At 60.4% G+C, this 215,000-nt stretch overlaps 6 protein-coding genes across 7 annotated transcripts in view; 4 read left to right on the forward strand and 2 right to left on the reverse strand.

Annotated features, from left to right (window-relative positions):
- Positions 1 to 911: 911 nt before the first annotated feature.
- Positions 912 to 4,873, forward strand: INPPL1 (inositol polyphosphate phosphatase like 1). Its single transcript, XM_061442138.1, has 3 exons — positions 912 to 1,400; positions 4,263 to 4,369; positions 4,678 to 4,873. The coding sequence occupies exons 1-3, from the start codon at positions 912 to 914 to the stop codon at positions 4,871 to 4,873; spliced, it is 792 nt and encodes a 263-aa protein (XP_061298122.1).
- A 2,459-nt stretch (positions 4,874 to 7,332) lies between these two features.
- On the reverse strand, positions 7,333 to 13,179 carry PHOX2A (paired like homeobox 2A). Its single transcript, XM_061442134.1, has 3 exons — positions 12,584 to 13,179; positions 8,943 to 9,130; positions 7,333 to 7,710 (listed from the first exon to the last, which is right to left on the reverse strand). The coding sequence occupies exons 1-3, from the start codon at positions 12,792 to 12,794 to the stop codon at positions 7,351 to 7,353; spliced, it is 759 nt and encodes a 252-aa protein (XP_061298118.1). The 5' UTR covers positions 12,795 to 13,179; the 3' UTR covers positions 7,333 to 7,350.
- An 8,470-nt stretch (positions 13,180 to 21,649) lies between these two features.
- On the reverse strand, positions 21,650 to 73,923 carry CLPB (ClpB family mitochondrial disaggregase). The gene is made up of 16 exons (XM_061442139.1): positions 73,629 to 73,923; positions 72,286 to 72,337; positions 63,609 to 63,695; positions 57,839 to 57,942; positions 54,562 to 54,690; positions 41,934 to 42,031; positions 38,272 to 38,386; positions 31,713 to 31,790; positions 30,096 to 30,151; positions 28,951 to 28,995; positions 28,273 to 28,434; positions 26,488 to 26,644; positions 22,759 to 22,832; positions 22,349 to 22,468; positions 22,155 to 22,259; positions 21,650 to 21,907 (listed from the first exon to the last, which is right to left on the reverse strand). The coding sequence occupies exons 1-16, from the start codon at positions 73,921 to 73,923 to the stop codon at positions 21,650 to 21,652; spliced, it is 1,935 nt and encodes a 644-aa protein (XP_061298123.1).
- Positions 73,924 to 76,773: 2,850 nt separating this feature from the next.
- On the forward strand, positions 76,774 to 83,658 carry STARD10 (StAR related lipid transfer domain containing 10). The gene is made up of 6 exons (XM_061442160.1): positions 76,774 to 76,939; positions 80,367 to 80,514; positions 80,667 to 80,770; positions 80,871 to 80,988; positions 82,313 to 82,365; positions 83,417 to 83,658. The coding sequence occupies exons 1-6, from the start codon at positions 76,778 to 76,780 to the stop codon at positions 83,642 to 83,644; spliced, it is 813 nt and encodes a 270-aa protein (XP_061298144.1). The 5' UTR covers positions 76,774 to 76,777; the 3' UTR covers positions 83,645 to 83,658.
- A 10,682-nt stretch (positions 83,659 to 94,340) lies between these two features.
- ARAP1 (ArfGAP with RhoGAP domain, ankyrin repeat and PH domain 1) lies at positions 94,341 to 136,096 on the forward strand. The gene is made up of 33 exons (XM_061442140.1): positions 94,341 to 95,241; positions 96,346 to 96,727; positions 96,834 to 97,057; positions 99,892 to 100,049; positions 100,605 to 100,675; positions 101,377 to 101,474; positions 104,095 to 104,202; positions 109,795 to 109,864; positions 110,308 to 110,428; positions 110,528 to 110,721; positions 111,512 to 111,818; positions 111,905 to 111,990; positions 113,410 to 113,592; positions 115,867 to 116,041; positions 118,396 to 118,530; positions 119,376 to 119,511; positions 120,725 to 120,827; positions 120,905 to 121,100; positions 121,625 to 121,670; positions 121,913 to 122,076; positions 122,823 to 123,035; positions 124,271 to 124,376; positions 124,591 to 124,738; positions 124,957 to 125,040; positions 125,173 to 125,241; positions 125,313 to 125,430; positions 128,640 to 128,679; positions 130,181 to 130,421; positions 130,803 to 130,885; positions 134,300 to 134,350; positions 134,669 to 134,732; positions 134,878 to 135,033; positions 136,055 to 136,096. The coding sequence occupies exons 1-33, from the start codon at positions 94,424 to 94,426 to the stop codon at positions 136,070 to 136,072; spliced, it is 5,166 nt and encodes a 1,721-aa protein (XP_061298124.1). The 5' UTR covers positions 94,341 to 94,423; the 3' UTR covers positions 136,073 to 136,096.
- Positions 136,097 to 152,018: 15,922 nt separating this feature from the next.
- The window catches only part of PDE2A (phosphodiesterase 2A), a 79,941-nt gene continuing 16,959 nt past the window's right edge, over positions 152,019 to 215,000 (forward strand). Inside the window, exons 1-5 of one of the 2 annotated variants that reach the window (XM_061442148.1) lie at positions 152,019 to 152,368; positions 198,087 to 198,147; positions 212,863 to 212,952; positions 213,731 to 213,819; positions 214,864 to 214,973. In XM_061442148.1, the coding sequence (XP_061298132.1) occupies positions 152,301 to 152,368; positions 198,087 to 198,147; positions 212,863 to 212,952; positions 213,731 to 213,819; positions 214,864 to 214,973 (418 nt within the window). In that variant the 5' untranslated portion in view covers positions 152,019 to 152,300. Of the gene's footprint in view, positions 152,369 to 198,086; positions 198,148 to 199,035; positions 199,153 to 212,862; positions 212,953 to 213,730; positions 213,820 to 214,863; positions 214,974 to 215,000 lie in introns of those variants that run through there. The other variant, XM_061442147.1, reaches the window with a different exon arrangement.

Below are 215,000 nucleotides of genomic sequence, written 5' to 3' on the forward strand. Positions count from 1 at the left end.
TTGTACCCCCATCATCCATGCCCCCCCATCACCCATGCCCCCCCCATCACCTGTGCCCCCCCACCACCCATGTACCCCCCATCACCCATGTACCCCCCATCACCCATGTACCCCCATCATCCATGCCCCCCCATCACCCATGCCCCCCATCACCCATGCCCCCCCACCACCCATGTACCCCCCATCACCCATGCCCCCCCATCACCCAAGTCCCCCCCCCATCACCCATGTACTCCCCCCGTACCCCCCCACCCATGTACCCCCCATCACCCATGTACCCCCATCATCCATGCCCCCCCATCACCTGTACCCCCCATCACCCATGCCCCCCATCACCCATGTACCCCCCATCACCCATGTACCCATCACCCATGCTCCTCCATCACCCATGCCCCCACATCACCCATGCCCCCCATCACCCATGTACCCCCCATCACCCATGTACCCATCACCCATGCCCCCCCATCACCCATGCCCCCACATCACCCATGCCCCCCATCACCCATGTACCCCCCCATCACCCATGTACCCATCACCCATCATGCCCCCCATCACCCATGTACCCCCCATCACCCATGTACCCATCACCCATGCCCCCCCATCACCCATGCCCCCACATCACCCATGCCCCCCCATCACCCATGTACCCATCACCCATGCCCCCCATCACCCATGCCCCCACATCACCCATGCCCCCCATCACCCATGCCCCCCCCCATCACCCATGCCCCCCCCACCACCCACGTACCCATCACCCGTACCCCCCACCACCCATGTACCCATCACCCATGCCCCCCCCATCACCCATGCCCCCCCCATCACCCATGCCCCCCCCATCACCCATGCCCCCACATCACCCATGCCCCCCCATCACCCAAGTTCCCCCCCCACCACCCACGTACCCATCACCCATGCCCCCCACCACCCACGTACCCATCACCCGTACCCCCCGCCGTGCCCCCCCCGCAGGCCCCGGCCGGACCCGGAGCCGCTGCACACCAGCTTCAACAACCCCGCTTACTACGTGCTCGAGGGGGTCCCGCACCGGCGCCGCGCCTGCAGCCCCCCCGCGCCGCGGGACGGGAGCTCCGAGGACGAGGACGCGCTCAACCTCCCCCCGCCCGACTTCCCCCCGCCGCCGCTGCCAAGGGACGTGGCCAAGGAGCCCCGGCCGGGAGGAGCCGCGGCCCCGGCCCGGCCCCACCGAGGGGCTCCCCCCGCGCCTGCAGCCGGGCCCCGGCGCCGCCGACGGCTCCTGCTCCGTGCTGCAGATGGCGAAGAGCCTGAGCGAGGAGGAGTTCGGGGCCGGCCCGCGCCTGCCCCACGAGCACGGGCGCGCGGGGGCCGCCTTCCGCACGCACCCCATCAGGGAGAGCATCCAGGAGGAACTGGCCGAGGAGGTGAGGGCGGGGAGGGCAGGGGATGGGGGAGATGGGAGATGGGTGATGGGAGATGGGAGATGGGAGATGGGAGATGGGAGATGGGTGATGGGAGATGGGAGATGGGTGATGGGTGATGGGTGATGGGTGATGGGAGCAGGAGATGGGAGATGGGAGATGGGAGATGGGTGATGGGTGATGGGAGATGGGTGATGGGAGATGGGTGATGGGTGATGGGTGATGGGAGATGGGAGATGGGTGATGGGTGATGGGTGATGGGTGATGGGTGATGGGAGCAGGAGATGGGAGATGGGAGATGGGAGATGGGAGATGGGTGATGGGTGATGGGAGATGGGTGATGGGTGATGGGTGATGGGTGATGGGAGCAGGAGATGGGAGATGGGAGATGGGTGATGGGAGATGGGTGATGGGAGATGGGAGATGGGAGATGGGTGATGGGTGATGGGTGATGGGAGATGGGAGGTGGGGGGGAGATGGGAGATGGGAGATGGGAGATGGGAGATGGGAGATGGGTGATGGGAGATGGGGGGGGAGATGGGTGATGGGAGATGGGAGATGGGAGATGGGAGATGGGTGATGGGAGATGGGAGATGGGAGATGGGAGATGGGAGATGGGAGATGGGAGATGGGTGATGGGAGATGGGGGGGGAGATGGGTGATGGGGAGATGGGAGATGGGGAGATGGGAGATGGGAGATGGGGAGGGAGATGGGAGATGGGAGATGGGAGATGGGAGATGGGGAGATGGGAGATGGGGGGGAGATGGGAGATGGGAGATGGGGAGATGGGAGATGGGAGATGGGAGATGGGAGATGGGAGATGGGTGATGGGAGATGGGGGGGGAGATGGGAGATGGGAGATGGGAGATGGGAGATGGGAGATGGGAGATGGGTGATGGGAGATGGGGGGGGGGAGATGGGTGATGGGAGATGGGAGATGGGAGATGGGAGATGGGTGATGGGAGATGGGAGATGGGAGATGGGAGATGGGAGATGGGAGATGGGAGATGGGTGATGGGAGATGGGGGGGGAGATGGGTGATGGGAGATGGGGGGGGAGATGGGTGATGGGAGATGGGAGATGGGAGATGGGAGATGGGAGATGGGAGATGGGAGATGGGGGGGAGATGGGAGATGGGAGATGGGAGATGGGAGATGGGTGATGGGAGATGGGAGATGGGAGATGGGTGATGGGGGGGAGATGGGAGATGGGAGATGGGAGATGGGAGATGGGGGGGAGATGGGAGATGGGGGGGAGATGGGAGATGGGAGATGGGAGATGGGAGATGGGAGATGGGGGGGAGATGGGAGATGGGAGATGGGGGAGAGATGGGGGGAGATGGGAGATGGGAGATGGGAGATGGGGGGAGATGGGGGGGAGATGGGGGAGAGATGGGTGATGGAGGGAGATGGGGGAGAGATGGGGGGAGATGGGGGAGATGGGAGATGGGAGATGGGGGAGATGGGGGAGATGGGGGGAGATGGGAGATGGGAGATGGGAGATGGGGGAGAGATGGGTGATGGAGGGAGATGGGGGAGAGATGGGGGGAGATGGGGGGAGATGGGAGATGGGAGATGGGGGAGATGGGGGAGAGATGGGGGGGATGGGAGATGGGAGATGGGGGAGAGATGGGTGATGGAGGGAGATGGGGGAGAGATGGGGGGAGATGGGGGGAGATGGGAGATGGGATGGGGAGGATGGGGGAGAGATGGGGGGAGATGGGGAGATGGGAGATGGGGGAGAGATGGGTGATGGAGGGAGATGGGGGAGAGATGGGGGGAGATGGGGGGAGATGGGAGATGGGAGATGGGGGAGATGGGGGAGAGATGGGGGGAGATGGGAGATGGGGGAGAGATGGGTGATGGGAGGTGGGTGATGGGAGATGGGTGATGGGAGCAGGAGATGGGAGATGGGTGATGGGAGATGGGTGATGGGAGGTGGGTGATGGGGAGATGGGAGATGGGTGATGGGAGATGGGAGATAGGAGATGGGTGATGGGAGATGGGAGATGGGTGATGGGAGATGGGTGATGGGTGATGGGAGATGGGAGATGGGTGATGGGTAATGGGAGATGGGAGATAGGAGATGGGTGATGGGAGATGGGTGATGGGTGATAGGAGATGGGGGGAGATGGGGGGGAGATGGGAGATGGGTGATGGGAAATGGGAGATGGGTGATGGGAGATGGGTGATGGGTAATGGGAGATGGTTGATGGGAGATGGGTGATGGGTAATGGGAGATGGGTGATGGGAGCAGGAGATGGGAGGTGGGAGATGGGTGGTGGGAGATGGGTGATGGGAGATGGGAGATGGGTGATGGGAGCAGGAGATGGGAGGTGGGAGATGGGTGGTGGGAGATGGGTGATGGGGAGATGGGAGATGGGAGCAGGAGATGGGAGATGCGAGATGGGTGATGGGAGCAGGAGATGGGTGTAGGGTGATGGGGGTTGATGCATGATGAGACCCCCCCAGTGTCCCTTATTGTGGTTCCTTTTGGGGGAGACCCCCAGGGGGCTGTGGGGCTGTGGGGTGCTGCGGGTGGATGTTGGGGGTGCTGTGGAACCGATGGGTGGGTGCCGTGGGGTGCTATGGGGTGTAGGTGGGTGCTGTGAGTGCTGTGGAGTGACAATGGGTGCTCTCCCCAGGCAGTGGGTGCTGGGGGGTGACAGTGGGGTGGCAGTGGGAGCTCTCCACAGGCAGTGGGTGCTGTGGGGTGCTGTGGGTGCCCTGGCGCTGATGGGTGCTCTCCGCAGGCGGTGGGTGCCGGGGGTGCTGTGGGTGCCCTGGCGCTGATGGGTGCTCTCCGCAGGCGGTGGGTGCCGGGGGTGCTGTGGGTGCCCTGGCACTGATGGGTGCTCTCCGCAGGCGGTGGGTGCCGGGGGTGCTGTGGGGGTCTGGCTGCGCGCCCTGGGGCTGCAGAGGTACGAGCAGGGGCTGGTGCACAACGGCTGGGACGACCTCGAGTTCCTCAGGTGAGCGGGGGGGGGGACGGCCCCAAAACACCCCCCAGGACCCTCCCCCCGTCACCCCCCCGACCCATCGCATCCTCCCTGGGGGGGACCACGGGTGCCGGCGTGGTGGGGGGAGACTCTGCCCTTGGGGAGACCCCCGGGGGGTCCCCACTGCCCCTGGGAGCATCCCTGCTGCCCCCCCCCACACTGCATCACCCCATAGCCAGAGCCTGGGTGTGCACCCGGGAACCCCATGGGCTGGGTGCCCCCCCCAAGTGTGGGTGCCCCCCTTTGGCGCTGTGACCCCCATGTGTGTGCCCCCCCCCCAGTGACATCACGGAGGAGGACTTGGAGGAGGCCGGAGTGCGGGATCCGGGCCACAAGCGGGGTCCTCCTGGAGAGCCTCCAGCTCCGCAAGTAGCTGGGATCCCCCATCCCGGCAGCATCCTGGATCCTGGATCCTGCATCCTGGATCCCGCATCCTGGATCCTGCATCCTGGATCCCCCATCCCGGCAGCATCCTAGATCCTGCATCCCTGCAGCATCCTGGATCCTGCATCCCGGATCTGCATCCCCTTGGCCCGGATCCCCACCAGCATCACCAGGACCCCCCCATCCTGGACGCTGGGCAATGGGGGTGCAGGGGGGGGTTGGGGGTGCTGGGACCTGGTCAGACAATTTCAGGGGGTCCCATCATGGGGCTCCCCTTGGTTAAGTTATTTCTTATTTATTGGGGGGTCTTGGGGGGGGTTGGGGTGACACCCACCCACCCCCCCCCTGGACCTCAGGGTGCCCCCATGGCCCCTTGCACCCAGGGAGGAGGAAGCTCTGAGCAACGCTGTGGCTCAACCCAAGTGCCTTCATGATGCCAAGATGGGATGTGGGAAACGGGAGATGGGATGGGATGGGATTGGGATGGGGGTGCTCTACCAGCCCCCATGGGTGACACCAGGGAGACCTCAGAGTGCCCATTCCTACCCATAGGTTCCCATCACCACCCATGGGGTCCTGCAATCACCTATGAGGCCCCATCACCACCATGGGGTCCCATCACCACCATGGGGTCCCATCACCACCATGGGGTCCCATCACTACCATGGGGTCCCATCACCACCATAGGGTCCCATCACTACCATGGGGTCCCATCACGACCATGGCATCCCGTCACCACCATGGCATCCCATCACCACCATCTGGTCCCATCACGACCATGGCATCCCGTCACCACCCGTGGGGTCCTATCATCACCAGTAGGGTCCCACCCCCACCCATGGGGTCCCACCACAGCAGAACCCCACCAGTGCCTTCACCCAACGCCCCCTCCCATCACCACCAGTGCCTTGGGGTGCCCCCCCCCCCCCCCCATCCCCAGTTTGCCCATCAGGTACTGCTTACTGGATCCGTCCCCTCCTGGGGCTGCGTCACCCTTGGGGGCAGCAGGGCTGGAACCAGGACCCCCAGCATGGGTGCTCCCCAGACCCCCCCATGGGTGCTCAACCCCCAGCTTCACCACGTGCCCTTCCAGGGAGGGTCCCCAGGGTCTCCCTAGAATGGGGGTCCCCCATGGTGGGGGATGCTCAGGATGGGGCATCACCATTAGGGGTGGGGGTCACCCCATGGTGGGGGTCCCGAAGATGGGGTGGTCCCCAGAACAGGGGGTCCCCATGGTGGGGGTCACCCATCAGTGTGTCCCCCCCAGGCTCTCCCTGTTCCCATGGCCTGCACCCCAGGATCAATGGGGGATGATGAGGGGGTGATGGGTGCTCCCAGCCCCCCCATCTCCTTCCTCCCTTCATCGGGCCCCCCCCCCCCCCCCCCCCCCCCGTGTCCCCCCAGTTCTGCTCCGGCTGAGATGAAGGATGGGCCCGACCCCCCCGCACCCCCTTTGGTGTGAACTTGACCCAGTAAAGCCTCGAGTCGTGTCCGTGTCCGTGTCCATATCCCGGGATCTGAGGGGTTCCCTGTGGGTCAGCGGGATGGACCCACCCGGAGGTTCCCGGGATTGACGTGGGGAGGCGGGTGGGATGGGGGAACTGGGAACCACAGTGGTCCAGGAGCCTCCGCACTGGTTGTACTGGTGCCAGAGTGGATGGGATGCTCCAGACTGGCTGTACTGGGACCGGTATAGTCCAGGACCCTCCAAACTGGCTGTAGTGGTCCCAGCATGATGGGGACCCTCAGTAACCGGCCACACTGGTCCCAGTATGGTGGGAGATGCTCTGGGCTGTTCCCATTAAGGTGGGGACCCTCTGGACTGGCCATACTGGTCTCAGCGTGGAGTGGCCCTTCCATACTGGTTTTACTGGTCCCAGCACCACGTGAGAGGCCACTGTGGTCGTGCTATGGGGGGGGGCTGCCCATGGGGGTGTTGACCCGGAGGGGGGGGTCAATGAGGGGAGTGCGGGGGGGGAGTCCCAAGGGGTCCTTGGTGGGGGGGGGCGGCATCGTCAGTGGAGGGGGAGCGGTCCCTAGAGATGGGGGTCGGGGGGGTCATTGATGGGGGTCCGGGGGGGGGGGGGGGGGGGGCTGGTGCCTCATCAATAAATTAAGTTTATTGGATTAACGCCATTTGCAAACAGGGCAATAAATTACAACCGGTTAAAAACCACCCCCCCACCCCCCCATACACCGGAGGCCCCCCCCAGTGTGTGTGTGTGTGTGTGTGTGTCACCCCGGGACCCCTTCACATGGGCACTGTGGCGGGGGGTCCCTGCTCCTCCGAGGGGTCCCACTGGTGGTTTGGGGGGGTCCATCCCGCTCCAGCCCCATCCAGGGGGAGATTTGGCACATGGGGGGGGGGGGGGGGGCAGTGGCTGCTCCCGGTGCCTCCGCTCCCGTTGGCATCACCCCCGGTACTCCCGGTGAGCATCACCCCATTGCCAGGCGGGGGGGAACCCGCTCAGCACCCTGTGCCCCCCCTTCCCCACCCCTAAAGTGCTTCCTCCCCCCGGGGAAGGGGGGGGGGTCCCGTGGGACGCGGGAGGGGGCGCTCCGGGGCCCCATCAGAAGAGGTTGGCCTTGAGCCCGCTCGGCTTCCGATGGAAGGAGCCGAGGACGCCGGAGAAGGGCCCGGGTGCGGGCTCCGGGGGCTGCTGCCAGCCCTTGAGCAGCTCCGCGCCCGCCGCGGCCCACGCCGGAGCCTTGAGGCCGTGCGGGGCGGGCGCGGGGCCGGGGCTGGCGGGCGCGGGCAGGGACGCGGTGCTGTCGGGAGCGGGGCTGCTCGTGGACTCCTTGGAGTCCTCGTCCTCGGAGGGCGAGCGCGGCTCCGGCTTCTTCCCCCCCGCGCCGCCGCCGCCGCCGCCCTTGGCGCTCGCCGCCCGCTCCTGCTTGCGGAACTTGGCGCGGCGGTTCTGGAACCACACCTGGGGACGGGGGGGGCCGTGGGGCAGAGCCGGGGACTGAGCCCCGAGCCCCCCCCGGGGGAAGAGCGGGGCAGGACGAGCCCCCAGCGCCGCCCCCGGGAGCAGCGGAGCCCGCGGGCTCCTCGCGGGAGGGTCCCGGGGCTCGGGAGCACCCCCAAGGGGGAGGTGAGATCAGGCAAGGGCACGTTGGAGGGGGCCCTGGGTGGGCCGGTGGGGTGCGAGGTGTCCGGGGGCTGGGGGAGCTCTGGGTCCTTTCCAGCCCAAACCAGCCCGTGAAAAGCCAGGATCAGGGCGCAGCCACCCAAAGCTGAGGTGCAGCCACCCGAAGTTAGAAGGCAAACACCCAAGGTTGGGATGCGGCCACCCGAGGTTGGGATGCAGCCACCCAAAGTTAGAATGCAAACACCCAAGGTTGGGATGTGGCCACCCGAGGTTGGGATGCAGCCACCCGAAGTTAGAAGGCAAACACCCAAGGTTGGGATGAGGCCACCCAAGGTTGGGATGCGGCCACCCGAGGTTGGGATGCAGCCACCCGAAGTTAGAATGCAAACACCCAAGGTTGGGATGCAGTCACCCAAAGTTAGAATGCAAACACCCAAGGTTGGGATGCACCCAGCCAAGGTTGGGATGCAGCCACCGAAGGCTGGGGTACGACCACCCAAAGCCAAGGTGCAGCCACCCAAGGCTGGGATGCAGATACCCAAGGTTGGGATGCAGCCACCCAAAGCCGAGGTGCAGCCACCCAATGATGAGGTACAGCCACCCAATGATGAGGTGCAGCCACCCAAGGCTGGGATGCAGATACCCAAGGTTGGGATGCACCCAGCCAAGGTTGGGATGCAGTCACCCAAGGTTGGGATGCACCCAGCCAAGGTTGGGATGCGGCCACCCAAGGTTGGGATGAGGCCACCCAAAGCCGAGGCGCAGCCACCCAATGATGAGGTGCAGCCACCCAAGGCTGGGATGCAGATACCCAAGGCTGGGATGCAGATACCCAAGGTTGGGATGCAGCCACCCAAAGCCGAGGTGCAGCCACCCAATGATGAGGTGCGATCAACCCAACGCTGAGGTGCAAGGAGCCAAGTCCAGGTGCAGCCACCCAACGCTGAGCTGCACCCCCAGGTTTAGGCGCAGCCACTGCAGGTTTGTGCGCAACCACCCAGCACTGAGGCGCCCCTGCCCGGCCTCGCGGCAGGACCTTGTCCCCCCCGGGCCCCCCCGCTGCCCCTCACCTGCACCCGGGCCTCGGTGAGGTCGATCTTGAGCGCCAGCTCCTCGCGGGTGTAGATGTCGGGGTAATGGGTCTCGGCGAAGACGCGCTCGAGCTCCTTGAGCTGGGAGCTGGTGAAGGTGGTGCGGATCCGGCGCTGCTTCCGCTTCTCGTTCAGGCCCTGCGCCTCCGAGAAGAACTTGTAGGGGACTGCGGGGAGAGGGGGGTCAGCGGGACCGGCACCGGGACCGGCACCGGGGCTCGCTGGGCTGGGTGGGCAGAGGCAGTGGGCAGGATGAGAGAGCAGGGAGCGATGCGCCGGGATGGGATGAACCGGGCAGGATGGATCAGGATGGGATGAACCGGGCGGGGTGTGGGGAGCAGGGATGCACCGGGATGGGGTGCACCGGGCGGGGTGTGGGGAGCAGGGATGCACCAGGATGGGGTGCACCGGGCGGGGTGTGGGGAGCAGGGATGCACCGGGATGGGGTGCACCGGGCGGGGTGTGGGGAGCAGGGATGCACCGGGATGGGGTGCACCGGGCGGGGTGTGGGGAGCAGGGATGCACCGGAATGGGGTGCACCGGGCGGGGTGTGGGGAGAGGGATGCACCGGGATGGGGTGCACCGGGCGGGGTGTGGGGAGCAGGGATGCACCGGGATGGGGTGCACCGGGCAGGTTGTGGGGAGCAGGGATGCACCAGGATGGGGTGCACCGGGCGGGGTGTGGGGAGCAGGGATGCACCAGGATGGGGTGCACCGGGCGGGGTGTGGGGAGCAGGGATGCACCAGGATGGGGTGCACCGGGCGGGGTGTGGGGAGCAGGGATGCACCAGGATGGGGTGCACCGGGCGGGGTGTGGGGAGCAGGGATGCACCGGGATGGGGTGCACCGGGCGGGGTGTGGGGAGCAGGGATGCACCGGGATGGGGTGCACCGGGCGGGTTGTGGGGAGCAGGGATGCACCAGGATGGGGTGCACCGGGCGGGGTGTGGGGAGCAGGGATGCACCAGGATGGGGTGCACCGGGCAGGATGAACTGGGAAGGGGGAAACAGGGCACAGACACGCCGGGAAGGGAGGCACCGGGAAGGGATAAACCCGGCAGGGATGAGCTAGGATGGAATGCACTGGAACAGGATGCGCAGGGCAGGATGTGGGAACGGGGACGCACCGGGATGGGACGAACTGGGACGGGATGAAACAGGCAGAACACAGTGGGAAGGGATGAACCGGGAAAGGATTAATCGGGACGGGATACACCGGGAAGGGATGAAGCGAGCAGGGATAACCCAGGCAGGGGTGAACGGGGCAGGACACACCGGGAAGGGTTGAACCGGGCAGGGATGAACCGGGAAGGGATGGAACGTGCAGGGATGCACTGGAACAGGATGCACCGGACAGAACACACCGGGAAGGGATGAACCAGGCAGGGATCAATCGGGACGGGATGTAGCGGGAAGGGGCGAACTGAGAAGGGATGAACCGGGCAGGATGCACGGGAACGAGATGGACACCAGGACGGGATGCACGGGGACGGGATGCACAGGGACGGGATGCACCGGGCACGGATGCACCGGGCAGGGATGCACCGGGACGGGATGCACCGGGACGGGATGCACCGGGCAGGGATGCACCGGGCAGGGATGCACCGGGACGGGATGCACCGGGCAGGGATGCACCGGGACGGGATGCACCGGGCAGGGATGCACCGGGCAGGGATGCACCGGGCAGGGATGCACTAAGCAGGGATGCACCGGGACGGGATGCACCGGGACGGGATGCACCGGGCAGGGATGCACCGGGACGGGATGCACCGGGCAGGGATGCACCGGGCAGGGATGCACCGGGCAGGGATGCACCGCGCAGGGATGCACCGCGCAGGGATGCACCGCGCAGGGCAGCGGCGGGGCACGGCCGCTTCCCCCGGTCCCTTTCGTTCGTTGCCGCCGCCCCCTCCTCGGGGGGACGCGGGGCCCCTGGCGCGGTGCGGGGCAGGGACCGGGACCGGGACCGGGGCAGGGGCCGGGGGACGCGGCCGGTCCCGCCCCGCGGCTCCTTCGTTGTCGGCGCATCCGCGGGCAGCGTCCGCGGCGGCAACGAAAGCGGAGCGGGACGGGGGGTGCGGCGGCGGAGAACCCCCGGAACCGTTCCCCAGCAGCCGCCGCTACCGGGACCCCCGGCCCCGCGCTGTGGGAAAGGGCCGGGCCCGGGGGCTGCGGGGGATCCGCTCCCAGGCGGCTCCGGGAAGCGGCGCTGCCGGGATGGATGGCACCAAGAACCGGGGGTTACCGGTGGCATCGAGCCCTGACAGCGCCGGGAATCGGCGGTACCAGGAACCGACGGTACCGGACACGGGAGGCAGCGTGCACCCAAAGTCCCGCGTACCAGCGGCACTGGGGACTGACAGTATCGGCACCGACGGCATCGAGCACGGACAGTACCGGGTACCGACGGGTCCGGTAACCAGCGGTACCAGGCACCGACAGCACCGAGTTCCGACAGTGCCGGGAACCGGCGGTACCGGCACCGACAGCACCGAGCTCCGCCTGTACCGGCCCCGGCGGCCCCGGGAGCCGACAATACCGGTGGCATCGAGCACTGATCGTACCGGGTACCAACGGCTCCGGGAACCGGCAGGACCGGGCACGGACAGCAAGGTAAAGCGATGGCATCGAGCACCGGGGGCTCTGGGAACCGGCAGCACCGGCCACCAACGGTTCTAGGAACCGGCAGGACCGGGTACAGGCGGCATCGAGCTTCGCCAGTGCCGGGCACCGGCGGTACCGGGAACCGGTGGCTCCGCTCCCTGACGGTACCGGAAACCGACTGCATCGAGCACGAGTGGCCCCGGGAACCTGCAGCACTGGCGGCACCGAGCACGGACGGTACCGGGCATCAACGGCTCCGGGAACCGATGGTACCGGCACCGACGGCATCGAGCAGCGGCAGTAACGGGTACCAACGGCTCCGGAGACCGGCAGTACCCGGCATTGACGGCATCGAGCACCGGCGGCCCCGGGAAGGGCAGTACCGGGCACTGCCAGCGCCGGGAACCGACCGCATTTGGCACCGACAGCATCGAGCTCTGCCTGTACCAGCACCGGCGGCTCAGGGAACCGACTGCACCGACATCGACGGCATCGAGCACTGACAGTACCGGGCACCAACGGCTCCGGGAACCGATGGCACCGAGTCCTGACGGCATCGAGCGCCAAAGGCATCGAGCACCGGCGGCCCCGGGAGCCGGCAGTATCGAGCACGAACAGCCCCGGAAACCGACGGTACCGGCACCGACAGCATCGAGCTCTGCCAGTACCGGCACCAGCGGCTCCGGGAACCGGCAGTACCGGACACTGACGGCTCCGGGCACCGACGACATCGAACTCCGCCTGTACCGGCACCGGCGGCTCCGGGAACCGACAGCACCGAGCGCTGACGGCCCCGAGAAGCAACGGCACGGGGGGAACGGGCAGCGCCGGGCCCTGGCAGCACAGACCCGACACCGAGCACCGGCGGCGCCGGGAACCGCCGACACCGTCCCCGACGGCACCGAGCACGGACAGAACCGGGCACCAGCGGCCCCGGGGAGCGACGTTAAGGGTGGAACCGGCCCGCGGGGGTCCCTAAGCCCCACGCCCGACGCCCCGTTCCCCGGTGCCCGTTACCTGCGGGGTAGGGAGCGGGTTGCGGGTCCCGCAGCGCTCCCAGGGCGCAGCTCCCGGGGCCGAGCGGGGCGCAGGCGGCGGCGGGGCCGAACCCTCCTCGGACGGGTCCGTACTGGAAGGAGCCGGCCTGGCTGCAGGGGCTGAACTCGTACGCGGACGCCTCCATCGCGGCCACGCAGGAATCGTAGGAGTTGAGGTAGGAGTAGTCCATGGCGAGCACGGAGCGGGCTCGGCTCCCGGCCGCCCGTCACCGCCGCCTCCGGCCCGCCGGCCCCCGGCCCGCCCCCTCCATCGGCCGCCCCGGCCCGCCCCGGTCCGCCTCGGCCCGTAGATATAGCGGCGGCGGCGGGGGGGCAGCGCACAAAGCGGCGCTCGCCGCTCGCCCGGGTTTTGCATGACAATATCTCCCGGGGCCGGCGGCAGCGGCGGGAGGAGCCGCCCCCCCCCGCCCCGTCCCGGTGTTAACCCTTGGTGGGGACCCGGCACCCCCCGGCCGGCCCCGCTGGGAGCTGGACCCGTCACCCCCCTCCGCACCCCCTCGGAACAGCGCCCCGGGGGCGTCGCACCCGAATCCAGCCTCGGCGCCATCCTTGTCCTCATTCACATCCCCATCCCATCCCTATCCCCATCCCCATTCCAACTTCGTCCTCCCCATCCCCATCTCTATCCCCGTCCTTACCCTCATCCTCATCTTCAACACCATCCCATTTTCATCCCCTCCCCATCCCTGTCCTCATCCTCATCCTAATCCTTATCCTCATCCCCATTTCTGTTCCATCCTAATCTTCCTCCCTATCCCCATCACTATCTCCATTTTTATCCTCATCTTCATCCTCATCCCCATCCTCATCCCATCCCCATCCCATCCTCATCTTTATCCCCATTCCCATTCTCATCTCATTCCCACCCTCATCCCCATCCCATCCTCATCCTCAACACCATTTCATTTTCATCCTCATTCTCATCCCATCCCTGTCCCCCTCCTCACCCTCGCCATCACCTCCATCACAACCCCTTCCCCATGTTACCACATTCCATCCCATCCCCATCCCATTCCCAATCCCCCTGGATGAATTCCAGAGCTCTCCCCCATCCTTGAGGCCCAGGCCTTTGCCAGGCCCCTCCAGCAGCACCGCGGGGGGGGGGGGGGGGGGGGATTTAGTTGGATTTGGTGGGATTTGGGGCCATTCTCCAGACAAACACTTGCACTAAAGAGGCTCGAAAGGACCGATTCCCCCCTGGAGCCCTGTGGGGGGTCAGAAAAGGGGGATTGATGCCCCTGGTCCTGCAGGATCAGCTCCCAACTGTTCTGCCCCATGCCCTGCTCCATCTCCTGCCCTGCGCCCAATCCCATCTCCTGCCCTGCATCCACCCCTGTGTCTTGCTTCACATCCATCCCATTTCCTACCCTGCACCTCCTCCATCCCCTACCCCATGCCTCATCCCCCGCACTCCTCCGTCCTTCCTGCTCCCCCCAGACCCTCGTCAGGGCCAGCTCTGGGGCCGGTCCCCGCGGTGGGTGCAGGCAGGGCCGGTCCCTGTGGGTGCAGGCAGGGGCCGATCCTGCGGTGGGTGCAGGCAGGGCCGGTCCCTGCGGGTGCAGGCAGGGCCGATCCTGCGGGTGCAGGCAGGGCCGGTCCCTGCGGGTGGAGGCAGGGGCTGGTCCCTGTGGGTGCAGGCAGGGCCGATCCTGCGGGTGCAGGCAGGGGCCGGTCCCCGCGGTGGGTGCAGGCAGGGGCTGGTCCCTGTGGGTGCAGGCAGGGCCGATCCTGCGGGTGCAGGCAGGGGCCTGTCCCTGTGGGTGCAGGCAGGGGCTGGTCCTTGTGGGTGCAGGCAGGGGCCGGTCCCCGCGGTGGGTGCAGGCAGGGCCGGTCCCTGTGGGTGCAGGCAGGGGCAGGGCTCTGCGGGGCCGTTGCTATCGCAGTTAATTCAATGGGCGCCGGCCCCGCCGCCGGCTGCTGCTGCTGCTCCGCTTAATGCAATTAACGGCGCTAAACTCATTAGGCTGCAGCAACCTGCGGCAGCGGCTGCGCCCGGCGGGGCCGCGCAGAGCCGGGGGGGGGGGGGGGGGAGTGAGGGGTGGAGGGGGTGAGGGGGGAGCTGGGGCAGGCCCGGGGCTTGTGGGACCAGCTCCGACCTGTCCTGGACCAGCTCCTGTACCCGCGTCCTGCATCCATCCCTGTGTCCATCCCTGCATCCATCCCTGTGTCCATCCCTGCATCCATCCCTGTGTCCATCCCTGCATCCATCCCTGTGTCCATCCCTGCATCCATCCCTGTGTCCTGCTCCTCATCCATCCCCGTGTCCTGCTCCTCATCCATCCCCGTGTCCTGCTCCTCATCCATCCCCGTGTCCTGCTCCTCATCCATCCCCGTGTCCTGCTCCTCATCCATCCCCGTGTCCTGCTCCTCATCCATCCCCGTGTCCTGCTCCTCATCCATCCCCGTGTCCATCCCTGCATCCATCCCTGTGTCCTGCTCCTCATCCATCCCCGTGTCCTGCTCCTCATCCATCCCCGTGTCCTGCTCTGCATCCATCCCTGTGTCCATCCCTGCATCCATCCCCGTGTCCTGCTCCTCATCCATCCCCGTGTCCTGCTCTGCATCCATCCCTGTGTCCTGCCCCGCATCCATCCCCGTGTCCTGCTCTGCATCCATCCCTGTGTCCATCCCTGCATCCATCCCCGTGTCCTGCTCCTCATCCATCCCCGTGTCCTGCTCTGCATCCATCCCTGTGTCCTGCCCCGCATCCATCCCCGTGTCCTGCTCTGCATCCATCCCTGTGTCCACCCCTGCATCCATCCCCGTGTCCTGCTCCTCATCCATCCCCGTGTCCTGCTCTGCATCCATCCCTGTGTCCATCCCTGCATCCATCCCCGTGTCCTGCTCCTCATCCATCCCCGTGTCCTGCTCTGCATCCATCCCTGTGTCCTGCCCCGCATCCATCCCCGTGTCCTGCTCTGCATCCATCCCTGTGTCCATCCCTGCATCCATCCCCGTGTCCTGCTCCTCATCCATCCCTGTGTCCTGCTCTGCATCCATCCCTGTGTCCATCCCTGCATCCATCCCTGCGTCCATCCCTGCATCCATCCCTGCATCCATCCCTGTGTCCATCCCTGTGTCCTGCCCCGCATCCATCCCTGTGTCCATCCCTGCATCCATCCCTGTGTCCATCCCTGTGTCCTGCCCCGCATCCATCCCTGCATCCATCCCTGCATCCATCCCTGCATCCATCCCTGTGTCCTGCCCCGCATCCATCCCTGTGTCCATCCCTGCATCCATCCCCGTGTCCTGCCCCGCATCCATCCCTGTGTCCATCCCTGCATCCACCCCTGTGTCCTGCTCCGCATCCATCCCTGTGTCCTGCCCCAGCATCCCCACGGCACACTGGGATGTCGGTGCCACCCCCTGTTTGTTCTGGATGAAGCCGGGTGCTGGCAGCGGGGACACCCCATTGTCCCCAGTGCTGCCCATGGGGGTGCAGGGTGACCCCGGAACGGGTGTCATTGCAGCGGGGACAGGGACCTCCATCCCGGCCTCATTCCCCGCGCCGGTCCCACAGCAGCACCCCCAGCGCCATCCCCGTCCCTCTGTGGTCGCAGCATTGCGTGGGGACCCCGGGATTGCTCTGGGGGGGTCTCGGCCACCCCATTGCCCTGGGGCAGAGCCAGAGCCGGGGCCTCGGTGGCCCCGGATGGGAGCAGGAGCCGGGTCCGGGATGGAAACCCCGGCACAGGCTCTGAGATCCTGGACTGTGGTGCCTGGGCACAGGGCCGGCTGGGGGGGGTGACCCAGCACCGCTGCACCCAAATACAGCCAAAGAGACCCAAATGCACCCAAATACACCCAAATACAGCCAAATAAACCCAAATACAGCCAAATACATCCAAAGAGACCCAAATAATACAGCCAAATAAACCCAAATACAGCCAAATACAGCCAAATAAACCCAAATACAGCCAAAGAGACCCAAATGCACCCAAATACACCCAAATACAGCCAAATAAACCCAAATACAGCCAAAGAGACCCAAATGCACCCAAATACACCCAAATACAGCCAAATAAACCCAAATACAGCCAAAGAGACCCAAATGCACCCAAATACACCCAAATACAGCCAAATAAACCCAAATACAGCCAAATACAGCCAAATACATCCAAAGAGACCCAAATAATACAGCCAAATAAACCCAAATACAGCCAAATAAACCCAAATAAACCCAAATACAGCCAAAGAGACCCAAATAAACCCAAATACAGCCAAAGAGACCCAAATGCACCCAAATGCACCCAAATACAGCCAAATAAACCCAAATACAGCCAAATACATCCAAAGAGACCCAAATACAGCCAAATAAACCCAAATACAGCCAAAGAGACCCAAATACAGCCAAATACAGCCAAATAAACCCAAATACAGCCAAAGAGACCCAAATACAGCCAAAGAGACCCAAACACATCCAAAGAGACCCAAATACACCCAAAAAGAATCAAAGAGACTCAAATACACCCAAATACAGCCAAATACACCCAAATACATCCAAAGAGACCCAAATACACCCAGAGAGACCCAAATACACCCAGAGAGACCCAAATAGACTCAAATACACCCAGAGACCCAAATACACCCAAAGAGCCCCAAATACACCCAGAGAGACCCAAATACACCCAAAGAGCCCCAAATACACCCAGAGAGACCCAAAATACACCCAAAGGGACTCAAATACACCCAGAGAGACCCAAATACACCCAAAGAGACCCAAATACACCCAAAGGGACTCAAATACACACATATACACCCAAATACACCCAGAGAGACCCAAATACACCTAAATAAATACACCCAAAGACAACCAAATACACCCAGAGAGTCCCAAATACACCCAAAGAGACCCAAATACACCCAAAGAGACCCAAATACACCCAAAGAGACCCAAATACACCCAAAGGGACTCAAATACACACATATACACCCAGAGAGACCCAAATACACCTAAATAAATACACCCAAAGACACCCAAAGAGACCCAAAGAGACCCAAAGACACCCAAAGGGACTCAAATACACCCAGAGAGACCCAAATACACCCAAATAGACCCAGAGACCCATTGAGGAGGGAGCCGATGGTGGGCATGGGGGATGCACTGACCTGGGGGCTGGTTTGGCACCAGGGCAGGGTGGAACCCCAGTGCCCCGGCCCCACGGTGCTGGGCTTGGGTGCTGGTGCCCGGCACATGGGATACGGGGGGGGGGAACCCCGCCTGGGATCAACCTTCACAACGCGTGCACCCCGATCCCATATGGACACCCTGGCGCACTCCCATGCACGCCTGTGAGCCCAGGGCCGCCCTCAGCGCACACCCGAGCACACTGGTGCACACTGTGCATACTGGTTCATACTGGTGCACACTGGTGCATACTGGTACACAGTGGTGCACACTGGTGCACACTGGTTCATACTGGTGCATACTGGTGCACACTGGTGCACACTGGTTCATACTGGTGCATACTGGTGCACACTGGTGCACACTGGTGCGCACTGTTTCATACTGGTGCACACTGTTTCATACTGGTGCACACTGGTTCATACTGGTGCACACTAGTTCATACTGGTGCATACTGGTGCACACTGGTTCATACTGGTGCACACTAGTTCATACTGGTGCACACTGGTTCATACTGGTGCACACTGGTGTGGGCTCTGCTGAGCTCCTGTTGCCCCCCCCAGCTCTGCCCCCCCCTTTCCGTGCAGCCCAGGCTCCTGCTCCAGTCCCAGCTCCAGTCCCAGCTCCAGGCTCCTGCTCCAGTCCCAGCTCCACTGTGGGACAGTGGCTTTGGGGCCCCCAGCCCCAGCCTGCGCCCCGGTCCCCCCATGGAGCCAGTGTGGGATTGAGAACCACGGGATGGGCCGGGAGGAAGGGAGCTTAAAGCCAGGGGCAGGGACCCCTTCCATAGAGCAGCTTGCTCCAAGCCCCTGTGTCCAACCTGGCCTTGGACACTGCCAGGGATGGGGCAGCCACAGCTCCTCTGGGCACCCTGTGCCAGCGCCTCAGCACCCTCAGCTCCCATGGGGACGCGCTGCTGGGATCAGGTTTCCCTGCAGCGGGGCAGGAGCTGAGCAGAACCCCCCCAAGCCCCGCGGCCCTTCCCAGCCCATGCCCCCTCCTTGTCCCCCGTCTGTGCCCCGGGACGAGAGCGCAGGGAGCAGGGAGCTGTGGGCAGGGAACCCTGCGGGGCGCCGAGGCCCCTTCCGGCCCTCCCGCTGGAGGGAGGTCACGAGAGATGGGCTGAGAGAGGGGCTTGCACTGGGAGATGTGCTGGTCTGCACTGGGAGATGCGCTGGTGTGCACTGGGAGATGTGCTGGTCTGCACTGGGAGGGCACTGGTCTGCACTGGGAGATGTGCTGGTGTGCACTGGGAGATGTGCTGGTGTGCACTGGGAGATGTGCTGGTCTGCACTGGGAGATGTGCTGGTGTGCACTGGGAGATGTGCTGGTGTGCAGTGGGAGATGTGCTGGTCTGCACTGGGAGATGTGCTGGTGTGCACTGGGAGATGTGCTGGTGTGCAGTGGGAGATGTGCTGGTCTGCACTGGGAGATGTGCTGGTCTGCACTGGGAGATGTGCTGGTCTGCACTGGGAGATGTGCTGGTTTGCACTGGGACATGTGCTGGTCTGCACTGGGAGATGTGCTGGTCTGCACTGGGAGATGTGCTGGTGTGCACTGGGAGATGTGCTGGTTTGCACTGGGAGATGTGCTGGTTTGCACTGGGAGATGTGCTGGTGTGCACTGGGAGATGTGCTGGTGTGCACTGGGAGATGTGCTGGTTTGCACTGGGAGATGTGCTGGTCTGCACTGGGAGATGTGCTGGTGTGCACTGGGAGATGTGCTGGTTTGCACTGGGAGGGCACTGGTCTGCACTGGGAGATGTGCTGGTTTGCACTGGGAGATGTGCTGGTCTGCACTGGGAGATGTGCTGGTGTGCACTGGGAGATGTGCTGGTCTGCACTGGGAGATGTGCTGGTGTGCACTGGGAGATGTGCTGGTTTGCACTGGGAGGGCACTGGTCTGCACTGGGAGATGTGCTGGTGTGCACTGGGAGATGTGCTGGTCTGCACTGGGAGATGTGCTGGTTTGCACTGGGAGATGTGCTGGTGTGCACTGGGAGATGTGCTGGTTTGCACTGGGAGATGTGCTGGTGTGCACTGGGAGATGTGCTGGTGTGCACTGGGAGATGTGCTGGTCTGCACTGGGAGATGTGCTGGTGTGCACTGGGAGATGTGCTGGTCTGCACTGGGAGATGTGCTGGTGTGCACTGGGAGATGTGCTGGTGTGCACTGGGAGATGTGCTGGTCTGCACTGGGAGATGTGCTGGTGTGCACTGGGAGATGTGCTGGTGTGCACTGGGAGATGTGCTGGTGTGCACTGGGAGATGTGCTGGTGTGCACTGGGAGATGTGCTGGTTTGCACTGGGACATGTGCTGGTCTGCACTGGGAGATGTGCTGGTCTGCACTGGGAGGGCACTGGTCTGCACTGGGAGATGTGCTGGTGTGCACTGGGAGATGTGCTGGTCTGCACTGGGAGATGTGCTGGTCTGCACTGGGAGATGTGCTGGTCTGCACTGGGAGATGTGCTGGTTTGCACTGGGACACGTGCTGGTGTGCACTGGGAGATGTGCTGGTTTGCACTGGGAGATGTGCTGGTGTGCACTGGGAGATGTGCTGGTCTGCACTGGGACACGTGCTGGTGTGCACTGGGAGATGTGCTGGTTTGCACTGGGAGATGTGCTGGTGTGCACTGGGAGATGTGCTGGTGTGCACTGGGAGATGTGCTGGTCTGCACTGGGAGATGTGCTGGTCTGCACTGGGAGATGTGCTGGTCTGCACTGGGAGATGTGCTGGTGTGCACTGGGAGATGTGCTGGTCTGCACTGGGAGATGTGCTGGTCTGCACTGGGAGATGTGCTGGTGTGCACTGGGAGATGTGCTGGTGTGCACTGGGAGATGTGCTGGTGTGCACTGGGAGATGTGCTGGTCTGCACTGGGAGATGCACTGGTTTGCACTGGGAGATGTGCTGGTCCGCACTGGTTTGCACTGGTCCGCACTGGGAGCCGTGCTGGCGGTGCCCACCGCTCCCTGGGTCCGGGTCCTGCCCGGTTCCGCCCCCGCTGCCTCCAGCCCCGTCCCCGTTTCCGCAGTAACCGGACGGGCCCCCCCCCCCCCCCCGCGCTGCCTTCCCCGTGCGAGCCCCGCGCACCCCGGCCCTGACCGCCCCTCCCCCCCCGGCGTCCCGGTGCTTCCAATCCCGGGGATGCCCCCCCACAACCGACCCCCCCCCGTCCTCCCCGTCCCCCCCAACCGACCCCCCCCCCCAAACCGACCCCCTCCCGGTCCTTCCCGAGCGACCCCCCCCAAGCGAACCTCCCCTCAACCGAACCCCCCCCGTCCTCCCCAACCGACCCCCCCTCCCCGTCCTTCCCAACCCCCCCATCCTTCCCAAGCGAACCCCCTCCCCCAAGCGAATCCCCCCCCCTTCCAAACCCCCCCCCATCCTTCCCAAGCGAACCCCCTCCCCCAAGCGAATCCCCCCCCTCCTTCCAACCCCCCCCGTCCTCCCCAACCAACCCCCCCTCCTCGTCCTTCCCAAGTGAACCCCCTCCCCCAAGCGAATCCCCCCCCCTTCCAAACCCCCCCCCGTCCTTCCCAACCGAACCCCCCCAAGCGACCCCCCCATCCTTCCCAACCGAACCCCCTCCCCCAAGCGAATCCCCCCCCTCCTTCCAAACCCCCCCCGTCCTTCCCAAGCGAATCCCCCCCCCAAGCGAATCCCCCACCTCCTTCCAAACCCCTCCCCGTCCTTCCCAAGCGACCCCCCCCCAAGCGACCCCCCCGTCCTCCCCAAGTGAACCCCCCCCCCTCCGTCCTCCCCAAGCGGACCTCCCCCCCCCCCCCCCCGGCTGCCCCGGCAGCCTCCCTCCCCTCCTCAAGAACCTCCCCAGCACCCACAGAACCCCCAGCCCCTGCCCGTCCTCGCCCCCCGGGGCCGGTGTGCGCTCTGCGGGTGCTTTATTGCCTACAGAAGTAGGTGATGCTCTCGGGGCTGAGCGGGGGCTGGATGTCCAGCCTGCGGGCCCTGCTGCCCTGCTCCACGATCTCCAGGCGCAGCGTGGGGACCCTGCCCGCCCCAGCGCCCGGGGACGAGCTCTCCTGGCCCTTGAGGAGCTGCTTGTCCGAGCCCTCGACGGCGATGCGGAGGGTGCAGCCGCGGGGCAGCAGGTCCTGCTCGTGGGCAGCGGCCAGCTGGTTCACCACGCGCCGCTCCACCTGCGGGCACCACCGCAGAGCCGCTGAGGGGGTCCTGGTGGGGCTGCGAGCTCTGAAGCCACCCTCGGGCACCACCGCACGCCAGCGCCGTGGGATGGGGCGGCACGAGAGGGAGCCTAAAGCTCCTCCAGCTCCGACCCCTTCCACGGAGCAGCTTGCTCCGAGCCCCTGCGTCCAGCGTGGCCTTGAGCACTGCCAGGGATGGGGCAGGCGCAGCCCAGCCACCGAGCTCCATCCCTGCCCTTACCTCGTGCTTGATGGAGCGGGCTCCGTAGTGCAGGTTGTAGCCATCAGCCAGCACATCCATGACCTCCCTGTCCCAGAGCAGGGTGATGTTGTGCCTCGCCTTGGCCTGGTGGGTGAGGAAGAGGAGGACGAGCGCGCGGTGCCTTCGCCCCTGCTCCTCTGAGAAGCCAGCTCGAGGCCAGGGGTGGTTCGTACCTTCTTGGCCCAGAAGTTCAGCTCCTTGTTGACCAACTGGATGAGCTCCGCGTGGCAGAAGGGCAGGAAATAGACAATCTCATTGATCCTGCCCAGGAACTCGTCACGTTTGAAGTGAGCCTGCGGGGAGCGGGGCAGGGGGGTCAATGGGATGGGAAGGATGGGGTCACAGAGACAGGGAGCGGCGTGGCACGAAGGCACCTTAAAGCACCTCCAGCTCCAACCACGGGCAGGGACCCCTTCCATAGAGCAGCTTGCTCCAAGCCCCGGTGTCCAACCTGCCCTTGAGCACTGCCAGGGAACTGGCTCAGCTTTAAGGTCCCTTCATCCCAAACCATTCCATGGTTCCATGCCTACACCAAAGGACTTGGAGACCCAAGCTCAGGGCTCCTCAAGAAGCTCCCCCATACCTTCAGGATGGGGCGAATGACCTTCTCCTTGAACTGCTTGGAGATGGTGATCCTGTCGGTCATCTGCACGTCCTCTGAAAGACAGGAGGACATGGGGTGTTGGGTGGGGGCCACGGGCTCCTTCCCATCTGCCAGCTCCGGGAGGTGGGATCCAAGCAGGACGTTGGAACAGCCCCGGAGCCTCCACGTGTGTGTGCCACCAACCACCAGCGGTGTGGAAATGGGGTGTCCCTGCGCTGGGCCCCCTGGTGCAGGGCTGGGTGCCCCCCGGCTGCCCCTACACACGCTGGGTGCCTGAGGACAGCACCCGCATGAGGTGTTTCACTTGCGCAGTGAAAGGGGCCTCTGCTCCCTGCCCTCCACCCTGGAGACCTCAGAGCAGCTCCAGGGCCTGAAGGGGCTGCAGGAAAGCTGGAGAGGGGCTTGGGACAAGGGATGTAGGGCCAGGCCAAGGGGAATGGCTTTAACCTGCCCGAGGGGAGACTGAGCTGAGCTCTTAGGCAGAAGCTCTTCCCTGGGAGGGTGCTGAGGCGCTGGCACAGGGTGCCCAGAGAAGCTGTGGCTGCCCCATCCCTGGCAGTGCTCAAGGCCAGGTTGGACACAGGGGCTTGGAGCAAGCTGCTCTATGGAAGGGGTCCCTGCCCGTGGCAGGGGTTGGGAATGGAGGAGCTTTAAGGTCCCTTCATCCCAAACCATGCCATGATTCGGTGACAGCCCCGGCTCACACTGTGCAGCTCTGGCCGCAGTCCACTTCCCTCTGCTGACTGCAGATGGAGCCAGGGTCTGGCTGGTCCCGAATCCCAGCTCTCAACCACAGCCACCAGCCCGGGGGCAGCTTTCCCTCCCTGCCACCCAAACCCTCTCCGTTTCCCTCGCCTCACCTCTCCCTGCACCCTCATGCACCAAACTCCACGTCCTGTGGAACGCAAGGATGCTCACGGGGAGATCGCTGCATCCCAGCGCTCCGTATGGGATCCAGGCATGCAGGGCGCTGGAGAAGGACCCATGCGGGGTGCTGGGTGCCCTTCCCACCTTTGCAGCCCTGATGGGCATCGCTGCACCCCCGGCAGTAGCAGAAAGGGGCTCATGGGCTCTACCAGACCCGCACTGGTGCCAGCACACAACCACGAGGTGCCATCACCTCTCACGGTGACAGCAGCACCTCAGGGTGCACCCCAGGGTGGGGTTTGGACATTGCAGTCCATTGAAGCAGAGCAGGGGGGCTCTGGTTACAGGGATTTAGCCCATTTCCCTTCTCTGCTAATAGACACCAAGGGGGGGGGGCTGTGTCAATAAGCAATGGGAATGTGACACAGCATTCCCGACGAGAGCTGGAGGAGGCAGAGGACACGGAGCTGCCCCCGGTATCCAGGTTTCCCACCCGTAGCACCCACTGGCAGAGGTGCAGACGCTGCAGCAGCAGCTCCTTCCCTTTATCTCCCCATTTATCTGCCCCCCGGCACTGAGGACCTCCAGGCCATGGCTTTGGAGCATCCCCACTGAAGGAAGGAGCGCCGGGGAAGGCGATGGGGGGCAGGAGTGGGGCTGGGATGCGCTCTCACTGCGGGCGTGCGCTGGCGGCTGCTGCTGGCAATGGAAATCCGATGTCTTCCCCATTTAGCAGGAGTGCCCGTGGCATTTGGAAATGTTATTCCTGAAAGTTCAGGTCCAGGCGCGGCTGATGCTGCAGGATGCTGCATGAAGGCAGCTCTGGCACCCAGCGCTCGCAGCAAACAGGAGGAGACAGGCAGAAAGAAGCTGGGAGATGGATTTGATGCCCCGAAGCAATGTTGTTTTCCTGCTGCCACGGAGCTGATGCAGATGCTGCAGCTCCCAGGTACATCCCAGCACCTCCACCGGCGAGCAGGGCTCTGGAGATGGAGCTTTGGGGAATGTGGTGCCCTGATGGCACAGGGAATGGGGTGGGATGAAGGGACCAAAAGCCCCTCTCCAGGTTTCCTGCAGCCCCTTCAGGCACTGGAGCTGCTCTAAGGTCTCCCCTTCAGGAGCCTTCTCCACACACAGCTGGGTCTTGGGAAGCTTCTCATCATCCAACACACTCCTAGGTGCCCTGCTGAAGATGTGTCCACGTACAGGACCATAACAGGATCTTAACAGGTCTGTGCTCACACACTGCTGTGCAGTTTAGAGCCAAAGGGGACAGCCCTTGGTGCAGCATCACCACCCATCCTTCCATGCATCCACCCCTGGCACAGCAGAGACCAACCAGGCTCTGGGGCCTCTGGGTGCTGCTGGAGGTGCTGGAGGGATGCAGATGAATTTGGCCTCTGCTGCTGCAGTGGAGGTGCTCAGTTCACATTAGAGGCTGCTCTTACCCTACTCAATTCTCCTTTGATTTCCTAATTCACATTTCTGGGGAAGTTTCTGCAAGACCCTAATGGGTAGATCCAGGATTCCCATCCCAGGGACGTGACAGGGTGAAGCTCAGTCCTTTATGGAAGTGAGGGAACAAACCTCTTCAACACGAGCACCATTCCCAGCACTAGTCTGGCCTAGGAAGTGTTTGGAAGGGTTCTGGAAGGATGGAAAGGGTGAGGAGTTGAAGGGTGAAGAACTAAAGGGTGAGGAGTTGAAGGGTGAGGAGCTGAAGGTGAGGAGTTGAAGGGTGAAGAACTAAAGGGTGAGGAGTTGAAGGGTGAGGAGCTGAAGGTGAGGAGCTCAAAGTGAAGAACTAAAGGGTGAGGAGCTGAAGGAGAGGAGCTGAAGGAGAGGAGCTGAAGGTGAGGAGCTGAAGGAGAGGAGCTGAAGGTGAGGAGCTGAAGGAGAGGAGCTGGAGGAGAGGAGCTCAAGGTGAGGAGCTGAAGGAGAGGAGCTGAAGGTGAGGAGCTGAAGGAGAGGAGCTGGAGGAGAGGAGCTGAAGGTGAGGAGCTGAAGGAGAGGAGCTGGAGGAGAGGAGCTCAAGGTGAAGAGCTGAAGGTGAGGAGCTGAAGGTGAGGAGCTGAAGGAGAGGAGCTGAAGGTGAGGAGCTGAAGGTGAGGAGCTGAAGGAGAGGAGCTGGAGGAGAGGAGCTGAAGGAGAGGAGCTGAAGGAGAGGAGCTGAAGGTGAGGAGCTGAAGGTGAGGAGCTGAAGGTGAGGAGCTGAACGAGAGGAGCTGAAGGTGAGGAGTTGAAGGGTGAAGAACTAAAGGGTGAGGAGTTGAAGGGTGAGGAGTTGAAGGTGAGGAGCTGAAGGAGAGGAGCTGAAGGTGAGGAGCTGAAGGAGAGGAGCTGGAGGAGAGGAGCTCAAGGTGAAGAGCTGAAGGAGAGGAGCTGAAGGTGAGGAGCTGAAGGTGAGGAGCTGAAGGTGAGGAGCTGAACGAGAGGAGCTGAAGGTGAGGAGTTGAAGGGTGAAGAACTAAAGGGTGAGGAGTTGAAGGGTGAGGAGTTGAAGGTGAGGAGCTGAAGGAGAGGAGCTGAAGGTGAGGAGCTGAAGGAGAGGAGCTGGAGGAGAGGAGCTCAAGGTGAAGAGCTGAAGGAGAGGAGCTGAAGGTGAGGAGCTGAAGGTGAGGAGCTGAAGGTGAGGAGCTGAAGGAGAGGAGCTGAAGGAGAGGAGCTGAGGGGCAGAGAGCAGAGGATGAGGAGGGCTGCAAGGTGGCCCAAAGCCATCGCCAAAGAAGTGATGTCCCAGAAGGAGGGCTCCAGGAGAGGACAAGCATGAAGCGGAGGCAGCGCAGGAGGGGCAGTGCTGGGGATGGGGTGTGGGACTCAGCACCACTGGTAGACCCGTACCTAGGTTTTCTGCTATCCTCTTCTTGCTCATCTCCAGGGCCTCCTGCCGCAGCTGCAGCGCGTGCTGGGCGATCTCCTCGCTGGCCACGTTGGAGGTCATGATGAAGATGGCATCCTTGCAGTCGATGGTCTTGCCCTTCCCATCCGTCAGCCTGCCCTGCAACAGCACCGGGGGCACAGCACGGCGTGAGCAGGCGCCACAGGATGCGGCCAAACCGTGAGGAGGAGGACACGGGGCCCATGTTTCCCCAAAGGGGATTTATTTACATCATGGAATGGGTTGGGATGGAGGGAGCTTAAAGTTCCTCCAGCTCCAACCCCTGCCACGGGCAGGGACCCCTTCCATAGAGCAGCTTGCTCCAAGCCCCTGTGTCCAACCTGGCCTTGAGCACTGCCAGGGATGGGGCAGCCACAGCTTCTCTGGGCACCCTGTGCCAGCGCCTCAGCACCCTCCCAGGGAAGAGCTTCTGCCTAAGAGCTCAGCTCAGTCTCCCCTCGGGCAGGTTCAAGCCATTCCCCTTGGCCTGGCCCTACATCCCTTGTCCCAAGCCCCTCTCCAGCTTTCCTGCAGCCCCTTTAGGCACTGGAGCTGCTCTCAGGTCTCATTTCCAAAGGGATGCCCATGGATTCGAGCAGGAGAGAAGCAGCGACTTGCCCTGTCCATGATCCCAGCCATCCCCATCCAGCACATCCTTGATGGAAGCTCTGGGAAGCGCCTCATGGGGAGGGGGTGCTGGTGGGCACCCCTAACTCAGCCTCCTGCAGCAACACAGCCCAGACGTTCACCTTCACATGAGTCAGTCCCAAGCTCCCCATGGGGCTGCCTGGGCGTGCTCGGGGGGGAGCTTTGTGGGGGTCTGAAAGCCCCACAAGGAATCCCAGCATCCCAGCCCAGGGGATGTGAAAGCTCACCCAGTTCCAGCCCCCTGCCCTGCACCCTGTGCTCGGGCTCTGCCTGTTGCACAGCGGCTTCATTGCCACGGTGCTGGTGGGGCTGCGAGGCAGGGACGCTCCCCAGCATCGCGCTGCGAGGGCTTTACAGGGCTTTTGTGCTCCTCTGAAGGATTAATAACTCCATTTTTCCTTGCATAGATCACGGGAGCAGCAGCTCAATGGGAAATCAATTCCTGCAGCACGCACTTGACAGGGCAATAACCCAAATGTTAATCTCAAGCACCCAACAAGGATTTGTGTCGCTGGGCTGGAGATCAGCTGCGAGGAAGCAGACTGCCTGGGGAGGTCCTGGCTTCCCAGGCCTTCCTCTGCTCTCTCTGTTCCACTCTATGGAATAAGAGACCCAGGCCCCTTGCAGGAGGGCTGCGGCCACCCCAGTGGGCTGCTGTGGGTGTCACTGCCACCACAGGGCTCGCTTTGTGGGTGATCCCAAGGGCTGCTCACCGTGTTACAGCCATGTCCCAGTTATCCTGCAGGTTACTTGGGTCAGCCTCATTGGAATTCAGCCCGTGCTTCGAGGCCAGCTTGGACACAGGGGCTTGGAGCAAGCTGCTCCAGTGGAAGGTGCCCCTGCACGTGGAGCTGGATGAGCTCACCCAACCCATTCCGTGAATCCATGTCAATCAAATTCCCAGGCTTCACCCCCACATTTCCAACCCTCCCAGTGGCTTTGCCTTTGCCTGAAGGTAACACTGACTCCATCAGGAGCCCTCAGCACCAGCCCGCTCCCTGGCTGGGTGGCAGTGCCCGCAAGGGACCACTGATGTGGAGCATCCCGGCACACCTCCCGCATCCCCTTCCCTTCCCTCCGGGCCTGCAGCGCGGCGGTACCTCATCGAAGAGCTGCAGCATGATGGTGAGCACGTCCGGGTGGGCTTTGTCAACCTCATCGAAGAGCACCACGGCGTTGGGGCACTGCCTCAGCCTCTTGGTGAGCTGCCCCCCCTCCTCGTGGCCCACATAGCCTGGAGGGGAGCCGATGAACTTGGCAACCTGGGGGGCAGGAACAGGGCACGTGGAGCTCAGCCACACTGAAGCCCCTTTGGGGGGGGGGCTTTGCATTCCCAACCCATTCCGTGGCTCTCTGATGAAGACTCATCTCAGCAAGGAGCTCAAATCCAAAGGGATTTGCACCCCCCCCCCCAGCTCTGGGGTGACCCTGCTGAGATCCCCCCTCTCCTGCAGCACCCGCGTGGGGTGGGAGGTGGGACAGGAGGGGTGCGCTCTGCGCCGCTGGCCTCTGCTCTGCTGGATTCTCCCATTCCCTGCCCGGATGCTCTTCCCCACAGCCCCACACTGCGCAGACACGGGGTGGTAAAGCTTCCCTTGCTCCGTGCTCTTTGATCCCAATTCCCCACTATTTCCCATTTTGGGAATGTAGAAGCTGGAGCGAAGCTGCTGCTCTGCTGGGCTCCCCCTTTGCCCCCCCAAACCACGCATCTCCTGGAGGCCATGGAAGCAAGCCGGGGCTGGTGGCAGCCTGGGAGCAGAGGGAAGCGATGCACTGACCTCGTGCCTCTCCTGGAACTCCGACATGTCCAGTCTGATGAAGCCCTGCAAGAGAAAGGAACCCCTGAGGTGGGGGTTGAGGATGTGCTCCAAACTCATCCCATTTACAAGGCTCCTCTGCACCCAGCCCACTGCCTGCAGGGATCAACACGTGGATATGGGGTTCCCAAGGACCGGTGGTGCCGGAGCGGCCACATCCACCCCAGAACACCCGGGGTTGTTGTGACGAAGAGGAAGGGGGAGACTGAGCTGAGCTCTTAGGCAGAAGCTCTTCCCTGGGAGGGTGCTGAGGCGCTGGCACAGGGTGCCCAGAGAAGCTGTGGCTGCCCCATCCCTGGCAGTGCTCAAGGCCAGGTTGGACACAGGCTTGGAGCAAGCTGCTCTATGGAAGGGGTTGGGGTTGGAGCTGGAGGAGCTTTAAGGTCCCTTCATCCCAGCCCATCCCATGGTTCCATGTTCCCAGCTAACAGAACCTTCAGCACTGCACTGATTCCTCCATGTGCTGTTTGCCCAGGCATTGACCAGTTCCAGGAGCTGGGAATGGAGGTGCCTGAAGCCCAGGAGCTGGGAATGAAGGTGCCTGAAGCCCAGGAGCTGGGAATGAAGGTGCCTGAAGCCCAGGAGCTGGGAATGAAGGTGCCTGAAGCCCAGGATCTGGGAATGAAGGTGCCTGAAGCCCAGGATCTGGGAATGGAGGTGCCTGAAGCCCAGGATCTGGGAATGGAGGTGCCTGAAGCCCAGGAGCTGGGATGTACTGCTTTAGGAAGGCCATTAGGGGAGGAGGAGGAACAGAAACCAGAACAGGCGCGTTCATGGCCTTGTTTCAATCTGCTCTCTGCAGCTCCCATCCCATCCTGCGGCCATTCCCTGCTGGAGGATGCTGGGGACAGGTTGAGGGGGGCTTTTCCCTGCTCCAGCGTTCCCCAGTTCTCCATGGGAGAGATCTGGGCACCTCCCAGAGCCTAAATCTCAAGCCCTAAGCGTGGAATACCCAGCTTGAAACGCTTGGTGCCTTCAAACCTCACATCCCTGAGCTACCCCTTACGAAGCCACCGCCACCGGGGAGGATGGAACCAGATGAGCTTTAAGATCCCTTCCAACCATTCCATGAGGATTCCATGAATCAGCCGAGGGAAGAGCGTTACCTTTTTGACATCCTTATGGATGTACTTGGCTGTCTGCTTGGCCAGCTCCGTTTTACCTGTCCCAGAGAGGAAAAGACTCGTGTTAGACCAGGTCTGTCTGTCCTCCTGTGCCAACACCAGGGCTGGCGGCACCATTGCCAACACAAGCGTTGTCTCCATGCAAACACACCCAAGATGTTGTGAGATCAGATCCCATCCTCCCGATGTGTCCATTGAACACACAGGTTCTGTTGGAAATCCCCCGGGATTTGCCCAGAAACCCCCTCCTGCTGCCACCCTGGCACCACGGATGGGTTTCCTGGGCTTTTATTGTGTCCAGCTCCAGGGCCTAAAGGGGCTGCAGGAAACCCAGGGAGGGGCTTTGGCCAAGGGGAATGGCTTGAACCTGCCCCAGGGGGTTGGAGCTGGAGGAGCTTTAAGCCCCCTTCATCCCAAACCCTTCCCTGATTCCGTGCTGCACCACACAGCCCCGCAGCTCTGCCGGTGGTGATGGCTTCGGTGGCTGGACGTGAGGATCACGGAATGAGATCAGCACAGAAGTGCTGCAAACATGGGAAGTGAGCCAGGACCCAGCATCCTGGTGCGGTTCTGCCTTTGTCCACTTTGGCTGTGGCTGGGTTGTGGGTCCCCACACGTGAGCACACAGATCCAGACGCGCTCTCTCACACAGGGTATGAACGTAAGGGAATCAGGATGGGTCCTTAACTTATAACCACGGAATGGGTTGGGATGAAGGGAGCTTAAAGCTCCTCCAGCCCCAACCCCTGCCACGGGCAGGGACCCCTTCCATAGAGCAGCTTGCTCCAAGCTCCTGAGTCCAACCTGGCCTTGAGCACTGCCAGGGATGGGGCAGCCCCAGCTTCTCGGTGCTCTCCTTTTCTCCAATATTCCTTTCTATGGGAGCAGTGGAAAAGCCCCCCATGGACACACAGAGGAGTTGAAGAGCTGTGATTCACACCACCGAGCCCCTACAAGGAGGGCAGTGAAGTCCCAAACCCATTTCTTACTGGTTTTATAGGGCTTTATACAACTCCTCTCGAGGTAACACCCGGCTCGTGGCCGGCAGCGACCCATAGATCCCGGTGTGTGTCCCTGCCCTGAGCCCTCCAGCCCCCTCCCGAGGCTGAGGGATGCCCTGGATGCAGGAGGAGCACTGGGGTTGTTGCAGGTGTCGCTTTGGCCGCTTTGTTCCCTGCCTGGAAGTCATCTTGGCCATTCCACGAAGGGATCAAGTGTTTGGTTACCTTTCCTTGTGCTTGAGGACAAACATTATGGGAGTCAAGGAAATCCCGTCATTCCAAAGCCTCCCGCGTCCATAGGAGCGAGGCAGCAGAGGCTGGAGCTGCCAGCAGCAGCTTCCTGCTCTCACCTCTCCCGTGGAGGCAGAAACCAACCCTTTTCCTGGGCAAACTGCCCCTTTTGGGATGGGATAACTGAGCGTGCAGCTGCCTGAGCCCTGCCTGGGGCCTGCCAGGGGTTATCCTGCGGGATCCCGCACCAGCTGGAGGGATGCAACACTTAAACTGGTGTTGTATGAGAAGCAGAGAGAGAGGGGCTGCGCCGGGGCTGAGGAGCAGCCCCAGCCCCTCCATCCCTCTGGCACAGCCCAATCCTTACCTATTCCAGAGGATCCCAGGAACAGAAAGACGAGCGGGTGCTCCTCGTCGTACCAGCCGTTCTCCTTCCTCCGAATGGCTGCGTTTAAAGACAATGGGAACAACAAAAAGGAGGAAGGGGAGGGAGGGAAGGGGGGAAAAGGCAAATAAATCAATGCCACAGAACCAGGGATAATTATCACTAAGTACACACTCTGTTTTCCTGCTCTCTCCCCACTCAAAGTCCTCGCTGCCATTAGTGCCATCTAATTCGATTAGGCAGGCCCGGCCCCAGAGACACCTAATCAGGTTAGCATGGATTGGGAAAGCTGCCCAGAGCAGAGCGTGGATAAAGTTTTCCAGGATGTGCACTCAGTGTTGCCAGGGAGACGGGAGGGAGGGGGGACCGGGAGGGATGGAGGGATGGAGGGAGGGATGGAGCCGTACCGGTGCAGTGATGCTGCACCAGAGCAGCAGGTCCGAGGATTGTGTGTTATTCCTTGAGTGGGAATGGGAAGAGGGAGGGGATTGAAGGAGTGGGGAAAGGCTGGAAGGGCTGGGAAAGGAGAGTTTCTATGTCTCTGGATGGCAATATCCAATGGGATCCAGCTCTGCTCTGGAGCCAGGCTGAGAGAGCTGGGCTGGGGCAGCCTGGACAAGAGAAGGCTCCTGAAGGGGAGACCTGAGAGCAGCTCCAGTGCCTGAAGGGGCTGCAGGAAACCCAGAGAGGGGCTTGGGACAAGGGATGTAGGGCCAGGCCAAGGGGAATGGCTTGAACCTGCCTGAGGGGAGACTGAGCTGAGCTCTTAGGCAGAAGCTCTTCCCTGTGAGGGTGCTGAGGCGCTGGCACAGGGTGCCCAGAGAAGCTGTGGCTGCCCCATCCCTGGCAGTGTTCAAGGCCAGGTTGGACACAGGGGCTTGGAGCAAGCTGGGGATGTGAAGGGAAAAGCCAGGTCCGGAGGTTGCCAGGGGAGGTTTGGGATTGAGGGGCCCACAGGCAGGAAGCATCTCCACAAAAGCAGAGAACTCGCTCCTCCAGGAGCCACAGGAACCTGCTCCAGGGCTGGATGAGAGGAGTCAATGTGGGAGGGAGGCAGGATGGGTTCTGTAGGGAGGGTGAGTCAGCGCTGCAGCAGCAGTGCGGCTGGATCCCGAATCCTTGGGGAGCCCGTGGAGAAGGTGGGAAGAACCCTGCAAGGAGGTGGTGGCTCGTTTGCATCACTCGGTGATGCAGGAGTCAGCCTGAAGAGCCAAAAAAGCCCAGTTTAACCCTAAAATCCAAGGCACATCCACCAGATGCAACAGGATGGAGCGCAGGGAGCGGGAATTCAGTGGAAGCCGAGTCCCAGCACAACGAGGACGTGACATTCTGTGTCTGGCCACCATCAAGATGCATTACCCATCCCTTGGCTGCTCTAACACATCCTGACTCCTGTCAAGGCTTAATCAGACCGGGCTTTGAGCCAGGCTCTGCCTTACCCTGCCTGGGCTGGGGTGGGGGGGCAGCTCAGCCCCACGGACCAGCTCCAAGAGCAGGCAGGGATTTGTCCTCTGATGTGGTGGTGAACATCTCCTCCTCGAACCGGGACCAGGGGCACCCGTGGGGACCACGGGGATCCATACTGGGCCCAGCGCTGCTCAGGGCCTTCCTAAGTGATGTGGATGAGGGGATCAAGTGTTCCCTGAGGACACCAAACTGAGTGGGGAAGGGGGCAGCTGGGACTGCTCAGCTGGAGAAGAGAAGGTGCAGGGAGACCTGATCCATGTGCCAGGAGGTAAAGGGGGCTGCAGGGAAGATGGAGGCTCCCTTTGGACAAGGAGTCCCATGGGAAAGCCCAGGGGTGATGGGCACAAGTTACTGCTGGGAGATTCCCACTGGGAACAAGCAGCCACTGGAATAATGTCCCCAGGGCAGTGGTGACTCCCCAGGGCTGGACCCTGTTAAGATGGGGCTGCACAGGGTGCTGGGCACCCAGTGTGGGTCAGGCTGTGCCTGGAGAGGTTGGAGCAATGATCCTTGAGGTCCCTTCCATTGGGATTCCAGGATTCCATGAAATCACAGGCAGCATCCACATCACCCCCACTGAAGAGCCAGCACACGAGGAGCAAGAGGAGATGCCCACGGCATGGAGGTGCAGGGGGTGTCCGTGTGATCCCAGAGCTGCTCCAACGTCCCCTGCACAGCTCCCAGAGCATCCCACCATGGCTTGTGCTCCATCCCTGCCCTTTACGGCAGCAAAGCTGAGGTCAGCCACGCGGGTGGATATATTTCCTGCAGGATTGATGGGGAATAACGGGACCACTGACAGTGTCTGCAGCATCTCAGCTAATAAAGGTAATAAAGTTCTGCTCCAGGGCATGGAGTGACCACGGGCAGGGTCAGCACGTTCAATGGTCTGCAGGCAGCCAGGTTAAGTGTTAAGTGTTGTCTCTTTTCACTCCCCTCTCCAGCAGCATCCCGGATTTTATGGATAAACACTCATCTTGCTCATCACAACTCCAGGGATATAAAGCATCCCATAAAACACAGCCACCATGGAGCTAGGGCTGTGATCCTGGCTGGAAGGGGCTGGGCATTAGTTAGAGCCATCAATGGCGTGACGGGATGGAAAACCTCTGCTACAAGGAGCCTTAAGCTGATGATTCCAGCCCCAGATGCTCTTGAGGTCCTGGCTGCCATCAGAAAGGGGCCAGCGAGCCCCCTGCTCCAGCACCTCCAGCCATGGGAGGCTCTCGAGGGCTGGCCACCAGCATCATGAGGAGGAGCAGAGCTGCTGCCCTCAGGCTGGAGCAGGCCATTGTGTGGACAGGAAGGGGGAGAACCTCAGCTTGGGGAGCCTCCTCTCCTCGGGCTCTGCAGCCACAAGGCAGCCTCCAGCCCTGCTGGTGGTGGCCGTGCAGGAGCCCACGCTGTGCCTCTTGGAAAGCCGTCCCCTTCCCGTTGGGAACGTGGAGGGGGTGGCAGGAATTGCTCCAGGTCACTGAGCTCTGCTGGAATCTCATGCAGGCACCTGAGCCCCCAGGCCCGAGCGAGGACGTGGATGATGACGCCGGGGCCTTCTTCTCTGGAGCCATTTCCAGCGTTGCTGTGGTGCTCTCACTTGATTTTGGCCATCAGTAACGGCGCGAGCGCGGCGCGGGGTCTCCGAGAGGCCCTTCAGCTCTCTATTGAACTGATAAATTCACTGTATTACTTTACACAAATCAATACCCTCGCAGTTCTCAGCCCTTGATGTGACCAAAATTGGTTTCAGCCAATTTGTGAGCGTAATAAATGTCCATTTATCAAATCAATTCATTCAGGGTTGCTGCTCGAACCGCCCGGGTCGGGGTACGTGGGGTGAGCGATCCGGGTCTGCACCCGCTGTGGGATCGCTCGTCTCCATCCGGGATCGGTCCAGCATCCCAAAGGAACCGATCCAGCCCCACTGCTGGTGGCACTGGGATGTGGGAGATGAACCTCAAACGATCCCAAGGCTGCTCCCAAGCAGAGCCTGACCTGACCGCGGTGCAGGAGGTTTACACAAGGAAATGCAGGAACCAGGAAGGATCTGACCAGAGGAGGCCATGGAGCTGCTGCGAGGGCTGGAGCAGCTCTGCTCTGGAGCCAGGCTGAGAGAGCTGGGCTGGGGCAGCCTGGAGAAGAGAAGGCTCCTGAAGGGGAGACCTGAGGGCAGCTCCAGAGCCTGAAGGGGCTGCAGGAAAGCTGGAGAGGGGCTTGGGACAAGGGATGTAGGGCCAGGCCAAGGGGAATGGCTTGAACCTGCCCGAGGGGAGACTGAGCTGAGCTCTTAGGCAGAAGCTCTTCCCTGGGAGGGTGCTGAGGCGCTGGCACAGGGTGCCCAGAGAAGCTGTGGCTGCCCCATCCCTGGCAGTGCTCAAGGCCAGGCTGGACACAGGGGCTTGGAGCAAGCTGCTCTATGGAAGGGGTCCCTGCCCACGGCAGGGGGTTGGAACTGGATGATCTTAAGGTCCTTTCCAACCCAAACTATTCTATGATTCTATGACTCTGTGATCCCAGGAGGATGATTCCCACTGCCCCGTTTCCCTGCAGCTCTGGCTCACTCCAACATTCTCCCTGCTCAACGCACTCAGAATTCACCCTTCAGAACCAGACGTGGATTTTCCGCTCCCCCTTTTCCAAACCCTCTGCACTCCAAACCCAGCCACCCTTTTCCTTCCTTGCTCCTCCTCATCCAGCTGCAGGAAGAGCTGGAGCAGCTTCATTCCATCCCCAAGCTCTGGAGCCAGCCTCTACGTGCCCATGGGCTGGCAAAGGCTCTGTATGCCATAGAGGAGGTGATGGAGCCACGAGAGAGGTTTATGGGGACTTCCATCCGAGGTGGTCGTGCTCTGGTGGGATATTTAGGAGATGGGATAACAAAACTTAGGGACAGAATCATGGGATGGGGTGGGATGAAGCTCCCTAAAGCTCCTCCAGCTCTCCTGCCCCTGTGGATTCCAGTCAGGAATCATCACTCAGCTCCCCACAGCCCTGCTCAGCTCTATCCTGCTTCCTGCAGCGGAGAGAGCAGCAGAGCTCACCTCTATCCCACGGGAAGGGTTCCTGCCCTCTGCGGCAGCGATGCCAAGCACCAGCTCCGTGTGAGCAACCCCAGTGCCCCGGCCCTCCACACAACCCCCAGAGCACACGTCGCCTTTGTATTCCCATCTGAGCCCCTCTGGAGAGTGTTTGGCTCATGCAGCGAGTGATGGATTAAATCAGATTATTCAATTAAGGGCCGGGTGATGCATTAAACAGCTCAGCAGGCTCGCCTAATCCCGGGACGAGGAGTGACAAACCGGGGAGCAGGAGGCCACGAAGTGGGAGCAAATCCAGCTGGGAACGAGTGAAATCAGCCCAAAGGCAGAGGGGCAGGGGCTGGAAGGAAAAACCGTGCCTCCAAATTCCCTCTTCCGGAGGGAAAGCAGCGGGGATGGGGCAGAGGGGAGGAGGGGCCGGAGCCTCTCCTGCTACCTTCGGCTCCGATATCCCGAGGCTGCGGGGCGGGGGGTGGGATCCAGCACGTTCCCTCTAATTCAATAAGAGAAACCTCCATAAAGGCAGCTGCTCTAATGGGCAGCAGCACCACCTGTGTCAGCAGCGGCAGCACCATCAATCACAGCGCCGGGCTCGCCCCGCTCCTGCCCCCAGGCGCCGCCGCAGCAGCCCCGGCCCCGCTGCGCGGCTCCGGCCCGGCTCCCATCACCCTCGGCTCCTCTTTGTTACCGCGGGGCCGCTCTGCCCCATCCCAAGCCGCGCTCCCCGCGCTGCTCCGGCTGCCAGGCGCTGCTGCGACGGGCCAAGGAGGGGCAAGAGGATCCGGAGGCTTTGCACAGAGCCCGGCCTTGCTGGAGCTCTGCTTCCATAGAGCCACGGAATGGGTGGAAGGGAGCTCAAAGCTCCTCCAGGACCCCTTCCATAGAGCAGCTTGCTCCAAGCCCCTGTGTCCAACCTGGCCTTGAGCACTGCCAGGGATGGGGCAGCCACAGCTTCTCTGGGCACCCTGTGCCGGCGCCTCAGCACCCTCACAGGGAAGAGCTTCTGCCTAAGAGCTCAGCTCAGTCTCCCCTGGGGCAGGTTCAAGCCATTCCCCTTGCTCCATCCTGGGATCTGAGAGGCTGCCCCATGGAAAAGCGCCTGCAATGGACAGCCAGGACCCATCTTCTCCTTTCTCCTCCCTGCGGGGCCGTGTGCTCCATGACGTGCACTGGAAGGAGCCTGGCTGGTGCCTGCAGTGAGACACAGAGCTCAGAGCTCCCCAGGGCTCAGTGCCTGTCCTGGAGCTCGTGGGGCTCCCAGCTCCCTGCCCTGGGTCACCCCGTGCAGGGGATCTGCTGCCACAGCCGTGGGGTAGGTTTGCAGTGGGGAGGTAACAGCATGTCCTGGGCTAAGGGAGTCAGCCACCATCCTGCTCTGCTCTGCAGATGCACAGCACCCTTTTGTCTCAGTGATTACCATAACGAAGTTATGCTCCGAGCAACTGTCAGTGCTCATCTGATGTCTGTGGCTTCTGTTGGGGCCCACGTGCCTAAAAACTGCTCTGGGTTTAACCTCAGCTCCAGCACTCTCTGATGGAAGCATCCCCAAACCTTGCTGCACACCACGAGAGCCCAGCTCACTCCAGGAAAGCTGGAGAGGGGCTTGGGACAAGAGATGTAGGGCCAGGCCAAGGGGAATGGCTTTAACCTGCCCGAGGGGAGACTGAGCTGAGCTCTTAGGCAGAAGCTCTTCCCTGGGAGGGTGCTGAGGCCCAAAGAAGCTGTGGCTGCCCCATCCCTGGCAGTGCTCAAGGCCAGGTTGGACACAGGGGCTTGGAGCAAGCTGCTCTATGGAAGGGGTCCCTGCCCGTGGCAGGGGCTGTGGCTGGATGAGCTCTAAACTCCCTTCATCCCAACCCATGCCATGTTTCCATGACTCCATGAAGGGCTCTCTCCCCCAGCCAAGATATCCCTGCTGGACCTCAGCACTGGTCCCCCCCCACCTCAATGACTCGGAGGCAGCCCCAGGTCAGGTCCCGAGGGAACACCGTGCTCCCCCTGTGGAGCAGGGGATGAGGGCTGGAGGAGCAGGGTCCTACCTGCTCCCACCGTGGCAATGGCGCTCTCCTGGCCGATGATGTGCTCCTTGAGCCGCTGCTCCAGCGGGAACCTCCGGCGCTCCTCCACCTCCCTCCGGCGCTGCTCCTCCTGGAACTGGGGCAGGAGGAAAACGCTGGGCTCAGAGGCTGTTCCAAGCAACACCACGAAATCAGGTGGGTGCGTGGAGCTTCCCCCCCCAGGATAGCTGGAATTCCGCTCCAGGCACTGGGAAGCAGCCACAGCTCATCCTAAGGAGCTCCCATCCTGTTACAAGCTCACATGGAAGAAGCAAGCTTTGGCTATGCCACTTGGATTTGCTTTCCCACTCTCCCCATGTCTCCTATGCAGCCTCCAAGCTCTTCCCGCAGGGCTGTATCCTGGTGGGAATGCTGGCAAGCAGACCCTCTGCAGGATGGAGGAAACACTGGGAAGAGCTCTTTATTGGGAGATCGGCTTCCCTGTGCTCCAGAGGAGGCATCCACCCTGCTCCAGAGGAACAGGGAGCCACACACTGCGCCCACCCAGCCCATTTCCCAGCGGGATGGGCGATGTTTGCCACGCCAGAGCTGGCCGAGGAGAGAACATAATCCTGGAATCCCAATGCAAGGGACCTCAGGGCTCACCTGCTCCAACCTCTCCAGGCACAGCCTGACCCACACTGGATGCCCAGCACCCTGTGCAGCCCCATCTTAACAGTGTCCAGCCCTGGGGAGTCACCACTGCCCTGGGGACATTATTCCAGTGGCTGCTTGTTCCCAGTGGGAATCTCCCAGCAGTAACTTGTGCCCATCGCCCCTGGGCTCTCCCATGGGACTCCTTGTCCAAAGGGAGCCTCCATCTTCCCTGCAGCCCCCTTTACCTCCTGGCACATGGATCAGGTCTCCCTGCGCCTTCTCTTCCCCAGCTGAGCAGTCCCAGCTCTCTCAGCCTTTCCTCACTGCTGCCCAGCCCTTGGAGCATCTTTGAGGCCCTTCTCTGGCCCCTCTCCAGCCCGGCCACAGCTTTGCTGTGCAGCAGGACCCAACCTGAGCCCATGTTCCAGGGGTGCCCTGAGCAGCGCCCAGCACAGTGGCACAAGGGCACCCTCATCCCCGTGGTGATGCCCTTGGGGATGTTCCCCAGCACCCTGTTGGGTTTCTTTGCTCAGCTGCTCACTGCGATGGAGCTGGGGTGCCCCAGGGCCCTTTCCCGGAGCTGCTCCAGCCTGGACTGCACACAAGGATCCCACGGGGTCTGCGGATGGAGGAGCCACCCCTGAGCCCACCCGCCTGAAGGGGAAACCCCGGTGTGCTCACAGCTGGATGCTGCTCCCACATCCCGAATGGATAACCCCATCCAGGCCCACGTCCAGTGCTTCCTGGCTGAGCAGTGCCTGACAGGAGGCAAAGCCCCCAGATAAAGAGCAAACACTCCAGCTCTGGCTGGTGCCACCAGCCCCACGTGTATGAGATGCCATCAGCCTTTGTACAGGGCAATAACTTCCCTGTGGGTCCCAGTGGAGCAGCTCCATGGATGAAGGGAGCTTAAAGCTCCTCCATCCCCAACCCCTGCCACGGACAGGGACCCCTTCCATAGAGCAGCTTGCTCCAAGCCCCTGTGTCCAACCTGGCCTTGAACACTGCCAGGGATGGGGCAGCCACAGCTTCTCTGGGCACCCTGTGCCAGCGCCTCAGCACCCTCCCAGGGAAGAGCTTCTGCCTAAGAGCTCAGCTCAGTCTCCCCTCGGGCAGGTTCAAGCCATTCCCCTTGGCCTGGCCCTACATCCCTTGTCCCAAGCCCCTCTCCAGCTTTCCTGCAGCCCCTTCAGGCACTGGAGCTGCTCTCAGGTCCTGTTTGCTCTATAAAGGCCATTACAGACAGTTTGACATGAGGAAGCAGACACAAGCTCCAGGTCTGCAGGTCCTCGCTGCTGCCTGCAGGGAGAGAGCTGGGAGAAGGGGAACTGTGGCTCATCCTGCTTGAAAGACTCCTTCCAGTCCTGCTGGAGATGGGAGAGGTGGATCTGACCCAGCCTGGTGCACACAAGGAGGGGTTCAATGGAAAGACAGGCTTGTAAGAGGCAAGGAGTCTCCATGAGGGACTGCAGCGACAGGACAAGGGGTGATGGGTTCAAACTGAAACAGGGGAAGTTGAGATTGGATCTAAGGAGGAAGTTCTTTACTGTGAGGGTGCTGAGGCACTGGAATGGGTTGCCCAAGGAAGCTGTGAATGCTCCACCCCTGGCAGTGTTCAAGGCCAGGCTGGAGGGATCCCTGCAGGACCTGGTTTAGTGTGAGGTGCCCACGGCACAGATCGAGAACTGGATGATGTTAAGGTCCTTTCCAATCCTATTCCATGATTCTGTGACTCCAAGACTGCTGGGGCCGCTTCCTCCTGCTTCCTTAGAGAAGACACAAGGTTTGGGTGCTACTTTTAGCCCTGGATACAGGTGAGGCCACTTCAGCTGGACCAGGGTGCCCAGCTCCGAGCTCCGGGTGCGTGGGCTCTGGTGCAGGGAGCACGCGGAGCATCCCTGCTCGCGCAGGCAGAAGGGGTGATCCCAACCCATTAAACATACATATGAAACCTCCTTGCTATTCCGGCAGCGGGGTATGTAAATCACAGCTAGGGGATGTGCCCAGCCCCTAACAGTGCTGCCAATTCATTCTCCTGCAGTGATTAAAATGAGCAATTCCTCCTCAAAGACTCTCTGCGGAGCGCGGAGACCGGAGCGGCGGCAGCCCCCCGAGCACCGCGTCCCCCCCAGCTCCGTATCCATCACCCGCCGCCTGCTCCCGCTCCCCGTTTATAGACAAGAGCTCTCGTCTCCAGCAGGAACATCCCATAGATCTATGTCCTTCCTCTCCTCCCTCGACTCGTGCAGCATTAAACCCAGCACTGCTTCGTGCTGTCACGGGCAGGCTCCCGGGAGCAGGGCTGGCTCCAGGGAGCGCTCACCCAGCACACGATTCCCACCTCATCCTCCCTGGGACGTTCCGAGTAGTTTATTCCCAGCTTTTTGTGCTGGAGGGAAGGCATGGGATCCACATGGACAAGGACAGCCTAGAGTTGGGACCACAGAACCTAATGGAGTTCAAGCAGGCCAAGGGCAAGGACCAGGGCAATCCCAGCACAACCAGAGGCTGGGGGAGATGAGATGGAGCAGCCTGAGGAGAAGGACTTGGGGTGCTGGGTGAGGAGGAGCTCCCCATGATCCCATCCCTGGCAGCGCTCAAGGCCAGGTTGGACACAGGGGCTTGGAGCAAGCTGCTCTATGGAAGGGGTCCCTGCCCATGGCAGGGGTTGGAACTGGGTGAGCTTTAAGGTCCCTTCATCCCAACCCTTTCCATGACTCCATGACCCTACGTCACGGTGCGCTCCATGACTCAAGGACACCGGATCCTCAGACCTGTTTCTTCTTACCATGAACTGCAGACCTAAACCAACCCCTGATTTCCTCTGGTTTTGCCATGGGGCTCCAGAACAGCACCTCTGCCCCTCTGCCCCCACCCTCCCAGGAAGACCATGGACACGGGAGGGAAGGACACGCACCCCTGTACCCGGAACACTGCAGGAATGGGGTTCTTCCCTTCCGCATCATGGGTTGGATTCATACAGCTCCTGGTTGTGCTGGGGTGTTCCAGGTCACCCTAAGCTGGAACCTGGGGGTACCGGGGCTCACCTTTGTCTCTGCTGCTTTCAGGAGGTCCTTGACCTCCCCATCGCGGGCGTAGTCCAGGGGGGTATGGCCCATCTCGTTCTTCTGCAGCGGGTTGGCACCTGAGGGGAGGAAGAAATGGATGGGGTCAGGGATTGGAGCCGAGTCCTGAGGCACGAGGAGCAGGAAGCACTCACTGGGCATCCCTGGGGCCGCCCCTGAGCTGGGCTCCAAAGGGGATCTGCATCACAGAGGGGCAATGTCCAACCAGCGGTTCCACACACGGGTGTCCAGGGAATGGGGACAGGAACTGCCCCTGCTAACAACGCCTTGGCACGGAAGGGCTGCTGTGGTCACCAGAGCCTCACAAAGGCTCCCATGGGACCGCTCCAGCCTCAGCAGGAGCCTGCAGGGACAGGCCAAGGGGAATGGCTTGGAAGGGGCTTGGAGCAAGCTGCCCTAGGGGAAGGTGGCATTGGCTTGGGGCTGGAGGAGCTTTAAGTATCCTTCCATCCCCCCCCATCCCATGATTCCATCCCTAAGTTTTGTTATCCCATCTCCTAAATATCCCACCAGAGCACGACCACCTCGGATGGAAGTCCCCATAAACCTCTCTCGTGGCTCCATCACCTCCTCTATGGCATACAGAGCCTTTGCCAGCCCATGGGCACGTAGAGGCTGGCTCCAGAGCTTGGGGATGGAATGAAGCTGCTCCAGCTCTTCCTGAAGCTGGATGAGGAGGAGCAAGGAAGGAAAAGGGTGGCTGGGTTTGGAGTGCAGAGGGTTTGGAAAAGGGGGAGCGGAAAATCCACGTCTGGTTCTGAAGGGAGAATTCTGAGTGCGTTGAGCAGGGAGAATGTTGGAGTGAGCCAGAGCTGCAGGGAAACGGGGCAGTGGGAATCATCCTCCTGGCCTGGGCTGAAGGGAATGGTCCCACTGATGGGAATCTCAGATCAAGCAATGTGGGATGAGGAGAGATGGGAGTGGGGGAAGAGCCAGTGATGGCTCAGGAGCTTGGCATCCCAGGAGACACCTGGAGAAGGTGCAGGGAGACCTGATCCATGTGCCAGGAGGTAAAGGGGGGTGCAGGGAAGATGGAGGCTCCCTTTGGACAAGGAGTCCCATGGGAAAGCCCAGGGGCGATGGGCACAAGTTACTGCTGGGAGATTCCCACTGGGAACAAGCAGCCACTGGAATAATGTCCCCAGGGCAGTGGTGACTCCCCAGGGCTGGACACTGTTAAGATGGGGCTGCACAGGGTGCTGGGCATCCAGTGTGGATCCAGTCACTCCCACCAGGATTCCATGGTTCCATAACTCTATGATTACGTCCCACCCGTGGCCAAGCATGCCGAAGGGCCCAGCAGACATCTCCCATCCCATTGGGAATGACCCGGCCACCTCAGCACTACCTAAAGCACGCTCCATCCCCTGCTCCTGGAGGCCGGGAGAGCCCCATCCTGATGGATGGAAGGAGCAGAGGACCCCAAGGAGCCGAGTGCTGGACTGGGATTTGCTTCCACATGAAAAATGGGCTCCATAAGGTAGGAGTGCAGAGGAGTTTCCATGGCAAGGCTTGGCATTCCAGATGAAGCCTGGGATCCCTTCTCATTCCAAATGAAGGCTGGGATCCTTCATCATTGCAGATGAAGGCTGGGATCCTTCGTCATTCCAGATGAAGCTTGGGATCCCTTGTCATTCCAGATGAAGCCTGGGATCCCTTCTCATTCCAAATGAAGGCTGGGATCCTTCATCATTCCAGATGAAGGCTGGGATCCTTCGTCATTCCAGATGAAGCTTGGGATCCCTTGGCATTCCAGATGAAGCCTGGGATCCCTTCTCATTCCAAATGAAGGCTGGGATCCTTCATCATTGCAGATGAAGGCTGGGATCCTTCGTCATTCCAGATGACGCTTGGGATCCCTTGGCATTCCAGATGAAGCTTGGGATCCTTTGTCATTCTAGATGAAGGCTGGGATCCCTTGGCATTCCAGATGAAGGCTGGGATCCCTTCTCATTGCAGATGAAGGCTGGGATCCTTCATCATTCCAGATGAAGCTTGGGATCCCTTGTCATTCCAGATGAAGCCTGGCATCCCTTGTCATTCCAGATGAAGGCTGGGATCCCTTGTCATTCCAAAGAAAGGCTGGGATCCTTCATCATTCCAGATGAAGGCCAGGATCCCTTGTCATTCCAGATGAAGGCTGGGATCCCTTGTCATTCTGAATGAAGCCTGGCATCCTTTGTCACTCCCAACGAAGCCCAGGATCCCTTGTCATTCCAGATGAAGCCTGGTATCCCTTGTCATTCCAGATGAAGCCTGGTATCCCTTGTCATTCCAGATGAAGCCTGGTATCCCTTGTCATTCCAGATGAAGCCTGGCATCCCTTGTCATTCCAGATGAAGCCTGGCATCCCTTGTCATTCCAGATGAAGCCTGGCATCCCTCGTCATTCCAGCTGAAGGCTGGGATCCAGACATGCCACTTCCTTACTGCAGAGCGGGGCCACTCCATAGCTCCCTATTAGAGACCCCGTTCCCCCCCCTTCCCGCTGTCCAACCCCACGGCGCCAGGAGGGGGGAGCCGGGCGTCCCCTCCACACGCTGCCATCCCCCAGGCCAGGGCTCTGCTCCCGGCTTCCCTTCCTCAGGAATTCTCCTCTCCAATATTGGCCTAATCCCCTGTTAATGGCTTTGACGACTTGACTAATTGCTGCAATCATTGACAGGACCGACGGGTCGATTCCGAGGAAATATCGCACCCTCATCCATAACGGTGGCAGCCCCTGCCTAATGGAAGGCAGGAGGGGGCCACCGCCCGCCCTGACCCCCTCTTCCCCATGGCCACGTCCCGCTTGGAGCAGCGGGGCTGGGCTGGGAGGCAATTTGTCAGCTCCCCCTTGGTTGTGCGGGGCCGGGGCTGGACCAGCTGGGCCGCACCGCGGGCTCTGCCTCCTCCTGCATCCCCGTGCTCGGGCGGAGGAGCCCCGGCCCGATCCTGTTTGATGAATGGGCCTCGGGTGCGGCGCCGGCGCCGGGTCACTCATTGGGGAAATATGTTCCTGTCACAGCGGTGGGAGCGCGGAGCCCAGTGACAGGCAGAGATTTTTCATATTTTATTAACTCCCTCCTCCTCCCAATTTGTCTTGAATTCCTTCGCATCCGCGAGAGCTGTCAATAGAGCGCGGGATGCGCCGCGGATGACGGCAGCCGGGACGCGCCGGGGACATGGGGAGCTCCGAGGAGGGGAGATGCGGGGAGGAGGGTGCACGGGGCTTGGGGGAGCAGCGTGGTCTGGGCAGCACGGTGTCACCCATAGTGGCACCCACAGTGTCACCCATAGTGCCACCCATACTGCCATCCATAGTGCCACCTACAGTGCCACCTACGGTGTCACCCATAGTGTCACCCATAGTGTCACCTACAGTGTCACCCATAGGGCCACCTATGGTGTCACCCATAGTGCCACCCAGTGTCACCCATAGCGTCATCCATAGCGCCACCTATAGTGTCACCCACAGTGGCACCCACAGTGTCACACATAGTGTCACCCATAGTGCCACCTACAGTGTCACCCATAGTGCCACCCATAGCGCCACCCATAGTGGCACCCACAGTGTCACCCATAGTGTCACCCATAGCGTCACCCACAGTGCCATCCATAGCGTCATCCATAGCGCCACCTATAGTGTCACCCACAGTGGCACCCACAGTGTCACACATAGTGTCACCCATAGTGCCACCTACAGTGTCACCCATAGTGCCACCCATAGCGCCACCCATAGTGGCACCCACAGTGTCACCCATAGTGTCACCCATAGCGTCACCCACAGTGCCATCCATAGCGTCACCCATAGTGCCACCTATAGTGTCACCCATAGTGTCACCCATAGTGCCACCCATACTGCCATCCATAGTGCCACCTACAGTGTCACCCATAGTGTCAGCCATAGTGTCAGCCATAGTGCCACCTATAGTGGCACCCATAGTGGCACCCACAGTATCACACCACAGTGTCCCCCATAGCGTCACTCACAGCGTCACCCATAGCATCACTCACAGTGTCCCCCATAGTGTCACCCATAGCATCACTCACAGTGTCCCCCATAGTGTCACCCATAGCATCACCCACAGTGTCCCCCATAGCATCACCCACAGTATCACCCCACAGTGTCACCCACAGCGTGCTGCTTATCTCCATCCTCTGCCACAGTCAGTGCCAGAAGGGCACGGAGTGGAGACTGGGCTGCGGGCACGTAGCCCAAGATGTTCCATGATTCCACTCCTGTCATGGAATCCTGGAACGGTTTGGGATGAAGGGACCTTAAAGCTCCTCCAGCTCCAACCCCTGCCGTGGCCAGGGACCCCTTCCACTGTCTGACACTCTCCATGGTCCAACCCCAGCTCAGCCCAGGATTCACCAGGAGCCATCCGCCCCACTGCCTGCTGCGGATGTCACCGCTGCCACCAGCCATCAGCTTTGACAAGGACCGACATTCTTATTGCTCCCCACGCCTGGTTAAGGTAATCCAAGAGGACTCCTGTCCTCCTGAGCCTCGGGGGATGGAATTAGCAACTCACCCCCTACCCAGGAGCACAAACCTGCTTGTGAATCAATGAGAGGCATCATTCCCAAGCAGCTTTTAACACGCAACACAAAGAGGGAAGCAGGCACTGATCCTGCGGCCATTCCCTGGCCTTGAACACTGCCAGGGATGGGGCAGCCACAGCTTCTCTGGGCACCCTGTGCCAGTGCCTCAGCACCCTCCCAGGGAAGAGCTTCTGCCTAAGAGCTCAGCTCAGCCTCCCCTCGGGCAGGTTCAAGCCATTCCCCTTGGCCTGGCCCTACATCCCTTGTCCCAAGCCCCTCTCCAGCTTTCCTGCAGCCCCACTGCGCTGCAGAACTGCAGCTGTGTGAGCAGAAGCCCCCCTGTGACCATAAAGGTGCCCAGAGGCGCAACACCACGAGAGGGAAGGAGCACGGAGCTGCTGCTTGGCATCACTACCACAGAGGGGACAAACCCTTCCCTGCCCTTCCCATGGGATACAGGTGACCCCGCTGCTCTCTTTCAGCTCCAGGCAGGGGGAAGGTGGGTGCTCATTTGGACTGGAATCCATGGGGCAGGAGCAGCTTGGCCATGGGGCGACCATGCCCTGAGCTCTGCGGGTGTGGAGGGTCCATTGCACTGTAACAGCATCCAAGCTGAGTATCCCTGGCAGTGTCCAAGGCCAGGTTGGACACAGGGGCTTGGAGCAAGCTGCTCTATGGAAGGGGTCCCTGCCCGTGGCAGGGGCTGGAGCTGGAGGAGCTTTAAGGTCCCTTCATCCCAACCCATTCCAGGATTCCAAGCAGCGTTGGGGATGGTGTTTCTGGGGAGTCACGCTCATGGCCACTGCCCCATGGATGCTTGCTCCAGGTCTGTCTCCTGCTGTCACACATCCCTCCCTGGCTGCTGTACCTGACCCCCCTCCCCGCTCTGCCTCTCCATGCTCACATTTATATGGGAGTGTGATAAATTCCCTATTGATCCCTTCAGCTGCTCTGTACCTTGTGCCAAAGATGATTAAACAGCTCAATAGAGCCCGTGAGCTCCATGGCTCAATATGCTCCGTGCCTGGCTATTGACCCTCCAGCCCTGCCACACCAGGGATGAAACCCTGGGACACTGGGATGCGGGATCCAATCCGAGCCCGCAGCACCCCACACCCCAGTGGGGTGGGATGGGAGCAGCAAGTACAAGTGGAGCTGTGTCCACCTGGGAGTGCTGAGAACCGCTTCCCCTTGGGGAGGGAGGGAACGCATCCCTCTGGGCAGGCTCTGTGGGTCCCGAGCTCCACAGGGACAGGAGTGGAGCAGCTCCACACGTGCGGATGCAGGGAGATGATGAGGCTTCAGTTTCCTTTCTCAGGTCACAGCCATCAGGAGCCACAAACCAGCCTGCACCCGCGCTGCAGTGAAGCACCACTGACAGGCCCTGGGAGGGCCGCTTGGTTTGAAAGGGAAGGCAAAGAACAGAGGGGTTCTGAGCCCCAAATGCAGCTCCCGAACAGCCCGAGCCTTTGATGGGATCACGGAGCTTCCGCCTCAGAGCTCAGCTCAGTCTCCCCGCGGGCAGGTTCAAGCCATTCCCCTTGGCCTGGCCCTCCAGGCCCTTCCCAAAGCCCCTCTCCAGCTCTCCTGCAGCCCCCATCTCCCACAGACCCTCTCTGGGACCACAGGGGCACAACACCACGAGGGGGAACCCCAACAACAGCATCAGGGACTGGAACCCCCCAACCCGGCTCCTCCCAGAGCTTCCTGGATGCCCCTAAGCTCTAAGGCTCCAAGCCAAGGTGGCACCACGGGCATGGCACCGGGGTCTGAAGGTGTAAACCTGCTCCACTTCTCCCTTGGAAAGCCAGCATCCACCCTGCAGTGACTGCTGCACAGGGGCGATGGGTTTACTGAGCACCCCCTTTGCTGTGGGGGTGCCCTGGTTCCTGCTGCTCTGCCCCACGGGCTGGCACTGCAGGACCTGCCCCAGCAGCTCTGCCTGGGGCAAGGCACAGCCAGCAGAGATCAAGGGGAGCTGGGAAAGCTGCCAAGGGAGCTTCCAGGATCCATAAATCGGGTTCTGACGGGACCCAGCTCACGTGGGAACACTTCCAGCGGCCCATCTACGACCTGGGCCCTGTTCCATGCGGGATGCAGGACCCAAACCCCGCTGCAATTCCAACCTGGTTATTCCAGAGCCTCCCACCAGCGCTTGCTGATGCAAACATCACCCCGTGTGGTGTTACCCCCCCCCACCCTCCCCACAGCATCGGCAGTTACCCAGGAGCAGGGAGGGGAACAAATGGATGCGCCGAATTTCCTGGCAAAGGGAATCCAGACGTTGTGCTCCTGCAGCTGCAGCTAAAACGTGCCCACAGATGTCTGCTCTTTGCTGCTTCCCTGCCTCTAACTGGAGCCGCGAGCACTGTGCTCACGTTCTACAGGAGGGACGAGGCACGTGGGCTTGAGCATCCCAAAGCTCACAGAGCCATGGGATGGGTTGGGATGGGAGGGACCTCAAAGCTCATCTAAAGGCACGGGCAGGGACCCCTTCCATAGAGCAGCTTGCTCCAAGCCCCTGTGTCCAACCTGGCCTTGAGCACTGCCAGGGATGGGGCAGCCACAGCTTCTCTGGGCACCCTGTGCCAGCGCCTCAGCACCCTCCCAGGGAAGAGCTTCTGCCTCAGAGCTCCTCTCCGTCTCCCGTCCTTATGCAGCGCATTCAAACACCGGGATAATGAAAGCCCCCTTTCCACCGCGGATTCTCCCGTGGGGAACCTGCTGCCGCCCTCCCCGCGCCCCACACAAAGCCCTGCGCATCGATCCTGCCCCGGCAGCAACCGGGGCAGCCCCACGGCTGCAGGATCCCCCCAGCGCCCACGGTGTCAGCCCAGGTCAGGGGCTGTGAACCGGCCCCGCCACCAGCGCGGGCGGACAAGCTCTGCTGGGCACACACATGCTGGCCACAGGCCACAAGGTCCCGCAGGGGTCAAGCCAGGCCCTGAATGGCCACAAAGGCCCAGGGCTATGGGGTGAAGGGGGGGGGGTCCCATAGGAAACCCCCAGCGCTGCAGGATGGGGGGGGGTGGCCGGAGCAGCGTTAATGGCTGCGGCCCCGAGGGCACGGCACGGAGCAGAGGAAGTGTAAGGGCAGAGGAAAGGGGACGCTTGGTAAAAGGCAGGTGGAGGGACGGGTAAAGGAGGGAGCGTGGGGAGCCCGTTCCATGTCAGCCACCGGAGCATCCCGCGGCGCTCAGGGGACATTGTGCGCACAAAGGGCCCCGGGCAGGGCCATGGGCGGAGGTGTTCGACCTCCTCCTCCGGACCTGCAGCCCTGGATTCAGCACTCATTGTCCTGGCACAGGGATCCGGCTTTGTTATCCCACAGGAGCACATCACCCCAGCACGGACACACGGATCCGGCTTTGTTATCCCATAGGAGCACATCACCCCAGCATGGACACACGGATCCAGCTTTGTTATCCCACAGGAGCACATCACCCCAGCATGGACACACGGATCCGGCTTTGTTATCCCATAGGAGCACATCACCCCAGCATGGACACACGGATCCAGCTTTGTTATCCCATAGGAGCACATCACCCCAGCATGGACACACGGATCCGGCTTTGTTATCCCATAGGAGCACATCACCCCAGCATGGACACACGGATCCGGCTTTGTTATCCCATAGGAGCACACTACCCCAGCATGGACACACGGATCCAGCTTTGTTATCCCATAGGAGCACATCACCCCAGCATGGACACACGGATCCAGCTTTGTTATCCCATAGGAGCACATTACCCCAGCATGGACACACGGATCCAGCTTTGTTATCCCATAGGAGCACATCACCCCAGCATGGACACACGGATCCGGCTTTGTTATCCCATAGGAGCACATCACCCCAGCATGGACACACGGATCCAGCTTTGTTATCCCATAGGAGCACATCACCCCAACACGGACACACGGATCCAGCTTTGTTATCCCATAGGAGCACATCACCCCAGCATGGACACACGGATCCAGCTTTGTTATCCCATAGGAGCACATTACCCCAGCATGGACACACGGATCTGGATTTGTTATCCCATAGGAGCACATCACCCCAACACGGACACATGGATCCAGCTTTGTTATCCCATAGGAGCACATCACCCCAACACGGACACACGGATCCAGCTTTGTTATCCCATAGGAGCACATCACCCCAACACGGACACAGGGATCCAGCTTTGTTATCCCATAGGAGCACATCACCCCAGCATGGACACACGGATCCAGCTTTGTTATCCCATAGGAGCACATCACCCCAGCATGGACACACGGATCCAGCTTTGTTATCCCATAGGAGCACATCACCCCAGCATGGACACACGGATCCAGCTTTGTTATCCCATAGGAGCACACTACCCCAGCATGGACACATGGATCCAGCTTTGTTATCCCATAGGAGCACATCACCCCAACACGGACACAGGGATCCAAGCTTTGTTATCCCATAGGAGCACACTACCCCAGCATGGACACATGGATCTGCCTTTGCTATCCCACAGGAGTGGGAAGAGGGAACAGTCCCTGTCACTGGGATGTGACTGGCACAGGCGGGCCATCCAACGGGAGTGGGCAGCAGCCTGGGAAGGGAAGGGAAGGGATGGAAAGCACCGAGGTGGTACGGGATGCTCTGTGACCCCCATCCCGGCAGGGAAGTTCCCTGGAGCCTCTCCCTGCAGGGACTCCATCAGCGCCGGAGCTGCAGCTCATTCCCCCAGCTGCACGGGCACTCCAGGGGACGGACCCAACAGAGAGGGCAGTGTGCGCGTGCCAGCGCTGGTGCTGAGCCCGTGGTGCCCTGGTGCTGGGCTCACAGGGAGCTCTTTGTCCCTGCCAAAGTGTCTCAGCTCCCGGGAACTCACTTGGATGTCAGGGAAAGCAGGGCTGAGCACAAGGCAGCGATTGTGACCCACGTCGCAGCGGGGACTGGGGCCACAGCACGGAGAGGGGGCAGTGAATCAGCACCATCCTGCTCCTCATCCCATCTAACTGCCCCCTCTCCAGTCCGAAGCCATTATTCCTTGCGCCATCCCTACACACTGTGGTAGAAGCCCCTCTCCAGGTTTCCTGTAGCCCCTTTAGGCACTGGGAGCTGCTCCAAGGTCTCCCCTTCACACAGCAGAAGGAAATTCCTCTGCCCATAAAGCACAGGGGGTACCCTAGGGATGTGTTTCCAAGTGGAAATCATCATCCTGCAAAACCAGGAGCGTGTCCCAGTGCTCAGGGGCTGGGAATTCCACCCATGTCTCCACCTCAGTGTGAAAGATCAGCCTGGAATCCTTGCAGGATCCATTGTAGTCCAGAGGCCATGGAGCTGCTGCGAGGGCTGGAGCAGCTCTGCCCTGGAGCCAGGCTGAGAGAGCTGGGCTGGGGCAGCCTGGACAAGAGAAGGCTCCTGAAGGGGAGACCTGAGAGCAGCTCCAGTGCCTGAAGGGGCTGCAGGAAAGCTGGAGAGGGGCTTGGGACAAGGGATGTAGGGACAGGCCAAGGGGAATGGCTTGAACCTGCCCGGGGGGAGACTGAGCTGAGCTCTTAGGCAGAAGCTCTTCCCTGGGAGGGTGCTGAGGCGCTGGCACAGGGTGCCCAGAGAAGCTGTGGCTGCCCCATCCCTGGCAGTGCTCAAGGCCAGGTTGGACACAGGGGCTTGGAGCAAGCTGCTCTATGGAAGGGGTCCCTGCCTGTGGCAGGGGTTGGAGCTGGAGAAGCTTTAAGTTCCCTTCATCCCAACCCATCCCATGATTCCATGGGTCTCTCCATGCAGGCCCATGCTGCACGCTGCATGGGGCAGGAGGCTGCTGGTGGGTGTCAAAGCAGACCCAGGTCACTGCTTCCTGCTCCCCTGAAGGAGCTCCTGCAGCAAGAGGGACACAGGGACAGGGACACGGGGTGCAGGGACACAGGGACAGGGACACGGGGACACGGGGTGCAGGGAGCTGCCCTGCCCCGGCTCTGCAGAACAAGGGGCACCATGGGCAGGCGGTGGAACAGCACCCGCATTGAGCAGAGCCTGCTCCTGGCCAAGAGCAAAGCGCAGCCACCAAGGTCACGGTGCTGAGGAGCAGCAGGAGAAGGAGCTGTTGTCATGGCAGCGCATCCCTGGCAGCTCAGACCTGCTCCCTCTGCTCCTCCACTGCTGGTGGGGTTTGGCTCACAGGCAGCCCAGTGCCGCTGCAGGCTGCCCGCAGCCACCAGGGACCACCCGGAGCCACCAGGAACCATCCTGAGCCACCAGGGACCATTCGGAGCCACCAGGGACCACCCAGAGCCACCAGGGACCATCCGGAGCCACCAGGAACCATCCTGAGCCACCAGGGACCATCCTGAGCCACCAGGGACCACCTGGAGCCACCAGGGACCATCCTGAGCCACCAGGAACCATCCTGAGCCACCAGGGACCATCCTGAGCCACCAGGGACCACCCGGAGTCACCAGGGACCATCCTGAGCCACCAGGAACCATCCTGAGCCACCAGGGACCATCCTGAGCCACCAGGAACCATCCTGAGCCACCAGGGACCACCCGGAGCCACCAGGGACCACCCGGAGCCACCAGGGACCATCCGGAGCCACCAGGGACCTTCCTGAGCCACCAGGGACCATCCTGAGCCACCAGGGACCATTCGGAGCCACCAGGGACCATCCTGAGCCACCAGGGACCACCCGGAGCCACCAGGAACCATCCTGAGCCACCAGGGACCTTCCTGAGCCACCAGGGACCATCCTGAGCCACCAGGGACCATCCTGAGCCACCAGGGACCTTCCTGAGCCACCAGGGACCATCCTGAGCCACCAGGGACCATCCTGAGCCACCAGGGACCTTCCTGAGCCACCAGGGACCACCCGGAGCCACCAGGGACCTTCCTGAGCCACCAGGAACCATCCTGAGCCACCAGGGACCTTCCTGAGCCACCAGGGACCATCCGGAGCCACCAGGGACCACCCGGAGCCACCAGGAACCATCCTGAGCCACCAGGGACCACCCAGAGCCACCAGGAACCATCCTGAGCCACCAGGGACCTTCCTGAGCCACCAGGGACCACCCGGAGCCACCAGGGACCACCCAGAGCCACCAGGGACCTTCCTGAGCCACCAGGGACCACCCGGAGCCACCAGGGACCATCCTGAGCCACCAGGGACCATCCTGAGCCACCCTCCAGCCCCTGCTGCTTAAGCCCTGAGCAACCTGGTTTGGCCTCAGCTCTGACCCTGCCCTGAGCAGGAGGTTGGACACAGAGACCTCCTCAAGCCTCTTCCAACCCAAGGGATGCTGGAAGATGATAAATGCTGTAAGAACAGGACCCACAGGGAGTGCTCAGAGCTAGAACCCACCCATGGGCTGGGTGCACCCCCAGAGCGTGAGCAGCAGCTCAGGGAGGGGATCCTGCCCCTCTGCTGAAGGAAGGGGAGACCTGAGAGCAGCTCCAGTGCCTGAAGGGGCTGCAGGGAACCTGGAGAGGGGCTTGGGACAAGGGATGTAGGGCCAGGCCAAGGGGAATGGCTTGAACCTGCCCGAGGGGAGACTGAGCTGAGCTCTTAGGCAGAAGCTCTTCCCTGGGAGGGGGCTGAGTACATGGGAATCATGGAATGGTTTGGGTTGGGAGGGACCTTATCCATTGCCAGTGATCTGGAGCCATGAGGAGGGTCTGGGACACAGCTGCGAGGAGCAACGACTGCACCGCCTCATTTGCACCAGCTCTCCCCAGAGCTGTGCATCCAAGGCACCAAGAGCACCGGAGCCTCAACCGGCTCACGGGGACCAGCACCCACGGGGCGCCTTGGCCAGAGCAGATCCACCCCTGGCATCGTGGAGCTCTGATTCCCAGCCACGATGTCCATACAGGAGGTGACAGATGAGCAGAGCCCACACTGCGGAAGGGAACCGGCAGAGATGCAGCTAGACCAGGGGGATGCGTCCGCAGGGACAAAGGGAAACTCACTGGGGGGGAAACGGGAACAGAGGAACCACGAAGGGAATAAAGCAAGGGGTAAAGCACAGCTCAGCCTGCCAGGGAGCGAGCGGGGGCTTGTCCCAGCTCTGAGGGGCCCGGAGCTGGCACTCACCTGCCTCCAGCAGCAGCGTGACCGTGGGGCGGTCGTCGGCCAGCACGGCGTAGTGCAGGGCCGTGCAGCCCCTGAAGTTGGCCCTGATGTTGAGGCGGTTGCTGAAGTCGTCCTCCCGCGTCACGAGCACTGTGGGGAGGGCAGAGGAAGCTCAGCACGGCGGGGTGAAGGCTCAGCAGCACCCAAAGGGAGTCGCTGCGGCCCATCAGGACCCCATTGGGTTTCACTGGAGGCTTTTGTCCCCAGCCCGCTGAGCAGCAGCAGCAGAGGTGCAGGCAGGATGGGTTCCCTCAAGCCAGGGGGGCCTTCACAGAGCCAGGCAGGGGAGGAGGTGGTGGGAGAGCACTGCCCCAACCACAGCCTCTCCCACCTTCAGCATCACGTTGGGATCCAACACAAGTTATTAAGGAGACTACTTTGTTTGTCCCCTTTTCATGGAGCCATGGAATGGGTTGGGATGAAGGGACCTTAAAGCCCCTCCAGCTCCAGCCCCTGCCCCGGGCAGGGACCCCTTCCATAGAGCAGCTTGCTCCAAGCCCCTGTGTCCAACCTGGCCTTGAGCACTGCCAGGGATGGGGCAGCCACAGCTTCTCTGGGCACCCTGTGCCAGCGCCTCAGCACCCTCCCAGGGAAGAGCTTCTGCCTAAGAGCTCAGCTCAGTCTCCCCTCAGGCAGGTTAAAGCCATTCCCCTTGGCCTGTCCCTACATCCCTTGTCCCAAGCCCCTCTCCAGCTTTCCTGCAGCCCCTTCAGGCACTGGAGCTGCTCTCAGGTCTCCCCTTCCCGCAGCAGAGGGGCAGGATCCCCTCCCTGAGCTGCTGCTCACACTCTGGGGGTTCACCCAGCGCATGGGGGGGGGGCTCTGGCTCTGAGCTCATGGGCTGCACAACGTTCAGAAGAGAACCCCGCTGCCAGGGTACCTGCTGCTGCCCAGCCCCGCACGATGAATGAATTCCCTGGCTCCTTCCCTTTCCTGCCTGTGCTCCCCCAGCACGGATGGATGGATAGATGGAGCTGGGGGGGGGGAAGGATGTCTATTTATTTATTTGTCGTCATTTCCTACCCAGGGAGGAGCAGGATAATGAACTCCGTGCGTCAGGGAAGATGAATCTCAGCTACTAGGGAGCAGTGCGGTAAAGAGATTAAAGCGTTATTATTGCGGGGTTCGTTTCCCCCCATGGTCCCGGTGACAGCCCAGCCTCAGCTGTAAAAAATGTCTGGCAGGGAGATAATCATCAGCAACTCAATAAGGCGTCAGGGGGAGGCTCCGGCGCCATCCATCACCCCGAGCCTGGCAACCTCCCTTCCTGCCAGCCATATAAATGTCTCTAATATATTTGGGGAGAGCTTCGGAAGGGAAAATATTTATCCAGCACATATGTAAATAGGGGAAGAGAGGCAGAAAAGCAGGGGGAAAAGCGAGGGAAGGGAGCCCAGCACCAGGGCTGGGTGTGGGCTCCTTAAAGATGCAACTGAATTTATTCTTTTTAATAAAAGATGTCAAGGCGAGAATTAATGCAGCGCCCGCCTGAGCGGCCTCATCTTTCCTTCAGCCCCAAATATATAACGCTGAGAGAGGGAGGAAGGCAGAAACAATTCACTTTATGGGTGGATATCCCTGGTCTTAAATAAAGGCTGTGCCCGTTATGGATTGGCACTCCATTGTTCGGGCTTTAACGCCGCTTCATGCATCTCGGATGGGCCGCACGGAGGTGATGGATGCGGGGTCCATCCCCACGTGGAGCACATCAGATGGCTCACGGGGAGGGATGAGAGCCCTGAGCTCCTACAGAGCAAACACCACCCTGGCCAAGCGGTCCCAAGGGATTCATCCTCCAAACTCACCCTGAGCTGTGGGAGAGGCTTCAGACACGGCACCTCCATTGGAGGTTCCAGAGCTCTGCATGGAGATGCCAATGGGGAATGTCACCGTGTGGTCACTGTGAGGGTGCTGAGGCGCTGGCACAGGGTGCCCAGAGAAGCTGTGGCTGCCCCATCCCTGGCAGTGTTCAAGGCCAGGTTGGACACAGGGGCTTGGAGCAAGCTGCTCTATGGAAGGGGTCCCTGCCCGTGGCAGGGGGTGGAGCTGGAGGAGCTTTAAGCTCCCTTCATCCCAACCCATTCCAGGATTCCCTGATGATTCTATGACTTGACCCCACTCAGGTGTTTGCCTTCTCCCACCCAGGACCCATCTGAACATTGCTCAGCCACTGCTGGGCCTCGTGCTCCCATCTCCACTGCCTCCGCAGTGAGCACATCTCTGTGTGCTGACCTCCTGCCTCGGACTCTGAAGCCCCCCAGGTTGTCCAGTAGCTCCCTGTGGCTTGCAGAGGCACCATCACAGAATCAGGGAAGAGCTTCTGCCTAAGAGCTCAGCTCAGTCTCCCCTCGGGCAGGTTAAAGCCAGTGAGTCCTGCCTGGGTCCCTGCCAGCCCAGGAGCAGGGAGCCTGGGCGCCAGCAGCATCCCTGCAGGACACAGCTGCTGCTTTTCCAGACATTCCCCCCCAGATTCCATCAATACCCAGGAGCCCAGGAAATGTAAGACCATTCATCATCCTGGAAAGGGGGAAAAGCCTGGCAAATCTCAACTGCCCTGAAGAAAAGAGCAGGGCTCCGAGCAAGCTGCTCTGGTGCAAGGTGTCCCTGCCACTCGCAGGCCTTTAGAGGTCTCTTCAACCCAAACCCTTCCATGGCTCCAGGTGTGCATCACCACCCCAGCAACGGGATAACGTTGGGCTGAGGCTGGAATGGAGCCGTCAGCCAGGAGAAATGCTGCTGAGGTGAAATGTCACTGCAGGGAACTTCCCTGTCCTCACGGAAACACTCCCAGCGCTGGAAGGCACCACCGATGCCTGCCCAAGCCAGCAGCACTGACTGCACCCAGGTAACCACCCAGCTACAGCCCAACTGGGCAGGACTGGAGTCACTATCAGTTTATAAGAGCTGGAGCCAGGCTTGGTGGGGATACCTGCCCTGGAGCCTCCTCCAGCAAGTGGCTGCATGCGGTCGATGGGATGATCCCTATCCACAACCCCATGGGATGCGCTGGCTACAGGGAAGCAGGTTATCTCCAGGATGCTGAAGGAGTGCTTCTCGTACACACCTACACCATGTTTCCTTTCCCCTTCATACACTCACCCCTGTGCCATCAGGTCCTCCGCTCTAAACTGAAGCTGAAGCTCTAAACCCACCCAATCCAGGTCAAATTCCCACTTTAAAGCCAGGAACTCGGGGAGCTGGGAAGCAAACACAGGTGGCTGCGCCCATCCCACGTTACCTTCCAAAGAGTGGAGGCCTTTCTCCTTGGCAGTCTCATAGACGCTGCTGAAGTCATCTCCAAGGTTTGGATCTGCATTGGCTGCCAGCAGGATCTTCACCACGCTGTTGGGAATGAGACAGAAAGGAGGAGTAGAGCAGGAGCAGGCAGGCAGAGCTCAGCCATCCCGCCTCAGCCATTCCCAGCTAGGGAAGAGGAACCAGGAACCACGACTGAACACTGCAATGCCACCAGAGCAGCACATCCTGAAAGCCATCAGACGTGGGGCAGGCACTGGAGGGCTCACAGCCCTCACCAAGACCTGCCCAGCGCGTGCCCTTGGTGGGAATAGCATCCCCAGCCCACCATGGGAATCCGTTCTCATCCCACAGGAGTGGATCAGCAGTGGAAGCTGTCCCCAGGGCAGGAAAAGCACAGCTGGAGCAGGATCGTGGCTCCAAGCACATCCCTGGGCCTGCAGGATGGAAGATGCTTGCAATGCTCTTCAGGCTAAGGGAAGCAAAGCCACATCCTGCTGCTTCTGGGACACCACCAGCTCAGCACCTAAGGAAAGGAGCCATCCCACCAAGGCTATAGGACTTCAATAGGACTTCAGGATGAAGCACAACCAGAGGCAGGGGCTGGAAGGGACCTATTTGCTCCCCAGGTTTCCACCCTCCAGTTTAGAGCATTTGGCCTTCTACACAGAATCCCAAATGGGGTGGGATGAAGGGACCTTAAAGCTGATCCAGTCCCAACCCCTGCCATGGGCAGGGACCCCTTCCATAGAGCAGCTTGCTCCAAGCCCCTGTGTCCAACCTGGCCTTGAGCACTGCCAGGGATGGGGCAGCCACAGCTTCTCTGGGCACCCTGTGCCAGCGTCTCAGCACCCTCCCAGGGAAGAGCTTCTGCCTCAGAGCTCAGCTCAGTCTCCCCTCACAATCAACCCCAAGGGCATTCATCCATGGGGTTGTGCCTTTGAGGGCTGCAGGGAGTTCAGGCAAATCCCCCCTGTGGGCTGCAGGCAATTCAAACACAATCATTCCCGGGACATCCCGATCCTCTGCAGCCAGCAGCACCCAGAGCTGCCAAAGGACATCTACCCTCCCCACCCAGAGCTCACAGCACACTGTTTCCTACAGGGCAGGGCTGGAGGCACCCTCCCTGCGAGTGGTCACACCCCATGGAGCCAAGGCCTCAGTGCCATGGGGCAGTGCTGGGAATGGTGGCACTGGATGCTCCTGGAGCTCTTCAGCTCCAGCCCCACCAGGCTGCAGCAGGCCGGGCTCTTTGGGCTGCACTCTCCCACCTCCATTCCCAGCCCAAGCACTCATCAGGAATCAGGTTTCTCACCGCTTGTGGAAGCAGCTCGAGGCCACCTGAACTCTTCATTCCTCCCCATGACAACCAGACAGCGAGGGGCTGGGGAGCATCCATCAGGGGTGACAGGGCTCACGGGCTGACAGCCACTGATGGACACGGCTCTGCAGGCTCTGGCCTGTCAACTCCCATTACAAGGGCACTGCAGCTCCTCTCCCCTCGGTCCCCAAGTGCATCCGTGCAATCAAAGGGCCTTGGGTTGAATAAGGTACAAAGAACCCGACAGGTTGCCGTTATCCACAGGGATGAAGGTGCCCTTGTCCCACTGTGCTGGGCGCTGCTCAGGGCACCCCTGGAACATGGGCTCAGGTTGGGTCCTGCTGCACAGCAAAGCTGTGGCTGGGCTGGAGAGGGGCCAGAGAAGGGCCTCAAAGATGCTCCCAGGGCTGGGCAGCAGTGAGGAAAGGCTGAGAGAGCTGGGACTGCTCAGCTGGAGAAGAGAAGGCGCAGGGAGACCTGATCCATGTGCCAGGAGGTAAAGGGGGGCTGCAGGGAAGATGGAGGCTCCCTTTGGACAAGGAGTCCCATGGGAGAGCCCAGGGGTGATGGGCACAAGTTACTGCTGGGAGATTCCCACTGGGAACAAGCAGCCACTGGAATAATGTCCCCAGGGCAGTGGTGACTCCCCAGGGCTGGACCCTGTTAAGATGGGGCTGCACAGGGTGCTGGGCATCCAGTGTGGGTCAGGCTGTGCCTGGAGAGGTTGGAGCAGGTGAGCCCTGAGGCTCCTTCCCTTGGGATTGCAGGGTTCAGAGCGATGATGGATGGTGTCAGAACTGCTCCACTCCACTTTCCTGCCCAGGGATCTGGAATGATTCCGCAGCTCTCAGGACCAAGGGAGGCTCAAGTTTAGAAAGCACAGACCCCAGCTCTGTTCCAGGAGCCCTGCTCCAGGCTGTGATCCAGCCCTAGGCCCAGGGAGGACTCAGGGCTCTCAGCCAGCCTCTGTCTCCAAGCACCCTTCAATCTCATCTGCTGCTCAGGGCCCTGCTGTCCCCCCAGGCACTCCTGCACCACCGCTATCGATCCCACCCGGCAATTTGCAGGTAATGGGACATTGAAGCAAATTGGCCTTTAGGAAAGGCAGCAGCAGATCCAGACAGAGTGACCGAGCAGTGGGAGGGCTGGCAATGTCACTGCAGTGAGCCGGGGGGAGACTGAGCTGAGCTCTTAGGCAGAAGCTCTTCCCTGCGAGGGTGCTGAGGCGCTGGGCTGGGATGCTGGGTTGGAATGAAGAGACCCAGCCTGGGTCCCTTCCTCCCAAGTGATCCCATGGCTCTATGGAGATAGCCTGCTTCCCAGCTGGAAACCACGTTCCCCACCTCAGCTCTCTGGCAGGTAACACCATGGTCCCTATAGGCATCCAGGTGTTCCTCCAGCTGAGCTCGGAAAGGGGTGAGGAAGCCCACAGGGCACCGATGCGTGCTCCCAACAGAGGAGCTGGGACTGCCCCAGTTACCACGGCATTGCCCATAGACAGAAACCAGCTCCACACCGGTCACCCTTCACCGGGAGTGCCAGGACACCCACTGGACCCTCACCATGCACGAGGCAGTGCTGCTGCTGACACAAACCATGCTCACAGCACCTCCAAAGCACCGCGCCGAGGCGGGCATGGTGGAGGCACAGGTCCCAGGGATCCACACTGAGCTGCTCCCTAAGCTCTGCCCTGGGAGGGTGCTGAGGCGCTGGCACAGGGTGCCCAGAGAAGCTGTGGCTGCCCCATTCCTGGCAGTGTTCAAGGCCAGGTTGGACACAGGGGCTTGGAGCAAGCTGCTCCATGGAAGGGGTCCCTGCCCGTGGCAGGGGTTGGGGCTGGATGGGCTTTAAGGTCCCTTCAACCCAACCCGCTCTGGGGTGGTGTGGTTAATGCCTCGCCGTGTTTGGGTGCAGGACTTGATAAGGGGAAGGGAATGAGCTTTGTTTCAGTGTAAAAAGCAGTGACAGATCCCAAGTGCCCCGGGGCACAGGGGACTTCATCCTGCAGCTGATGGCAAGTGACAGCAGCCGTTAATGCAGGGCCTCCACAATTGAATTAAACATATGGACTGGAGCTGCCTAATTGGGAGAGTGAGAGCTGGGCACATGGACAAACATCAGCGAGCTGAAGGCCAGGGCCCAGACTCCTCCAGGGGCACTGCAGACACTGGGAACACTCATTGGAGACAACCTCCCTGGGCAACCCATTCCAGTGCCTCAGCACCCTCACAGGAAAGAATTTCCTCCTTAGATCCAATCTAAACTTCCCCTGTTTCACTTTGAACCCATCACCCCTTGTCCTATCACTGCAGTCCCTAATGAAGAGTCCCTCCCCAGCATCCTTGTAGCCCCCTTCACACACTGGAAGCTGCTCTGAGGTCTCCACACAGCTTCTCTTCTCCAGGCTCAACAGCCCCAATGTTCTCAGCCTGGCTCCATACAGGAGCTGCTCCAGCCCCTGATCATCCTCATGGCCTCCTCTGGACTTGTTCCAACAGTTCCATGTCCTTTTTATGCTGAGAACCCCAGAACTGCACACAATGCTCCAGGTGAGGTCTCACAAGAGCAGAGCAGAGGGGCAGGATCACCTCCTTGGACCTGCTGGTCACGCTCCTTTGGATGCAGCCCAGGATATGGTTGCTTTCTGGGCTAAGGGATGCTCCATAGGGTGTGCTCCAGCTCAATGCGTTCCCCAGCCAGCAGCAAGACCCCACTGGAGACATCCCAAAGCTAGGAATGGTTTGCAGGGACAAACCCACCTATCAGCAGAGCTGTTACACCAGGGGTGAGCCTGGCATTGAGGTCTGCCTCCATCAAGTGTCCAATCTCCAACTACATCACTGGATACAGCAGGATATCCACTGCATCCTACCAAGCTTCAGGTATCCAGTTTGGGATCCACAGGGACCTGGACAGGCTGAGAGAGCTGGGCTGGGGCAGCCTGGACAAGAGAAGGCTCCTGAAGGGGAGACCTGAGAGCAGCTCCAGTGCCTGAAGGGGCTGCAGGAAAGCTGGAGAGGGGCTTGGGACAAGGGCCTGTAGGGCCAGGCCAAGGGGAATGGCTCGAACCTGCCCGAGGGGAGACTGAGCTGAGCTCTTAGGCAGAAGCTCTTCCCTGGGAGGGTGCTGAGGTGCTGGCACAGGGTGCCCAGAGAAGCTGTGGCTGCCCCATCCCTGGCAGTGCTCAAGGCCAGGTTGGACCCAGGGGCTTGGAGCAAGCTGCTCTATGGAAGGGGTCCCTGCCTGTGGCAGGGGTTGGGAATGGAGGGGCTTTGAGCTCCCTTCATTGCAAACCATTCCATGATCCTGTGACTTTTAAATTTTCCCTTTTAGTTCCCAATTCAAGTCAGGTTTCATCCAAAACATGGGAAAAATCAACCCCGTTTGCCCAACACAACCAAAACCTGCTTTTTCTTCCCAACTAAGACCCCGCATCGCTCCCACTCTGCCCATGCACAGGAAGGGACCAGCCCGGCTGTGCCTCTTGGCGCCCCGGTGCTCCCAGCAGCGTCCGTACCCGCTCCGAGCCTGCCTTCAGCTCCTCATCACCCCCCAGCAGCCTCTCCCTGCCTCCCTCAGGCCCGTTCTGCTCCGCCGCTCGCTCGGAATGGTCCGCAGCCGTCACAGCCCAGTGCTGAGCATTGTGCAGAGCCCGAGGGGGGAGGCTCCGGAGCCCGGCCCGCGGCGGGCGAGCAAACAACGGGGCCCGGTGCTGCTGGGACATCAAAGTTAAAGCAAGAACCCCGAGCCCCCTCCTCCGTGCACGCCTTAAGGAGCATCCCGAGGGGGTCAGGACTTTGGGCTTGTCACGGGAGCCATCAAAGCCCGCACCACACACGAACTGGGCGCATGGATCGGAGCGGCATCGCCCGAGAGCGGATATCCCGCCTTTGTGCGCCGCTTTAATCCCGTGTTTTCCCAAGTCATTTGGGCTTCTTCTTGCTTATGAACTTGTGACTAAGTAAAGCAGCGCCGAGAGGGTGGCACATCAAAGCGCAGCCCCCGTCGGGGCCGCAAGGCCACAATTGGATTTGGCTTTCGCCGCCGGGTTTGTTTGCTGCCCCTCTAAACACAAAACCGCCTCTAATTGAATTTAGTTGTAGGCTGAATGCGTTGCCCAGTGCCCCGCAGAGGCACCAGCATGGGAACGCAGCAGGCAGGATGAGCCCCAGGAGCACGGAGGGGAGGGACACGGAGGCAGCTCCTATGGGAGCTTCCACACGGACATCCCAAGGCTGGGGGATGCTGCTGTGGAACGGCGCTGCCTGCTCAGCAGCCACCTGAGCGCCCCACGGTGAGGAGCTCCCCCAGGTTCAGCCCAAGAGCGCATCCCAGAGCAGCCCCAGCTGCACGAAGCTCCCTGCGGAGCTCACCCAGGGAGAGCTGGAGCAGCCTGCAGGTGATGGGGATGCTGAGGTAAGGTGGAACCTACCTGGAGTTCCTGCTGATGGCTGCCACCATGAGCGCCGTCCAGCCCAGCCTGTGCCTCGCGTTCACGTCCGCGCCGTCCACCAGCAGCCTGGGTGCAAGAGGGACACGGTCAGGAGAGGACACAGAGAAACCAGCCCGAGATCATGGGTGCAATCAGGAACCTGCTCCAGGGCGGCGGCGAAAACCAACGTGGGAAGGGGATTCAACCCCTCCTCATCATCACATCATCAGGGAATGCTTTGGGTTGAAGGGAGCCTAAAGCTCCTCCAGCTCCAACCCCTGCCACGGGCAGGGACCCCTTCCATAGAGCAGCTTGCTCCAAGCCCCTGTGTCCAACCTGGCCTTGAGCACTGCCAGGGATGGGGCAGCCACAGCTTCTCTGGGCACCCTGTGCCAGCGCCTCAGCACCCTCCCAGGGAAGAGCTTCTGCCTTATCTCCAGCCTGAACTTCCCCTGTTTCAGTTTGAACCCGTTACCCCTTGTCCTGTCACTGCAGTCCCTGATGAAGAGTCCCTCCCCAGCATCCTTGCAGCCCCCTTCACACACTGGAAGCTGCTCTGAGGTCTCCACACAGCTTCTATTCTCCAGGCTCAACAGCCCCAATGTTCTCAGCCTGGCTCCATATTCCCAACCTTTGCATCCATTCCCTAACCCCTTCCTGACCCCCTGAGGGGACTGGAGCTGGATGGGCTTTAAGCTCCCTTCATCCCAGACCATCCTCTGACCTCCCTCTATGATCTCCAGCACCACCACAAGGTTTATGTTCTATTCACCAGGGTTACAATTAAAAGTGTATGGAGAATGAACTATTTGGCAGGGAAACAGGAGCTCCTGGCTCCAGAGGAATTTGATCCTCCATGGCAGCAGAAGAGGCTTCCATGCAGGATCCTTACACCCATCTGCACATCCCCAGCTCCAGGCAGGCTGGACGTGGCTCCACCAGGATGCATCCTGCTGCTGCCTCCTTCTCCCACCTGCAAGCAGATGCTCGGAGCTCTGCTGCCCAGGAGCACCCCCAAACCGTGGCATCTCTGGGAGGGTGGGATCCGGCTGGATGCCCGGGTGATGGCAGATTGCTATCTGCACAGAGCAGCTCCTGTTGCAGCGCCTCGGCTCCACGGCCACAGGTCACAGCCATCACCTGCTGCTGCGCCCAGGGCCGGTGCTGCAGGGGGAAATCCACACCAGGCTCCATCTGTGCACCATGTGCTGCCCGGAAAGGGGCTCCTTCGCCTGGGAAAGAAGCCACTGAAGGGGTAAGAGGCAGCCCCGGCTCCCCCACACCTGGAGCTGCACCAGAGTGAGCCCAGCAAGAGACGGGGGACACCTCCCCTGAGCCATTCCCCTTCGCCTGCCCCCTTGTCCCAAGCCCCTCTCCAGCTTTCCTGCAGCCCCTTTAGGCACTGGAGCTGCTCTGAGGGCTCCCCTTCAGGAGCCTTCTCTTCTGCAGGCTGAACTGGCTGAGCTTTAAGGTCCCTTCCAGCCCAAACCGTTCTGTGAGTGTGTGATTCCCTGATGCTGGAGTTCTGCTGCAGGACTCAATTACAGATCCTGCCATTCATCCCATAGCTTTCCATTGAGGAATCCAGATCGTTACAAGCACCAGGAAGGCCGCAGGACGCAGCCCAGTGCAGGAGTTACCCGTGTCATATCACCAGCATCCCCACACTGATGCTGCAGCCGGTGTTCAACTCGCTGCAGGATGCAGCTCTACAGCATCCCTGGACAAGTGAACCCGCTGTTACCACGCAGGTCCTGCTCCTGCTTCAGTGCTATGGCAGTGGGTAAGTGACAGCCACGCTCACATCCCAGCAGCCGGGTTTGGCAGCAGGAGCAGGCTGGGATGCAATGGAATAACCCCTTGCTCAGTGCCTGGGGTGCAGCCACATTGCAACCAAACGCAGGGCAGCCGCTCTGGGCTCCGAAGGAGGCTCTCAGGTGTCTGCAGCTCTGGTTGCAGTGGGGTTTGGGCTGCAGCTCCTCTGCTGCTCCACAAAACACCTCTTTTAAAGAGGCTTAGGGGAAAAAGCCCACCTGCTTTTCCAGAAAACACTGGTTTTAGGGACTGAGGGCAGAAAGCTGGCCTGCTTCTTTAGGAAACACCTCTTCTAAAGGGTTTCAGAGCAGAAAGTTCATTTACTTCTCTAGAAAACACCTTCCTGAAAGGGTTTTAGGGCACAAAGCTCATCCGGTTCTCCAGAACACACTGTACTTTAGAGTTCAGGGCACAAAGCACATCTGGTTCTCCAGAACACACTGTACTTTAGAGTTCAGGGCACAAAGCTCATCCGGTTCTCCAGAACACACTGTACTTTAGAGTTCAGGGCACAAAGCACATCTGGTTCTCCAGAACACACTGTACTTTAGAGTTCAGGGCACAAAGCACATCTGGTTCTCCAGAACACACTGTACTTTAGAGTTCAGGGCACAAAGCTCATCCGGTTCTCCAGAACACACTGTACTTTAGAGTTCAGGGCACAAAGCTCATCCGGTTCTCCAGAACACACTGTACTTTAGAGTTCAGGGCACAAAGCACATCCGGTTCTCCAGAACACACTGTACTTTAGAGTTCAGGGCACAAAGCACATCTGGTTCTCCAGAACACACTGTACTTTAGAGTTCAGGGCACAAAGCACATCCGGTTCTCCAGAACACACTGTACTTTAGAGTTCAGGGCACAAAGCCCATCTGGTTCTCCAGAACACACTGTACTTTAGAGTTCAGGGCACAAAGCACATCTGGTTCTCCAGAACACACTGTACTTTAGAGTTCAGGGCACAAAGCTCATCCGGCTCTCCAGAACACACTGTACTTTAGAGTTCAGGGCACAAAGCCCATCTGGTTCTCCAGAACACACTGTACTTTAGAGTTCAGGGCACAAAGCTCATCCGGCTCTCCAGAACACACTGTACTTTAGAGTTCAGGGCACAAAGCACATCTGGTTCTCCAGAACACACTGTACTTTAGAGTTCAGGGCACAAAGCTCATCCGGCTCTCCAGAACACACTGTACTTTAGAGTTCAGGGCACAAAGCCCATCTGGTTCTCCAGAACACACTGTAGAGTTCAGGGCACAAAGCTCATCCGGCTCTCCAGAACACACTGTACTTTAGAGTTCAGGGCACAAAGCACATCTGGTTCTCCAGAACACACTGTACTTTAGAGTTCAGGGCACAAAGCACATCTGGTTCTCCAGAACACACTGTACTTTAGAGTTCAGGGCACAAAGCTCATCCGGCTCTCCAGAACACACTGTACTTTAGAGTTCAGGGCACAAAGCCCATCTGGTTCTCCAGAACACACTGTACTTTAGAGTTCAGGGCACAAAGCTCATCCGGCTCTCCAGAACACACTGTACTTTAGAGTTCAGGGCACAAAGCACATCTGGTTCTCCAGAACACACTGTAGAGTTCAGGGCACAAAGCACATCTGGTTCTCCAGAACACACTGTACTTTAGAGTTCAGGGCACAAAGCCCATCTGGTTCTCCAGAACACACTGTACTTTAGAGTTCAGGGCACAAAGCCCATCTGGTTCTCCAGAACACACTGTACTTTAGAGTTCAGGGCACAAAGCTCATCCGGCTCTCCAGAACACACTGTACTTTAGAGTTCAGGGCACAAAGCACATCTGGTTCTCCAGAACACACTGTAGAGTTCAGGGCACAAAGCACATCTGGTTCTCCAGAACACACTGTACTTTAGAGTTCAGGGCACAAAGCCCATCTGGTTCTCCAGAACACACTGTACTTTAGAGTTCAGGGCACAAAGCTCATCCGGCTCTCCAGAACACACTGTACTTTAGAGTTCAGGGCACAAAGCACATCTGGTTCTCCAGAACACACTGTAGAGTTCAGGGCACAAAGCACATCTGGTTCTCCAGAACACACTGTACTTTAGAGTTCAGGGCACAAAGCACATCTGGCTCTCCAGAACACACTGTACTTTAGAGTTCAGGGCACAAAGCTCATCCGGCTCTCCAGAACACACTGTACTTTAGAGTTCAGGGCACAAAGCACATCTGGCTCTCCAGAACACACTGTACTTTAGAGTTCAGGGCACAAAGCTCATCCGGCTCTCCAGAACACACTGTACTTTAGAGTTCAGGCCACAAAGCACATCTGGTTCTCCACAACACACTGTACTTTAGAGTTCAGGGCACAAAGCACATCCGGTTCTCCAGAACACACTGTACTTTAGAGTTCAGGGCACAAAGCACATCTGGTTCTCCAGAACACACTGTACTTTAGAGTTCAGGGCACAAAGCTCATCCGGTTCTCCAGAACACACTGTACTTTAGAGTTCAGGGCACAAAGCTCATCCGGCTCTCCCCAAAACACCTCTTTTAAAGGTTTTTACCCAAGAAAGCTCGCCTGCTCCCCCTGCAAAGTTATTTTCTAGGGTTATAGAATCACAGAATGGTTCGGGTTGGAAAGGACCTTAAGATCACCCAGTTCTAACCTGCTGCCGTGGGCAGGGACACCTCACACTAAACCATGGCACCCAACCTGGTCTCTGGGGCCAGAAAGCTGCTGTGCTTCCCCAAAGCCCTTTTGCACGGGTTTGATGGCACAAAGCTCAGCCGCTTCTCCCCGAACCCCTTGGTTTAGGGTTTTCAGGCAGAAAGTCCAACGGGCCCCCCACGGGAAGAGCTCTTCCCAATGGCTTCCTACCACTGAGGGCGCCTGGGGGCCCGCTGCGGCCCCAGCTCAGGCAGCACCCGGTGATGCCATCCCCCCCAGCACCCAGCTCAGAGCATCACCGCCTGCTCGGAGCACCCAGGTCTTTGTGGCCTGCTCCCGCTGGGAGCCCTTTGATCCCGGGGCAGGCCGGGCTGGCAGATGGGCCCCGTTCCCCCTCCGTGGGCAGGTTCTGGCTGAGCGCCTCGCTGACACGGGGCCCAGGGCCATGTTTGACTTTGTGCTCAGCGCCTCCCTCCTGCCAGCTGCGGGACCGGGGGCTGCAAACTTGAACTTAGCCCCCCCCAACAATGGGTGCTCCGGGTGAGGGCAAGGGAAAAGGGGGGGGGACACCCCTCGGGATGTGCCCTTTGCACCAGCGGGAGGATGGAACCATCCCAAGGCAACGACGGCTCCGGACATGAAAGCACAAGGAGAGGGGAAGGAGCAGAGGGAGAACGTGGAGCTGCTGCAAGGGCTCCGATGCGGGTGCTGGCTCCCGACTGCTCCTCAAGCACCCGTGGTCACCCCTGGGAACACACACGAGCCCACAAGCGCTGCTGCAGGGACGGAAGGGACAAGCAGAGGAGCAGTGTTAGGTCCCAAGGTGTCCCTAAAGCACACAGAACCAACAGGCCATGAGGAGAGGGGATGGCCAAGGAGAAGCGCCTGGAAGGGGATGCTCAGAGCCCAAGGGAAGCCCTCAGAAATCCAGGTTGCAGGAAGGAAACAGATCCTGGATGAGAGCGGGGCTGTCTGAGGGGGGAGAAGCACAGAAAGGGAGAACCCAGGTGATGGGGACGCAGAGACACAGGCATGGGGAGATGCCAAACTCCATCCCACGTCCAGAGCCTGGAGATGCCTCAGCTCTAGGAGAAGGCTTTGCTTTTCCAAACAGGCTGAAAGAATGGCATCACGGAATCCTGGAATGGGTTGGGGTGAAGGGAGCTTAAAGCTCATCTAAAGCCACAGGCAGGGACCTGTTCCATAGAGCAGCTTGCTCCAAGCCCGTGTCCAACCTGGCCTTGAACACTGCCAGGGATGGGGCAGCCACAGCTTCTCTGGGCACCCTGTGCCAGCGCCTCAGCACCCTCCCAGGGAAGAGCTTCTGCCTAAGAGCTCAGCTCAGTCTCCCCTCGGGCAGGTTCAAGCCATTCCCCTTGGCCTGTCCCTACATCCCTTGTCCCAAGCCCCTCTCCAGCTTTCCTGCAGCCCCTTCAGGCACTGGAGCTGCTCTAAGGGCTCCCCTTCAGGAGCCTTCTCTTCTCCAGGCTGAACTGGATGAGCTCCAACCCAAAGCACTCCATAACTGCATGGCTCACACTGCACTGGGGGCCTCTCCATGCCCTGCTGCCTCAGGTGTGCTCAGAGCAGAAAGGATCAGCCCCTTCCACAAGAGCCTCCTTGCTCCCCAGCCCGCGTCACCACCAGTGAGCAGCGCACCCAGGCTGGGACCCTTCAGCTCCTCTCCCACAGCCCCAGGGCTGATGTGCCAGGAGCAGGCCAACCCCATGGCACAGTGCATGGGACAGAGGCACTTCCAGAGTGGAATTGTGTGCATCACGTGCTCCGGAGCACAGCTCACACCAGCATGCCTGCAACTGATCCCAACGGGAACGCTGTGGGGAGTGAACACAGCAGTGGGAGCAAACCTCTCTGTGCCAGCAATGGGAGACGGTATCTCCCAGTGGAATGAAGCAGGGGGCTCTGAGGGTCCAGATCACGCTGCTCCTCGCTGGGAAGAGCAGCCTGATGCTCCTGTTGGGATCAGGACCTCCCGTCAGGTGGAACCGCACCTCTGGTGCCTGCAACGCGAGGGAGAAGCTTCAGAGAGAGCAGCAGGAGCTGACGTGGAGCTTCCTGCCCCCTCCACGGCTGCCTGGATCCCCTGGGAGCTCCTGGGCACCTCCACATCCCATCAGCAGGCGGATCTGGGCTGGTGCCTGCTGCTGGGAATGAGGCTGCCAGGAGCTGGGCCACAGGCTCCGTGTTTCCATGAGTCACTGCCCTGAGTGCTCAGAACACTGCTCCATCACCCTCAGGCAGGAGGAAGCTCTGCTCTGAGCCTGCTCTTTGGTGGGTGCTTGGTAAGGCGCCAGGCTGGACCACGGAGCATCACTGTTAAGAGGAACACAGGGGGATTGAGGCAGTTGTTCTCCCTGGCTCTGCTTCTTCCTTCGCTTCCAAACACGTGGAATCACTGAGGTTGAGAGGAATTAAACTGTCGACATTCATTCGGTGTTACCATCTGTACAGGCTGATGGTGGGGAGGGTCTGAAGGGAAGAGCTGGTTTGCTCCAAAGGCAATGGTCACACAAGCTCATAGAATCCAAGACTGGTTTGGGATGAAGGGACCTTAAAGCTCCTCCAGTCCCAACCCCTGCCACGGGCAGGGACCCCTTCCATAGAGCAGCTTGCTCCAAGCCCCTGTGTCCAACCCGGCCTTGAGCACAGCCAGGGATGGGAACCCCCAAGTCCTTCTCCTCAGGCTCCATCCCATCTCTCCCAGCCTGTGTTTGTGCTGGGATTGCCCGAGCCCAAGGGCAGGACCTTGCCCTTGGCCTGGTTGAGCTCCATGAGGCTCCCATGGGCATCCCAGGGGTGATTCCACAGGGGGATCTTTAGGGGACCTCATCTCTTCCAAGAGAGAGACCACAGCTCTTTGGGATGAGGGCCACAGTTCTCAAAGCTCTTCCCTTCCCTGCTTCCAGCACAGCCTCTGCTCCCTGGAGCCTCTCTCTACCCTCTTCTTCCTCCCCAGATAAACCCATCTATGACTTAACTGATGGCCTGGAAGTCTGGGTACCTCACAGCACCCTCTCCCACGGGTCCATCTCCTGCCCTCAGACCAAAAGCTTCCATTTCCTCCTCACTGTAAGGCATAAAGGGGCCGTGGGGAGGCGGCGGCTGGACGAGGCCCTTGATGAAGTCCAGCTGCCCAGCTCCTGCAGCAGGAAAGCCAAGGGAGTGCCCAGCAGCAGACGGGGAGAGCACGGGAGCAGGCTCTGGCAGTGACAGCCAGGAGGTGGCTGCTTCCCATCATCAGCGAGGGGAGGGGATGCAGAGGTGAACAGCATCGATAAGCACGAGAGCAGCGGCCCGGCCGCGCTCGGCTCTGCTGGCCTGGCCTCAGGACACGGGTGCTGACAGCACACACTGAGCCTCTCCATCCCGCTGCGGGGCCTGAGCATGCGAGAGCTCGGCCCTGCAGCCTCTGTGGTATCCCATCAGGGCTTAAACCACGGCACAGAGCTGAGCTGAGCCTAAAAGCACACAGAACACCACCACCGGGGCAGCCTCCCCTCTCCTTTGTGCACGGGGGCTGGAAGCAGGGACAGCAGCTTTGGGAGGATGGGTTGGGAATGGGGGGGGCGCTGCCTGCTCCTGGGTGCAGCCCCAGCACCGAGCTCAGCGCCAGGCTCCTGCCCTGCCAGGCACCAGCGCGGGCAGTGGGAAAGCCAAGCACCCTCAAGGAAGGGCACTGGTGCCTCCCGTGGCAGCTCTGCAGCAGCTGTGGTGTTCCTGGGCTCGGGAAGCTGGTGGGGAAGAGGAATGCAGCAGGGAGAGGCAGCAGGAAAGGGACAGGGGTGCTGCGTGGGAGGCAGCTCCCCATGGAGCAGGACTGGGAGGGAGTCACGGGATGGGCTGGGATGAAGGGAGCTTAAAGCTCATCCAAAGCCACAGGCAGGGACACCTCACACTGGAGCAGCTTGCTCCAAGACCCTGTGTCCAACCTGGTCTTGAGCACTGCCAGGGATGGGGCAGCCCCAGCTTCTCTGGGCACCCTGTGCCATGGCCACAGGGATCCAAGCTGGAGAGCCGAGTGCTCCAAGGGCTGCAGGAGCAGCTCCCACTGCTCCATCCCTTGGGATACCTGCTTGGACACTGCCACCTGTGAGCCACGGCAGGCACGAAGGACGAGGTCACCCTCAGCAAGTGCTGACAGAGCTCGGGGGCCTTCCCAGCCCGGGGCAGCAGCAGCATCCCACCAATCCTGCTCACCTGCTGACCTCCGGAACGTTGTTGAACCTGGCGGCTTCCAGCAGAGCATCTTCTGGAAAGGGAGAAAGAATGGGAAGTGAGTTCCCAGGGACCAGCCCCACAGCCCCCAGAGAAGCTGGGGCTGCCCCATCCCTGGCAGCGCTCAAGGCCAGGTTGGACACAGGGGCTTGGAGCAAGCTGCTCTATGGAAGGGGTCCCTGCCCGTGGCAGGGGGCTGGCAATGGAGGAGCTTTAAGGTCCCTTCAACCCAACCCGTTCCATGATTCCGTGCTCAGCAGACACAGCAGCCCCCTGCCCGCTGCATCCTAACAGGAGAGCTCCCCCAGGAGCACGATGGACCCAGGGATGTGAACGGCTCCTTCCTGGTCTCTCCCATATCCCCAGGGACACCTCCCCTTACACTGGGGGTGCTGCCGTTCTCTGCCTCTGAAGGTGCCACGGCACGGGCCTGGAAATGGCTGGAGCAGAGGGGGAAGGTCCTGCTGGGACACACAGGGATGAGCCAGGGCAGGCTCCAGCAAGGGCCCAAGTGACTCCCAACGGGAGGAACAGGGCAAACCCAGCAGCCACAGCCTCACCCCCACGGAGCTGCTGCCATGGGCCCGCAATGACACCTCCTGGCTGCCGAGGGTAAGGGCAGCACCCAGAGGTGGGACCAGCAGAGCCCTGCTGGGGCATGGGGGTGCGGGGACATCCCCCCAGGGGCCCAGCCCTCGGCTGCTTCCTGCTCCAGCTCCAACCCCTGCCACGGGCAGGGACCCCTTCCATAGAGCAGCTTGCTCCAAGCCCCTGTGTCCAACCTGGCCTTGAACACTGCCAGGGATGGGGCAGCCACAGCTTCTCTGGGCACCCTGTGCCAGCGCCTCAGCACCCTCCCAGGGAAGAGCTTCTGCCTAAGAGCTCAGCTCAGTCTCCCCTCGGGCAGGTTCAAGCCATTCCCCTTGTCCCAAGCCTCTCTCCAGCTTTCCTGCAGCCCCTTCAGGCACTGGAGCTGCTCTCAGGTCTCCCCTTCAGGAGCCTTCTCTTCTCCAGGCTGCCCCAGCCCAGCTCTCTCAGCCTGGCTCCGGGGCAGAGCTGCTCCAGCCCTCGCAGCAGCTCCGTGCCCTCCTCCGGTCCCTCCGGTGCCAGAACACCCCGCCCCAGCGCGGTGACACGGGCCTGAGGCCGCATAGCAAGGCCCAGACCCAAACCGGGCTCCTCACGGCGGCAGCTCCATCCCTTCCCTCCTCCAGCACCGATATCCCGTGCTCCGCTCGAGAGCTCACCCCGGGGCGGGCTCCATGGCCCAGGAGGCACCCCCCGTCCCCATCCCCGTCCCCGCCGGGCCGAGCAGCAATAGTCACCCTTGGACCGCCGGTCCCGCAGGTAGCAGAGGGCCAGGGCCGCAGCCAGGCCGGGCAGCACGGCTCCGCTCCGCCGCCCCTCGGGCTCCCCTCCATGGGGCCGCGGGTGCTGGGCACACGGCGGCGGCGCTCCACGGGGCACGGCGGGCACCGGGCCGGGCCGGGCAGTGCTGGGGGGCTGCGGGGGGGCCGGCCCCGGGACCTGCTGCTCACCCATGGGGGTCCCCTTGGCGCCTGGCCCCACTGCTAAGGGGGTCCCCTTGGGGCCTGGCCCCACTGCTAAGGGGGTCCCCATGGGGCCTGGCCCCACTGCTAAGGGGGACCCCTTGGGGCCTGGCCCCACGGACAGGGGCCGCCCCCCGGGGCTCTGCCCCCGCCATGACACCCCCAGGCCCGGTGGCGCGGACCGCTGGCGCCCCCTGCCGGCCCAGCCCGCCCCCAGCCGCGGCCCGGCGCCCCCGGCCCCCTCAGGCACCGCGGCCGGCGGAGCCCCGGGGCCGGGCCGCGCCCGCAGGAGCCGCGCCAGCCCCGGTGGCGGCGGGCGGGCCGCGAGGGAGGTCAGCATCGTCCCGGTGCGCGCTGCCGGTGCCGCCCGAGCCCCCTCCGAGCCGATGGAAGCCGGTGAGGCAAGATGGCGGCAGCCGGCAAGCCGGCGCAGTCAGAGCGGCCGCTGCGCAAAGCCTGCTGGGAGTTGTAGTCCCGCGCCGCGGCCTCCGCTGGGTTAGCGGCGCCGCTGCGGACTACAACACCCAGGGGGCGCCGGGGCACCGCGCCGCGCCCGGGGCATGCCGGGAAATGGGAGGGGTGGAGCCACGGGTTCGAGACCCGGCTGGGCCTGCTGGGGCAGGATCAGCGCTCACACACGTGTGTACGTAAACACACATGTACACATGCACACGTGTGTACACACGCATGTGCTCATAAACGTGTGTACGTAAACACACATGTACACGTGTGCACATACACATGTGTACATACACATGTACACATGCACACGTGTGTACATACACACGTATGTGTTCATGCACATGTGTGTACACACGCATGTGCTCATACACATGTGCTCATACACATGTGTGTACATACGCATGTGCTCATACACACGTGTGCACATACGCATGTGCTCATGCACATGTGTACCTACACAGACATGTACACATGCACACGTGTGCACATACACATGTGCTTATACACACGTGTGCACATACACACGCATGTGCTCATGCACATGTGTACATACACACACATGTACACATGCACACGTGTACATACGCATGTGCTCGTACACACGCATGTGTTCATACACACGTGTACATACACATGCACATGTGTGTACATACACATGTGCTCATACACACGTGTGTACATACGCATGTGCTCATACACACGTGTACATACATGAATGTGCTCATACACATGTGTGCACATGCACACACGTAATCCCACACATAGGATTGCACCTGCATACATGCACATGCAGAGGAGTGCACGTACATATTCACTCCCACACACGTATGTGTGCTTGGGGGAGCACACGCGTGTACACATGTACTCACACGCGTGCACCCATGGGGCACGCACACGCATGAACACACACATGCAGTCACACGTGAACATACAGTCATGCACATGCATGGGCACACAGGATTCACAGACATACGTGCACATACATATGCACTCACGTGAACATGCATGTACAGGCACAAGCAGCTGCACACAGAGGTGCACTCACATCTGTTCCCACATGTACATGCACACACATGGGCACGTGAATGCAGCGGCACACGTGCACATGTGAACTCACACACATGTGCACCCACACACGTGTGCACAAGCGCTGCAGGCTCAGCTTGAGGCCTCGGCTCACCCATGCAGGGCTTGCACACGTGCAGGTGCTCCGTGTGTACCTGTGAGGGCACCCATGTGTGTGCGTGTGCATGCACACATGTGTGTGCACGTGTGTGTGTGTGAGGGCACCCATGTGTGTGCGTGTGCATGCACCCATGTGTGTGCACGTGTGTGTGTGTGAGTGCAGCCATGTGTGTGCACATGTGTGCGTGTGAGGGCACCCATGTGTGTGCGTGTGCATGCACCCATGTGTGTGCACATGTGTGTGCGTGTGAGGGCACCCATGTGTGTGCGCATGTGTGTGTGAGTGCAGCCATGTGTGTGCACATGTGTGCGTGTGAGGGCACCCATGTGTGTGCACATGTGTGTGCGTGTGAGGGCACCCATGTGCGTGCACATGTGTGTGCGTGTGAGGGCACCCATGTGTTTGCATGTCAGTTCATGTATGTAAATGCATGTGTCTGCGCATGTATATGAGTTTGAATGCACATGTATGTATATATGTGTGTGAATCCTGTGTGCACATGCACATAGGTGCCTGCGTGCATGAGTGCACATGTGTGTGCATGCATGTGCATGACTGCATGTGTGTGAGTACACATGTATGTGTGTGAATCATGTGTGTGCATGTACATACATGCCGGGGTGTGAGCATGCCTGTGTGCATGAGTGCCCTTATGTGTACATGCACACGCATGCCTGAACGTGCGCACATTCATGCGCATGTCAATGCATGTGTGTGCATGCATGTACATGACTGTGTACACGCATGTGAGTACACATGCGCGTACACATCTGTGAATCACCTGTGTGCATGCCTGTATTAGTGCACGTGTGTGCATGCACACGCATGCCTCTGTGCACGCATGTAAGAATGCACATACATGCGCATCCGTGCCCACGCCTGTGCGCACACCCGTATGCATGAGCCCATGTGTCTGCGCAGTCACGTATGTGCCACTGTGTCTGTGAGCGCACCCATGTGATGATGCCCGTGAAGGACATGTACATGTATGAACACGCGTGTTTGTGTGCGCACTGCGGGGGTCCGCGCGACACCTGCGCACATCTGTGCGTGCGCCCCGGTGCCTTCCCCGCTCCCCCCCCCGTGGTCCGGTTCCGCCGCTCCCCTCCCCGGTCCCGGTCCCGGTCCCTCCCCTCCCCGCCCCGGGGCCGCCCCGCGCTCCCGGTCCCGCCCCTGCCCATCGCGCACCGCGCACCGGGGATGCCGCCGCCGCCGCCGTAGGTTGGGGGGGGGGGGGAACCGGAGGGACCGGAGCAGGACCGGGGCGGACCGGACCATGTCGGGTCGCGATAGCGTCCAGATCCCCGACGACCGCGACTTCGGCGCGTTCCGGGCGCTGTGCGAGTCCGAGCGCGGCTGGAGCCTCACCTACAGCAAGGGGGGGGTGGCGGTGTGGGTGCAGCTCCGCGAGCCCGAGCGCGACCTCCACAAGATCAAGGTGAGACCCCGGGATCGGGATCGGGATCGGGAACGGGAACCGGCAGCGGGGGCAGCCCCGGAGCGGGGGCCTTCAATGGGGGGGGAAACGAAGGGGGATGCCCCGTGTGTGGGGGGGGTGGTGGATGGAGGGAAGTGGGGACCTGGGGTGATGCCGCACCCAGGGGTAAGGGGGACCCCGCAGTGAATGGGACTTGGGGGGTGACGGGGAACCCCACAGCGAGTGGGGACCCTCAAGGGATCCAGCATCCAGAAGCAAGGGGGGACCTCACAGTAAGATGGGACTTGGGGGCGATGCAGCAACCTGAAGCAAGGGGGGACCCCAAAGTGAGTGGGGGTTAGGGGGTGATGGAGCACCCTGGGGTGAGCAGGGACCCCAAAGCGAGTGGGGACTTGGGGGTGATGCAGCACCCTGGGGTGAGGACGGACTCCACAGCAAGCGGGGTCCCTACAGCAAGTGGGGACCCTCAAGTGATGTAGCTCCGTGGGGCAAGGGGGACCCCAAAGTAAGTGTGGACCATGGGGGTGAGCAGGAACTGGGTGCAAGTGGGGACCCCAGGGGTTAGTGGGGACCCTGGGGCAAGTTGGGGACCCTCAAGCGATGCAGCCCCCCCCGGGGCGAGCAGGGACCCGGCTGAGCCGTCACCCATCGCAAACAGGGACCCCAGGGGTGTCCCAGGGCTGAGCTGCGACAAGGGGGAACCAGGGAGCTGCAGTGGGGTGACGGGGACCCCCCCAGTGCTCGCTGCATGCAGGCGTCCTTGTGCTCGCTGTGGTGCTGCCCCTTGCCCCGTGCCATGGGGTGGCATCGGTTCCGCAGCCACCGAACACGGACGTGGCAGCGGCGGCACTGGCAGGACCCGTCCCTGGGGTGGCGGCGCCGGTTGGTCCCGGTTCCCATCGGGAATCCCGCCGGGAATCGCCTCTGTTGGCTCCCAGCGCTGGCGCGGCAGAGCCTGGAGGAGTGCTTGGGGGGACAAGGGGTGGCAATGGCCGTAGGTGCTGATCACCGTGCCCGTCACCGTGGTGTCACCATGGGCAGGCTGCGCTGGGCCTGGCTCCGTGGGGCAGCACATCCCGGTCCCCACGCTGAGTCCCCCAGACTCTGCTGATGGCTTTTGGGGTGTTCCTGCATCCCAAAGCGGCTCCGGTGGGATTGGGGCGCTGCTGTGTGTGCAGGGAGTCGCTGGGGGTGTCCTGCCCGTTCCCTGCCCGTTCCCTGCCCGTTCCCTGCCTGTTCCCTGCCCATCCCGACAATCCGGTTGTGCCACGTCCTCCGCCGTGGCTGGGAACCATCCCAAGGTGTGCACCAGGATGTCCTGGTCCGGCGCGTTCCCACCACGGGCAGTTCGTACCCGGCGCCGTCCCTCACCCATCCCCACGTCCTTCCCTGCCCATCCCGGTGCTCCCAGCACCCTCCTGCCTGGATCCTGCTTGGGAAGATCCTGCTGGATGTTCCCGCATGGATGCTGTGTGTGTGTGCAGTGGCGCCGGGGGGACAGCCAGGCTCTAGGATGGGATGCTCCGCCTGGATTTCATGGATGAGCGTGGCATCCAAGCCCCCCCCCCCCAGCTCCCACCCCTCTTTGGCATCTCCTCTTTTCCCATCAGGAATGCAGCTCTGGTCTAACCTGTTTTCCAGGAGGCTGGAAACAAGGTTGTGATTCATCCCTGGGACATGGGACGCGGCATTCAGTGATCCCAAGGATGGGGGGGACCCCATTTGGGATCCCCCCATCCCATCCTGGTGGATGCTGGGCGATGCTGCCCCGGGGAAGGGGCTCCTTGGGAAGGAGCCATCCCATGGGATGGGGCTGGAGCTGTTCCGGCTGGGACCCCCCAGGCTCCTGCTTGTCCCTTATGACCCTTGCGATGGATGCTAACGAACATGGGTCTTCTCTGTAATGAGCTTAATGACCCCCGTGGCGGCACCCGTGGCCATGGGTCCTGCTCCGGGCATGGGGGGGGACATCGTGGGGAGGCCATGGGCACCTCTTGCCTGGGGCAGAGCCGCTGGCACCGGGTGTCACCTTCCTCCTCCTCCTCCTCCTCCTCGCCCCATAGAGTCAATATTGACCCAGGGCTGCGGCACTGCTCCGGGCCGCTCCGTCCCCTCTCCCGGTGACATTCCACGTCCGGAGCACCCACGTCCAGCCCGGCCCATGGGGTGGGAGCTGGGGGTCCCCGGTGTGAGGGGCTGACCCTGGACCAGGTGTTGGCTGATGGGGTGGGGGGGACTGAGGTGCAGGAGGTGGGAAATGTGGGGTTGGAGAGGGGCTCCGTGGGGTTGGAGAGGGGTTCCATGGGGTTGGAGAGGGGTTCCATGGGGTGGGAGAGGGGCTCCGTGGGGTTGGAGAGGGGCTCCATGGGGTGGGAGAGGGGCTCCATGGGGTTGGAGAGGGGCTCCGTGGGGTTGGAGAGGGGCTCCGTGTTGTTGGAGGGGGGCTCCGTGGGGTGGGAGAGGGGCTCCGTGGGGTTGGAGAGGGGCTCCGTGGGGTGGGAGAGGGGCTCCATGGGGTTGGAGAGAGGCTCCATGGGGTTGGAGAGAGGCTCCATGGGGTTGGAGAGGGGTTCCATGGGGTGGGAGAGGGGCTCCATGGGGTTGGAGAGGGGTTCCGTGGGGTGGGAGAGGGGCTCCGTGTTGTTGGAGAGGGGCTCCGTGTTGTTGGAGAGGGGCTCCGTGGGGTTGGAGAGGGGTTCCATGGGGTGGGAGAGGGGCTCCGTGGGGTTGGAGAGGGGCTCCATGGGGTGGGAGAGAGGCTCCATGGGGTTGGAGAGAGGCTCCATGGGGTTGGAGAGGGGTTCCATGGGGTGGGAGAGGGGCTCCATGGGGTGGGAGAGGGGCTCCATGGGGTTGGAGAGGGGCTCCGTGTTGTTGGAGAGGGGCTCCGTGGGGTTGGAGAGGGGTTCCATGGGGTGGGAGAGGGGCTCCGTGGGGTTGGAGAGGGGCTCCGTGGGGTGGGAGAGGGGCTCCGTGGGGTTGGAGAGGGGCTCCGTGGGGTGGGAGAGGGGCTCCGTGGGGTTGGAGAGGGGCTCCATGGGGTTGGAGAGGGGCTCCATGGGGTGGGAGAGGGGCTCCGTGGGGTTGGAGAGGGGCTCCGTGGGGTTGGATGGAGCTGGGTGTCTCCAGTGTTGATGATGGGATCAGTGCAGTGGGATGGACGGATCTGAGTGTTTCCAATGTTAATGATGGGATCAGTGCAGTGGGATGGTTTTATCTGGGTGTCTCCAATGTTGATGATGGGATCAGTGCAGTGGGATGGATGGATGCAGGTGTCTCCGTCTCCAGTGTTGATGATGGGATCAATGCAATGGGATGGATGCAGCTGGGTGTCTGCAGTGTTGATGATGGGATCAGTGCAGTGGGATGGATGGATTCGGGTGTCTCCACCGGGTCCCCATGGCCACCCGCCTATGGCGTGCTGCAGTGCAGGATGGAGTGCCGGGACGTGCCGGCAGAGACCCTCTATGACGTGCTGCACGACATCGAGTACCGCAAGAAGTGGGACACCAACGTCATCGAGACCTTCGACATCGGGAAGCTCACCGTCAACTCCGACGTGGGCTACTACGCCTGTGAGCACGGCCGTGGGTCCCGTGGTGATGGAGGCTCCCTCAGCCATGGGGCTGGTGGTGCCCATGGTGCCTGGGGGGACCTGGCACCATTCAGGGTGGGCTCTGGGGGTTTGCTCATGCCGGGAGGGGTCTCTCCCCATTGCTGTCCATAGGGAAGTGCCCCAAGCCCCTCAAGAACCGGGATGTCATCACGCTGCGCTCCTGGCTGCCCATGGGCAATGACTACATCATCATGAACTACTCCGTCAAGCACCCTGTGAGTGCGCTGAGGGGGTCCCATGGGTGCTGCCTGCGCTGGGGTGGGTGGATGGGGGATGCCTGAACCCACCCCATGTCCCCCCGGTGTCCCCGTGCAGAAGTACCCCCCACGGAAGGACATGGTCCGAGCCGTCTCCATCCAGACGGGGTACCTGATCGAGGGGACGGGGGCCAAGAGCTGCACCATCACCTACCTGGCGCAGGTGGACCCCAAAGGTAAAGGGGGGACCCCCATCCCCTGCCCAGCACCCTGGGGGGCTCAGGCCACCCCTGGGGACAGACACCCTCTGGTTAGGGGTGGTCCTGATGGATCAGCTGAGATGGATCACAGAACCATGGGATCAGCGCAGTGGGATGGATGGAGCTGGGTGTTTCCAGGGTTGATGATGGGATCAGTGCAGTGGGATGGACGGATCCAGGTGTCTCCAGTGTTGATGATGGGATCAATGCAGTGGGATGGATGGATCCAGGTGTCTCCAGTGTTGATGGGATCAGTGCAGTGGGATGGATGGAGCTGGGTGTCTGCAGTGTTGATGGTGGGATCAGTGCAGTGGGATGGATGGATCTGAGTGTTTCCAGGGTTGATGATGGGATCAGTGCAGTGGCATGGATGGAGCTGGGTGTCTCCAGTGTTGATGGTGGGATCAGGGCAGTGGGATGGATGGATCCAGGTGTTTCCAGTGTTGATGATGGGATCAATGTGATGGGATGGATGGAGCTGGGTGTTTCCAGGGTTGATGGTGGGATCAGTGCAGTGGGATGGATGGAGCTGGGTGTTTCCAGGGTTGATGATGGGATCAATGCAGTGGGATGGATGGAGCTGGGTGTCTCCAGTGTTGATGATGGGATCAGTGTGATGGGATGGATGGATCCAGATGTTTCCAGTGTTGATGATGGGATCAATGCAGTAGGATGGATGGATCCGGGTGTTTCCAGGGTTGATGATGGGATCAGTGCAGTGGGATGGATGGAGCTGGGTGTCTCCAGTGTTGATGATGGGATCAGTGCAGTGGGATGGATGGAGCTGGGTGTTTCCAGTGTTGATGATGGGATCAATGCAGTGGGATGGATGGATCCAGGTGTCTCCAGTGTTGATGATGGGATCAGTGCAGTGGGATGGATGGATCCAAGTGTTTCCAAGGTTGATGATGGGATCAGTGCAGTGGGATGGATGGAGCTGGGTGTTTCCAGGGTTGATGATGGGATCAATGCAGTGGTTTGGACGGATCCGGGTGTTTCCCAGAGCTGGGAGGGTAGATGGGTTTCAGGTGTGCTCCATCAGGCAGCAGTGGGATCATCTCAGGATACAAGTGGAGCACTGGCACCAGGAGGGAACATTCTGGGCCCATTCTCTTGAAATGTCCATTTTTGGGGTAGCCAAGATGCTGAAATGGCTTTTTTGGGAAGTAGCAAGAAGCTGCAACGGGAATTCGGGTTGAATCCTGCTTCTCCTCCCTGAGCATCCCTGGATCACCCCGTCCCCTTGCCACAAGATGTCCCCAAGCAGGGACCAGCCCCAGTGTGTCTCCTCTTCCCCCAGGTTCCCTTCCCAAGTGGGTGGTGAACAAATCCTCACAGTTCCTGGCTCCCAAGGTGAGTGTGGGAAGCCTTTGGGATGGGGATTGGGATAGGATGGGATAGGATGGGATGGAGATGGGGATAGGATGGGGATGGGGATTGGGATAGGATGGGATGGAGATGGGGATAGGATGGGGATGGGGATTGGGGTGGAGATGGGATGGGATAGCAATGGGGGTGGGATGGGGATGGATTGGGATGGAGATGGGGATGGGATGGGGTTGCGGTGGGGAGCAGATAGGGATGGGGATGGGATTGGGATGGGGATGGGTTTGGGATGGGGATAGGATGATGGGAATGGGGATGGGGATGGAAATGGGAATGGGGATAGGAATGGGGATGGGGATGGGATGGGATGGGTTGGGGGTGGGGATGGGATAGGGACGGAATGGGGATGGGGATGGAATGGGGACGGGGATAGGGATGGGATGGGGATGGGGATAGGAATGGGGATGGGATGGTATGGTGGGGGTGGGGATGGGATGGGGATGGGGTGGGGTGGGAATGGGGATGGGGTGGGATGGGATGGGGATGGAGTGGATGGGGATGGGATGGGATGGGGATGGGGTGAATGGGGATGGGATGGGGTGGGATGGAGATGGGGTGGGGTGGGAATGGGGATGGGATGGGGATGGGGTGGGAATGGGGATGGGATGGGGATGGGATGGGGATGGGGATGGATGGGATGGGATGGAATGGGATGGGGATGGGTGGGATGGGGATGGGATGGGGATGGGGATGGGATGGGGATGGGATGGGGATGGGATGGGGATGGGGAGGGGGATGGATGGGATGGGATGGAATGGGATGGGGAGGGGGATGGATGGAATGGGATGGGGATGGGATGGGGATGGGATGGGGATGGGATGGGGATGGGGATGGGATGGGGATGGGATGGGGATGGGGAGGGGGATGGATGGGATGGGATGGAATGGGATGGGGAGGGGGATGGATGGAATGGGATGGGGATGGGGTGGGATGGGGATGGGATGGGGATGGGATGGGGATGGATGGGGATGGGATGGGGATGGATGGGCTGGGGATGCAGTCCCTCCCACTCCCGCAGGCCATGCGGAAGATGTACAAGGCGTGCCTGAAGTACCCCGAGTGGAAGCAGCGGCACGAGCCGCACTTCAAGCCCTGGCTCTTCCCGGAGCAGAGCCGGCTCCCGGCGCTGGCGCTCTCCGAGCTCTCCCTCCAGCACGCCGATTCCCTGGAGAACATCGACGAGAGCTCCCTCCCGGAGGGCAGGGAGGAGCGCGGCGACGCCAGCGACGAGGACAGCCTCAACTGAGCCCCGGCACCCCTATGGGTCCCCCTGTCCCCATGGGGCTCTATGGTCCATGTGTCCCCATCACCTTATGGGGCTCTACGGTCCATGTGTCCCCATGACCTTATGGGGCTCTGTGGTCTGTGTGTCCCCCCAATCCCTATGGGGCTCTATGGTCCATGTGTCCCTCACCATAGGGGATCTATGGTCCGTGTGACCCCCACCATGGGGCTCTATGGTCCATGTGTCCCCATCATCTTATGGGGGTCTATGGTCCATGTGTCCCCATGACCTTATGGGGCTCTGTGGTCTGTGTGTCCCCCCAATCCCTATGGGGCTCTACGGTCCATGTGTCCCCCACCATAGGGGATCTATGGTCCATGTGTCCCCCACCATAGGGGATCTATGGTCCATGTGTCCCCCACCACAGGGGATCTATGGTCCGTGTGACCCCCACCATGGGGCTCTATGGTCCATGTGTCCCCATCATCTTATGGGGGTCTATGGTCCATGTGTCCCCCCAGTCCCTATGGGGCTCTATGGTCCATGTGTCCCCATCACCTTATGGGGCTCTATGGTCCATGTGTCCCCATCACCTTATGGGGCTCTATGGTCCATGTGTCCCCATCACCTTATGGGGCTCTATGGTCCATGTGTCCCCACCACCTTATGGGGCTCTATGGTCCATGTGTCCCCATCACCTTATGGGGCTCTATGGTCCGTGTGTCCCCCCAATCCCTATGGGGATCTATGGTCCATGTGTCCCCATCACCTTATGGGGGTCTATGGCCTGTGTGTCCCCCCTGCCATGGGGGTCTATGGTCCATGTACCCCCCTATCCCATGGGGGCTCTATGGTCTATGTGTCCCCCACCATGGGGGCTCTATGGTCCATGTGCTCCCCATCCATCACAGCTCATGTCCCTCGTGCACATCATGAACATGACCCAATGCTTTGGGGGGACCCCCAAGTGCCACCCCACTGCTTGGGGACCATAGGGCCATGCTGGGTACCCCCACATTGGGTGTGGGAGTTGGGGGGTATCCGGTCCATTCACAGCCATCATCCTCATCCTCATCCCCATCATTGCCCAACCCAAAGTGCTCTTCAGCTCGTGCCCTTGGGGGGGGTGGGAAGAGGTAGAGGGGGGTCCTGCCATTGCTCCCCAGCCTTTGGGGCACCCCAGCCCCTTTCCCTCTGCTCCCCTGTCCCTTCTCCCCATGGGACCCCCCAAGTGGACCCCCAGGGTTTGGGGGGGGTTGGAGGGAGGGAACATGGGGGGCTAAGGGGGGCTCCCGGCTTGTCCAGGAATGTAGGAGGGGGGCTTGGGGGGGTTACAGCTCATCCATGCAGGTAGAGGGGGAGCTTGGGGGGCTCCTGGTACCCCCAGATGTGCTGGGGAGTTCTTGGGGCACCTCCATGCCTGGTGCCAGGACCTGGGGGGCTCTCAGCACCTCCCTGATGGGGGGCCTGGGGGGTCCCAGTATCTTCAGGTGTGTTGGGGGGGGGAGCTTTGGGGGTCTGGGGGCACCTCCAGGCATTCTGGGGGGATCCCCGGTGTCTTCAGGTATGGGGGGGGGGGGGGCTCTTGGCACCCCAGATGTGCTGGGGGGCTCCAGCATCTCCAGATGTTCTAGGGGGGCTCCTGGTACCTCTAAGCCTATTGGGGGGGACTTGGGCACCTCCAGATGTTCTGGGGGGGGGACTTGGGGCACCTCCATTCATGTTGTCAGGACTTGGGGGCCTCTTAGCACCTCCCTGTTGGGGGTCCCAGCATCTTCAGGTGTGTTTGGGGGGGCTCCTGGCACCCCAGATGTGCTGGGGGGCTCCAGCCTCTCAGGCTCCAGATGTGCTGAGGAGGTCCTAAGCCTATTGGAGGGACTTGAGGGGGCTCTGCTGCCATCCCCAGATGTTGGGGGGGTCCCTGGGGCCCCCACCCCCGGTGTGTGAGCACTGGGGGCCTCGGCTCGGGAATTCGGGATGGCGGCGGTTTTGTACCTTGATCCGGAGCTGATTGTTTAGGAATAAACCAAATGAATCTGGGACAAGGACATGGGGGGGGGGGGGTGTCTGTATCCTGCGCCTGGGACATGGCCCCATGGGGATCCAGTGGGGGGGGGTGTCTGTATCCTGCGCCTGGGACATGGCCCCATGGGGATCCAGTGTGTGGGGGGTGTCTGTATCCTGCGCCTGGGACATGGCCCCATGGGGATCCAGTAGGGGGGGTGTCCCTGGGTTGATACCCCCCAGAGCCACCATTGGACCCATGGCAGTGGTGATGCCACCGTTGGGAGCCCAGCACTAACTGGGGCCACGCCAGTAACACCAGTAGGGCCCATGGAACAGCCCAACTGGGGTACAGCCCCCCCCAAGATGGGATGCTGAGATGGGGCTGTCAATGGTTCCGTGTTCTCCAGTGTCCAATGGGAAGATGGGATGAATCCAAAGCCTTCGTCCTCCTCCCCAGGATCTTCATCATCATCAACCTCTATATGGGCAATAGATGCCAGTAGCCCCCCAAAGCCAGTGTTCCCCCAAGCAGGGGCCCCCAGATCCCAACTGTGGGATGCCCCCATTGTAGGCAGCTCAGCAGAGACCAGGGGTGGACCTGTCACACTGGAGTGATGGGGTTGGGGTGCAAAGGGGGGGTTTGGGGTCTGCGAGGTTTTGGGGTACCCAGAGCCCTTGAGGTTGGGGTGTGCGAGCCTGGACATTGAGCTGGTCTCCGCCACTGCTGAGGCTGAGCTTGGGGTGCTGCAATGGGGTGCCCATGGTGTCCGTGCCCCCCTGTTCTGCTCTGCTCGCTGCAGGGACCATGGTCCAGCTGGATCCATCCCCTGCTCCCTGGTGTCCCTGCGGCGGGGCGGGATGCGGGGGGCTTCACCCCCAAACCACCCCCCTGCGTTATCCCAAATGCAAGGAGCAGGGAATGGGGGAGGGAACCCCCTGAGGCTGCCAACAATGGGGTTTTTGTGTGGAGTCCCGCGGGAATTCCCCCGCTCCCGTTGCCAGGAGCGGGACCAGGCCCCATGGAAGCGGCTTGGAGCGGGGGCTCCGCTGGGACTGGGGGGCAATGGCGGCGCTGGGGGTGCAGATACACCCCGGAGGGTGCTCTGGCCCCTCTTCATATGGTGTGATCCAGCCCAGTGCTGCCCAGCTCAACACCAGGATGTCCCAGCTCAACACCAGTATGTCCCAGCTCAACACCGGTATGTCCCAGCTCAACACCAGTATGTCCCAGCTCAACACCAGTATGCCCCAGCTTCCCCCAGCAAACTCCAGTTCACCCCAACCACATCCCAGCTCCCCCAGTATAACCCAGCTCAATTCCAGTATAGCCCAGTTCAACCCCATCTCTCCTCCAGCTGACCCCAGCACGTCCCATCTCAATCAGCACTCCCCACCTCATTCCCAGTATATCCCGGTTCACTCCCAGCACTTTCCAGATCATTCCCAGTACACCCAAGCTCATTCCCAGTACACCCAAGCTCATTCCCAGTACACCCCTGCTCCTCTCAGCACTCCCCATCTCATTCCCAGCACTTTCCACCTCACTCCCAGCACTTCCCAGCTCATTCCCAGTACACCCCTGCTCCCCTCAGGATTCCCAATCTCATCCAGCACACTCCACCTCACTCCCAGCACTTTCCAGCTCATTCCCAGTACACCCAAACTCATTCCCAGTACACCCCTGCTCCCCTCAGGATTCCCAATCTCATCCAGCACACTCCACCTCACTCCCAGCACTTTCCAGTTCATTCCCAGTACACCCAAGCTCATTCCCAGTACACCCAAGCTCATTCCCAGTACACCCAAGCTCATTCCCAGTGCACCCAAACTCATTCCCAGTACACCCAAGCTCATTCCCAGTACACCCCTGCTCCCCTCAGCACTCCCCACCTCACTCCCAGCACTTTCCAGCTCATTCCCAGTACACCCAAGCTCATTCCCAGTACACCCCTGCTCCCCTCAGCACTCCCCACCTCACTCCCAGCACTCCCCACCTCACTCCCAGCACTTCCCAGCTCATTCCCAGTACACCCCTGCTCCCCTCAGGATTCCCAATCTCATCCAGCACACTCCACCTCACTCCCAGCACTTTCCAGCTCATTCCCAGTACACCCAAGCTCATTCCCAGTACACCCCTGCTCCCCTCAGCGCTCCCCACCTCACTCCCAGCCCTTCCCAGCTCACTCCCAGCTCCCCCATGCCCGTCCCCATCCCGTATCCCTGCGCTCACCGGGGCTCCATCACCCGGGGGTGGGAGGGGGGGGTTGTTGAGGGCCAACCCCGGGGATCCGGTGCCGGGATAAATCCCGGGGGAGCAGCGCCCGGAGGCCCTGGCACGGGGTTTGTTTTCCATTGGGAAACCCGGCTCCGGGCACGGGCAGAGAGCGCCGGGATCCCTGCCAGCGGCGCCCAACGCACCCAGCGGCACCCGACGGCACCCAGCGGCATCCAATAGCACCCAATAGCACCCAGCGCCTTCCTCCTCCTCCTCCTCCTCCTCCTCCCGGCCCCTGTGCCGCGGCCTCAGGAATTCCTCCGGCGTCACGGCTGCAGCGGGACAGCGGCCGCTTTGTCCTCCGGGAATGCCGAGGTTGGCTCCGTGTCGCTGCCGCCGCGTCCCGGGGCCATGGGAGGGGGGGTCCCATCGCTTGGGGGGGGGCTGCAGTGGATGCAATGTGAGCAGAGGCGCTCACCCAGGATGGGCGCTGCGGGGTGGGGGGGGCCGTGATCCCATCGGGATACCCCGGGACGCCGGCGCCGGGCTCCAGCTCCTGCGGGAGCTGCCGGTTGTTTTCCATGCCTGGCAGCGGCTCCATCAGCGCTGGGATATTCAGAATCCCATTGGATTTCTGCACCGCTCCGTGCCCCACATCCCACGTCCGTCCCCCCCCCCCCAGCAGGTCCATCCAGCCCTCGGGAATGTTGCTCCGTCACCGCGCAGCAGGGGCTTTGGGTGCTGACGGGGTGGTTTGGAGCACCCAATGGGGGGCCGGGGTGGCACCGGACACCCGGAACCTGCTGCTGATGGGGCGGCTGCACCCATCGAGCTGGGGCACCCATGGGTGCTAACGCACCCCGAGGAGGAGGTTTAGGGGGCAGAGAGGATGGCAAAGCCACCCCCCCCCCCCGGCATTGAGGGACCCCCGGAGGTTGGGTTCAGTCCCAAGCGCTGGCACGGGGGGGCCGGGGAGCGCTTCCTGACCTATTTTCCTTGCAGGAAGTGTGTCAGGAGCTGCGGGGCTCCGGCTGCATGCAGGGACAGGGGCAGCAGCTCCGGATTTGTCCCCGTTTTTGCTGGATTTGCCCATTTCTGGCCAGTTTTGCCCCGTTTCTGGTGGTGATGCCCCAGGAGGGGGCGCCGGGAGCTGCGGTTCGTGCTGCAGCCCAGGGACCGCTTCACCTTCCTGGGTTTTACTTCCAGCGGGAGAAGGGAAGCACGGGGAGGACCCTGGAGGAATGAGGAAGCCTCTGTTTGCTGCCCTGTGACCTCCTCATGTTCCTGCTCCGCACCATCCTCATCACCTTCCTCCTGCTCCTGTTGGAGAAGGGGGAAAAGAGGGATGGGGGAGATGGATGGAGCAGCCTGAGGAGGACTTGGGGAGCTGCTGCGAGGGCTGGAGCAGCTCTGCCCTGGAGCCAGGCTGAGGGAGTTGGGCTGGGGCAGCCTGGAGAAGAGAAGGCTCCTGAAGGGGAGACCTGAGAGCAGCTCCAGTGCCTGAAGGGGCTGCAGGAAAGCTGGAGAGGGGCTTGGGACAAGGGGTAATGGGTTGGAAGGGGCTTGGAGCAAGCTGCTCCAGTGGAAGGGGTCCCTGCCCGTGGCAGGGGTTGGAACTGGATGAGCTTTGAGGTCCCTTCATCCCAAACCATTCCATGACTCCGTGGAGCACCCCATGAGCTGCCCATGGCCGGGACAGGGGATGGAGCTGCCTCATCTCCCGGTGCTCTCCCCCGCTGCCTTCCCTCCATGCGCACCCCACACTTCCACCCTCAGGCAATTCCCACCATGGCCCCACGGCTGGAGCAGGGTGTGGGAGCAGCAGAACAGCCCCAGCAGCCCGCAGCCCTGGGCCACCATCGTGACTGCTTAAACACGAAGCCCTTTGAGATTGGGATCCCTGGCAGCAGGAGCCGGCTCTGGAGGAGCATTCCCAGCCTGGATCCTGACGGCTTTGCAGGATGTAACTTGCTCCCTGGGTGCTGCAGGGGGGTTGGATGCTATTTGCATCGTGCCTTCACTGTGAGAACTTGAAAGTGAAACAGCTTCATCCTCCCAAGGCCAGTGCTGTGCGCCGCGGCGCGCAGGGGCTGCCTGGTTTCGGTGGGAGGCGTTTGGGTGCCATCCCGGCGCCCCGCTTCTGCTTTTGGGTGTTTTCTGTTTCACCGGGAGGGTGCGGAGCGGTGCTGGACGCGGCGGCGCCAGGCAGGTGGGTGCTGGGCTCCTGGGCCAGGCTGGGATTGGGACGAAGGGACCCTAAAGCTCCTCCAGCTCCCACGGGCAGGGACCCCTTCCATAGAGCAGCTTGCTCCAAGCCCCTGTGTCCAACCTGGCCTTGAGCACTGCCAGGGATGGGGCAGCCACAGCTTCTCTGGGCACCCTGTGCCAGCGCCTCAGCACCCTCCCAGGGAAGAGCTTCACCCTAAGAGCTCAGCTCAGTCTCCCCTGGGGCAGGTTCAAGCCATTCCCTTTGTCCTGGCCCTGCATCCCGTGCCCGAAGCCCCTCTCCCGCATCCTGCCGCCGCACTGGGGACACCGATCCCGGTGCCCGCTCCCCCCCACAGCGTCCCGGGGACCCCCTCCCCGTCCCCTCCTTCCTCTCTCACCTCAGCCCTGCCCCACGGCTCGGCCCCAGCTCCCTCCTGCTCCGCCGTGGCTGCGGTCGGTGCGGAGCCGGGCCCCCGGCTTGCACCGGTTATTACAACACTGCCGCGGGCTCGCAGCCCCATTGCAGCCTTCCGGCAGCTCCCTTTGCCCCGGGGTCCTTGGGTGGGCACAGGTCCCCATCACCCCGAGCCCTTGGTCCTCTCCAACGGGTCTCTTCCGTGAGCGAGCCCCGGGCTTTGGGAAAGGGGAATTCCGGGGGTGGGCAGCGCTTGCCAGCGCTGGAGGAGGAATTAGGGTGGGGATTGGAGCCATGGGGCGGTTGTGGAGCCCCTGGTGGGTTCCTGGGCTGGTTTCCCTCCATCAGCGCTGGGTTTCCTTGGAGGGATGAGCAGGGAAGGGCTCAGCTTGGCTGGATGGTGCCTGGGGACGGCGCTGCCCTGAGCCTGGGGGCCTAAGGATGGGCACAGGGATGCTGAGCGCGTCCCCGGTGCCGTGGCGGTGCTCAGCAGCTCAGGGCGATGCTCAGCTGAGCTGAAGGCATCTGGGTGGGATTGGAGAGGATGGGGTGGATGTGAATCCCCCCAGCAAAGCCACAGCACCCCTGTGTGAGAGCTCAGCCCCTCGGTCCCACCCATGGGGACAATGGGGACCATCCCCATATCCTCCAAACCCAGCATGGGGACCCTGAGATGAGCATTGGGATGGGGGGGTCCAGCCCTATTTTCACCCCAAGGTGTGTTTTGGCCCCCTGAGATCCAGCCGTCCCTGCCCCTCGTCACACCACTCTTACAGCCCTTAAGGCTCTTACAGAACAACCCTGGCGGCATTCCCTAATCCAGGAATGTGGTGGATAAGCACAAGGGGATTTGAGAGCTGAAAGGTGCGGCTGGGGGGCTGGGCTGGGGTGACTCCCCCATTCCCATCAGCCAGCTGGGATAGGGCGTTTCTCCAGGTGGATTTTGCTCCTGGAATTTCCTCCTCTCTCGGGTAGAGGTTAAATGACAAACGATGGGAGCTGGGAACACGGCAGGATCCCGTTGGATCATTTCTGGGGGCGAAGAGCTTGGCACAGCCCTGGGGTTGCCATCACTGGAGGCAATGGGGATGCTCCATGGCTCTTCCCGGGAGGGGACCCATGTGGGACTCCATATCCACAGGACCCATGTGGGACTCCATATCCACAGGACCCATGTGGGACTCCATATCCATAGGACCCATGTGGGACTCCATATCCACAGGACCCATGTGGGACTCCATATCCATAGGACCCATGTGGGACTCCATATCCATAGGACCCATGTGGGACTCCATATCCATAGGACCCATGTGGGACTCCATATCCATAGGACCCATGTGGGACTCCATATCCACAGGACCCATGTGGGACTCCATATCCATAGGACCCATGTGGGACTCCATATCCATAGGACCCATGTGGGACTCCATACCCACAGGACCCATGTGGGACTCCATACCCATAGGACCCATGTGGGACTCCATACCCACAGGACCCATGTGGGACTCCATATCCACAGGACCCATGTGGGACTCCATACCCACAGGACCCATGTGGGACTCCATATCCATAGGACCCATGTGGGACTCCATACCCATAGGACCCATGTGGGACTCCATACCCATAGGACCCATGTGGGACTCCATATCCATAGGACCCATGTGGGACTCCATATCCACAGGACCCATGTGGGACTCCATATCCATAGGACCCATGTGGGACTCCATATCCACAGGACCCATGTGGGACTCCATACCCACAGGACCCATGTGGGACTCCATATCCACAGGACCCATGTGGGACTCCATATCCACAGGACCCATGTGGGACTCCATATCCATAGGACCCATGTGGGACTCCATATCCACAGGACCCATGTGGGACTCCATATCCACAGGACCCATGTGGGACTCCATATCCACAGGACCCATGTGGGACTCCATATCCATAGGGTATGGCTCCTGTAGGCAGCGGCCCAAGGGGTGACAGCGCTGGATGTCCTGTGACACTGATGTCACCGGTGCTGTCACTCCCCTGGTTTGATGATGCACGAGTCGGGTCTGGAGGTGGGAGGCGGAAAGGGCCGGAATGCGGCTGCATCCCTGGCTCTGTGCTGCTTCAAGGGACTTCTGGCTCCTCGTTGGGTCTGATGGGAGCGGTGGGGACGTGGGACTGCGCTGGTGCCGCTCGGCTCAGGCTCCTTCCTTGGCACACGTGGGTTTCAGGCCAATCCCCTGGGATGAGCCCCGCTATCTCGGGCAGGGGATGCGCCATTGGCTGGGGCGACCGAAACCGCAAGTGAGGGAAGTGCCTGAGTCAGAGGCAGCGTGACCCGCATGGGCCGATGGCAGGGGCAGCCCCAGGAAATGCTTGGGGTCCTCTGGAGCAGCTCTGAAACAGCCAAAATCAGCGGCGTGATGGGGGCAGCTCCGGGCTGGGAGCTGGGGTCCAGCCTGGAGAGGAGAAGGCTCCTGAAGGGGAGACCTGAGAGCAGCTCCAGTGCCTGAAGGGGCTGCAGGAAAGCTGGAGAGGGGCTTGGGACAAGGGCCTGGAGGGCCAGGCCAAGGGGAATGGCTTGAACCTGCCAGAAGAGAGATTTAAGCTCCACTGAGGACTAGAGTGAGCTTGTGCTGCTCTACTGGAGCTTGGGAGGTACTTTGTGACCCATGGGTTTGATGGGGCTGGGGACAGCATCCCACTGCCATGGTGCCTCCGCTCAGCATCCCACTGCCACGGTGCTTCCTCTCAGCATCCCATTGCCACGGTGCCTCCGCTCAGCATCCCACTGCCACGGTGCCTCCGCTCAGCATCCCACTGCCACAGTGCTTCCTCTCAGCATCCCATTGCCACGGTGGCTCCTCTCAGCATCCCAATGCCACGGTGCCTCCTCTCAGCATCCCAATGCCACGGTGCCTCCCCTCAGCATCCCAATGCCACGGTGCCTCCTCTCAGCATCCCATTGCCACGGTGCCTCCTCTCAGCATCCCATTGCCACGGTGCCTCCTCTCAGCATCCCAATGCCATGGTGGCTCCTCTCAGCATCCCATTGCCACGGTTCCTCCCCTCAGCATCCCAATGCCACGGGGCCTCCCCTCAGCATCCCAATGCCACGGTGCCTCGTCTCAGCATCCCAATGCCACGGTGGCTCCTCTCAGCATCCCATTGCCACGGTGCCTCCTCTCAGCATCCTATTGCCACGGTGCCTCCTCTCAGCATCCCAATGCCACGGTGCCTCCCCTCAGCATCCCAATGCCATGGTGGCTCCTCTCAGCATCCCACTGCCATGCAGAGGCTCTGAGGTGCATCTCCTGCACCCATCCATCTGTCCGTGTCTCTCTGTCCATCCTGGCTCACTCAGGCAGAGGCTGGGAGCAGGGAGAGCAGGAGCTGCCTCCCATCTGCAGCAGCTCTGCAGCTCCTGATGCATCATCTCCGTTCCCTATCGATTATCCCTTAATTACCCGAGCATCCTCCGGGACACCACGGTTCCCAGTGGATTCCACTGGCTGCTTCTTGCCGTGGGGTCTGGTTGGGGGGGGTTTGCAGCCACCCCACACCAGCCCGCCCATTGCATGTGCTGGGACACCCCATGGCTTTGGGGGGGTCTATGGTCACCCCACACCAACCCAGCCATTGCACATGGTGGGATGCCGAGGCCGGGGAGCGCACTGCGACCTCATAGTGCTGGTGCTGGTGGTGGTCTGTTGAGCCTCAGTGGGGACGACACCGACATTTAGACACCTCACCCAGGATCCTCCAGCATTCCCACACCCCTGCATCCCCCTCGGTCCCCTCCAAACCCAGGGGGTAACGTTAGCCCAGGGCCCGTGTTCCCTCAGCTCAGGACCGATCCTGACCTCTGTTGTCTCCATCCCTAGATCCTGATGCATCCTGAGCCTCGCCGCGCGCAGGGGATGCTCTGAGCACCGCGGGGGCTCTGCCGCCGGCCCCCACCATGGAAGAGGAGGGGTCCCTGCCCGTGGCCTCCTGGCTGGCCGCCCTGCACCTCGAGCAGTACGCGGGCTGCTTCCAGCGGAGGGAGCTGCTCACGGTGCGGGACTGCCGGGCGCTGACGGAGCAGAGCCTGACCCAGCTCGGGGTGCTCCTGCCCGGCCACCGCCGCCGCATCCTGCTGGGGCTGCAGAAAGCCTTTGCTGAAGGGACCCCCCCCGGGGCCCCCGCCCCGAAGCCTGTGCCCATGAAGAGGCACGTTTTCCGCGTGAGCACCGCGGCGGCACCCGAGCATCCCCGGGAGCATCCCCGGGAGCATCCCCGGGAGCATCCCCAGGAGCATCCCCAGGAGCATCCCCGGGAGCATCCCCGGGAGCATCCCCAGGAGCATCCCCGGGAGCATCCCCAGGAGCATCCCCGGGAGCATCCCCGGGAGCATCCCCGGGAGCATCCCCAGGAGCATCCCCGGGAGCATCCCCGGGAGCATCCCCAGGAGCATCCCCGGGAGCATCCCGAGCCCCGTTCCCCGCTGATGGAGCTGGACCAAGGCGCCAGCCTCACCCATCACCCCCCGCCCATCCCGCCCAGGGTCGGCTGCCGCCCCCCACTCAAGTTCTCGGCATCGCTAAAGGGGGGCAGCCCCGAGCCCCCTCCCAGCGCCCCTCCAGCACCCAGAGGGGCCTCCCCACCGCCCGGCACCACGAGGCCCCCGCTGAGAACCCCCCTGCCGCCGCTGCCGGCCAAGCGGCACCAGCTGGAAGCCAAGGGCCAGGCCCCGCAGGGCCCCCCGGAGCTGCCCCCCAGGGCCGCGTCCCACAGGAGGTAAAGGGGGTGCAGGGGGGCGGTGACACACAGGGGGTGTGGGGAGCCGTGGGGGGGCTGCTGTGGTGGTGCGGGGACCGTTGGGTGCGGGCATGGGGGTTGGCCGGGGGGAGGCACCCTCCCAAACCTCACCACATCCCCCTCGGGTACCCCCCAACACATGTCCTGGGGTACCCCCATCACATATCCCTGGGGTACCACCAAACCCCAGCCATTATTCCAGGGGTACCTCCAGCTCCAGCACATGTCCCTGGGGTACCCCCCAGCACATCCCGTTGGGGGTACCCACATCTCCCCCGATCCTAGTCCAACTTCTGGGGTACCCACACCCCCAGATCCCAACACATACCCCTGGGCTACCCCCAGCCACAACACATATCCTTGGGTACCCCCCAGCACAGCTCCTGGGGTACCCCCCGCAGACCCCATCACATCCCGTGGGGTACCCTAAGCCCTAGCACACGTGGGGTACCCCCTGCGCATCCCTTTGGGGTACCTGCCAGCACATTTAGGGTACCCAAGCAGCAGTGGCTTCTCTTGCCCAGCGATGCCCTCTAGTGTCGCACTGTCCCTGTTTGTGTGCGGGGGTCACCCCAGGGACACCCCCCTTTGCCCCATCCCCTCTTGGGAGACCCCAGCATGGGGTGGGGGTTCCTTTCCCCCCCTTTATCCCCCCCCACCCCATCCCCAGGTCCTGGCAGCGCTGAGGCCCGAGGAACTCGTCACACCCCATGCGGGCAGGCAGCGAACCGCAGCCGGGGGGGGTCGGGGTTGGGAAGCTGATGCGGCCGGATGAGCTGAGGGCAGGTCGGGGCTCATCCTGCCTCGTGTGTCCCCTCCCGCCCGCTGCAGCATCCTCCAGCACCGAGGCTGCTGCTGCAGCAAAAGGAACCCCCCAAAATGCTGCCCCCACCTTGCACCCCAAAACCCTGCCCTGCGGAGCTGGGGGGGGGGGGGGGGGGTGTGAGTGGGGTCTGATTATGGGGAGGGGAGAGGACCCTTTGGGTGCGAGCACCCTCCCTGTGTGAGGTGCGTTGCGGTGTGAGGGACCCCCCAGGGACCCCCCCGGGATGTGCTGCTGGGGTGTGTGTGTGGGTTCCATAGCGGGGGGACGGCACCCATGGGTGGGCACACACCCATCCCCACGGCCCCCCGGCTCCGATCGCTCCCCAAAGCCCGTCCCCATCCCTTCTGCACCGAGGTGGTCCCCAAGCCCCCCCCCCCCCCCCCCCCCGCCTTGGACCCGCTGCCGGCCCTGGCCTGGCCGGGAGCTGCGCGGTGCCACCAGCGGTACCAGTGCTACCAGTGCCACCAGTGCCACCAGTGCCACCGTTGGCCACCGTTGGCCGCAGTGGCTCCCGTCCGGCGGGGGCCGCGGCCGGTGCAGGAAGTTTCGGTGGCGCAGGAAGTGCCGGGGGGTGACGAGAGCTCCGGTCCCTCCGCATCTCCGGACCGCGCCGCATCCGGGCCCCGGCGGCTCGCGCAGGTACCGGGTCCCGGGGGCCCGCGGTGGGTGCGGGATGCACCGAGGGGACCGGGGGTTCGGGGGGGGGGGTGCCCAGGGAGCAGCCCCGTTCGCTGCCCTTGCGTAGGGACGGGAGCGGGGAGCCCCGTCCTTGCGGGGGGGGGGCTGCGGGAGCAGGTCCCTGGGTGCCGCCGTCCCCTCGGGCGCAGGCAGCGGCTGGACGGTGCCCGGGGAGCCGGCACCGCGGGGCTGGGTCCTCCCTGCTCCATCGCGTGGCCTCGGGTGGGCGCGGGGCTGGGCGCTCGGCCGCGGGGACGTGGCCCATGTGGGGGGCACAGGGACGTGTCCTCGGTGAGTGCCACAGAGCTCCCCCCATGGAATGGGGTGAACAGGGGCAGAGAGCACTGGGGTGATGGTTGTCTGTGTTGGGGTGATGGTTGTCTGTGTTGGAGGTGATGATTGCCCCTGTTGGGGTGATGGTTGCCCCTGTTGGGGTGATGGTTGTCCATATTGGGGTGATGGTTGCCCATGTTGGGGTGATGGTTGTCCGTGTTGGGGTGATGGTTGCCCCTGTTGGAGGTGATGGTTGCCCATGTTGGGGTGATGGTTGCCCCTGTTGGGGTGATGGTTGTCCGTGTTGGGGTGATGGTTGCCCCTGTTGGAGGTGATGGCTGCCCATGTTGGGGTGATGGTTGCCCCTGTTGGGGTGATGGTTGTCCATGTTGGGGTGATGGTTGCCCCTGTTGGAGCTGATGGTTGCCCCTGTTGGGGTGATGGTTGTCCATGTTGGGGTGATGGTTGTCTGTGTTGGGGTGATGGTTGCCCCTGTTGGGGTGATGGTTGCCCATGTTGGGGTGATGGTTGTCCATATTGGGGTGATGGTTGCCCCTGTTGGGGTGATGGTTTTCCGTATTGGGGTGATGGTTGCCCCTGTTGGGGTGATGGTTGCCCATGTTGGAGGTGATGGTTGCCCCTGTTGGGGTGATGGTTGCCCATGTTGGGGTGATGGTTGTCCATGTTGGGGTGATGGTTGCCCATGTTGGGGTGATGGTTGTCCGTGTTGGGGTGATGGTTGCCCCTGTTGGAGGTGATGGTTGCCCCTGTTGGGGTGATGGTTGTCCATATTGGGGTGATGGTTGCCCCTGTTGGGGTGATGGTTGCCCCTGTTGGAGCTGATGGTTGCCCCTGTTGGGGTGATGGTTGTCCATGTTGGGGTGATGGTTGTCTGTGTTGGGGTGATGGTTGCCCCTGTTGGGGTGATGGTTGCCCATGTTGGGGTGATGGTTGTCCATATTGGGGTGATGGTTGCCCCTGTTGGGGTGATGGTTGTCCATATTGGGGTGATGGTTGCCCCTGTTGGGGTGATGGTTTTCCGTATTGGGGTGATGGTTGCCCCTGTTGGGGTGATGGTTGCCCATGTTGGAGGTGATGGTTGCCCCTGTTGGGGTGATGGTTGCCCATGTTGGGGTGATGGTTGTCCATGTTGGGGTGATGGTTGCCCATGTTGGGGTGATGGTTGTCCGTGTTGGGGTGATGGTTGCCCCTGTTGGAGGTGATGGTTGCCCCTGTTGGGGTGATGGTTGTCCATATTGGGGTGATGGTTGCCCATGTTGGGGTGATGGTTGCCCCTGTTGGGGTGATGGTTGCCAGTGTTGGGGTGATGGTTGCCCATGCTGGAGGTGATGATTGCCCCTGTTGGAGGTGATGGTTGCCCATGCTGGGGTGATGCTTGCCCATGTTGGAGGTGATGATGATGCTTGCCCCTGTTGAAGGTGATGCTTGCCCTTGCTGGGATGATGCTTGCCCTTGTTGGGGTGATGCTTGCCCCTGTTCGAGGTGCTGGTGATGCTTGCCCTGCTGGGGTCGCAGTGCTGGGTCCTTGTGTCCACACCTCAGTAATGGGGTGATGCTGCTATGGGTGCAGAGGAGCCCCCGGAAGGTGATGGCTTGATGGCAGAGGCACATCCCTGTGAGCCCCGGGTGCTGGGGTTTGGCTTTGGGGTGCAGGGGTGACGGAGCCCCCATGGGGGGCCACGAGGACAGCACCAATGTGGCCCTCAATGCGCAGACCCCATTGGGCTCTGTTGTCACCTCCTGTCCCTGGGTGCCACCAGCCGCTGCCTGGGCTGTGTGGCCGCTCCGTGCCCGCATTCCCAACCACCATTCCCTAATGGATGCGTGGCTGTGGCTGGTTCCCACAGCGATGGCTGCTGGGAAAGGAGGGCAGCGTGTCCCAGAGCAGCACCATGGGAGCCCAGGGACCAGCACAGGGGTGCTGGTGGCGGTGCTGGGCTGTGACGTGGCCGTGGGCGCCCTGGGGCCGGCGTGGGGCACAGCGGGGATGGGGATGGTGGCTTCAGCACCAGCGTGCCCAGGGCAGGGCTTGGGGCCGGATGCACTTTGAGGTCCCTGCAACCCATCCCGTTCCGTGGCGGTTCCATGGTGAGGGGCTCGCGGTGGGGCTCTGCCTGCCTCCTCAGCCCCCTCCCTGCTCAGTCGGGTCCCGCATCCTTTTATCTCCTCAGGAAGCTTCCTCTCCGCTTCCTGCCCTAAAACCAGCTCCATAAATCCCATGGCTTCTGTTCATGGTGGGGAAGCAGGAATTGAGTGCAGAGCGGGAGGCAGGAGCAGCCCGTGGGCACGAGGAGGGTCCCTGGGCTCCCTCTGGCCAAGGTCTGGGGTTCTCAACCCAGGAGAGCCCCAAGGCTCCATCTCCGAGGGTTGATCCCTGGCATCAAGCTCCCAGCTCCTTGATGCCATCTTCTTACCGGGATCCCTGCTTCCCAGCCCACTGTAGGGCCCCGGGTAGGCAGGGAGCCCCCCAGTTCCCCCCATCCTGCTTGGGGCACCCCAGATCCAGCTGGGGACGCACCAGGAGAGCATCAAACCTGCTCCAGGATGTGCCTTCGATGCCATAGGTGGCTTCTGGTGTCCTTGGGGGGCAGATGAGGCACCGGAGCCGCAGCCCTGGTGATGGGGAAGTGAGGCTGGGGGCAGGAAGCTATTCCCAGGCTGGAAAAGCACTGGGATAACCTGAGGGAGGTCGATGGGACCCAGTCCATGGGCTTGGATCTGCTGGCGCTTGGGGTACCGGATGCGGTGGGGTCTTCTCGCCCCATCTCGTGATGCGCCAGGGTTGGGAAGGGGAGGCTTGGGCTGCTCCAGGTTTGCTCCTCTCTCCATAGCACCCCTGCCAAGGAGGGGGTCCCCATCGCCGAGAGACCCCCTGGTGTCCCCCCGTGCCCCCCATCCCCACCGCTGCTCCTACCCCGCTCCAAGCCCCCGGCACCGCTGCCACCGGAGCCGCCCCCCAAGGCCACCGTCCCCTTCGTGCCCCAGTTTGGTGAGTACAGGGGTACCCTCGGCCCTTCCCCTGGCCCAGGGCATCCCTTGGCATGGGCCCATCCCGCCCCAGCCGTCCCGTGGGTGCCGTGCTCCCGCTTGGTGGGTCCTTCCCTCCTCCGTCCCCTCTGGGATGGGGGTTCTCCAGGGGTGCGGGGTGTGGGATGGGGTTCGGATGCAGCATCTCCTGGAGGAGAGCACAGCGCTCTGAAGGCACCAGTTCCTGGAGCCTTCTGCTCTTCCCCAGGGGTCACCATGTTTGAAGCAGGCCTGGTTTCACTGGGGTGATGCTGGGCGGGCAGGGGCACAAGAGCAGGGATGGTGCCAAAGTCCCGTCCCGGTGGTGCCGCGGCGGTTGTGCCATTGCCACCGGTGGGACTTTGCCCTTCCCAGCTCTTCTCCAGGCTCCGGATAAAGCCCCCATTGTTGCCCTGGAGCCGGGGTTTGCCAAGGGCAGGGGCACCAGCCAGCGCTGGCGCAGCCCCGTGCAGGCTGGGACGGGCAGGGGGTGCAGGACCCCTGGCTCCATCCCAGCATCTTCCCTCTGTTCCTGCAGATGACTCGGACTACGAGGACTCGGCCTCGGAGGAGGAATTAAGTGGAGCCGTGGGGGAGATGGCTGAGAAGGTTGGTCCTGGAGTCATGGAATGGCTTGGGATGAAGGGAGCTTAAAGCCCCTCCAGCTCCAGCCCCTGCCACGGGCAGGGACCCCTTCCATAGAGCAGCTTGCTCCAAGCCCCTGTGTCCAACCTGCCCTTGAGCACTGCCAGGGATGGGGCAGCCACAGCTTCTCTGGGCACCCTGTGCCAGCGCCTCAGCACCCTCCCAGGGAAGAGCTTCCTCCCCATGTCCCATCTAACTCTTCCCTCTGCCAGGCTGAAGCCAGTACTCCTCATCCCATCCCTCCATCCCCTGCCCCAAGCCCCTCTCCAGCTTTCCTGCAGCCCCTTCAGGCACTGGAGCTGCTCTCAGGTCTCCCCTTCAGGAGCCCTCTCTTCTCCACGCGGTTCTGTGGTCCCAGCTCTCAGCCTGCCCCATCCCACGGGAGCCGGGTGACCATTCCCGGGGGAGAAGCGCTGGTGCCGGGCTGCTTTGGAGGTGCTGGGGAGCACCCATGCAGTGTGCAGAGCGGGGTCCCTGCCCCGCCGAGCGCCCAGAGCATCCCTGCAGCTGCCTGCATCCCGCCCGTGCTGCGTGCGGGTCCCCCTGCAGCGCCGCACCCGGCTGAGCCCCGCAGCGGGGCCGGGGGCTGCTCAGCACCGCCCGGGCTGCCCTGGCCGCAGCAGAGGGCTTGGAGCACTGGGGGGCTCCCACGCGTGTCCCCGCAGGAGGAGGCCGAGCCCCCGGCACCGCGGTCCCTGCGCGCCAACAGCCTCGACAGCGAGGATGAGCTCAGCGAGGAGCAGGGGGAGGCTGCGCTGCGCAGGTACGGCCTGGATGGGACACGTGTGTGTGTGTGTGTGACACGTGTGTGTGTGTGACACGTGTGTGTGTGACACGTGTGTGTGTGTGACACGTGTGTGTGTGACACGTGTGTGTGTGTGTGACACGTGTGTGTGACACGTGTGTGTGTGTGTGACACGTGTGTGTGTGTGTGACACGTGTGTGTGTGTGACACGTGTGTGTGTGACACGTGTGTGTGTGTGACACGTGTGTGTGTGACACGTGTGTGTGTGTGACACGTGTGTGTGACACGTGTGTGTGTGTGTGACACGTGTGTGTGTGTGTGACACGTGTGTGTGTGACACGTGTGTGTGTGTGTGACACGTGTGTGTGACACGTGTGTGTGTGTGTGACACGTGTGTGTGTGTGACACGTGTGTGTGTGACACGTGTGTGTGTGTGACACGTGTGTGTGTGTGTGTGACACGTGTGTGTGTGACACGTGTGTGTGTGACACGTGTGTGTGTGTGACACGTGTGTGTGTGACACGTGTGTGTGACACGTGTGTGTATGTGTGTGTGTGACACGTGTGTGTGTGACACGTGTGTGTGACACGTGTGTGTGTGACATGTGTGTGTGTGACACGTGTGTGTGTGACACGTGTGTGTGTATGTGTGTGTGTGACACGTGTGTGTGACACGTGTGTGTGTGACACGTGTGTGTGACACGTGTGTGTATGTGTGTGTGTGTGACACGTGTGTGTGACACGTGTGTGTGTGACACGTGTGTGTGTGACACGTGTGTGTGACACGTGTGTGTGTGTGTGCAGGATGGGACATGTGTGTGTGTGTGTGTGCAGGATGGGACATGTGTGTGTGTGTGTGTGCAGGATGGGACACGTGTGTGTGTGTAAATGGGGATGTGTGTGTGTGTGCAGGATGGGACACGCGTGTGTGTGTAAATGGGGATGTGTGTGTGTGTAAGTGGGGATGTGTGTGTGTGTAAGTGGGGATGTGTGTGTGTGTGCAGGATGGGACACGTGTGTGTGTGTAAATGGGGATGTGTGTGTGTGTAAGTGGGGATGTGTGTGTGTGTGCAGGATGGGACACGCGTGTGTGTGTAAATGGGGATGTGTGTGTGTGTGCAGGATGGGACACGCGTGTGTGTGTAAATGGGGATGTGTGTGTGTGCAGGATGGGACATGCATGTGTGTGTAAATGGGGATGTGTGTGTGTGTGCAGGATGGGACACACGTGTGTGTAAATGGGGATGTGTGTGTGTGTGTGTGTAAATGGGGATGTGTGTGTGTGTGCAGGATGGGACACGCGTGTGTGTGTAAATGGGGATGTGTGTGTGTGTGCAGGATGGGACATGCATGTGTGTGTAAATGGGGATGTGTGTGTGTGTGTGTAAATGGGGATGTGTGTGTGTGCGTGTAAATGGGGATGTGTGTGTGTGTGTGTAAATGGGGATGTGTGTGTGTGCGTGTAAATGGGGATGTGTGTGTGTGTGTAAATGGGGATGTGTGTGTGTGCGTGTAAATGGGGATGTGTGTGTGTGCGTGTAAATGGGGATGTGTGTGTGTGTGTGTAAAGGGATGTGTGTGTGTGTGTGTAAATGGGGATGTGTGTGTGTGTGTGTAAATGGGGATGTGTGTGTGTGCGTGTAAATGGGGATGTGTGTGTGTGCGTGTAAATGGGGATGTGTGTGTGTGTGTAAATGGGGATGTGTGTGTGTGCGTGTAAATGGGGATGTGTGTGTGTGCGTGTAAATGGGGATGTGTGTGTGTGTGTGTAAAGGGATGTGTGTGTGTGTGTGTAAATGGGGATGTGTGTGTGTGTGTGTAAATGGGGATGTGTGTGCGCGTCAGCGTCGGCAGAGAGCGCTGGTCCGTGTGTGTGTGCGTGCAGAGCTCGGGGCTGTGCACGCGTGTGCACACGCAGTACTCATGTAGGGGAGCCCGCGTGTGCACGCGTGAGCAGGGAGCAGCTCTGCGCCTACCCGGGTTTGGGGATCCCCCTGGCCCCCATTCCCAGGGCTGGAATCCACGTCCCTCCTGTCCCAGGACCTGGGGGACCCCCACCTATGGGACCCCCACCTATGGGACCCCCACAAGGGGATCCCACCTATGGGACCCCCATCAATGAGACCGCCACTTAGGGGGACCCTACCAGGGAAACCCCCACTATGGGACCCCCTCCAATGGGACCGCACCAGGGGAATCCCACCAAGGGGACCCCATTAATGGGACCGCCACCAATGGGACCCCCAGCAATGGGACCCCCACTGTGGGACCCCCACTATGGGACCCCCATCAATGGGACCCCCACTATGGGACCCCCACCATGGGACCCCCCTCAATGGGACCCCCACTATGGGACCCCCACCAATGGGACCCCATCAATGGGACCCCCACTATGGGACCCCCACTGTGGGACCCCCATCAATGAGACCCCCACCAATGGGACCCCCACTATGGGACCCCCACCAATGGGACCCCCAGGAAGGCCCCCCAAGCCCCCCCCATCCCTGCTGCTGAGGCTGCCTCCTGCTCTGCCTATGCCCCGGGGAAGGACACGGGGAGGCCGCAGCGCGCAGGGGTGGCGGGGAGGGGGGGGGATCTCACCCTCCCTGTCCCCACCCCCCCCCGCTCCATGTCCGCAGCCCCAGCCCGCACCCAGCGCCCGCCTTCCCCAGCGGCACGGACATGGAGGGGTCCCCGCTGCCAGCCCCGCTCAGAGCGGGGTGGTTGGACAAGAACCCACCCCAGGGGTGAGTGATGCCATTGGGGGGGGGGGGGCACGGGACCCATCCCTGCGCCTCGGGGGGGTCCCCCTGCAATTCCTCCCGCTGCATCCCCAGCCCCGGTTTAACCCCAAATGGGTTAAACCCACTCATTCTGGGGTGCAAAAGCCTTGGTTGGGGTGGGTGCCAGCAGCACTGAGCCGGGGGGGGAGCAGGGAAGGCTGCAGTGAGCTTCCCGCTGGATCCTGCGTGGGAATGAGCTGCCTTTGCTCTGGGGAGCCCTGGAATAGCAGCGGGGATGTGGGGGGATCCCTAGGGATGGTGCCAACCCCCGGCGCCTCCATCCGTGGGTGCGGCGGCAGCGGGTGCTGGTGGCTCTGCCTTAGGGGTGCCGGCTCCAGCCTGGGGCTCACGGCCTCGGTGCGCGTGGTGCGGAGCTGTGGGGCTGGGGAAGGAGGAACTGGGAGCCCCGGGAGAGCAGCGGGGCCATGGAGTGCACGGGAGGGGTTTGTGGTGCTGCAGGAGTGAGAACATGGGTGCTATGGGTGTCTGCGTGCTCAGGGACAAGAAAGTGCGGGGAGCCCAGTGCGCCCAGTGAGACCGGTGAGACCAGTGAGACCAGTGAGCCCAGTGAGACCAGTGAGCCCAGTGAGCCCAGTGAGACCAGTGCACCCAGTGAGACCAGTGAGCCCAGTGAGACCAGTGCACCCAGTGCACCCAGTGAGACCAGTGCACCCAGTGCGCCCAGTGAGCCCAGTGCACCCAGTGAGCCCAGTGGGCCCAGTGAGACCAGTGCGCCCAGTGAGCCCAGTGCACCCAGTGAGCCCAGTGAGACCAGTGAGCCCAGTGGACCCAGTGAGCCCAGTGCACCCAGTGAGACCAGTGCACCCAGTGAGCCCAGTGAGCCGAGTGCGCCCAGTGAGACCAGTGCACCCAGTGAGCCCAGTGGGCCCAGTGAGCCCAGTGCGCCCAGTGAGACCAGTGCGCCCAGTGAGCACAGTGAGACCAGTGTGCCCAGTGAGACCAGTGCGCCCAGTGAGACCAGTGCACCCAGTGAGACCAGTGCGCCCAGTGAGCCCAGTGAGCCCAGTGAGCCCAGTGAGACCAGTGAGCCCAGTGCGCCCAGTGTGCCCAGTGCGCCCAGTGAGCCGAGTGCGCCCAGTGAGCCCAGTGAGCACAGTGAGCCCAGTGAGCACAGTGAGACCAGTGCCCCCAGTGAGACCAGTGGGCCCAGTGAGCCCAGTGAGCACAGTGAGACCAGTGCCCCCAGTGAGACCAGTGCGCCCAGTGAGCACAGTGAGACCAGTGCGCCCAGTGAGCCCAGTGAGCCCAGTGAGCCCAGTGAGCACAGTGAGCCCAGTGCGCCCAGTGCGCCCAGTGAGCCCAGTGCGCCCAGTGCGCCCAGTGAGCCGAGTGCGCCCAGTGAGCCCAGTGAGCACAGTGAGACCAGTGCCCCCAGTGAGACCAGTGAGCACAGTGAGCCCAGTGAGCCCAGTGAGCCCAGTGCACCCGGTGAGCACAGTGAGCCCAGTGCCCCCAGTGCGCCAGTGCACAGAGTGAGCACCACACGCTCACTTCCGTCCCATCAGGGAACCTGCTTAAAGAGCCCCTGCTCCAGCTGGGAGCAAAACCTACAGGAGATGGGAAGGGTGTTTGGGAGCTGCTGCACTGGGGCTGCAGACGGGGGAGGAGGGGGAGGAGGAGGAGGAGGAGAAGGAGAAGGAGGAGGAGGAGGAGGAAGAGGAGGAGAAGGAGAAGAAGGAGCAGGAGGAGGAGGAGGAGGAAGAGGAGCAGGAGGAGGAGCAGCAGGAGGAGGAGGAGGAGAAGAAGGAGCAGGAGGAGGAGGAGGAGGAAGAGGAGCAGCAGGAGGAGGAGGAGGAGGAAGAGGAGGAGGAACAGGAGCAGCAGGAGGAGCAGGAGGAGGAGGAGGAAGAGGAGGAGGAGGAGGAAGAGGAGCAGCAGGAGCAGGAGGAGGAGGAGCAGGAGGAGGAGGAGCAGGAGGAGGAAGCTCAGGCTGCTTGCAGTGTGGCAGTGGGGCTGCTGGGGAAGTGGAAGCACCGGGAAGTCCCTGGGAAGCTGCTGATGGGAGCCTGGGGGAGGCAATGGGAGGCAAACCGGGACCCCAACCCCTCAGCATCTAAAAGCAATGGGAGGTCAGAGCGGGGCTGGGGGTGTCTGTGTCCCGTGGGACAGGGATGAGCTCCCAGGGCAGAGCCAAGTGGTTCTGATCCCTGTTTTGATCCTGGTTTTGATCCCAGGTTTGATCCCCGTTTTGATCCCATTTCTGATCCCTTTTTTGATCCTGGTTTTGATCCCAGCTTTGATCCCGGTTTTGATCCCATTTCTGATCCCTTTTTTGATCCTGGTTTTGATTCCATTTCTGATCCCGGTTTTGATCCCATTTCTGATCCCTTTTTTGATCCTGGTTTAGATTCCATTTCTGATCCCGGTTTTGATCCCATTTCTGATCCCTTTTTTGATCCTGGTTTAGATTCCATTTCTGATCCCGGTTTTGATCCCCGTTCTGATCCCAGTTTTGATCCTGGTTCTGATCCCGGTTCTTATCCCAGTTTTGATCCCATTTCTGATCCCATTTCTGATCCCGGTTCTGATCCCGGTTTTGATCCCATTTCTGATCCCAGTTTTGATCCTGGTTCTGATCCCAGTTTTGATCCTGGTTCTGATCCCAGTTTTGATCCCATTTCTGATCCCGGTTCTGATCCCGGTTTTGATCCCATTTCTGATCCCTTTTTTGATCCTGGTTTAGATTCCATTTCTGATCCCGGTTTTGATCCCATTTCTGATCCCTTTTTTGATCCTGGTTTAGATTCCATTTCTGATCCCAGTTTTGATCCTGGTTCTGATCCCAGTTTTGATCCCATTTCTGATCCCGGTTCTGATCCCGGTTTTGATCCCATTTCTGATCCCGGTTCTGATCCCGGTTTTGATCCTGGTTCTGATCCCGGTTTTGATCCCATTTCTGATCTCAGTTTTGATCCTGGTTCTGATCCCAGTTTTGATCCCATTTCTGATCCCAGTTCTGATCCCGGTTTTGATCCTGGTTTAGATTCCATTTCTGATCCCTTTTTTGATCCTGGTTTAGATTCCATTTCTGATCCCGGTTTTGATCCCATTTCTGATCCCTTTTTTGATCCTGGTTTAGATTCCATTTCTGATCCCGTTTTTGATCCCGGTTCTGATCCCAGTTTTGATCCTGGTTCTGATCCCGGTTTTGATCCCAGTTTTGATCCCATTTCTGATCCCAGTTTTGATCCCATTTCTGTTCCCATTCCTGATCCCGGTTCTGATCCCAGTTTTGATCCTGGTTCTGATCCCAGTTTTGATCCCATTTCTGATCCCGGTTCTGATCCCAGTTTTGATCCCCTTTCTGATCCCATTTCTGATCCCGGTTCTGATCCCGGTTTTGATCCCATTTCTGATCCCAGTTTTGATCCTGGTTCTGATCCCAGTTTTGATCCTGGTTCTGATCCCGGTTTTGATCCCAGTTTTGATCCCATTTCTGATCCCAGTTTTGATCCTGGTTCTGATCCCATTCCTGATCCCGGTTCTGATCCCAGTGGCTGCTGCTGGTTCCAGAAGGGCCGAGCTCTGGTGTCACGTGTGGGGATGGCGAAACCCTTCCTGAGCAAACAGACCCTTGGGCAGCAGCCCCAGGCTGGGTCCCCATCCCGCAGGGATTCCATGGAAGAGCCCTGCTGGGATGTGTTCCCTTGGGACACGGTGCAGGATGGAGGGATGGGGATGGGGACACGGTGCAGGATGGAGGGATGGGGATGGGAACACGGTGCAGGATGGAGGGATGGGGATGGGAACACGGTGCAGGATGGAGGGATGGGGACACGGTGCAGGATGGAGGGATGGGAACACGGTGCAGGATGGAGGGATGGGGATGGGGACACGGTGCAGGATGGAGGGATGGGGATGGGAACACGGTGCAGGATGGAGGGATGGGGACATGGTGCAGAATGGAGGGATGGGGATGGGAACACGGTGCAGGATGGAGGGATGGGGACACGGTGCCGGATGGAGGGATGGGGACACGGTGCAGGATGGAGGGATGGGGATGGGGACACGGTGCAGGATGGAGGGATGGGGATGGGGACACGGTGCAGGATGGAGGGATGGGGATGGGGACACGGTGCAGGATGGAGGGATGGGGATGGGAACACGGTGCCGGATGGAGGGATGGGGATGGGGACACGGTGCAGGATGGAGGGATGGGGATGGGGACACGGTGCAGGATGGAGGGATGGGGACATGGTGCAGAATGGAGGGATGGGGATGGGAACACGGTGCAGGATGGAGGGATGGGGACACGGTGCAGGATGGAGGGATGGGAACACGGTGCCGGATGGAGGGATGGGGATGGGGACACGGTGCAGGATGGAGGGATGGGGATGGGAACACGGTGCAGGATGGAGGGATGGGAACACGGTGCAGGATGGAGGGATGGGGATGGGGACACGGTGCAGGATGGAGGGATGGGGATGGGGACACGGTGCAGGATGGAGGGATGGGGATGGGGACACGGTGCAGGATGGAGGGATGGGGATGGGAACACGGTGCAGGATGGAGGGATGGGGATGGGAACACGGTGCAGGATGGAGGGATGGGGACATGGTGCAGAATGGAGGGATGGGGATGGGGACACGGTGCAGGATGGAGGGGTGGGGATGGGAACATGGTGCAGGATGGAGGGATGGGGATGGGGACACGGTGCAGGATGGAGGGATGGGGACATGGTGCAGAATGGAGGGATGGGGATGGGGACACGGTGCAGAATGGAGGGATGGGGATGGGGACACGGTGCAGGATGGAGGGATGGGAACATGGTGCAGAATGGAGGGATGGGGATGGGGACACGGTGCAGGATGGAGGGATGGGGATGGGAACACGATGCAGGATGGAGGGATGGGAACACGGTGCCGGATGGAGGGATGGGGATGGGGACACGGTGCAGGATGGAGGGATGGGGATGGGGACACGGTGCAGGATGGAGGGATGGGGATGGGAACACGGTGCAGGATGGAGGGATGGGGATGGGAACACGGTGCAGGATGGAGGGATGGGGACACGGTGCAGGATGGAGGGATGGGGATGGGGACACGGTGCAGGATGGAGGGATGGGAACATGGTGCAGAATGGAGGGATGGGGATGGGGACACGGTGCAGGATGGAGGGATGGGGATGGGAACACGATGCAGGATGGAGGGATGGGAACACGGTGCCGGATGGAGGGATGGGGATGGGGACACGGTGCAGGATGGAGGGATGGGGATGGGGACACGCTGCAGGATGGAGGGATGGGGACATGGATTAAAACTGGGATCAAAGCCAGGATCAAAATTGGGATCAAACCAGGATCAAGGGATCAGGATGGGGACACAGCACAGGATCGATGCTGAGGTGGCCCCAGGCTCTTGACAACTGGGGCGTGAAGCACATTGGAGTCACCCCAGTTCAAGGGCGCTCGGTGCAGCCTGGGGATGGGGGGGAGCAGGGAAGGGGCTGCCCCAGTCCCGTGGGGCCCTCCCTACACCCTGTCCTCAGGTGCCCCATTGGGGGGCAGCTGGGTCACCTCCAGCGGGTCCCTTCCAGGTCCTACATCTACCAGAGGCGCTGGGTGAAGCTGGATGCTGAGCACCTGTGCTATTTCGACAGTGAGAAGGTGGGTTGGGGTCTGGGGCTTGCGGGGAGGAGGTGGCAGAGGAGATGCCCCTGTGGGGCCGCATCCTGCTGGGTATGGCGGGGAGCAGCAGGGGGTGGGTGCTGGGGTGATGCTGGTGGGATGCGGGATGCTCGGAGCCTGGGGTGGTCTCCATCCCATCATCCCAAGGCCACGGTGAGGCTGAACCTCAAATCCTGTGTTCAGCTCTGGGCCCCTCACTGCAAGAGAGACCTTGAGGTGCTGGAGCAGGGACAGGGCAGGGAATGGAGCTGGTGCAGGGCCTGGAGCCCAAGTGTGATGGGGAAGGGCTGAGGGACCTGGGGGGTTCAGTGTGGGGAAGAGAAGGCTCAGGGGGGACCTGATGGCTGCCTACAAGTGCCTGAACTGGCTGGTTCCATGGCCCTCTGGTGCTGAGCAGTCTCTCCCGCTGTCCCCTGCTCCAGGACGCCTATTCCAAGCGCTTCATCCCCGTCTCCTCCATCTCCCGCATCGCCAGCGTCGGGGACCAGAAGTTCGAGGTCATCACCAACAACCGCAACTTCGTGTTCCGTGCCGAGAGCGATGGTGGGTTCCCGGCTCCCCGCCTGCCCCTGCGCCCCACGGGAGGAGCTCGGGAGCTTCCCGGCCCCGGGCTCGGATCCTGACCCATCCCCATCCCCGCAGCCGAGCGCAACGAGTGGATCCGGACCCTGCAGCAGGCGGCGGAGGAGCGGAGGAGGACATCGGGGTCCCCAGGCTCCAGTGGGGCCCCCGCCGAGCTGCCCGACAGGAGCGGCTTCCTGGAGCTGCGCGGCTTCAAGCACAAGCTCTTCGTGGTGGTGGCTGGGGACAAAGTTCTCCTCTACAAGAACGCTGAGGTGGGTGGCGGGGATGAGGTGACACCATGGGGCAACGCGGGGATGCTTTAGTGGGGACCCTTCCCTTTGCACCCGCACACACAGCAGTGGATGAGGTGACACCATGGGGCAACGCGGGGATGCTTTAGTGGGGACCCTTCCTTTTGCCCCCGCACACTGAGCAGTGGATGAGGTGACACCATGGGGCAACGCGGGGATGCTCTAAGGGGATCCCTTCCCTTTGCACCGGCACACACAGCAGTGGATGAGGTGACACCATGGGGCACCCCAGGGATGCTCTAAGGGGATCCCTTCCCTTTGCCCCCGCACACACTGAGCAGTGGATGAGGTGACACCATGGGGCACCCCAGGGATGCTCTAAGGGGATCCTTCCCTTTGCCCCCGCACACTGAGCAGTGGATGAGGTGACACCATGGGGCACCCCAGGGATGCTCTAAGGGGATCCCTTCCCTTTGCCCCCGCACACACAGCAGTGGATGAGGTGACACCGTGGGGCACCCCAGGGATGCTCTATGGGGGACCCTTCCCTTTGCACCCGCACACTGAGCAGGGCAGCAGTGAGCTGGGGGTGCCACCCCCTAAATGGGGACAGCTCAGCCCCCACAGGCTGCTGACACTGGGGCTGCAGCCCCTTCTCACCACCCGCTCCAAGCTTTGGGGTTCCCCAGGAGCACCGAACCCACTGGAGATGCTCCATAGGGATGGGAGCCAGGCAGGGAAAGGGGCACGGCAGCTCCTGCATCGCCCGTGTCCCTCCGGGACGGGTCCCCATTGCCCACCCTCACCCCAGGACTATCGCCTCGGCATCGGCATCACCTACATCGAGATGAATGTGGGCAACGTGAAGGAGGTGGATCGCCGCGGCTTCGACCTCACCACCCCGTACCGCACCTTCAGCTTCGCGGCCGACTCGGAGCAGGAGAAGGAGGAGTGGGTGGAAGCCATGCAGCAATCCATCGCCGAGGCCCTCTCCAACTCCGAGGTGGCCGAGAGGATCTGGGCCCTGGAACCCAACCGCTCCTGCGCCGACTGCGGCTCCCCCAAGCCCGACTGGGCCTCCATCAACCTCTGCGTGGTCATCTGCAAGCGATGCGCAGGTGCCCGCATCCCGAGGCTGGGGACCGCGTTGGGGTGGCTTCTCCCATCCCAAAGCAGCTCCTCAACGGCTTTGTCTCGCTGGCAGGGGAGCACCGGGGCTTGGGTCCTTCAATCAGCAAAGTGCGGAGCCTGAAGATGGACAGGAAGGTGTGGACGGAGGAGCTGATCCAGGTATTGGTGCAGATCGACCCCCCCAAAGCCCCTTTTTGGGGGGCAGAAATCCCCTCCCCATGGCAGAGCCATTGGTGCTGGGCTGAGGACTTCCCCAGCCTTTGGGGTGACGCTGCGGTGGGTTTGGCCCCTCGGCATCCTCCATCCCCATCCCTGTGGTCCGTGGACACCCGCGTGGTGAGGACAAGCAGCGCTTGTGCGCCGGTGCTGAGGAAGTGTTGCAGTGGAATGCATGGACACAGACGGGATTCATTCCCAGCCCCAGCCCAGCCGCATTCCCAGCCGGCAGACCCTGGCTGGCCCCGCTCTTCCCGACCTTTCCTGCTCGGATCCCGCATTCCTTCCCGAGTCCCACCCGCGCTGCCTCCGGCATCGCCTGCTCCCCGAGCCCCCAAACGCTTCCAGCTGTGCTCCATCCCCTCCCTTCTCCGGGATTGATGCCCAAACCCAGGATGCTGCCAGCATCCCATTCCCACCCTGGCTCTGCTGCTTAGGGATGCTGGCAGAGCTCCCAAGGGCTCGCTGAGGCAGCGAGAAACCTCTTCATGTCAGGCTGAGCATCATTCGGTACCGGGCAGTGGGGTGGCGAGGAGCCAGGGAATGGCCTTTAAATCCCCCCGGATGGATGCGGAGCATCCCGCCCCTTGCCGGCAGCTGGATGCTGCATTCCAGATGTGGTTTTCCAGGCAGGAAGGGGGGTCAGGGGCTGCGGGGGCTGCAGACGTTGGGCTGAGCCGGGCTGTGGGGCTGCCTTACTGCAGCGAGTGGGTGCTCCTGTGCACCCCATGCAGCACCCGTCACCCCCCCGGTGCACCCCACTGCTCCCTGGGCAGGCACAGCAGCAGCTTTGGGCTCCGAATGTCCCCATGAGCGGAGCTGCTGCCGGGCTCATCCTGCAGGAGGAATCCTGGAGGAGCTGTTGGAGCAGGGCCAGAGGAGGCCACGGAGCTGCTGCGAGGGCTGGAGCAGCTCTGCTCTGGAGCCAGGCTGAGAGAGCTGGGCTGGGGCAGCCTGGAGAAGAGAAGGCTCCTGAAGGGGAGACCTGAGAGCAGCTCCAGTGCCTGAAGGGGCTGCAGGAAAGCTGGAGAGGGGCTTGGGACAAGGGCCTGTAGGGCCAGGCCAAGGGGAATGGCTTCAACCTGCCCCAGGGGAGACTGAGCTGAGCTCTTAGGCAGAAGCTCTTCCCTGTGAGGGTGCTGAGGCGCTGGCACAGGGTGCCCAGAGAAGCTGTGGCTGCCCCATCCCTGGCAGTGTTCAAGGCCAGGTTGGACACAGGGGCTTGGAGCAAGCTGCTCTATGGAAGGGGTCCCTGCCCGTGGCAGGGGCTGGAGCTGGAGGAGCTTTAAGCTCCCTTCATCCCACCCCATCCCAATCCCAGCCCCTCTCCACCCCCCCCATCACCCTCTCTTTGTCCCTCAGCTCTTCCACCACATCGGTAACGCTGTGGCCAACCAGTTCTGGGCCGCCAACGTCCCCCCCAGCGAATCCATCGGCCCCGGCAGCGGGAGCCGGGAGAGGAGGCGCTTCCTGACGGCCAAGTACCGGGAGGGCAAGTACCGGCGCTACCACCCGCTCTTCGGCAACCAGGAGGAGCTCGACAGGGTCCGTGCCTCGGGGCAGCGCCTGCGGGTCCCCTCGGGTGCTCGGGGTGGGGGGTGCTGAGCCTGCTCTGGGGTGCAGGGTCTGCCCAGGCAGGGTGCCCAGCCTAGGGTATGGGCTGGGTGGCTTCTTAGCCTGTGTGTATCCCTGTGTGTATCCATGTCTGTATCCCTGCCTGTATCCCTGCCTGTATCCATGTCCGTATCCCTGCCTGTATCCCTGCCTGTATCCCTGTCTGTATCCGTGTCCGTATCCATGTCTGTATCCATGTCTGTACCCTTTCCTGTATCCCTGCCTGTATCCCTGTCTGTATCCCTGTCTGTATCCATGTCTGTATCCCTGCCTGTACCCTTTCCTGTATCCATGTCTGTATCCCTGCCTGTACCCTTTCCTGTATCCCTGTCTGTATCCCTGTCTGTATCCCTGCCTGTATCCCTGTGTGTATCCATGTCCGTACCCACGTCTGTATCCCTGCCTGTACCCTTTCCTGTATCCCTGTCTGTATCCATGTCTGTATCCCTGCCTGTATCCCTGTGTGTATCCATGTCCGTACCCATGTCTGTATCCCTGCCTGTACCCTTACCTGTATCCCTGTCTGTATCCCTGTCTGTATCCCTGCCTGTATCCCTGTGTGTATCCCTGTCTGTATCCGTGTCCGTATCCATGTCTGTATCCCTGTGTGTATCCATGTCCGTATCCCTGCCTGTATCCCTGTCTTTATCCATGTCTGTATCCCTGCCTGTACCCTTACCTGTATCCCTGTCTGTATCCATGTCTGTAGCCTTGCCTGTATCCTTGCCTGTATCCCCACCTGAATCCCTGCATGTATCCCTGCCTTTATCCCTGTCTGTGTCCTTGCCTGTGTCCCTGCCTGAATCCCTGCCTGTATCCCTGTCTGTATGGCTGTCTGTATCTCTGTCCTTATCCCTGTCTGTATCCCTGCCTTTATCCCTGCCTGTATCCCTGCCTGTATTCCTGCCTTTATCCCTGCCTGTATCCCTGTCTGTATGGCTGTCTGTGTCTTTGGCCTTATCCGTGGCTTTATCTCTGTCTGCATCCCTGCTTGTACCCCTGCCTTTATCCCTATCTGTATCCATGCCCTTCTCCCTGCCTTTATCCCTGTCTGCATCCCTGCCCTTATCCCTGCCTTTATCCCTGTCTGTATCCCTGCCTTTATTCCTGCCCGTATCTCTGTCTGTATCACATCACCCCCATTGCACACCCTGTATCCCCACTGGGTACCCTGGGCTCTCCAGGAGGGACAAGCCGGATGTGGGAACAGGGAGACATCTCTGATGGGGCACAACCAGCCCCATTTCCAGGCTGGAAAGCCCAATCTGGGATGGGATTCCCCATTCCACAGCCAGGTTTCACCTCTTCCCAGCTTGGAAATGGCATCGGGGTCCAGCATTGGGCTGGAATGGGGTTGGTGTTGAGGGGGACGCTGTGATTCCAGCATCTTCCTACAGCGACCAGCACCCAATTCACTTCCATTCATCCATTCCCATTCCCAGCCATGGGCATGGTGCTGGGTTGGGGCTTCACTCCACTTTGCCCCACTGGCACAAGGAATGATGTCCTGGTACAGGGAATGCCGTCCCAGCACAGGCAATGCCATCCCAGCACAGGGAATGCCGTTCCAGCACAGGCAATGCCATCCCAGCACAGGCAATACCATCCCAGCACAGGAAATGCCGTCCCAGCACAGGCAATGCCATCCCAGCACAGGGAATGCCATCCCAACAATGCCATCCCAGCACAGGCAATGCCATCCCAACAATGCCATCCCAGCACGGGCAATGCCATCCCAGCACAGGCAATGCCATCCCAACAATGCCATCCCAGCACAGGCAATGATATCCCAGTACGGGCAATGCCATCCCAGTACGGGCAATGCCATCCCAGCACGGGCAATGCCATCCCAGGACGGGCAATGCCATCCCAACAATGCCATCCCAGCACAGGCAATGATATCCCAGTACGGGCAATGCCATCCCAGCACAGGCAATGCCATCCCAACAATGCCATCCCAGCACAGGCAACGCCATCCCAGCACGGGGACCTCCGTCCCCGCTCCCCCCCGCATCCCTCCCCGTCGGGCCCGTCGGCCCGCATGTGCCTTTGTTTGTGTTCCTGCCCCGCTCCCGCCCCGTGACCTCAGCGGCTCCTCCGCCCCAAACCTCCCCTCCCTCCCTCCCCTCCTTTGTCCCGCTCGGCCGCCGGCTCCGCTCCCGCTGCTGCCCCGGGGCCGATCCCGGTGTTCCCGGTGCTCCCCAGGCGCTGTGCGCGGCCGTCACCACCGCGGACCTGGCGGAGACGCAGGCGCTGCTGTTCTGTGGGGCCGCCGCGTCCTGCCCCACCGGGGACCCCCAGTGCCCCACGCCCCTCGCCCTGGCCCAGAGGAGCGGGCAGCGCCTGCAGATGGAATTCCTGCTCCACAACAGGTCCTCAGGTAAAGGGGCTGAGCCCGGGGGCTGGGGGCATCCACCGGGAATGCGGCAGGGGTAGCCCGGGGGAAGCAGGGCTCCGGAGCCATGCTGGGGTATCCTGGGGGATACAGGGCTCTGGAACCCTGCTGGGGTATCCTGGGGGATACAGGGCTCTGGAAACCTGCTGGGGTGTCCTGGGGATACAGGGCTCTGGAAACCTGCTGGGGTATCCTGGGGATACAGGGCTCTGGAAACCTGCTGGGGTGTCCTGGGGGATACAGGGCTCTGGAACCCTGCTGGGGTGTCCTGGGGGATACAGGGCTCTGGAACCCTGCTGGGGTATCCTGGGGGATACAGGGCTCTGGAACCCTGCTGGGGTATCCTGGGGGATACAGGGCTCTGGAAACCTGCTGGGGTATCCTGGGGATACAGGGCTCTGGAAACCTGCTGGGGTGTCCTGGGGGATACAGGGCTCTGGAAACCTGCTGGGGTATCCTGGGGGATACAGGGCTCTGGAAACCTGCTGGGGTATCCTGGGGATACAGGGCTCTGGAAACCTGCTGGGGTGTCCTGGGGATACAGGGCTCTGGAAACCTGCTGGGGTATCCTGGGGATACAGGGCTCTGGAAACCTGCTGGGGTGTCCTGGGGGATACAGGGCTCTGGAAACCTGCTGGGGTGTCCTGGGGGATACAGGGCTCTGGAAACCTGCTGGGGTGTCCTGGGGGATACAGGGCTCTGGAACCCTGCTGGGGTATCCTGGGGGATACAGGGCTCTGGAGCCCTGCTGGGGTATCCTGGGGGATACAGGGCTCTGGAACCCTGCTGGGGTATCCTGGGGGATACAGGGCTCTGGAACCCTGCTGGGGTATCCTGGGGGATACAGGGCTCTGGAACCCTGCTGGGGTGTCCTGGGGATACAGGGCTCTGGAACCCTGCTGGGGTATCCTGGGGGATACAGGGCTCTGGAACCCTGCTGGGGTATCCTGGGGGATACAGGGCTCTGGAAACCTGCTGGGGTGTCCTGGGGATACAGGGCTCTGGAAACCTGCTGGGGTGTCCTGGGGATACAGGGCTCTCGAAACCTGCTGGGGTATCCTGGGGATACAGGGCTCTGGAACCCTGCTGGGGTATCCTGGGGGATACAGGGCTCTGGAACCCTGCTGGGGTGTCCTGGGGATACAGGGCTCTGGAAACCTGCTGGGGTATCCTGGGGGATACAGGGCTCTGGAACCCTGCTGGGGCTTCCTGATGGATGCAGGGCTCTGGAACCCTGCTGGGGCTTCCTGATGGGTGCAGGGCTCTGGAACGCTGTCGTTGCATCCCTGGGGATACAGGAGTGTGGTCCCAGCGCTTTATCCTACCCAGCAGTTTCCCAGCGTGGGGATATCCAGCTGCTCTGTGCATCCCAGGAGAGGGAAAAAGGGCTTTGGGGAGCACCCCCATGATCCAGCCCAGCCAGGGATACCAGTGCAAAACCCTGTATGGGATGCAGGGAAGGACAAGGCACCATCCTGGGTAGCCCAGGGGACATTCCTCTGTCCCCCACCTCCAGCATTCCCTAAACCTTCCCACCCATTCCACCCGCTGTGGCTCCCATGGGACCCATCCGCACCCTGACACAGGGTGAACTTCCACCCCGGGAGCATTCCAGCCGCCGGGATGGAGGTGTTCCCGCCTGCCCCAGCCATCACCTCCCTTCCCCGCCTCGGCGGCCAAGCCTGGCCCGCAGGAGCTGGAATTCACCCAGGATTGGGGCTGGCCCTGCCCTGCATTCCGGATGTGTCAGCACAAAATGGGTCTGGAAGAGCCGGAGAAAACCGATCCCCTGAGCTCATCCTGGCTCTGGAATTCCTGGGGCCGATGAGCTCTGTGTGGAGCAGGGCTGGGATCACGGAGCGGGATTCTCCCCCTTTTCCCCGTCCCGGGAGCTCCAGGGAGCCCCATGCTCTGACCTGGGGGTGCTTTAGGGGTGTCCCTGCATCCCGGTTCCTGGAGGAACTTGGGGAATGCCTCTTGTTGGAAGGCAAAGAGGGGAAACTGAGGCACTGCGGGACTGCGATGCTCCGCTCCTATGGATCCACAAGGAGCTGGGACAGCCCAGGAGGAACCTCACCAGGGGGAAAACCCAGTTCCCACCTTCCCACAGCATCCCCGTCCCAGCTCAGGGATGTGGGATGTGGGATGCCCTGATCCCCACTGACTTGAGCCAGGGGGGCTGGAGCTGCTCCTTGCACCCCAACCATGCCACGCTGGTGCGGCCATGGGATGCTGTCGTGTTCCTGCTTCTTGGGCTGGGCTGGGGAGCCCCGGTTGAGTTGGGGGTGGGTTTTCGGGGGGCTCCAGCCCCCCATGACGAGCTCTGCCCCCCTTCACAGAGCCCCCTCGCCTGGAGGTGGGGGGCAGCGAGGAGAGGCCCTACTCGGTTCCGCTGCCCTCTGTCACCCACCATGGCTTCCTCTACAAGACCCCGTCCATGGCCAAGCCCATCGCCGAGCGCAAGGGGCCGGAAGGTACCGGGGGGGGGTGTGTGTGTGTGTGTCTGTGCTGGGGATGGGGAACAGCAGCCCCGTTGAAAGCCCATTGCAAGCCCTTTGCAAGCCCATTGCAGGCCCATTGCAAGCCCTGCGTAAGCCCTTTGTAGGCCCATTGCAAGCGCATTGCAAGCCATTTGCAAGTCCATTGCAAGTGCATTGTAAGCCCATTGCAAGCCCATTGCAAGCCCTTTGCAAGCCCATTGCAAACCCATTGCAAGCCCATTGCAAGTGCATTGTAAGCCCATTGCAAGCCCATTGCAAGCCCTTTGCAAGCCCATTGCAAACCCATTGCAAGCCCATTGCAAGCCCTTTGCAAGCCCATTGCAAGCCCTTTGCAAGCCCTTTTCAAGCCCATTGCAAGCCCTGTGTAAGCCCATTGCAAGCCCTTTGCAAGTCAATTGCAAGCCCATTGCAAACCCTTTGCAAGCCATTTGCAACTCCATTGGAAGCCCTTTGTAGGCCCATTACAAGCCCTGTGTAAGCCCTTTGTAGGCCCATTGCAAGCGCATTGCAAGCCATTTGCAAGTCCATTGCAAGTGCATTGTAAGCCCATTGCAAGCCCATTGCAAGCCCCATGTAAGCCCATTGTAAGCCCATTGCAAGCCCATTGTAAGCCCATTGCAAGCCCATTGCAAGCCCATTGCAAGCCCATTGCGAGCCCATTGCAAGCCCTTTGCAAGCCCTTTGTGAGCCCTTTGCAAGCCCATTGCAAGCCCTTTGCAAGCCCATTGCAAGCCCATTGCAAGCCCTTTGCAAGCCCATTGCAAGCCCTTTGCAAGCCCATTGCAAGCCCTTTGCGAGCCCTTTGCACCCGGTTGTAGAGTTCAGCCGGCGCTGGTGCACGCTGCAGGACGGGCTCCTCAGCTACTACGAGAGCGAGCGCAGCGCAGCGCCCAACGGCGAGCTCCGGGCCCAGGAGATGGTGTGCCTGGTGCACAACGCGCCCCACACGCACGGGTAGGAGCAGCCCCCGTGGGCACACACACAGCACCCCCAGAGCCTTCGCAACCCCCGTGGGACCCCTTGGAACCCATTTGTGCCTCTTCAACCCCTTTGCAGCCCCTTTGTAACCCCCGTGGGACCCTTTGTAACCCCTTTGTACCATTCAACTCGTTGCAGCCCCTTTGTAACCCTGATGGGAACCTTTGTAACCACTTAGTAACTGCTTTGGAACCCCTTTGCAGCCCCTTTATAACCCCCATGGGACCCTTTGTAGCCCCTTTGTACCATTCAACTCGTTGCAGCCCCTTTGTAACCCTGATGGGAACCTTTGTAACCACTTAGTAACTGCTTTGGAACCCCTTTGCAGCCCCTTTATAACCCTTGTGCAGCCCCTTTGTAACCCCCATGGGACCCTTTGTAGCCCCTTTGTACCATTCAACTCGTTGCAGCCCCTTTGTAACCCCTTTGCAAACCCTTTGTAACCACATAGTAACTGCTTTGGAGCCCCTTTGCAGACCCTTTGTGACCCTTGTGCAACCCCTTTGTACCGTTCAACTCTCTGCAGCCCCTTTATAACCCTTTTGCAGACCCTTTGTAGCCCCTGTGCAGCCCCTTTGTACCTCTTCAACCCCTTTGCAGCCCCTTTGTAACACCCCCATGGGACCTTTTGTAACCCCTTTGTACCGTTCAACTCTCTGCAGCCCCTTTATAACCCTTTTGCAGCCCCTTTGTAACCCCTGTGCAGACCCTTTGTAACCCCTTTGTACCTCTTCAACCCATTTGCAGCCCCTTTGTAACCCCCAGGGGACCCTTTGTAACCCCGATGGGACCCTTTGTAACCACTTAGTAACTGCTTTGGAACCCCTTTGTAGCCCCTTTATAACCCTTGTGCAGCCCCTTTGTAACCCCCATGGGACCCTTTGTAACCCCTTTGTACCATTCAACTCATTGCAGCCCCTTTGCAACCCCTTTGCAACCCCTTTATAACCCCTTTGCAACCCCTTTGCAACCCCTTTGTAACCCCTTTGCAACCCCTTTGTAGCCCCTTCGCGTGCTCTGCTCCCCAGTGGAGCGTTCACAGGGATGCTGGAGAGCCCATGGCCGCGGTGGGGGGATCCCAATAGCGCCCTGTATCCCCGGGTACCCATGCAAACGGGCTGCTCGCACCCACCCAGCACCCTCCCACCACCCACGGGTGCCCACGCTCCCCATCCCTCCCTTCCCGCAGCATCGAGAACACCTTTGAGGTGTACACCGAGTCGGAGAGGCTCTACCTCTTCGGGCTGGAGAACCCCGGCTCCGCTCGGGAATGGCTCAAGTCCATTGCCAAGGTAGGACGGGATGGGCTGGGGGCAGCCGGATGGAGCCGGGAGCTGCCCCGGCGCTGACGGGCTCCTCTTTATCCCAGTCCTTCGTCCATCCCTGTGCCGAGGAGCTCCTGGCGCTGGACTTCGAGCGCGTCGGCCGCCTGCACTACAAGGGGGGCCTCAACCTGGAGCGCGCCAAGGAGGGCTGGTTCGCCCTGGTGGGATCCACGCTCCACGGCCGCTTCCAGGACAGCGAGCGGCAGGAGCCCCTCCAGCTCCGCAAGCTGCAGGAGCTCTGTGCGTGCCCTGGCCCCACTGCGGGCTCCCCGTCTCCGCTATGGGAGCGTGGGGACGAGGGGGGAGCCCCACATCCTCGTGGGGACACTGGGGGTGATGCTTTGGTGGAGCACAGGCTCCTTGTGCTGAGCTCTTCCCCATCCCTGCAAAGCTGCTTCTCATCCCATATGGGCTGGGAGGGAGCGTGGGGACAAGGGGGGAGCCCCACATCCTCGTGGGGACATTGGGGGTGATGCTTTGGTGGAGCACAGGCTCCTTGTGCTGAGCTCTTCCCCATCCCTGCAAAGCTGCTTCTCATCCCATATGGGCTGAGAGGGAGCGTGGGGACAAGGGGGGAGCCCCACATCCTCATGGGTGGCAGCCGGCTGTTGGTGGGAGGTTGGGAATGATGCTCTGACGGGATGCAGGCTCCTTCTGAGCTCTTCCCAGTCCCTGGAGAGCTGCTCCTCATCCCATTTGGGCTGGAGGGGGACCGGGGGACCCCGCATTCCCATGGGTGATGTTCTCTTCGCCTTCCCTTCCAGCCATCCAGGGGGACAACGAGGTGCTGGTGCTGGTGGAGAGGCGGAGGTAGGAGCAAAGGATGGGGAGGGTTGGATGCTCCCAGTAAAATATCCCAACCCTTCCCAAGTTATTCCTCGTTTTGGGAAGTCTTTGCCCTCTCTGCAGCAGCTGAGGACCCCCAAAAGAGGGACAGGACCAACAGGACCATCCCCATGCCCCTGATTCCAGCCTCCCTGGGAGGGGGTCCATGCACGCAGTGGGGTTTGGTGGCGCATTGGGTCCCACGCTGAGGCCAGGCTTCCCGACAGGACGCTGTACATCCAAGGGGAGAGGAAGCTGGATTTCCTGGGATGGGTCCAGGCCATCCAGAAGGCTGCGGGAAGCTCCGGGGACACGTTGTCAGAGCAGCAGCTCACCGAGTCCGATGTCCCACTGCTGGTGGATCGCTGCATCGACTATATCACCCAGTGCGGTACGTGCCTGCGTCACCCAGTGCGGTACGCGCCTGCATCACCCAGTGCAGTACGCGCCTGCATCACCCAGTGCGGTACGTGCCTGCATCACCCAGTGCAGTACGCGCCTGCATCACCCAGTGTGGTAGGCGCCTGCATCACCCAGTGTGGTAGGCACCTGCATCACCCAGTGCACTATGCGCCTGCATCACCCAGTGCAGTATGCGCCTGCATCACCGGCTCACCTCATAGACACCACAGAATCAGCTGGGTTGGGAAGGAGCTTTAGGACCATCCAGTGCAACCATTGCCCCAAGGCCACCTCTGCCCCATGGCACTGAGGCCTCGTCTCCCCGGGGTGTGAACCCTTGCAGGGCCGGTGCCTGCAGCCCTGCCCTGGGCAGCCTGTTCCAATGCCTGAGCACCCTCTGGGGCAGGAATTGTTCCTCAGCTCCATCTAAACCTGCCCTGGTGCAGCTTGAGGCCGGTTCCTCTTGTCCCATCCCTTGTTCCTTGGGAGCAGAGCCCAGCCCCTCCTGGCTCCGTCCTCCTCTCAGGCACTTGTAGGCAGCCATCAGGTCCCCCCTGAGCCTTCTCTTCTCCCCACTGAACAGATCCTCCAGCAGATAACACACGTTTCCCTCCCTCTTTGAGCGTTACAAGAAGGCTCCAGATGGAGCAGGGCTTTGGCTCCTCCATCCTGCAGCAGCCAGGAAGGGTCCCTGTTCCCTAGGGAGCAGGTCTCACCCCACCGGCTCTACCCCAGGGTTGACATCCGAAGGCATCTACCGCAAGAGCGGGCAGAACTCCAAGACCACCAGCCTGCTGGAGATGCTGCGCAGGGATGCCCGCAGCGTGCGCCTCAAGGAGGGCGAGCACCACGTGGATGACGTGGCCAACACCCTCAAGAGGTTCTTCAGGGACCTGGGGGACGGGCTCTTCACCAGGCGCTGGGGCCAGGACTGGATGTGGGCCACTGGTGAGCACTGGGGGCTGCGGGTGCTGTGGGGCCAGGTCAGGGTGGCTGTTCCGCTGCAGCATCCTGCATCCTCTCCTCCACGGTTGGGGCAGGCACCCAACGCACACGTTGGAAATGGGGTGGGTGGGGACTGGAGGGTGACCCCCTGCAGCTTGGATGGGGAGGAGATGGGGCAATGAACCAGACCCCCCTGCCCTGGGCTGCGGGATCCGGCCCATGGGTACTGGGGATGGATGGACCCAGTGGCAAACAGCCATGAGGCACAGTGCTGTGGAGCTGGGATGCTCCAGCCCCATGGAGATGGGATGCTCCAACCACATGAGGCTGGGATGCTTCTACCCTGTGAAGCTGGGATAATCCAGCCCCATGAGACTGGGATGCTTCAGCTCTGGGAAGCTGGGATGTTATGGCCTTAGGATGCTCCAGCCCTGCGATGCTCCAGCCCCATGGAGCTGGGATTCTCCAGCCCTGGGGTACTTTGGCCCTGTGGATCTGGGATGCTCTAGCATTATGATGCTGGGATGCTCTGGACCCATGCAGCTGGGATGCTCCAGCCCTGGCATGCTCCAGGATCATGATGCTGGGATGCTCTGAACCTATGGAGCTGGGATGCTCCTGCCCTGGGGTACTCTGACCCTGTGGGTCTGGGATGCTCCAGCATCATGATCCTGGGGTGCTCTGGCCCTGTGGGTCTGGGATGCTCTGGGATCATGATGCTGGGATGCTCTGAACCTGTGGAGCTGGGATGCTCCAGCCCTGGGATGCTCCAGGATCATGATGCTGGGATGCTCTGAACCTATGGAGCTGGGATGCTCCTGCCCTGGGGTACTCTGACCCTGTGGGTCTGGGGTGCTCCAGCGTCATGATCCTGGGGTGCTCTGGCCCTGTGGGTCTGGGATGATCTGGGATCATGATGCTGGGATGCTCTGAACCTGTGGAGCTGGGATGCTCCAGCCCTGGGATGCTCCAGGATCATGATGCTGGGATGCTCTGGACCTATGGAGCTGGGATGCTCCAGCCCTGGGATGCTCCAGGATCATGATGCTGGGATGCTCTGGACCCATGCAGCTGGGATGCTCCAGCCCTGGGGTGCTCTGGCCCATGGAGCTGGGATGATCGGCTGCTGGGATGCTCCATCCCCACAGTGGAGGCTCTGAGGTGGGATGTGGAGGGTGAATGTTGGGGCCATGAATCCTGATCTCTCCTTCCCCCCTTCACTGCTCATCCCCTGCCAGCGCTGGAGGACGAGGAGGTGAAGATCACCGAGTACCGGCGGCTCCTGGGCACGCTGCCCACGGTGAACCGGGCCACGCTGAAGGCGCTCATCAACCACCTATTTCGGTACGGCACCGGTACCAGCCCCTATGGAGCATCACCCCCTCCTCCGTGGCACCCTCATCCCTTGGCTCACATCCCAGACCAGGAAAGGAAAGGGATCTGGGGGTGGCCCAAAGCCAAGCATCCCATCCGGGCGTTGGGAGCGTTCCCCTTGGCAAGGCTGAAGGAGGGATCCTGTGGGGGTTTGGGGCTGGGGTCTCAATGGGGCTCCCCACAGGGTGCAGCGGTTCTCCGGGGAGAACCAGATGAACACGCACAACCTGGCCATCGTCTTCGGGCCCACGCTCTTCCAGATGGATGGGAAGGACTACAAGGCAGGACGGGTGGTGGAGGACCTCATCAGCCACTACGTGAAGATCTTCAATGTAGGTTCAGCCCCCGCCTTGGGTCAGGATGGGGAGGGGGAATCTCCTCTGTCTGCTTTGGAGATGAGGGGAAAGGGTCCATGGACCTGCAGACCCCGGGGACCCCCAGGCATGGAGCTGCTGGGCAGGGGAGCAGATTCCCCTGGGAGCCAGCATCTGGTGCTGCAGTGGGACTCAAGCATGGCCTGGGCAGCCCTGAGGGCTCCTCATCCTTGCAGGTCAATGACCAAGAGATGAAGAAGCAGCAGGATGAGATCACGGCCATCATGAAGATGCGGGAGGCAGCATCCAGCGGGACCCAGGTCCGTGGGGACCTGCCGTGGGGTACTCTTCACACGGGGGGCCCGCTCCAGCATCTCCTGGAGGTGCCGGGCGGTGGGATTCATCCTGCCTATGGGAGCTGCGGGTTGAGGTGCTTTCCCCTTGTCCCGCAGCAAGCCGGGGACTTCATCTGCACCGTGTACCTGGAGGAGAAGAAGACGGAGGCTGAGCAGCACGTGAAGGTGAGCGGTGGCACAGGGGACAGGGACAGGGAACGGCCCTGGGCACGTGCAGACCTGTCCCCTCCTCGCAGATCCCGGCCACCATGACCGCCGAGGAGCTCACCTTCGAGATCCTGCACAGGAGGAAGGTGGTCATGAAGGAGAAGGACTATTGGAGCTGCTACGAAGTGAATGAGAGGGAGGAGGCAGGTTGGTGGGGGGCGGATTGAGGATGGGGACAGGGATGGGGATGGGAATGGAGGTGGGGATGGAGATGGGGATGGGGTTGAAGATAGGGATGAGGATGGAGCTGGAGATGGGATGGAGGTGGGGATGGGGACGAAGATAGGGATGAGGATGGAGATGGAGATGGGATGGAGGTGGGGATGGGGTTGAAGATAGGGATGAGGACGGAGATGGAGATGGGATGGAGGTGGGGATGGGGATGAAGATAGGGATGAGGACAGAGATGGAGATGGGATGGAGGTGGGGATGGGGACGAAGATAGGGATGAGGACAGAGATGGAGATGGGATGGAGGTGGGGATGGGGACGAAGATAGGGATGAGGACGGAGATGGAGATGGGATGGAGGTGGGGATGGGGATGAAGATAGGGATGAGGACAGAGATGGAGATGGGATGGAGGTGGGGATGGGGATGAAGATAGGGATGAGGACGGAGATGGAGATGGGATGGAGGTGGGGATGGGGACGAAGATAGGGATGAGGACGGAGATGGAGATGGGATGGAGGTGGGGATGGGGACGAAGATAGGGATGAGGACGGAGATGGAGATGGGATGGAGGTGGGGATGGGGACGAAGATAGGGATGAGGAGGGAGATGGAGATGGGATGGAGGTGGGGATGGGGACGAAGATAGGGATGAGGAGGGAGATGGAGATGGGATGGAGGTGGGGATGGGGACGAAGATAGGGATGAGGAGGGAGATGGAGATGGGATGGAGGTGGGGATGGGGACAAAGATAGGGATGAGGACGGAGATGGAGATGGGATGGAGGTGGGGATGGGGACGAAGATAGGGATGAGGACGGAGATGGAGATGGGATGGAGGTGGGGATGGGGACGAAGATAGGGATGAGGAGGGAGATGGAGATGGGATGGAGGTGGGGATGGGGACGAAGATAGGGATGAGGATGGAGATGGAGATGGGATGGAGGTGGGGATGGGGACGAAGATAGGGATGAGGATGGAGCTGGAGATGGGATGGAGGTGGGGATGGGGACGAAGATAGGGATGAGGATGGAGATGGAGATGGGATGGAGGTGGGGATGGGGACGAAGATAGGGATGAGGACGGAGATGGAGATGGGATGGAGGTGGGGATGGGGACGAAGATAGGGATGAGGAGGGAGATGGAGATGGGATGGAGATGGGGATGGGGACGAAGATAGGGATGAGGACGGAGATGGAGATGGGATGGAGGTGGGGATGGGGACGAAGATAGGGATGAGGACGGAGATGGAGATGGGATGGAGGTGGGGATGGGGACGAAGATAGGGATGAGGAGGGAGATGGAGATGGGATGGAGGTGGGGATGGGGACGAAGATAGGGATGAGGAGGGAGATGGAGATGGGATGGAGGTGGGGATGGGGACGAAGATAGGGATGAGGACGGAGATGGAGATGGGATGGAGGTGGGGATGGGGACGAAGATAGGGATGAGGAGGGAGATGGAGATGGGATGGAGGTGGGGATGGGGACGAAGATAGGGATGAGGACGGAGATGGAGATGGGATGGAGGTGGGGATGGGGACGAAGATAGGGATGAGGACGGAGATGGAGATGGGATGGAGGTGGGGATGGGGACGAAGATAGGGATGAGGACGGAGATGGAGATGGGATGGAGATGGGGATGGGGACGAAGATAGGGATGAGGACGGAGATGGAGATGGGATGGAGGTGGGGATGGGGACGAAGATAGGGATGAGGACGGAGATGGAGATGGGATGGAGGTGGGGATGGGGATGAAGATAGGGATGAGGACAGAGATGGAGATGGGATGGAGGTGGGGATGGGGATGAAGATAGGGATGAGGACAGAGATGGAGATGGGATGGAGGTGGGGATGGGGACGAAGATAGGGATGAGGACAGAGATGGAGATGGGATGGAGGTGGGGATGGGGACGAAGATAGGGATGAGGAGGGAGATGGAGATGGGATGGAGGTGGGGATGGGGATGAAGATAGGGATGAGGACGGAGATGGAGATGGGATGGAGGTGGGGATGGGGATGAAGATAGGGATGAGGACAGAGATGGAGATGGGATGGAGGTGGGGATGGGGATGAAGATGGGGTTAAGATAGGGATGGGGATGGAAATGGAAATGGAAATGGAGATAGGGATGAGCTGCAGATGAGGTTGGAGGTAGGGATGGGGATGGACATGGAAATGGATTTGGGGATAGAGATGAGATGGAGACGAGGTTGAAGATGGAGATGAGATAGAGGTGGAGGTGGCTATGTGGATGGAGATGGGATGGAGGTGGGGATGGGGATGAAGGTGGGGTTAAGATAGGGATGGGGATGTAAATGGAAATGGAGATAGGGATAAGTTGCAGATGAGGTTGGAGATAGGGATGGGGATGGACATGGAAATGGATTTGGGGATAGAGGTGAGATGGAGATGGAAATGGGGTTGAAGATAGTGATGGAGATGAGATGGAGGTGGGGATGGACATGGAGATGAAGATGAGGTTGAAGATAGGAATGGAGATGGAAATGGAGATGGAAATTGGGATGGAGATGGGCTTTAAGACATGGATGGGGATTGGGATGGAGATGGGCTTGAAGACATGGATGGGGATTGGGATGGAGATGGGCTTGAAGACATGGATGGGGATGGAGATGGGGATGGGGATGAAAGGTTTCCCCTGGGAGCAGCACCATGAGGCAGTGCTGGGACAGGTCCATGCCCTCCGGGGAGGGCGGCTGCAGTTTGCTCACCGCATCCATGATGCAGATGGGAGGGTGGCTGGGACCAGGGCTCACAGGACACCTTTAGGGGTTAAACACCAGTGAAGCTCGGAGGGGGTGCTGGGTTCCTCACCCCAGGGTGCCCATGGGCAGCAGCAAGAGCTCGGCATGAGCAGGATGAGGCCCAGGTCCTGGTGGCTCATCCAGGCAGGATGCTGAGCCCACCACCGAAAGCCAACATGGGATGCTGTGGTCCTTGCCAAGCCCAGGCTCCCTCTGCACACCCTGTGGTGCCCGTCCCACCGTGCTCATGCACGTCCCTATGGGAAGTGTGGTCCCACCATGGACCAGAAGTCACCTCCCCAGGGCACAATCAGGCAGCAGCATGAAATGAACCCAGTGAGGGCAGGCAGGAGCTTGGGACCCACGTGTGGCCTCCTGGGGATGGTGCCTGACCCCTGCCCGTCCCTGCCTGTCCCTGCCTGGCAGAGCGGCCCCTGCACTACTTGGTGGGATGGAGCTGGGAGAGGTGGTGTTGGGGTTGACAATGGCAAGGATGGTGGTGAGGAAGGGTGGGGACAGGCTGGTGGCTGGAGCTGGCACAACAGGGCTGGTGGTCAGAGCAGGTCGGGCAGTGGGGGTGGCACCAGGGGCAGGGGATGGGATTGGGGATGGGGATGGGATGGGATTGGGGATGGGAACGAATGGAGATGGGATAGGGATGGGGATGGGATGGGATTGGGGATGGGGATGGATGGAGATGGGATAGGGATGGGGATGGGATGGGATTGGGGATGGGGACGGATGGAGATGGGATAGGGATGGGGATGGGATGGGATTGGGGATGGGGACGGATGGAGATGGGATAGGGATGGGGATGGGATGGGATTGGGGATGGGGACGAATGGAGATGGGATAGGGATGGGGATGGGATGGGATTGGGGATGGGGATGGATGGAGATGGGATAGGGATGGGGATGGGATGGGATTGGGGATGGGGATGGATGGAGATGGGATAGGGATGGGGATGGGATGGGATTGGGGATGGGGATGGATGGAGATGGGATAGGGATGGGGATGGGATGGGATTGGGGATGGGGACGGATGGAGATGGGATAGGGATGGGGATGGGATGGGATTGGGGATGGGGATGGATGGAGATGGGATAGGGATGGGGATGGGATGGGATTGGGGATGGGGACGGATGGAGATGGGATAGGGATGGGGATGGGATGGGATTGGAGATGGGGATGGATGGAGATGGGATAGGGATGGGGATGGGATGGGATTGGGGATGGGGATGGATGGAGATGGGATAGGGATGCGGTGGAGGTGGGATAGGGATGGGGATGGGATGGAATGGTGATGGGATGGGGATGCGGTGGAGGTGGGATAGGGATGGGGGTGGGATGGAATGGTGATGGGATGGGGATGCGGTGGAGGTGGGATAGGGATGGGGTGGAGATGGAATGTGTTGGGATGGAATGGGGACAGGGGTGGGATGGGGATAGGGATGGGAATGGGGATGGGAAAAAGGATGGGATGAGATGGGATGGTGATGGCAATGAGATGGCAATGAGGATGGGATGGGGATGGAGATGGGGATGCAAGGGGAGGTGGGATGGGGTAAGCGATGGGAAGGGGCTGGGATGGGGTAGGTGATAGGAAAGTAATGGGAAGGTGATGGGATGGGGATGGGGATGTGCATGGGAAAAAGGATGGGATGAGATGGGATGGTGATGGGGATGAGATGGTAATGAGGATGGGATGGGGATGGAGAGGGGGATGCGAGGGGAGGTGGGATGGGGTAAGTAATGGGAAGGGGATAGGATGGGGAGGGGATGGGGTAGGTGATAGGAAGGTAATGGGAAGGTGATGGGATGGGGATGGGGATGGGATGGGAATGGGGATGGGAGGGTGGTGGAGATGGGATGCCAAGGCAGGAGATGGGATGGGGGTGAGATGGGTTGGGATGGCATAAGTGATGGGAAGTAATGGGATCGGATGGGATGGGGCGGGGGGCCAGGCAGGAGCAGTGCTGGGGCTCCCCTGCTCTCACCCTTGGGGCCGGGTCTGGCTGCACCCCATGCCCCGGGGGGGGCTGGAATTGCTCAGTGGGTGCCTGCAGCCAGCAGAGGGGGCGACTGCAAGCACGGGATGATGAAGTTCCGGGAGGAGAGGAACCTGCTGGGGCTGGGGCTCAGCACCGGCTTCCACGACCGCTACTTCATCCTGAGCCACCGCTGCCTGCACCTCTACAGGGACGTGAGGGTGAGCCCTCCCTTCCCTTCCCTTCCCTTCCCTTCCCTTCCCTTCCCTTCCCTTCCCTTCCCTTCCCTTCCCTTCCCTTCCCTTCCCTTCCCTTCCCTTCCCTTCCCTTCCCTTCCCTTCCCTTCCCTTCCCTTCCCTTCCCTTCCCTTCCCTTCCCTTCCCTTCCTTCCCATCCCCATCCCTGTCCCCACGGTGCTGGCACCATCTCTGCCCTCTCTGCTCCATCCTGGTGCCAGCCTCATCCTCTGCAAGCCCAGACTCGTCCCCGCATCCCTGTGGCTCCTCCTCCTGCCAAGGCCACCGAGCCCATCCCGTGTCCCTGTGGGGCCATGGACCAGGGCCGGGCAGTCCCCAGCGTGGTGCTGGTGCCTCTTCCCGCAGAGCCACAAGCCAGAGAAGGAATGGCCCGTGAGGAACCTGCGGGTGTACCTGGGCATCAAGAAGAAGCTTCGGCCTCCAACGTGGTGAGCAGCAGCGGCGGGGTGTCCTGCGGAGTGGGGACTGGGATGGGGATGGGACAGGGACTGGGACTGGGATGGGGATTGAGACGTGAATGGAGATGGGGATGGAGGTAAAGATGGGATGGGAACAGGTCAGGAGCACGGCTTGGGCTGCCGGTGGGGATTGAAACAGGGATGGAGACAGGGATGGAGATAAGAACGGGATGGAGATTGGGGTAGGACAGGGACCGTGATGGGGACAGGGGTGGGGATGGGGATGGGGATGGATATGGGACTGGGACCGTGATGGGGACAGGGGTGGGGATGGGGATGGATATGGGACAGGGACCGTGATGGGGACAGGGGTGGGGATGGGGATGGATATGGGACTGGGACCGTGATGGGGACAGGGGTGGGGATGGGGATGGATATGGGACAGGGACAGGGTTGGGCACAGGGGTGGGGATGGGGATGGATATGGGACAGGGACAGGGCTGGGGACGGGTGGGGATGGGGATGGATATGGGACAGGGACGGTGATGGGGACAGGGGTGGGGATGGGGATGGATATGGGACAGGGATGGTGATGGGGACAGGGCTGGGGATGGGGATGGATATGGGACAGGGACGGTGATGGGGACAGGGGTGGGGATGGGGATGGATATGGGACAGGGACAGGGCTGGGGACAGGGGTGGGGATGGGGATGGGTATGGGACAGGGACAGGGCTGGGCACAGGGATGGGGATGGGGATGGATATGGGAAAGGGACGGTGATGGGGACAGGGGTGGGGATGGGGATGGATATGGGACAGGGACAGGGCTGGGGACAGGGGTGGGGATGGGGATGGATATGGGACAGGGACAGGGCTGGGGACAGGGGTGGGGATGGGGATGGATATGGGACAGGGACAGGGCTGGGGACAGGGGTGGGGATGGGTATGGGTATGGGACAGGGACAGGGCTGGGGACAGGGCTGGGGCTGGGGATGGATATGGGACAGGGACGGTGATGGGGACAGGGGTGGGGATGGGGATGGATATGGGACAGGGACAGGGCTGGGCACAGGGGTGGGGATGGGGATGGATATGGGACAGGGACAGGGCTGGGGACAGGGGTGGGGATGGGGATGGATATGGGACAGGGACAGGGCTGGGGACAGGGCTGGGGCTGGGGATGGATATGGGACAGGGACGGTGATGGGGACAGGGGTGGGGATGGGGATGGATATGGGTCAGGGACGGGGCTGGGCACAGGGGCAGGGATGGGGCCAGGGCCGGTTGTGCCGCGGGGACGCGCCTGGTGCTGTGCGCGCCTCCGGCCACCAGATGGCAGAGCAGAGCCGCGGGACGCTGCTGCGGGCCAGAGGCAGCGCCGCGCAGCCGGGTCCCGGCCCCATCCCTGCCTTGTTCCCGCCCCATCCCTGCCCCATCCCCATCCCTGCCCCGTCCCCATCCCTGTCGCCGTCCCCATCCCTGTCCCTGCCCTGTCCCTGTCCTTATCCCAATCCCTATCCCTGTCGCCGTCCCAATCCCTTTCCCTGTCCCCATGTGTCAGTGTGCACATGCACGTGTGTGCTTGTACGCGCGTGCAAGTATGTGCATGAGTGTGCTGGGTGTGCATATGGGTGTGTGCATCCCTGTCAGCACGCTGGGAGCATGAATGTTCGCACGTGCATATGTTAATGTACATGTGTGTGAGTGTGTGCATATTTAATGTACATGTATGTGGGTGTGTGCATATGTTAATGTACATGTATGTGGGTGTGTGCACGTGTTAATGTACATGTGTGTGAGTGTGTGCACATGTTAATGTACATGTATGTGGGTGTGTGCACGTGTTAATGTACATGTGTGTGAGTGTGTGCATATTTAATGTACATGTATGTGGGTGTGTGCATATGTTAATGTACATGTATGTGGGTGTGTGCACATGTTAATGTACATGTGTGTGAGTGTGTGCACGTGTTAATGTACATGTGTGTGAGTGTGTGCACGTGTTAATGTACATGTGTGTGAGTGTGTGCACGTGTTAATGTACATGTGTGTGAGTGTGTGCACGTGTTAATGTACATGTATGTGAGTGTGTGCACGTGTTAATGTACATGTGTGTGGGTGTGTGCATATGTTAATGTACATGTATGTGGGTGTGTGCATATGTTAATGTACATGTATGTGGGTGTGTGCATATGTTAATGTACATGTATGTGGGTGTGTGCACGTGTTAATGTACATGTGTGTGAGTGTGTGCACGTGTTAATGTACATGTGTGTGAGTGTGTGCACGTGTTAATGTACATGTGTGTGAGTGTGTGCACGTGTTAATGTACATGTGTGTGAGTGTGTGCACGTGTTAATGTACATGTGTGTGAGTGTGTGCACGTGTTAATGTACATGTGTGTGAGTGTGTGCACGTGTTAATGTACATGTATGTGGGTGTGTGCACATGTTAATGTACATGTATGTGAGTGTGTGCACGTGTTAATGTACATGTGTGTGAGTGTGTGCACGTGTTAATGTACATGTGTGTGAGTGTGTGCACCTGTTAATGTACATGTGTGTGAGTGTGTGCACGTGTTAATGTACATGTGTGTGAGTGTGTGCACGTGTTAATGTACATGTGTGTGAGTGTGTGCATATTTAATGTACATGTATGTGGGTGTGTGCATATGTTAATGTACATGTATGTGGGTGTGTGCACATGTTAATGTACATGTGTGTGAGTGTGTGCATGTGTTAATGTACATGTGTGTGAGTGTGTGCACCTGTTAATGTACATGTGTGTGTGTGTGCACGTGTTAATGTACATGTGTGTGGGTGTGTGCATATGTTAATGTACATGTGTGTGAGTGTGTGAATATGTTAATGTACATGTATGTGGGTGTGTGCATATGTTAATGTACATGTGTGTGAGTGTGTGAATATGTTAATGTACATGTGTGTGGGTGTGTGCACGTGTTAATGTACATGTGTGTGGGTGTGTGCACGTGTTAATGTACATGTGTGTGGGTGTGTGCATATGTTAATGTACATGTATGGGGGTGTGTGCATATGTTAATGTACATGTATGGGGTGTGTGAATATGTTAATGTACATGTGTGTGGGTGTGTGCATATGTTAATGTACATGTATGTGGGTGTGTGCATATGTTAATGTACATGTATGGGGGTGTGTGCATATGTGTGCATATGATGCTTGTGCATACGCATGTGGATGCATGTGCCTGTGCATGTGTGTACATATGAACGCATGGGCATTGTGTGTGCACATGTATGTGGGCTGTGCCTGCGTGTCAGCAGGATGTGTAAATGCTGCTCATGTCCATATGGGTGGGTGCATCCATGTCAGCAAGCCGTGTACACGCATGTGCACGTCTCATGTACATGTATGTGTGTGTGTGTGTGTGTGTGTGTGTGTGCTCATGGTTTCCTTCTCCCTTCAGCTGGGGCTTCACGGTCTTCTATGAGAACGAGAAGCACGAGAAGCAGCAATGGTGAGAGCGGGGACGGACACGGGGTGCAGAGCCCATCCCATGGGATCCACACTGCGGGTGCTGGCGCTGAGCACGGACACAGCCTGGGGGGACCCCCCTGCAGCGGGGCCAGGCCAAGGGGAATGGCTTGAACCTGCCCCAGGGGAGACTGAGCTGAGCTCTTAGGCAGAAGCTCTTCCCTGTGAGGGTGCTGAGGCGCTGGCACAGGGTGCCCAGAGAAGCTGTGGCTGCCCCATCCCTGGCAGTGCTCAAGGCCAGGTTGGACACAGCCCCCGCTTTGTGTCCCCACGGCTCCCCATCCCCTCCGTGTCCCCACAGGTACCTGTGCTGTGACACCCAGGCTGATCTCCGTGAGTGGTTCGCCACCTTCCTCCACGTGCAGGTATGCAGGAGGATGCTCAGCACGGAGCCGCCCTTGCTGCACCCAGCATCCCTAAATCCCCGCATCCCAGGGCAGCGGAAGGGGCCCTGAGGGCTCCCTGAGGACCAAAGAGCCATTGCCCACCCCATGTCCCCTCTGTCCGCAGCACGGGGGGGCCCTGTGGCCCTCGGAGAGCTCCAAGGTGAGGACGTCGCGGTGGCAGCAGGACTCCAGGTTGGGTAACATCTCCCTCATCCCGCTGCGGGGCAATGAGAGTGAGATGAGGAACAGTGTGGCTGCTTTTGCTACTGACCCGCTCACCGTGAGTGACAGGGGCTGCTGGGGGCGGGGGGGGGGACCCCTCTGTGTGGGGCTGCATCTCCTCTGCATCACACGAGGAGGGGGTTCTGGTACCCAGGGACCGGGGGAGCATCCCCGTTCCCCTTCCTTATGCACCAGCATCAGCCTCTGGTCACCCCAGAGGGGAGGGAGATGATGCTTTGGGTGCTCTGAATGGCGTTGGGGTGGTGTCCAGGGTGCAGGAGGGACCCAAACCGTGTGATGCAAGGCAAGGGGATGCTGCCAAGCTCTGATTTTTCCTGTAACAGGGTTGGTTTCTCTGGAACGCTGTCCTGGTCACAAATCAGCCCCATCCCCTCGTCCTCCCGTCTGTCTGTCCGTGCTGGGCATCCCCGCACCACGCCAGTGCTGTGGGTGCCCTGCTCAGCCACGGGGCCCATGGGTGCTGTGGGTGGTGGTGGGACAGAGCTTCTGTGCTCCCACCGTGCCCAAGGCAGCCCCTTGGGCCCTCGTTGCTGTTATAAACCTGAGGACGTGGCTGTGATGGGGAGATCCTGCCATGGGTTGTGCATCACCCAAGGGTGGGGAGCAGCGGCATCACCGCACCAGAGCCGCCCCCTACCGCACACCCATCGCCATGGACCGGGTCTATGGGGCAGCCCTGGCCTAGGACCCCCCCCAGGCTCAGGTTTATAACCTGGGATGATGGGGAAGCTCCTCCTGGGCTTCCCCATGGGCTCTGCTTTGAGGTGCGCGTGTGCTGTGCCAGGGACAGCCCTGGCAGGGGGGTCTCTGCACCCAGGGGGGCCATGGAGCATCCTCTGGGCTCCTCCAGGGCAAGGGACCAGCACCGCGGGGCTCCCATGGGACACTGTGGGTGTCCCTGCCATGGGGCGGGGAGGTGGGCACAGGCTGATGTGCCGGGGAGCGCGGGTCCTCTTGCTCTGGGCTTTCTCCTGCATCCCTGATGCGCTCCTATGGGAGCCCCTGGCGATGCCGGGGCAGGAGGAGGGTGAGCACTGACCTGTGTGCTCTGTCCCCAGCTCCTGCACAACGTCTGAGCTGGAGGCCTGAGACAACGGTGAGTGTCCCCAGTGCTGCAGGGGACGATGGCTCTGCCCACCCCATCGCCAGCCCGCGCGGGGACAGGGGACATGCGGTGCCCCCATGTGGGTCCCAGCAGGGCCGGGATGGAGGTGCCGACGTTTGCTCTCCTCTTGTGCTCCAGGTTTGTCCACGCGTGGGGCAGCCCTCAGGGACCTGCTCCAGCCCCACATCCTGGCGCAGGCTGGGCTCCCATCACATGGGGAGCCTCCACCGGACCCTCTGACCTCCCCACACCCTGACCCATGGGCACACAGGAGGGGAACTGGCTGCGAGGCCACTGACCCACCAGTGGAGCAGGTCTGGGGAGCCATGGCCAGGCACCCATGGAGACTATATAGGGACCAGCATCCATGGGGACCAGCATCCATGGGGACCAGCATCCATAGGGACCAGCATCCATGGGGACCAGCATCCATAGGGACCAGCATCCATAGGGACCAGCATCCATGGGGACCAGGCACTCATGGGGACCAGGCACTCATGGGGACGAGGCACTCATGGGGACCAGCATCCATAGGGACCAGCATCCATCAGGACCATGCAGCCATGGGGACCAGACATCCCTAGGGGCCAGGCATCTGGGGGGCCAGCACCCTGGGGATCAGCATCCATGGGGACCAGCATCCATGACGATCAGGCACCCATGGGGGACCAGGCATCCATGAGGACGAGCATCCATGGGGACCAGCGTCCATGGGGACCAGCATCCATGGGGACCAACATCCATGACTATCAAGCACCCATGGGGGAGCAGGCGTCCATGAGGACCAGGCACTTATGGGGACCAGCATCCACAGGGACCAGCATCCATGCAGACCAGGCACACATGGGGAAGAGGATCCACAGGGACCAGCATCCATGGGGACCATGCACCCATGAGGAACATGCACCCATGAGTACCAGGCACCCATTGAGGAGCAGGCATCCACAGGGACCAGGCATCCATGGGGACGAGCACCCATGGGACCAGCAGCCATGGGACCAGGTATCTATGTGGACCAGCATCCATAGGGACCAGGCAGTACCAGCCTACCAGACCCCAGATCTCAGCTGCTTTCAGCTTCTGCTCCAAGCTCCAGGGAGGGAAGCGGATCCCAGCCGGACACCCTGGCACAGGGTCCTGCTTTTCCTCTTCTTCCCTCTTATTTGAAGTCCCCCTCCATGGAAACGACAAGGCAATCCTTGAATCATCCCTGAATCTCCATTCATGGCAATCCTTCCCATGGGATGCATTCCCAGCTCCGGGGACCACCATCACGGTGTTCCCATCACTCCTAGAGAGGGGGTGCCCCATTGCCGGGGTCCCCTCCATGGGCAGGGCATCGCGAGCCTCTGTACCCCCAGACTGGGGGCATCCGGCCGCTGTCCTAATCTCTCCATGGCATTAAAGGTCTTTGGGAAACGTCGTGTCCTGGTCTCTGCGGCCGGGATGGGGACGGCTGGAGCTGAGAGCACGTGGGTGCAGCGGGATGGGCCTGGGTGCACCCGCTGGGTGCTGGGGAGGTGATGGGTGATGCCAAATGCACACTAAAGCCATGGCTGCAGGGATGCTGGGAATCAGGGTTGCAGGGATGCGAGGGTGCAGGGATGTGGGGATGCGGGATGCAGGAATGCAGGGGTGCTGGGACGTGGAGATTCAGGGATGATAGGACATGGGGACACAGGGATGTGGAGAAGCAGAGTGCAGGTATGTGGGATGCAGGAATACAGGGATGCAGGAATATAGGGATGCGGGGATGCAGGGATGCTGGGATGTGAGGATTCAGGGGTGTGGGATGTGGGGATGCTGGGGTGCAGGGGTGCAGGGATGTGGGGGTGCAGGGTGCAGGGATGCAGGAATACAGGGATGCTGGGATGCAGGGATGTGAGGATGCAGGGGTGTGGGATGTGGGGATGCTGGGGTGCAGGGATGCAGGGATGTGGGAGGCAGGAATACAGGGATGCTGGGATGCAGGGATGCTGGGGTGCAGGGATGCAGGGATGTGGAGGTGCAGGGTGCAGGGATATGGTATGCAGGGATGTGGGGATGCAGGGATGATGGGATGTGAGGATGCAGGGATGTGGGATGTGGGGATGCAGGGATGCTGGGGTGCAGGGATGCAGGGATGTGGAGGTGCAGGGTGCAGGGATATGGTATGCAGGGATGTGGGGATGCAGGGATGATGGGATGTGAGGATGCAGGGATGTGGGATGTGGGGATGCAGGGATGCTGGGGTGCAGGGATGCAGGGATGTGGAGGTGCAGGGTGCAGGGATATGGTATGCAGGGATGTGGGGATGCAGGGATGATGGGATGTGGGGATGCAGGGATGTGGGATGTGGGGATGCAGGGATGCTGCGTTGGGGGGTATGCAGCAATGCAGGGATGCAGCAATGGGAGGATGCTGGAGTGCAGCTCCCTGCAGTGTCCCTTGGTGCGGGTGTCCCTCCACCTCCCCGTTGCTCTGATCCCCCCGGGGGTTGGGCAGTGACTCATGGGGGGTGACAGATGTCAGTCCCACACGGGTGACGTGTGTCAGTCACACACACGGGTGACAGATGTCAATCACCCGCAGCGCTGGGGCTGCTCTGCCAGGGGTGCAGATGGAGGGCAGGAACCCGTGTGTGCGTGGGGAATGAGGTCTGGAATGCGTGTTCGGTGCATGCAACACATGTTCAGTGTCTGCAGTACGTGCTCCAGGTATGCAACACGTGCTCTGTGCATGTAATGTGTGCTCAGTGCATGCAACATGTGGTCAGCATCTGCAGGATGTGCTCCATGTATGCAATGTGTGCTCAATGTGCAACACATGTTCAGCATCTGCAGTGCTTGCTCAGTGCGTGCAGTGCCTGTTTGGTCTCTGCAATGCGTGCTCAGTGCAGGCAACATGTGCTAACATGTGCTCAGTGTCTGCAGCACATGCTCAGTGCATGCAACGTGTGCTAACGTGTTCAGTGCCTTCAATGCATGCTCAGTGCATGCAACCTGTGCTCGGTGCCTGTGACATGCTCAGAGCATGCAACACAAGCTCCATGTGTGCATTTTATTCTCAGTGCCTTCAGTGCATGCTCAGTGCATGCAACGTGTGCTAACGTGTTCAGTGCCTGCAATGCACGCTCAGTGCATGCAACGTGTGCTAACGTGCTCAGCGCCTTCAATGCATGCTCAGTGCATGCAACGTGTGCTAACGTGTTCAGTGCCTTCAATGCACGCTCAGTGCATGCAACGTGTGCTAACGTGCTCAGCGCCTTCAATGCACGCTCAGTGCATGCAGTGTGTGCTAACGTGCTCAGTGCCTTCAATGCATGCTCAGTGCATACAACGTGTGCTAACGTGCTCAGCGCCTTCAATGCACGCTCAGTGCATACAACGTGTGCTAACGTGCTCAGCGCCTTCAATGCACACTCAGTGCATGCAACGTGTGCTAACGTGTTCAGCGCCTTCAATGCACGCTCAGTGCATACAATGTGTGCTAACGTGTTCAGCGCCTTCAATGCATGCTCAGTGCATGCAACGTGTGCTAACGTGTTCAGTGCCTTCAATGCACGCTCAGTGCATGCAACGTGTGCTAACGTGCTCAGCGCCTTCAATGCACGCTCAGTGCATGCAGTGTGTGCTAACGTGCTCAGTGCCTTCAATGCATGCTCAGTGCATACAACGTGTGCTAACGTGCTCAGCGCCTTCAATGCACGCTCAGTGCATACAAACGTGTGCTAACGTGCTCAGCGCCTTCAATGCACGCTCAGTGCATGCAACGTGTGCTAACGTGCTCAGCGCCTTCAATGCACGCTCAGTGCATGCAACGTCTGCTAACGTGTTCAGTGCCTTTGATGCACGCTCAGTGCATACAACGTGTGCTAACATGCTCAGTGCCTTCAATGCACGCTCAGTGCATGCAACGTGTGCTAACGTGCTCAGCGCCTTCAATGCACGCTCAGTGCATGCAGTGTGTGCCGAGGTCCTCAGTGCTGCAGCATGTGCTCCGTGCCTGTTTTCACACCTGCCCTCAGTGCCCGCCCTGTGCCCCGTGTTCCATGTGCTCCATCTGCACGCCTGCTCCATGTCCGTGCCTGCACACGCTTGTGCCCCTCCGTTTGCACGTCCCCTCCCCGCGCACAGGGTGTTTACACACGTGTTAGTGCCTGAGCACACGCCTGGTACCCGCAGGGCCTCTGAGCACGGAGAAGATGCTCCGAGCGATGAGCTGCATCCGTGGGGCTGAGCCCAGCGTCGACGCCAACAGCTCCTGCAGCATCCCGGCTCCCACAGCGGCAGATGTGGGGCTCCCTTCCCCTCCACGCTCGTCCCATGGGATGAAGCTGCCGCCCCTCGGGAGCGGGCTGGCTGGAGCCTCCCTCCGCTCGCTCTATGTATAGCAGAGCGGGGGCGAGCGCGTGTGATGCCGCGCACACGGTGATTAACTGCAGAGTCATTTACAAAGAGCTTCCTCAGCTCCCTGCCCGGGGCTGCTCCGGCACGTGAGGGCCGTTCTGAGCCCTGCAGCATTCCAGAGCTGCGGAATTGCGGCTGGAAACTGCCCATGGAACAGGGCCTGGGGGGGCTGGACGTGAGGATCGGGTGTGATGGGGAAGGGCTGAGGGAGCTGGGGGGTTCAGTGTGGGGAAGAGAAGGCTCAGGGGGGACCTGATGGCTGCCTACAAGTGCCTGAGAGGAGGATGGAGCCAGGAGGGGCTGGGCTCTGCTCCCAAGGAACAAGGGATGGGACAAGAGGAACCGGCCTCAAGCTGCCCCAGGGCAGGTTTAGATGGAGCTGAGGAACAATTCCTGCCCCAGAGGGTGCTCAGGCATTGGAACAGGCTGCCCAGGGCAGGGCTGCAGGCACCGGCCCTGCAAGGGTTCACACCCCATGGAGACGAGGCCTCAGTGCCATGGGGCAGTGGTGGCCGTGTTGGGGTGATGATTGGACTTGGTCTTGAAGCTCCCTTCCAATCCGGTTGATTCCATGATTCTAGGGCTCTGTTGTAGCAGGATCCAGGTGCCTCTTCCCAAGGTGTGGAAGCTCCTAGCATGGGGCCGAGCCAGCAGCATCCCTGCCCTTCGCCATGGTTTGGCGATGCAGGAGCATCGTGGGCTGGACACAGGGATCGGGTGAATGCCAGGCAAACCCCACCACCGAGGTGGCACAGCGCAGGCTCAGCACCCTCTGCCAGCCACCTCCCGGCTCTGTATATAAAGGAGGCTCCATCCATCCCCCCCCGGGTGCTGCCAGCCCTGGGTGCAGGCAATGGGGCAGCCTCATGCACCCAGGCACGAGCCTCTGCCTCTACCCCACGTTCCCCCCCCTCCTCGCGGGTACCCTAAGGCGGATGCAGGCAATGCCAGCGGATGATGCTCCAACCCCACGGCACCCACAGGCCTTGTCCCCACGGGTCCCCTCGTGTGCATCCCGCACCCGTGACAGCTCAGCCCCGCTCCCGGGTGATGGACTCGGCAGCTGATCCATGCCCGGATCCAGCAGAGCCGCAGCCGCACTCCAGCCGACTTCGGAGCAGTCATTATTTCATCAGCAGCCCCATTAACCTGTCACTGCCTTTAGTCAGGCTCTCGTGTTCTGTCCCCCCTCCTTTCCCTTCCCTCCCGCCTTCTCCCAGTCCCTCTTTATATTCAATCAGCCGCCTCCACGCTTGGAATGCTACCAAAGGGCAGCCGGGCATGGAGAAGCATCCCCTCCCGCTGCTCCCGGCTTTGCCATCCTAAATGGGGCTCAGCCTGGGGAAGGGTTTAGGGAAACCTGTGGACAATTCAAGCCCCAGCCCCAATTCCCACCCCGAGCCCCCCCCCCCCCAGCATTCCAGAGCTCAAATCACTTCCAAAGCGGCTCCTGGTGGTGGGAAAGGGGGAGAAGAGCCCCTTGGAGGGGGTTAGGAGCATGAAGTGATGGAGCAGGGGAAGGACAGCGCTGCTTGAAGCCGTTTATCCCGTCCCGTGCTCCCTCCTCCCTCCCCAGCAGCCTCCCACTCGCTGCTCCAGGCTCCTTAGGGAATATAAAGGGAATTGAGATCCTAAATAAAGGCTCAGGAGGGAAAGGGGGTGCGGGGGGGGGTGTGTGTGTGTGTGCCCCAGGGAATTGCTCCCCATGGAATGGGTGCTGGGATCCCTAGGGATGGGGGGATCCACTTCTGACTCCCGTGGGATGCTGGCAGCGGTGGGGGCTTGGTGTTGGGGGTCAGGGGCTCAGCACCTTGTGGGGTGGAGAAGGAGATGTTGGATGGGTGCCCTTGGCTTGGCTTGGCCAGAGCAGAGAAAGGAGCCACGGCCAAAGCCAACTGGAGCTGGGTGGCAGAAGGAGGAGTCAAATGGGGCCTTTCCCAATTGGAAGAACCCCCAAGGACACATCCCAGGGCCTGTGCTCTGCTTGGGACGAGGGATACAGGAGGGAAGAGCCGCTCCCCCCTGGCCCACTGGGTGATGCTGTGGGGCAGCCCCATACCCCCTCCATCCATGAGCATGGTGGGATCTGCTCCCAGTACAGGCAGCTCCCAGATCCCTGCCGGCAGCATCGATGGATGCAACTGGTGCTGCTGCATCCAGGTGTGTGGGTCTGGCACAGGGAAGGATGCTCTGGGATGCTGATGCAGGGCCCGGGCTCCTCACCCTCCCTTGTCACCGGGGCTGCTGCGAGGAGCTGGCCTTGTCCTTCTCCATTAAACCAGCGTCAATCTGAGCCCATTTCACTGTGACAGAGCCTTCAATCTCAGTCAGCCCCTGCTGCCTGCGGTGATGCTCCCGGCTTGGCAACACGGACCCATCCGCGCTGCATCCCTGGCCGGGGCTGAGGGAGCAGGATGGGGTCCCCAGGGACACGTGTGCCACGTGGGACGCGCAGCCAGGCAGAACTGCTGACTCAGCACAGCGCCGGGCTCTCTTTTCCCTGGGAAGGGGTTGATCCTGCAGCCGAACCGGGTTTGGAGCCTTAAAGGAGCAGGCGCGGCTCTTCCTCCTCAGCCAGGAGGATGAAGCACAAGCGGCCTGTGGCTGGGGACCGAGCTCCTGCAGACGGGGTGGATGTCACCTCCTGGGGTGGACGTGGGTCAGCAGGGCTTGAAAATCCCCATTTCCCCTTGCTCCATCCCTTGGGAGCCTCCCAAGAGGACAGAGCAGGAGGATGCTGTGGTGTCGGTGGGGAAGGGAAGCGGGACGGGTGTCTCCTACCTGGGCTCGTGCTGTGTTTGACCCTGTCCTACTGGACACAGGGGCTTGGAGCAAGCTGCTCCAGTGGAAGGGGTCCCTGCCTGGGACTGGAGGAGCTTTAAGTTCCCTTCATCCCAACCTATTCCATCCCAACACACACATTCATCCGTCCCAGTGTATGCAGCTAAATAGAGCCCAGGTTGGAATCAGCACCCACTGAACCGACCCATCCCAATTCCCTCCTTACTGCCACCAAGATAAACCCGCTTTGTCCCACGTGCTACAAGGATCTGTGTTGAGCCACCCTCACCCAGCATCGTGCAGCCCTGAACGGAGCATGGAGGAGAACTCCATCCTGATGAAAGGAGGAAAGCCAAAAACGCCACTGAGACTCGCTCAAGACACATTAAAAAAACCCTCTTTGAGGAAAATCACCTTAAATTGGCTATTTATCGGCTCAGCATCCTGCCGGGAGGTTTCCATGGATACCTGGAGCCTCGGCAGCGCCAGCCCCATGTGCCACATGCGTGTCCCCACTGGTGACAAACCCTCATTGGCACCTCTTACACAGTAAACTCCATCGATCTCGGCCCTGCTGTGGGGTTCTGATCCCAATTCCTGCATCCCCAGGGTTGGTACCAGCATGGGGAGATGCCCTGGTGCATCCCAAGGGACCGCAGGGTGGCAATGGGGGACACTGTGGGAAGGGGTTGGCGTTGTGGCACTGGTGTGGCTGCAGGGGGATGTGATGCTCCAAGGGATGGGATTATCCCCATCAACATCCCTGTCCCATCACAGCATCACTTCCAGCTGTGGGGAAGAGTCCAATGCGCCCATCCCCAAGGCACCACTCACTGGGTGATACGAAACCTGCAGGCTTGGGTGCATCTGGAACACGCTGCCCATCCACATCCCTGCTCCAAGGGACCCTGATGGCTTCCACAGGGATTTCCCTGCCTCAACCTGATGGGAAGAAACAGCTGGGAGCTTGTTGCAGCTTGGGGACCAGAGTCAAACCACCACGTGGACAGGGATGCTTAGGGGATGCGGCAGGGATGTGGCAGGGATGCTCCAGGTCCCTTCTGCAGCTCAGATGGCCACCAAGTCCATCTGCCATCCCTGGAAAGCTCATCCCTGCTTTTTCCCACCAATTGGAAAATGCTCCTGATGCCTTTGGGGGGATGATGTGTAAGTGGGTCCCCAGTTCAGTGTTCGCTTGGGGATGCTATTAAAGCACAGGGCTGAGCTCAGCTGCATGTCCCATACCCCAAGCAGTGGGTTTTACCCCTGAGCCATCCCAAAGGCATCCCCCGCCCCACGGAACCCCCATCCCGTGGGACAGGGTGTTCCAGGGTGCCACCAATCCCGCTCTCCCTTGGGGCTTGTTCCACGACAAGATTATCTGCGTGGCTCCATGTAGCTGCATCACCTCAGCATCACCCAACAACAGCTCCTGCTGCCGCCTGGCATTGATTCCATGTGATCCATGACCGCCTTCCGCACATTTAATCCCTCCCTGCTCCCTTTTGTGGGAGCCAACCCACGCGTGAAGGAGCAGCAGGCACGCTGCTAATTCCCATCACTGCGGGTCTGGCTGGGCCCGGAGCTTGGATTGTTGGATTCCTTTTGTTCCCATCCCGATTTTGCCTTTGGTTTCATCCCTGGACAGTGGGGGGGGGAGGCTCATGGGCCCATCCTGCACCCTGGTGCACCCATGGGCTGGGGGAAGGGGATGCTAAAGGTGCAGGGACACCTTGTATCAGGAACACAGAGCTCCATCCTCCTCTTCCTATGTCCCCATCGCTGTCCTTCATTCCCAACCATTCCCAGCCTCATCTACACTCGAGCACCCCCCATCTCCTCTCACCCCCAAACCAGGGATGGACCTCATGTCTGGGTGATGGGAAGCAGGGATTTGGGACCTCAGGGCTCAGCCTGCGCCCAAGGGCCACTGCAGGACCGGGTGTCCCCATGCTCCCCGCAGTGATGGGAGAACTGGGAAGGAGTCACGGTGGCAAGGATTCCAAACCCACCGAAACCAGGATGGGGAGCCACGGAGGGGACAGAGCTGGGTCTATGGGTGGTGCCTGGATCGTGGTACTGATGACCCTGCATCCCTGTCTCCCATCACCCGTATGACGGATGTCCCCCCCGGCACAGCCTGGGGACGGATGCTGGTACCCGGGGATCGGTCACCGCAGGGATTCTGCTCCAGGCTTTGGCCTTGGGGACACGTCAGAGGGATGTGGGATCTGATGGGTGATGACGCGAGGCTGGAAAAGGAAGGGGGGCAGAGGCTGCCCCGGGGCAAGGGCACCCGTGGGGCTCCGTGGGGCGATGGAGCCGGCCGGTCCCTGTCCGCTCCCGGCTCCCAGCTGATGGATGGGACCGGGCAGGACACGGCGCAGCCCGGGGCAGGCTCAGTGACAGCCGCGCTCCTGCTGCCCCCTTCAGCGAGGGGGGGTGATGGAGGGGGGCTGAGGCTGTGCTGGGAGCAAGCACATCCCTGCCCCTTCCCTTTTCCCTTCTCTCCTTCTCCTTCCCCCTTTTCCCTTCATCCTTCCCCTTCCTCCTCTACCCTTCCTGTCCTTCTCTGTCCCCTCCTTTCCCCTTCTCCTTTTTCCTTCTTTTCCCTTTCCCTTCCCAGTCCCACTCCTAGTCTCCCCTTCCCTTCCTCATCCTTTCCTTTCTCCTTCTTTCCTTTTCCCTTCCTCATTGCATTCCCCATCCCTCCCTTTCCATTTCTTTTCCCCTCTTTCCCCTTCCCCTTCCTCTTTGCATTCCCCATCTTTCCCCTTCCTCTTTGCATTCCCCATCTTTCCCCTTCATTTTTCCCTTTCCCCCCTTTCCACTTTCCCCTTCCCCCTCCCCATCCTTCCCTTTCCATTTCTTTTCCTTCTTTCCCATCCTTTCCCTTCTCCCTCCAATCCACTTTCACACCCCCCTTACCCCCACCAAGCTTCCCAAGCCCCTTCCTGGACCTTTTGGGATGCTCCATCCCCAACAGTGGCTCTCCCGCTGCCTCTCCCATGGCTGCAGCACCGGCCCGGGGCAGGTCTGCACGGCCGGGAGAGGGTGGGATCCGCTCTGCTTCCTGCAGCTCGGGATGGACAAGGGCACGATCAGGGGTGCTGAGATCAAATCAAGGTGGGGGATTTACTGACGGCCATGAGCGGGGTGATGCTCCGCGGGGAGCACAGAGCTCCCGCCAGCGCTGGGGCTGGAGGGAAGCAGGGTTTCTCTCCCCTCCACACGAGCTTTCATTTCCCTTCCCTTATCAGAGGATCTTTCCATCAGCCGCTTCCTCGGCTGCCGGGATCACAGCGCTGCTCCATTGCCCCCAGCACGTACTCATGGGATGGATTGGGTTGAAGGGACCTTAAAGCTCCTCCAGCCCCAACCCCTGCCACGGGCAGGGACCCCTTCCATAGAGCAGCTTGCTCCAAGCCCCTGTGTCCAACCTGGCCTTGAGCACTGCCAGGGATGGGGCAGCCACCACATCCCCTTTGTCCCTTTATCCCCACTTGCTCTGTGAAAGGCAATGGGATGGGTACCAGTGAGAACCAGCATCAATCCCACCTCTTCCTGCATCACTATCCTCATGCTGGCTACCGGGATGCAGCCAAACACCCTCCAAGCAGCTCCCTGGGGTCCTCATCCCTGCCCCGAAGTACCTGGGGGCCCTGTCCGTGCTCTGCCCACGCCAGCAGAGCTGCACCTGCAGGCACAGGCAACCGTTTCCCTCCTCACTGAGGATTCCTTTCCGCTGATTTCCTGCTTTGAGAACAGCTTGTTCTGACCTTGCGATAAAACCCAAGGCTCCGGGCTCCTCCGGGGGTTGTTTTCTGTTCTTTTTCTGGTCCCGGGATAAATGTCAAGGAAAATGGAAAAGCTTTTCTCCATTCCGCTCTTTTCTTCCTCCTCGGAAAAGCTCTTTGGGGTTGTGAGCGTGGCACAAGCAGAGAGAGGGGGAAACAACGCCCAGCTTCCTGGAATTGGAACTTTCTGGGGGGCATTTGTACAGGCACAACAGGACCAGTGCTTCCATTGGTGGGAATACTGGGGATACCTAGGGATATATCCATATCCTGATGGGATTGGAGCAAGCTGCTCTAGTGGAAGGTGTCCCTGCACATGGCAGGGGGTTGGAACTGGGGGAGCTTTGGGCTCCCTTCATCCCAACCCATCCCATGTTCCTCTGACGGCCTGGAAGCAGGGGAGCAGCGTGTGGTCCCTGGGAGCATCCCGGGCTGCTCCGCTGGGGCATCCCTGCAGGAAGAGAGAGGAGCCCGTTGCTCCCTGGAGCTCAGAGCTCTGGGGAGGGGGTGCAGTGATGCTGTAGGGAGAGCATCTTGTGAGGAAGCTGCTTTGTGCCACCAAACCCATCCCCATGAGCGGGATGCTGCCGGTACCCGCACAGCGAGCACCCAGGGACCGTCGGTGGTTATCGAGAGCTCAAAGACCTGCATCCCGCAGCCGAGGAGGCGCTGCAGGAGCTGAGCTCGAGGCTCGTTTCACATTCACACCACAAACACCCACACGAGGGCACGGACCTGGAATGATGCCTTTGGAAGGCGGCAGCGCTTCATCTTCCTGACAGGAGATAAAGACATGGAGCAGCGTCAGGAGCCAGAGCGGAGCTGCCATGAGCTGCGCTGGAATCGTGTTCACTGCAGCCAGCACGGAATGTGGGGAGGAACAAGAGGGATTTGCTGTGCTGGATCCTCCCAGGACCTTCTCCTTCCATAGGGCTGGGAAGAGCCTTAAGCTGCAGGACGCTGGGGTAAGGTTTGCCCTTTGGATGCTCCTGGAGAAGGTTTCTTGGTGGGTCTTGCTGGCCATCACCAAGGCCTCGCGCCTGCACCACAGCCCCGCTCTAATGTCCCTGTATGCCATGGCGATGCCAACCCCATGGATTTCCAGCAGCCAGGATCAGTTCCAGGTCCGTGGGGGCCTGAGCTTGCTCCAAGCCCCTGTGTCCAAGCTGGCCTTGAACACTGCCAGGGATGGGGCAGCCACAGCTTCTCTGGGCACCCTGTGCCAGCGCCTCAGCACCCTCCCAGGGAAGAGCTTCTGCCTAAGAGCTCAGCTCAGCCTCCCCTCGGGCAGGTTCAAGCCATTCCCACATTCCCAATCCCAGCGGAGAAGGTCAGAGCACATCGGGGTGCGAGGCCCACCAGGTCCATCCGCAGATGCAGGCAGGGACCACCACATGCCAGCATCCTCCCGTGAACCCTTCCATGTGGTTCCCGGCGCTCTCCCTTCTCTAACGTTGCTCCTGGTGCTCACAGAGGTGGTTTTCTCCTCCCCACATTGCTCTGTGCTGTTTCCTCCTCAGGAGAGAGCTCAGCCCCGTATCCAAGCAGCTTCTGCCAACAGCAGCGCAGGCTCTGTCCTTGGAGACGCGGTTCCTCCTTTCAGTGTGTGCAGCCCCAGGGGTCTCGGTGCTGAGGAACTGGAAGAACCTGGTGGAGCCATCCCAGAGCTTCCATAATGTTTGGAAGCATTCCATGAATAATGCAAAAATCGGGAAAATGGGAAATTCCATGAATAATTTGGGTGTTTTCCACACAAATCCCTGCTTGGAAGCACCCAAGAAGCTGCGCTGGTGCCTGGCTTCATAAGCACCCAGGGTCCCACCCAGAGTGGGGACATTGCACTGATGTCAGGAGGATCGTGGCATCCAGAGGAGCTGTGGCTGCCCCATCCCTGGCAGTGCTCAAGGCCAGGTTGGACACAGGGGCTTGGAGCAAGCTGCTCTATGGAAGGGGTCCCTGCCCGTGGCAGGGGTTGGGAATGGAGGAGCTTTAAGGTCCCTTCATCCCAACCCATTCCAGGATTCCATGGTCAAAGTGATGGCCCTTAAAATAACCCCAGATGAGCCCTGGCTCTGCCATCAGCTCCTGGGGTGAAATCTGGGCAAGGCATCCTGGATCTGGCCCTCGGTTTCCTCCCCTGGCCAAGGCAGGCAGGGGCTCTCAGTAATGGATGCGTTACTCGGCCTATTTCTGGAGACCATGGGGATATTAATCCATGTGAATCTGACAGGGACTGATGTGATTTGAGTGCAAATCTCTTAATAACTATTGCTGCTCTTCACGTGGGCTCAGCACGGAGCAGGGCAGCAGCAGCGTACCCCCAGCGGTTACAAAGCACATCCCGCCCCTCTCCCCATGGAAGCAGTGACCCCGGAGGGCTGGATCGCTGCAAGGCTACTGGGGAGCAACCAAACCAGCTGCTTTTGGTGCAACCACCTCCTGCCATGAAGCCGAGCTCCCAGCCTGGGGGTGTGGGTTGGTGCAGCGCGGAGCAGACAGCGAGTGTGTGGAGGATGCAGACACCCACAGAGAGATGCTGCTGAGCTGAGGACCAGAGGGATGCTCCTGGCTTCACATGGGATGGGGGAGCAACAGCGGGGTGGCTGGAGAGGTGGGACCATAGAACCTCGTGATGTTCAATGGCTTCAGTGTGTGCCTGCAGCCCAGAAACCAGCCACGTCCTGGGCTGCACCCCCAGAGTGTGAGCAGCAGCTCAGGGAAGGGATTCTCCCCCTTTACTAAGGCGTGAAGGGGAGACCTTAGAGCAGCTCCAGTGCCTAAAGGGGCTGCAGGAAAGCTGGAGAGGGGCTTGGGACAAGGGATGTAGGGCCAGGCCAAGGGGAATGGCTTGAACCTGCCCGAGGGGAGACTGAGCTGAGCTCTTAGGCAGAAGCTCTTCCCTGGGAGGGTGCTGAGGCGCTGGCACAGGGTGCCCAGAGAAGCTGTGGCTGCCCCATCCCTGGCAGTGCTCACAGCACAGGGCGCTTGTTCCATGCTCTCCCTGACACCTTGTGGCTCCAGGAGGCCCAGGGCAGGAGATCCCAGTGTGCTTGTGGGGGATAAACCCATGGACACCACATCTGCTCCTCCAAGCCATCGGTGCCCGGTGCCGGTGCTGCACGCGTGCAGAGGGCTCCGTGCCCAGTGAGGCTCCCGGGGGAAGCTGCGCTCATTCGGGAGGTGGCAGCGGGGGCACAGGCATGGAGCGATGCTGCAGGCACATGGGAGGCTCCGGCTCCTCCTGCCTGGGGTGGGACCTGCTGCCCTGGTGGGGACCTGCCTGCCGGGCACTGCTGTCTATTGCTTGTCTGCTCCCAAGGAACAAGGGATGGGACAAGAGGAACCGGCCTCAAGCTGCACCAGGGCAGGTTTAGATGGAGCTGAGGAACAATTCCTGCCCCAGAGGGTGCTCAGGCATTGGAACAGGCTGCCCAGGGCAGGGCTGCAGGCACCGGCCCTGCAAGGGTTCACACCCCGTGGAGACGAGGCCTCAGTGCCATGGGGCAGTGGTGGCCATGGGGCAATGGTTGCACTGGATGGTCCTGAAGCTCTTTCCCAACCCGGCTGATTCCATGATTCCATGATTTTCTAATACTGCTCGATGCCACCCAGCACCCTTGGGAAAGGAACCTGCTCGCAGGTCGGGTGCTACCTACTGCTGCCCAGTTCCCCTGGGGCAGGGCCCTGCCTGAGGGCCACTACTGCTCCATACTGCTTGATGCTGCCTGGTGCCCATGCGCAAGGCACCTGCTTGTGGGTCTGGTGCTGCCCTGGGGCAGGGACTTGTCTGCAAAACCAGTGCTGCTGAGCATCACTCTGTGCTGCCCGGCATTGCTTGAGCTGCCCAGCATCGCTCTGTACTGCCCAGCATCTCTCTGTACTGCCCAGCACCGCTCTGTGCTGCTCAGCATCTCTCTGTGCTGCCCAGCACCGCTCTGTGCTGCTCAGTATCGCTCTGTGCTGCCCAGCACCGCTCTGTGCTGCCCAGCATTGCCCTGTACTGCCCAGCATTGCCCTGTACTGCCCAGCACCGCTCTGTGCTGCCCAGCACCGCTCTGTGCTGCCCAGCATTGCCCTGTACTGCCCAGCATTGCCCTGTACTCCCCAGCACCGCTCTGTGCTGCCCAGCATTGCCCTGTACTGCCCAGCATTGCCCTGTACTGCTCAGCACCGCTCTGTGCTGCCCAGCACCGCTCTGTGCTGCCCAGCATTGCCCTGTACTGCCCAGCACCGCTCTGTGCTGCCCAGCACCGCTCTGTGCTGCCCAGCATTGCCCTGTACTGCCCAGCATTGCCCTGTACTGCTCAGCACCGCTCTGTGCTGCCCAGCACCGCTCTGTGCTGCCCAGCATCGCCCTGTACTGCCCAGCACCGCTCTGTGCTGCCCAGCATTGCCCTGTACTGCCCAGCACCGCTCTGTGCTGCCCAGCACCGCTCTGTGCTGCCCAGCATTGCCCTGTACTGCCCAGCACCGCTCTGTGCTGCCCAGCATTGCCCTGTACTGCCCAGCATTGCCCTGTACTCCCCAGCACCGCTCTGTGCTGCCCAGCATTGCCCTGTACTGCCCAGCACCGCTCTGTGCTGCCCAGCATTGCCCTGTACTGCCCAGCATCGCCCTGTACTGCTCAGCACCGCTCTGTGCTGCCCAGCACCGCTCTGTGCTGCCCAGCATTGCCCTGTACTGCCCAGCACCGCTCTGTACTGCCCAGCACCGCTCTGTGCTGCCCAGCATTACCCTGTACTGCCCAGCACCGCTCTGTGCTGCCCGATGTCCCCCGGGGCAGAAGCCGGGCAGACGGGCGCTTGCGGCGCCCAGCAGGACCCGCTGCCGCCGCGGGGAGCGCGGGGCGGGCAGGGCCAGCGCGCTCCTTACTAGACAAAGGCGGTGTCCCCCCGGAGCGGGGCGGCGCTGCGGGCGAGGCCGGGCGCGGCCCAGGGCGGGCGGCAGCCGGAGGCAGGTGCGGACCCCTTCGGCCCCTCCGCGGGAACGGCTCCGGCCCCCGCCCAGCCCCGCGGAGCCGCAGCGGCGCCGTCAATCAGCGGCGTTTCTTCCCCCGGCCTCCCCCCGCGCCTCTCCGCCCTCCCCTCCCGCACGCCTCGGCGCGCTGCATCGGGCTCGGTTGACAGCAGCGGGCTCCGCTCCCCGTCAGCACCGAGAACCGGGCGGCGCGGCGGCTCCGCGTTGCCCGCAGCCCCTCTCCGAGCCCCCGCCGGCCGCCGAAGCATGCGGAGCCATGGGGCAGGGCTGCGGACACTCCATCCTCTGCCGGAGCCAGCCGTACCAGGCGGCTGCGTCTGACCTGTGAGTCCCCTCCCGCCGGCACCGGGGACTGGGGGGGACCACGCCGGGAGGGAGCGATGCTCCGGGGGGGGAGAGGCTGCGCGAAGGCGAGAGGGAGACATCGCGGAGAGGGGAAAAGTTCCTCCTCCCGCCTGGGGTGCAGGGGGATTACAGGCTGCGACCCCCCCTCAGTTCCTCACTGTGTGAGCACAGGGCAGGGCATCACTGATGGGTGATGCTGTGCGGGAGCGCCGCTGTCAGCAGCATCTCCCCTTTTCCCTGCTGACCCCCCCTTATATGTTCCCTGTAACCCCGCGGTGGTTTCCCATGGGAGCAGCAGGCTCCTGGCCTGGCAGTGAGCTGGGGGGGATGTGGGTGACTTAGTGAAATGCTGGTCAGGCCTCGGCATCGTGGCTTCGGTGGCTCCACGCATGGCAGGAGGAGCCACCCCCCTGCACACCCACCCCACGCAACAGGTCTGGGGGTCCCGGTGCTGCTGATCCCATGCGGTGGGGTGGGACAGGGGGATCAGGGGGGATCTCATTCCACAGCGCAGGAATGAGGGGCTCGCAGGGGGTGACCTTGCTGAGGGATGACAGTGCTCGCTTCCAGCCGTGCTGGGTGATGCTCTGGAGAGCCCACGTGGGGAGAGGGGCAGAGCTGGCTAACGGGAAGCGTGCGATGCCTCGATTCCCATCACCGTGGCTCGGGATGGCCGAGATCCCCGGCTCTGTGTCTGTGTGTGTATGGAGCACTCACGAGGCTCCACTGCTGTGCGCAGGCGGTTTGCAGTACGTGGGTGCTCTGCTTCCCGGGTATCCAGAGATATCGGGTGCTCCCTACCCCTTGTTTCCCACCCCAGCGGTTGCTGGGATCAGACCCCTCATTGCCAAAGGGATGGGCTGATCCGGTGGGAATGGGATGAGGGTGTAAGGGGATGAGGAGGGAAGCTGCTGGGTGCTTGGATTCCTTTGTCTGACGGGTGCATCTCAGCTCCACATGCTCAAGCACTGGCTCGGCAGCCGGGACCGCCGCTCCCAGCACTGCATCCCTCATGGGGATGCGCCTGGGAGCATCCTCAGGGCTCCTGGAGCGAGTGCTTGATGTGATTCCAGGGCCATCAGGGCACAAGGGAAGCTGTCGCCCGCTCCTGCCTCATCCCCACCTATTTCCCTCCGGCATCCCCAGCTTTTCGCACCTTCACGAGGTGACCTTTGGATGCCAAGTCTGCCTGGCTCTAGAATAGCCTCCAGCATCTCCTGCCTGTGGTGGCGTGGGGCTCAGATCCACCTTCCAAAGGCCATCAGGAGCTGCTGATCCCCCCCTGCTGTGGGTGCTGGATCCAGCCTCTGCGGGCAGCATCCTTCCCCCCTGCTCTCGCCGGTGCTGTGTGCGCTTTGTTCCCTGCAGAGATCCTTTCATGCTGCTGCCACCACATGTGCCCGTGTCCTTTTCTTTAAGCGCAGCACACAAAGGTCTTGAAATGCCATTGCCATCCTCATGTTCCCTCCGGCTGGAATGCCGCTGCTGACTTGCAGCTCCTGTTTAATGGCTTTAAGAATGGTGGATGCTACTTGAGTGTAGCTGGATTGCTGCACCTCTCGAGCCGCCCAGGGCAGGGATGGTGAGATGAGATGCTTTCCCCTTCACCCAGGATACAACCCCGTGTCTTTCCTAGATGCTTATCCCTGTTCCCGCACATCCTGGGGGATATATAGGGCTGGAAAAGCTTCCTAAGCGCTTTCCGGCGATGCCCTTTGCACATGGGTGTCCCCGTGAGGCCGGGGTGATGCTGCCTGCTCCCTGCCTGTGTTGTTTCCCGCTGGCTCTGCCTGCTTGCTGCCAGCAGATCCCAGCGAAGCTGCTCCCGCCCTCGCAGCACGCTGGGAATGCTGCATGGGGCCGGGATGCAGCGGTGGGCCAGGTCTACCCACGTGCGTGGTGGATGAGGTTTCCTCGCAGGGCAGCGTCGCTGGCAGCCACTCAAGCGCCATCCTGCATTATCCAGGTCACGTTTAAAGCCGTTTCTTCCTCCTTTCCCCCCCGGCAGCGGCTCCTGACCCGGTTACGGGCGGGTGGGATGCTGGGGTGCCCGGAGCTGCTGCGCTCACAGCATCTGACAGCAGCCAGGGGCTGGGGGAGCCGCAGCTGAGCTCTGCGCATTGAGAGCACGCAGGAGGAGAGGATGCTCTGAGCAGCCCCGCAGGCGCGGCGGAGCCTGGGCACAGGTCAAGGCTTCCTTCGGAAAGAGGCCTCATCCGGCTCTTCCCGCTGGTGGGAGCAGGCGTGGGGATGTGTGAACTGGGCAAGGGCTGCCGGGCTTGGCGCTGGTTTGGTGACAGCGTCGGTGCCAGGCACGTGATGGAGGAGGGACCGTGGCTTGGCCGCAGCTGGGATGAGGGCTCCATCCTGCCCGGATGAGTGTCCAGGAGCGGGAAGAGACCAGTGTCCTGCCATGGGATAAGGAGGCATCTTTATCCCCTCCGTAAAGGACGTGTGTTGGTCTGAGTGCCGGTTATCCCAGACGCTGCATCCCCAGGTTAATACAGGACGCAGGCAGTGTGTCCCTAGGTTGATACCAGGACTTGGACAGTGTGTCCCCATCAAGGCTCACGCAGGGGCCATGTGTAATGAACCATCCCCATTTTACCCCCCTGATGTACCCACCTGGTTGCTGCTTCCTTCAGGTCCTGGACCTTAAAAAGTCCTATCCAACCCAAACCATCCCATGGCTTGCTCTGGTACCCATGGCGCAGCACCGGCTGGGATGCAGGAGAGCATCCAAGTGGTGGAGCAGTCCAGGCACCTTTTGGAGGTCTACAGACATCAGCAAGGCCGAGCGCAGGCCCACCCTGCACCTTTTGCCCAGCCTGGTGCTGGTGCATCCACTGGGAGCTGTGTGTGGGGGGCACTTCTGCATCCCCTCACCCTGGAGCTCAGAGAGGATGGAGGGGGAGCTCCTGGCACCCTGCACATCTCCAAACCTGGAGCGGTCCCTTGGGTGGGGAGGACCCATCCAAGAGCTCACCCTCCACCCCCCCCCCCCCCATTTCAGAGCAGCAAGTGCTTTCAGTGTCATGAGCTGCAGGAGGATGAGCACCCACCCGGAGCAGGCAGCGCTGCGACCACTCCTCCATGCGGGATGCAGGATTCCCTGGCTGCAGCAGCGCTCTCCTCCGACCTCGGTCCCTGCTTTTGCTTTGTCTCTTTCCCAGCTCCCACGTGGCTGGCGCTGGGCTGCAGCCAGAAGTGCAGGCAGGGCCTTGGGACCTTCTGCTTGTCCAGCTTTCTCCTTCAAAGGGCTGAGCTGTCCTTAATGGATGGGTCTGAATGGAGGCAGGGGGGAGCGAGGGGGATGCAGAGCGCTGGGAGATGCTGCGGCTGCTGCTGCGGCTCCATCACACCCAGTAAAGGGGGTTTAGGTGATGGAGAGCAGGCAGAGCGCAGGCAGTGGTACCCTGGCAGCTGCCCCCATCCCAGTGTCAAGGGTGGGGGGTGCTTTCATGCAATGGGTGATGGGTGACCCCAAGGTTTGCTGTCTGGGGGGTGGGGGGGGTTGGAGTGTGGATTGGGGGTCTCAGGAAGCTGTTGCTGGTCCATGGTGGGGAAAGTGGCCCCAAGCCTTGTCGCCAGGTACCACCCTCAAGGGATGGGTTAGCACAGCAGGCTGTGGGATTCGGCTCTGGAACGGCCCAGGGGTGGGTTGGTTGGCATCGTTAGCAGCCCTTGCTCCCGCTCCCATCCCCAAAGCCAAAGCCGATGTGGGGAGGAAGAGGTGCAGAAGGATGGCTTGAGAGCATGCGGGAATGCTGTGGGTGGGTGCAGACCTTCTGGTCTCTCTTCGTTTGTCCTTCCTATCAGAAATCAAACAGAAGAAGAAAGATGGTTTCGGATGGGCGCGTTTCCCATGGGAAATATTAAACCCTGGCTCTTCTGGCTGGGAATAAAGGGAGTTCGGGGCTTGTCCTCATGCGGATGGACTCACCACGTGTCCCAGCACCCCCAAAGCCCTCTGCTCACCAGACGCAGCGGAGGTTTGTGATACCTAAGGAGGGAAAACACAACCAGCAAGTGCCGGTGCAGCGCTGGCACAGGAGTGATGACTTTGCCAGAATCCTCCCATTCCCTGGCTTGGAATCACTTCCCAGTTGGTTATTAGCTTGCACGTTTCAGCTGGGTGACTCAGAACACACCGAGGAGCTATTTATAATGAGCATTTGAAAGGAGAAGACTGATGGAGGGCTTTTATCCACCCCCCTTCCTTCAGTCCTTGAGCTGTGTTGGCTGCGCACCCCTTGCCCGGAGGCAGGTGGGTTGGGAAGGTTGGAAGGGGACCCTCCATGTCCCTGAGGTTCCATAGCTGGTTGCTATGGGGTGAAGATGCAGTTGGGTTGGGAAGGTTGGAAAGGGACCATCCACGTCCCTGAGGTTCCATAGCTGGTTGCTATGGGGTGAAGATGCAGGTGGGTTGGGAAGGTTGGAAGGGGACCATCCATGTCCCTGAGGTTCCATAGCTGGTTGGTGCAGGGTGAAGATGCAGGTGGGTTGGGAAGGTTGGAAGGGGACCATCCACGTCCCTGAGGTTCCATAGCTGGTTGGTGCAGGGTGAAGATGCAGGTGGGTTGGGAAGGTTGGAAGGGGACCATCCATGTCCCTGAGGTTCCATAGCTGGTTGGTGCAGGGTGAAGATGCAGGTGGGTTGGGAAGGTTGGAAAGGGACCATCCATGTCCCTGAGGTTCCATAGCTGGTTGCTATGGGGTGAAGATGCAGGTGGGTTGGGAAGGTTGGAAAGGGACCCTCCATGTCCCTGAGGTTCCATAGCTGGTTGGTGCAGGGTGAAGATGCAGGTGGGTTGGGAAGGTTGGAAGGGGACCATCCATGTCCCTGAGGTTCCATAGCTGGTTGGTGCAGGGTGAAGATGCAGGTGGGTTGGGAAGGTTGGAAAGGGACCCTCCATGTCCCTGAGGTTCCATAGCTGGTTGCTATGGGGTGAAGATGCAGGTGGGTTGGGAAGGTTGGAAGGGGACCATCCATGTCCCTGAGGCTCCGTAGCTGGTTGCTATGGGGTGAAGATGCAGGTGGGTTGGGAAGGTTGGAAGGGGACCATCCATGTCCCTGAGGTTCCATAGCTGGTTGGTGCAGGGTGAAGATGCAGGTGGGTTGGGAAGGTTGGAAGGGGACCATCCACATCCCTGAGGTTCCATAGCTGGTTGCTATGGGGTGAAGATGCAGGTGGGTTGGGAAGGTTGGAAAGGGACCATCCACGTCCCTGAGGTTCCATAGCTGGTTGGTGCAGGGTGAAGATGCAGGTGGGTTGGGAAGGTTGGAAGGGGACCATCCATGTCCCTGAGGTTCCATAGCTGGTTGCTATGGGGTGAAGATGCAGGTGGGTTGGGAAGGTTGGAAAGGGACCATCCATGTCCCTGAGGTTCCATAGCTGGTTGCTATGGGGTGAAGATGCAGGTGGGTTGGGAAGGTTGGAAAGGGACCATCCATGTCCCTGAGGTTCCATAGCTGGTTGCTATGGGGTGAAGATGCAGGTGGGTTGGGAAGGTTGGAAAGGGACCATCCATGTCCCTGAGGTTCCGTAGCTGGTTGCTATGGGGTGAAGATGCAGGTGGGTTGGGAAGGTTGGAAGGGGACCATCCATGTCCCTGAGGCTCCGTAGCTGGTTGCTATGGGGTGAAGATGCAGGTGGGTTGGGAAGGTTGGAAGGGGACCATCCATGTCCCTGAGGTTCCGTAGCTGGTTGCTATGGGGTGAAGATGCAGGTGGGTTGGGAAGGTTGGAAGGGGACCATCCATGTCCCTGAGGTTCCGTAGCTGGTTGCTATGGGGTGAAGATGCAGGTGGGTTGGGAAGGTTGGAAGGGGACCATCCATGTCCCTGAGGTTCCATAGCTGGTTGGTGCAGGGTGAAGATGCAGGTGGGTTGGGAAGGTTGGAAGGGGACCATCCATGTCCCTGAGGCTCCGTAGCTGGTTGCTATGGGGTGAAGATGCAGGTGGGTTGGGAAGGTTGGAAGGGGACCATCCATGTCCCTGAGGTTCCATAGCTGGTTGCTATGGGGTGAAGATGCAGGTGGGTTGGGAAGGTTGGAAGGGGACCATCCATGTCCCTGAGGTTCCGTAGCTGGTTGGTGCAGGGTGAAGATGCAGGTGGGTTGGGAAGGTTGGAAGGGGACCATCCACGTCCCTGAGGTTCCATAGCTGGTTGCTATGGGGTGAAGATGCAGGTGGGTTGGGAAGGTTGGAAAGGGACCATCCACGTCCCTGAGGTTCCATAGCTGGTTGGTGCAGGGTGAAGATGCAGGTGGGTTGGGAAGGTTGGAAGGGGACCATCCACGTCCCTGAGGTTCCATAGCTGGTTGCTATGGGGTGAAGATGCAGGTGGGTTGGGAAGGTTGGAAGGGGACCATCCATGTCCCTGAGGTTCCGTAGCTGGTTGCTATGGGGTGAAGATGCTGATGGTCCTCTCTGGGGGGTGACGCTCCATCCCTATCCAGAGCCTCTTCTCCCCATGGAGTGGAACCGGGATGCCCCTATGGCTCTACAGCAGTTCACACACTGGGGTTTATTCCCTGCAAAGGGATAACCCCACGTCCCTGTGCCGCAGCCAGGCCGGATCCTTGAGCTGTCACTCGGCTGGAGCCCGGCCAGGAGGCCACGGGCCATGGGTGCTGCCCCGCTCGCCCTTGCTCTCCCGAAGGAATGAGGCTTTTCCCCGTGCTCACACAAGCCGGGCGCCGGCAGCATCCTTCCCCCAGGAAGAGGTGCTGGTGCCAGCTCGCGCAGGGTGCGGGCACATCCCGGAGGAGCCTCTTGTCGCTGCCTGGGAGCCGGGACCTGCAGCCCCAGGCTCTCTGGTCCTGAGCGTGGCTGGGCAGGGGAGCTGCGGGATGGGGGGGACCCTCCTGGTCCTGCTGCAGCACCCTGGGGGCTCCTCAGGTGGGAGACTGGGGTGTGGGGATGGGATGGGGCTCAGGTGCAGAGCAGATGGGCCTGGCCTGCAGCTGCTGTGGGGCTAGGGATAGGGCTGAGGTTAGGGTTAGGGGTAGGGGTAGGGGTTAGGGGTAGGGGTAGGGTTTAGAGTTAGGGGTAGGGTTAGGGCTGAGGTTAGGGTTAGGGTTTAGGGTTAGGTGTAGGGTTAGGGTTTAGGGTTAGGAGTAGGGTTAGTGTTTTGAGTTAGGGGTAGGGTTAGGGCTGAGGTTAGGGTTAGGGTTTAGGGTTAGGGGTAGGGTTAGGGTTTAGGGTTAGGGGTAGGGTTAGTGTTTTGAGTTAGGGGTAGGGTTAGGGCTGAGGTTAGGGTTAGGGTTTAGGGTTAGGTGTAGGGTTAGGGTTAGGGGTAGGGTTAGGGCTGAGGTTAGGGTTAGGGTTTAGGGTTAGGTGTAGGGTTAGGGTTTAGGGTTAGGAGTAGGGTTAGTGTTTTGAGTTAGGGGTAGGGTTAGGGCTGAGGTTAGGGTTAGGGTTTAGGGTTAGGGGTAGGGTTAGGGTTTAGGGTTAGGGGTAGGGTTAGTGTTTTGAGTTAGGGGTAGGGTTAGGGCTGAGGTTAGGGTTCGTGTTTAGGGTTAGGGTTTAGGGGTAGGGTTAGGGGTGAGTTTAGGGTTAGGGTTTAGGGTTAGGTTTAGGGTTAGGGCTGAGTTTAGGGTTAGGATTTAGGGTTAGGGTTAGGGTTAGGGTTAGGGGTAGGTTTAGGGTTAAGGCTGCAGTTACGGGTAGGATTTAGTGTTTGGGTTAGGGTTAGTGGTAGGGTTAGGGCTTACGTTAGTATTAGGGTTTAGAGTTAGGAGTAATTTTAGGGGTTGGGTTAGGGCTTAGGTTAGGTTTAGGCTTAGGTCTAGGGCTGTGTTTAGGTTTTGTTTTGTAGTCAGTACTAAGGCTAGGGGTAGGGGTAGGGTTAAGTTTGGAGGTGTATTTAAAGTGAGGTTTAGGGTAAATCTTGGGTTAGGGTTAGGGCTAAGGTTTGGGCTCAGGTTATGTTTATGATTAGTGGTAGGTTTAAGGTTAAATCTAAGTTTAGTTTTATGGCTTGGTCGAAGGTTAGGTTTATTTCTAGGGCTTGGCCTCAGTTTATGGTTCTGTTTATGGCTAGGGTTTGAAGTGGTTGTAAGGTTAGGTTTATGGCTATCGTTAGATTTCGCTTTGCTGTTGGAATGAAGGCTAGAGGATAGGTCTTATGTCTAAGTTCTTAACTAGTATATGGGTCAGGGTATGGCTAAGGTCAGGTTTTGGGTTAGGGATGGGGCCAAGTTTGGGGTTATGCTTAGTGCTTGGCCTGACTTTCGGGTTATGTTTAGCACCAGGCTCAGAACTGTATGTAAGGTTCAGATTGCATTTCAGCTTGCAGCTTGGGTTAGGTTAAGGCTGTTATATGTAGGGTTGGGATCAGAGCTGGGGCTGCGGCTGAGATCAGGCTTAGGGCTAGGACCAGGACCAGGGCTGGGTCTCCCAGGCCAAGGTACCCTGGAGCCTCCCTCTGCTCGCTCAGCTCAGGAGCCTGCTTCCTCCCTGGAGCAGGGATGGGATCTGCCTCCTCCAATGGCTTCACCGGGCGCGGGAAGGATGCTGAGGCAGCAAAAACTTGGGGGCGCATCCCCGAAACTCGAGTGTTTTGTTAATGCTGGAGCCTGGACACACATGGAACACGGGACAGAGCGGCTCTTAGCGCATGGGAAGCGCTGGCTGTGGCGCCGGCTCGGTGTCAGACACCATGGTGTTGGGCACCTGGGCAATAAGAAAGCCCCAAAGGAAGTCCCAGCCCAGCTGATGCGGGTTGAGGGTTCCCCAAAAGAAGGATGAGGGCACTGAGGTGTCCTTTGGGTGCTGGTTTTCCCTGCTCTGGAGGGTGCTGTGGGTGATGCTCGTGGTGGGAGCTGGGTTTGCCGCACCCAAAGGGCTTAGGGAGGGATTGAGAGGCTCCGGTTTTGGGGGTAGCTGTTCCCAAGCATATGACATTCCTGGAAATATCTGTGGCTGCCTGCCAGGCACCTGCTTCCCATCCTGCCCTCACCAGATGGACGCGATTCCTCTGGGAATGCTGTTCCCTGCGGAGCTGGAGCAGGATGGGCTGGATGGAGGGGACACCAGCGCCAGCAGCCTCGCACGTCCCCCTCCCAAACCTTGCGAGCCGCATCCCATGCTGGGTCCCATCCTTGCGCTGCCCAAGCTCCAGCCATGATGCGGGATCCGCTGCATGGGAGCGCAGGGATGGAAAGGGGGGGGCTCTCTTCCCCCTGGGAATGGCGTGGGGGCTGCTCCCGGCTGTGTGGGTGCTCTGTGGAGGTGGGGTTTGGCAGCAGCCGCGGCGCTGTTGGGGACCCCCCCCTCCCCATCGCTGGCAGGGAGCTGGGACAGCAGGTCCGTGGGCTGGGACTGCAGCACCAGGCACTTGGGCATCGCTCGGGCACGGAAGCGGGAGCGCGCCGAGGGGGGAGCGCTGTGTTCCCCATAGACCCCAGCTCCTCCTGCCCCCCGCAATGTGCCTGCTCGGCACGGGCGCTCGGTGCTTCACCCCTCCCCGCTCCATCCTCACCTCGTGGCTCTGCAGCTCTTGCATTGCAGAGCCTGCCGTGGGGACCCCAATAAAGGGATGGGGCTGGGGACGCGTTATGGGTGCTCTGTGCCTGGGATCCGTGTGGCTGGGAAGCCGGAGCCAGCATTCATCCTGCGGGAGAGCCGTTCATTCATAGGAAGTGCAGTCGATCCAGCTGCTCCCATTGCCAGCAGGATCTGGCCACGCTGCTGAAGTGGGTTGAGGTTCATTGCTGGGGCAATGGTCCCAGTGGTAGGACCTGGGAATGTCACTGAAGGATGGGGCATCTCCATGCCCATGGTACATGTCCCTGCCGGCCTTCCCGGCCTTCCCATCAGCGTCAGGACTTGTGTCCCCGCTGCAAAGGACACGGTGGGGCTGGGGACGGCTGCCACCAAAGGAAGGGGGCTCCTTTGTCACTGCTGCGCCCGTCACACCCCATTGCGTGAGAGCTGGGGGTCTATTAAGCTCCTGGGTGTCCGACGGAGCCGCTCGCACCCTAAGGACCCTCAAGGCACCAGCATCTCGTGGCCGTGCCCATTCCCATCCCTCCTCTGCTGGTCCACGTTCCCAGGCTTGCTCGTGCTAACAGGGAAATCCCGCCAGGATCCAGTGAGAATTCCAGGCCTTTGGATCCCTGCTCCAGGGCTGCTGCTGCTCCCAGGGAGGGATGGGGCAGCGACAGCAGAGCAGGGTGCTGTGGTCCTGCTCTGCTCCCATGATGATGGCAGCGGGTGGAAGGGACCGCGGATGCTGGGTGGGAGGTTGAGCTGGGGGCTGGTTGGGATGGGGAAGGGGGGCAGAGAGGGGAATAAAAAGCTGGAAAAGGGGGGGGGGGGGACCAGGAAACAGCCCTGGGAAGATCACGGGACGCAGCTAATCCCACCTCCGGCTGCCGCACTGAGCTCCCTCCGGTCATCCCTAAGCGCACCATGAGCGGGCAGCGTCTGCGCCGCCGCCTCTATCCAAGGACAATTCCCCAGGGATCCAGGGTAACGGCGCGTTGGCTCCTGCCTGGATTGGTGCTGGAGCACGGCTCCCTCGGGTGCCGGTTGCATCGTGTCGTTCCCGGCTCCTCCCTGCTCTGGTGCTGCCAGGCAAAGCTCCTGTCAGCCGGCATTCCCAGGGCTCCCTCTTGGGACAGTTGGATGGGGGATCAGGGATACCCCCCCACTTCAGCGAGCCGGGTCCTGGTGTCTTGGGGTGCAGTGCGATGGGAATGAGGATTTGCAGGTCGCAGGGATGCTGTGCGATGGGATGGGATTTGTGGGATGCAGGGATGCTGTGCAACGGGATGGGATTTGCGGGATGCAGGGATGCTGTGCAATGGGATGGGGGTTTGTGGGATGCAGGGATGCTGTGCAATGGGATGGGGTTTGCAGGATGCAGGGGTGCTGTGCAATAGAAATGGGGATTTGCGGGATGCAGGGATGCTGTGCAATGGGATGGGATTTGTGGGATGCAGGGATGCTGTGCAATGGGATGGGATTTGTGGGATGCAGGGATGCTGTGCAATGGGATGGGATTTGTGGGATGCAGGGATGCTGTGCAATGGGATGGGATTTGTGGGATGCAGGGATGCTGTGCAATGGGATGGGATTTGCGGGATGCAGGGATGCTGTGCAATAGGAATGGGGGGTTGTGGGATGCAGGGATGCTGTGCAATGGGATGGGATTTGCGGGATGCAGGGATGCTGTGCAATAGGAATGGGGGTTTGTGGGATGCAGGGATGCTGTGCAATGGGATGGGATTTGCGGGATGCAGGGATGCTGTGCAATGGGATGGGATTTGCGGGATGCAGGGATGCTGTGCAATGGGATGGGATTTGCGGGATGCAGGGATGCTGTGCAATAGGAATGGGGGGTTGTGGGATGCAGGGATGCTGTGCAATGGGATGGGATTTGCGGGATGCAGGGATGCTGTGCAATAGGAATGGGGGTTTGTGGGATGCAGGGATGCTGTGCAATGGGATGGGATTTGCAGGATGCAGGGGTGCTGTGCAATGGGAATGGGGATTTGTGGGATGCAGGGATGAAGTGCAAATGGGATGGGGTTTGCAGGATGCAGGGGTGCTGTGCAATAGGAATGGGGATTTGTGGGATGCAGGGATGCTGTGCAATGGGATGGGATTTGTGGGATGCAGGGATGCTGTGCAATGGGATGGGATTTGCGGGATGCAGGGATGCTGTGCAATGGGATGGGATTTGCGGGATGCAGGGATGCTGTGCAATAGGAATGGGGGTTTGTGGGATGCAGGGATGCTGTGCAATGGGATGGGATTTGCGGGATGCAGGGATGCTGTGCAATAGGAATGGGGATTTGTGGGATGCAGGGATGCTGTGCAATGGGATGGGATTTGCGGGATGCAGGGATGCTGTGCAATAGGAATGGGGGTTTGCGGGATGCAGGGATGCTGTGCAATGAGATGGGATTTGCGGGATGCAGGGATGCTGTGCAATAGGAATGGGGGTTTGTGGGATGCAGGGATGCTGTGCAATGGGATGGGATTTGCAGGATGCATGTGTGCTGTGCAATAGGAATGGGGATTTGTGGGATGCAGGGATGAAGTGCAAATGGGATGGGGTTTGCAGGATGCAGGGGTGCTGTGCGATAGCAATGGGGATTTGAAGGATTCAGGGGTGCTGTGCAATGAGGATGGGGATTTGCGGGATGCAGGGATGCTGTGCAATAGGAATGGGGGTTTGTGGGATGCAGGGATGCTGTGCAATGGGATGGGATTTGCGGGATGCAGGGATGCTGTGCAATAGGAATGGGGGTTTGCGGGATGCAGGGATGCTGTGCAATGAGATGGGATTTGCGGGATGCAGGGATGCTGTGCAATAGGAATGGGGGTTTGTGGGATGCAGGGATGCTGTGCAATGGGATGGGATTTGCAGGATGCATGTGTGCTGTGCAATAGGAATGGGGATTTGTGGGATGCAGGGATGAAGTGCAAATGGGATGGGGTTTGCAGGATGCAGGGGTGCTGTGCGATAGCAATGGGGATTTGAAGGATTCAGGGGTGCTGTGCAATGAGGATGGGGATTTGTAGGCCGCGGGGATTCAGTGTAAACAGGATGGAATTTGCAGGATGCAGGGATGCAATGCAATGGGAATGGGGATTTGCAGGATGCAGGGATGCTGTGCAGTAGGGATGAGGTTTTTCAGGATGTAGGGATGCAGTGTAGCAGGAATGGGATTTGGAGGATTCAGGGATGCAGTGCAATAGGGATGGGGGTTTCCAGGATACAGGGATGCTGTACAATAGGGATTTGCAGGATGCAGAGATGCTGTGCAGTAGGGATGAGGATTTGCAGGATGCAGGGATGCAGCGCAATGGGAATGGGGCTTTGCAGGATGCAGGGATGCAGTGTAACAGGGATGGGGTTTGCAGGATGCAGGGATGCAGTGCAGCAGGGATGGGTATTTGCAGGATGCAGGGATGCAGTGCAATGGGAATGGGGCTTTGCAGGACGCAGGGATGCAGTGCAATGAGAATGGGTATTTGCAGGATGCAGGGATGCAGTGCAATGGGAATGGGGATTTGCAGGATGCAGGGATGCAGTGCAATGGGAATGGGGCTTTGCAGAATGCAGGGATGCAGTGCAATGGGAATGGGGATTTGCAGGATGCAGGGATGCAGTGCAATGGGAATGGGGCTTTGCAGGATGCAGGGATGCAGTGTGATGGGAATGGGGATTTGCAGGATGCAGGGATGCAGTGCAATGGGAATGGGGATTTGCAGGATGCAGGGATGCAGTGCAATGGGAATGGGGCTTTGCAGAATGCAGGGATGCAGTGTGATGGGAATGGGGATTTGCATCCGGAAGTGCTCCCAGCTTTCCCAGCCCCCCTGACCAGCCGGGCTGCATTCCTGTGGCTCCTGGTATCCCAGGGCAGCCGCTCCTCCAGCCTGGCAGCGCAGGGACCTGGTGCTCACGGTGCGGGCACCACCTGGGAAGAGCAAACAGGGCTCAGCCCCTCCTTAACGGAGGCACTTGGGGCTCCAGGTGTTGGTTCAGCAAATACAGCTTCAGTGGCACCATGTCCTGTCCCCGTGGCACCATGGGGCTGGTACCTCTGTGTTCCAACCCTTGTGGCACCATGGGGCTGGTACCACTGTGTCCCATCCCTGTGGCACCATGGGGCTGGTATCACTGTGTCCCATCCCTGTGGCACCATGGGGCTGGTATCACTGTGTTCCATCCCCGTGGCACCATGGGGCTGGTATCACTGCGTCCCATCCCTGTGGCACCATGGGGTTGGTATCACTGTGTCCCATCCCTGTGGCACCATGGGGCTGGTATCACTGTGCTCCATCCCTGTGGCACCATAGGGCTGGTATCACTGTGCTCCATCCCCGTGGCACCATGGGGTTGGTATCACTGTGTTCCACCCCTGTGGCACCGTGCCCCTTCCCTGTGGCACCTCGGGGCTGGTCTCACCTCCCACATTCTGCAGCTCCCTGCATCACTGTGCAGGGCTGGAATGAACCCGGAGCTGCTGCCATCCTGTCTTCCCATGGATCCCATAGTGATGCTTAACTATGGGGCACCCTGTTTCAGTGCCATGCTCCACCGCTTGGATGCACCTGGATAAATCCTTTGGGATTGGAGTAAACAGGTTTGCATCATGGCTTGAGGCTGGGGAAGGTGAAATCCAGGGATGCAGGTGCCAGTGTGGGAGTTTGACGGCCTCCAGGTGCTGGAGGATGGAGTAGGATGTGCAGGAATCCCATGGATACCCCAAACACCCTGCGTTTGCTGCTTCCCTTGCTCCAGGTTCTCCTGTGGTCCATCAGCATCTCCCTGTGGCTCCATCCCATCCCTGCACTGTGGTCCTCATCCCCTCCACCCCGCATCCCTGTTCCCTGGTCCTCATCCCCTCCATCTCATCCCTGCTCCCTGGTCCTCATCCCCTCCATCTCATCCCTGCTCCCTGGTCCTCGTCCCCTCCATCCCTGCATTCCTGCTCCCTGGTCCTCATCCCCTCCATCTCATCCCTCCACCGTGGTCCTCATCTCCTCCATCCCTGCTTCCCTGCTCGCTGATCCCCATCCTCTCCATCTCACCCCTGCACCGTGGTCCTCATTCCCTCCATCTCACCCCTGCACCGTGGTCCTCATCCCCTCCATCCCTGCATCCCTGTTCCCTGGTCCTCATCCCCTCCATCCCCGCATCCCTGTTCCCTGGTCCTCATCCCCTCCATCTCATCCCTGCTCCCTGGTCCTTGTCCCCTCCATCCCTGCATCCCTGTTCCCTGGTCCTCATCCCCTCCATCCCTGCATCCCTGTTCCCTGGTCCTCATCCCCTCCATCCCCGCATCCCTGTTCCCTGGTCCTCATCCCCTCCATCTCATCCCTGCTCCCTGGTCCTTGTCCCCTCCATCCCTGCATCCCTGTTCCCTGGTCCTCATCCCCTCCATCCCTGCATCCCTGTTCCCTGGTCCTCATCCCCTCCATCCCTGCATCCCTGCTCCCTGGTCCTCATCCCCTCCATCCCTGCATCCCTGTTCCCTGGTCCTTGTCCCCTCCATCCCTCCATCCCTGCATCCCTGCTCCTCATCCCCTCCATCCCTGCATCCCTGCTCCTCATCCCCTCCATCCCTGCATCCCTGCTCCTCATCCCCTCCATCCCTGCATCCCTGCTCCCTGGTCCCCACCCCCTCCATCCCATCCCTGTTCCAGGAGTTAATGGTGCTGCTGCACAAATGCCACATTGGAGGAGAGAATTCCCAGCCTGTGGATCCAAACCCGAGATTTCCCCACCACCACTTCCCATGGTGGCCCCGACAGAGGCGCGATGAGTTGGGATTGCTGGGATGCAGCACTGGACTGCTGGGATGTGGTCCTGGATTGCTGGGAATTGGCACTGGGAGTGCTGGGATAAAGTACTGGGCTTGCTGGGATGTGGTACTGGGAGTGCTGGATGTGGTTCTGGATTGCTAGGGCATGGCACTGGGATTGCTGGGATGCAGCACTGGGATTGCTGGAATGTGGCACTGGGATTGCTGGGATGCAGAGTTAAGCTCACTGGGACATGGCACTGGGTTCGATGGGACAATGGGATAGTTAGGATGTGGCACTGGGCTTTCCGCAATGTGGCACTGGGATTGCTGGGATATGGCACTGGGATTACTGGGATGTGACACGGGGCTCACTGGTATGCAGCACTGGGATTGCTGGGATGCAGCACTGCAATCGCTAGGACACGGCACTAGGATGTGGTACTGGGATTGCTGAGCTCTAGCACTGGGATTGCTGGGATCCAGCACTGGGATTGCTGGGCTGCAGTACTGGGTTGCTAGGACATGGCACTGGGATCGCTGGGATGTGGCATTGGGATTGATGGGATGCGGCATTGGGATCGATGGGATGCAGCCCTGGGATTGCAGGAACATGGCATTGGGCTTGCCGGGATGTAGTACTGGGATTGCTGGCACCTGGCACTGGGATTACTGGGAGATGGGACTGGGATTGGTGGGATGTGTGGTACAGGACTCACTGGGATACAGCACTGGGATTGCTGGGATGTGACACTGGGATTGCTGAGATCCAGCACTGGGATCACTGGGGCACATCTGGGACTCCCAAACCCCTTTCCCAAAGGAGCCGAGGACTCTTTGGCAGCCGCATCCCACTGGAAAGAGCCGGGAATCGGGGGGGTTGGAGCCCCTGCAGGGCTGCTGGAGCCCTTTGCATTAAATAAGGGGGAAAAGGGGAAGAGCAGCGTAATTCCATGCTGTGGAGCCGGGAATGCAGGTGCTTATGCAACGCGCAGTAATGACTGGAGTGAGTCATTAGAGCCCAACAGTCAGCGGGTATTTATAGCTCCCTCCTCCCCCCAGAGGTGCCACCTTTTGTTCCCGGAGGATTTGGTCCTATTCCCAAGGGATCCTGGATGCGACGGCTCTGAGCTGGGCTCCTGCATCCCAGTGGGGTGCTCACAGTGGTCCAGGGGATGCTGCTTGCCCTGGATCTGTATCCACATCCCTGGGTAAGCTGCTGCTCCGCTTCCCTTCCCGGGCATTCCCACTGGGATAATTAATCCTGGTCCCTTCCTGACCCCAGGAGCTGCTGGTTTCTCTTCCCTGCCAAGAGCCTAAAGAATTGATTTGGGAATAGAAGGGATGAAGGAATTCATTGGAGGAGAACAAGCGAGTAATCCTGGTTTAATCCAGGTTCAATGGGTGGGATACAAGAGGGAATTGCATCAGCGCGTGCCAGGGAAGAGGGTGGCAGCAGAACCCGGGATGCCAAAGGGATGTCCATGGAGAGATGTCCTGAAAGGGGGGGAACCTCCCTGGATCAGGCTCAGGGCATCCCTAAATCAGGCTCGGAGCATCCCTGGGTCCCCAGAGCATGCATGGATCAGGTCAGAGCATGCATGGATCAGGTCGGAGCATCCCAGCTTTAAGTGACGTGACCATTCACTTCTGCCTTGCTAATCCCATAGGATTAGGCCATTCTGGGAGCAGTTTGCTCAGCCCCACATCATGCCATGGGCTCAGGCTGAGCTCGGAAGCAGCAGCCCGGACCTCAGCTGCCCCGATCGGATCCCACCCGGCCGTAAAGCCCCATTGTCCCTATGCCGGGGCTGGGATCTTCCCTGTTGCTCTGGGAAGCAGCAGCGCGGAGCAGCCGCCGGAGGGGCAATGGCTGGGATGGCTCCGGGCTGGCTCCAAGGGGAAACTGAGGCCCGGGGGGGCTGGAGGCAGAGCAGGCTCTAAGCTTGGCTTAGCCAGGCCCAGCCTAGTGCCTGGGCTGGGTAAATCAGTGGGTGAGGGTGACCCTGCACCCTGCTGCACCCACAGCACCCGCAGCACCCGCAGCATCCATAGCATCCATAGCATCCACAGCACTCACAGCACCCGTAACACCCAGAGCATCCACAGCATCCACAGCACTCACAGCACCCGTAACACCCAGAGCATCCACAGTATCCACAGCACCCGCAGCACTCATAACACCCACAGCATCCATAACACCCACTGCACCCATAACACCGACAGCACCCACTGCACCCACAGCACCCATAACACCCACAGCATCCATAACACTCACTGCACCCATAACACCCACAGCATCCATAACAATCACTGCACCCATAACACCGACAGCACCCACTGCACCCACAGCACCCATAACACCCACAGCATCCATAACACTCACAGCACCCATAACACCCACAGTATCCATAACACTCACTGCACCCATAACACCGACAGCATCCGTAACACCCACTGCACCCATAACACCGACAGCACCCACTGCACCCACAGCACCCATAACACCCACAGTATCCATAACACTCACTGCACCCATAACACCCACAGCATCCATAACACCCACTGCACCCATAACACCAACAGCACCCACTGCACCCACAGCACCCATAACACCCACAGTATCCATAACACTCACTGCACCCATAACACCCACAGCATCCACAGCATCCATAATACCCACTGCACCCACAACACCTGCAGCATCCATAACACTCACAGCACCCACAGCACCCATAACACCCACTGCACCCATAACACCCACAGCATCCCCAGCATCCCCAGCAACCACAGCACCCATAACACCCACAGCATCCCCAGCATCCCCAGCAACCACAGCACCCATAACACCCACAGCATCCCCAGCATCCCCAGCAACCACAGCACCCATAACACCCACTGCACCCACTGCATCCGTGACACCCGTAAGACCCACTGTGCCCACAGCACCCATAACACCCGCAGCATCCACAGGATCCACAGCACCCATAACACCCACTGCACCCACTGCACCCACAGCACCCATAACACCCGCAGAATCCACAGCATCCCCAGCACCCATAACACCCACTGCACCCACTGCATCCGTAACACCCATAGCACCCACAGCACCCACAGCACCCATAACATCCATAGCATCCCCAGCACCCATAACACCCATAACACCCACTGCACCCATAACACCCATAGCACCCACAGCATCCACTGCACCCACAGCACCCATAACACCCATAGCATCCCCAGCACCCATAACACCCATAACACCCACAGTATCCGCAGCACCCACAGCACCAGTAGCACGTGGGGATGGGGACCTGGGGGTGATGCTGCACCCACAGCATGGGGTGCTGGAGGCCCACACGCCCCTGATGCTCGGTGTCCCCCCGCTGCCTGCTGCCCCCTGGGTGCCCCATGTCCCTCCTGCTTGCAGGGTGTCCCCTACACCCATGCTGTCCCCCATGCCCGCCGTCCCCTGCCCCTGCTCGCCCCGTCCTGAGGCACCCTCCCTCCAGGCACGTCCTGGCCCCAGATCACACATGGTAACCCCAGGCACATGCTGTCCCCTGTCCCCATGGACACACACTGTCCTATGGACACACACTGTCCTATGGACACACACTGTCCCCATGGACACACACTGTCCTATGGACACACACTGTCCCCATGGACACACACTGTCCCCATGGACACACACTGTCCTATGGACACACACTGTCCCCATGGACACACACTGTCCCTATGGACACACACTGTCCTATGGACACACACTGTCCTATGGACACACACTGTCCCCATGGACACACACTGTCCTATGGACACACACTGTCCCTATGGACACACACTGTCCTATGGACACACACTGTCCCCATGGACACACACTGTCCTATGGACACACACTGTCCCCATGGACACACACTGTCCCTATGGACACACACTGTCCTATGGACACACACTGTCCCCATGGACACACACTGTCCTATGGACACACACTGTCCTATGGACACACACTGTCCCTATGGACACACACTGCCCCATGGACACACACTGTCCTATGGACACACACTGTCCCTATGGACACACACTGTCCTATGGACACACACTGTCCCCATGGACACACACTGTCCTATGGACACACACTGTCCCCATGGACACACACTGTCCCTATGGACACACACTGTCCCCATGGACACACACTGTCCCTATGGACACACACTGTCCTATGGACACACACTGTCCCCATGGACACACACTGTCCTATGGACACACACTGTCCCCATGGACACACACTGTCCCTATGGACACACACTGTCCTATGGACACACACTGTCCCTATGGACACACATTGTCCTATGGACACACACTGTCCCCATGGACACACACTGTCCTATGGACACACACTGTCCCCATGGACACACACTGTCCTATGGACACACACTGTCCCTATGGACACACACTGTCCTATGGACACACACTGTCCCCATGGACACACACTGTCCTATGGACACACACTGTCCCCATGGACACACACTGTCCCTATGGACACACACTGTCCTATGGACACACACTGTCCCCATGGACACACACTGTCCCTATGGACACACACTGTCCCCATGGACACACACTGTCCTATGGACACACACTGTCCCCATGGACACACACTGTCCTATGGACACACACTGTCCCCATGGACACACACTGTCCCTATGGACACACACTGTCCTATGGACACACACTGTCCCCATGGACACACACTGTCCTATGGACACACACTGTCCCCATGGACACACACTGTCCTATGGACACACACTGTCCCCATGGACACACACTGTCCCTATGGACACACACTGTCCCTATGGACACACACTGTCCCCATGGACACACACTGTCCCTATGGACACACACTGTCCTATGGACACACACTGTCCCCATGGACACACACTGTCCCTATGGACACACACTGTCCCCATGGACACACACTGTCCCTATGGACACACACTGTCCTATGGACACACACTGTCCCCATGGACACACACTGTCCTATGGACGCACTCTGTCCCCATGGACGCACACTCTCCCCATGGACACACACTGTCCCCATGGACACACACTGTCCCTATGGACACACACTGTCCTATGGACACACACTGTCCTATGGACACACACTGTCCCCATGGACACACACTGTCCTATGGACACACACTGTCCCTATGGACACACATTGTCCCCATGGACACACACTGTCCTATGGACACACACTGTCCCCATGGACACACACTCTCCCCATGGACACACACTGTCCCCATGGACACACACTGTCCTATGGACACACACTGTCCCTATGGACACACACTGTCCTATGGACACACACTGTCCCCATGGACACACACTGTCCTATGGACACACACTGTCCCCATGGACACACACTGTCCCTATGGACACACACTGTCCTATGGACACACACTGTCCCCATGGACACACACTGTCCTATGGACACACACTGTCCCCATGGACACACACTGTCCTATGGACACACACTGTCCCCATGGACACACACTGTCCCTATGGACACACACTGTCCTATGGACACACACTGTCCCCATGGACACACACTGTCCTATGGACACACACTGTCCCCATGGACACACACTGTCCTATGGACACACACTGTCCCCATGGACACACACTGTCCCTATGGACACACACTGTCCCTATGGACACACACTGTCCCCATGGACACACACTGTCCCTATGGACACACACTGTCCTATGGACACACACTGTCCCCATGGACACACACTGTCCCTATGGACACACACTGTCCCCATGGACACACACTGTCCCTATGGACACACACTGTCCTATGGACACACACTGTCCCCATGGACACACACTGTCCTATGGACGCACTCTGTCCCCATGGACGCACACTCTCCCCATGGACACACACTGTCCCCATGGACACACACTGTCCCTATGGACACACACTGTCCTATGGACACACACTGTCCTATGGACACACACTGTCCCCATGGACACACACTGTCCTATGGACACACACTGTCCCTATGGACACACATTGTCCCCATGGACACACACTGTCCTATGGACACACACTGTCCCCATGGACACACACTCTCCCCATGGACACACACTGTCCCCATGGACACACACTGTCCTATGGACACACACTGTCCTATGGACACACACTGTCCCTATGGACACACACTGTCCTATGGACACACACTGTCCCCATGGACACACACTGTCCTATGGACACACACTGTCCCCATGGACACACACTGTCCCCATGGACACACACTGTCCCTATGGACACACACTGTCCTATGGACACACACTGTCCCCATGGACACACACTGTCCTATGGACACACACTGTCCCCATGGACACACACTGTCCCTATGGACACACACTGTCCCCATGGACACACACTGTCCCTATGGACACACACTGTCCCCATGGACACACACTGTCCTATGGACACACACTGTCCCTATGGACACACACTGTCCCCATGGACACACACTGTCCCTATGGACACACACTGTCCCCATGGACACACACTGTCCTATGGACACACACTGTCCCCATGGACACACACTGTCCCTATGGACACACACTGTCCTATGGACACACACTGTCCCCATGGACACACACTGTCCCTATGGACACACACTGTCCCCATGGACACACACTGTCCCTATGGACACACACTGTCCTATGGACACACACTGTCCCCATGGACACACACTGTCCTATGGACGCACTCTGTCCCCATGGATGCACACTCTCCCCATGGACACACACTGTCCTATGGACACACACTGTCCCTATGGACACACACTGTCCCCATGGACGCACACTCTCCCCATGGACACACACTGTCCCCATGGACACACACTGTCCCTATGGACACACACTGTCCTATGGACACACACTGTCCTATGGACACACACTGTCCTATGGACACACACTGTCCCCATGGACACACACTGTCCTATGGAGACACACTGTCCCTATGGACACACACTGTCCCTATGGACACACATTGTCCCCATGGACACACACTGTCCTATGGACACACACTGTCCCCATGGACACACACTCTCCCCATGGACACACACTGTCCCCATGGACACACACTGTCCCTATGGACACACACTGTCCTATGGACACACACTGTCCCTATGGACACACACTGTCCTATGGACACACACTGTCCCTATGGACACACATTGTCCCCATGGACACACACTGTCCTATGGACACACACTGTCCCCATGGACACACACTCTCCCCATGGACACACACTGTCCCCATGGACACACACTGTCCCTATGGACACACACTGTCCTATGGACACACACTGTCCCCATGGACACACACTGTCCTATGGACACACACTGTCCCCATGGACACACACTGTCCCTATGGACACACACTGTCCTATGGACACACACTGTCCCCATGGACACACACTGTCCCTATGGACACACACTGTCCCCATGGACACACACTGTCCTATGGACACACACTGTCCTATGGACACACACTGTCCCCATGGACACACACTGTCCCTATGGACACACACTGTCCCCATGGACACACACTGTCCTATGGACACACACTGTCCCCATGGACACACACTGTCCCTATGGACACACACTGTCCCCATGGACACACACTGTCCTATGGACACACACTGTCCCTATGGACACACACTGTCCCCATGGACACACACTGTCCTATGGACACACACTGTCCCTATGGACACACACTGTCCTATGGACACACACTGTCCCTATGGACACACACTGTCCCCATGGACACACACTGTCCTATGGACACACACTGTCCCCATGGACACACACTGTCCCTATGGACACACACTGTCCTATGGACACACACTGTCCCCATGGACACACACTGTCCCCATGGACGCACACGGTCCCCATGGACACACACTGTCCTATGGACACACACTGTCCCCATGGACACACACTGTCCCATGGACACACACTGTCCCCATGGACACACACGGTCCCCATGGGCACACACTGTCCTATGGACACACACTGTCCTATGGACACACACTGTCCCCATGGACACACACTGTCCTATGGACACACACTGTCCCCATGGACACACACTGTCCCCATGGACGCACACGGTCCCCATGGACACACACTGTCCCTATGGACACACACTGTCCTATGGACACACACTGTCCCCATGGACACACACTGTCCCCATGGACGCACACGGTCCCCATGGACACACACTGTCCTATGGACACACACTGTCCCCATGGACACACACTGTCCCATGGACACACACTGTCCCCATGGACACACACGGTCCCCATGGGCACACACTGTCCTATGGACACACACTGTCCTATGGACACACACTGTCCCTATGGACACACACTGTCCCCATGGACACACACTGTCCCTATGGACATACACTGTCCTATGGACACACACTGTCCCCATGGACACACACTGTCCCTATGGACACACACTGTCCCCATGGACACACACGGTCCCCATGGGCACACACTGTCCTATGGACACACACTGTCCTATGGACACACACTGTCCCCATGGACACACACTGTCCTATGGACACACACTGTCCCCATGGACACACACTGTCCCCATGGACGCACACGGTCCCCATGGACACACACTGTCCTATGGACACACACTGTCCCCATGGACACACACTGTCCCTATGGACACACACTGTCCCCATGGACACACACTGTCCCTATGGACACACACTGTCCCCATGGACACACACTGTCCTATGGACACACACTGTCCCTATGGACACACACTGTCCCCATGGACACACACTGTCCCTATGGACACACACTGTCCCCATGGACACACACTGTCCTATGGACACACACTGTCCCCATGGACACACACTGTCCCTATGGACACACACTGTCCTATGGACACACACTGTCCCCATGGACACACACTGTCCCTATGGACACACACTGTCCCCATGGACACACACTGTCCCTATGGACACACACTGTCCTATGGACACACACTGTCCCCATGGACACACACTGTCCTATGGACGCACTCTGTCCCCATGGATGCACACTCTCCCCATGGACACACACTGTCCTATGGACACACACTGTCCCTATGGACACACACTGTCCCCATGGACGCACACTCTCCCCATGGACACACACTGTCCCCATGGACACACACTGTCCCTATGGACACACACTGTCCTATGGACACACACTGTCCTATGGACACACACTGTCCTATGGACACACACTGTCCCCATGGACACACACTGTCCTATGGAGACACACTGTCCCTATGGACACACACTGTCCCTATGGACACACATTGTCCCCATGGACACACACTGTCCTATGGACACACACTGTCCCCATGGACACACACTCTCCCCATGGACACACACTGTCCCCATGGACACACACTGTCCCTATGGACACACACTGTCCTATGGACACACACTGTCCCTATGGACACACACTGTCCTATGGACACACACTGTCCCTATGGACACACATTGTCCCCATGGACACACACTGTCCTATGGACACACACTGTCCCCATGGACACACACTCTCCCCATGGACACACACTGTCCCCATGGACACACACTGTCCCTATGGACACACACTGTCCTATGGACACACACTGTCCCCATGGACACACACTGTCCTATGGACACACACTGTCCCCATGGACACACACTGTCCCTATGGACACACACTGTCCTATGGACACACACTGTCCCCATGGACACACACTGTCCCTATGGACACACACTGTCCCCATGGACACACACTGTCCTATGGACACACACTGTCCTATGGACACACACTGTCCCCATGGACACACACTGTCCCTATGGACACACACTGTCCCCATGGACACACACTGTCCTATGGACACACACTGTCCCCATGGACACACACTGTCCCTATGGACACACACTGTCCCCATGGACACACACTGTCCTATGGACACACACTGTCCCTATGGACACACACTGTCCCCATGGACACACACTGTCCTATGGACACACACTGTCCCTATGGACACACACTGTCCTATGGACACACACTGTCCCTATGGACACACACTGTCCCCATGGACACACACTGTCCTATGGACACACACTGTCCCCATGGACACACACTGTCCCCATGGACGCACACGGTCCCCATGGACACACACTGTCCCCATGGGCACACACTGTCCTATGGACACACACTGTCCTATGGACACACACTGTCCCCATGGACACACACTGTCCTATGGACACACACTGTCCCCATGGACACACACTGTCCCCATGGACGCACACGGTCCCCATGGACACACACTGTCCTATGGACACACACTGTCCCCATGGACACACACTGTCCCATGGACACACACTGTCCCCATGGACACACACTGTCCCCATGGACACACACTGTCCCTATGGACACACACTGTCCCCATGGACACACACGGTCCCCATGGGCACACACTGTCCTATGGACACACACTGTCCCTATGGACACACACTGTCCCCATGGACACACACGGTCCCCATGGGCACACACTGTCCTATGGACACACACTGTCCCTATGGACACACACTGTCCTATGGACACACACTGTCCCCATGGACACACACTGTCCTATGGACACACACTGTCCCCATGGACACACACTGTCCCCATGGACACACACTGTCCCTATGGACACACACTGTCCCCATGGACACACACTGTCCCTATGGACACACACTGTCCCCATGGACACACACTGTCCCCATGGACACACACTGTCCCTATGGACACACACTGTCCCCATGGACACACACTGTCCTATGGACACACACTGTCCCCATGGACACACACTGTCCTATGGACACACACTGTCCCCATGGACACACACTGTCCTATGGACACACACTGTCCTATGGACACACACTGTCCCCATGGACACACACTGTCCCCATGGACACACACTATCCCTATGGACACACACTGTCCTATGGACACACACTGTCCCCATGGACACACACTGTCCCATGGACATACACTGTCCCCATGGACACACACTGTCCTATGGACACACACTGTCCCCATGGACACACATGGTCCCCATGGACACACACTGTCCCCATGGACACACACTGTCCTATGGACACACACTGTCCCTATGGACACACACTGTCCCCATGGACACACACTGTCCTATGGACACACACTGTCCCCATGGACACACACTGTCCCTATGGGCACACACTGTCCTATGGACACACACTGTCCCCATGGACACACACTGTCCTATGGACACACACTGTCCCCATGGACACACACTGTCCCTATGGGCACACACTGTCCTATGGACACACACTGTCCCTATGGACACACACTGTCCCTAAGGACACACACTGTCCCCATGGACACACACTGTCCTATGGACACACACTTTCCCTATGGACACACACTGTCCTATGGACACACACTGTCCTATGGTCACACACTGTCCCTATGGACACACACTGTCCCTAAGGACACACACTGTCCCTATGGACACACACTGTCCCTATGGAAACAGACTCTTCCAATGGACACACACTGTCCTATGGACACACACTTTCCCTATGGACGCACACTGTCCTATGGACACACACTGTCCCCATGGACACACACTGTCCCCATGGACACACACTGTCCTATGGACACACACTGTCCCTATGGACACACACTGTCCCCATGGACACACACTGTCCCCATGGACACACACTGTCCCCATGGACACACACTGTCCCCATGGACACACACTGTCCCTATGGGCACACACTGTCCTATGGACACACACTGTCCCTATGGACACACACTGTCCCTAAGGACACACACTGTCCCTATGGAAACAGACTCTTCCTATGGACACACACTGTGCTATGGACACACACTGTCCCTATGGACACACACTGTCCCTAAGGACACACACTGTCCCCATGGACACACACTGTCCTATGGACACACACTTTCCCTATGGACACACACTGTCCTATGGACACACACTGTCCCTATGGAAACAGACTCTTCCTATGGACACACACTGTCCTATGGACACACACTGTCCCCATGGACACACACTGTCCCTATGGACACACACTGTTCTTTGGACACACACTTTCCCTATGGACACACACTGTCCCCATGGACACACACTGTCCCTATGGACACACACTGTCCCTATGGACACACACTGTCCTATGGACACACACTGTCCTATGGACACACACTGTCCCCATGGACACACACTGTCCCTATGGACACACACTGTTTTATGGACACACACTGTCCTATGGACAGACATGGTCCCTATGGACACACACTGTCCCTATGGACACACACTGTCCTATGGACACACACTGTCCTATGGACACACACTGTCCCCATGGACACACACTGTCCTATGGACACACACTGTCCCTATGGACACACACTGTTTTATGGACACACACTGTCCTATGGACAGACATGGTCCCCATGGACACACACTGTCCTATGGACACACACTGTCCTATGGACACACACTGTCCCCATGGACACACACTGTCCTATGGACACACACTGTCCCTATGGACACACACTGTTTTATGGGCACACACTGTCCCCATGGACACACACTGTCCTATGGACACACACTGTCCTATGGACACACACTGTCCCCATGGGCACACACTGTCCCTATGGACACACACTGTCCCTATGGACACACACTGTCCCCATGGGCACACACTGTCCCCATGGACACACACTGTCCCTATGGACACACACTGTTCTTTGGACACACACTGTACCTATGGACACACACTGTCCCTATGGACACACACTGTTCTTTGGACACACACTTTCCCTATGGGCACACACTGTCCCCATGGACACACACTGTCCTATGGACACACACTGTCCCTATGGACACACACTGTCCCCATGGACACACACTGTCCCCATGGACACACACTGTCCTATGGACACACACTGTCCCCATGGACACACACTGTCCCTATGGACAGACACTGTCCTATGGACACACACTGTCCCCATGGACACACACTGTCCCTATGGACACACACTGTCTTATGGACACACACTGTCCCTATGGACACACACTGTCCTATGGACACACACTGTCCCTATGGACACACACTGTCCTATGGACACACACTGTCCTATGGACACACACTGTCCCCATGGACACACACTGTCCTATGGACACACACTGTCCCTATGGACACACACTGTTTTATGGACACACACTGTCCTATGGACAGACATGGTCCCCATGGACACACACTGTCCTATGGACACACACTGTCCTATGGACACACACTGTCCCCATGGACACACACTGTCCTATGGACACACACTGTCCCCATGGACACACACTGTCCCCATGGACACACACTGTCCTATGGACACACACTGTCCCCATGGACACACACTGTCCCCATGGACACACACTGTCCCCATGGACACACACTGTCCCTGCAGGCAATGTCTGTCCCTCACACCACACGTGCTGTCCCCTGACACGCTGCTGTGCCCCTGCACACGTGCTGGCCCTGCAGGTACCTGCTGTCCCTTTCGGACACGTGTTGTCCCTCAGGGCACATGCTGTCCCCATGGACACGCTCTGTACTATGGGCATATGCTGTCCCTATGGACACACACTGTCTCTATGGACACACACTGTCCTATGGACACACACTGTCCCTATGGGCACACACTGTCCTATGGACACACACTGTCCCTATGGGCACACACTGTCCCTATGGACACACACTGTCCCCATGGACACACACTGTCCTATGGACACACACTGTCCCTATGGGCACACACTGTCCTATGGACACACACTGTCCCTATGGGCACACACTGTCCCTATGGACACACACTGTCCCCATGGACACACACTGTCCTATGGACACACACTGTCCCTATGGCCACACACTGTCCTATGGACACACACTGTCCCTATGGGCACACACTGTCCCTATGGACACACACTGTCCCCATGGACACACACTGTCCTATGGACACACACTGTCCCTATGGCCACACACTGTCCTATGGACACACACTGTCCCTATGGGCACACACTGTCCCTATGGACACACACTGTCCCCATGGACACACACTGTCCCTATGGACACACTCTGTCTCCATGGACACAAACTGTCCCTATGGACACACACTGTCTCTATGGACACACTCTGTCTCCATGGACACAAACTGTCCCCATGGACACACACTGTCCTATGGACACACACTGTCCCTATGGACACACACTGTCCTATGGACACACACTGTCCCTATGGGCACACACTGTCCTATGGACACACACTGTCCTATGGACACACACTGTCCCCATGGACACACACTGTCCTATGGACACACTCTGTCTCCATGGACACAAACTGTCCCTATGAACACACACTGTCCTATGGACACACACTGTCTCCATGGACACAAACTGTCCCTATGGACACACACTGTCCTGTGGACACACACTGTCCCTATGGACACACACTGTCCTATGGACACACACTGTCCCTATGGACACACTCTGTCTCCATGGACAAAAACTGTCCCTATGGACACACACTGTCCTATGGACACACACTGTCCCCATGGACACACACTGTCCTTATGGACACACACTGTCCCTATGGACACACTCTGTCTCCATGGACACAAACTGTCCCCATGGACACACACTGTCCCCATGGACACACACTGTCCTATGGACACACACTGTCCCCATGGACACACACTGTCCTATGGACACACACTGTCCCCGTGGACACACACTGTCCTATGGACACACACTGTCCCCATGGACACACACTGTCCCCACGGACACACACTGTCCCTATGGACACACACTGTCCCCACGGACACACACTGTCCTATGGACACACACTGTCCTATGGACACACACTGTCCTATGGACACACACTGTCCCTATGGACACACACTGTCCTATGGACACACACTGTCCCTATGGACACACACTGTCCTATGGACACACACTCTCCCTATGGACACACACTGTCCTATGGACACACACTGTCCCTATGGGCACACACTGTCCCTATGGACACACACTGTCCCCATGGACACACACTGTCCTATGGACACACACTGTCCCCATGGACACACACTGTCCTATGGACACACACTGTCCCCATGGACACACACTGTCCTATGGACACACACTGTCCCTATGGACACACACTGTCCTATGGACACACACTGTCCCTATGGACACACACTGTCCCTATGGACACACACTGCTTTATGGGCACACACTGTCCCCATGGACACACACTGTCCCCATGGACACACACTCTCCCTATGGACACACACTGTCCTATGGACACACACTGTCCCCATGGACACACACTGTCCTATGGACACACACTGTCCCCATGGACACACACTGTCCTATGGACACACACTGTCCTATGGACACACACTGTCCCCATGGACACACACTGTCCTATGGACACACACTGTCCTATGGACAGACACGGTCCCTATGGACACACACTGTCACTATGGACACACACTGTCCCCATGGACACACACTGTGCTATGGACACACACTCTCCCTATGGACACACACTGTCCTATGGACACACACTGTCCCTATCGACACACACTGTCCTATGGACACACACTGTCCCTATGGACACACACTGTCGCTATGGGCACACACTGTCCTATGGACACACACTGTCCCCATGGACACACACTGTCCCTACGGACACACACTGTCCCCATGGACACACACTGTCCTATGGACACACACTGTCCCTACGGACACACACTGTCCCCATGGACACACACTGTCCCTACGGACACACACTGTCCCCATGGACACACACTGTCCTATGGACACACACTGTCCCCATGGACACACACTGTCCCTATGGACACACACTGTCCTATGGACACACACTGTCCCCATGGACACACACTGTCCTATGGACACACACTTTCCCTATGGACACACACTGTCCTATGGACACACACTGTCCCCATGGACACACACTGTCCCTACGGACACACACTGTCCCCATGGACACACACTGTCCTATGGACACACACTGTCCCCATGGACACACACTGTCCCTATGGACACACACTGTCCTATGGACACACACTGTCCCCATGGACACACACTGTCCTATGGACACACACTGTCCTATGGACACACACTGTCCTATGGTCACACACTGTCCCCATGGACACGCACTGTCCCTATGGACACACACTGTCCCTATGGACACACACTGTCCTATGGTCACACACTGTCCCCATGGACACACACTGTCCCTATGGACACACACTGTCCTATGGACACACACTGTCCTATGGACACACACTGTCCCCATGGACACACACTGTCCCCATGGACACACACTGTCCTATGGACACACACTGTCGCTATGGGCACACACTGTCCTATGGACACACACTGTCCCTATGGACACACACTGTCCTATGGTCACACACTGTCCCCATGGACACACACTGTCCCCATGGACACACACTGTCCTATGGACACACACTGTCGCTATGGGCACACACTGTCCTATGGACACACACTGTCCCTACGGACACACACTGTCCTATGGACACACACTGTCCTATGGACGCACACTGTCCCTATGGACACACACTGTCCTATGGACACACACTGTCCCCATGGACACACACTGTCCTATGGACACACACTGTCCTATGGACACACACTGTCCCCTTGGACACACAGTGTCCTATGGAGACACACTGTCCCTATGGACACACACTGTCCCCATGGACACACACTGTCCTATGGACACACACTGTCCTATGGACACACACTGTCCCCATGGACACACACTGTCCTATGGACACACACTGTCCCTATGGACACACACTGTTCTTTGGACACACACTGTCCCTATGGACACACACTGTCCCCATGGACACACACTGTCCCTATGGACACACACTGTCCCTATGGACACACACTGTCCCCATGGACACACACTGTCCTATGGACACACACTGTCCCCATGGACACACACTGTCCCCATGGACACACACTGTCCTATGGACACACACTGTCCCTATGGACACACACTGTCCCTATGGACACACACTGTCCCCATGGACACACACTGTCCTATGGACACACACTGTCCCTATGGACACACACTGTTCTTTGGACACACACTGTCCCTATGGACACACACTGTCCCCATGGACACACACTGTCCCTATGGACACACACTGTCCCCATGGACACACACTGTCCTATGGACACACACTGTCCCCATGGACACACACTGTCCCCATGGACACACACTGTCCCTATGGACACACATTCCCCATGGACACACACTCTCCCCATGGACACACACTGTCCTATGGACACACACTGTCCCCATGGACACACACTGTCCCTATGGACACACACTGTCCCCATGGACACACACTGTCCTATGGACACACACTGTCCCCATGGACACACACTGTCCCTATGGACACACACTGTCCTATGGACACACACTGTCCCCATGGACACACACTGTACCTATGGACACACACTGTCCTATGGACACACACTGTCCCCATGGACACACACTGTCCCTATGGACACACACTGTCCCCATGGACACACACTGTCCTATGGACACACACTGTCCCCATGGACACACACTGTCCCTATGGACACACACTGTCCTATGGACACACACTGTCCCTATGGACACACACTGTCCTATGGACACACACTGTCCCCATGGACACACACTGTCCCTATGGACACACACTGTCCCCATGGACACACACTGTCCCTATGGACACACACTGTCCTATGGACACACACTGTCCCCATGGACACACACTGTCCTATGGACACACACTGTCCCCATGGACACACACTGTCCCTATGGACACACACTGTCCTATGGACACACACTGTCCCCATGGACACACACTGTCCTATGGACACACACTGTCCCTATGGACACACACTGTCCTATGGACACACACTGTTCTTTGGACACACACTGTCCCCATGGACACACACTGTCCCTATGGACACACACTGTTCTTTGGACACACACTTTCCCTATGGACACACACTGTCCCCATGGACACACACTGTCCCTATGGACACACACTGTCCTATGGACACACACTGTCCTATGGACACACACTGTCCCCATGGACACACACTGTCCCTATGGACACACACTGTTTTATGGACACACACTGTCCTATGGACAGACATGGTCCCTATGGACACACACTGTCCCTATGGACACACACTGTCCTATGGACACACACTGTCCTATGGACACACACTGTCCCCATGGACACACACTGTCCTATGGACACACACTGTCCCTATGGACACACACTGTTTTATGGACACACACTGTCCTATGGACAGACATGGTCCCCATGGACACACACTGTCCTATGGACACACACTGTCCTATGGACACACACTGTCCCCATGGACACACACTGTCCTATGGACACACACTGTCCCTATGGACACACACTGTTTTATGGGCACACACTGTCCCCATGGACACACACTGTCCTATGGACACACACTGTCCCCATGGGCACACACTGTCCCTATGGACACACACTGTCCCTATGGACACACACTGTCCCCATGGGCACACACTGTCCCCATGGACACACACTGTCCCTATGGACACACACTGTTCTTTGGACACACACTGTACCTATGGACACACACTGTCCCTATGGACACACACTGTTCTTTGGACACACACTGTCCCTATGGACACACACTGTTCTTTGGACACACACTGTCCCTATGGACACACACTGTTCTTTGGACACACACTGTCCCTATGGACACACACTGTTCTTTGGACACACACTGTCCCTATGGACACACACTGTCCCCATGGACACACACTGTCCTATGGACACACACTGTCCCTATGGACACACACTGTCCCCATGGACACACACTGTCCCCATGGACACACACTGTCCCCATGGACACACACTGTCCTATGGACACACACTGTCCCCATGGACACACACTGTCCCTATGGACAGACACTGTCCTATGGACACACACTGTCCCCATGGACACACACTGTCCCTATGGACACACACTGTCTTATGGACACACACTGTCCCTATGGACACACACTGTCCTATGGACACACACTGTCCCCATGGACACACACTGTCCTATGGACACACACTGTCCCCATGGACACACACTGTCCTATGGACACACACTGTCTTATGGACACACACTGTCCCTATGGACACACACTGTCCTATGGACACACACTGTCCCCATGGACACACACTGTCCTATGGACACACACTGTCCCCATGGACACACACTGTCCCTATGGACACACACTGTGCTATGGACACACACTGTCCCTGCAGGCAATGTCTGTCCCTCACACCACACGTGCTGTCCCCTGACACGCTGCTGTGCCCCTGCACACGTGCTGGCCCTGCAGGTACCTGCTGTCCCTTTCGGACACGTGTTGTCCCTCAGGGCACATGCTGTCCCCATGGACACGCTCTGTACTATGGGCATATGCTGTCCCTATGGACACACACTGTCTCTATGGACACACACTGTCCTATGGACACACACTGTCCCTATGGCCACACACTGTCCTATGGACACACACTGTCCCTATGGGCACACACTGTCCCTATGGACACACACTGTCCCCATGGACACACACTGTCCTATGGACACACACTGTCCCTATGGCCACACACTGTCCTATGGACACACACTGTCCCTATGGGCACACACTGTCCCTATGGACACACACTGTCCCCATGGACACACACTGTCCCTATGGACACACTCTGTCTCCATGGACACAAACTGTCCCTATGGACACACACTGTCTCTATGGACACACTCTGTCTCCATGGACACAAACTGTCCCCATGGACACACACTGTCCTATGGACACACACTGTCCCTATGGACACACACTGTCCTATGGACACACACTGTCCCTATGGGCACACACTGTCCTATGGACACACACTGTCCTATGGACACACACTGTCCCCATGGACACACACTGTCCTATGGACACACTCTGTCTCCATGGACACAAACTGTCCCTATGAACACACACTGTCCTATGGACACACACTGTCTCCATGGACACAAACTGTCCCTATGGACACACACTGTCCTGTGGACACACACTGTCCCTATGGACACACACTGTCCTATGGACACACACTGTCCCTATGGACACACTCTGTCTCCATGGACACAAACTGTCCCTATGGACACACACTGTCCTATGGACACACACTGTCCCCATGGACACACACTGTCCTTATGGACACACACTGTCCCTATGGACACACTCTGTCTCCATGGACACAAACTGTCCCCATGGACACACACTGTCCCCATGGACACACACTGTCCTATGGACACACACTGTCCCCATGGACACACACTGTCCTATGGACACACACTGTCCCCGTGGACACACACTGTCCTATGGACACACACTGTCCCCATGGACACACACTGTCCTATGGACACACACTGTTTTATGGGCACACACTGTCCCTATGGACACACACTGTCCTATGGACACACACTGTCCTATGGACACACACTGTCCCTATGGACACACTCTGTCTCCATGGACACACACTGTCCCTATGGACACACTCTGTCTCCATGGACACAAACTGTCCCTATGGACACACACTGTCCCCATGGACACACACTGTTTTATGGGCACACACTGTCCTATGGACACACACTGTCCCCATGGACACACACTGACCCTATGGACACACACTGTCCTATGGACACACACTGTCCCTATGGACGCACTTTGTCCCCATGGACACACACTGTCCCCATGGCTACACACTGTCCCTATGGACACACACTGTCCCTATGGACGCACTCTGTCCCCATGGACACACACTGTCCCCATGGCTACACACTGTCCTATGGACACACTCTGTCTCCATGGACACAAACTGTCCCCATGGACACACACTGTCCTATGGACACACACTGTCCCCATGGACACACACTGTCCCCATGGACACACACTGTCCTATGGACACACACTGTCCTATGGACACACACTGTCCCTATGGACTCACACTGTCCCCATGGACACACACTGTCCCTATGGACACACTCTGTCTCCATGGACACAAACTGTCCCTATGGACACACACTGTCCTATGGACACACACTGTCCCTATGGACACACACTGTCCTATGGACACACACTGTCCCCATGGACACACACTGTCCCTATGGACACACACTGTCCCCATGGACACACACTGTCCTATGGACACACACTGTCCCTATGGACACACACTGTCCTATGGACACACACTGTCCTATGGACACACACTGTCCCTATGGACGCACTTTGTCCTATGGACACACACTGTCCCTATGGACACACACTGTCCCTATGGACGCACTTTGTCCCCATGGATGCACACTGTCCCCATGGACACACACTGTCCCTATGGACGCACTCTGTCCCCATGGACACACACTGTCCCCATGGCTACACACTGTCCCTATGGACACACACTGTCCCTATGGACGCACTCTGTCCCCATGGACACACACTGTCCTATGGACACACACTGTCCCTATGGACACACACTGTCCTATGGACACACACTGTCCTATGGACACACACTGTCCCCATGGACACACACTGTCCTATGGACACACACTGTCCCCATGGACACACACTGTCCCTATGGACACACACTGTCCCCATGGACACACACTGTCCCTATGGACACACACTGTCCCTATGGACGCACTCTGTCCCTATGGACGCACTCTGTCCCCATGGCTACACACTGTCCCTATGGATCCATGCAGTCCTTATGGACACACACTGTCCCCATGGGTGCATGCAGTCCCCATGGCTGCCATTGTCCCCCAGCCCTCTGTGGGTGCCCACCTGTGGGATGGTCGCAGGGATCCCTGTGTGACCGCAGGAGCCACCCCAGGTGCCGCAGCCCTCGCAAGCCAGGCTGGAGGTGCCCGTGGCCACCATGGGGCCTGCTCAGGCCAGGGACCGGCCAAGGCAGCTCCCTGTGGGTCGATCCCATGTGGATCCATCCCATCCCGCTCGTCACTGCGGCTCTGGGATGCGGGAGCTGCCGGTGGTACCCGGAGCGCTCAGAGCTGTCTCCATAGAGACCCTCCGAGGGCTCCATCGCTTATTCATCACCAGCATCGATCCCTCAGCCGGCCCCTTCATTATCCAGCTCCAAATCCCAGCAGGAAAACCATCCCTGCCCATGCCCGGGATGTGCTGCTACCAGGTCCCCGCATCCCTTTGGATGTGGGGTGTCTGTGGGGCTCACGGTGCATCCAGAGGTGCTGTCAGCTTTTAGGGTGGGATGGGGTGAATCGGTGATTCCCAGATGCTCCTGGTCCATGCTGGAATGGGAATGGGGGTCCCAAACCAGGATAGACCCTGTGCCCCTCTACATGCCCATGTGGGGGAGCAGGATGGGGCTCTGCAGGATGCAAATGGAGTGCACTGGGGGCAAATGGGGGACATGGAGTGGCTTTGGGGATGCTGTGGGGCAGCCGTGGGGCAGATGTGGGGCTGGGGGGTTCCTATTCCCTCTGAGCTCAGCGCTGGGGACCACCTGTTGGCCATTGGATGGGAAGTGTGCGCACACTCACATGTGCACCCCATGCACACACACAGCTACAGCCCCCCCACAAGTGTGCACCCCACACATGCACCCCCACGCAGGAGCATGCACAAGGTGCCTGCACCCCCCATGCACATCTGCACCCCCCACACGTGTGTGTGTGCTGTGCACACACGTGTGAACACGCTACATGCACAAACACCCTGCGCATGCCCAGCCTCAGCCCTGCATCCTCTGGCACACACATGTGCACCCCCATGCATCCCAAGTGCACATCCCCTTATATGGACATCCCTGTGCATCCCAAGTGCACATCCCCATACATCCCAAGTGCACATCCCCTTGTATGGACATCCCTGTGCATCCCAAGTGCACATCCCCATACATCCCAAGTGCACATCCCCTTGTATGGACATCCCTGTGCATCCCAAGTGCACATCCCCATACATCCCAAGTGCACATCCCCTTGTATGCACATCCCCATGCATCCCAAGTGCACATCCCTTTGTGTGCACATCCCCATGCATCCCAAATGCACATCCCCATGCATCCCAAATGCACATCCCCATGCATCCCAAGCGCACATCCCCATGCATCCCAAGTGCACACCCCTTTGTGTGCACATCCCCATGCATCCCAAATGCACATCCCCATGCATCCCAAATGCACATCCCCATGCATCCCAAGCGCACATCCCCATACATCCCAAGTGCACATCCCCTTGCGTGCACATCCCCATACATCCCAAGTGCACATCTTGCAGGCACCCCCCCAATGCATCCCATATGCTTACCCCCATGCATGCACCCTCCATGTATCCCAAATGCACCCCCCCTTGCATGCACCCCAAGTTCCCATCTCCTTGCATGCACACCCCCATGCATCCCTAGTGCTCATCTCCTTGCAGGCCCCCCCCAAATGCTTATCCCCATGCATGCGCATCCCATGCATCCCAAGCGCACATCCCTTTGCATGCACACCCCCTCCCCCTGTCGGGCTGGGGTTTGTCCATGGAGGACCAGGGCCCCGCGGCAGCTGCTCCGTGGATCTGCAGCCGCTGCAGCGCCGGTGAGAGCCCGGCTGCGCTGCGCTGGGATTAGCAGCCAAGCGGGGAGCAGATGGAGCCATTTCCGTACGGGTTTGGAGCTCGGATCAACAGCTCTGCTGCCACGGCTCCTGCATTGAGCTGCAGCAGCTCCAATCGCTCCTGGAGCACCCACATCCCTGGATCTCGGCTGCAGCCCGGGTCCTGCAGCAGGGACCCCCAGCCTCCGGCTCCCCACTCGCTGTTCCCATGGGATATGGGGAGTGTTGAGGTGTTTTCCATGCTGGAGGCTTCCCTGCAGCCCCAGTTCGTGGTCGTCCCCGTGTCCCCTCCCTGTCAGGGGTGCTTAGGGAGGTGACACCATCCTCAGGCCAGGTTTGAATCCCTGTAGTTGGAATGTGGCTCTGGATTCCCTCCCTCCCTCCCTCCCTCCATCCATCCCTCCCTCCCTCCCTCCATCCATCCATCCATCCACCCATCCATCCATCCATCCATCCATCCATCCATCCATCCATCTCTCCATCCATCCCTCCATCCCTCCATCCCTCCCTCCCTCCCTCCCTCCCTCCCTCCCTCCCTCCCTCCCTCCCTCCCTCCATCCATCCCTCCATCCCTCCCTCCCTCCCTCCATCCCTCCCTCCATCCCTCCCTCCCTCCCTCCCTCCATCCATCCATCCATCCACCCATCCATCCATCCATCCATCCATCCATCCATCCATCCATCCCTCCATCCATCCCTCCCTCCATCCTCCCTCTGTCATCCCTCCCTCCCTCCCTCCGTCCATCCATTCATCCATCCATCCATCCCTCCATCATCCCTCCATCCATCCATCCATCCATCCATCCATCCATCCATCCATCCATCCATCCATCCATCCATCCCCCCCTCCCTCCATCCCAGCTCCAGCTTAATGAAGCCACACTCATCCGACCTGATTGACAGCAGCACTGGCAAGCACCAGCCCATGGACCAAGCACGCCAGTGCTCCCAGTATGCCCAGTACACCCCAAATCCTGCTCTAGGGGCAGCTTCCTGCAGCTCCCCCCTTACACAGGAGCTTCAAAGGGGCTGGCTGTGGGGAGGAAGGTGCTGATGATCTGGGGCTACCTGGGCTATGAGGACCCCCCCAAATCCCTTGGCTTTGGTGCTTTGATGCTGTTTGGTGCCGGCGCTTCCCGCTTTCCCAGGAAAACTGGGATTTAACCCCCCAAAAGAGGCTTTTCCTGGTGCGCTTGCTGTGAAGTAAGGGTTAACATTGACTGCATGAACTTTGCTCCCTCTTAAGCCATTAAACACCCGCAGTGGAGCAGGGCTGGATGCCCGGATCGCTGGGCAGGGACAGGATGCCAGCCAAGTGGGAAGCAGGGAAAACACCACGGAGAGAATGGAAACGTCGGGAGCAAGGATGGGAAACGCTCCTTTGCCTCTCCCTGGCTCTGTTCCTTGTGCTGGTGCTGCGTGTCCCCCATCCGGCCGTGACGTTCCCTTCCGAGGGATGCTGCTCCCGAGGGCTTGCGTGAGCCAGTGAGCTGGAGCAGCTCCTAATTGTACCGGAGCAGCCCATAATTACACCGGGTCATTAAGCTGGATGGGGAGATGCACTTTGCTGCATGCACGCTGGCTGAGCTGCATAAAGCTGCGTCCCTGTGTCCTGCTGCCCCATCCCCAATCCCCCTGTGTCCCTGCATCCCAGTGTCCCTCTACCCTTGTGCTCCTGAATCCCTGTGCCCCTGCATCCCTGTGTCCCTGCATCCCAGTGTCCCACTGCCCCATCCTCCATCCTCACTCCCCCTGTATGCCTGCATCCCAGCATCCCTGCATCCCAGTGTCCCTGCATCCCTGTGTCCCTGCATCCCTGTGTCACACTGTGCCATCCTCCATCCTCAATCCCCTGTATCCCTGCACCCGTGTCCCCCTTCACTGTCCCCAGTTCCCCCATGTCCCTACATCCCTGTGTCCCTACATCCCTATGTCCCACTGCCCCATCCCCACACCCCCCATGTCCCTACATCCCTGCATCCGTGTGTCACCCTGTGCCATCCTCAATCTCCCTGTCCCCCGCATCCCCGTGTCCCTGCATCCCTATGTCCCCCTGCCCCATCCCCAGGCCCCCCATGTCCCAGCATCCCTGTGTCCTGCCCCACTGTCCCGAGGCCCGCAGGGTGACAGGGAAGCAGGGACATCCCCACACTGCGTCCTTGTGCTGCTCAGCAATGGTTCTCTGTCCTCCGAGCAGCTGGGGCCTGGCTCCGTGCATGGTGCTGGTGACAATGACGTGCCAGCCCCTGGGGGGGGACACTGGGTGCCAGCCCCATGGGGGGGACCTGCTTCATGCTCAGACCCACGTCTGACCCATGGGGCAGAGGCAGAGGTGATGCTCAGGGGCAACCTTCATGGGAGGGTCCTCAGAGATGGGGACCTTAGGGACTGATCTTGGGGATCGGGTCCATGAGGCCCTGGTCACAGCAATGGGAATGATGACAGCTGGTTCCAAGCAGCTGACTCCTGATTGCTGCGATGGGGAGGGAACGGTGGGGCTCATACCCAGCACCCCAAACCCTCGGTGGGGCTATGCCCTTTTCCATAGCGATGAATCCCAGAGAGTCTGGATCTGGGCAATTCCCGCCCAGTGATGTGGGGAAACTGAGGCTGGGGTGGAGGAAGAGCCTTGGCAAAGGGTGAAGACAGGAGTGAGGTGACCACGATCCTGTGCCACCCCTGGGGCTGGTCCCCATCACCCGGTGCCATGACCAGAGGCTGGTCCCCATCACCCTGTGCAACCCCCAGGGCGCGTCCCCATCACCCGGTGCCATCACCCAGGGCTGGTCCCCATCACCCAGGGCTGGTCCCCATCACCCGGTGCCATCACCCAGGGCTGGTCCCCATCACCCGGTGCCACCCCTGGGGCTGGTCCCCATCACCCAGGGCTGGTCCCCATCACCCGGTGCCACCCCTGGGGCTGGTCCCCATCACCCAGGGCTGGTCCCCATCACCCGGTGCCATCACCCAGGGCTGGTCCCCATCACCCGGTGCCACCCCTGGGGCTGGTCCCCATCACCCAGGGCTGATCCCCATCACCCTGTGCCATGACCAGAGGCTGATCCCCATCACCCTGTGCCACCCCTGGGGCTGGTCCCCATCACCCTGTGCCATGACCAGAGGCTGATCCCCATCACCCTGTGCCACCCCTGGGGCTGGTCCCCATCACTCTGTGCCACCCCCGGGGCTGGTCCCCATCGCCCAGGGCTGGTCCCCATCACCCGGTGCCATCACCCAGGGCTGGTCCCCATCACCCAGGGCTGGTCCCCATCACCCTGTGCAACCCCTGGGGCTGGTCCCCATCACCCAGGGCTGGTCCCCGTCACCCGGTGCCATCACCCGGGGCTGGTCCCCATCACCCTGTGCCACCCCCAGGGCTGATCCCCATCACCCGGTGCCACCCCTCCTTGGCAGGACGCGGTCCCGGCCCCCGGGCCGCTGTCCCCGGGCCCCGGCGGGGTCTGGCCGGTGGGAGCCCCCCGCGATGGCCGCTAGATGGCCCCGCGGCTCCGCCGGGAGCGGGGGGGCTGCGGGATATGGGGATGCAGGGAGCAGGATGTGGGGTGCATGGAGAGGGATGGGGGGTGCAGGATGGGGGGTGCAGGGAGCAGGATATGGGGTGCATAGAGAGGGATGTGGGGTGCAGGATGGGGGGTGCAGGGAGCAGGATATGGGGTGCATAGAGAGGGATGTGGGGTGCAGGATGGGGGGTGCAGGGAGCAGGATATGGGGTGCATAGAGAGGGATGTGGGGTGCAGGGAGCAGGATGTGGGGTGCAGGATGGGGGGTGCAGGGAGCAGGATATGGGGTGCATGGAGAGGGATGGGGGGTGCAGGGAGCAGGATGTGGGGTGCAGGATGGGGGATGCAGGGAGCAGGATGTGGGGTGCAGGATGGGGGGTGCAGGGAGCAGGATATGGGGTGCATAGAGAGGGATGTGGGGTGCAGGGAGCAGGATATGGGGTGCATGGAGAGGGATGTGGGGTGCAGGGAGCAGGATGTGGGGTGCAGGATGTGGGGTGCAGGGAGCAGGATGTGGAGTGCAGGATGTGGGGTGCAGGGAGCAGGATGTGGGGTGCAGGGAACGGGATGTGGGGTGCAGGGAACGGGATGTGGGGTGTAGAGAGAAAGATGCAGGATGTGAGGTGCAGGGAGCAGGATGTGGGGTGCAGGATGGGGGATGCAGGGAGCAGGATGTGGAGTGCAGGATGTGGGGTGCAGGGAGCAGGATGTGGGGTGCAGGATGTGGGGTGCAGGATGTGGGGTGCAGGGAACGGGATGTGGGGTGTAGAGAGAAGGATGCAGGATGTGAGGTGCAGGGAGCAGGATGTGGGGTGCAATGTGGGAGGTGCAGGGTGCCACACAGGGGTGCAGGTTTGGGGTGCAGGCTGCAGCACACAGCAGGACCCTGCTGCTGCCGGACTCACAGGGACCCTGGCGGTGCCACCCAAGGGTGCTTTGGGGGGCATTTCCCTGTAAGCCCATGTCCCCATGGGGGATGCTCACAGGGGTGGGGGCACCCAGGAGCACCTCCCTGCATCCCCTCAGGGATGTTTCTGCCTCCGTCACCCGGGTTTGGTGGATTCATGGGGGTGTCTCCCCCACGACGTGCGGGGGGTTGAGCCCCTACGAGCCACCAGCGAATCCCCCCAGCACCCAGGGGAGCAGCAGGACCCTTGGCTCCTGGGAGATGCGAGGCCAAACCAGGGCCCTTCACATTCACCCCGGTGAAAGCTCCCCCTCTGCAGCTCCTGCATCCACCGGGGGTCGCGCGTGTCGGGTGTGTATTCTCTGATGTCTGATAGCGCGGCTGTGCACGCAGCATCGCTGCACCAGAGCTGCACAGCCGGGGAGAGAGGGGTGCTGGGCACCCCACAAAGGGCCCTGCTCCCCATGGATTTCCCACCCCATCCATAAGCGAGGCTGGGGAACTGGCTGGGGAGGAGGCGCTGAGCAGCTCCTGGGAGACAAGAGGAGCAGGAGCAGCAGTGTCGTTATGGCACATCCCTCTCCTCCCTCTTTTATCTGGACACCACCCTGAGGCTCCGTGGCTTTGGGGTGGGGATGTTGGGTGATGGAGCATCCTTTTAGCACCCCTCTTCCCCCTGCACGCTGCAGTGGGGTGGTCCCAAGGGTCCCCTCTATGGCTCAGCGCATGCAGGGGAGCAGCACCCCCAAAATCCCTGGGGAAAGGATGGGGAGGGGCCATTTCCCACTGCTGGTGATGGGGGATAGGAAGATGGGGGTGAGCGGCTCCTGCACCCGTGGGGGGTAAAATCGAGGTCCCCCCTATCCGAGAAGGGGATGCTCTCTGTGATATTCCCCAGGGATGGGAGGGAAGCTGGGGTCTCTCCATACAGAGCCCTGCAGCAGAGCCACCCCCAAGCCAGGAATGGGCATCGCTGCTTACAAATGGGGTGAAGCTTCCAGTTCCCCACTGGGGAGGACTGGGGGGGGGACCCCAACCTTATCCTAGGGAACAGCCCCTAAGAAGGGGTCTGAAGAGGGGTGTTGGGGGTGATCCCCGTTGATGAAGGTGCCCCAAACCCCACCAAGGGTTCAACATGGGATTTAGGGGGGATTCCCCTTCTCTGCCTCAAAGCGACCCCCTCCGAGCCCCCCAGCCCCATAGAAGCCCGTGGAGCCGCTGTCCCGCAGTAGACGCGGTGCGGAGCAGGGCGAGGGGTTTCTATGGGGGGCTCCCCCTTACCTGCCCCATAGGAGACCCCGCCTACCCCAGAACCCCCCCACAGGGCCCTCCTCATCCCCATCGGAGCGTGTGAACGCGATGCGGAGCGGGTCGGGAGGGGACGGAGCGGGTCGGAGGGTACCCTATGGGGGTTCCCATTTATCTGCCCCATAGGGGACCCCCTCAGAGATTCCCCCCCCCCCTCCAGCCCCATAGGAGCCCGCGGGGCCGCTGCCTCGCAACGGGTGCGGTGCGGAGCAGGGCGGGGGGGGGCGGAGCGGGGCGGGGGGGGGAGGCGGTGGCGGGGCTCAGCCCTGGTCGGAGCCGGGAACCGGGATCTGGGAACCGGGATCCAGAGCCGGGAGCCGGGATCCGGAGCAGGGAGCTGGGATCAGGGATCCAGAGCCGGGATCAGGGATCCGGAGCCGAGAGCCGGGATCAGGGATCCAGAGCCGGGATCAGGGATCCGGAGCCGAGAGCCGGGATCAGGGATCCAGAGCCGGGATCAGGGATCCGGAGCCGAGAGCCGGGATCAGGGATCCAGAACCGGGAGCTGGGAGCCGGGATCCGGAGCAGGGAGCTGGGATCAGGGATCCAGAACCGGGATCCGGAGCCGGGATCAGGGATCCAGAACCGGGATCCAGAGCCGGGATCAGGGATCCGGAGCCGGGAGCCGGGATCAGGGATCCAGATCGGGATCAGGGATCCAGAACCGGGAGCCGGGATCAGGGATCCGGAGCCGGGATCAGGATCCGGAGCTGGAGCCGGGGTCCGGGATGGTGCCGGGGCTCCCGCATGTCCTCACCGCGCTCCTTCACTTTTTCAGACGGGGCCAGCAGGTTTTCCTGAAGGCGGAGGACGCCGCGCCCGGCTCCGAGGTGCTGCAGGTAGGGGCGGCGGGACCCCCCCCGGCTCACCCCATGCTCCCTTCCCATCCGATCCCCATCCCCACCGCTCCCTTCCCAAGCAGGTCCCCCGCTCCTCCTCCTCCCATCCCACCCGAGACCCCCGAGCCGCTTCCCTTCCGGACCGGATCCCCATCCCGACCGCCTCCCATCCCACCCAGGACCTTCTATCCTCATCCCTTCCCAACCGGGATCTCCATCCCGGCTGCCTCCCACCCCATCCAGACCCCCCCCGACCTGCTTCCTTTCCCAGCAGGGACCCCCAACTCACCTCCGTTCCCACCCAGGACCCCTAATCCTCCTCCCCTCCCACCCCTGATCCCCGTCCCGACCGCCTCCCATCCCACCGGGGACCTTAATCCTTCTCCCATCCCACCCTAGACCCCCATTCCAACCTCCTCTTATCCCACCCGGGACCCCTAATCCTTCTCCTTTCCCACCCACGACCCCCATTCCAGCCACTTCCCACCCCACCCAGGTCCCCTAATCCTCCTTCCATCTCCCCCAGGACCCCCATCCCGACCGCTTCCCATCCCATCCTTGACCCCCATTCCAACCTCCTCCCATCTCACTCTAGACCCCCAATCCTCCCTTCCCACCCCAGATCCAGGACCCGTGTGGGATGGATGCGCCGGGCTCTGGGGGTCCCCGGGTTTATACTGGGAGGTGGGGGTGTCCCTGTGCTCATTGCAGCGGGACCGGGGGCTGCGGGACCCCTGTTCTCATCGGGAGAGCCCTATGGGGAAACTGAGGCACGGAGCGGCCGGGGGGGGGTCCCGTGGTGGGGATGGAAGCGCCGTGTCCGTGTGTGCCCCCCCCGTGGGCTCAGGGACACGAAGAGCTCCGTGTCCCACGGAGGAAGGAGGCGGGGGGGGGGCGGAGGAAATGGGCTGGAGCGGGCGGTCCCGATCCCGATCCCGGTGTCGATCCCGGTGGATCCGCGCAGCCGGGAGCCGGGGCCGCGCCATGGGCACCCTCCAGGACACCGTGAGCCACCCGCGGGGGGGTCACCGGGAAACGGGGGGGGGGGTGTCGGTGTAAAGGGGAGGGGATCCCTATGGGGGGTTGTATGGATTTGGGGGTGCGAAGTGCTTGGGAGAGGCTGGGAATGCGGGGCTGGGGAGTTGGGGTCCCCTCTGTGTCCCCCTGCCCCGCTCTGCCGGCAGCGTGTTCCCTATGGGGCCAGTCCTAAGGTGGGAGGTGTTGAGAAGGGGGGTGCTGAGAAAGGGGGTGTCCCCCAGACCCCCCCCCAGCACCCTGCTTGAGCCCTCATCTCCCGCTTTGCACCACACTGGGGGGCAGGAGGGTGCCCCCCATCTGGTCCTTGGTGCTCCTGTGCTTCCAGACGCACCCGGATTTAGGGGGTGACTTGGGGGGGGGGGGTCCCCCAACCTGGAGCGGTTCCGTCCGTCCGCCTGCTCCTATCCCCGATCCCGGTGTCCCATGGTTTGGGGTGGGGGGGGGGGGGGGTGAGAGCCGTGTCCGTGGGGCTGGGGTTGGGATGGGAGGTTCGGGGGTCGGGGGGGCTCCAGGGTCAAGGCTGGAGCGAGGCAGAGCCATGGAGCTTTGGGAAGCGAAGGGAAGGAAACGGGAAGCAGCCGAAAGCTGCTGACGGAGGGGGAAGGAGCGGAGCGGGGCCGGTCCCTGCCCCAGGGTCCGCTGAGCCCCCTGCGAGGGTTGGGGACATCCCCGCACAGGGACAGGGGGTGGCTTCTATAGGGCAGGGCAAAGCGGCTTTGCCTATGGGGGGGGGGGGAGTCCCTCTGGGTCCCAGCACCCAACTAGAGCCATGGGGGTGCTGGGGGTATCTATGGGGGTATATAGGGCTTGGGGGTCATTGCCCCCCTCCGAAACACCCCGCTCTGGGGTGAGGCTGAAGATGTCTGTGCCTCCTCTTCCTCCCAATGCAATTATGGGCTGACTGGTCCATGAATCAAAGCCTAATTGAGGACGTGTTGGCAGCCTGGTTAAGCAGGAAGGAGCTTGGGGGGGGGGGGGTATGGTGTGCCCAGGGGTTTAGGGGTGTCCACACTGTGCCATAGGGCTGGGGGGTGTCCGCACTGCACCCACACATTGGGGAGACCCCATTTGGGTGCTCTGTCCCGTCCCGTCCCCCCCGCCCCATCATTCTACCCCCACAGGAGGTGCTGGCAGGGCTTGGGGTGCCGCGCTGTGGGGCTGCTCCTGCCTCGGTTCCCATGTGTGGGGCCGGGATCCGAGCTGGACACGGGTGCTCCAGGCGCCCATCCCGGTGCTTCCTCCCGCGGACACAAACACATCAGGCAGGGCCATAAAGGGGAGGAAAAGGGCCGAGGCTCAACAATGCGCCCAGGGCGCTTCTTTCCATGGGGCGGGGCCGGGCCGGCTTCCTCCCCACCCCACCGAGCTGGGGGGGCAGAGATAGAACCCCCATATTGGGGGGGGGGGTGTGTGCACCCCATTGCTCCCCATTGAGGGGTCCCCAACGGCTAAAGCACTGTGTGCACGGCGGCAAAAGAAGTGATGGGTTGTGGGTGCAGCATCCCCCCGTGCAGGCACTGTGTGTGCCACGGCAGTGATCTGGGGGGTGCTCAGGCTGTGGGTCCTGGTCCTCCCCTGCCCCATGGGGTCACATCGGGCTTGTGGGCACCTCCAGGCATGTGGAAGTTGGGCTGGGATGTGGGAATAGCCTGGTCATGGAGGGAGAGACATGCGGGGTGAGGATAGAGACTGGATGGATGTGGGATGCTCTTGTTGCACCCCAAGGGACGGAGATGGGGTTTGGGTGCTGCTGCTGCACCCATGCAGGGGATAACTGTGGTTTGGGTGCTGCTATCATCAGGTCGGGAGCTTGGAGGGGGGGGGGGGCTGACCATTGGAATTTGCTGGAAGAGAGGAATTTCTCGCTCCGGTCCCTCATCCATCCGCGGCTCTTTGGAACCGCACCGAGGCATTTAGCAGGGAGCTGGTGGCACTGAGTGGGGGTCAGGGTGCTCCGGGAGGGCTGGACCCACGGCTCTATTGATTCCTTGCTGGAGCATCCATGGGAACGCTCCTCCCTGCAGGATGAGGAGCCAAAGCACCTCTTGGTGGTGACTCCATGGATGTGGGATGGGGCTGGATCCTTGCTGGATGCAGCCACCTCGCTGTGGATATGGAGGGATGCAGATGGGGAGCAGGGCTGGTTCCAAGACTCCCTGTTCTTGGCTCCAGAGAGGGAATCGCTGCTCCCAGCCCGGCTCCATCGGGATGCTGCCAAATCCAGAAGCGAATCCTCCCTGGCAGCAGGAGCAGGGATTTTCTCCCTGCTTTTTGGCTCAGGCAGATCCTGTAGGTTCATCCCTGTGGCTCTGGGCATGGATTTGAGACCAGCCATAGACAAGGGCGTTAGAAAACCAGATTCCCAAACGGAATTTGGATCCATTAAGCTCCAGTGCTATAACCCTTATCCATAGGGAACCATTTAATGGGTGGGTTTGGGCTTCCTGAGTCTCAGTTTCCCCACTGGAGCAGTGAGACCCGCTCCGTTCCCAGACCCCTTCCCGGTGCCTGAGAGCTGGATCCCACATCCAAACCCTCTTTTCTATGGAACATACATGAGGTGCTGATGCCTCCGGAGCAAATTCCCTGAGGAAAGGCTCTGCCAGCCCCTGCCTCGCCCCGGAGCATTGTCCCAAATTTAATTCCTTTCCCAGCTGCAGATGGCCGGGAATTCAATTTTCCCAGATCCCATCAGAGGCTGATGAACGAGCTCCCCAGTCACTGCACACATCCCATTAGTGCTGGCTGGTGCCAGGCGGGATACGGGAATGCTGCGTCTCCTACTCCCATCCCGCTGCTCCCAGTCCCCCCATGGATTTGGCTGTCTCAGTCCATCCAAACCCCTCTCCTGCTGCGTCCCAGAGCTCCTGAAGGCTGTGCTGTGATGCTCGGAGCAGATCCAGGCCAGGGGAGCTTTGGCATGGATAATCCAGCAGGAAACGTCTAGGAATATCCTTAAATCCCAGCCGGGATGTGCTGGTGGCTGGAGGGGACAGGAAGGCTCCATGTGCCAGGGAAAACCTTCCAGGAACGCGGCATCCTGGGGATGCTCATGGTGCCAGTGCCCTGGATGGGTGATACAGGGCTGAGCGGGGTCCTTGTCCATTCCCTATGGAAACACATGGACTAATGACAGGTGAGATAGGGCTGAGTGGGGTCCTTGTCCATTCCCTATGGAAGCACATGGATTAGTGGTGGTTGATATAGGGCTGAGCAGGGTCCTTGTCCCATTCCCTATGGAAGCACATGGATTAGTGGTGGTTGATATAGGGCTGAGCAGGGTCCTTGTCCCATTCCCTATGGAAGCACATGGATTAGTGGTGGTTGATATAGGGCTGAGCAGGGTCCTTGTTCCATTCCCTGTGGAAGCACATGGATTAGTGGTGGTTGATATAGGGCTGAGCAGGGTCCTTGTCCCATTCCCTATGGAAGCACATGGATTAGTGGTGGTTGATATAGGGCTGAGCAGGGTCCTTGTTCCATTCCCTATGGAAGCACATGGATTAGTGGTGTTTGATATAGGGCTGAGCAGGGTCCTTGTTCCATTCCCTATGGAAGCACATGGATTAGTGGTGGTTGATATAGGGCTGAGCAGGGTCCTTGTTCCATTCCCTATGGAAGCACATGGATTAGTGGTGGTTGATATAGGGCTGAGCAGGGTCCTTGTTCCATTCCCTATGGAAGCACACGGACTAGTGATGGGTGATATAGGGGTGAACAGGGTCCTTGTCCCATTCCCTGTGGAAGGACATGGATTAGTGATGGATGACATGGAGCTGAGAGGGTCTTTGTCCTCTTCCTATGGAAGGACATGGATTAGTGATGGGTGACATGGAGCTGAGGGGGTCCTTGTCCCATTCCCTATGGAAGGACATGGATTAGTGATGGGTGACACGGAGCTGAGGGGGTCCTTGTCCCATTCCCTATGGAAGGACATGGATTAGTGATGGATGACATGGAGCTGAGGGGGTCCTTGTCCCATTCCTTATAGAAGGACATGGATTAGTGATGGATGACATGGAGCTGAGGGGGTCCTTGTCCCATTCCCTATGGAAGGACATGGATTAGTGATGGATGACATGGAGCTGAGGGGGTCCTTGTCCCATTCCCTATGGAAGGACATGGATTAGTGATGGATGACATGGAGCTGAGGGGGTCCTTGTCCCATTCCCTATGGAAGGACATGGATTAGTGATGGATGACATGGAGCCGAGGGGGTCCCTGTGGTGTCCCATGGGTGCAGGACACCTTGGATGCTGCCCAACCGTTTATCAGCTCCTGCCACTCATTTCCCCCTCATCTAACAGCTTCCTTCCCGATCCCTTCGGAGCGACCCCGGCCCCTTCCCGCTCCAGGCTCGTTCCCCACCGCTCCTTTGGCCGTTCCAAGCCGTGTTCCTGGGGACGGGAAATCCTCGAGGAGCGCGGCCGCGGGCCAGGGCGTTTGTCCCGCCCGACAAAGGGACATCAACAGGAAGCGCCCTTGACCGCGGCCGCCTTCCAGAGGCCGGGATGCGGGGGGATGACCCGGGGAGCGGCCCCCAGCGCCTCCCGGGACGGCAGGTTGGGAATGGTGAAACGTGGTGCGTGGTGCCCGCAGGGATGGAGGGCAACGGGAACGGACCCTGGTGCGAACAGCCCCGGGTAAGGGGTCTGTGCGGGCTGCTCGTGTAAATGCCCCGTGGAAAGACCCTGTGTAAAGACCCGGTGCAAAGTGCTCTGTGTAAGGGGTCTGTGCGAGCTGCTCGTGTAAATGCCCCGTGTAAAGACCCTGTGCAAAGACCCGGTGCAAAGTGCTCTGTGTAAGGGGTCTGTGCAAGCTGCTTGTGCGGATGCTCCGTGCCAACTGCCCTGTGCAAGTGGCCTCATGCAAACGGGCTGCGTAAAAGCCTTGTGCAAAGGGGCTGTGCAAAAGCCTTGTGTAAAAGCCTTGTACAAAGGGGCTGTGCAAAAGCCTTGTGCAAAGGGGTTGTGCAAAAGCCTTGTGTAAAAGCCTTGTACAAAGGGGCTGTGCAAAAGCCTTGTGCAAAAGCCTTGTGCAAAGGGGTTGTGCAAAGGGGTTGTGCAAAAGCCTTCTGTAAATGCCTTGTACAAAGGGGCTGTGGCAAAACCCTTGTGTAAAAGCCTTGTACAAAGGGGCTGTGCAAAAGCCTTGTGTAAAGGGGTTGTGCAAAAGCCTTGTGTAAATGCCTTGTGCAAAGGGGCTGTGTAAATGCCTTGTGCGAAGGGGTTGTGCAAAAGCCTTGTGTAAAGGGGTTGTGCAAAAGCCTTGTGTAAAAGCCTTGTGCAAAGGGGCTGTGGAAATGCAGTGTGTAAATGCCTTGTGCAAAGGGGCTGTGGAAATGCAGTGTGTAAATGCCTTGTGCAAAGGGGCTGTGGAAATGCAGTGTGGAAATGCCTTGTGCAAAGGGGCTGTGGAAATGCAGTGTGTAAATGCCTTGTGCAAAGGGGCTGTGGAAATGCAGTGTGTAAATGCCTTGTGCAAAGGGGTTGTGGAAATGCAGTGTGTAAATGCCTTGTGCAAAGGGGCTGTGGAAATGCCTTGTGCAAAGTGCCCCGTGCAAAGGGCTTTGTGCAGACGCCCTGTGAAGATCACCCCAGGCAGACCTCCCTGCGCTCAGCATCTTGTGCCAACAGCCTTTGTAAACGGCCCCTGTGAACACCTTGTGCAAACACCCTGCGCAAGCCGTTTGTGCAAGCGGCCTTGTGGAAATGGGCTTGTGCAAACACACCTTTGTAAACAGGCCCAGGCAAACGCCCGGTGCAAGCAGCCTGGGCAGCGCTCCCTGTGCAGCCCTCCCTGTGCAGCCCTCCCTGTGCAGCGCTCCCTGTGCAGCGCTCCCTATGCAGCCCTCCCTGTGCAGTGCTCCCTGTGCAGCCCTCCCTGTGCAGTGCTCCCTGTGCAGCCCTCCCTGTGCAGCCCTCCCTGTGCAGCCCTCCCTGTGCAGTGCTCCCTGTGCAGCCCTCCCTGTGCAGCCCTCCCTGTGCAGTGCTCCCTGTGCAGCCCTCCCTGTGCAGCCCTCCCTGTGCAGCCCTCCCTGTGCAGCGCTCCCTGTGCAGCGCTCCCTGTGCAGAGCTCCCTATGCAGTGCTCCCTGGGCAGCCCTCCCTGTGCAGTGCTCCCTGGGCAGCCCTCCCTGTGCAGAGCTCCCTATGCAAATGGCCTTGTGCCGGGCCCCTTGTGCAGGGTCCCTTGCGCCGGGTCCCTTGTACCTGGCCCCTTGTGCCATGCCTCTTGTGCAGGGTCCCTTGTACTGGGTCCCTTACGCCAGGTCCCTTTTGCAGGGTCCCTTGTACCGTGTCCCTCGTGCCGGGCCCCTTGTGCAGGGTCCCTTGTACTGGGTCTCTTGTACCGGGTCCCTTGTACCGGGTCCCTTGCACTGGGTCCCTTGTCCCGGGTCCCTTGCACCGGGTCCCTTGTCCCGGGTCCCTTGTACCGGGTCTCTTGTACCGGGTCCCTTGTACCGGGTCCCTTGTACCGGGTCCCTTGTACCGGGTCTCTTGTACCGGGTCCCTTGTACCGGGTCCCTTGTTCCGGGTCCCTTGTCCCGGGTCCCTTGTTCCGGGTCCCTTGTACCGGGTCTCTTGTCCCGGGTCCCTTGTTCCGGGTCCCTTGTACCGGGTCCCTTGTTCCGGGTCCCTTGTACCGGGTCTCTTGTACCGGGTCCCTTGTCCCGGGTCTCTTGTCCCGGGTCCCTTGTACCGGGTCCCTTGTACCGGGTCCCTTGTCCCGGGTCTCTTGTCCCGGGTCCCTTGTACCGGGTCCCTTGTGCCGGGTCCCTTGTACCGGGTCCCTTGTACCGGGTCCCTTGTGCCGGGTCTCTTGTGCCGGGTCCCTTGTCCCGGGTCCCTTGTACTGGGTCCCTTGTCCCGGGTCTCTTGTCCCGGGTCCCTTGTACCGGGTCCCTTGTACCGGGTCCCTTGTGCCGGGTCTCTTGTGCCGGGTCCCTTGTCCCGGGTCCCTTGTACTGGGTCCCTTGTACCGGGTCCCTTGTCCCGGGTCCCTTGTACTGGGTCCCTTGTACCGGGTCCCTTGTGCCGGGTCCCTTGTACCGGGTCCCTTGTACCGGGTCCCTTGTACCGGGTCCCTTGTGCCGGGTCCCTTGTCCCGGGTCCCTTGTGCCGGGTGCCTTGTACCGGGTCCCTTGTGCCGGGTCTCTTGTACCGGGTCCCTTGTGCAGGGTCCCTTGTCCCGGGTCCCTTGTGCAGGGTCTCTTGTCCCGGGTCCCTTGTACCGGGTCCCTTGTCCCGGGTCTCTTGTGCCGGGTCTCTTGTCCCGGGTCTCTTGTACCAGGTCCCTTGTCCCGGGTCCCTTGTCCCGTGTCCCTTGTACCGGGTCTCTTGTCCCGGGTCCCTTGTACCGGGTCTCTTGTCCCGGGTCCCTTGTCCCGGGTCCCTTGTGCCGGGTCTCTTGTCCCGGGTCCCTTGTCCCGGGTCCCTTGTACCGGGTCCCTTGTCCCGGGTCCCTTGCACGTCCCATGCAGCCGCCCAGCCCTCGGCGCCGGTCGGGTGCTGGTGAAGCCAACGCGGAGGGCAGAGGATGCTCCAAGGCCCGGGCTCGGCTCCTCCCGTCCCCCCCGCACCCAGCCCCGGGCTGGGCGTTGGGGCCGCGGGATGCAGGCGGCTCCGTGCCCGGCTGCTGCCGCATCCATCCCCTGCCACGGGGCCCGAGCAGAGGAGGGGTCCCAGGAGGGTTCCTTCCCCTTCCCGCTCATTCCCCCCCTCGGGAGGATGAGGCAATCGAGGGGCTACCCGGGGTTACCGGTTGTTGCTGCCGGGTTAGATTAAAGCGATGGCATTTGGGATGGAAAGCAGAGCCCCGAGCCGGGATGGGCAGGCGGGAGGTGGGGGGTGGCTTCCCAGCAGAGCTGGCGCTCCTTCTGTCCACCCAGCCCTCCATCCCTTTGTCCATCCATCCCTCCGTCCCTCTGTGCCTCCATCCCTCATCCATCCATCCATCCATCCATCCCTCCATCCATCCATCCATCCATCCATCCATCCATCCATCCACCCCTCTGTCCCTCTGTGCCTCCATCCCTCATCCATCCATCCATCCATCCATCCCTCCATCCATCCATCCATCCATCCATCCATCCACCCCTCTGTCCCTCTGTGCCTCCATCCCTCATCCATCCATCCATCCATCCATCCATCCATCCATCCATCCATCCATCCACCCCTCTGTCCCTCTGTGCCTCCATCCCTCATCCATCCATCCATCCATCCATCCATCCATCCATCCATCCATCCATCCATCCATCCATCCATCCATCCATCTCTCCATCCATCCATCCATCCATCCATCCATCCATCCATCCATCCATCCATCCATCCATCCACCCCTCTGTCCCTCCATCCCTCCTTCCCCCCATCCACCCTTCCATCCCTCTATCCCGCCATCCCTCTATCCTCTGTTACCCTGGACTGTGTTGCAGGGATGCAACTGGGGCAGCATCCGGGAAGCCCCCTACATATCCCCATCCCAATGGAAAGGATTCCCAGGGGAATTACATCTATGGGGCTGGGGAAAGACCCCAGACCAGCACAGGGACGGGGTGACAGGGACATCAGCATCACCCATCCCATGGCAGAGCAAAGTGGGACCTGATGCTTTCAGGAGCCTCTCCCTGCCCCGTGCCTCAGTTTCCCCACTCTGCCTGTACCGGCCCCGTTGCCAGCTCCCTGTTGCTAGCACAGAGCCAGGCCTGGGCTATATTTAACCGCTGCAGCCATGGACCATGCAACCGGAGCAGGGAGGGGGGGATCATCCCTTGGGAATGGGAGCAGGGCCTGGGGGGCTCCGGGATGAATCACAGCTCGGGGCTATTTATAACAGCACCAGATTGCTCAGCGAGTGCTTGGCCCGGGCGGCGCCTGGGGGGGGGGGGCTCGGCAGGCACCGGCTGCTGGGGCTCAGCTTGGGGGGCCCGAGGGGGCCTCGGCAATTCCCTATGGATGCTGGGGGGTGGGGAGGGATGTGGTGTCACCGTGGTGCTGGAGAGGTTGCAAAGGCGGGGGTGGATGGGGAGAAGCAATGGTGAGTGCATGGATACGGGGTAAGGAGGTCCTGGACCAGCATCTTCCTCTGCAAAGAGGATATGGGGTGGGAGAAAGGGGTGGGGAAAGGCAGAGCTGGGCATGGGAGAGGATCTGGCGTCCCTGCCTGTCCCCATGGCCCCAAACCTGGTTTGGGGATAAGCAGGGGCCTTGGGGACACAAGGATCAGGCTGGGGATACAGGAATAGGTGATGACAGGGACATAGATGTGGTTTGCCCTTTGCTGTCACACACGGGGGGATCCAAAGGCTGTGGCTGCATCCCATGGGAAGAACCCAAGGAGGGAGGATGTGAGTCCCTGCAGGGTCACCATCCCACCCCATCTGCCACCAGATATAGGCTTAGGGCAAGGAAATAACTGTGGAAACGGGGAGGGGGTCCCTACCTCAGACCCCAACTGGCTGCATCCTTCGCTCTTGAGCATCCCTATCCATTTGCTGGGATGCAGTGTGTGCCCATGGATAGGGATGGCTCCTGGGGGATGTGGGTACCAGGAAGGGATGTGATGCTGTGGACACAGAGATCTGCACACTCAGCATCTCGGATGCTCTTAATCTGATTTGGGATTTTCCCAGCTCAGGAGTGAAATGGTCCAGACGGAGCGATGTCCAGCTCCATCCCGCAGGCGATCGCTCATGCTGGGGGCTAGCGCACTAATTCACTTAGGGAATGAATTGGGATCATTTCCCTCGCGTTTCGCATTGGGAAAGGCAGGAGCTGAGCAATGAGGGTTCATGGGGAGACAGACGCCCCCGAGCTCCATTCAGTCATTCACTGGCAGCTCTTATGGCAAAGCTGGGCTGGAAGCTCAGCTGGGAGATGATTCATCTCCTCCAGGATCAGGGGCTGCTGATCCCATAGGGATGGATGCAGCAGGAGCCTGCTGCTGCCAGCACCCTCCCCACCTTTGGAGCCAGCACCCAAGGTGGGATCTGTCTGCGATGCAGATCTGCTCCCATCAGCCCAGCATCCTCAGGGACACCCAGCCCTGGGCCCCATTGCAAGGATGGGGCCCCGCATCCCTCGGGAAGGAGGATGCTCCCAGGCACTGGCTGCTCCGTGCCTCAGTTTCCCCCTGGATAAAGAGGATCCCAGTGGGTGGCAGATCCTGGATTCGAGCTCTTGCTGAGGCTAATTCCATTGCCTGGTGCCCAGCTCCCCAGAGAAGGACCCCCTTTTCCAAGCGGGATGAGCATCCCAGTGGGTACCACAATGCATTGCACCCATCTTCTGCCCGTTCCAGGGAGCTCTGACCGGTGGAAGCGTCATCCCATGGGGTAAAACCATCCCCATCCATCACCCTGGAGCATGAATCCCAAGACCTGGCACCCAGGGAGGTGAATGTGGGATCCCCACCTTCCCCACGGCAGGCGTGAGAGGAGCCTTTCTGGAGGGGAAGCCAGGATGGGATTCCTTGATTCCATAAACATCCAGGGGGTGGTGATGGTGAGGAGGGGGATTTGTCCCAGAATTTGTCCCAGAATTCCACATCCAGAATGAGTCCTTCCATGAAAAAAACATGATTTTGCTGTGGGTGTATTCCCTCCGCTGGGAAAGATGCTTTTCCATCCCAGTGGGATCCCTTGGAGCTGGAGGAGGCTGGGATAAGGTGTGTGGGGGGGTCCCCACTATTCCCTGGCTGGGTCTGGGATGCTGCTGCCGCTCTCCTAAGGGAAAAGGGAAAGAAAACCAGGTGGGAAATAAATAGGTGCCATTTTCCATAGGGAAAACTCCAGAGGTTTGGCTTTGCAGAGGGGGTCTGCGCCATGTGGGGCTGTGCTGTGCCATGGTGGTCCCATGGGACACCGGGGGTCAGTGTGGGGCCATCACTTGGGGGTCAGGCACAGTGAGAGCAGTGTCCCCGTCCCCCCAGGACAGAGCAGAGGTGACAGCAGCGCCAGGGTGGTCCTGTGGATGCTGGAGACAGGGATGGAGACTGGGACAGGGATGTGGGCGATGACAGGGATGGAGACTGGGATGGGGACAGAGAATGGGACAGGGATAGAGAATGGGACAGGGATAGAGAATGGGACAGGACAGGGATGCAGCATCCCAGCTCCTGGAGCTGTCAGTGATTCCCAGCCCCATTCCACATCCATCCCCTGCCCCCCTGGTTCTGGATGGGTCCAGGAGCTGCTGCTTGCACCCAGCCTTGGATCTCACCCCAAATCTCTCTGAGCGCCCATCTCCGGGCATCCCACTTCCAGGGGGTGTTATCCTATGGAGCAGATCCCGGGATGAGGGTGCGAGCTCTGCTCTGACAGCGGGAAGATGCTTCCCCCGCACCAGGGAAGCTGTTACCACTCCCTGCCCTCCTGGGAAGCGCTGAGATTGCTTTGCCTCCAGGGAAGTGGGATGCGGAGCAGGAACAGGCAGCAGCAGTAGCTTGACCCCATGGGATAGGTCCCGGGCTGTGATGAGCACAGTGAGTCCCAGTGACATCCCAGTGACAGGATGGGGTGACATCTCCCCGCCAGGCACTGGAGCATCCCACTGTACCAGGGAGGTGTGCCCAGCACTGATCCCAGCAAGTGTCCATGGAGCTGGGGATGGATCTGGAGAGCCCCCCCCCCCCAATCCCATATCTCCCAATTGAGCCCCCAAACTGGGATGGTGCCTGAATGGGGGTCATGGTGTTGAGCAAAACATGGGGGACCCCAAGTGTGGTCCCCAAAGGGATAGAGAAGAATCTCAGCTCATGGAAGTGCCTGGATTTGGGAAGCTGATTACATCCTTAGTTAGCTCCTTGCAGGGATGCAGATGGAATTCCAGTGCCTCTGGCCCTTGGGGATGCTCCCTGCCTGGTTTCGGGGTGCAGGGGGATGGATGCTGTGCCCGCATCCCACTGGGGAGGAAGGATGTAGTGGGTGCGTGCTGCATCCCGGTAGAGCAGGGAACCCCTCCACATCTGGAGGAGGAACTTGGGGGGATCATGGAATGGTTTGGGATGAAGGGACCTTAAAGCTCCCCCAAGCCCCAACCCCTGCCACGGGCAGGGACCCCTTCCATAGAGCAGCTTGCTCCAAGCCCCTGTGTCCAACCTGGCCTTGAGCACTGCCAGGGATGGGAATCCCAAAGTCCTTCTCTTCAGGCTGCTCCATCCTTCCCCCCAGCCTGTGTTTGTCCTGGGATTGCCTCAACCTTGCCCTTGGCATGGGGATACAGGGATCAGCCTGGCCCGAGGCCATCAGGATTCCCTGTTTATGGCAATAAATGGGATGTGTCCTGGTGGAGGCTCCGGCTGCGCGCTGAATCCCTGCTCAGCAATGAACAGCAAAGGGATGCAGAGCCCCAGACATGGGTCCACAGCATCCACAGGGATGGACAGCATGGGATAGCTGCAGGATGGAGGAGCTGGGATGGAAGCAGGAGGAGCGGGATGAATGGGATGAGTGGGACAAGCGGGATGAGCGAGACGAGCAGGATGAGCGGGATGAGTGTGATAAATGGGGTGGATGAGTGGGATGAGCAGGAGAAATGGGACAAGCAGCACAAGTGGGATGAGCAGGACTAGTGGGATAAGTGGGATGAGTAGGACCAGTGGGACAAGCAGGGTGAGTGGGATGAGTGGGATGAGTGGGATGAGCGGGATGCCCTTCCTGAGCCCCCCCGCCCCATGCATCAAACCCTCCCGCCTGCTCCCGCTGCTCTCCTCATCTCAGGAATGGCTTTTTTTAGCTCCCTCAGCTTTCCCCCCCCCCCCGCCTCCGGGGTGGGCCCCGGATTCCCGGCCCTATTAAAGCATCACCCGCATCCAGCTGCATCTGTCCATCCCCGTGCCGAGGATGCCGCTGGCATTTGATGCTCCCGGATACGCCGGGATCTGCTCCGTGTTCCCGCTGCTGAGAGCAGGGATGCTGAGCCGCCACGGAGGGACAGAGGGACGTGGGGATGGACCCACACCAAGGCCTGGCTGTATTCTACAGTGCATGTGTCTCCAGTGTGAGTAGGTGACTGGAGATGCGGCCCTGTTGGAATAACATCCGGTGTCCGAGGCTTCGGATGGAAGATCCCGCCTGGATCCGGCCTCATATCCAAGGATGCTCCCGGGATGGTCCCAGCCAGGGTGCCGGGGGTGCAGGGATGGGGACGGGGTCCGGAGGGTGGCACTGGGGCTCGGATGGAGCCTGGAGCCGCCGGAAAACAGGGATTGAAGGAAGAGCAAATCCTATGGACCAGAGCTTGGAGCTTCCACCTATTCCTGTAGCAGCATTGTCCTTGTCCTGGTGTTCCAGACAAGGGGTGGAGGCAGGAATAGAGCCCGCAGTGACATGGCCATTGACATGCCTCCTGTGTCCATCAGTGTGGCTTTAGGGCCACCGTCCCACAGAGCCAGCTCCTGGGGTCACCTCCTGCCACCCCCTGTCTCCATCCCAATGCCCCGTCCATGTCCTCCTCCACTTTTGGGAACCCCGAATCTCCTTCCCGTGTTGGACATTGCCTCAAACCAGACCTTTTCACCCCAGAATGGAGCTGGTTGAGCTGGACACCCTCTGGGTGAAGGAGGTTCTGTGCCATGGGGGGTTCCTGGGGACCGATGGGAGGAGCCGGTTCCTGGTGCCCATCCCCGTGGCCTCAGGCCCCATTAACCCCCCTGTCTCCGTGCTCTGCTCTCTCCCCAGGACGCGCTGCTGAGCCTGGGGGCTGTGATCGATGCCTCAGGCCTGAGGGACTCCCTCCGCCATGCGCTGGTCTCGCTGCTGCCTGCAGTGGTAGGTGGGGGATTCTCCGCTGGCTCGTACTGAGGTTGAGCTCCACACGGGGTGTCCTCCCCAGCCCACCTCAGTGGCCTCCCCGCAGACAGAGCCCTGGTTGCTGTGTTAGGTGTAAGCTGGCTCTTGGGGTCACCTTCCTGAGTACCAGACCCTGGTCCTCACCGGCCACCTCTCCATAGAGCTCCGAGTCCCTCAGGAGATGCAGGGTCCCTAATGACTTTGTGGCACCAGTGCTGGTGACCCTGGTGCTGGTGGCCCTTGGGCTCATGGTGACCCTGGTGCTGGTGATGGCCTTGGGATGGTGCTGGTGGCCCTGGTGCTGGTGATGGCCTTGGGATGGTGCTGGTGGCCCTGGTGCTGGTGATGGCTTTGGGATGCTGCTGGTGGCCCTGGTGCTATTGGTGACCCCAGCACTGGTGGTGGCCCTGGGGTGCTGCTGGTGTCCCTGATGCTCATGGTGGCCCTGGTGCTGCTGATAGCCCAGAGGTGCTGGTGGCCCGTGTGTGCATGGTGACCTCGGTGCCAGTGGTGGCCCTGGTGCTCAGTGCTGGGGGTGACCCCATAGAGCTGGTATTTGCGAGCATGCACATGCACGTGTGAGCACGCACAGGGCTGCACCTACATGTGTGTGCAAGCACGTGTGCAGCTCTATACACACGCATGTGCAAGCGCACGGCTGCATGTGTGCGCGCAGGGACACGTTGAGCCACGATGGGATGGGTGGGGGGGTCCCTTTGGGGGTCCCTGTGCCCCAGAGCCCCTCTCCCCCCCCCAGGAGCACGTCTACATCTACCTGCTGGAGGGGGAAACCCGACTGATCTGCGATGACCCCCCCCATGAGCTGCCAGCCGAGGGGAAGCTCAGGTGAGCCCGGCCCTTGTGTGTGCACACGCGTGTGCATGGAGGGGTTGTGTGTGCACATGTGTGTGTGCTTGGAGGGGGTGTGCACACACGTGTGTGTGTGGAGGGGGTGTGTGCGCATGTGTGTGCGTGGAGGGGTTGTGTGTGTGCATGTGTGTGTGTGGAGGGGGTGTGTGCACACGCGTGTGTGTGAAGGGGGTGCGTGCACACACGTGTGTGTGTGGAGGGGGTGTGTGCACACATGTGTGTGTGGAGGGGGTGTGTGCACACATGTGTGCGTGGAGGGGTTGAGTGTGTGTATGTGTGTGTGTGGAGGGGTTGTGTGCACACACACGTGTGTGGAGGGGGTGTGTGCACACGTGTGTGCGTGGAATGCCTGATGTCTCATGGGGACCAGCAGGCTCCGGGGCTGGGCAGACCCTTGTCCCCCCAGCCCTGCACCGTGTCCCCTCCTTGCTGCAGACCTGAGTCTGGGTGCGGGAGGTCAGGGACCTGTCCCCATCCTCATCCCATCCACACCCACAGCCTCATTCCTGTCCCCTTTCTCTTCGCCATCTCCATCCTCCTCCTTGACCCCATGCTCATTCCATCCCTGTCTCTATCCCTGTCTCTATCCCCATCCTCATGCCCTTTCCCTTTCCCTTCCCCATCCCCATTTCCATCCTCATCTTCATGCTCATCTCCATCCACCTCCTGCTCCTCATCTCATCCCCATCCCACTCTGGTCCCCGTCCTCATTCTGTGCTCCTCCCCACCTTTCTCCCACCCTTATCCCTTTTCTCCTTCCTCATTCTCATCCCCACTGCCACCCTCTTTCCATTCCCATTCCCATCCTTGTCCCCATCCTTATCCCCTTTCACATCCCCATCCTCATCCTCATCCTTGTCCCATCCCTGTCCCCTTCCTGTTGCTGTCCCTACACCCATCCCCTGGATGAGGTTGGACCCACAGGGAATTCCCTGGGTGTGAAAGAGCACGTGGAGGGCACTGGGTGTGTGCAGGGACACACATGTACCTGGGTGCCTCAGGGTGTCCGTGTCCCCGCAGGGATGCGGTGCGGAAGCAGAAGCGGCTGGAATGTGGGGGGCTGCCCCCCACCGAGCTCCCCAGCCAGCAGCTGGGACCCCTGGCAGCACCACTGGCCCCTGGAACGCAAGGTGGGTGCTGAGGTGGGGGGAGAGGGG

This window comes from Pezoporus flaviventris, unplaced genomic scaffold, assembly GCF_033815535.1.
Source record: "Pezoporus flaviventris isolate CSIRO_AGI_PZ_B2104156 unplaced genomic scaffold, CSIRO_AGI_Pfla_v1 ptg000215l, whole genome shotgun sequence".
NCBI classification, from domain to species: domain Eukaryota; kingdom Metazoa; phylum Chordata; class Aves; order Psittaciformes; family Psittacidae; genus Pezoporus; species Pezoporus flaviventris.

Coding starts and splice junctions, on each gene's coding strand:
- STARD10 (XM_061442160.1), top strand. CDS start 76,778: ATGTCGGGTCGCGATAGCGTCCAGATCCCCGACGACCGCGACTTCGGC. Junction 80,515..80,666: donor CGACGTGGGCTACTACGCCT/GTGAGCACGGCC, acceptor TGCTGTCCATAG/GGAAGTGCCCCAAGCCCCTC. Junction 82,366..83,416: donor CACAGTTCCTGGCTCCCAAG/GTGAGTGTGGGA, acceptor CCACTCCCGCAG/GCCATGCGGAAGATGTACAA.
- CLPB (XM_061442139.1), bottom strand. CDS start 73,923: ATGGGGACCCCCTTAGCAGTGGGGCCAGGCCCCAAGGGGACCCCCTTA. Junction 63,696..72,285: donor AACGTTCCGGAGGTCAGCAG/GTGAGCAGGATT, acceptor TCTTGCACCCAG/GCTGCTGGTGGACGGCGCGG. Junction 26,645..28,272: donor TGCTGCAGCTCTTCGATGAG/GTACCGCCGCGC, acceptor GTGCTGTTGCAG/GGCAGGCTGACGGATGGGAA.
- PHOX2A (XM_061442134.1), bottom strand. CDS start 12,794: ATGGACTACTCCTACCTCAACTCCTACGATTCCTGCGTGGCCGCGATG. Junction 9,131..12,583: donor ACCCGCTCCCTACCCCGCAG/GTAACGGGCACC, acceptor CTCTCCCCGCAG/TCCCCTACAAGTTCTTCTCG. Junction 7,711..8,942: donor TCACCGAGGCCCGGGTGCAG/GTGAGGGGCAGC, acceptor CCCCGTCCCCAG/GTGTGGTTCCAGAACCGCCG.
- ARAP1 (XM_061442140.1), top strand. CDS start 94,424: ATGGAAGAGGAGGGGTCCCTGCCCGTGGCCTCCTGGCTGGCCGCCCTG. Junction 95,242..96,345: donor AGGGCCGCGTCCCACAGGAG/GTAAAGGGGGTG, acceptor TGGGTTCCATAG/CGGGGGGACGGCACCCATGG. Junction 121,101..121,624: donor CCGCAAGCTGCAGGAGCTCT/GTGCGTGCCCTG, acceptor CTTCCCTTCCAG/CCATCCAGGGGGACAACGAG.
- INPPL1 (XM_061442138.1), top strand. CDS start 912: ATGCCCCCCACCACCCACGTACCCATCACCCGTACCCCCCGCCGTGCC. Junction 1,401..4,262: donor AGGAGGAACTGGCCGAGGAG/GTGAGGGCGGGG, acceptor TGCTCTCCGCAG/GCGGTGGGTGCCGGGGGTGC. Junction 4,370..4,677: donor GACGACCTCGAGTTCCTCAG/GTGAGCGGGGGG, acceptor CCCCCCCCCCAG/TGACATCACGGAGGAGGACT.